The 288,358-nt window shown below is 45.2% G+C and overlaps 5 protein-coding genes and 2 pseudogenes across 6 annotated transcripts; 3 read left to right on the top strand and 4 right to left on the bottom strand.

Moving 5' to 3' along the window:
- Positions 1–23,750: 23,750 nt before the first annotated feature.
- Positions 23,751–29,774, bottom strand: LOC142259256 (uncharacterized). The gene is made up of 4 exons (XM_075331735.1): positions 29,520–29,774; positions 29,315–29,438; positions 29,118–29,231; positions 23,751–24,773 (listed from the first exon to the last, which is right to left on the bottom strand). The coding sequence occupies exons 1-4, from the start codon at positions 29,772–29,774 to the stop codon at positions 23,770–23,772; spliced, it is 1,497 nt and encodes a 498-aa protein (XP_075187850.1). The 3' UTR covers positions 23,751–23,769.
- LOC142259242 (hydroxyacyl-coenzyme A dehydrogenase, mitochondrial pseudogene) lies at positions 27,201–28,120 on the bottom strand (annotated as a pseudogene).
- A 3-nt stretch (positions 29,775–29,777) lies between the features above and the next one.
- Positions 29,778–37,000, bottom strand: LOC142259255 (uncharacterized). The gene is made up of 5 exons (XM_075331734.1): positions 36,865–37,000; positions 36,562–36,735; positions 36,357–36,480; positions 36,176–36,273; positions 29,778–29,978 (listed from the first exon to the last, which is right to left on the bottom strand). The coding sequence occupies exons 1-5, from the start codon at positions 36,940–36,942 to the stop codon at positions 29,778–29,780; spliced, it is 675 nt and encodes a 224-aa protein (XP_075187849.1). The 5' UTR covers positions 36,943–37,000.
- Positions 37,001–135,786: 98,786 nt separating this feature from the next.
- Positions 135,787–249,536, top strand: LOC142259254 (uncharacterized). Its single transcript, XM_075331733.1, is given in 10 exon segments — positions 135,787–135,922; positions 136,052–136,225; positions 136,307–136,430; positions 136,514–136,611; positions 142,815–142,964; positions 143,094–143,273; positions 143,355–143,478; positions 143,562–143,675; positions 148,056–149,281; positions 248,571–249,536. Coding segments are annotated over 10 exon segments (3,234 nt in total). The 5' UTR covers positions 135,787–135,844.
- On the top strand, positions 144,365–145,627 carry LOC142259241 (hydroxyacyl-coenzyme A dehydrogenase, mitochondrial pseudogene; annotated as a pseudogene).
- LOC142259216 (uncharacterized) lies at positions 183,889–209,460 on the bottom strand. 2 transcript variants are annotated; one of them, XM_075331706.1, is made up of 6 exons: positions 209,360–209,460; positions 209,051–209,230; positions 208,846–208,969; positions 208,665–208,762; positions 188,531–188,621; positions 183,889–185,295 (listed from the first exon to the last, which is right to left on the bottom strand). In XM_075331706.1, the coding sequence occupies exons 1-6, from the start codon at positions 209,435–209,437 to the stop codon at positions 184,157–184,159; spliced, it is 1,710 nt and encodes a 569-aa protein (XP_075187821.1). In that variant the 5' UTR covers positions 209,438–209,460; the 3' UTR covers positions 183,889–184,156. The 2 variants fall into 2 exon arrangements, with proteins under 2 accessions (XP_075187821.1, XP_075187822.1); XM_075331707.1 differs by lacking the exons at positions 208,665–208,762; positions 208,846–208,969; positions 209,051–209,230; positions 209,360–209,460 and adding exons at positions 188,819–188,916; positions 189,000–189,123; positions 189,205–189,460.
- LOC142259240 (gastrula zinc finger protein XlCGF66.1-like) lies at positions 231,684–232,292 on the top strand. Its single transcript, XM_075331726.1, has 3 exons — positions 231,684–231,761; positions 231,891–232,070; positions 232,152–232,292. Exons 1-3 carry the CDS (start codon positions 231,684–231,686, stop codon positions 232,290–232,292), a joined length of 399 nt encoding a protein of 132 aa, XP_075187841.1.
- Positions 249,537–288,358: the final 38,822 nt, after the last annotated feature.

Below are 288,358 nucleotides of genomic sequence, written 5' to 3'. Positions count from 1 at the left end.
GGAGCTCCATTGTTTAGGCACCTCAGGGGGTCTTCAAACCCGACATGGCGTCTGCTAACAGGTGCAGCTAATTTTGCACTCAAAAATTCAAATGGTGCTCCTTGCCTTCCGAGCACTGCTGTGTGTCCAAACATTTGATTTCCACCACATATGAGGTATCTGCGTACTCAGGAGAAAATGCACAATACATTTTATGGTGCAGTTTTTCCTGTTACCCTTGTGAAAAAAAAGCTACCTAGTTGAAGCAACCGTTTTGTTGTAAAAAAAATTTTTTTTCTTTTCACGGCTCAACGCTATAAACTTCTGTGAAGCCCCCAGGGGTTCAAAGTGCTCACCAAACATCTAGAAAAATTATTTGAGGGCTCTAGTTTCCAAAATGGGGTCACTTGTGGGGGAGCTCCATTGGTTAGGCACCTCAGGGGGTCTTCAAACCCGACATGGCGTCCGCTAATGAGTGCAGCTAATTTTGCGTTCAAAAATTCAAATGGCGCTCCTTCCATTCCGAGCTCCGCCGTGCGCCCAAACAATTGATTTTTACCACATATGGGGTATCAGCGTACTCAGGAGAACATGCACAATAAATTGTATTGTGTACTTTCTCTTTTCTCCCTTGTAAAAATGAAAATTTTATGGCTAAAGTAACATTTTTGTGTTAAAAAGTAAAATTTTCATTTTTTCCTTCCACATTGCTTTGGTTCCTGTGAAGCACCTAAAGGGTTAATAAACTTTTTAGATGTGGTTTTGAGCAGAGTGAGGGGTGCAGTTTTTAGAATGGGGTCACTTTTGGGTATTTTCTGTCACCTAGGCCTCTCAAAGTCACCTCAAATGTAATGTGGTCCCTAAAAAAAATTATTTTGTAAATTTTGTTGGAAAAATGAGAATTTGCTGATGACCTTTGACCCCTTCTAACTTCCTAACGGAAAAAAAATTTGTTTCGAAAATTGCGCTGATGTAAAGTACACAAGTGGGAAATGTTATTTAGTAACTATTTTGTGTGACATATCTCTCAGATTTATGGGCATAAATTTTCAAAGTTTGAAAATTGCGAAATTTTCAAAATTTTCGCCAAATTTCCTAAATTTTCACAAATAAACGCAAAAAATATCGGCCTAAATTTACAACTGACATGAAGTACAATATGTCACGAAAAAAACAATCTCAGAATCACCAGGATCCGTTGAAGCGTTCCAGAGTTATAACCTGTCAAAGTGACACTGGTCAGAATTGCAAAAAATGGCCCGGTCATTAGGGTGTTTTAGTGGCCGGGGGTGAAGGGGTTAAAGTTTGATTTTTTAACAAAAAGAAGCCATAAATTTTTGATGTTTAGGTTCATAAAATTATTTAAACCTAAAGAAAGCTACACATTGAGTTTTTTTTAACAAGATTAAATGCTCATTGCCAGCTTCTAATACACGAACTCCAGAATCAAGGACTTCTTGATATGATGGTCTTTCTGTAGTAAGGATAAACAGAGATGTTTAAAAATTTGTTTTTGAAAATTTTAAAAAATTTAAAAAAAAACAAACAAAAAACCCCAAACCTCTTGATCTATTATCCTCATCATCATCAGCATTGATCGAAGATCTGGAGCTTAATTCCAAGTTCAAGTCTGATAGAGTGGCATATTCTAAGAATAATGTAGTACAAGTATGCAAAATAATTATTTACAAATTTGTCTAAGTTAATGACCTTTCTGACAAATGGATAAAATAATTGACATTTACCATTGGTCTCACTGCCTGAGATGTTTGGGCTGGGTGTGTTGTGAGGCGTTTCATTTACATTTGAAGCATGATGGGTAGTGGCCTCAGAACAATACTTATCATCCTGCTCTTTATTTTCCCTGGCTAAATAATGAACAATTGAAGAATCAGATGTTATAAATATTATGTTTATACATATTCATTTATGCAAACAACAATGCAAAAACCAATATTAATTAATTACCTGCTAATCTATGTAATCGGGTACGTATATTCACAACTCGACTCCAAGATCTAAACTTTAAATCTGACCATTTCTTCCGGATTTGAACAATGGTGTGCATTACTCCATATTTTTTTTTAAGGCCGCGTTGCACACGGCGTAATACTGCTCTTTTATGCGCCATGGGCCTGTCATATTTTCGAATGCACTCAAAGTCCCATGCATCCAGCAATTCTACAATAAATTCTATTTCGCATTGGCCCGAAATGCTTGCTCTTGAAGAATTCGCCATCTTTAATTTTGCTGAGAGATAGGTAATCGACAAATAGTGTCTGAGATATAGACTCAATTAATATACCTGCCGAAATAACACACAAAGCCAAGAAAAATAGACTGCAGACACATGCCTTTTTGATGAAATTAATTAAAAGTTCCGTTTAGTTTTTTTTTTAACTTAATTTACTTATATTTTTTCTTTTTGTTTATGAATATTTTTTTTTTACAATTTAAGATTTTATTGATTTTTCAAAGGAATACAATATTAGAACACACATCCATGCTGTAACAAATGATGCGAATCAAAAGTCAGTGCGACACCAAGCCTTCGCAGGCTTCGTAATATTCTATGGATGGCAGAAATGGTACATAGATACTCATTTAAAACCTTAGATAATGATAAAACAAGAAGAAGAGGTTAAGGCAAGTGAAAGTCATAGAATCCAGAGAAAGAGGGGTAATTCAGAAGAAGGAGAGGAGAGATAGAGAGCAGAATGAAGCGACCGGGACTGATACATTGTCTATTGAGCTAAGATTTGTCGAAAGGGTGGCGTAAGCTGTCTGTAAGAGAAAGAGCCAGAGTGCCCCCATTCCGGAGATTAAATTAGTTCAAGAAATTTTTTACTAGACAGGAAAGATTCCCACTGGAACCATTTAGTGGCTGTCTCCACCGTCTGCCCTCGTGACTGGGCCATCACCATTTCCATGCGGTGAATCACATTTACCTCTGTTACCCACTCATCCAACGTCGGAGGGTTAGAATCTTTCCAGCGCCGAGGGATCACTGTCTTGGCAGCCTGAAGAAGGTGGCCCAAGATAGATTTCTTAGAAACCCTTTCCGATACGTTAAAGATATACAGTAAAACTGCCTCCGGGCGACTGGGGACTACGATCCCCGTGGTCCCCTGTATGGCTGCCAGTACTTTGTTCCAGAAGACCGACAGGCTCGGGCAGTGCCACCAGATGTGAGACATGGTGCCTCCTTGGGCTCCACATCGCCAGCAAGTGTCAGGTATTTCGGGGCACCATGCATGAAGGGACGCCGGGACCCTGTACCACCTGGAAAGTATTTTATAGCTGGTTTCTTGCATCCTAGTGGCAACCACGGACCTGTGGGTCAGGCGGAAACAATGCTCCCATTGCTTCCCGAGAATCGTTTGATTGAGCTTTGACTCCCATGCTTTACAGAAGCGAGGAAGTGACACCTCTTCTGCACTCGTCATAATCTTGTACACCCTTGATATTGCATGGCGCGTATCAGAGGACCCAGTGCAAAGGTTTTCAAAGGGAGTTTGGGGCGAGGGGTGGGCCATGACAGTGTCTTGGGAGGTAAAGAAGTGTTTGAGTTGGGCATATTCAAAATGGAATCGCAGTTGAAATTATGGCTCTCTACCATCTCCCGAAGTGGGAGGAGGGACCCCCCGGGGCCACCCGATTTAGTCTCAAAGGATTCAATTTCGTGCTTCCTAGAAAATTGTTGGATAACGCTCCCGGTAAAAACTCCGGGTTATCAGTTAGTGGCATAAGGGGCCCTCTAGGCTGGATCATGAGATTGCAGGATGACACAGAGTGAACCGTTTTCAATGTTTGTTTAGTGCTATAGGACATCTCAATCTTATGTTTGGTGAGGAGCGGCCAGGTCCAAGGCAGGGTCGGTAATGATAAGGGGCACACGTCTTGTGCCAGGCAAACCCAAAGCTTAGAACCAGAATTATGCATAAGGTCCAGGACCCTGGCGTGAGCGGCTGCCAGGTAGTACCTTCTACAGTCAGGCAGTCCCGTTCCTCCCGCACCCTTAGTCCTAGTTAAGACGCTACTCCCTATACGGGCACGCCTTCCAGACCAAACAAATCGACAGAATATGCGCTGCATCTTGACCCAATAGGTTGCTGGAACATAGACCGGAACCGTCTGTATTAAATACAGCAATCTCGGCAGCGCCGTCATCCTGAGTGCACTGATCCTGCCAAACCATGAAAGATTGCCCCTATGCCACAGAGCCAAATCCCCCTCGAGCCAAGACAGGAAGCTTTGGTAGTTTAATTGAAAGAGCCTGGACAGGTCAGATGGGATCCTGATGCCCAAATATCCAATACTACCGTGGGGTGGCCACCTGAAGGGGAAGTTTGGTTTTATAACCTTCACAGTTACTTGGGGTAAGGAGATATTTAGGGCCTCTGATTTATCGAAATTAATTTTAAAATTGGACCACCTGCTAAAACGGTTCAGCTCCATCATTAAGGACGGGAGGGATGTGATGGGATTACACAGATACACAAGGAGATCGTCGGCGAAGGCAGCGCATTTATGCTCCCGATTGGCGATCCTGATTCCCTGTATGTCTGGGTTAGCCCGGATGGCCGACAACAAGTGTTCCATAACTAAGACATACAGTAACGGCGACAAGGGGTATCCCTGCCGGGTCCCGTTTCGGATGGAGAAGGGTTTCGACAGAGTGCCATTAATCTTAAGGTGAGCAGTCGGAGAATGATATAAAGCCATAATTTTAGACGAGAAAACCGGTCCCAGGCCTATATGGTCCAGGGTCTGAGAGAGCGACTGCCAGGAGACTCTGTCGAAAGCCTTCTCAGCATCCAAAGACAGCAATATCAAGGGAAGTTTTTTAGTATGTGCGTGTTGGATTAAATCCAGGATCTTTATGGTGTTGTCCCTTGCCTCTCTACCAGGGACAAACCTGACCTGATCGAAGTGGATCAAGTCGGGGAGCAAAGGGCCAAGTCTATTCGCCAAAAGCTTGGCATAAATTTTTAAATCTACATTAAGAAGCGATATCAGTCTAAAACTGCTATACAACGCGGGGTCTTTTCCGGCCTTATGGAGTAATGAGATATGAGCCGTGGTGGAATGGGGCGGAAAGGGGACAGATTCCGAAATAGAATTAAAGGAACGGAGCATTAGAGGCGCTAATTGTTCTGAAAAGGATTTATAAAATTTGGCGGGGAACCCATCGGGGCCAGGACTCTTATTGCCAGGAGTGTCGCGAATCACTGCCAATAAATCCTCCAATAGAAATGGACTCTTCAGGTTATCAATTACAGAGCTGTCGAGACATCTAAAAGGTGAGGGCATTGAAGGACACCCATCACTCGACCTGGGGGGCTCGACAGGTAAATTATACAACTTGGAATAATAGTCGTGAAAGGTATTTGAGATGTCCGGGGTGGCATAAAGTAATTCATCGCGTAAGTTCTTGATGCAGGGAATGAGGGTATGGGCTCTCTCCTCCCTCAGCGCATTTGCCAACAGTCTGCCGGGTTTATCCCCAAACTCATAAAACCTCCCCTTTCCCACCTGTATTAGACGCTGATATGAGGAATCAAGCAGTTTTTTAACCTCGAACCTAGCTCGTAAGAGGGCTTGTAAATTTGTGGGCGATAAGGCTCGCTTGTGGATGAGCTCCAGTTCAGAAACCCTATGGAGAGCTTTTACTGTGTCTTGGGCCTTTTCTTTCTTGATTCGGGACCCGTGCTTAATAAAAATACCTCGTAGGACACATTTCAATGCTTCCCACTTATAAGTGGGGGCTGTGTTGTCTACTGAGTGGTCCTCCATGAACCTTGCAATAGAGGTCTGGATATCAGAAACACAAAGCTCATCCAGTAGCAACGACTCATTCAGCCGCCACGACCCTCTAGGAGCCGAGAGAGAGGGGATCTCAATCGTGCAATAAACTGGCGCATGATCTGACCATAGTATGTTGTCCATTCCCGTGTGTTGGATCCAAGGGAGCGCGCTATGTTGTATTAGTATGTAATCAAGACGACTATATGAATCCTGAGTGTGGGAATAGAAATTATAGTCTCTGTCCGACGGGTGTTGTATTCTCCAGGTGTCGAACAATTGAATGTGCAGTAAAGCTTTTTTAATACGTTTAATGGTAGTGTATGCAATGCTATATTTCCCCTTGGAGTTGTCTAAAGTAGGGTCAAGGGTGACATTAAGGTTACCACATAAAATCACCGTACCCGGTATCAGGGGGATCGCAGAGTCGATCAAACGGGAAACAAAACTGTCTTGTTTTTGATTTGGGGCGTATGCGTTAATTATTCTGAAGATATGGGTCCCCACCCTTAGCGAGAGAATAATATATCTTCCAAGACTATCTGTCGTGCACTTTAGGATTTGATGTGGGAGGGATTTATGGATGGCTATCGCCACCCCTTTAGAGCGGGAGTCAGGGTTATCTGAGGACACCCATGTCTGGTAATATTTATTTTTAAGAATAGGGGCATGTCCTTGTTTGAAGTGTGTCTCCTGGAGACAGGCTATTCTCACCTTCCGTTTATGAAGATGATACAGTATCTGTGACCTTTTCTCCGGAACATTGAGGCCCCTGGCGTTGAAAGAAGCGATGGTTAGGTCCGCCATCTATAAGAGAATAGGACATGAAAGATATATAAAAGAGGGGATCGAACACGATCAGCCCAGGCCGCCGGAGATAGAGAGAAGAGAAGACTTGAGGAAGGTAGAATGTAGCGGGGAGAAAAGAGAACAAGAAGAACGACAGGCAAAAAAAGCCTAGCACAACAGACTAAATCCGAACAAACGTTCCTAGGGAACATATCCGCCTCATCTAGGCAGGACAGGGGATCCCAACCTATTTGGGGAAAAAGTATGTCAGACATAACCGAGCAGAGCTCTGTATATACTAAAAAACATTAAGGATAACCATAGACACTGGTAAAAGTAACAAATGCTTATGTAATACGGGCTATGAATAGACTGAAAGGCAACGTGTGGAAGCCAAGTGACTCAAAATACTGAAAAAGGTATAAGTCATATAGGCGTATTGAGCTATTAATATCCTCTATATCGGTTACCGCGGACGGCCCGCCCTACGGCCCCGTTCTCCTCTTGGAGGCAACCCCCTGCTGGACTCAGAAGGTGGAGTTGGTCTAGAAGAGGTAGGCCATCCCCTGGGTACCCACGGCTGGAGTAGAGTAGTCGGCCAGGGTGCAATAGAGATTGTAGGCAAATTCAGACTCTCAGTAAAAGCCGGGAGGTCCTCTGGGGAACGCAGGACCATCCATCGGGAGTCCTTCTGTACCGATAGGGAAAATGGAAATCCCCACCGGAACAGTAGACCCCTCTCTTTTAGGACATCAAGAAGAGGCTTAAGAGTTGCACGTTGGGCCAGAGTGTGCCGTGAGAGATCTGGCATTATGCGAATGGTAGAGCCATTATATGACAAGTTCTGTTTCCTCCTGGCTGCTTGTAGAATGGCCTCTTTTACAGCGAAAAAATGCACTCTGCACACGATATCTCTCGGGCAGGAGTCATCTGGATCTGGAGGGCGTAGAGCCCTATGGGCTCTATCCAGTTCAAGGGTGGCTCCAGGTGGCCTCTTTAGCAAATTATTAAAAATGGAACGGAGAGCAGCAGGAATATCAGGAGCAACAATAGATTCCGGGAGACCTCTAACACGTAGATTGTTCCGTCTGTTTCTGTTCTCTAAATCATCTACATGTTGTTGAAGGGCAAATAGTTGCTTGGATTGGTTTTCTACAGTCTCTTGGATAGATTGAATAGACACCTGGGAATTTGATTGCTGCTCTGCCAGGGTGTCAACCCTGTGAGTAAGTGAGGAGAGATCTTGCCGCAGTTGGATAAATTCTTGTTTACACTCCGCCACCACTTGATTAGCCAGTGCTGCAATGTCGTTCTTGGTGGGGATCGCTTGTAACAGTGACCACAGGTCTGCCAGGGATGCCGGACGATCCTCGCCCATCGAGGCGGCAGCGTGAGACATAGTGGGGTATGCATAGAAGAGTCCTGTAGGGCTGGACCATATATTAGCGTCTGCGTGCTTTGGGTGCTTTTTATGTCGTCCCATACTTGTGGCACAGACACATGACGAATTAGGGGTGACCCCAAGACCCTGGGTCCCCCATTCATGGGGATCAATGGACCCCTTTCCAGGTCCCCGCCTGCGGCTGTCGGGCTCTCAGCCCAGGAGGATCCAGTGGACCACCAACCTGGGGAGGGAGGGGGCACTTCCCTCTGAGGTATCCCCCCGTACTCATTGGCAGCCACCCAAAATTCAGGAGGCCCTCCTCTATTTCCAGCTCCCCCTGGGGATCGTGTGGCCCCTGATAAATTGCTGATGATGCTTCCCCCCTCTGGCTTGGGCCCCGCTCCCCAGGTCCTCCTGTGGGCCCTGTACCTGGGTCTTGTAGTCCAGCAGACCATCAGGGTTAGCTGCAGCTCCCTCCTCACCTCTGATCACTGTGCTTGTGGATGTAGACGGGGCAGTGGTGCCTGTAGTGCAGCCTCTCCGTGCAGCGCCTGCTTCTTCAGTGCTCGGGCCCGCAGCGGTGAGTCATCTCCTGGGTCCGAGCACATGTGCGCCCCACGCCCGCACGCCGCACTTCCAGCTCCACTGGTGCTGGCTGCAGGTAAGTTGCCAGGGCTCCCCGGCTCCATCAGAGACACAGCAGAGGGCGAGGCGGGCAGAGCTGCAGCCGCGGGTGGCCCGTCCTCCAGCCCTGGTCCGCCTGTCAGCGTCTCTGGATCGCAGCCGCCATCTTGGAATGGCGCCGCTGATGGTACCGCTTCCTCCGTTGCGGGGGATCCGCCAACTCCCGCTGTCACCGTGGGTCCTTTGGAGGGTCTTCCTGGGTCGTGAGGGGTCCCTGCTGCCTCACATCTTCCTTGGGGCTCCAGACTTGTCGCCCCCTCGGGCACTGGGATAGTGCTCCCTTCAGGCCCTGCAGGCCGCAGTTCTCTTCCTGGCTGTGGTAGGGTCCCAGGCTCCCGAGAACGGGTGAGGTAAGCCCCGATTGTACCCTGGGATGCAGGGGGTTGCCCTGAGGTATTGGGTTTATTCTTTTTTGGTGCAGATTTGCCCATTGTAAATAATAAACCGGCTCTATGGAGGATTATTTAGAAGAGCTCCAGCAAGCAGCGTCCTCACTCGGCCATGTCTGGCTCCGCCCCCCATTATGAATATTTTAAAATATTAAAAATATGCTTATTAGTTTCATTTAAAAATTATTATTTAAATTTTTAAATTTTGCATAATTTGCAAATACATGGATTTTTGAAAAAAAAAAAAATGACGGAATTTGAGATTAAAAAAAATAAATATTTAATTAATTTACCAAAAAAAAAAAAATTGGGGTATTTAGATCTAGATTCATTTTTATTATATTTTTTAAACAAACATACAATCATGTTTGGTGCTAAATTATTTAATTTGATATTTTATAAATTTTATATACAAATACAATAAAAAAATTAATCTAAGTCATTCTGCCAATGTACAGATCCAGGTCCAATGAAATAATTCAAATAATTTTCTCTATTCAACTTAATTTCATGACGTGCACGCCCACTTAAGGGTAAATGATGAAGGGATTAAAAATACGTTGATTCCTGACGCCAATCACCTGGCACGATTTCACCAGTTTGATTATTGATTGTGTCATCAAAGCCTGCTGGTGTGTATTGGTGAACGTCCATCTTTCTTAGTAAATTGTGCAACACACAGCAGGCTTGGATTACACGGTCAATTGAATCAAGTTTTAAATTAATCGCAGTGTGGAAAATACGAAAACGGCTAGACAATATCCCAAATGCATTTTCAACAACACGCCTTGCCCTGGAAAGGCGGTAGTTGAAAATTCGACGAAAAACATTTAAACTCACATGTGGATAGGGCCGTAATACATTTTTTTGCAAAGGAAAAGCCTCATCAGCTATAAAAGTAAAGTTCAAATGTCCAATTGTCTGATCATTGGATGGCAAAAATAAAGAATCATTATTTAACCTTCTGCCAAACTCAGTATAATCCAGGGCTCCTCCGTCAGATACACGCCCATTTATGCCTACATCAAGGTAAATAAACTCATAATTTGCATTTACTACATCAAATAAGATAACACTAAAAAAACCCTTATAATTATAAAAAAAAGATCCACTATTGTGTGGCTGCTGGATGCGCACATGCTTGCCGTCTATTGCGCCGCCACAATTTGGGAATTGCCAACGTCTTTCAAAATCAGATGCAATCGCAAGCCAGTCTGCTTGGTTTTTTGGAAATTGCATATAATCACATAGACAGTCAATGATGGCTTGACAGGTTTCAGGAATGAGGCTGCTTAACAGAGACCGTGATATGCTTGATGAATATTGCAAATCTGTTAAACTTCTTCCAGTAGCAAGAAATCGCAATGTTCCACCAAGTCTTTCTTCAACAGGAATTGCTTTTCTCATCACGGTGTCCTCACGTTTGATATATGGTGTTATACTTTGAACCAGGAACTGGAATGTAGCCTCAGACATTCGCAAATAATTACGAAAATCCTGTGGGTTGTTTTCACGCAAACTGTATATTAGGTTGATGTGGCTGTATTGGTCCCTCATTAACAACCACTGACTTGCCCACATGCGACGGCGTTTGTTTTTTTGCCTTAATTGTGCCTCAATTTCTTCAACTGCTATTGCAGCAGTTGTTAGTAATGTTGCACATACTAATTTGTGTTGTTGTGCATTGAGCATTTTTATAATTGTTTTGAAGGGTTGTTAGAATGAAGATCTTAAAATTACGGTTATTTTCTCTTCTGTGCATGCAAACAAATAGAAAAAAAAAAAAAATACTTAAAAAGAAAAATTAAACATTTCTGTGTAACATGAAAATAACGTCCACATGTAAGCAAAAAATTACCTTAATTAATGCAGAGCACAACGTTAACCAACGCAGAATCGAAGAGATGATATAGACACCACTCAAGATGGAAGCATCGGTGTCTATCCCACGTCAATAATCACGCCCTTTATACACAACATACAACCAATTAAAATGACAAGTTAATTTAAGCAAGCACTGCACGTGTGTAGTGGATTAATGTGACGTTTCCTGATCAACCATGTCGTTGATATTGTTGATGTGTCAAATGCTTCACACTAAACAACTTGCGACGATAATAGGACGAGAAGGAACAATTACAAACGGCCTATGACGATTTTTGACTTTTGAACGAGCTCTCCACGGAGACCGATTTTGAACAATTTTGCGCTCGTTCACAATCGCACGGACGTTTCACACACAAAGATATTGATCAAAAGGCCGGATGTGCGTCAGAAACGACATGACCCCGACGACTTTTTAAAGACGATATTGTAGCGTGTAAAGCCCCCTTTAGACTGGTGGATGGGACGAATTAGACGTCAAAGGACTGTACCATATGGCGTTTACTTTGCAAAGGTACGTTGCTGAATAGAGAAGAGAGCAATTGATAAGCACCAATGCTTATCAATTGCTCTCTTCTCTATTCAGCAACGTACCTTTACAAACTAAATGCCATATGGTACAGTCCTTTGATGTCTAATTCGTCCCATCCACCAGTCCAACATACGTACGTGTGTAAATATCTTGTGTATATATATGTAAATTTTGCTTTGTATCTTGTCACTTTGTGGTGTGTAAAATACTCTCTATTATCTTTTATAGGCAAGATCTTGACAAAGGCCTAACACAGGCTTGGCTTGGTTTTGCTCTATTGCGGTAGTGGCGTTTTCTTTTTGCAAATAGTCTAATAAATAACACATTTGCATTTACTCCTTGTGTCCTATTTGAGTGCTTGGGATCTATTATACAATTCAGCAGATGAGGGAGACCTTGGTCAAATTTCGGTTGAACGAAGTTGGGGGGAGATGTCAGAGGAAGAAAGCAGGGTTATAACCTCGCCACCATAAACACAGCGAGGACTTGGTCCGCATGGATGTGTGACGCCCTGGACTAGCCAGGTAGTCATAGGTAGGCCCCTGCACTACACCAACCCCCTAAAAAGGTACCAGCAGCCAACCTAAAAACCCTGAGTAACCCCTCTCAGGTTCTGACGTTCACACCCAGAGCAAGGCGGTTGGCCACGCCCACCGAGAAGTTCGCATGGCCTGAGGCGGGAGAACATACACAGAACGTGGAGACGAGCTTTGGAAGTGAAAGGGAGCGGAAGGAGAGGAGTAGGGAGAGACAGGAGGAGAAAACGTCTGTCAGGGGTCTGGGTCGTAGCCCGGATTTCCTGTGGCCAGGAGGCAGATGGTGGTGGCCGCCTGCAGGAGCTGGGATTACAGCCGGTGGAACAGTAAGGAGCGGGGACGGGCGGTGGCCCACCGGTACCGAACCGGGGAACCGATTGGAAACCGGAGCACCAGGAGGGGTACTCAGACCCAGAACTAGGCCAGAAACCACTGGACCACGTCGAATTAACTGATTTGGGTCTGGACTTTAGGTCCTTTCCCATCCAAGGCCTGACTGAAGACAACAGCCCACCGAGAGGGATAGAAAGCCACCGCCCAGGCATAGAGATCCCACGGGCCAGCATCTGCGGGCAAACGGGCTCTCCCGACATACACAATGTCGGGGAGCAGACTACCATTGCTGAAGCAAAGGAGTCACAGTGCTACTAAAAGTGAGGTGCAGGAAAAAGGCGGAAACCACCAACCTGAGAAAGGGGAAAAGCGCAGCCGGCTGCGGGAACCATCCACCATCTTGTTTGGTTTACCAAGGACTCCAGTATGTCTGTAATAGTGAGTACAACAGTGCCCTCGGGCCGAGCACCGCGCCGCATCAACACTGCCCTGCACCCTAACAACCACTTGGCCCTGAGACCAACACCCCCTGCCCACGGAGGGGTCAACACCAGGTTGCATCGCACCATCCCTGGGAGCCTAGTTAACGGCAGCAGTGGTGTCCACATTCACCACAACCCGTGGGTGGCGTCACAAACTTAACCCCCCAAACAACCGCGGCCCCGGCCGTGAACATCCCAACCGAACACTACCCCTCACGTAGTGGCAGCACCCTTCCAGTGCGACGTGACCCCCGGGTCTGTGAGGAGCTCGAGCCACCCACCGACGAGCACGGATCCAAGCGGCTCGGCAGCCGGCCGAGCCCCGGGGTAGTACCCATCGACCTCTTCTGGCGTCATGAACAGGATTGAACCCATCCACTTACCTGTGGAAGTGCGCCTTGAAGTTATCGTCAGCGGAGTCCCGTTGAAAAATTGCAGAATCCGCCATCTTGTCACTATCTCTTGGCGTGAAGTTTCCCGCCAGACCTGTCTTCCCCACGAAGAGAACGCGAGAGTTGAAGCCCTGCCCCCTGGGAACAGAGTGGTGCAGAAAAAAAGCGGAGTGCCCCGAAAAGACCAAGGGGGAACGGAGGGAAGATGTCGGCACCTAACGTGGATGGTGGTGGAGTGCCGGCCTCGGAAGTGGCAGCGCCTGAAGACAGGAACGTAGCGGCCCTCGCTCCGGTTGCAGGAGCGGGGGAGGCCGTGGGTCCGGCGGTCGCCCAGGTAATGCCAATCTTCTTGCCCTATGTGCCCAGTGCTACCTGGCTACCTCAGTACAATGGGAAGCCTGATGCATTGCAGGTGTTCCAGAAAAAGATAAGCACGATCCTCGACTTGTATGCCATGACCGGCAGACAGCGTGCGACGGTAGTGCTAGGGCAGCTGACCGGCGCGGCTGAGCAGGAGACGGAGAGCTGGGCAGACGCAGACCGGGCCTCAGTGATCACTATCTTTGAGAAACTCCAGACCGCCTTTGAAACCCGCACTGAGGCTGAGTTGCAGATGCAGTTCTACCAATGCCGGCAGCGGCCCGCGGACAGTATCAGAGACTATGCCTCGCGCCTGCAGACAGCCCTCCGAACGCTGAAGCGGGTGGACACCATCAGTGAGGCCGACAGCAACAAGATGCTAGTGGAGCAGTTCCTGCAGGGACTGGGGTCTGCCGAAGATCGCAAACAGCTGCGGTTATGGACTTTGGAGCACGCTTACCTAGACTTTGCAGTACTAAAGGAGCGAGACATCAAGGCCCTGCAAGCACCAAACATCGGCGCTCCTGATGCGACCCCGTGGCCGGTCAAAACCGCTCCCGTCTCGGTAGCGCCCCTACTCTTGGCTCTACTGGCCCCTGCCGCACCTGTCGGGACGATGGAGGAGCTGGCCTCACAGGTCCGACGCATGAATGAAGATCTCACCCCAATCCTCACCGCACTCCAGCTACCGATGAGAGCCAAGCCCCAGGAGAAGATCCAGCTCGCCAACAGCCCGGAGGACGTCCCTTGGATGCAGCGGAGGAAGAACAACGACCCGCGGTATGGGCCACCTGTCTGCTACAGGTGCAACAAGCCTGGCCATTACTCGACCAACCCCTGAGGCCAAGGGCCAATCCTCAGGAGTAGACCCTCACGGCCCGACTGACTGGCGAGATCGGTATGTTGGAGGCCGCCCCATCATCTCCCTGGCAGTGGATGGTGTCCTGACCATGGCCCTGTTGGACACTGGATCGCAGGTAACAACCATGCCCTATACATTGTACCAGCGATATTGGGATGATAGCGAACTTGCCCCTCCCGACGATAGCATGACTATTATTGCGGCCAATGGGCTCCCTATGACTCAGGTGGGATTCAAGGAGGTGACCCTGACTGTGGGACGGACCGAGCTGAAACGCCAAGGGATGATTGTGGGGCTGACTGAATCCAGTGACCGTAACCTGAAAGTGGTCCCAGGGACCAACGTGATTGAGCACTGTATGGGAGAAGTGTTGAGCCTGTTGCAGCAGTTGTCTGCCACTGCAGGAGGGGGTCAACAGAGGGCACTGCAGCGTGAGATCCAGGCCCTCCTGCATCGGCAACAAGTGAACCTGACGGGTGGAGAGATTGGTGGAGTGCGGGTGATGGACGCAGCCCCATTGGTGGTACCACCAAGGAGCGAGATGATGATTTGGTGCAGGGCAGCATTACCTGGCGATGGTGGAGCCCTCGCCTTCAGAGCACTGGCCCACAGTAATGGCAGCCAGAGGGGTGATTGACGTCAAGAAGGGGAGAGTGCCTGTGAGAGTGCTGAATTGCGGAGAGGAAGAGGTTAGGCTCCCCCGCTACGCCACCATAGCTAAGCTGTACACCATAGACACCCATGTCATCCATGAAACCACCCCCACTAGCCCTGCACCCAACATGAGCAGTGACACCCCATCCATGCAGCTAGAGGAATGGTGCCAGGAGTTGCATGTCGGCACTGAGGCTACACCGGTACACCACAAAGAGGGGGTATACAGGGTAGTACAGGAGTACGGGCAGGTTTTCAGCAAGCACCCACTAGACTTCGGGAGGATTAAGGGGGTTCAACACAATATCCCCACAGGCACACATCCGCCCATTAAAGAGGGGTATAGGCCGATCCCACCAGCACACTCTCAGTGCGCCAAAGACATGTTGAGGAAAATGAAGGAGGCAGGGGTCATCCGGGATAGTTGTAGTCCCTGGGCAGCTTCATTGGTGCTGGTGAAGAAGAAAGACGGTACCATGAGGATGTGTGTGGATTATCGGAAGATTAATCAGAAAAGCAGAAAGATGCCTACCCTCTCCCCCACATCGAAGAGTCGCTGGCTGCACTAAAGACTGCTAATTATTTTTCTACCCTTGACCTTACTAGTGGATACTGGCAGGTGGCGGTTGCACAGGAAGATCGTGAGAAGACCGCGTTTGCTACCCCCATGGGACTCTGCGAGTTCAACAGTATGCCGTTCGGGCTGTGCAATGCCCCCGGGACCTTCCAATGGCTCATGGAGTGATGCTTGGGGAATCTCAACTTCGAGACTGTTCTATTGTATTTGGATGACGTGATTGTGTATTCCAAGATGTACGAGGCCCACCTGGAGCACCTGGCAGAAGTGTTCGCAGCCCTCTCCAAGTACGGGATGAAGCTGAAGCCCTCCAAGTACCATCTGCTGAAACCCAAGGTGCAGTACCTTGGACACGTGGTGAGCGCAGAAGGTGTAGCCCCGGATCCTGAGAAAGTTACTGCTATCCAGAGCTGGCCGCGACCGACCATGGTGAAGGAGGTGAGGCAGTTCCTGGGCCTGGTGGGCTATCACCGTTTCATCAAGGGGTACACGAAGATGGCCTTGTGGGACAGACCAAGAATGGGAGAGCCCCTGGGCCCCGTTTGTCTGGGGTGAGAAGCACGAGGAGTCTTTCCACCAGTTGAAGCCAGCCCTGACGGGGGAAGAAATCTTGGCCTACCCCGATTACGGCCTCCCGTTCATCCTCTACACCGACGCCAGCAATGTGGGCCTAGGTGCAGTCCCGTCCCAGGTACAGGACGGGAGAGTGATCGCCTACGCCAGCAGAAAACTCCGGCCAACAGAGAGGAATCCCGAAAATTACAGCTCCTTTAAGCTTGAGTTCTTAGCCCTCGTGTGGGAGATAACCGAAAGGTTTAAGCATTACCTCGCGGCGGCGAAGTTCACTGCCTACAGACAACAATCCGCTGACGCATCTGGATACAGCCAAGCTGGGCGCCCTGGAGCAGCGGTGGATGGCTCGACTGTCCAATTACGATTTCACTATCAAGTTCAGGGCTGGCCGCAAGAACACCAACGCGGATGCGCTGTCCCGAATGCCGCACCTGCCTGACAGAGGGGTGGAGGACGACGACCTTGAGGAAATTGAGCTACCCGCGTTCCATCAGCCACGGGATGAGAAGCCCTGCGTTAACGAACAGCAGGCAAACCTTGATCCGCTGCCCAGCCAGGGGTAGCAAGAAGTTCAAGACCAGGAACCTGCAGTCCAGTTGGTCAAAACCATGATTGCACAGGGCTCCTCCAGGATGGACCCTGCATTCCCCTCTGAAGCTCAGTGGTTGTGGAAGGAGAGAGACCGGCTGTACCTACATCAAGGGAAGCTGTATAGGGAGCTGATCAACCCGAAGACCCATGAGGTTTTTCAGCTGGTGGTCCCCCAGGGAAGCGTGCCCAAAGTCCTGCAGGCCTACCATGACGGCGCAGGACACTTTGGTTGGAAAAAGCTGGAAATGTTGCTGAGGGAGCGGTTCTACTGGAGTGGGATGTGAGTCTGTGGAGGTCTGGTGCCGAGAATGTGGTCCTTGTACACTGAGAAGGCGGGACGAGGCAAGCCAGAAGGCCCCTCTACAACCGATCATCACCCACCAGCCGCTGGAGTTGGTCGCCTTGGACCACGTCAAGCTCACGCCCAGCCGAAGCGGGTAAACCTATGCCCTGACCATTGTGGACCACTACTCAAGGTTCATGGTGGTTGTCCCCGTTAAAGACTTGACGGGCCGTACCGCAGCTAGAGCATTCCAGGCCTACTTTTGCCGACCGCATGGCTACCCGGAAAAGGTGCTCACGGACCAGGGCCCGGCCTTTGAAGCAGAGGTGATTCAGGAGTTTTGCCCCTTGTACGGGTGCAAGAAGATCCGGACCACACCATACCCAAACTAATGGAATGTGTGAGAAGATGAATCACCTGGTCCTGAAACTCCTCAAGACACTACCGTTGGAGGAAAGGAACCTGTGGCCGGAGAAGCTGCCTGATCTGTTGGACATGTACAATAACATCCCCTGAAGTTCCACCAAGTGTACACTCGGGTACCTGATGAGAGCCCGACCGGGGCGACACCGGTGGACCTGGAAATGGACCTAGAAGCGCCCGAAGCTCTTCCCTCCACTGCCAACTAGGATGCCAAGCGACAGACGCAATACCGACAGATCCAGGAGTATGTGGAGAGAAATCTGCGCCAGAGTCGAGAAAAGCAAGAGCAGCACTTCAACAAGCGAGCTCCGGCTGCCCCCTTTGAACCCGGGGATGTGGTGCTGAAACGCAAAAGAAGGACGCACAAGCTCGACAACCAATGGGTGAGGACCCCATATGTCATACAGCCTACTGGATGGGAAAACGAGAAGACCTATCTGATCAGTCGCGACCAGGGGAAGACCACGGCTACCGTTTCCAGGGACCACCTGAAGAGATGCCGGGACCCCTTGAGACTGGTAGATGAGGCTCCGGTTCCCGTGCCGAGTGTGGGAGAGAGGAAAGAGGTGATTCGTACTGTGATGGGTGACTTCCCAGCAGCCTGGCCCATGCAGAATGGCGCGGTGACTGTTCCCGTAATAATGTTCCCACAGCCAGTGGAAGAAGTGGAGACGGAGACGCCCGCCAGCGAGCCACCTGAACAAGCGCTAGGTGTCTACCCGCTATACCTGACATACGGGAAGAGGAACCGGTCATCCCCTTTGTCCCGCTGCCCTCCCCTGACCATATTGGGCCCAGGAGGTCCACACGTCCCAACCTAGGTAGGCCCCCAGTTAGGTACAGGGAGACTGCCATCTAGGGGCGCAACATGATGATTGTGTAAATAGCTGAATGAATGAGCACCAATCATCCGAGACTTTCACCAGATTAAGATCAGGAGTAAAAGGCAGCGGATCCCGGCTGCCAACTTATTGTCCCCGTTGGGACCATACTGCCCGTCCCCGTTGGGACTTTGTTTTGCCCCCCTTTTAAAATAGACAAGGCCGAGAAATCACAGGCCACCCAATAACTGTTGGGCTTGTAAATAATTCCTTGATCGGCCTGTCCCGTCCACAGCCTCCGGAGAGGCAGATTGGAGGGAGGACCCGCAGCAGAGGAGACTGGGGTCCCGTCACCAGCACAACCGGTGACGATCCTCCGGTCCAGGGGTCCCCTGGATGTGGGGCCTCTGAGAGACAAACGGGTGTGGAACTCCGTACCCGTCCCGCAAAGCAAAACTTGGGGCAGTTCCTGGACTTGGGAAGAGGGGTGCTGCCTGTTTCTTAGGGGCAGCATCAAGGTTCAGGTTTACTTGGGTGGGCAAGCGGAAGGACCCGAACCCGTTACCGTTATTATTAAAAATGTTTTTAAGTTGCAACGGTTCAAGAATGTGCCTCCCGTAAGGGAAGATTACATATGCTTAAAATTGTTAGTATACTTGTAAAATTGTTTTATCTTTTTCAGTTGAAGAAACAAAATAAACTGGTGGTGGATGGGCAGCCCGCGGACGGTCTGCATTAAACCAAGGGGGAATGTGACGCCCTGGACTAGCCAGGAAGTCACAGGTAGGCCCCTGCACTACACCAACCTCCTAAAAAGGTACCAGCAGCCAACCTAAAAACCCTGAGTCACCCCTCTCAGGTTCTGACGTTCACACCCGGGGGCAGAGCCAGGCGGTTGGCCAAATAGTCTAATAAATAACACATTTGCATTTACTCGTGTCCTATTTGAGTGCTTGGGATCTATTATACTATTCAGCAGATGAGGGAGACCTTGGTCAAATTTCAGTTGAACGAAGTTGGGGGTAGATGTCAGAGGAAGAAAGCACGGTTATAACCTCGCCACCACAAACACAGCGAGGACTTGGTCCGCATGGATGTGTGCCGCCCTGGACTAGCCAGGTAGTCACAAGTAGGCCCCTGCACTACACCAACCCCCTAAAAAGGTACCAGCAGCCAACCTAAAAACCCTGAGTCACCCCTTTCAGGTTCTGACGTTCACACCCGGGGCAAAGCCAGGCGGTTGGCAACGCCCACCGAGGAGTTCGGATGGCCTGAAGTGGGAGAACACACACAGAACGTGGAGACGAGCTTTGAAAGTGAAAGGGAGAGGAAGGAGAGTAGGGAGAGAGAGACAGGAGGAGAAAACGTCTGTCAGGGGTCTGGGTCGTAGCCCGGATTCCCTGTGGCCAGGAGGCAGACGGTGGTGGCCTCCTTGTAGGAGCTGGGATTACAGCCGGTGGAACCGTAAGGAACGGGGCGGGCGGTGGCCAGATTGGAAACCGGAGCACCAGGAGGGGTACTCAGACCCAGAACTAGGCCAGAAACCACTGGACCGAGTCGAATTAACTGATTTGGGTCTGGACTTTAGGTCCTTTCCCATCCAAGGCCTGACTGAAGACAACAGCCCACCGAGAGGGATAGAAAGCCACCGCCCAGGCATAGAGATCCCACGGGCCAGCGTCTGCGGGCAAACGGGCTCTCCCGGGATTCACAACGTCGGGGAGCGGACTACCGTTGAAGCAAAGGAGTCACAGTGCTATTAAAAGTGAGGTGCAGGAGAAAGGCAGAAACCACCAACCTGAGAAAGGGGAAAAGCGCAGCCGGCTGCGGGCACCGTCCACCATCTTGTTTGGTTTACTAAGGACTCCAGTGTGTCTGTAATAGTGAGTACAACAGTGCCCTCGGGCCGAGCACCGCATCAACACTGCCCTGCACCCTCACAACCACCGGGCCCGGGGACCAACTCCTCCTGCCCACGGAGGGGTCAACACCAGGCTGCATAACACCGTCCCCGGGAGCCTAGTTAACGTCAGCGTTGGTGTCCACATTCACCACAACCCGTGGGTGGCGTCATGAACTTAACCCCCCAAACAACCGTGGCCCCGGCCGTGAACATCCCAACCGAACACTACCCCTCACGTAGCGCTAGCACCCTTCCAGAGCGACGTGACCCCCGGGTCCGTGAGGAGCTCTAGCCACCCACCGAAGAGCACGGATCCGAGCGGTAGTGATGGGAAATCTAGTTCATTTTGGTGATTAGTTCACCATGAACTAGTTCACTGAAAAGATTAGTTCAAAAGATTAGCTCATTTAGTTCAGTATTTCTCTCCACCCTATCCTGTGAGGAGCTGACAGGAAATGCATCATGTGACCTGTGAACTAAATGAACTATATGAGCTGCTGAACTAAATGTTCTACTGAGAATGAATCAGGACAGTCTAGTTCAGTCTGATGCATCTCACTGAGCCCAGCAGCGCCCCCTGTGGTAGTGTAGAGTACTGACCCATAATGAATGTGTATGAGGGAGCTGAGAAGCAGTTCAGCAGCCACCATTTTCAGAACACAACATGAGCCAGTGGTAAAGATTTTAACAAGACTGATCTAGGCTACAGGAGGCTGATCCTATCACACAGACAGGTGAGGGGCATGAACCACACACAGAAACTCTCTCTCATACACACGTATGAGCTGTGTCTGTCTACTGTGCAATTTCAGTTGTTATTATTATTATTATATTTGTATTTGATGTGTGGTCTAGTGTTTACTACCTCCTTTTCCAGCATCAGGAGCTATAAAGAGCCAGTGTGAGAGCAGGAGCCTCCTGGAGCTACAGAGGATCACTCTGTCTCCTCACACTGCTGTTTAGTTCAAAAGATTAGTTCATTTAGTTCAGTATTTCTCTCCACCCTGTCCTATTAGCTGACAGGAAATGCATCATGTGACCTATGAACTAAATGAACTATATGAGCTGCTGAACTAAATGTTCTACTGAGAATGAATCAGAGCAGCCTAGTTCAATCTGATGCATCTCACTGAGCCCAGAAACACACAGAAACACACTCTCTCGCTCTCTCATACACACATATGAGCAGTGTCTTGTCTACTCTGCAATTTCAGTTTTTATTATTACTAGTTGTATTTGATGTGTGGTCTAGTGTTTACTACCTCCTTTTCCAGCATCAGGGGCTATAAAGAGCCAGTGTGAGAGCAGGAGCCTCCTGGAGCTGTAGAGGGATCACTCTCTGTCTCCTCCCACTGCTGTTTAGTTCATAATGAACTAATCTCTGTCAGGATGGTGAACTAGATGAACTAGTTCACTCTGAGGAGTAGTTCATTTTGAACTACTCACTCACGAACTACCCATCACTACCGAGCGGCTCGGCACCTGGGGCGGTACAGATGCGCAAGACACATGAGCGCCTTCTTGCTGCACTACCTACAACATGACCCTCGGATTGTCCGAATTAGAAGTGATGATGACTACTGGGTTGCCACACTATTAGATCCCCGGTACTAGCGATGAGCCACCCTCTAGAGGCTCGAGTTCGGTTCAGTTCGTCGAACGGAGGCGGCGTTCGAGTTCGATTCGGCGAGCCAGTCAACGAACCTCTAGAAACCCCATTGAAAACAATGGGAGGCAATTACAAACACATAAAAACACATTATAAATGTACACATACAGTTAATAAACATTGCCATAACACTTACCGGTCCCCGCGACGTGTCCTGCACTCTGTCTCCTGATGCTTTTCCTTCCGATAATCGCTGCGTCCTCCCGATAACTAGCACTGATGATAGGATCTATTGTGATGTCAAAATAGCATGTGACCAGTCACGTGTTTATTATCTCATTGGCTACAGACTGGTCACATGGCTAGACGTCATTGCTAGGTCCTGTCAGTGCATCTGTCCGGTACGCGGTGCTCGTTTGTGCATCCCCGTGTATCAACGAGATGCTCTGGCACATGGTAGGCTCCCCGTTCTGCTTCCCCATTCCGTTATTCACCGGCTGCCACAGCCGGTCAATAACGGAGATCACCGTTGCTATAGCAATGCGCCTGTCAGCGGTGACATCACCACTTACAGCACGCAGCTGCTGCTCTCTTACTGAGTGATATAGACTGCACGGGAAGCAGCGTCTTCCCCCATGCAGCGCTGCTGATGTAGCAGGGCTGCATGGGTTGAAGGAGAAAAGACAGAAGACCATGGATCGTGGAGGGATGCGAGGGAGTAATAAACATGGAGTCTCTAAGTATGTCTGTGTATTTATTTCTATTAAAGTATTTTTTCTCTGTGTGGTGTGTTTTTTTTTAACCCTTTATTGGAGATTCTTAATGGCCGGGTCAAACTTGCCTGACATTAAGAATCTCTGACTTAATACTAGCTTTTTTTACTAGCTAGTATTAACTCATAATTACCCAGCAAGCCACCCGGCATCAGGGCAGCTGGAAGAGTTGGATACAGCGCCAGATGATGGCGCTTCTATGAAAGCGCCATTTTCTGGGGCGCCTGCGGACTGCAATTCGCAGCAGAGGCGCCCAGAAAGCTCGGGCTAACCTGTGCTGCGGATTCCAATCCCCAGCTGCCTAGTTGCACCCGGCTAGACACAAAAATGGGGCAAAGCCCACGTCGGTTTTTTTTTTTTAATTATTTCATGAAATTCATGAAATAATTAAAAAAAAGGGCTTCCCTATATGCTGCAGAGCTGGGGTCGTAGAGCTCACTCTTTCACTATCAGTGATCGCTGAGGGTTGTGTGATCTCACAACCTGGAAGTTCCTTTCGGGGGACATTAAGGACACTTCCAAACGTTTTGGTACTGGATTATATTTAGAAAATTCACTAATCTGCAGCTCTCCATTGCTTTAGTAAATAAAAAAGGCAGTCACAGATTTGTGATAAGCAATATTTAAAGAGAAAGTCGTCATTGTGCTAGAAATTGGGGGATATTACTCCAGTAACAGTGTCAGCAGCAAATTCACCCCATAACAGTGCGTCATGACCACATTTTTACAATTTATTTTCCCTATTTTCCTCCTTTAAAACCTAGGTGTGTCTTAAGGTCCGAAAAATACGATAAGTTTAAAAAGAAAGAAAATGGTTCTTTCCCTCACCAATTCTTATTAGAGCACTTGTAGCCAATTTTTGGATAAAATCCTTTGAATTCTAGTACATCGTGATGGCTTCTCCCATGTGACTCCTGTGACAACAGGACTTGATTAATGATAAAAAAAAAAAAAACCATTTGCCAAATTCTAAAAGCAAGAATGGCTACTCTACTCTACTGTTGGTTTTCTGATGGTCGGCAAGACTTGATTTACCAGTTAAACATTTCAATTATTCACAACATGAAAAAGGTTCCTTCCCTGTGTGGCTTCTTCACATGTTTAACAAGATCTGAGAATTACATTTTCCACATTCAGAACATAAAACTGGTTTATTTTGTGTGCTTTCTTTGATGGTAAACAAGTCCTGATTTCCATTTAAAACATTTCCCACACTCTGAACATGAAAATGGCTTCTCCTCTTTGTGACATCTTTGATGTGAAATAAGTATAGATTTCTGAATAAAACATTTCCCACACTCTGAACATGAAAATGGCTTCTCCCCTGTGTGAATTTTCTGATGTGTAACAAGGTTTGATTTTCGTGTAAAACATTTCCCGCATTCTGAACATGAAAATGGCTTCTCCCCTGTGTGAGATCTTTGATGCAAAACAAGTTCTAATTTCTTAATAAAACATTTCCCACACTCTGAACATGAAAATGGCTTCTCCCCTGTGTGCATTTTCTGATGGCTAACAAGATCTGATTTCCGAATAAAACATTTCCCACACTCTGAACATGAAAATGGCTTCTCCCCTGTGTGAGATCTTTGATGCAAAACAAGGACAAATTTCTGAATAAAACATTTCCCACACTCTGAACATGAAAATGGCTTCTCCCCTGTGTGCATTTTCTGATGTCTAACAAGATCTGATTTCCGAATAAAACATTTCCCACACTCTGAACATGAAAATGGCTTCTCCCCTGTGTGAATTTTCTGATGTGTAAGAAGGTTTATTTTCTGAATAAAACATTTCCCACACTCTGAACATGAAAATGGCTTCTCTCCTGTGTGAATTTTCTGATGTTTAACAAGGTTTGGTTTTCGTATAAAATATTTCCCACACTCTGAACATGAAAATGATTTCTCCCTTGTAGGAGCCGTTTCATGTTCCACATCCCTTCTGTAACTTTTATTTTGCTTATAATTCTGTGATAAATCGGAATTTTGGACTTGTTTCAAAAGATCAGATGATAAAGCTTTCCAAGGAAGGACTGGAGGTATATCTGGGACAACAGCATGCTCTTCATATGCATCATGTGTGATAGTTTGATCATCTGTTTTAAATTCTGAAGATATTAGAGGTCCATCTGAATTCCTGATACAGTCATCGGCTAAAAATAAACACAATGTTATTATTTTTTAATGATATAATTTGCAAAGTAGATTTATTTTTTTAAACCATAACATAAGAAATTAAATTATGAAACAAATTATTCTGAATCTGTTGTCCAATTACGAGATCGAAAGGTTGCTTTACACGCAGCGACACCTAGGACCCGTCACACGGACTTACCTACCTAGCATCGTCGCTGTGGTCGGCGAACCGCCTCCTTTCTAAGGGGGCGGTTCGTGCGGCTTCACAGCGATGTCACACGGCAGCCGTCCAATAGAAGCGGAGAGGCGGAGAAGCAGCCAAAAGAAGGTGACACCCACCTCGTTGCCGGAGGACGCAGGTAGGGTGTTGTTTCTCGTTCCTGGGGTGTCACACGTAGCGATGTGTGCTGCCTCAGGAACGACGAACAACCTGCGTCCTGCAACAGCAACGATATTTGGGATTAGAACGACGTGTCAACGATCAACGATTAGGTGAGTAATTTTGATAGTTAGCAGTCGTTCGTACGTTTCACATGCAACAACGTCGCTTACGAGGCCGGATGTGCGTCACGAATTCCGTGACCCAAACGACATCTCGTTAGCGATGTTGTTGCGTGTAAAGCCCTCTTAAGAGTTACATCTTCATTAATTCGGATCTCCCATTCCTAGCACCAATTCTCTGGAATGTGCTACAGTAAATAATCTGATTGATTGTCGCAATGTGACTGTAGGATAATGAGGGACAGGGGGCTCCTATACTTTCCCTCATGCTAGGAGACCTTAGGCTATCCCTAACCTCTGGATTACCCCTGAACAAGGAAGGAAGGGGCAGGAGTATGATGGAAATACAGATTAAGACAGACGCGAAAACCAAAATTCAGACACACTGCAAACTCACAGAAATAAAGAGTGAGAGACTAAGGAGAAAAGCAAGAGCAGGAAGGCAGAAACAAAAAGACAACAAGGGTTAACACCACAACTGCTCACAGCAATAATGCACAACAACCACTAGTTTGTATCACAACACCTCACCACATCTGTATAGGTAAACTATTAAACTATAGCTGGCATTAATGGAATAGTCCAGCCAGCATATACAGAAGGGGAGCGAATGATACTGGCTCCTCTACAGTATGTGATCAAAAACATTAACAAGGAGCTCAGCAGAGAATAAAGCCTGCTTTACACGTGTCAATTACACATGCGATCTCGCATGCGTTGTGACATACCCCCATCGTATGTGCGGCACGTTCAATTTGTTGACTGTGTCGCACAAACGATTAATTCCCGTCACACGTACTTACCTTCCATACGACCTCAATGTGGATGGCGAACATCCACTTACTGGAGTGGGAGGGACGTTCAACGTCACACGGCAGCTGGCCAATAAAAGCTGAGGGGCGTAGATGAGCGGGACGTAAACATCCCGCCCACCTCCTTCCTTCCGCATTGCCGGCGGGAGCCGCGGGACGCAGGTAAGCTGTGTTTATCGTTCCCGGGGTGTGACACACAGCGATGTGTGCTGCCTCGGGAAACATTGAACAACCGCATGTTCAATTTTTAGTAATTGAACGACGTGCATGCGATGAACCTTTTGACGTTCAATTGCAATCGCACGGAGGTTTCACACGCCACAATATAACTAACGATGCCGGATGTGCGTCACTTACGACGTGACCCCACCGACACATCGTTAGATTTATTGTAGCGTGTAAAGCCTGCTTTACTCTTGCTAGTCTTACTAAGTATGTGGTTTGATGCCTGCGTCTGCCTGCGCTGCTCACAGACATCAGAAAAGTGAACATGCAGAGTGCCAGAATCTATAATTTCTACAAATCCTGATGCCACCATGACAGTTGGCTATGTCTGCAAGCATCTCGTTGTGACATTGATCCACAACATAGACAATTTAAAAAAAATTTTTTTTCCAAAGACAAAAATCAAATAGAGACACATGCCAAATATTTAATGGGCTTCTCTGGGACTGTAACATTGATGGCCTATCCTTAGGCTTTGTAACCAAAGTAGGTAGCAGAGTCTTGCTGTCTGCACAGATAAACATTAAGGCTCCAAGACCGGCAATGTACAATGAAAATTGATGTCAGGGACTGAAGTGAGATTTCTGGCATAGGGAACGCCGCAGTTTGTTATAAATTAGAGAAATGGTGGCATCACACGTTTCTTCTGGCCAAGCTCTGCCCATTTTGGCAAAGCTGGTTAAAATTGGCGTGAAACCTCCAAAAGTTGCACAATTAATTTTTAGTACATTCATTTATTATTGACTGTAGAATGGCTATGACGTATCAATGTTTGGAATCAGCGGTACAAAAAATGTTGATGAAATAGAGAATCATGACTGTAAGGCACTAGAGTCTTAATAAGTGCTGAGAAAACCGTGCAATGTAAAAACAACAACTGTCATCATAATCAAAGCAAACAAGAGACTATAACAATATAGCTCTGCAGTGCAGCCAGGCCAACCATCTGCCTTTATAAAACCCTTCTCCGGTCTTCTTTCCAAGCTTATTGAGCAATTCACTGGGGGCAAAAAGGGGGTTTTCAGGTTCCATCTGGTACCAACCATCAATGGTGTATTTACTAGTGTCAAGACCAACATAATCCAAAAGCTCAAAAGGACCCATTGGGTAACGGGCTTCCAATTTAATTGCAACATGCATGTCTTCCTTCGATGCATGACCTCTTTCATGAAGATGCACGAATTACATTAGTTATGGTACCAGAAGACGGTTAACAATGAACCCTGGGGTGTCTTTACAGGACACAGGCATTTTTCCTAGTGTTTAACTGAAGTCCATGAGAGAGTCAGAAGTCGTTTGGCTAGTCATTGCTGTCTTAATAACCTCCACCAGCTTCATCATTGGTACTGGATTAAAGAAATGCAGCCCTCCGAACTGATGCTGCCTAGTTGTGGAGTTGGCTATGTCAGTTATTACCAATAAGAATGTGTTGCTGGCAAATATGGTGTGTTCTGGTGCAATCTGTCCAGTGTCTTGATTGGTGCGTTTTTCACTTCCAAGTTTTCTATTTTGGCTTCCACCACCAGATAATTGCTGTGCACCACGGCCGCTGGGTCTGTGCTTGTGCTGAAGTTTGAGAGCGTTTTGTTGATGAACTGTGAAGCAGCCTCAGGCTTGTCCGCAAACATCTTCTTAGTGACCCTTTTCAAGCTGTCTTCAATACTTTTGGCAGACTTTTTCAAGATGTCATCAGTCTGGTCCACTAAAACAACAACAGTGTGTCTGGTTGCTGCAGCTACATGCACTATCCTGGCAACCATCAGGCCTCCTCCGATCACAGTCACGTGCTTTATAGTCAGCTTCTTCGCGGTGGCGCTGGAGGTCATACATTTCGCTATGAGCTACCAGCAAGAGGAGGCCATGTCTGCTTGCACTGTTGGGAGCTGAAGGACATGCGAGTGATGTCAGCACAGCGCGCCATGATGATTTAGTCGCACGATTATTTTTTCACAACTGTGTTGCACAAAAAATTGATTGAAAAGTGATTTCTGACAGAATTCTGGCATAATTGCTTTGAAGAATCAAGGTCTAGGTGTCAAATCTCCTTCTGTAGGTGTCTCCAATCCTTCCAGGGTAGTTTGCCAGTAGTTCACATTCTCTAAAGCAATAATTTTATTAGATATTTTTTGGTAGTTTAAAAATTTGGTATTTCAGTGTGCGGCTGTAACTTTTATTTTTCTATTATCTAGCTATCTACACACACACACACAAACACACACACACACACACACACATACACACACAGAAACCTGTCTCCTCTTCAGCTTCATACTCCTGCAAGTAAGAGACCTTTGGTCACATGACGTGATGTCAAAAAGGTTCTTGAACAGTCCTATAATCGGCATATAAACACTGGGGCCGCTAGGAAAATGGGGGCCCTGTAAAATTGTCCTGTTTGCTCTCCCTTTCCCCTAATGCCGAATCACCATGCCAGCCTGTCTTCTATTCAGTTCTTTTAGACTCATGCAATTAAGAGACCTTTGCTTACATCATGTCACATGACTTCATCAAAGGTCCTTAAACAATCAACTTCCGAATGCAACTGATAAGGTCCTTAAGAAAGTGGGGTTCCTGAGAAATTGCACAGTTTGATTCCTCCTAACACTAGCCCTGACTGTAACCAGGGCTTATTTTTAGGGAAACAGAGTATTCATGAACCCTCTGCAGTTATTTGAGTTGCCTTCATAACAACATAGAGAAGACACTAGAAACAAACAGAAGAAGCAGAAGCAAAGAAAATACAGCTGAAAAAACCCAGAGCAGAAAGTCTAAAAATGTAAACACAAAATTAGTGCAGAAAGTACATGAGTAGATATCTCTTACTGGATAGAGCTGGAGGAAACACATCCTGAGGAACATCGGGATCTTCCTGTTTACAGTCCTGTGGGAGAAGAGGACAGGGACATCTCTCTGGTGTTGTCCTCTTACTGGATAGAACTGGAGGAGACACATACAGGGACTGAATTAATTCCTTACATACAGATAATTATAGGCCTTGTGTATTTAGTCCTGTCTATTACCTGGTGATGTGAGGGGCTGGGGAACCTCCATCATGACGTCCTTGTACAGATCTTTGTGTCCTTCTAAATACTCCCACTCCTCCATGGAGAAATAGACGGTGACGTCCTGACACCTTATAGGAACCTGACACATACAATGAAACCGTCACCCCCGATCCCTTCATAGTGTTACTGTCTAATGTCCCAGCATTCCCAGCAGTGTCACCTCTCCAGTCAGCAGCTCAATCATCTTGTAGGTAGGTTCTAGGATCTTCTGGTCATTGATGTCCTCATGTATCGGGGGGTGAGGTGGAGGCCCCGTGATTGGGCTCAGGGGTCTTCCCCATCCCTCAGACACAGGGGCCTGACAGCGCTCACTAGAGGTCTTCTTCACTACTGTGTAATCCTGGTTATGGAGAGACACAGTAATAAATCTCACTACAGACATTTCCAGAGTCCTCACCTCTCCAGTTCTGTCCATCTGTTATTCCCATAGATAAGAATGATGTAATGTGACGTCATCAGAATCTCTCACCTCTCCAGTAAGCCGGAAGAGGATCTCTAGGGTGAGGTGTAATATCCTCTCCGCCATCTTGTCCCTGTTCATATCCATCCTTGATGGGGCAATCAGGAGAATTCTCTTATATAGAGGATCTCCACTTAGAGGATTTGATATTGTAGGGACCTGAATGGGGAGAAGGTGATGATGTGAAATCATAAAGAATCCTGTACAGTAATATAATTACTGGAGACTTTATATCCGATCACTGGCTGCAGAAATAACGCTAACATGTATGACATGAAGAAGAAGACAATTCATGGCTGCAGTAAACGAAATGAAGAACCTCTATCCAATAATATTACGAAGTGGCTTCTCTTCCACATGTATGGCACGTTACTATTTTATAATATTAATCTGTTGGTTTTTGTTCTCTGTATGTTTGCAGGAGTTTAGATTTCCAGATTTTTTTGGCTGATTTTTAAACGACAATTTTTTTAAATAGTTACTGTAGAACAGTGACACAGAAGAAGATGTGGGTGTGCGGAAGGACGAGAAAACCAACCAGGGCCAGGAAGCTGCTGCCAAGGCAGATAAAATAATAGGATGCAGTGAACGAGGCACAGATGCTCCGGACAAGAACAGTTTTGCCTCTATACAAGTCACTAGTGCGGCCACACTTACAATATTCTGCACAATTTCGGGCTCCAGTGAATGAGGAGGACATAACTGAACTAGAGCGGGTGCAGAGAAGAGCGACCATTACAGGAATGGAAGGTCTGCACTAGGAGGACAGGTTAGCAAGCCTGGGGTTATTCATTTTGGAAACACAAAGGCCAGGAGGTGATTTTATGTAGAAGTATATCAGGGGCATTGCTGAGATATTTCTAATGAGCTTTCAACTGAGGCCTGCAATGATGACAAGGAAGTTCAGTCATAATCACAGATGGGGATTCTCTACTGTAAAAGCAGTGAGAATATGGAACTCTCTGACACATGATGTGATAATTCTTGATAGACTACAAAAATTCAAGGTGGGCTTGGATGCCTTCCGTACAAAGTATATTATGGCAGGTTATCAGTACTAGATATTGTGATGGGACATTGATCCAGGGAACTAGTCTGATATTTTTAGAGTCATGAAGGAATTTTGCCCCTTGAAAACGTATTCACACCCCCGGAACGTTTCCACTTATTTTCACGTTACTCCCACAAACGTAAATTTATTTTATTGTGATTTTATGCGATGTACCAGCATTAAGTAACAAGTATTTGTGAAGTGTAAAGGAAATGATAGATGGTTTTCTAAATATTTAAAAATATAAATCTGAATATTGTGATGTGCATTTGTATTAAGCCCCTTGTAGTATGATGCCCCTGAGTGACCAATTGCTTCCAGAAGTCACATAATTAGTAAATTGAGTCACCTGTATCATTTATTCTCAGTATAACTACAGCTGTTTTGTGAAGATTTCATGAGTTTTGTTTAAGAACATTAGGGATCAAACAGCATTTTGAAAGCCAAGAAACCCACCAGACAGGTCAGGGATAAAGTTGTGGAGAAGAGTAAAGCAGGGTTCAGTTATAAAAAAAAAAATAGCTAAAGCTCTGAACATCCCACTAAGCACTTTTCAATCCATCATCCAAAAATAGCAGGAGTATAAAGTGGAGACATGAGGGTCAATGGGTACGCTCGTCTGCTGGCCTGGCTGTTTTCAGAAAGACTGCTCGGACCAGGGCTCATCCCACCGAATGCCCGCACTCCTTCCTTGTGGGCAGAACATTACTCAGACAAAACAGGGTGAGGTAACCACACCTTGGTGAGACATTATTAGTTCACCAACAGGCAAACACGTATCGTACATTTCCAGCAAGATCACAAGATGGTACAAACGACAGAGTCTCACCCATCAATTGGCTCACAAGGGTTTAGAATATTTGTGGCTTTGGGGCTTCAGGGCCAACTATTCCAATCAGTGGCACTTCGCTTTTGATGAGCACCCACTGAGAGGAGATAGCAGCAAGCTATAAACCTGACTGAGCACAGCAAGAAGTGTATCCAGGCAACTAAATTGTCCTCACCTGGGTTCGCCAAGCAAATATGTGGGCTCAGCATTAAGCAGGGAAGCAAATCTGTGACCCTCCAGGTGAAACCGTGGCTCCTATGCTGAAGTCTTGCAAAATGAATGTGGTAACAGGAGCAAAGCCTTTTTGATATCCCTCAGTTCTCATTTCAGGTTTTTGTGTATTACAGGATTGGTAGGAAATGGCTGTTCTCTCACTGGTTCAGTTCAATCTGACTGCATAATATTCCTCTAGTTGATGTAGTCAAAGAGGCTGAGGCAATCAACATTTAACAGACAATAGGGCTCTGGTCAGTCTGACGTGAAACAATGGCTAACTTCTCTTAATTTGCCAATCGAAGGCACAATACATCTGACCTAATTAAGAACAGTTCTCTCCTCACACAAGAGGCCAGATGCGGAGTTGTCACATATAGCACAACTGAAAAAGTACAAAGCCATGGGCGTCCACCTAAACTGACATCCCAAGCAAGGAGAGCACTAATTATAGAGAAGCAGCCAAGAGGCTTGTGGTCAGTGGAAAAGCAGAAGCGATCCAGAGCTCAGGGGGAAGATCTGGCCACCGGACAACTATAAATCATAAACTCCACAAATTTGGTCTTCATGGAAGAGTGGACATTTTTAAAAGCAAAAGAATAAGAATTGAAAATTGCTTCACCGATGCCTTAATCCAATTTACCTGAGGCCCCCTTCACACACGTGTCTCCGGTACGTGTTAGGTCTGTTCCTGCACGTACCGGAGACACGGGCACACGTAGACCCATTAAAGTCAATGGGTCTGCGCACACGTGCGTGTTTTGCCATGGAACGTGTGGAGCATACGCGTGTCCGTGTGTTCCACACGTAGATATGTCCACGTTTTCTCCGGCATCACGGGTGTCACACGGCCCGCATACGGACCACACAGATGTAGTGTGGATGCGGTCCCGTGTGAAAACGTGCCGGAGAAAACTCACGTGTCAGAGACAAAAATTAACAAATCTTTGCTCACCTTCTCCAGCCCTCCTGTCTCTGCTGTCACTTGCTGCCGACCGCCGCTCATTATGCACATTTAATATTCACTTCACTCTGGCCAGAAGCAGCAGCAGCGGGGAGTTGGCAGGACCGAAGACTGAAGTTCAGCACCACGTACAGCTACGCCAGGGACAGGTGAGTTGAAAGTTCTCGTTCTCCGTGTGTTATCCGTGATAACACACGGAGAACACACGTAGTGCCATAAACACGGCTCATGGAGGGGAAAACGCACCTTTGACACGTCCGTGAAACATGTCCGTGAAACACGTGCGTGATTTTCACGGACGTGTGAAGGGGGCCTGAGACAGAGCTGTTTTATAAAGTAGAAAGGGCAAAAAATGTCACCTCTAGATGTGCAAAGAGATTGGTAGCAGTAATTCTAGAGAAAGGTTTGTTCTGCAAAGTATTCACTCAAGGGGCTGAATACTAATGCACATCACAATTTTTATATTTCTTAAAATGTTTAGAAATTCATGTATAATTTCCTTTATACTCACAAATATTTGCTACTTTGTGTTGTTATCACATAAAACCCCAATAAAATCCACTTGTTTGTGGCTGTAATGTAAACAAACATGGAAAAGTTCACCGGGAGTGAATAGTTTTTCAAGGAAAGGTATGTTTACCTTCAACCTAAAAAATGATGAAATTTTATCAGAAATGTTCTCCAGTCCACACCCGAGATATTTTATGCATAGCAAATATTTTGGTGCAATCTTGCCGCCATTTAGGAACACAAGACATTTTGTACTAAAAAGTTACAAACACAGGTTAAAAGGGAAAAATACAAAGCGTTTCTATTGTGCGCAAAATTCATCATCCACTTGCTCCATTCTGAAGAATCTGGAACAAAAAACATTAATTAATACGAGAAGATAAAAAAAAAGTGACTTAGAAAAAACCCAACAGAATTGATGAGTTGGATGTAAGTTTTGTGGTGCGGAGCCCGTTCTACCGGCAGACGGGATGTGACCGGAGGCAGAAATATTCAGAGAAGGGAAAGATTTTACACTTTGTAGATAAATCCTCTCTTCCCGGGATGTAACGGCCTCTAATGCCGGGATCACACGGCCAGATAAAGAATCATCACCGCTTCATCCAGAAAACTAGGACAAGTCTTTTCTTATTTGTCATCCATATACAATCCGGTATTTACAGCCGCTATTAATAATTTACAAGACCATTTACAGCTTCCTCCATTACAGAACTGCAATGTACCCGTAACACAATGTCTGCTGTATGGTGGAGCTGGTGGGAATCTGATGGATTGTGCAGACACAGACCTGAATGGACGAGTCTCCTCCGATTTACACTAGAGGATGCTGGGATTATTCTCACACGCAGATTCTGTCAGTGAGGAAGAAAATCCCCATCTGCACCGCCACATCCAATAACAATGGTCTGAGGGCGAGACGTTGTGTTATTTTATGGACAGCACTGAAAATACAGTAGTGTGAACGAGAACTAAAAGGAACCAAAGCTCTTATCTCTCCTAATCCTGCCATCTCCACCGCTCTCATTACACAAATATAACACATATACAGTTAGGTCCAGAAATATTTGGACAGTGACACAAGTTTTGTTATTTTAGCTGTTTACAAAAACATGTTCAGAAATACAATTATATATATAATATGGGCTGAAAGTGCACACTCCCAGCTGCAATATGAGAGTTTTCACATCCAAATCGGAGAAAGGGTTTAGGAATCATAGCTCTGTAATGCATAGCCTCCTCTTTTTCAAGGGACCAAAAGTAATTGGACAAGGGACTCTAAGGGCTACAATTAACTCTGAAGGCGTCTCCCTCGTTAACCTGTAATCAATGAAGTAGTTAAAAGGTCTGGGGTTGATTACAGGTGTGTGGTTTTGCATTTAGAAGCTGTTGCTGTGACCAGACAACATGCGGTCTAAGGAACTCTCAATTGAGGTGAAGCAGAACATCCTGAGGCTGAAAAAAAAGAAAAAATCCATCAGAGAGATAGCAGACATGCTTGGAGTAGCAAAATCAACAGTCGGGTACATTCTGAGAAAAAAGGAATTGACTGGTGAGCTTGGGAACTCAAAAAGGCCTGGGCGTCCACGGATGACAACAGTGGTGGATGATCGCCGCATACTTTCTTTGGTGAAGAAGAACCCGTTCACAACATCAACTGAAGTCCAGAACACTCTCAGTGAAGTAGGTGTATCTGTCTCTAAGTCAACAGTAAAGAGAAGACTCCATGAAAGTAAATACAAAGGGTTCACATCTAGATGCAAACCATTCATCAATTCCAAAAATAGACAGGCCAGAGTTAAATTTGCTGAAAAACACCTCATGAAGCCAGCTCAGTTCTGGAAAAGTATTCTATGGACAGATGAGACAAAGATCAACCTGTACCAGAATGATGGGAAGAAAAAAGTTTGGAGAAGAAAGGGAACGGCAAATGATCCAAGGCACACCACATCCTCTGTAAAACATGGTGGAGGCAACGTGATGGCATGGGCATGCATGGCTTTCAATGGCACTGGGTCACTTGTGTTTATTGATGACATAACAGCAGACAAGAGTAGCCGGATGAATTCTGAAGTGTACCGGGATATACTTTCAGCCCAGATTCAGCCAAATGCCGCAAAGTTGATCGGACGGCGCTTCATAGTACAGATGGACAATGACCCCAAGCATACAGCCAAAGCTACCCAGGAGTTCATGAGTGCAAAAAAGTGGAACATTCTGCAATGGCCAAGTCAATCACCAGATCTTAACCCAATTGAGCATGCATTTCACTTGCTCAAATCCAGACTTAAGACGGAAAGACCCACAAACAAGCAAGACCTGAAGGCTGCGGCTGTAAAGGCCTGGCAAAGCATTAAGAAGGAGGAAACCCAGCGTTTGGTGATGTCCATGGGTTCCAGACTTAAGGCAGTGATTGCCTCCAAAGGATTCGCAACAAAATATTGAAAATAAAAATATTTTGTTTGGGTTTGGTTTATTTGTCCAATTACTTTTGACCTCCTAAAATGTGGAGTGTTTGTAAAGAAATGTGTACAATTCCTACAATTTCTATCAGATATTTTTGTTCAAACCTTCAAATTAAACGTTACAATCTGCACTTGAATACTGTTCTAGAGATTTCATTTCAAATCCAATGTGGTGGCATGCAGAGCCCAACTCGCGAAAATTGTGTCACTGTCCAAATATTTCTGGACCTAACTGTAATACTGGAGGATAAAACAAGACTGAGCACAAGACCTTCACAGCCGTCTACACATCATAGGGAGATTTCATGGCACCTTCTCTCCATCTACCTGATGATCCTGAGGAACATCGGGATCTTCTTGTTTACAGTCCTGTGGGAGAAGAGGACGGGGACATCTCTCTGGTGTTGTCCTCTTACTTGATAGAACTGGAGGAGACACATACAGGGACTGAATTCATTCCTTACATACAGATAATTATAGGCCGTGTGTATTTAATCCTGTCTATTACCTGGTGACGTGAGGGGCTGGGGAACCTCCATCATGACGTCCTTGTACAGATCTTTGTGTCCTTCTAAATACTCCCACTCCTCCATGGAGAAATAGACGGTGACGTCCTGACACCTTATAGGAACCTGACACATACAATGATACCGTCACCCCCGATCCCTTCATAGCGTTACTGTATAATGTCCCAGCATTCCCAGCAGTGTCACCTCTCCAGTCAGCAGCTCAATCATCTTGTAGGCGAGTTCTAGGATCTTATTGATGTCCTCATGTATCGGGGGGTGAGGTGGAGGCCCCGTGATTGGGCTCAGGGGTCTTCCCCATCCCTCAGACACAGGGGCCTGACAGCGCTCACTAGAGGTCTTCTTCACTACTGTGTAATCCTGGTTATGGAGAGACACAGTAATTAATCTCACTCCAGACATTTCCAAAGTCCTCACCTCTCCAGTTCTGTCCATCTGTTATTCCCATAGATAAGAATGATGTAATGTGACGTCATCAGAATCTCTCACCTCTCCAGTAAGCCGGAAGAGGATCTCTAGGGTGAGGTGTAATATCCTCTCCACCATCTTGTCCCTGTCCATATCCATCTTGGATAGGAAATTTTCTTAAACAGAATAAAATCACTTAGAGGATCCGATATTATAATGACCTGAATGGGAAGGAGATGAGCCGATATGTAAAATTAATGGACATAAGGGAGGAAGATATCACTTGGGTACTAAAAATTATTCAACATGAAATGTGCTATGTAAATAGTACAACTGTAAAAGTAGCACATTATCGTTATAAAAAAACAATCCTTCATACAACAATGTGAACGGAAAAATGAAAAAGAGTAATTGCTCCCGGAATAAGAGTAGGAAAATACAAAAGTGCAAAAATAAATAATTTCCCAGTTTTTCGGGTAAGAAGAGGGCAATGGAATTAGGATTCGATGTATTCTTGTTTCTAACGGAAGAAGAGGGGCCACACATGGCGTACGGATCTGTGCACTCGCTGACGCGCACAATTTATCACCCATTTCTTGTATGAAGGCAGCAAAAGAGTGAAAATCATCCAAATTACAAAATGTGCCCACATTATATTTCACTCCGAGACTAGAAAAATTATGCAAATACTAAAGTTTAGATATTAACTGGTTTCGGAGCTTGTAGACTTTAACCCCTTAATGACCGCGGGTAGTAAAATTATGTTTTAGTGGTCATAGTGTTAATCCCCTACCGCTGCTGCCGGCAAACAATAAAGAAATAAAGTGTACACCGCCCCCCAGTATCGGAAAATTTCTGTGGTTTCAGCTACCAAGGGTAGCTCAGACCCTGGAGATCATGATTCGGGCCGGAAAAAAATGATTTATCTCCCACCTGGCATGATCAATCATATCAGACGGGAGATAAGTCACCTACCCCGGTCCAAAGGGCCCCCAGTCCCATGCCCCACCTGATCATCTAAAATGGCCGGAGCACAGGCTGCACTCATCCTCATCCTCTGAGTTCTGTCGTATCTGACATGTCAGATGTGACATCAAAGTTCTCCCCAGGTCCAGCCAGGTCACCCGTGAATCCCCGGTCTTGCGTTACCTTCTGCAGAGACGATCCCCCACAATCCCTCCTCTTCCTTCTCAGAAGATCCTGGCCACACGTGCAGAGTGGCTCTCAGATGGCACCCTGCTAGTAGTGACACTGAGCTTACTGCACCTCACACTGCCGTGCTGTGGACCCGGGGAGTGTGAGTGCAGTATCACTACACCCACACTCCTCACATGAAGGGTTTGCACTTCCAGAAAATGGGAGATATGTTCTCTGAGTGTGCCACCCATATTCTAGAAGGTCCAAAGTCGTTGTATGACCTCCAAATTGGATTACGGCAGACCGTTTTTTTTTTCATTTTAATAAATTAGTGAAAGAGGGAAAGTGTTGGGGAGTGTTTTTTTTTAAATAATTTTTTTTGTCTTTTTTTTATTTCCCCATTTGCCATCGCACCAGGGCAATAGAAGAACCGGGGCGAAGTGCCAGGATTTGCGCGTTTAATGGATGCGCCACTTCTGGGTGGCTGCAGCCTGCTATTTTTAGGCCGGGATGGGCCAAATAACCATGGTTCTTTCCACCCTGAGAATACCAGACCACAACTGTCCATTTTACCTTGGCTGGAAATCAAATTTGGGGTGTCTTGGTGTGATATTGTGGGTTATGTACTATTTTGTGTGGGTTCATGTTTTGGGCGTGGTGGTCTGTCTATTCGATATATTGTTTGTCATGTTAAGTCAGGTTATATCCCCTTGAAGTGCTTCTGTGCCTAGGTCTGGGGGAGGGGGCCTGGAATCCACCAAAACTCTCTGTTTACCTGAGAGATTAGTGATTCTGGGTGAGACTTAGGGTACCGTGTCACTAAACGACGCACCAACGATCCCACCAGCGATACGACCTGGCAGGGATCGCTGGTGCGTCGCTACATGGTAACTGGTGCGCTGTCAATCAGGCATATCTCACCAGCGACCAGCCACCAGCGACTCTGCGCTTGGTAACCAGGGTAAATATCGGGTAACTAAGCAAAGTGCATTGCTTGGTTACCCGATATTTACCCTGGTTACCAGCGTACACCGCTTAGTGCTGGCTCCCTGCACACATAGCCAGGGTACACATCGGGTTACTAGGCAAAGCGCTTTGCTTAGTTACCCGAAATTTACCCTGGCTACGTGTGCAGGGAGCCAACGCTAAGTGGTGTACACTGGTAACCAGAGTAACTATCGGGTAACTAAGCGAAGTGCTTAGCTTGGTTACCCGATATTTACCCTGGGTACCAGTGTACACCGCTTAGTGCTGGCTCCCTGTATACGTAGCTAGGGTACACATTGGGTTACTAAGCAAAGCGCTTTGCCTAATTACCCGATATTTACCCTGGCTACATGTACAGGGAGCCAGCGCTAAGTGGTGTACGCTGGTAACCAGGGTAAGTATCGGGTAACCAAGCAAAGCACTTTGCTTAGTTACCCGATATTTACCCTGGTTACCAGCATACGCTGCTTACACAGAGTCGGTGCTCGTTGGTCTCCCGCCGTCAAACACGCCGATGTGTGCTGCACAGTGGGAGACCAACAAGCAAAAAAATGAGTGTGTAACGATCAGCGATTTCACAGCAGGGGACAGGTCGTTGCTTAGTGTCACACACAGCAAGATCGCTGATGAGGTCACTGGTACGTCACAAAACCTGTGACTCAGCAGCGATCTCGCTATGTGAGAAGTACCCCTTACAAGAGAGAAGAAACAAGATTGAACCTCTGAGGGAGACGCTGAGGCTGTGGCCAGCACCCCAAAGACACTGTGAGAAACCTCGATTTCCCAGGAGAAGGACTGCTGGAGGAGTGTGACTGAACTCCGGGACATTTATGCCATTTCTGGACTAGTTTTACGCTCCGTGTGGTGGATTATTTGATGGTCATTCTATATTGCATGGAAAAAAAAAGGTTTGGATTGTTCACTCATCTCCCGCTGTTAATTATGTGATATGGGAAAAGGACCCCTTCACAGGGGGACCCCACTTTTTTTTTAATTATGTATACATTTAAAAAAAACTGCATAGGGAAGCCCTTCATTTTGGAATACCAGCCAAGGTGAAGCTGCCAGCTGTGGTCTGCAGCCGTCTGCTTTACCCTAGCTGATTTTTTTTTTGTTTTTTCTAATTTTTTTTTTTTTTTGTGGGGGGGGGCTAAATACAAGGTTAAACACAATTTAGTGCGCCATGAAAGTTACTAAAGGGTGCCAGCTTAGAATATGCGGGGATATGTGTTTGACATCTATTTATCTAGCCATCTATCCATCCATCCATCCTAGCTTATTAGGTTATGTGCCCACGACAAGGACTTGCAGCGGTTTGGACGCAGAGTGTTTTGACTGCGATGTTGTGCGGTACAAGCTCAGTAGCGGGATGTTTAGAAATCTCTAACCCACTGTGCTGCTTTTTTCTGCAGCATAAACTAATCAGCGGCGCGGCTTCCTGAGACGCAGGATGTCAGTTTATGCTGTGGAGATGACAGTGTTCTTCGCAGGGAGAATAAAGTCCGCAGTGGCCTGAACCTGGATTGTGGGCACGGGCAGCTGCATTCTCATGTGGACAACACTGGCATCTGCGCAGAAGGGCTGACACTGCATCCTAGATACAGTGTTGCCAGATTGTGGGCACACAGCCTAAAAGTGAGAAATTTGTCACTACAGCAACATTTTTGTGAACTACCTGTGGAGTCAAAATGCTCACTGTAACCCTGAATAAAATTTTTGAGTGGTCTAGTGTGCAAAATGGGGTCCCTTGTGGGGGGTTTCTGCTGTATAGGTACCTTAGGAGCCTTGCAAATGCGACATGGTGCCCGCCATTTATTTCAACTTTTCCAAAATTCACATGGTGTTCCTTCCGTTCTGAGCCCTCCCTCAACTATTGTGTGCACTTTTTGGTGTTTCCTCTTGAAAAAGTGAGAAATTTGGTGCTAAAGCAACATTTTTGTTAAAAAAAAATGAACGTTTTCAATATGACGACCTAAGGTAATCAAATTTTGTTAAGTACCCGTGGGTTCAAAATGCTCAATGTATCCCTGGATAAAATTCATGAGGGTCTAGTTTCCAAGATGGGATCACTTGTGGGGGAGCTTCACTGTTTAGGCATCTTAGGGGCTCTCTAAACATGACATGGCATTTGCTAATGATTCCTGCTAATTTTACAGTCAAATGGCGCTCCTTCCCTTCCGCGAGCAGCCATGCGACCAAACAGTTGATTTCCACCACATATAAGGTATCTGTGTACTCAGGAGAATCTGCACAATACATTTTATGGTGTATTTTTTTCTGTTACCCTTGTGAATAAAAGCTATCTGGTTAGAGTAACAATTTTGTGGTAAAATTATATATATATTTTTTTTTATTTTCACGGCTCAATGTTATAAAATTCTGTGAAGCCTCCGGGGGGTCCAGGTGCTCACCAAACATCTAGAGAAATTTCTTAAGGGGTCGAGATTCCAAACTGGGGTCACTTGTGGGGGGTTCTGCTGTTTAGGTACCTTAGGAGCCCTACAAATGCTACATGGTGCCCGCAATATATTTCAGCCAAATTTCCTTAACAAAATTCAAATATTGCTCCTTCTGTTCTGGCTCCTCCCATTTGTCCAAACAGAGGTTTCTGACCACATGTGGGGTATCACCGCGCTCATAAGAAAGTGGGGAACAAACCGTGGGGTCCACTTTTTGGCGTTACCTCTCGAAACTTGTCAAAGTGACACCGGTCAGAATTGTAGAAAATGGCCGAGTCATGAAGTACAAAACTGGCTCCGTCCTTAAGGGGTTAAACTGAATGTAAATTAGCCGGTCAGGAATAGCGGGAAACTGGTCCTGAACTCGTTAAAGTTGAAAATAGCTGAGACATGAAGGGGTTAATGATAATGATGACCCCCAAAAATACAGAGACCCTGCACCTACCTCCTCCTGCAGAGCCGCACACTAGATATATGGCTGCTCTGTGCTTACAGGACCTGTGATGACGTCACATGGAGGGGGAGGAGTCAGGGGTCACATGGTCAGCTCCTCAGTGTATGCAGGACTCTGCTGTGCTGGTTGTCATGGTGCTGGATGAGGGGAAGTTTATGTGTGGGGTCAGGAGGGGTTTACAGTGTGGATGTAGCAGAGCCGTGTGTGTACGAGGTGTACGGAGCGGAGCCGTGTGTGTACGAGGTGTACGGAGCAGAGCAGTGTGTGTACGAGGTGTACGGAGCAGAGCCGTGTGTGTACGAGGTGTACGGAGCAGAGCCGTGTGTGTACGAGGTGTACGGAGCATAGCAGTGTGTGTACGAGGTGTACGGAGCAGAGCCGTGTGTGTACGAGGTGTACGGAGCAGAGCCGTGTGTGTACGAGGTGTACGGAGCAGAGCCGTGTGTGTACGAGGTGTACGGAGCAGAGCCGCGTGTGTACGAGGTGTACGTAGCGGAGCCGCGTGTGTACGAGGTGTACGTAGCGGAGCCGCGTGTGTACGAGGTGTACGGAGCAGAGCCGCGTGTGTACGAGGTGTACGGAGCAGAGCCGCGTGTGTACGAGGTGTACGGAGCAGAGCCCTGTGTGTACGAGGTGTACGGAGCGGAGCCCTGTGTGTACGAGGTGTACGGAGCGGAGCCGTGTGTGTACGAGGTGTACGGAGCGGAGCCGTGTGTGTACGAGGTGTACGGAGCAGAGCCGTGTGTGTACGAGGTGTACGGAGCGGAGCCGTGTGTGTACGAGGTGTACGGAGCGGAGCCGTGTGTGTACGAGGTGTACGGAGCGGAGCCGTGTGTGTACGAGGTGTACGGAGAGGAGCCGTGTGTGTACGAGGTGTACGGAGAGGAGCCGTGTGTGTACGAGGTGTACGGAGCGGAGCCGTGTGTGTACGAGGTGTACGGAGAGGAGCCGTGTGTGTACGAGGTGTACGGAGAGGAGCCGTGTGTGTACGAGGTGTACGGAGAGGAGCCGTGTGTGTACGGGGTGTACGGAGCGGAGCCGTGTGTGTGCTAGGTGTACGGAGCGGAGCCGCGTGTGTGCTAGGTGTACGGAGCGGAGCCGCGTGTGTACGAGGTGTACGGAGCGGAGCCGCGTGTGTACGAGGTGTACGGAGCGGAGCCGCGTGTGTACGAGGTGTACGGAGCGGAGCCGCGTGTGTACGAGGTGTACGGAGCGGAGCCGCGTGTGTACGAGGTGTACGGAGCGGAGCCGCGTGTGTACGAGGTGTACGGAGAGGAGCCGTGTGTGTACGGGGTGTACGGAGCGGAGCCGTGTGTGTGCTAGGTGTACGGAGCGGAGCCGCGTGTGTACGAGGTGTACGGAGCGGAGCCGCGTGTGTACGAGGTGTACGGAGCGGAGCCGCGTGTGTACGAGGTGTACGGAGCGGAGCCGTGTGTGTATGAGGTGTATGGAGCGGAGCCGTGTGTGTACGAGGTGTACGGAGCGGAACCGTGTGTTCGTACGAGGTGTATGGAGCGGAGCCGCCTGTGTACGAGGTGTACGGAGCGGTGCCGCGTGTGTACGAGGTGTACAGAGAGGAGCCGCGTGTGTACGAGGTGTACGGAGCGGAGCCGCGCGTGTACGAGGTGTACGAAGCGGAGCCGCGTGTGTACGAGGTGTACGGAGCAGAGCAGTGTGTGTACGAGGTGTGCGGAGCGGTGTGTGTACAAGGTGTACGGAGCGGAGCCGTGTGTGCACAAGGTGTACGGAGCGGAGCCGCGTGTGTACGGAGCGGAGCCGCGTGTGTACGAGGTGTGCGGAGCGGAGCTGTGTGTGTACGAGGTGTACGGAGCAGAGCAGTGTGTGTGCGAGGTGTACGGAGCGGAGCCATGTGTGCACAAGGTGTACGGTGTGGAACCGTGTGTGTACGGAGCGGAGACGTGTGAGTATGAGGTGTACGGAGCAGAGCCGTGTGTATGCGAGGTGTACGGAGCGGAGCCGTGTGTGTGCGAGGTGTACGGAGCGGAGCCGTGTGTGTACGATGTGTACGGAGCGGAGCCGCGTGTGTACGAGGTGTACGGAGCGAAGCCGCGTGTGTATTCATATGGAAGTGACACGCTCGGGTCAGGAGAGCCACCGGCCGGTCCGGACAGTGCTGTGCGATCCTCGTACGGGTCATCCGCTCCTGTGACTCCAACATATCCTCACACCTAATGGAATATACCGTGATGGAGGAGAACACTGTCATATCCTCACACCTAATGGAATATACCGTGATGGAGGATAACACAGGCATATCCTCACACCTAATGAATATACCGTGATGGAGGATAACACCGGCATATCCTCACACCTAATGGAATATACCGTGATGGAGGATAACACAGGCATATCCTCACACCTAATGGAATATACCATGATGGAGGAGAACACCGGCATATCCTCACACCTAATGTAATATACCGTGATGGAGGATAACACCGGCATATCCTCACACCTAATGTAATATACCGTGATGGAAGATAACACCGACATATCCTCACACCTAATGTAATATACTGTGATGGTGGATAATGTGAAGATGTAATTTACCCTCTCACTGTATATGCTGTGATACTATGTCATGATATGTATATTTCCTTGGTTGTATTAGTTGTAATTCATGTATTTCTTTGGGAGAGCTACTGGTCTCAATGTGTCTCTCTCATACAATTGCAGTCTTGGCATCTAATGTGATTATGTAAATAGCCTGTCATCTTCTATCCAGAGTTGTGTATCTAGTCTGTAATTGCATTGGCCAGTGAAGGAATAGTTATTGTGCTGCACAGCAGGGGATCCCTTCATCTATTGTGGCTGGCAGACATATGGGAGCCCTGTGATGGACCAAACCATTGATGATAGGATGTGTGACCCCTACCCCCTGAACATGGTGGGCTGGTCAAGGAGCACAGACAATGCATTTCCCTTTTTGTAACTTCAGAGTGAGCTGAAACTAAAGAGAAGAAGGAGCTCCCAGCCTGGGTGGCTGTGGACACGGACGGAGCTAGGCCTGTGTGGCGGCCCGTGGAATTGTGTGGAACTCTTTGGACTACTGTAAGGACGATTGCTTTGTTATCCGGTCCGAGGATTGTCGGGAAGGGCCCTCGAATCTGTTTTACGTGGACTTATCGTGTGCTGTTCCAGTGTTCTTGTGAATAAAACCTGTTGGATCGTCCCTCGGCCTCGTCCATCCTTTGCTCTGTTGTACACTCCCGTCACAAACTGGTTGGCAGCGCTGGGATCAGAGCAGAAGGAATGGAGGACAATGGCTCAACATCAGGAACCAGCACTGCAGAGTACAAGACCTGGACTTTGGGGAGCCTGCAATCAAAGGCCCGTGAAGTAGGAGTTCGTTTCAAAGGACTCTCCAAGGAGCAGCTGATTGAGGCGCTAGAAGGAGTCTGCTCGCAAAATGACGTGGAGGAAGGATCCTCACAGCAAACGGAAGAAAGACGGGAGCTGGAGGTAAATACCCAAAAAAGTCAATGGGTTGTGTGGTATGAGGAGGAGATGGCACTGCTTGGAGATGAGGCCACCATAGAAGATAAGAGGGAGGCTATACGCAGAGCTCAAGAGAGGGCAGCATTGCTGGAGAGGAGATTTGCTGTGGAAGCAACTAGAGGCTCCAGACAAACTGTAACCACAGCACCCACTATGAGGGAATTCTCCAGAGTGTCCCGCAAGGACTTTAAGCCATTTAATGAAGCTGCAGGTGACATTGAGGGCTTCTTTCAGGACTTTGAGCATCAGTGCCGATTAATGGAAGTCCCAGAAAGAGAGCGAGTCAGACACCTGGTGGGCCTCTTGGAGGGTGGAGCTGCCGACGCCTATAGAGCTATGGACCCTCAGTGGAATTGTGAGTATGGGGAGATAAAACAGACCATTCTGGAACATTATGCCGTGACCCCAGATACTTATAGGACTAAGTTCCGTACATTAGCCTGTGATGGAGAAGTGTCTTTCAAGATGTTTGCCCACAGACTGAAACAAGTGTGCCATCGCTGGCTGGAGGGAGAGGGAGCCTTAACTTGGGAGACCTTCCTCCAGGTCATCCTAAAAGAACAATTCTTTGCCCAGTGCCCCGCTGAGATCCGGGAATGGGTGCGTGAGAGAAAACCAGCGACAGTGGAGGAAGCTGCTACTCTAGCTGATGAGGTGCTCACTATCAAGCCTCAGTGGAGGGTTCTGTTGGAGGATGGAGAGACGCCTAACAGCTCCACAACACCGGATGCCCCCAGTTATTCTGTCCCCATTGTTCCCCGTTCCTCTAAGCCACCACATGTTGATACCCGTGTTAATGTGCCTCCAGTTGCTTCTACTGCACTTTCTAGAATACGCCGGGGAGAGGAAGTAACAGAGCGCAGGTGTTATGTTTGTAGGCATCCCGGACATTTGCAGACCTCATGCCCAGCCAGGCCATGGAGGAATCATCCTCAAACCCCTACAGCACCTTCAGGTGGGAGCCGGCCTCCAAGTTCCCCTACCCCTTACCCAAGAGGACGCCTTGGATGGAGGGAGACCCAGCTCAGATGCTATCAATGTGGACAGCCAGGGCATCGGCAAGTCTCCTGCCCAGCTGTTCAAATGAGGACTGATCCTGCACCCAATCGGATTGTTAATTATTTACAGCCCAGTGCCATGGAGGAAGATGTGGCACCGCTATGTGAGGACTGGCCTAGTGACTCAGCCACCCATGTTGTACCACCAGGAGTTTACGGGGTGCGACCCGCAGTTATGACGACTGTGACGGGGTGTACATCAGAGCAAAGAGAGACAACAGGCCGAGGATGATCCAACAGGTTTACTAACAGGAATACAGGAACAGCACACGACAAGTCCAAATAAAACAGATTCGGGGGCACCTCCCGATAATCCAAAGTGCCAGATCACAACGTAATAGTCCTTTTCAGAGTCCCAGAAATCCCACACAATCCACTGGACGGCGAGGTCTGTCCGCAGATTCAGATCTCGCTCCCTTCCTCTTCAAAAACTCAACTCCCAACTGCATTTAGAAACAGGAGTGTATTGTCTGAGCTCGTGGGCCCGCCCCTCAAGGGTAGGGGTCTATGCAATGGTTGGGCCCACTAGAAGATTCTAGAAGGTTGGCTCCGAGATGTCTACAGGTTTGTGTAGTTGGCGTTATCCACTGCTTACGAAACAATGAGAAGTTCCCCTGGCTGTGTGGACAAGAGATAATTGCATTATGGGCCCAGAGACACAGGAGATGGGGGGAAGGTATGGTTACTTACATCCCAAGACATTTCAAAGTGTTCAGTAAGTACAACCAAAGGAAAGTGACATCACATCCTGACATAGTATTACAGCAAATACAGTGAGAAGGTAAAATACATCATGACAATTCCTTCCCCTCCCAACTTGTGTACGTACTAGGGACCTCTACAGGTCGCTGGTTAAGTACACGCAGGGATGGCTGACAGGACTCAAGGCTCCTCTTGCCTGGACAGTCCATCTGCATTTTGGTGTTGGCTGCCCCTTCTATATTGTATGGTAAAGTTATAGGGCTGCAGAGCCAGGCTCCATCGCAGTAAGCGTCCATTGTCCCCAGAGACTCTGTTCAGCCAGGTGAGGGGATTGTGATCAGTAACCACAGTGAATTCCCGTCCATACAGATACGGCCGTAGTTTCTTAAGGGCCCACACTACAGCCAGACATTCCTTCTCAACAGTTGCATAGGCCACTTCTCGGTCCAGCAGTTTCCGGCTGAGATAGGCGATGGGGTGCTCGTCCCCAGCTGCATTCACCTGGCTGAGGACAGCTCCCAGTCCATAAGCAGAGGCATCCGTTTGCACAATGAATCTCCTCTTGTAGTCTGGAGCAGCCAGGACAGGATCGCAGATCAAAGCATCCTTCAGCCGGTTAAAAGCCTCATCACAGGCTGGAGTCCAGATCACCAGCCGGGGCATTGTTTTCTTGGTCAGGTCGGTAAGAGGCTTGGCCACAGTACTGAAATGAGAAACAAATTTTCGGTAATAACTGGCAGTGCCCAGAAAAGCCATAACTTGTTTCTTAGTTTGGGGTACAGGCCAGTCTCTAATAGCCTGGATTTTGGCAGGCTCAGGTCGGAGCTTCCCTCCTCCCACTCTATGTCCTAGGAACTGGACTTCCCCCATCCCCAATTGGCATTTATCGGGTCGAATAGTTAGGCCGGCTGCAAGAATCAGGTCCAAAATAATGGCTACTTGATTCAGATGTTCCTCCCATGTGTGGCTGAAGACGGCGATATCATCCAAGTAGGCACAAGCAAAGTCATCACATCCCCGGAGGATCTGATCCACCATGCTCTGGAAGGTGGCCGGGGCATTTTTCATTCCAAAAGGCATGCTTAGAAATTCATACAGACCAAAGGGGGTTATAAAAGCGGACCGTTCTCTCCCTTCATCCGTTAGAGGGATCTGCCAGTATCCCTTACTGAGATCCAAGGTAGTGACATATCGGGACCCAGCCAGTCGGTCTAGAAGTTCGTCAATACGAGGCATTGGGTAAGGATCGCTGACGGTATGGTCGTTTAGTCGCCGATAGTCCACACAAAATCGAGTACTCCCATCCTTCTTGGGTACTAACACCACAGGGGAGGCCCAAGGGCTATGGGAGGCCTGGATTACCCCAAGCTGTAACATCTCCTCCAGTTCGTGCTGCATGGTGTTTCGAACTGATTCAGGTACCCGGTAAGGAGCCAGTTGTATGGGACGGATGCCCTGAGTGTCCACATGATGTTGGGTGACGGTGGTTCGACCTGGTTGGGATGAGAAAGCAGCCCGTCTCTGTTGAAGCACTTCCAGCATCTGGATTTTCTGTAAGGAGTCCAGGTAATCTCCCAGGGGAACCTGTTCCACAGTGGATGGGGCTCTCGCTGCTTCCACGAGATCAGGTAGAGAGTCCTCATCCTCTTGACCATCTTCTGAAGCCAACCGACAGCTTGCTATCATTGGAATGTTCCGGTCATGGTACTCCTTAATCATATTCACATGGACAGTCTTTTGCCTTAGCCCCTGATCATCTAAAGCAAGAAGGTAATTGGTATCATTCAGTTTTCTGAGAACCCGGAAGGGACCCTCCCATGTGGTCTGCAGTTTATTCTGCCGATGGGGAACAATCATTAAGACTTGTTGTCCTTCTACAAACTCCCGATAGCGTGCGTTACGGTCATACCATGTCTTCTGTCTGGTTTGAGCCATACGCAAATGACTCTGTGCAAAACTAGCAAGTTGGGCCAAGGTTTCTCGCAGCTTTAGGACATAAGGGACAACAGGGGTTCCTGTATCTTCAACTTGCCCCTCCCAGTATTCCTTGAGCAGGGTTAAGGGTCCTCGGACCTTTCTTCCATAGAGTAGTTCAAAGGGGGAGAACCCAGTGGACTCCTGGGGAACTTCCCGATAGGCAAACAAGAGATGGGGTAGGTACTTCTCCCAGTCTGAATCTCGGTCCGTGAAGGCCCTCAGCATATTCTTCAGAGTGCCGTTGAATCGTTCACAAAGTCCATTTGTTTGGGGATGATACGGGGTCGTTCGGATCGCTCGTACTCCACAGGTGCGCCACAGACACTGGACCAACTCTGACATAAACTGGGAGCCTTGGTCCGACAAGATCTCACTGGGGAATCCTACTCTGGTAAAAATAATAACCAAGGCCTCGGCCACCTTGGCTGCAGAGATACTTGACAAGGCCACGGCTTCTGGATATCGGGTGGCGTAGTCCACAACAGTGAGAATGTACTGCTTTCCAGATTTACTTGGTTTAGCCAGAGGTCCAATGATATCAACAGCTACTCTTTGAAAGGGTTCTTCTATTATAGGGAGCGGTTGCAGGGGTGCCTTTGGGTGATCTCCGGGTCGCCCTCTACGCTGACATATGTCACAAGTTCGGCAGAAATGCGCCACTGCTTGGGAAATCCCCGGCCAATAAAAAGTTTGAGTCAATCGTCTCTCGGTGCGGGTTTTGCCTTGATGGCCAGCCGTAGGAATGTCATGAGCCAGGTGTAATAGGGGAATTCTGTACTTCTGAGGAACAATCAGCTGTTTGCTATAAGTCCAGGGCTTATCTAGGGAGTCGGCATTGGCAACCCGATACAGAAGTCCATTTTCTCTGATAATTCTTTCTCCGTTTTCCCCTAGCTGCCCTATTTCAGCCCGAGTTCTAAAACTAGCAAGGGTGGGGTCAGTCTCTACTTCTTGTCTAAACTGAACTTTATCCCAAGTAACATTCATATTATCCCCACAAGAAGAATCACTCACCGGCTGTAATGGCAGTTCTGGTGGCCTCAGTTCCATGGATGGGTTGTACACGTCCACATGGGCTGCTCTCTTGGCTTGACTTCTGGTTACCGCACCGACAAAGTGGCAATGAAGATTCCCCACATCATTTCCTAGAAGAACGTCTGCAGGGAGGCCGCTCATCACACCGACCACACATTGTTTTGCCCCAAAGCCATAATCCAGGGTCACACTCGCTCTTGGAATATATCTCTGGGTACCTCCTGCCAGTTCAATGGCAATTCCTGGTCCCTTTTGAATTGCTTGTGGTTGAATTACTCGGGGATCGGCTATGGTGAGGAAAGCCCCAGTGTCACGGAAGCCAACAACTTTTTGGCCATCCAGCACGACCTCCTGTAGATGTTTGTCCTGAAGATCAGAAGAACAGGTGGCTGGAGCTCGCACCCCATAGACTCCGGGTAGGGGAGCCAGGATATCTGAGTCACTTGGCAAGTCATCAGGCACAGAATCCAGCTCTTCTCCTGGTGAAGGTGTCTGTAGGTAATGAACAGGCAAAGGCGGTCTGTAGCTGTTCTGTCTACGAACACCTGGACATTGGAATTGCATGTGCCCAGGCTGCCCACATCCATAACATCTGCGCTCTGGGATTCTTCCTCCGCGTCGTATTCCCAAAGGTGGAGCATGAGTAATGCGAGGCACAGTCACACGAAGGTCCCCATGAGTTGACGGTCTAGGGTGATGGTGAACATTGGGGCCAGAAGGACCAGGGGCCACCAGCGTTGGGGGGTTGGTGTTTTTTTTCTCACTGGGTAGTAGTTTTTTCCACTGAGGCTTGATGGTGAGAGCCTCATCAGCTAGAGCTGCAGCTTCCTCCACAGTGGCTGGTCTCCTTTCACGCACCCATTCCCGGATCTCAGCGGGGCACTTGAAGTAAAACTGCTCTTTTAGGAGGACCTGGAGGACGGTCTCCAAGGTTAAGGCCTCCTCTGCCTCCAACCAACGATGCCACAGATGTTTGAGTTTGTGGGCATACATCTTGAAGGACACTTCCTCATCACATGCTAGAGTACGGAACTGAGTCCTGTAAGTGTCTGGCGTTACAGCATAATGTTCTAGAATAGTCTGTTTAATATCCGCATACTCACAGTTCCACCGAGGGTCCATAGCTCTATAGGCTGCAGCAGCTCCACCCTCTAAGAGCCCAACCAGATGCCGGACGCGCTCCCTTTCTGGGACTTCCATTAATCGACACTGATGCTCAAAGTCCTGGAAGAAGCCCTCAATGTCACCAGCAGCCTCATTAAACTGCTTGAAGTCTTTGCGGGACACTCTGGGAAGTTCCCTCATGATGGGTGCTGGGGTTACAGTCTGTCTGGAATCTCTCGCGGCTTCCACAGCGAGCTGCTTATCCAGCAATGCCATCTCCTCCATCCTGCGCTCCTTCTCTTCAGCTCCACGCATGGCCTCCCTCTTATCTTCTATGGTGGCCTCATCTCCAAGCAGTGCCATCTTTTCCTTGTACCACACAACCCATTGACTTTTTTGGGTATTCACCTCCGGCTCCCGTCTTTGCTCCCCTTGCTGTGGAAATTGTTCCTCGGTGCCATCTTGCAGGCAAGCGTGTTCCAATGCCTCAATTAGTTGCTCCTTAGAGAGTCCTTTGTAGCCGACACCTAATTCACGGGCCTTTGTTTGTAGACTCGCCACAGTCCAGTTCCTGTATCCTGAGGTTCTGGTTTCAGACGTCGATTGGCTGTTGTCCTCCATTTCTTCTGCTCTGATCCCGCCGCTGCCACCAGTTTGTGACGGGGTGTACATCAGAGCAAAGAGAGACAACAGGCCGAGGATGATCCAACAGGTTTACTAACAGGAATAAAGGAACAGCACACGACAAGTCCAAATAAAACAGATTCGGGGGCACCTCCCGATAATCCAAAGTGCCAGATCACAACGTAATAGTCCTTTTCAGAGTCCCAGAAATCCCACACAATCCACTGGACGGCGAGGTCTGTCCGCAGATTCAGATCTCGCTCCCTTCCTCTTCAAAAACTCAACTCCCAACTGCATTTAGAAACAGGAGTGTATTGTCTGAGCTCGTGGGCCCGCCCCTCAAGGGTAGGGGTCTATGCAATGGTTGGGCCCACTAGAAGATTCTAGAAGGTTGGCTCCGAGATGTCTACAGGTTTGTGTAGTTGGCGTTATCCACTGCTTACGAAACAATGAGAAGTTCCCCTGGCTGTGTGGACAAGAGATAATTGCATTATGGGCCCAGAGACACAGGAGATGGGGGGAAGGTATGGTTACTTACATCCCAAGACATTTCAAAGTGTTCAGTAAGTACAACCAAAGGAAAGTGACATCACATCCTGACATAGTATTACAGCAAATACAGTGAGAAGGTAAAATACATCATGACAACGACTTCTGCTCATCGAGGTAAGCACTTGCAGGAGGTTGTGCTGGATGGACAGAGACTTGTTGGATTTTGTGACTCGGGTGCTTTCCTCACACTGGCTGATCCCCGAGTGGTTCGGCCTGAGGCAATCCATAGAGGACCTGGGATTGTCATTGAACTGGCTGGTGGACAATGGAGGACTATTCCCACAGCCACTGTGGATCTGAACTTTGGTTTTGGGGTCAGGCGATGTGTGGTTGGGGTGATGGGTGGTCTGCCTGCAGCTGTTCTCCTGGGCAATGATGTGGGAGAGCTACGATGCCAATTTGTGGCTGCATGAAGCCACATGTAAGTAACGCTCTGCCTGTGTGTACTTAACCAGTGACCTGTAGAGGTCCCTAGTACGTACACAAGTTGGGAGGGGGAGGGATTGTGAAGATGTAATTTACCCTCTCACTGTATATGCTGTGATACTATGTCATGATATGTATATTTCCTTGGTTGTATTAGTTGTAATTCATGTATTTGCTTGGGGGAGCTACTGGTCTCAATGTGTCTCTCTCATACAATTGCAGTCTTGGCATCTAATGTGATTATGTAAATAGCCTGTCATCTTCTATCCAGAGTTGTGTATCTAGTCTGTAATTGCATTGGCCAGTGAAGGAATAGTCATTGTGCTGCACAGCAGGGGATCCTTTCATCTACTGTGGCTGGCAGACATATGGGAGCCCTGTGATGGACCAAACCATTGATGATAGGATGTGTGACCCCTACCCCCTGAACATGGTGGGCTGGTCAAGGAGCACAGACAATGCATTTCCCTTTTTGTAACTTCAGAGTGAGCTGAAACTAAAGAGAAGAAGGAGCTCCCAGCCTGGGTGGCTGTGGACACGGACAGAGCTAGGCCTGTGTGGCGGCCCGTGGGATTGTGTGGAACTCTTTGGACTACTGTAAGGACGATTGCTTTGTTATCCGGTCCGAGGATTGTCGGCAAGGGCCCCCGAATCTGTTTTACGTGGACTTATCGTGTGCTGTTCCAGTGTTCTTGTCAATAAAACCTGTTGGATCGTCCCTCGGCCTCGTCCATCCTTTGCTCTGTTGTACACTCCCGTCACAGATAACACCGGCATATCCTCACACCTAATGGAATATACCGTGATGGAGGATAACACCGGCATATCCTCACACCTAATGAATATACCGTGATGGAGGATAACACAGGCATATCCTCACGCCTAATATATATACCGTGATGGAGGATAACACCGGCATATCCTCACACTAATGGAATATACTGTGATGGAGGATAACACCGGCATATCCTCACACCTAGTGTAATATACCGTGATGGAGGATAACACCGGCATATCCTCACACCTAGTGTAATATACCATGATGGAGGATAACACCGGCATATCCTCACACCTAATGGAATATACCGTGATGGAGGAGAACACCGGCATATCCTCACACCTAATGGAATATACCGTGATGGAAGAGAACACAGACATATCCTCACACCTAATGAATATACCGTGATAGAGGATAACACCGGCATATCCTCACACCTAATGAATATACCGTGATGGAGGATAACACAGGCATATCCTCACACCTAATGTAATATACCATGATGGAGAATAACACAGGCATATCCTCACACCTAATGAATATACCGTGATGGAGGATAACAGCGGCATATCCTCACACCTAATGGAATATACCGTGATGGAGGAGAACACTGTCATATCCTCACACCTAATGGAATATACCGTGATGGAAGATAACACAGGCATATCCTCACACCTAATGAATATACCGTGATGGAGGATAACACCGGCATTTCCTCACACCTAATGGAATATACCGTGATGGAGGAGAATACCGGCATATCCTCACACCTAATGTAATATACCGCGATGGAGGATAACACCGGCATATCCTCACACCTAATGTAATATACCGTGATGGAAGATAACACCGACATATCCTCACACCTAATGTAATATACTGTGATGGTGGATAACAACGGCATATCCTCACACCTAATGGAATATACCGTGATGGAGGATAACACCGGCATATCCTCACACCTAATGAATATACCGTGATGGAGGATAACACAGGCATATCCTCACGCCTAATATATATACCGTGATGGAGGATAACACCGGCATATCCTCACACTAATGGAATATACCGTGATGGAGGATAACACCGGCATATCCTCACACCTAGTGTAATATACCGTGATGGAGGATAACACCGGCATATCCTCACACCTAGTGTAATATACCATGATGGAGGATAACGCCGGCATATCCTCACACCTAATGGAATATATCGTGATGGAGGATAACACCGGCATATCCTCACACCTAATGGAATATACCGTGATGGAGGATAACACCGATCTATCCTCACACCTAATGAGCATATATTTTATCTCTAGGATAAACCACTACTAGGACAACTCCTTCTGATTTCACGTGTTCCAGCCTTTACTCACCTATCGTCTCGGTGCCATTCCAGTGTTCTACAGTTCGTGTTCCCGGGGCTCACCAATCCCCTCGTCCAATCAACGCCGGCTTCTCTCTCCCCGTCTTCGAACTAAAAGATCAATCAAATCCTCTGCAAAGGGATTATCGAAAGAAAAAAATACCCTGTTCCTCTCCCCATCCTACATTTTGAGCGATGGGGAGAAACGTGACCGCACCGGAGCTCCCTCGATCTGCAAAAAGAATTCATAACTGAAACTGAAGAGAATTCTGCTGCAACACAATTGTATGGCAATAATAAAAATTATATTAGATCTCGAGAGTAGGAACTTTAATTATTAAGGTGAGATTTCAATCTCAGCATTGCCTTATCACCAATTATTCATGAACTCCCTAAACGCACAAAAACAAAGTTAAATTATATAACTTATTACTTTTATTGGAGGAGACATAACGGTGCGGAGCCAACTGGTCCTTATCTATCATATTCTGGAACATGTGTAATGATGATACGCGAGATGTTACTGGATAATAACGAGGGTTTGAGGCCTTTGGTTTTACATCATGATCCCCCACCAATTCATCCAAATTACGATCCTCATCCATTTAGTTTAGCATTACAATGGCCTTCTGTTCAGAGAAAGAGAATCCTTCCAATTCGTTAAACATTGTAAATTTATTACTAGAGTATTTCTGACCTGAAACATTTCTATCCTCAGGAAAAAAATGCCAGAGACAAAATTTAAGCTCTTGTCCAGGACTTCAATCTGCTCAACCGATAAGACTGTGGGTGTCAAAACCAAAACATTATGTCACGTCACCGCGTACAGACACTCGGCGTGCAGCGTAATATAAGGACAAAAATGGAAATGATAATAAAGGAAGGCCCTGATGATGGGAAGAGGGGACACCTCCTGCAACTTACCTATGATTCCTAACATGTCTATATGGGTCTTCTTCCTCTCCTTCATCAGTCCTCTTTCGTTCTGAACTCACCCTGGCTAGTGAGAAGGCCGACGAGAGCAGTAATCTCACCACTGCAATAATACAACACAAGGTAAAGGAGACAAAAAGAGGGAAAATAGACACAAAAAGGAAAAACACTTCACGCTCTTCCAATGCACCTAAACACCACAGCTGCAATAGTCACAACTCCTCAGCTTCTTCCAGAGAGAGGCTCCTTTCAAAGAGGTCAGTATAGAAGGAGAATCTATAACCGGCATCAGATGGTAAGATACATGACTTTTTATAACCAAGGAGAGTGGCCACAAAATAGATGCACCTGAGATTGAAGCTACAAAGGATAACCAGGTTAGAAAGAGTCCTTAACTCCTACAATAGAAAGTAGATTCAGTCAAATCAAGTTGTAGACCTGCGAACAATAAGGCGCTGTGACCTTCTGATTCTAGACTCGCCAGAGGTCTCCCCAGAGTGGGACACACTCATGACACATTATCTATAAATTCATTCATATTCAAGTTCATTTTTTCTTGTTCCGTATTGGAGATCTTTTCATAGCCTTCTTATTGGTTCTCCTTCCGCCTCTTCATTTTCTGAATTCCAAAATTCTCTGAATGAACATTTTCCCTTTTATATAATTGTGACGCCCTGGCCGGGCCAGGTTGTCACAAATAGGCCCCTGCACTACACCTGTCCCTCTTAGGCAACAGCAGCCAACCATTTAAACCCTAGTAACCACCCCATAGGACCTGAGGACACACCAGAGGGCGTGACCAGGCGGTAGGTGCACGCCCACCAAGGGGTCTAGACGGCCAAGGGCGGGACAAAACAACAGATTAGTCTGTGACACAGTGAAGTGCAGTCGAGTTCAAGTGCAGAGGAGCAGGCCTGTGTCTGAGGCCTGCACTGACTGACCGGTGCTAAGGTTGGAGCCCTGGTACCGTTGGCTAGGAGGCAGACGGCGGTCTCCGTCTGCAGGAGCCGGGAAGACGGCTCGGTGGAACCGAGGTGGACCGGGACAGGGTAGTGGCCAGCCGGTACCGACCCGGGGAACCGACTCGGAAACCGGAGCACAAGGGGGGGTACTCAGACCTTGAAGCTAGGTCCAGAAGCTACTGGAACTGGTTAATTACCTGATTGCGTCCAGGACTAGAGGTCCTGTCCCACCCAAAGTCCCTAATAGAAGACAGCAGCCCACCGAGGGGAATAAACAAGCCACCGCCAAGGCTCAGAGATCCCACGGGCCAGCGTCTGCGGGCAAGGGCTCCTTAGGCCACATCCAGCTGGGAGCGGACTCCTGGAGTTGCAAGCACAGGTAGTCCACCATTACAAAAAGGTGCAGGAGAAAGACAGAGACCACCAGCCGGGTGGGGGACCAGAAAGCAGCTGGCTGCGGGCATCGACCACCATCATCTTGGTTTACCAGAGACTCATGTGTTTCCTTCTGAGTGAGTACACCTGCACCCTGCGGTCGCCCATCCCCCCTCCACCAACAACCCAATGGGTCCTGGGGCCACCATCCCTGCCCACGGAGGGGTTAACAACTTGCTGCATAACATCTCCCCCGGGTGCCCCGTAGCTGCAGCGGTGGTGTCCAACCTCACCACACCGTGGGTGGCGTCACGAACTTACTACGGCTCAGCCCGTACATATACGTCCTATACCAACCACCATAAACCCCTTTTTGATTGAAGTGACCACGAGACCCCCGGGTCCGGAGACCCTCGAGCCACCCATAGAAGGTCCGGATCCGAGCAGCGCTGACTGCTGGCACGGGGGCGGCACATAATCAATTACATTTATCAGGATTACAGTCTGAAGATTCCAGATCTGTAGATTTTTGCAGCATCCATGCAATAGTTATTGTGAGGGGGTTTTCTCCAAAATTTACTTTTGTGAAATGGTAGAGGATTTTTTCTGTTTCCATTTATATATTTTGTTGTTTTTATAGTCTACAGAATCATGTTCATATATATATCTATACACTGTGAGGAGAATTATTAGGCAAATGAGTATTTTGATCACATGATACTTGTTATACATGTTGTCCTACTCCAAGCTGTATAGGCTTGAGAGCCAACTACAAATTAAGTAAATCAGGTGATGTGCATCTCTGTAATGAGGAGGGGTGCGGTGTAATGACATCAACACTCTATATAAGGGGTGCATAATTATTAGGCAACTTCCTTTTCTTTGGCAAAATGGGTCAGAAGAGAGATTTGACGGGCTCTGAAAAGTCCAAAATTGTGAGATGTCTTGCAGAGAGATGCAGCAGTCTTGAAATTGCCAAACCTTTCAAGCGTGATCACCGAATAATCATGGCAAATAGCCAACAGGGTCGCAAGAAGCATGTTGGGCAAAAAAGGCGCAAAATAACTGCCCATGAATTGAGGAAAATCAAGTGTGAAGCTGCCAAGATGCCATTTGCCACCAGTTTGGCCATATTTCAGAGCTGCAACGTTACTGGTGTATCAAAAAGCACAAAGTGTGCCATACTCAGGCACATGGCCAAGGTAAGGAAGGCTGAAAAATGACCACCTTTGAACAAGAAACATAAGATAAAACATCAAGACTGGGCCAAGAAATATCTTAAGACTGATTTTTCAAAGGTTTTATGGACTGATGAAATGAGAGTGACTCTTGATGGTCAAGATGGATGGGCCAGAGGCTTGATCAGTAAAGGGCAGAGAGCTCCACTCCGACTCAGACGCCAGGAAGGTGGAGGTGAGATACTGGTATGGGCTGGTATCATCAAAGATGAACTTTTCGGGTTGAGGATGGAGTGAAGCTCAACTCCCAGACCTACTGCCAGTTTCTGGAAGACAACTTCTTCAAGCAGTGGTACAGGAAGAAGTCGGTATCGTTCAAGAAAAACATAATTTTCATGCAGGACAATGCTCCATCACATGCATCCAACTACTCCACAGCGTGGCTGGCCAGTAAAGGTCTAAAAGATGAAAAAATAATGACATGGCCCCCTTGTTCCCCTGATCTGAACACCATAGAGAACCTGTGGTCCCTCATAAAATGTGAGATCTACAGGGAGGGAAAACAGTACACCTCTCGGAACAGTGTCTGGTAGTCTGTGGTGGATGCTGCACGCAATGTTGATCATAAACAGATCAAGCAACTGACAGAATCTATGGATGGTCGGCTGTTGAGTGTCATCGGAAAGAAAGGTGGCGATATTGGTCACTAATTTTTTGGGGTTTTGTTTTTGCATGTCATATAAAAATAGCAACAAAAAGAGGAATACATATCCTCCAAAAATTAAATATTACTTACAGCAGCAAAGATGGGCTGCAGTGTGTACATCGCCCAGGCCAAAAACTAATACTCTACCAGGATACAGCTAAACCCCCACTAAAGTGGAAGCATCACAGGTGCAGGAGGAGCAAACCACACACACACCTCCATGGAATGAAGGGGAGTGATTGCTAGATGATAAAACTGCACACTAGTGGCTTGCATAGAGCGCTGTTCACACATGCAGATAACACAGTCACAAACCCGCAGCCTATCAGGTGATGCCCATACTATTAGATCAGGCGGGCTGCCAAGCCGTGCCCCACCTGTGTATCATGCAGGGACAGAAGCTCTAAACTTGCATGTCAGTAATGTTTATTTCTAAATTTTGTGCAGTTATATTGGTTTACCTGGTGAAAATAAACAAGTAAGATGGGAATATATTTGGTTTTTATTAAGTTGCCTAATAACTCTGCACAGTAATAGTTACCTGCACAAACAGATATCCTCCTAAGATAGCCAAATCTAAAAAACCCCACTCCAACTTCCCAAAATATTAAGCTTTGATATTCCCGGGTTGTTGATCAATAATAAAAAAAATCCTCTAAAATACAACTTGCCTAATAATTCTGCACACAATATATATATATATATATATATATATATATATATATATATATATATATATATATATATATATATAAATATACACTTAAGGCCCTGTAACACACACACAGATAGATCTGTGGTAGATCTGTGGTAGGTCTGTGGTAGGTCTGTGGTAGGTCTGTGGTAGGTCTGTGGTAGGTCTGTGGTTGCATTGAAATTGTGGACAATCAGTGCCAGGTTTGTGGCTGTGTACAAATGGAACAATATGTCCATGATTTCACTGCAACCACAGATCTGCTAAAGATTTATCTATGTGTGTGACAGGGCCTTTAGAATAAGGCATCAAACCATGTCTACAAAACATCAGAAGGTGTTTGTCCGACATTGCGCTATGAGCCAAATGGCTATCATGGTGCAGAGAAAGGTGGCAATCTATCTCCCCCCTAGAAGTAAGCCAGGGTAAGGCCGGCTTCTCACTTGCGATTTTCTCGCATGAGTGCAATGCAAGAAATTCTCGCATTGCACTCAGACACATGTTAATCAATGTGGCAGCTCCACATCCAAATCGGACTGAGAAAAAAATCGCAGTATGCTGTGTTTTGGTGAGTTTCTTGCACGAGTCTCTCCAATGCAAGTCTATGGGTGCATACGGACCATCCTAGTGACATGCGATTTTCACAATAGATTTCTAGCAAGTAGCAGAGAATAATGTAAAGGCTCCAGTACATAACATTACATGAGTAGCAGCTGCTGATGGTAAAAACTGATTGCACACTGAAAGTACACTGACAGCAAACTGATGAAAAGTGAACTAAAATCGTCCAACTTTTTATCATGCAACTCGGACCGATTTTACACGCATAAGTGTGTTTCCAGCCTAATAACGAGTTAATGGCAGCGCATCGCTGCCACTATGTCCAGGCTTTAATCATGCAGCGTCTACGAGACAGCTTTCATGATTAACCTGTAAGTAAAGTGAATAAACACAAACACCGAAAAATCCTTTATTTTAAATGAAACACAAAAAAGCCCCTCTTTCACCATTTTATTAAACCCAAACACACAGCTCCGGCGTAATCCACAGCGATGTCCCACATCGCTTGCATCCAGCCGCGACTGACACACACCGCTGAATGCAGCCTCGCAACGAGCCTGCAGAGTGGTAATTACAGGTCATTTCCCACGGCCGGTAATGTGAACTCACTACCGCTCGGGAGAAATGCAGTAAGTCGATTGTTGATTGATCTGTTATCTATCTATCTATCTATCATAGAAAGAAATTACTTTTTTTTTTCAATGTACTTTATTGCATTGAATGCATTAAAACACATGTACCAACCCGCGGCAAAACCGCTGTAAAAATACTGCGGCAATACCGTGGTAAAACCGCATGCGGTTTTCGGGTGCGGTTTGCGGCTTTATTTTACTGCGGTGCGGTAATCTTTCAGACCCTGAGGAATTTTCTTAAAGGGAAGGTATCGTCAAAAAAAAAAATAATAATAACTGAAAAAATGTAAAGTAATAATGTTTAAATATTATTTTTTTTTTTTAATTGTGCAAAATATAAAAAAAAAAATTAAAAAGTTTGATATTTTCCACTGTTAAACACTAGGGGGAGCAGCTTTTGAAATCCTACTGAATTTCCACTGTATAAAAAGCTCAGATTACAGCCTGCCGTAAAGTGGGCGGAGTCTGCTCTCCTGTGTGTGATGACACGCCTCCCCCCTCCCAATCTGAGTGTTTACAACAGATAACAGAGAATGACATGTAAGGACACAATGCACAGCCATTTTCCTGGTGACCAGAAATGTCTAAAGTGTAACCAAGGACAGCAGGAGTATCACACAGGATAGGATTAGATACACGGCTCAGCAGACAGTATCACACAGGATAGGATTAGATATACAGCTCAGAAGACAATATCACACAGGATAGGATTAGATACACAGCTGTGCAGACAGTATCACAGGATAGGATTAGATACACAGCTGTGCAGACAGTATCAAACAGGAGAGGATTAGATACACAGCTGTGTAGACAGTATCACAGGAGAGTATTAGATACACGGCTCAGCAGACAGTATCACACCGGACATGATTAGATACACAGCTCAGCAGACAGTATGACACGATAGGATTGGATACACAGCTCTGCAGACAGTATCACACATGATAGGATTAGATACACAGCTCAGAAGACAGTATCACAGGATAGGATTAGATACACAGCTCAGCAGACAGTATGACACGATAGGATTGGATACACGGCTCTGCAGACAGTATCACACAGGATAGGATTAGATACACAGCCGTGCAGACCATATCACACAGAAGAGAATTAGATACTCAGCTTTGCAGACATCACACAGGATAGGATTAGATACACAGCTGAGCAGACAGTATCACACGATAGGATTAGATACACAGCCCTGCAGACAGTATCACACAGGATAGGATTAGATACACAGCTCAGCAGACAGTATCACACAGGATTAGATACACAGCCCTGCAGACAGTATTACACAATAGGATTAGATACACAGCTCAGCAGACAGTATCACACAGAATAGGATTAGATACACAGCCCTGCAGACAATATCACACAGGAGAGGATTAGATACACAACCCTATAGACAGTATTACACGATAGGATTAGATACACAGCTCAGCAGACAGTATCACACAGAAGAGGATTAGATACACAGCCCTGCAGACAGTATCACACAGGAGAGGATTAGATACACAGCTCAGAAGACAGTATCACAGGATAGGATTAGATACACAGCTCAGCAGACAGTATGACACGATAGGATTGGATTCACGGCTCTGCAGACAGTATCACACAGGATAGGATTAGATACACAGCCGTGCAGACCATATCACACAGCAGAGGATTAGATACACAGCTTCGCAGACATCACACAGGATAGGATTAGATACACAGCTGAGCAGACAGTATCACACAGAATAGGATTAGATACACAGCTCAGCAGACAGTATTACACAATATAGGATTAGATACACAGCCCTGCAGACAGTATTATACGATAGGATTAGATACACAGCTTTGCAGACATCACACAGGATAGGATTAGATACACAGCTGAGCAGACAGTATCACACGATAGGATTAGATGCACAGCCCTGCAGACAGTATCACACAGGATAGGATTAGATACACAGCTCAGCAGACAGTATCACACAATATAGGATTAGATACACAGCCCTGCAGACAGTATTACACGATAGGATTAGATACACAGCTCAGCAGACAGTATCACACAGAAGAGGATTAGATACACAGCCCTGCAGACAGTATCACACAGGAGAGGATTAGATACACAACTATGCAGACAGTATCACCGGTACACACACAGGTACTCACATGCAGTGGCGCGCGCGTGCACACACAGACACACACACACAATCACCCCTGATGGGGACCTTGTGCCACACACACACACACACACACACACACACAATCACCCCTGATGGGGACCTTGTTCCACACACACACACAATCACCCCTGATGGGGACCTTGTGCCACACACAATCACCCCTGATGGGGACCTTGTGCTACACACACACACACACACACAGTCACCCCTGATGGGGACCTTGTGCCACACACACACACAATCACCCCTGATGGGGACCTTGTGCTACACACACACACACACAATCACCCCTGATGGGGACCTTGTGCTACACACACACACACACACACACAATCACCCCTGATGGGGACCTTGTGCTCTACACACACACACACACACACACACACAATCACCCCTGATTTGGACATTGTGCTACACACACACACACACAATCACCCCTGATGGGGACCTTGTGCTACACACACACACACACACACACACACACACACAATCACCCCTGATGGGGACCTTGTGCTACACACACACACACACACACACAATCACCCCTGATGGGGACCTTGTGCCACACACACACACACACACCTTTCACATCATTCCTCCCTGTGACCTCCGGTGGGCGCTCCAGGCAGCTGTGCTGCATGCCATCCTCCCCTGTGTCCGGCCGACATTTCACACATCCGATCGCTTACACTCGCACATCCGATTGCATACACTCACACATCCGATCGCATACACTCACACATCCGATCGCATCCACTCACACACACTCACGATATCGCACATACCTGTACAATCGCGCGCACACACTCACAATATCCGGAGATATCACATGCTTCCCATGTGATCCTCTCGCAGGTCCCGGAAGCTCACTGCACAGCATCGCAAGCGCCGACACACACTCACAATCACCCCTGATGGGGACCTTGTGACACACACACACACACACACAGCAGCGGGCAGAGCTGGGGGAGCTGCGGCAGCGGGCAGAGCGGGGACTTGGGAGAACGGAGGGAGGGGGGTGTCATTGGAGATGGTAACGGCGGGGAGGAGGGGCGGCGTCAGTAGCTTGGGCAGAGCAGGAGCTGGGGAGAACAGAGGGATGGGATGTCATCGGAGACAGTAACGAGTGGAGGGGAGGCGGCCCGTACTCACACATCCCGGCGGGTGACAGGGGTAAAGTGGAGCAAACAGCACACGCTGTGAGCTCCACAATAATGGCGCTGAACTCCTCCCTCTGCTGTGTTCTGGACAGCCCAGGGGGGCGCGTCCAGGTCACAGCAGACGCCCACTGTAACGTACGGCATGGGGTCGGAGCCCGACTATCAGAGTCTATGCACAGGGGCTGCCATAAAGGAAGGAATTACTGTCGTTACACACACGGCAAATCCAGCATGGCAGCCCCCAGTGCCTCCAGTAAAATAAAAATTACATAAAAACTAAATAAGCTGCGATTTTCATTTTGTATTAGAAATACTTGATTTCATAATCACTATTTTTAATACAAAAATAAAAAACCGCGACACCTTCCCTTTAAGAAAATTCCATTTTCCAGTGCGCACAGGGCCTAAGGCTTCCAGTACCTCAGTTACCTGCTCCATACACACATGAAGCTGATCATGTGACCCCTGACTCCTCCCCTCCATGTGACATCATCACAGGTCCTGTAAGCACAGAGCAGCCATATATCTAGGGTTGCGTCTAGTTCAGAGTTGATGTTTTGTGCTTCTCTGATCTAGCTGCTTCAGTAGTGAGCCGGCTATATCGGAGTTGATTTTTTGAGGCCTCATTTTCTCCACTCTGATCTAGCCGGCTCACTGCTGAAGTGTCTAGATCAGAGTGGGGTGTTTTGTGGTCCTCATTTTTTCCACTCTGATCTACCGGTTCAGTGCTGAGGTGACTAGATCAGAGTGGATTTCTTGAGGCCTCGCTGTAGTCACATGTTTTTGGTCACCTCATTTTATCCACTCCGTTCTAGCGGCTTCACCAGTGTTATGGTTAATATTTTATATTAAGTTAGATTATCATTTAAGCAATTTATATATCTATATATCTTTGATAATTTTGTACTTTTATATTAGCTTCATAAGTGTTATTCATAAAAGCAATAACACAGGGTGTACTCTTTGTTATAAAGATGCTTTTGTCTCAAATGTCTTTGTTAATGAAGGTCCAGAAAACTGGACAGAACTAGATTTTTAGGAATGCAGCAGGATCCATGATTTACGATTTTGTTATTTTCAACCTATATACCCATTTAAGGTAATCTATTAAGTCATGCCCCTTTCTTTGTGACAGTAATAAAACTAGTGTCTTGGGCATCTGAGGTCAGACAAGCCTAGCACACTGACACAATTGGCTGTGTGTGTGTCCTTGTTCTCCGATCGATCGACCAACTTGATTTAGTTAACACTGGCAAACGTGTGAGACCATTTGTCTTTCTCCTATAGTTTTTTTTGTATAGCAAGGTTTCCACGACATTACATGGTGCCTGAAACCTGGGAATTGTCAAACTGGACCTTCTTTGGACCCGACTACAAGGATCTCTCTGGGAACCACTGAATAAAACCGCGGTGAGTAACCCATTGTGTTACAAATAATTCAGTGTTACCTAGAGGGCTCTGGGACGGGTAATTGGTGGTCCTAACAAGACAATTTCTGTTGAACCTTTGCCAGTGTTTGAATTATTTTTTTTTCTCTGTTCTATGTATCAATGTGTCTTTAGATGTATAATTGAATTGAATGATGGATGAATGAAAATTGAATGAAGTGACAAGTAACCAACCTTGCCCAACGATTCTGGACAGGAACCTCCGCAGTTCTACCTGTATATTTCAGGAGTCGGAGGATTGTTATATGTTGTCTCCATTGTCTATGTGCTTGTTATGTCTGGACTGATGCGGTTGTAAACTATGAGGATCCTTGAATGTGGGACTGATTGATCTTTGAGTGACTAATAAGGGACTACGGTCTCTGATTGATAAGGGATCCCGTTAGGTGTGTTCCTTTACATGTGGTGAAGAGAAAAATCGGTCCTTATCAGGATCAGGGAAGTATAATTGTCCATAACAGAGGAATCCTTCATGGTAAGGTAGTACTCTGAGGGTATTGAATCTCTCCTGTAAATTGATAAGGGTACTCTCTTGAAAGAGGTGCTGAATGCAGCTTTGACCTGAATACAGCAGGAGTATTAATACCAGCGATTGTGGAAGTGTGGATTGTGTAACGTTGTAAAGTTGTGTTGATGAATCAGAATCGTTGTCCTCAGTGTCAGTGTTCTGTTTTGTGTGAACTCAAGAGAGGAAAAATCATAGTAGTTGAAGTTTTTGCTCAGCCTATTTGCCCAGAGCAGGAAATATACAGTATAAGAAGTAAAACTTACTGTAGATATAATGGTCATGCAGTGCCATTACAGGGAGCTGAAGGAAAGCTTTTGAACTGGGTAGTAAATACACATCACTACGCCCCCACCTGGGTGACATCCTTCTTTTGTCCAGGAATTGATTCAGTTGACTGAGAAGCTGCAGAGGCGGCTATTGAATAATTACAGATTACCTCAGGAAATGTTATATGAACCCATAGAGACTGTTACAATTGTTTTTGGTGTAGTAGGGTTTGTATTACTGTTCATTTGGTTGTGTGTCAGAATCTCTCTAGCTCACAGGGCTGGACAACCGGTGTTAGTGCTTCCTTAGAATCCGTCTTGCGAGTCCTGAAGGAGACTGGGACAGGATTAAATTGAGAGTCTGAGAGACTCAAGCTGTGCTAACAGGAGTTCTACGGTTAACTCAGCACAGGCACAGGTGTTGCAGTCATGGGGACTGGCAACAGTAAGGAATTCACTAACTCAACGGCCATTGTCCCAGTTCCAGCATGTGAGATAGTGGAGAGGCTGAAAGGAAAGGAAGCAGTAGATGGATGTGAAGTTATACTGAAGAAATTTGGTATGGGCAAGTGGGGTAATCTAGAAGAGGGGGAATGGGAGAAGTGTATTTGCAACTGGGAAGGATGGCTGAAAGATAAGAACAAGTTTGAACAGGCTAGGATGTGGTTAGATGTAGCCAAGCGTCTCTCTATGAGTGAGCATAAATCAGAAGAAACCAAGCATGGTACTGTCTATCAAATCTATGATAGTATTAAAAACCCTGAAACTCTTGAAGTCCCTATACTGAATGTAAAACCTACAACCCCTTCGGCACCCCCACCTTATACAGGATCAAAGGGATGGGCATGCAGGTCTTGTGGTCAACAGAACTCCCCTGGGGCTAACTATTGTTTGTCTTGTGGGTCCCCACGCACAGAAATAATGCACAAGGTGCCTCTGTTCCCAATGAGGACCACAAGTCATGTACAGTTTACACCCCCGGGAGTGGATGGGAATAACCAACCAGTACACCATCACCCTCAGGTATGGCCAATAGAAACATATCGGCCCTGGTCCCCCAGTGAGCTTATTGCCCTTGCTACTCAACTCCCCGATCCCCGAAAAACCCCCCTTACATTTAGAACGCGCCTTCAGGGTGTCCAAGAGGCATATCGGGCCACGTGGGATGATCTTGTTTCAGTCATTTTACAGAAAGGGAGCGACCCCTTACTCATGGAAATTACTCAAATGATGCCAGGGCAGGAACCTGCTATTAAGAACACAACAGATTCAGGACGAGAATTTGTACAGAGGTTGCTGCACTGGGCTCGTGCAGAACAGGATAAGAAACAAGATCTGTTGCAGACTGTAGTGCAGTACAAAACGCAGTCAGTCTCAGAATATGCCTCTGTGTTAGAACAAACATGGTTAGATTTTGGGTATGAGCATAATGATGATAAAGATCGCCGATTATTGTTGCAGTGTTTCATGAATGGCCTTAGACCTACAGTACAGACTGCTGTGCGTACTAGTCACCCAGAATGGCGCAATATGCAATGGGTTGATTTGAAAGAAATAGCCAGGGGTGCTGAACTAGAAGCCATGTCAAAAAAAAGGGTTAATTTGGCCCCTATGCAGCCCAGAAGAGGAAGGGGGAGGGGGAGAGGGGGAAACTGTCGACAATCAGGGGATAGAGACTACAGCAATGTAGAATGTTGGTCTTGTGGGCAAAAAGGGCACTTTTCTGCCAAATGTCCCACGAAATCAACAGCTACTACTCTGACCCCTCCATAGGAAACTGGCAATCCAGATGTCTCCCTTTGCCCCGTTGTCACCCCTCAGGGACCTACACTTACTGTTCCTATTTCTCTGGGGGAGGGACAAACTGTTAAATTTATGGTAGACACTGGAGCAGCCCGTACAGTATTAATGCAAGAACATGTTCCTGAGGACATATTGTCGCCTGAATTTGTGACTTGCGAAGGGGTAGAGGGACGACCTACTAAATTACAAATGACTCAGCCTCTCCGACTGAATTTACATGACTCACTTTCAATTGTGACCCAGGTTTTAGTCTCCCCTGATGTACCTTTTAATTTGTTAGGGACAGATGTGTTACAGAAGATTGGAGCCTGCATAGAATTCACTCCAAATGGCCCCAAGATGACCACCCCCTTTGATGAAGGCACTCTATGTAGTCTCCTGTCTCTGACTATTCCCACTACCCTGGACACTGACCACTCTAAACCCCAGTCCCTGCCAACTTGGCTTGAAAATGTACCCAACAAACTGTGGGCAAATAGCAAACTTGATGTGGGAAAACTAACTGTTCTTCCAGTGACTGTAAAACTTAAACCAGGTGCCCAGCCCCCTTGTATAAAGCAGTACCCGTTAAGTGCTGCCCAGGATGCAGCAATACATGAAAATGTCCAAGAGCTCCTGACAAAAGGTCTTATTGTCCCTATAACCTCCCCATTTAACACCCCACTGTACCCAGTCAAAAAGAAAACCCCACCTGGGCAGCCAGTCGCTTATCGTATGGTTCATGATCTCCGAGCGGTCAATGCAGTAACCATAGTGGATACTCCCCTTGTGCCTAACCCACATACTCTCCTGAATCAGGTCCCCAGTACAGCTACTTGTTTTACAGTAATTGATCTGGCCAATGCTTTTTTCTCTGTTTGTCTGTCCACTGAATGTACCTCGTATTTTGCTTTCACACATAGAGGTACCCAGTACGCCTGGGCAGTTCTTCCTCAGGGAGCAGCTAACTCGCCCTCTTTGTTCTCCACATCCTTAAAGACAGTCTTAGATAACTGGTGCCCCCTTGATTCTTCTACTGTTCTGTTACAATACGTGGATGACCTCCTCCTTTGTTGTACCACAGATCAGTTATGTCAAACTGAATCCCAATCTCTGTTGATATTTCTAGCAGAAAATGGGTGCAAAGCTTCAAAAGACAAACTCCAATTGTGTGAGTCTACAGTTATCTTTCTGGGGCATTGCCTGTCTCCAGGAATCAAGCATCTCAGCCCAGGGAGGATTGAGGCAATACTAAAAGAACCTCTCACCAGATCTACTAAGTCCCTACGAGCATTCTTGGGCCTAGTCCAGTATTGTCGGCTTTGGATTCCAAATGCCTCTAGTGTCATGGCCCCATTGTTCCAATGCCTTAAAACTGAACCTTTTACTATTGGCACTGAAGCAGTTGATGCATTCCACACCCTCAGGTCCACCCTCTCTGCCTCACCAGCTCTTGGTATCCCAAACTATGACAAATCTTTTACTCTTTACTGTCACGAACAGGCAGGCCATGCATCTGGCGTCCTCACTCAAGAACATGGTGGGCGACAACGCCCTGTAGGATATTACTCTTTAACTCTAGATTCAGTCATTATGGGTTCCCCTTCATGTGTACGAGCTGTGGCGGCTGCTTCAGAACTCGTTAAAAAGACAGAGGACATAGTGTTAGGCAACACTCTCATAATTCAGGTTCCTCATGCTGTATCTGAAATACTCCAACAGGCTCAGACCCGCCATCTGTCAGCATCCAGACTGACAAAATATGAAGTATCCCTTCTCACACCCCCTCATATTGTTATCAAACGTTGTAATGTTCTAAATCCAGCCACACTATTACCAGTGGATTTAGAAAAGGGAGGAAAAGTTCAGGATGGGGAAGAGGGAGAGACTGTGAGCCAAGACATGCCTCTATTTTGCAAATTAGTAGATGTGGAAGCTAAGGTAGACATGACACATGAACATAACTGTCAGGCATTGATGGAAGCAGAAACAAAGGGCTTGGCAAATATCACTGATGTACCACTCACTAACCCCTCAGCTGAGTATTTTGTAGATGGTTCCAGAGCTTGGGACAATGATCAAGGACGGTTCATCACCGGGTATGCAGTAGTCCACGATGGTAAGGCAGTAATAAAAGAACCACTCCCCTCCAGCAGTTCTGCGAAAGAGGCTGAGCTGAAAGCACTCTCTGCAGCGTGCAATCTGGGAAGAGGTAAGGAGATTAATGTATTTTCTGACTCACAATATGCTTTTGGGGTAGCACACGACTTTGGCGCCATTTGGCGAAGCCGTAATTTCCTGACCTCTGCTGGCAAACCCATAAAGAATGCGCAGGCGGTAGAGCAGCTACTGACAGCACTCACCCTTCCCCGAAGGGCAGCCATAGTCAAAGTATCGGCACACACACGGGAACAAACTCCCCTTGCAGTAGGGAATGCACTGGCCGACAAGGCGGCTAAAGAAGCAGCAAGACTACCTCTGACAGACATACTATGGGGAGATAAGGTATGCACACCAGTGACTATGTAAGGGGAATACATGGAATAGCAGAAACTGCTGTGTGAATACTGACTTGAAAAATCCAATAGCTATATGAAGAGTGAAAATGTGAAAAATGGAATCTGCATTACTGCCATGAACATATGAATCAAGAGAAATTTAGCTACTGAATTGATCAATGCAATAGAGCCCCAACACTACGCCAAAGTATTTCTCTACGTTGGGGTCCCTAGCTTGTGTGTGTCCTCTCATGCAGTTAAAAAACTTACCGTGTATGGGAAGCTGAGACCCAAGCTATTTATGCGTATTATATGGATTGGCAATAGGTGTGGTGGGGAGGGTTCACAAACGAAAAACTACTAACAATAACGAATAACGTTTGGAACACCATTCTAAGTCTGAACTGGGTGCAAAAAACCTAAAAAAACATCACTATGGGGAGATAAGGTATGCACACCAGTGACTATGTAAGGGGAATACATGGAATAGCAGAAACTGCTGTGTGAATACTGACTTGAAAAATCCAATAGCTATATGAAGAGTGAAAATGTGAAAAATGGAATCTGCATTACTGCCATGAACATATGAATCAAGAGAAATTTAGCTACTGAATTGATCAATGCAATAGAGCCCCAACACTACGCCAAAGTATTTCTCTACGTTGGGGTCCCTAGCTTGTGTGTGTCCTCTCATGCAGTTAAAAAACTTACCGTGTATGGGAAGCTGAGACCCAAGCTATATATGCGTATAATGTGGATTGGCAATAGGTGTGTATGGGGAGGGTTCACAAACGAAAAACTACTAACAATAACGAATAACATTTGGAACACCATTCTAAGTCTGAACTGGGTGCAAAAAACCTAAAAAAACATCACTATGGGGAGATAAGGTATGCACACCAGTGACTATGTAAGGGGAATACATGGAATAGCAGAAACTGCTGTGTGAATACTGACTTGAAAAATCCAATAGCTATATGAAGAGTGAAAATGTGAAAAATGGAATCTGCATTACTGTCATGAACATATGAATCAAGAGAAATTTAGCTACTGAATTGATCAATGCAATAGAGCCCCAACACTACGCCAAAGTATTTCTCTACGTTGGGGTCCCTAGCTTGTGTGTGTCCTCTCATGCAGTTAAAAAAGCGTAGTGTTGGGGCTCTATTGCATTGATCAATTCAGTAGCTAAATTTCTCTTGATTCATATGTTCATGGCAGTAATGTAGATTCCATTTTTCAAATTTTCACTCTTCATATAGCTATTGTTAGTAGTTTTTCGTTTGTGAACCCTCCCCACCACACCTATTGCCAATCCATATAATACGCATAAATAGCTTGGGTCTCAGCTTCCCATACACGGTAAGTTTTTTAACTGCATGAGAGGACACACACAAGCTAGGGACCCCCTAGCTGGCTTTTGAGCGCTCCTACGCTTGTTCCTGTCTGCCAACCGGGCCGTTTACATATTGCCATCCAGCACTCACTTCCTGTGATCGCACCGGAAGTGACGTTACGCTGTCAGTACCTACACGCCCCTTACCTTATTAGGCGGCTTATTTAAATCCCAGACGCTGGGCAGAGAGGACACAGGCACCACAGACCCGGACGGGCAGTTTCCTTAAAAACCTAATGATCCTTATTATTTTCATAACATTGGTAAGTGCACTTATTTTTTTCTTTGGTTTGGCTTTGGTTCTATACTATTTATGATGGGAACCTTTGATTAAATCTTAAGGGCATCTTCCTCTCCCCCCTTTTTGCACAGTACTCTGTTTCTATGACAGCAATTTATGTCCCATTTTTCCTTTATTTCATAGGACTTGTATTTGACAAATTGCAAAGCAAGAATCAGTTTTGTCCGTGATGCAGCTTTTTTCTTTCATAATTTTTCTATGTATGCCTATACATTTGTACGTATTTACAGATTTATATATATGGCCCAACACTCTGAGGTATCATCAGAGTCTATTTACTTTGGGATATAACATGTTATGAGCTTTATGCATGTATATTTAGTTACTTATGTTAATCATTACATTGATATATATCTTTTTTATTCTCTCACAGTGTGATCTGATGAAGGTCATTTGACCGAAATATCAAAAAAAGTACGCACACAATTGTTTGTTCCAATAAAGAATTGTTTCAATAAAGGACTACTAATTTTCAAACTATATGAGTGCTGGATCTTTGGATTTTTTGATTGAGGGGTTGGACCCTATCCAGGCACCATTAACTTGGTTGGAGTGCCGCACTGCTATATTATATTGCATTGATCAATTCAGTAGCTAAATTTCTCTTGATTCATATGTTCATGGCAGTAATGCAGATTCCATTTTTCACATTTTCACTCTTCATATAGCTATTGGATTTTTCAAGTCAGTATTTACACAGCAGTTTCTGCTATTCCATGTATTCCCCTTACATAGTCACTGGTGTGCATACCTTATCTCCCCATAGTGATGTTTTTTTAGGTTTTTTGCACCCAGTTCAGACTTAGAATGGTGTTCCAAACGTTATTCGTTATTTTTTCTGACAGACATACTGGCCATAACAGACATAGCCCTCTCGGGGAGCTTAGTGACCGATAGTGCGGGGTGCCCCCTTACAGCAAAGGAGGCTGGCACCGTACCGGCCCCAGTGGTCGTTGATCGTGAACTATTGCAGGTCTTCCAGACCCAGGCCCCCTCAAACGAACAGAATGCGTGGGTCAAAGTGGGCGCTGTACGGTCAGAGTCAGGGGTATGGCAGGTAAACACCCGGATTTGCCTCCCACGCTGCCTGTTCCCCATGATGGCTGCCCTTGCACATTCCCCGGTGCATAATTCAAAGGATGTGATGTGTGCAGTAGTGTTACAAAACTGGTGTGCCCCAGGGTTCCCAAATGCGGCTGCAAAGTATGTTCAAGGATGTCTTGTTTGTGCAAAACATAACCCCGGTAGGCCTATTCGAGTCCCACAGAAATGCACACCAAAACCAGATTACCCGTTTCAGAGACTGCAGGTGGACTACATACAGCTACCTAAGGTGGGTACTTATGAATACGCCCTGGTATGCATTGATCTTTTCTCTGGGTGGCCGGAAGCTTGGGCAGTATCCAAAGCAAATACAAAAACTACTGCCAAGAAGTTGATAAGTGAGGTGGTTTGCAGATATGGGGTTCCCGAAACCATAGAAAGTGACAGGGGTACTCACTTCACTGGGGAATTAATGAAACAGATCATGGCTACTTTGCAGATAGGGAACATGGAAAGCCTGTTCTATCACCCACAAAGTAGTGGGAAGGTGGAACGCCTTAACGGTACCCTTAAATTAAAAATCCAGAAGTGCATGGAGGAAACACACTTGTCCTGGGTAGATTGTTTGCCCATCGCATTGTTTTCAGTACGAACTGCCCCAAGGGGTATAGAGAAGCTGTCCCCATATGAAATACTGTTTGGTGGTGTTCCTAAGACAGGATTGTATTTTCCACAGCAATTGCAGGCTTCATATGGTACTCTCACTGAGTATGTCCTTGAGTTGCATAAACATTTGAATGTCACTCATAAACGTGTTCTCTCCTCCATCCCAGACCCCAACTGCACACACACACTGGCACCAGGAGACTGGGTTGTGGTCAAGAGACACATAAGGAGACCACTGGAACCTAGATACAGTGAGCCATTTCAAGTGATACTGACCACTGCCACTTCTGTCAAGCTCGAAGGCAAAGACACTTGGATCCATGCGAGCCACTGCAAAAAGATCCTGAACCCTGGTAAAAGCAGAAATGATGACCCTGCCCCTCTGGACCATGCTGATGTCAATTGTGTCCCTTGCCTGGTCTCTCAATGAGGAGCTAAAGGAGGACTGGGATAATAAACTGATAAAGCATCACCAAGTCTGGCTCCGAGACATGGACTCTGGAGACCGCCCTAAGAACTGCTGGATATGCACTCATAGCCCAATAGCCTCTAATTCTATGCCATATCTCGCTGTGCCTCTGACTCCATATGAGGTTTTCAACTATAGCTGTTTCCACGAAGAGACTTTTGATTCCGTCCACTATAATGGAGGAAACCTCACCAGCAGCCATGTGGTTCCGATCCAAATTGCGGGATGGGTGGAGAGCCCATGGTTACAGATAAATCTTACAGGAAGTTTAAAATGTTGGTATGAGCTAGACCTTGTGAAAGGTAAATTCGTAACACATAGGACTCTTGGTGGAACAATACTTTTTCATTTCTTAATCCCGCTAATTGGTTTAAGGGTATAGGTGGGTGGCTGATGGGCATTCTGCAAGGCATCCTACAGATGGGAATGTTGATACTACTAGTGTATGTAGCTGCAAGAATTGGTATATTTGTTGTGACAACATTATGTAAAGAGACTCGTAAGATCAAACATCACACGCCGTCAGTTAACACATCTGCAAAACATCAAAGTGCTCCCTTGGTAAACATATATGATGAAGTTTACAAACAAGATATCTATCGGTGAACGGGGTTGGCCCCTTCATGCTGTCACAGCATGGGGATATACAGTTAGGTCCAGAAATATTTGGACAGTGACACAAGTTTTGTTATTTTAGCTGTTTACAAAAACATGTTCAGAAATACAATTCTATATATAATATGGGCTGAAAGTGCACACTCCCAGCTGCAATATGAGAGTTTTCACATCCAAATCGGAGAAAGGGTTTAGGAATCATAGCTCTGTAATGCATAGCCTCCTCTTTTTCAAGGGACCAAAAGTAATTGGACAAGGGACTCTAAGGGCTGCAATTAACTCTGAAGGTGTCTCCCTCGTTAACCTGTAATCAATGAAGTAGTTAAAAGGTCTGGGGTTGATTACAGGTGTGTGGTTTTGCATTTGGAAGCTGTTGCTGTGACCAGACAACATGCGGTCTAAGGAACTCTCAATTGAGATGAAGCAGAACATCCTGAAGCTGAAAAAAAAGAAAAAAATCCATCAGAGAGATAGCAGACATGCTTGGAGTAGCAAAATCAACAGTCGGGTACATTCTGAGAAAAAAGGAATTGACTGGTGAGCTTGGGAACTCAAAAAGGCCTGGGCGTCCACGGATGACAACAGTGGTGGATGATCGCCGCATACTTTCTTTGGTGAATAAGAACCCATTCACAACATCAACTGAAGTCCAGAACACTCTCAGTGAAGTAGGTGTATCTGTCTCTAAGTCAACAGTAAAGAGAAGACTCCATGAAAGTAAATACAAAGGGTTCACATCTAGATGCAAACCATTCATCAATTCCAAAAATAGACAGGCCAGAGTTAAATTTGCTGAAAAACACCTCATGAAGCCAGCTCAGTTCTGGAAAAGTATTCTATGGACAGATGAGACAAAGATCAACCTGTACCAGAATGATGGGAAGAAAAAAGTTTGGAGAAGAAAGGGAACGGCACATGATCCAAGACACACCACATCCTCTGTAAAACATGGTGGAGGCAACGTGATGGCATGGGCATGCATGGCTTTCAATGGCACTGGGTCACTTGTGTTTATTGATGACATAACAGCAGACAAGAGTAGCCGGATGAATTCTGAAGTGTACCGGGATATACTTTCAGCCCAGATTCAGCCAAATGCCGCAAAGTTGATCGGACGGCGCTTCGTAGTACAGATGGACAATGACCTCAAGCATACAGCCAAAGCTACCCAGGAGTTCATGAGTGCAAAAAAGTGGAACATTCTGCAATGGCCAAGTCAATCACCAGATCTTAACCCAATTGAGCATGCATTTCACTTGCTCAAATCCAGACTTAAGACGGAAAGACCCACAAACAAGCAAGACCTGAAGTCTGCGGCTGTAAAGGCCTGGCAAAGCATTAAGAAGGAGGAAACCCAGCGTTTGGTGATGTCCATGGGTTCCAGACTTAAGGCAGTGATTGCCTCCAAAGGATTCACAACAAAATATTGAAAACAAAAATATTTTGTTTGGGTTTGGTTTATTTGTCCAATTACTTTTGACCTCCTAAAATGTGGAGTGTTTGTAAAGAAATGTGTACAATTCCTACAATTTCTATCAGATATTTTTGTTCAAACCTTCAAATTAAACGTTACAATCTGCACTTGAATTCTGTTGTAGAGGTTTCATTTCAAATCCAATGTGGTGGCATGCAGAACCCAACTCGCGAAAATTGTGTCACTGTCCAAATATTTCTGGACCTAACTGTAGCTGGTGGATAAATTGTCTGTAAATAATAAAAAGGGAGAAATTGTTATGGTTAATATTTTATATTAAGTTTGATTATCATTTAAGCAATTTATATATCTATATATCTTTGATAATTTTGTACTTTTATATTAGCTTCATAAGTGTTATTCATAAAAGCAATAACACAGGGTGTACTCTTTGTTATAAAGATGCTTTTGTCTCAAATGTCTTTGTTAATGAAGGTCCAGAAAACTGGACAGAACTAGATTTTTAGGAATGCAGCAGGATCCATGATTTACGATTTTGTTATTTTCAACCTATATACCCATTTAAGGTAATCTATTAAGTCATGCCCCTTTCTTTGTGACAGTAATAAAACTAGTGTCTTGGGCATCTGAGGTCAGACAAGCCTAGCACACTGACACATTTGGCTGTGTGTGTGTCCTTGTTCTCCGATCGATCGACCAACTTGATTTAGTTAACACTGGCAAACGTGTGAGACCATTTGTCTTTCTCCTATAGCTTTTTTTGTATAGCAAGGTTTCCACGACACCAGTGAGGTGGCGAGATCAGAGTGGATTTTTTGATGATCTCTGTGATCTTTTCTCCATACAACACAGTTCAGTTTCTACAGCGGGGTCTCCAGGCCTCAGAGCAGGGGCTGGAATCAGATTTATAATTGGAATGATTTCATGTTTTTATTTATTAGATAAACTGTTATATTTATTATTTTTTTCCAAAGGGCAAATTTTTATTTTCATTATTATTATAACTTACATTTTATTATTGCTTTTTGCAATATAAATAATGACACACAGCGCTGATTGTTCAGTTTTGCTGGAATTTTAATTTTACCGTATTTCCACGAGTCGTGGCCGCAGGACTGACATTGAAAGTGTGGGCGGAGCCTCACAAGGAAAAACGGAACCGCGCAGCTGACAGTCTTCATAACGTACAATATTGGATCAGAGTGGATTTTTTGAGGATCTCTCTGTAGCCTTCATTCTGTACAGTTTGGTACTGAGGTGATTGAAATTCAGTTTTTTGAAGAGTGGGAGGAGCCTCACAGCGAAAAACGTAACAGAGCGCAGCCGATAAAGTGCTTATAATTTCACACATTGTATCGTAGTGGATTTTTTGAGGACCTCATTTTAGCCACTCCGTTCTAGCTGCTTCAGTAGTGAGCCGTCTATATCAGAGTGGATTTTTTGAGGATCTCATTTTAGCCACTACATTATGTATATTTGGTACTGAGGTGACTGGAATGGATTTTTTTCGAATAGTGGGAGGAGCATCAAAGCAAAAACCGTAACAGAGCGCAGCTGAAAGTCCTCATAATATCCACATTGTGTCGTAGTGGATTTTTTGAGGACCTCATTTTAGCCACTCCGTTCTAGCTGCTTCAGTAGTGAGCCGTCTATATCAGAGTGGATTTTTTGAGGACCTCATTTTAGCCATTCCGTTCTAGCTGCTTCAGCAGTGAGCCGTCTATATTAGAGTGGATTTTTTGAGGACTTCATTTTAGCCACTCCGTTCTAGCTGCTTCAGTAGTGAGCCGTCTATATCAGAGTGGATTTTTTGAGGACCTCATTTTAGCCACTCCGTTCTAGCTGCTTCAGTAGTGAGCCGTCTATATCAGAGTGGATTTTTTGAGGACCTCATTTTAGCCACTGCATTATGTACATTTGGTACTGAGGTGACTGGAATGGATTTTTTCGAAGAGTGGGAGGAGCCTCAAAGCAAAAAACTTAACAGAGCGCAGCTGAAAGTCTTCATAATATACACATTGAATCGGAGTGGATTTTTTGAGGACCTCATTTTAGCCACTCTGTTCTAGATGATTCACTAGTGAGCTGTCTAGATTGGGCCCGTGAGTCACTGGGGCCCAGCGGACCCCCTGCCGAGGATCGCACTTTCATTTATATCGGCATCACCATCACAGACGCCAATCCAATTGAAAGGAACAATGCGAGGAGGAGCAGAACACTCTATTTCTAATCATTCTACTACTATGTGTCTGTGAGACACTGATGTGTCAGCATGTAGGAGTGCGGTGACTAGAGATGAGCGAGCCTCTGAAGGCTCCGTTCGACGAACCGTTCGATTAACCTCTCGAACCCCATTGAAAACAATGGGAGGCAAACACAAACACATAAAAACACATAGAAAACACCTTCAAAGGTGTCCATAAGGTGACAAACAACTCACAGCACACCACAAACACATGGGAAAGTGACAAGGACATATACTCATGCGAAAACAAAACAGCTGGACGAGGAAAACGAGGAGGAGACACAGATATAGGCATGGCATGCCCTTCTAAAATCATGTAAAACACAGCAAGGGAACTCCAAGCAGAGTCTCCCTTTTTTCCAAAAATTGGGCCACACACACCACTTCAGTTGGACCACTTGTGCCCCAGTTGTAAACTTCACATGTTGATTTGCATCAAGCACAATCCAATCCAAATCCACAAGCCTTTACTCTCCCCAGGATGACACCGGGGTAGAAAAAATCCTTGCTGATCCATGACTTGTTCATCTTGATGAATGTTAGTCTGTCCACATTGTCACTAGACAGACGCGTGCGCTTATCTGTCAGCACACACCCAGCAGCACTGAAGACACATTCAGAGACAACACTGGCCGCAGGACACGACAAGATCTCCAAGGCGTAAGTGGCAAGCTCAGGCCATTTTTCAAGATTGGAAGCCCAAAATGAGCAAGGCTCCAGTTGCACAGTCATGGCATCGATGTTCATTTGGAGATACTCCTGTATCATCCTCTCCAGCCGTTGACCATGTGTCAGACTTCTTGTCTCTGGTGGCCTTGCAACGGAGGGTCTAAAAAAATTATGAAACGATTCAATAAAACTGCTGTTACCACCAGATACGGTGCTGCTGGTACGGTTTGACTGTTGATGACGAGACAGTCCCATGTTTGTCAAGTTACAACTGGGAGATTCACTCTGTGCACCACTGGTGTTTTGTGGAAAAGCCGAGCTAAGATTGATTAACAGCTTCTGCTGATACTCCTGCATACGTGCGTCCCTTTCTATGGCTGGAATTATTTTGCAAAACTTGGACTTGTACCGGGGATCTAAGAGTGTGGCAACCCAGTAGTCATCATTACTTCTAATTCGGACAATCCGAGGGTCATGTTGTAGGTAGTGCAGCAAGAAGGTGCTCATGTGTCTTGCGCATCCCTGCGGACCAAGTCCTTGCTGTGTTGGTGGCGGCGAGGTGATAACTGTGCTGCCTTCCTCTGACATATCCTCCCAACCTCGAACAACCGAAATTTGACCAAGGTCTCCCTCATCAGCTGAGTCTTCCATGCCCATCGACAGTTCGTCCTCCATTTCTTCATGTTCTCCTGCACCTTCCTAAACAGTTTGGCTGCTACCATGCGCCCTTGTTAATCCCTCTCCCCCCTGTCCCATGCCTGCCGCCTTGGTGATGATGAACGTCTGGTCCTTCTAGATCTTGTTAGCCCTTCCGCATAGGAATCCTCCTGTACTTCCTCCCCTTTCTCTTGTCCCGCCCCCTGACTCCAAATAGTGTTTAGAGTGTGCTCCAGTATGTAAATGACTGGAATTGTCATGCAAATAATGGCATTGTCAGCGCTAAACATGTTCATCGCCATGTCGAAACTGTGCAGAATGGTGCATAAGTCCTTGATCTGAGACCACTCCAGCAGCGTGATCTGCCCCACCTCTGCATCTCGTTGGCCCAGGCTATATGTCATAACGTATTGCACCAGGGCTCGGTGGTGCTGCCACAGTCGCTGTAACATGTGGAGAGTCGAATTCCAGCATATCGTCACATCGCATTTCAGGCGATGAACCGGCAGGCTGAAAGACCTCTGCAGCGATGCAAGTCGGTCAGCTGCGGTGGTTGAACGACGGAAGTGAGCAGAGAGTGACCGTGCCCTGTGCAGAAGCCCATCTAGGTCGGGATAGTGGGTTAAAAATTGCTGGACAACAAGGTTCAACACGTGAGCCATACAAGGCAAGTGTGTCACCTTCCCCCGGCGAGGGGCCGCACCCAGGTTTGCAGCATTGTCCCACACGGCCTTACCTGGCTACAGGTTGAGTGGAGACAACCATTTACGAAACTCGGAGTGCATAGCTGACCACAACTCCTCAGCTGTGTGACTCTTATTTCCCAGACATTTCAATGTAAAGACCACCTGATGCCTTTGAGCTCTGCTGCCAGCATAGTAAGGAGGTGTGTGGGATTCCTTGTGCACAGTTACAACGCGGGTGGCCTGACCACACAGGCTTTGGGCGGAGGTGGAGGACACAGATGAGGTTGAGGAGGCAGAAGCAGTGGAGGAACTTCGACATACAGAGGAATGACGCACAAGTCGTGGGGACGGCAAGACTTGTTCAGCAGACCCCTCACCATCTCTCACCATAGTTACCCAGTGCTCAGTCAGCGACATGTAATGCCCCTGTCCATGCTTACTGGTCCAAGTATCGGTCGTGAAATGCACCCTGTCACACACAGAGTTTCTCAAGGAAGCGGTGATGTTGTGTGCGACATGCTGGTGTAGCGCAGGCATACCTTTCTTGGAGAAGTAGTGGCAACTGGGTATCTGGCACTGGGGCACTGCGACTGACATAAGGTCTCGAAAATCCTCTGTGTGCACCAGGCGGAAAGGCAGCATTTCGGTAGCCAAGAGCTTACAGAGGGTGAAAGTCAACCCCTTAGCTTTGTCATGGCTCGGAGAAAATGGCCTTTTATTTGTCCACATCTGAGGGACCGAGATCTGGCTGCTGTGTGGAGACGGTGGTGTCCCTGGAAAACTGCAGGTCTGTGAGGAAAGGGCAGGCAGAGACATGATGTTACCTTCATCCAAAGTTGGTGCTCTCGATGTCTGAGAGAGCTCTACACCAGCACTTGTTTCCCCTTCCAAACCAACTGACGACCTGCCAAGCAAACTGGCTGTTGCGGTTAAAGAGGTGGAAGGTCTGCATGGAAAAACATGTGTGACAGCTGTCCCCACAGTCATAGAAGATGAAGAGCGCGCGGAGGAACTTGAAGGGACAGACGGTCTTTGGCCCGCTCCGCTAGGCCGCATTGCAGCACGGTGAGCTTCCCACTTGTTGTCAAACTGGTGAGGTTTTGGCCTTTACTTATAGATTGGCAACAAATTTTACAGATCACATGATTTGGGAGATCCTTTGCAAGGTCACAAAAGGACCAGGCTAGGCAAGGCTTAGAGGCCATGCGACCTGCAGAGCCACCCCGACTTGTGCTCAGAGGCAGAGTTGTGGCTGAGAATGCAGTTGTTGACGTGCTTCCAGTTCTCCGACTCTGTCCAGGAAGGCACAAGGTAACTTCGTCGTCAGTTGTACCCTCCTATACGGCTATAGTGTGACTGAACAGCTCTGCAGACTCAGCCATCTCTGTTACACCATACTCTGCAGGGCGGGTGGAGACTTGAGAGCTGGGAGAAAGCAAGTACGATTGGGGTGACAACTCAGAGGACTGTTGTTTTTTGGATGTTGAAGTTGAGGTGGCGGAGAGGCCACTTGTTGGAGCACTTGAGATCCATTCAAGCTTGTTCTTTTTTTGTGCATCATCTACCTTTGTTACAGTTGTTCGGTTCTGTAAAAAAGGGAGCACATCAGATTGTCCACGGAAAGTAGTAGACATCTTACTTTTGCTGGAAGATGGCATTTCTTCAGCAGATGTTAATGTAGCTTTCCCACCTACCCCACGGACACCAACTTTTTTTCCTTTTCCAACACGCCTGTTCCCCTTTCCACCAGCATCTGTCCTTTTGCCACTCATTTTGTTAGCAACAAGATTGGACACTTAAAATGTAGTAGCAAAAATGGAGAGGTGGTGTAGATTGCAGAGGTGGTCTAGCTTTATTGACAGCTGAAGAACCAACACTAACTATCCCAGACAATTTTAGTATGCCCCTAACAGTGGCAGTACAGTTTTCAGTTAGAATTGCGTGGCAAAAATGGGCAGTTGGGTAGAATGCCCGGGTGCTGTGGGTAGCAGGACAGCAAAGGAACACTAACTTAGTATTCCAGACACTTTTAGGATGGTACAAAAAGTGTCAGCTCTTTGGGCAAATAAAATAGCGTGGCAAAAATGGGCATGTGCCCTCGTTCTGCCCTATCCCTTGCCCTTTCCACTCTTCCTCTACATTCCACCCCCCTTCTTTTCTCTCTGTTGGTGTGAACTCTCCCTTGTTGAGAGATGTCTGAATGTTCCTTAGGCGCTCTTGCCTCCTATTGGTACCTCTCTTTCTTGTTTATGATAAAAATTGAAAAAGAACGGACCTGTTCGATAATTTGTGGGGTTGGCTCAGATGCTATTGATTTTGTATTGAGATGTATTCTCCTAAACTCTGTTCAACTGTTTTTGTCTATTTTGCCAACTGACTGCTTTATGGTTTGTAAGGGTCTGTTGTATAAATAAAGAATTTAAAAAAAAAAAAAATGGGCATGTGGGTAGAATGCACGGGTGCTCTGGGGAGCAGGACAGCAAAGGAAGCCTCACTTTCTATCCCTGCTAATGAAAACATGCAGCAAGGAATTGCCTGAGCTGAGGTAGCCAGACGCTGTTATCTAAAGCCCTACACAGCGTTTGCACGGACCTGCCTAGCAGCTATGGCTATGAAAGCCTGTAAATCAGCCCTGAAAAGAGCTGAAATAACCAGCAGTCCCTAATCCCTAAAGCGCTGTGTAGATTGCACTAGCGCACACAGCAGCAGCAGCAGCGTGAGCGGTGACTATCACCCACATGCTGAAGACAGATAATAGCAGCAAAGGGGAAAATGGCCGTATCTTATAAGGCAAGGACATGTGACATGCACAGCCTAAGACACATGCCCTTGCTTGTCTGGCAAAAATCCACGTAGCTGTGTGTATGTCTGTGATTTGCTGACAGGAATTCCAGAGGACTGGGGGGTTGCAAAATAGTATATGGGGCTGCATATAACTATATGTTGGCGCACAATATTTTATTGGGGTACACAATATGGTGGTGCACTATATGGGGGCTGCATACTAGTATATGGCGGAATATAAGGGGTGCATACTACTATATGGAGGAATATAAGGGGTGTATTAAACTATATGAAGGAATATACAGTTAGGTCCAGAAATATTTGGACAGTGACACAAGTTTTGTTATTTTAGCTGTTTACAAAAACATGTTCAGAAATACAATTATATATATAACATGGGCTGAAAGTGCACACTCCCAGCTGCAATATGAGAGTTTTCACATCCAAATCGGAGAAAGGGTTTAGGAATCATAGCTCTGTAATGCATAGCCTCCTCTTTTTCAAGGGACCAAAAGTAATTGGACAAGGGACTCTAAGGGCTGCAATTAACTCTGAAGGCGTCTCCCTCGTTAACCTGTAATCAATGAAGTAGTTAAAAGGTCTGGGGTTGATTACAGGTGTGTGGTTTTGCATTTGGAAGCTGTTGCTGTGACCAGACAACATGCAGTCTAAGGAACTCTCAATTGAGGTGAAGCAGAACATCCTGAGGCTGAAAAAAAAGAAAAAATCCATCAGAGAGATAGCAGACATGCTTGGAGTAGCAAAATCAACAGTCGGGTACATTCTGAGAAAAAAGGAATTGACTGGTGAGCTTGGGAACTCAAAAAGGCCTGGGCGTCCACGGATGACAACAGTGGCGGATGATCGCCGCATACTTTCTTTGGTGAAGAAGAACCCGTTCACAACATCAACTGAAGTCCAGAACACTCTCAGTGAAGTAGGTGTATCTGTCTCTAAGTCAACAGTAAAGAGAAGACTCCATGAAAGTAAATACAAAGGGTTTACATCTAGATGCAAACCATTCATCAATTCCAAAAATAGACAGGCCAGAGTTAAATTTGCTGAAAAACACCTCATGAAGCCAGCTCAGTTCTGGAAAAGTATTCTATGGACAGATGAGACAAAGATCAACCTGTACCAGAATGATGGGAAGAAAAAAGTTTGGAGAAGAAAGGGAATGGCACATGATCCAAGGCACACCACATCCTTTGTAAAACATGGTGGAGGCAACGTGATGGCATGGGCATGCATGGCTTTCAAAGGCACTGGGTCACTTGTGTTTATTGATGACATAACAGCAGACAAGAGTAGCCGGATGAATTCTGAAGTGTACCGGGATATATGTTCAGCTCAGATTCAACCAAATGCCGCAAAGTTGATCGGACAGCGCTTCATAGTACAGATGGACAATGACCCCAAGCATACAGCCAAAGTTACCCAGGAGTTCATGAGTGCAAAAAAGTGGAACATTCTGCAATGGCCAAGTCAATCACCAGATCTTAACCCAATTGAGCATGCATTTCACTTGCTCAAATCCAGACTTAAGACAGAAAGACCCACAAACAAGCAAGACCAGAAGGCTGCGGCTGTAAAGACCTGGCAAAGCATTAAGAAGGAGGAAACCCAGCGTTTGGTGATGTCCATGGGTTCCAGACTTAAAGCAGTGATTGTCTCCAAAGGATTCGCAACAAAATATTGAAAATAAAAATATTTTGTTTGGGTTTGGTTTATTTGTCCACTTACTTTTGACCTCCTAAAATGTGGAGTGTTTGTAAAGAAATGTGTACAATTCCTACAATTTCTATCAGATATTTTTGTTCAAAGCTTCAAATTAAACGTTACAATCTGCACTTGAATTCTGTTGTAGAGGTTTCATTTCAAATCCAATGTGGTGGCATGCAGAGCCCAACTCGCGAAAATTGTGTCACTGGCCAAAGATTTCTGGACCTAACTGTAAGGGGTGCATAATACTATATGGAGGAATATAAGGGGTGCATAATACTATATGCAGGAATATAAGGGGTGCATAATACTATATGAAGGATCCCTTTTACATGGAATATAGCGGTGCATTATACATGGAGGACTATGGAGCTGCATAATCCAATATGAAGGACTATGGGGTGCATTTTAATACATATAGGACTTAGGGGGTTGCATTATATGGAGGACTAATGGGGTTACCTTATACCTGGACTTTAGGGGTGCATTATATATGGAGGATTATAGGGCTGCATAATACAATATGAAGGACACCTTATACATGGAATGTGAGGGTGCATTATACATAGAGAACTATGGGGCTGCATAATACAATATGAAGCACTATGGGGATGCGTTATAATACATATAAGATTATGGGGGCTGCATTATATGAGGAGTAATGGCGTTACCTTATACATGGACAATAGGGCTGCATTAGAATACATTAAGGACTATGGGGTGAATAATACAATACACTGTGTGCAGAATTATTAGGCAAATGAGTATTTTGATCACCTAATACTTTTTCTACATGTGGTCCTACTCCAAGCTGTATAGGCTTGAGAGCCAACTACCAATTAAGTAAACCAGGTGATGTGCATCTCTGTAATGATGAGGAGTGTGGTGTAATGACATCAACACCCTATATAAGATGTGCTTAATTATTAGGCAACTTCCTTTCCTTTGACAAAATGGGTCAGAAGAGAGATTTGACGGGCTCTGAAAAGTCTAAAATTGTGAGATGTCTTACAGAGAGATTCAGCAGTCTTGAAATTGCCAAAGTTTTGAAGTGTGATCACCGAACAATCAAGTGTTTCATGTCAAATAGCCAACAGGGTCGCAAGAAGCGTTTTGGGCAAAAAAGGCGCAAAATAACTGCCCATGAATTGAGGAAAATCAAGCGTGAAGCTGCCAAGATGCCATTTGCCACCAGTTTGGCCATATTTCAGAGATGCAACATTACTGGAGTATCAAAAAGCACAAAGTGTGCCATACTCAGGGACATGGCCAAGGTAAAGAAGGCTGAAAAACCACCACCTCTGAACAAGAAACATAAGATAAAACGCCAAGACTGGGCCAAGAATTATCTTAAGATTGATTTTTCAAAAGGTTTTATGGACTGATGAAATGAGAGTGACTCTTGATGGTCCAGATGGATGGGCCACAGGCTGGATCAGTAAAGGGCAGAGAGCTCCACTCTGACTCAGACGCCAGCAAGGTGGAGGTGGGGTACTGGTATGGGCTGGGATCATCAAAGATCAACTTGTGGGACCTTTTCGGGTTGAGGATGGAGTGAAGCTCAACTCCCAGACCTACTGCCAGTTTCTGGAAGACAACTTCTTCAAGCACTGGTACAGGAAGAAGTCGGTATCGTTCAAGAAAAACATGATTTTCATGCAGGACAATGCTCCATCACATGCATCCAACTACTCCACAGCGTGGCTGGCCAGTAAAGGTCTAAAAGATGAAAAAATAATGACATGGCCCCCTTGTTCACCTGATCTGAACCCCATAGAGAATCTGTGGTCCCTCATAAAATGTGAGATCTACAGGGAGGGAAAACAGTACACCTCTGGGAGCAGTGTCTGGAGGCTGTGGTGTCTGGAGGCTGTGGTGGCTGCTGCACGCAATGTTGAGTGTAAACAGATCAAGCAATGACAGAATCTATGGATGGTAGGCTGTTGAGTGTCATCATAAAGAAAGTGGGCTATATTGGTCACTAATTTTTTGGGGTTTTTTTTTGCATGTCAGAAATGTTTATTTCTAAATTTTGTGCAGTTATATTGGTTTACCTGGTGAAAATAAACAAGTGAGATGGGAATATATTTGTTTTTTATTAAGTTGCCTAATAATTCTGCACAGTAATAGTTACCTGCAAAACAGGTATCCTCCTAAGGCCCCTTTCACACGTCAGTGATTCTGGGACGTTTGTGCTTTTTTTTAAACGTACCAGAATCACTGACATACGCAGACCCATTATAATGAATGGGTCTGCTCACACATCAGTGATTTTTCACTGCACGTGTCTCCGTGTGGCGTACCCGCGTGTGCGTGTTTGCCGCACGGAGACATGTCCATTTTTTTCTGGCATCACTGATGTTCCACGGACCACACAGTGGTGTGGTCCGTGAAACACGTGCCAGAAAAAAACGTGCTTTTAAAATAAAAAAACATTTTAACTCACCCGGCGTCCAGCGATGTCCTCTGCAGCCTGTTCTGCCGGCTGCTTCTGAGCCGGCTCATTACTGTCGCGCATATTCATTATGCGCGACAGAGCCGACCCGGAAGCAGCTGCAGCGGGGGTCACCGCCGTCCGGATGCTGCACCGCGGGAGCGATCAGCACCATGGACAGCGGGAGCGGGCGCAGGTGAGTTGATTTCTAAGTGCAATCACGGGCCACGGAGAACGGAGCCCGGATTGCACTTAGACAACCCACGTGTGCCGTGAATCACGGCACACGCAGGGAAATGTGCGTGTTTTACACGCCAGTGAAAAACGTCTGTGTTTTTCACTGACGTGTGAAACGGGCCTAAGATAGCCAAATCTAAAAAACCCCACTCCAACTTCCAAAAATATTAAGCTTTGATATTTATGAGTGTTTGGGGTTGATTGAGAACATAGTTGTTGATCAATAATAAAAAAAATCTTCTGAAATACAACTTGCCTAATAATTCTGCACACAGTGTATGAAGAATACTGATCAAACACTGCACTCTCACTTTAGTATAGGATAGAAAAAGGAGACTAAACAAGTTTGTTTTTCTTTTGCAAAAATATTTGTATATTTTTATTTATTCATGCAAGTGGAGAGGACTAGGGACGTTTCGGCCCAAATGTAGGCCTTCTTCACGCCAAGTCTCACTAAAAGAGCGTGAGAAAACAGTATTCACTATTTACAGTATTATACAGAATTCATATATTTACAAGTAATGTACAAAATAAAAAAACAAAGTAAAAAAGTCCCATGTTGAGATTGGTATGGGCACCTTTAGATACAATAGTAAAAGCATTGACGGTTACAATAAGGTTATTTCTCAGAGGAAAATATAAGAAAAGGACATAAAAGCAGCAGTATCGGAATGGGATATACAGGTAAAAGACATACCTTCACAATAGAAAAGCCTATTTTCAACAGGACTTTTTGAGATCTGCAAGTGTAAAGAGAGAGATAGCGAGGAATTCCACCCGGGAGTTACAGAGAGCAAGCCCTGTGGGTAAAGGGTATGATTATAAATAAGTGGTATCAGTATATAAGGTTATATGTGGATTGTATGAGAGTAGAAACAGTTACCTTGTTAGTGTTTTTATTATGGGATTGTTCAATTTGATCACTTTTGGGATATGCCATATAGAATGGGGAAAGTTTTGTGACTTGTAGTCCCTTAATAAATAAAAGATATGTGATCAAGAAACAGGATAATGTGTGTATGAGTTTCCACAGTATTACATTATATGGTGTTAATACCTTAGGTGTGCAATGAGCAGTTATAATCACATGACGTATAGGTTTGCTTAAGGTAACAGGGAGCTCGCTTCCATCTAGAGTAATGATAATGACATGTATGATGAAGGACGTTCAACAATACTAATCTCAGGTATTAGTGCTGGTAATGGGAGAAAGTGACAGGTATAAGTTGCTCTTTGTTGAAACATATCCAAAAAACAGAGTTATCTGGAGAAACACTTATTACCTGTGTGTCGTTTATTCAGGGTATACAGTGCCTACAAGTAGTATTCAACCCCCTGCAGATTTAGCAGGTTTACACATTCAGAATTAACTTGGCATTGTGACATTTGGACTGTAGATCAGCCTGGAAGTGTGAAATGCAGCAAAAAAGATTGTTATTTCTTTTTTTTTTTAAATTGTGAAAAGTTCATTCAGAGGGTCATTTATTATTCAACCCCTCAATCCACCAGAATTCTGTTTGGTTCCCCTAAAGTATTAAGAAGTATTTCAGGCGCAAAGAACAATGAGCTTCACATGTTTGGATTAATTATCTATTTTTCCAGCCTTTTCTGACTAATTAAGACCCTCCCCAAACTTGTGAACAGCACTCAAACTTGGTCAACATGGGAAAGACAAAGTAGCATTCCAAGGCCATCAGAGACAAGATCGTGGGGGGTCACAAGGCTGGCAAGGGGTACAAAACCCTTTCCAAGGAGTTGGGCCTACCTGTCTCCACTGTTGCGAGCATCATCCGGAAGTGGAAGGCTTATGGAACTACTGTTAGCCTTCCACAGCCTGGACAGCCTTTGAAAGTTTCCACCCGTGCCGAGGCCAGACTTGTCCGAAGAGTCAAGGCTAACCCAAGGACAACAAGGAAGGAGCTCCGGGAAGATCTCATGGCAGTGGGGACATTGGTTTCAGTCAATACCATAAGTAACGTACTCCCCTACAATGGTCTCCGTTCCAGACGAGCACGTAAGGTACCTTTACTTTCAAAGCGTCATGTCAAGGCTTGTCTACAGTTTGCTCATGATCACTTGGAGGACTCTCAGACAGACTGGTTCAAGGTTCTCTGGTCTGATAAGACCAAGATCGAGATCATTGATGCCAACCACACACGTGACGTTTGGAGACTGGATGGCACTGCATACGACCCCAAGAATACCAATACCAATACAGTCAAGCATTGTGGTGGCAGCATCATGCTGTGAAGCTGTTTCTCAGCCAAGGGGCCTGGCCATCTGGTCCGCATCCATGGGAAGATGGATAGCACGGCCTACCTGGAGATTTTGGCCAAGAACCTCCACTCCTCCATCAAGGATCTTAAGATGGGTCGTCATTTCATCTTCCAACAAGACAACGACCCAAAGCACACAGCCAAGATAACCAAGGCCTGGTTCAAGAGGGAAAAAATCAAGGTGTTGCAGTGTCCTAGTCAGTCTCCTGAACTTAACCCAATTGAAAACTTGTGGAAGGAGCTCAAGATTAAAGTCCACATGAGACACCCAAAGAACCTAGATAACTTGGAGAAGATCTGCATGGAGGAGTGGGCCAAGATAACTCCAGAGACCTGTGCCAGCCTGATCAGGTCTTATAAAAGACGAATATTAGCTGTAATTGCAAACAAGGGTTATTCCACAAAATATTAAACCTAGGGGTTGAATAATAATTGACCCACACTTTTATGTTGAAAATTTATTAAAATTTAACTGAGCAACATAACTTGTTGGTTTGTAAGATTTATGCATCTGTTAATAAATCCTGCTCTTGTTTGAAGTTTGCAGGCTCTAACTTATTTGCATCTTATCAAACCTGCTAAATCTGCACGGGGTTGAATACTATTTGTAGGCACTGTATATGTAAGGGTGGATAGATACTTCCTCTATAATGCAAGAATAGGAATGAGGGGTTATTCAAGTTGAGGTAGGTAAATAGTGTAATAGAGGGGTTATTTTGTTACATACCTGCGTGCCGTCTTCCCAGACTGTGGCTTAATGCAGTATACTATCAGGTTTGCAGGCTATTTAACGCTGGGAGACTGGTGGATGACGCTGAGGTCCAAGGTAAGGGTCCCAATCTAGTTGTGAATATTTCTGACTATACCCTGGCACCCAATGAACTGTCTGTACTCAATAAAGGATTAACCTTTTGCCCCACACCCAAATGGGATGCTTTCTCCCTTGAAAATGACCTGCAGAAGTTCTATAGGTCAATCAGATTAAAGACTCATTTTGGCCTAAGTCCTAACCACAACACAGACCTACAACCACCTCCAAAAGAAATCAGCATTAAAACATTAGGTTTACGCAACCCTAGCCAATATATGCCACCCAAGACTTACCATGCGGCCGAAACATTCATAGCCTTAGTTGACCGAGATATCAAGGATAATATTCATGAGCATTCACTGGGGTTTTACCCAACACATTATAATACAAACGCTTCTGAAAAACTGGCAATTACCTCCCTCAAAAACAATAAGACAATAATATTAAAACCCGCTGATAAAGGAGGAGCTATTGTAGTCCAAAATACACATGACTATATCCAAGAAATTAGGCGCCAACTTAATGATACTACCACATATGAAAAAATACCATTTGACCCAGTATTTAAAATCCAACAGAGAATTAAAAATTTACTATATATCTACCTAGATAAAGGCACCATTGACCAAACTACCAGTACCTTCCTAACAAAAATACATCCAGTAACACCTGTATTTTATACATTACCCAAAATCCATAAATCACTTATCAATCCCCCAGGCCGGCCCATTGTAGCATCTACAGAATCTGTTCTTTCACCTTTATCCATCTATCTGGAAAAAATACTCACCCCCCTGACCAAAAATACCAGATCCTACATATTGGATAGAAATAATTTCTTACAAAAAATCAGAAACCTTAACAGGGTTCCCCCTAACACCCTCCTCTGCACGTGGGACGTGAGTAGCCTATATACCTCAATCTCACACGATAAAGGCACCAAGGCTACCAAACTAGCACTTGACAGCACCAATTTGAGTCAAGATTCTTTTGACTTCACCATAGGCCTCCTCGAAATAGTCCTAAATGAGAACTACTTCCTTTTTAAGGATGATTATTATATTCAGAAACACGGGACCGCAATGGGGTCAAATATGGCCCCCGCGTATGCAAATCTATTTATGGACTATTTCGAGGTACGCTATATATATTCCTATCCATCTTTTGACGAATTATCCCATCTATGGGTCCGGTACATAGATGACGGGTTCTGTATCTGGCAGGGAGACCTGGAAAGCTTGTTAGCCTTTGACAACTACATCAACACGGTATGGCCAGAATTGAATTTTACACTAAACCACCATTCAGATCAAATAAACTTTCTTGACACATGCATTAGAAAGGACACATCAGGCAATCTATCCTCTGACCTTTTTCGGAAACTAACTGACCGCAATTGTATGCTATTATACAACAGCTGTCATCCAAAATCAACAAAAAACAGCTTACCCAGATCTCAGTTTAAAAGAATTACAAAAATAGTATCAGACGAAACTGTCAGAGAAAAAAGGCTAGAGGAGATGTCAAACAGGTTCCTGGAACGCAACTATCCAGAAACGTTGTTGAAAGCAGAAAGAGAGAAGGCATTAACAACCACTCCCCTTGAGAAACATCAAACAACATTGGACAGGGTACCTTTCATACACACTTATCATCCCTCCATGCCTAAGATTTATAATATAATCACTCGCCACTGGCCATTACTTAAGAAAGCATATCCGGAAATAGGATCATTCATACTCCCTCCTCCTATGTGTAAAAAGAGGCCTAAGAACATCAGAGACTCTTTGGTCAGGGCAGATATCGGCAGCGAGAAGAAATCTGACACACAAACCTTTTTAGCATCAAGGCGTACTGGGACCTTCCCTTGTTTAAACTGCGCATCATATTCAAATGTGATAAAAGGAGATCACTTTACGCACCCAAGATCTGGAAAAAGCTTTCAAATTAAGGAATATTTCACCTGTGAAAGTAATTTTGTTATATACATAATCAAATGCCCTTGTGGCCTGCTCTATGTCGGTGAGACAATCCAACACGTTGGTGATCGCATAGCTAGTCACAAATCCACGATCAGGTGTGGCAAATTATGGCTACCTATTCCCTACCACTTTCATGAGGCAAAGCATACTATAGCACAATTGCGGTACCAGGTTATTGACAAAGTATATAGACCTAGACGTGGTGGTAACCACATTGAGCTCCTCAAAAAAAGAGAGAGCTTTTGGATACATAAATTACAAACTCTAACACCAAAAGGTCTTAACAGAGAGATGGATTGGCCATTATAACCAATGCTTATAACGTCATTACATTATTCGTACAGAGTCATATTAATTATATTGTGATATTCTTTACAGAAGTCTTGAGAGTCGTCATCCTCACCTTTTCCTCTTCTTCCATTGTATACTCACTGATAGATGGTAACGTATAAATTATCACTTTCTATATAGTCTAATCTACCCTATATAGCAATCATGTTATAGCCTGATAGTATATTGGGACCTTTTCTCTCTAACCGAACCTTCATTTTAGGTCATGTTCTCCTCCTGGACCTCAAAGTAGATAAAAAATGTCAAAGTATATGTTAAATGTCATCTATGATTGAAAGGTGTTTAGTATAATGAAATGTTCATGAACTGTAATGATAATATGTTCTACATGACCATGTACCTTTATTCCCTTTGACTATGTCCCTATATACTTTTACATACTTGTTATTACTATGTGCTTATCATGTTACCATACATACCATCTGTCCTTCCCCTCAGGCATATATACTGTCATGTCCTCTAATTATCCTATTTATCATACCAGACTCCTAATAGCTTCCCTCCCTCTCCATAATCATGTACTTCACAGCAGCAACACACACAAATCACCTATACCAACATTTCACATCCTCTCATGACAACCTCACATCCAAGTGTGGAATTTCACATACTGCGCATGCGCGGGCGCCTCTATTCTACACTGAACAGTACCATTACACTATTTACCTACCTCCACTTGAATAACCCCTCATTCCTATTCTTGCATTATAGAGGAAGTATCTATCCACCCTTACATATATACCCTGAATAAACGACACACAGGTAATAAGTGTTTCTCCAGATAACTCTGTTTTTTGGATATGTTTCAACAAAGAGCAACTTATACCTGTCACTTTCTCCCATTACCAGCACTAATACCTGAGATTAGTATTGTTGAACGTCCTTCATCATACATGTCATTATTAGTGATGAGCGAGTATGCTTGTTACTACTCGGTACTCGCACGAGTATCGCTGTACTCGGGCTACTCGGCGGGTACCGAGTAATTTTGCAATACTCGTGCTTTACTCGTGGTCTTCATTTCTGCATGTTGGCGCTCTTTTGAGAGCCAGCCCTCATGCAGGGATTGGCTGGCAGACCACTGCAATGCCACAGCCCTGTTAGTTGTGGAATTGCAGTGATTGGCCGGCCTGCACAGCGTGACCGAGCCTTTATACCGGCCGGCGCGCTGTGCTCTGTACACAGCCATCTCATATTCCCTGCTTTCCACGCCCACAGGCGCCTATGATTGGTTGCAGTGAGACACGCCCCCACGCTGAGTGACAGGTGTCACACTGCACCCAATCACAGCAGCCGGTGGGCGGGTCTATACTGTGCAGTAAAATAAATAAATAAATAATTAAAAAAAACGGCGTGCGGTCCCCCCCAATTTTAATACCAGCCAGATAAAGCCATACAGCTGAAGGCTGGTATTCTCAGGATGGGGAGCTCCACGTTATGGGGAGCCCCCCACCCTAACAATATCAGTCAGCAGCTGCCCAGAATTGCCGCATACATTATATGCGACAGTTCTGGGGCTGTACCCAGCTCTTCCCGATTTACCCTAGTGCGTTGGCAAATCGGGGTAATAAGGAGTTAATGGCAGCCCATAGCTGCCACTAAATCCTAGATTAATCATGTCAGGCGTCTCCCCGAGATTCCTTCCATGATTAATCTGTAAACTACAGTTAAAAAACACACACACCCGAAAAATCCTTTATTAGAAATAAAAAACACTAACAAAGTCCCTCATTACCAATTTATTAACCCCGACAAACCCTCCATGTCCGGCGTACTCCACGGACTCCAGCGTCGCGTCCAGCTCTGCTGCATGGAAGTGACAGGAGCTGCAGAAGACACCGCCGCTCCGGTCACCTCCACGCAGCTAATGAAGGGAATAGCGCGATCAGCTGCTGTCAGTCAGGTAACTCCCGGCCACCGCTGGATCCAGCGGTGGCCGCGATTAACCTCAGTGACAGCAGCTGATCGCTATACTCACCTCAGTTGGTGCATGGAGCTGACTGGAGCGGCGGTGAGTAGCGCGATCAGCTGAGCTGTCACTGAGGTTACCCGTGGCCACCGCTGCATCCACCGCTGGATCCAGGTAACCTCAGTGACAGCTCAGCTGATCGCTATACTCATCTCATTAGCTGCGTGGAGGTGACCGGAGCGGCGGTGTATTCTGCAGCTCCTGTCACTTCCATGCAGCAGAGCTGGACGCGACGCTGGAGGACTGTGGAGTACGCCGGACATGGAGGGTTTGTCGGGGTTAATAAATTGGTAATGAGGGACTTTGTTAGTGTTTTTTATTTCTAATAAAGGATTTTTCGGGTGTGTGTGTTTTTTAACTGTAATTTACAGATTAATCATGGAAGGTGTCTCATAGACGCCTGACATGATTAATCTAGGATTTAGTGGCAGCTACGGGCTGCCATTAACTCCTTATTACCCCGATTTGCCAAAGCACCAGGGTAAATCGGGAAGAGCCGGGTACAGCCCCAGAACTGTCGCATCTAATGTATGCGGCAATTCTGGGTGGCTGCTGACTGATATTGTTAGGGTGGGGGGCTCCCCATAACGTGGAGCTCCCCATCCTGAGAATACCAGCCTTCAGCCGTATGGCTTTATCTGGCTGGTATTAAAATTGGGGGGACCGCACGCCGTTTTTTTTAATTATTTAATTATTTATTTCACTGCACAGTATACACACACCGGCTGCTGTGATTGGGTGCAGTGAGACAGCTGTCACTCAGTGTGGGAGCGTGTCTCACTGCAACCAATCATAGGCGCCGAAAAGCAGGACAGCAGGGAATAGGAGATTGATTAATGAGCGGCCGGCTTTTTCAAAAGAGGAAAAGCCACCGGAGTTTGAACAGCTGTGCAGCGCCGCGGCAGTGATCGGGGAACGGTAAGTAAGAGAGAGGGGGGGGAACTGACCGACAGACTGTGAGAGGGGGACAGACAAGACAGAGAGAGACAGACCGACGGACTGAGGGAGATAGAATAAAAAAAAAAAATGACCGACATCGCTAGTAAAAAGCACAAAACGTGCGTTTTGGACATCGGAGTGCCACACAAGGTTTTCATGTAAAATCTTTCATGTAATAATCTCAAAAAGTAACATACACCAGCTCTATCTCACTATTGGGTATGTGCCCTTAACATTTCCGCCATGAAAATTCATTTTGGTGTCATTTTGGAAGGTTTTCTGGTGAGTCCGTAAAAATGGCGTAAAACTTGGACAAAATTGTTCACAGCTGTGACTTTTGAGTGATAAATGCTTCAAGGGGTCTTCCCCATGCTGATGCCATGTCATTTGAGCACTCTTCTGAGACTTTTGTGACATTTTTAGGGTTTCTACATGCTGCCGGGGGGTCATTTCACAAAAATACTCGGGTCTCCCATAGGATAACATTGGGCTCGGTGCTCGGGCCGAGTACACGAGTATCTTGGGAGGCTCGGCCCGAGCTTCGAGCACCCGAGCTTTTAGTACTCGCTCATCACTAGTCATTATCATTACTCTAGATGGAAGCGAGCTCCCTGTTACCTTAAGCAAACCTATACGTCATGTGATTATAACTACTCATTGCACACCTAAGGTATTAGCACCATATAATGTAATACTGTGGAAACTCATACACACATTATCCTGTTTCTTGATCACATATCTTTTTATTTATTAAGGAACTACAAGTCACAAAACTTTCCCCATTCTATATGGCATATCCCAAAAGTGATCAAATTGAACAATCCCATAATAAAAACACTAACAAGGTAACTGTTTCTACTCTCATACAATCCACATATAACCTTATATACTGATACCACTTATTTATAATCATACCCTTTACCCACAGGGCTTGCTCTCTGTAACTCCCGGGTGGAATTCCTCGCTATCTCTCTCTTTACACTTGCAGATCTCAAAAAGTCCTGTTGAAAATAGGCTTTTCTATTGTGAAGGTATGTCTTTTACCTGTATATCCCATTCCGATACTGCTGCTTTTATGTCCTTTTCTTATATTTTCCTCTGAGAAATAACCTTATTGTAACCGTCAATGCTTTTACTATTGTATCTAAAGGTGCCCATACCAATCTCAACATGGGACTTTTTTACTTTGTTTTTTTATTTTGTACATTACTTGTAAATATATGAATTCTGTATAATACTGTAAATAGTGAATACTGTTTTCTCACCCTCTTTTAGTGACACTTGGCGTGAAGAAGGCCTACATTTGGGCCGAAACGTCCCTAGTCCTCTCCACTTGCATGAATAAATAAAAATATACAAATATTTTTGCAAAAGAAAAACAAACTTGTTTAGTCTCCTTTTTCTATCCTATACTAAAGTGAGAGTGCAGTGTTTGATCAGTATTCTTCATACACTGTGTGCAGAATTATTAGGCAAGTTGTATTTCAGAAGATTTTTTTTATTATTGAACAACTATGTTCTCAATCAACCCCAAACACTCATAAATATCAAAGCTTAATATTTTTGGAAGTTGGAGTGGGGTTTTTTAGATTTGGCTATCTTAGGCCCGTTTCACACGTCAGTGAAAAACACAGACGTTTTTCACTGGCGTGTAAAACACGCACATGTCCCTGCGTGTGCCGTGAATCTCGGCACACGTGGGTTGTCTAAGTGCAATCCGGGCTCCGTTCTCCGTGGCCCGTGATTGCACTTAGAAATCAACTCACCTGCGCCCGCTCCCGCTGTCAATGGTGCTGATCGCTCCCGCGGTGCAGCATCCGGCCGGCGGTGACCCCCGCAGCAGTTGCTTCCGGGTCGGCTCTGTCGCGCATAATGAATATGCGCGACAGTAATGAGCCGGCTCAGAAGCAGCCGGCAGAACAGGCTGCAGAGGACATCGCTGGACGCTGGGTGAGTTAAAATAATTTTTATTTTAAAAGCACGTTTTTTTCTGGCACGTGTTTCACGGACCACACCACTGTGTGGTCCGTGGAACATCAGTGATGCCAGAAAAAAATGGACATGTCTCCGTGCGGCAAACACGCACACGCGGGTACGCTGCACGGAGACACGTGCAGTGAAAAATCACTGATGTGTGAGCAGACACATTCATTATAATGGGTCTGCGTATGTCAGTGATTCTGGTACGTTTTAAAAAAAGCACAAACGTACCAGAATCACTGACGTGTGAAAGGGGCCTTAGGAGGATATCTGTCTGTGCAGGTAACTATTACTGTGCAGAATTATTAGGCAACTTAATAAAAAACAAATCTATTCCCATCTCACTTGTTTATTTTCACCAGGTAAACCAATATAACTGCACAAAATTTAGAAATAATCATTTCTGACATGCAAAAAAAACCCCAAAAAAATTAGTGACCAATATAGCCCACTTTCTTTATGATGACACTCAACAGCTGACCATCCATAGATTCTGTCATTGCTTGATCTGTTTACACTCAACATTGCGTGCAGCAGCCACCACAGCCTCCAGACACCACAGCCTCCAGACACTGCTCCCAGAGGTGTACTGTTTTCCCTCCCTGTAGATCTCACATTTTATGAGGGACCACAGATTCTCTATGGGGTTCAGATCAGGTGAACAAGGGGGCCATGTCATTATTTTTTCATCTTTTAGACCTTTACTGGCCAGCCACGCTGTGGAGTAGTTGGATGCATGTGATGGAGCATTGTTCTGCATGAAAATCATGTTTTTCTTGAACGATACCGACTTCTTCCTGTACCAGTGCTTGAAGAAGTTGTCTTCCAGAAACTGGCAGTAGGTCTGGGAGTTGAGCTTCACTCCATCCTCAACCCGAAAAGGTCCCACAAGTTGATCTTTGATGATCCCAGCCCATACCTGTCCCCACCTCCACCTTGCTGGTGTCTGAGTCGGAGTGGAGCTCTCTGCCCTTTACTAATCCAGCCTGTGGCCCATCCATCTGGCCCATCAAGAGTCACTCTGATTTCATCAGCCCATAAAACCTTTTGAAAAATCAGTCTTAAGATAATTCTTGGCCCAGTCTTGGCGTTTTATCTTATGTTTCTTGTTCAGAGGTGGTGGTTTTTCAGCCTTCCTTACCTTGGCCATGTCCCTGAGTATGGCACACCTTGTGCTTTTTGATACTCCAGTAATGTTGCATCTCTGAAATAGGCCAAACTGGTGGCAAATGGCATCTTGGCAGCTTCACGCTTGATTTTCCTCAATTCATGGGCAGTTATTTTGCGCCTTTTTTGCCAAAAACGCTTCTTGCGACCCTGTTGGCTATTTGACATGAAACACTTGATTGTTCGGTGATCACACTTCAAAACTTTGGCAATTTCAAGACTGCTGCATCCCTCTGTAAGACATCTCACAATTTTAGACTTTTCAGAGCCCGTCAAATCTCTCTTCTGACCCATTTTGTCAAAGGAAAGGAAGTTGCCTAATAATTAAGCACACCTTATATAGGGTGTTGATGTCATTACACCACACCCCTCATCATTACAGAGATGCACATCACCTGGTTTACTTAATTGGTAGTTGGCTCTCAAGCCTATACAGCTTGGAGTAGGACAACATGTATAAAAAGTATCATGTGATCAAAATACTCATTTGCCTAATAATTCTGCACACAATGTATTGTATTATTCACCCCATAGTCCTTAATGTATTCTAATGCAGCCCTATTGTCCATGTATAAGGTAACGCCATTACTCCTCATATAATGTGTCACGCTCCCCGTGTCCCAGCACCACTCCTTACCCACTGATCCACTCCACGTGTCCACCGGTCATGGCTGCCGCTCCCGCTCGTGCTCTCCTGTGTCCTGCTCCTGGTCTTATGAGTCTGACTCTGAGTCCTAGCCACATGGTTCTGTATAGGACCAGGCCGCGCCCACTCTCCTAGTCTTATAGGCCCAGCACACCTGCAGCAGGAAATGACATGAGGCTGTGCTGGGTATATAAGACTGGCCTTTCCATGTGGGCGGGGCCTGATCAACGTGTCCTTAAGCTTGTCTTTAGAGCTAGGTGCTCAGGTCCCCTTGTGCTGTGTCCTGTTACTGTTTGTCTTTTGCTACCGGGTACCTGTGCCTGTTTCCTGTATTGTCCTAAAGAACTCCGTGACCCCCGTGACCCGGTTATAACCGTCCCGGCCACGCCAGTGCTCCGGCTGCCGTGTACCCTGCCCCCCGGTGGGGTACTCTGTCCAGTGGATCCACCTCCTGGGCCCACCAGTCCTCCCGGCTCTGACAGATTGATCAGGCCATGGATCCCGCTGGAGCACAAACATCTGAGCTGGCCGAACTACGCCAGGAACTGGTGCAACAGCGTGACACCTTACACCGCATTCTGAAGTTCCTGACGTCTGTGGACCACCGGTTGTACACGTTACAGACTGCCGCCTCGTCTCAGTCCACGCAGCAATCTGTGTCTGGATCTGAACCTGTTGTCTCCGCAGCCTCGCAACTTCGCCTCGCTGCTCCGCCTCGGTATGCCGGGGACCCCAAGAACTGCCGGGGGTTTTTGAACCAGTGCTCGCTGCACTTCAAATTACTCCCGCACCTCTTCGCTTCCGACCAAGCCAAGATAGCCTTTGTGATGTCCCACCTGGAAGGCGAGGCATTGGCCTGGATAAATCCGTTGTGGGAGAACGAGGATCCGGTGACGACCAACATCCGGGAATTCCTCCAGGCTTTTCGAAGTACCTTTGATGAACCGGGACGCACTACTGCGGTTACCTCCTCGCTCCTCCGGCTATGCCAAGGAACCCTGACGGTGGGCCAGTATGCCATCCAGTTTCGCACGCTTGCCTCCGAGCTAGGCTGGAACAACGAGGCATTGACGGCAGCCTTTTGGGAGGGCCTGTCAGGCCGCATTAAGGACGAGTTAGCCGGTCGTGATGTTCCCCGTACCTTGGATGCTTTGGTATCACTAGCCACCCGGATTGATCTCCGTTTTCAGGAACGGTCCAAGGAGGTATCCCGGGAAAAGCAACCAGTCCGTCACGCCTTTGTCCCGCAGAGGTCTACCGTTCCCCCGCCACTGCCGTTCTGCGATTCCACTCCTGAACCAATGCAAATCGACCGACTGAGTCAAGCTGAACAACGCAGAGCAGAGCGACTTGCCCGGGGCCTGTGTTTCTATTGTGGAAGCGGTACACATCTGCTTCGTTCTTGCCCGGAGAGACCAGGTAGACCCCAAGTCCAAGGGATGGTGGGAACCGCCACCCTTGGTACCGGAATCCCTTCAGTCCCGGTTACACAGACTGTCCAGGTCACGACCGAGAAGACCCAGTTCACGGCAGAGGCTCACATTGATTCGGGAGCAGCGGGTAATTTCATCCTACAAGCTACCGTGGACCGTTATCGGATACCGGTCATCCCGCTTGCAAAACCCCTCTGGTTCGCCTCCGTGGACGGAAAACCACTATACGAACCTGTCCGGTACACCACCGAACCCGTGAGACTCTGTATTGGTGCCCTGCACACTGAGACTATTGCGTTATACGTCATCCCGAGAATGACTCCTGTGCTCCTGCTGGGTCTGCCCTGGTTACAACTCCATGACCCTGACATCAGTTGGCGCTCTGGCGCAATCTCTCGCTGGAGTCCCTCGTGCCATGATAACTGTCTACAGCCCGTTCCTCAGCCCCTGGCACCTGACCCTATCATGTCACAAGAAGAGGAGAATATGACGCAGTCCAGCGTTGTACCACAGCTCCTGGCACTTGTGCCTGTGGTGCCACCAGAACCAGAAGTGACGACGCACTCCAGCGTCGTTCCACCGTCCCTGACGATTGAGACTCTAATGCCACCGGCTACCGGGGATGAGTCACTGTCCTGTGCCCGGTCCGAGACGCCCAGGCCGGTCGTCCACGATGCCAGTCCTGTTTCTGACGGTCCTCCTCTTCCCGTTGCCCCCGTTGCCACTGCTGGGAGATCGGCTAAGCGCCGTGCGGCTAAGAAGGCGGTACGGGGTCAGCGGTCCTTCCCCGCCTTTGCGTTGGGTCCCGGTCCGGTGTCTCGATCCGGGGTGCCCCTGGGGTTCTGTGCTCGGAGGGGGGGGCTTAGAGGGGGGGGTACTGTCACGCTCCCCGTGTCCCAGCACCACTCCTTACCCACTGATCCACTCCACGTGTCCACCGGTCATGGCTGCCGCTCCCGCTCGTGCTCTCCTGTGTCCTGCTCCTGGTCTTATGAGTCTGACTCTGAGTCCTAGCCACATGGTTCTGTATAGGACCAGGCCGCGCCCACTCTCCTAGTCTTATAGGCCCAGCACACCTGCAGCAGGAAATGACATGAGGCTGTGCTGGGTATATAAGACTGGCCTTTCCATGTGGGCGGGGCCTGATCAACGTGTCCTTAAGCTTGTCTTTAGAGCTAGGTGCTCAGGTCCCCTTGTGCTGTGTCCTGTTACTGTTTGTCTTTTGCTACCGGGTACCTGTGCCTGTTTCCTGTATTGTCCTAAAGAACTCAGTGACCCCCGTGACCCGGTTATAACCGTCCCGGCCACGCCAGTGCTCCGGCTGCCGTGTACCCTGCCCCCCGGTGGGGTACTCTGTCCAGTGGATCCACCTCCTGGGCCCACCAGTCCTCCCGGCTCTGACATAATGCAGCCCCCATAATCCTATATCTATTATAACGCATCCCCATAGTGCTTCATATTGTATTATGCAGCCCCATAGTTCTCTATGTATAATGCACCCTCACATTCCATGTATAAGGTGTCCTTCATATTGTATTATGCAGCCCTATAATCCTCCATATATAATGCACCCCTAAAGTCCAGGTATAAGGTAACCCCATTAGTCCTCCATATAATGCAACCCCCTAAGTCCTATATGTATTAAAATGCACCCCATAGTCCTTCATATTGGATTATGCAGCTCCATAGTCCTCCATGTATAATGCACCGCTATATTCCATGTAAAAGGGATCCTTCATATAGTATTATGCACCCCTTATATTCCTGCATATAGTATTATGCACCCCTTATATTCCTCCATATAGTATTATGCACCCCTTACAGTTAGGTCCAGAAATATTTGGACAGTGACACAATTTTCGCGAGTTGGGCTCTGCATGCCACCACATTGGATTTGAAATGAAACCTCTACAACAGAATTCAAGTGCAGATTGTAACGTTTAATTTGAAGGTTTGAACAAAAATATCTGATAGAAATTGTAGGAATTGTACACATTTCTTTACAAACACTCCACATTTTAGGAGGTCAAAAGTAAGTGGACAAATAAACCAAACCCAAACAAAATATTTTTATTTTCAATATTTTGTTGCGAATCCTTTGGAGGCAATCACTGCCTTAAGTCTGGAACCCATGGACATCACCAAACGCTGGGTTTCCTCCTTCTTAATGCTTTGCCAGGCCTTTACAGCCGCAGCCTTCAGGTCTTGCTTGTTTGTGGGTCTTTCCGTCTTAAGTCTGGATTTGAGCAAGTGAAATGCATGCTCAATTGGGTTAAGATCTGGTGATTGACTTGGCCATTGCAGAATGTTCCACTTTTTTGCACTCATGAACTCCTGGGTAACTTTGGCTGTATGCTTGGGGTCATTGTCCATCTGTACTATGAAGCGCTGTCCGATCAACTTTGCGGCATTTGGCTGAATCTGAGCTGAAAGTATATCCCGGTACACTTCAGAATTCATCCGGCTACTCTTGTCTGCTGTTATGTCATCAATAAACACAAGTGACAAAGTGCCTTTGAAAGCCATGCATGCCCATGCCATCACGTTGCCTCCACCATGTTTTACAGAGGATGTGGTGTGCCTTGGATCATGTGCCGTTCCCTTTCTTCTCCAAACTTTTTTCTTCCCATCATTCTGGTACAGGTTGATCTTTGTCTCATCTGTCCATAGAATACTTTTCCAGAACTGAGCTGGCTTCATGAGGTGTTTTTCAGCAAATTTAACTCTGGCCTGTCTATTTTTGGAATTGATGAATGGTTTGCATCTAGATGTGAACCCTTTGTATTTACTTTCATGGAGTCTTCTCTTTACTGTTGACTTAGAGACAGATACACCTACTTCACTGAGAGTGTTCTGGACTTCAGTTGATGTTGTGAACGGGTTCTTCTTCACCAAAGAAAGTATGCGGCGATCATCCACCACTGTTGTCATCCGTGGACGCCCAGGCCTTTTTGAGTTCCCAAGCTCACCAGTCAATTCCTTTTTTCTCAGAATGTACCCGACTGTTGATTTTGCTACTCCAAGCATGTCTGCTATCTCTCTGATGGATTTTTTCTTTTTTTTCAGCCTCAGGATGTTCTGCTTCACCTCAATTGAGAGTTCCTTAGACCGCATGTTGTCTGGTCACAGCAACAGCTTCCAAATGCAAAACCACACACCTGTAATCAACCCCAGACCTTTTAACTACTTCATTGATTACAGGTTAACGAGGGAGACGCCTTCAGAGTTAATTGCAGCCCTTAGAGTCCCTTGTCCAATTACTTTTGGTCCCTTGAAAAAGAGGAGGCTATGCATTACAGAGCTATGATTCCTAAACCCTTTCTCCGATTTGGATGTGAAAACTCTCATATTGCAGCTGGGAGTGTGCACTTTCAGCCCATATTATATATATAATTGTATTTCTGAACATGTTTTTGTAAACAGCTAAAATAACAAAACTTGTGTCACTGTCCAAATATTTCTGGACCTAACTGTATATTCCTTCATATAGTTTAATACACCCCTTATATTCCTCCATATAGTAGTATGCACCCCTTATATTCCGCCATATACTAGTATGCAGCCCACATATAGTGCACCACCATATTGTGTACCCCAATAAAATATTGTGCGCCAACATATAGTTATATGCAGCCCCATATACTATTTTGCAACCCCCCAGTCCTCTGGAATTCCTGATTAAATACACAAATATACTCACTTCTCCTCATTCAGCCACTGCCCCAGTCTCCTCAGTGTGTGTCCACTGTTCTGCCACTCTGACATTTTAGCACATCAGCGCGCAGCAGTGACATCAACGCTAGAGATGAGCGATGTTCGAGGTTCGCCAATTTCATGTTCCAGTGATTTTTGCTAAAAGCTCGACAGTTCGAGTTACGTTCGATAACGGTTCAATCACCAAAAAGCCTAGCTAGTTACTAGCTGGCTTTTCACTGTAATAGTGTGAGTCACTGTGAATCACGCCATTATCAAATTTCAGCGTATAGTGTGCGGGGGGGACGGGGTTTAGATCTGTGCTGCTGCAGAGTGCTGAGAGAATGCCGATCGCCATTTTTTTATTTTTTTTTTCCCCTAACCGTGCGTGCAGTGGGGCGGGCCAGGCTGTCAGCAAATCACAGACATACACACAGCTACGTGGATTTTTGCCAGACAAGCAAGGGCATGTGTCTTAGGCTGTGCATGTCACATGTCCTTGCCTTATAAGATACGGCCATTTTCCCCTTCGCTGCTATTATCTGTCTTCAGCGTGTGGGTGATAGTCACCGCTCACGCTGCTGCTGCTGAGTGCGCTAGTGCAATCTACACAGCGCTTTAGGGATTAGGGACTGCTGGTTATTTCAGCTCTTTTCAGGGCTGATTTACAGGCTTTCATAGCCTAGCTGCTAGGCAGGTCCGTGCAAACGCTGTGTAGGGCTTTAGATAACAGCGTCTGGCTATCTCAGCTCAGGCAATTCCTTGCTGCATGTTTTCATTAGCAGGGATAGAAAGTGAGGCTTCCTTTGCTGTCCTGCTCCCCAGAGCACCCATGCATTCTACCCACATGCCCATTTTTGCCACGCTATTTTATTTGCCCAAAGAGCTGACACTTTTTGTACCATCCTAAAAGTGTCTGGAATACTAAGTTAGTGTTCCTTTGCTGTCCTGCTACCCACAGCACCCGGGCATTCTACCCAACTGCCCATTTTTGCCACGCAATTCTAACTGAAAACTGTACTGCCACTGTTAGGGGCATACTAAAATTGTCTGGGATAGTTAGTGTTGGTTCTTCAGCTGTCAATAAAGCTAGACCACCTCTGCAATCTACACCACCTCTCCATTTTTGCTACTACATTTTAAGTGTCCAATCTTGTTGCTAACAAAATGAGTGGCAAAAGGACAGATGCTGGTGGAAAGGGGAACAGGCGTGTTGGAAAAGGAAAAAAAGTTGGTGTTCGTGGGGTAGGTGGGAAAGCTACATTAACATCTGCTGAAGAAATGCCATCTTCCAGCAAAAGTAAGATGTCCACTACTTTCCGTGGACAATCTGATGTGCTCCCTTTTTTACAGAACCGAACAACTGTAACAAAGGTAGATGATGCACAAAAAAAGAACAAGCTTGAATGGATCTCAAGTGCTCCAACAAGTGGCCTCTCCGCCACCTCAACTTCAACATCCAAAAAACAACAGTCCTCTGAGTTGTCACCCCAATCGTACTTGCTTTCTTCCAGCTCTCAAGTCTCCACCCGCCCTGCAGAGTATGGTGTAACAGAGATGGCTGAGTCTGCAGAGCTGTTCAGTCACACTATAGCCTGGGAAACAGAGGTCTGCTCCCAAGCTACAATGAGTACAGACCAGGAAATGGTCTGCGGTGATGCCCAGGAGCTTTGTGACTCAGATTCATGCCGTGATGACCAAGTTTCTGAGCATAATGTAGACCCTCATTCCCAAACTGTAACACCTGTTGGTAGAGACAATGAGGAACATACTGATGACGATGAGACGCAGATACCAGATTGGGATGACAACTTAACTATTCAGTCAGGGCAGGAAGAGGTTAGGTCTGAGGGCGAGGGGAGTGCAAACACAACGCTTGATGATGAAGTTCTAGATCCCACTTACTGTCAACCCACAGTCAGGCACTCGAGGAGGACACCAGAGGCGGTGGAGGAGGATGCAACTGACGACGAAGTTACCTTACGCCTTCCTGGACAGAGTTGGAGAACTGGAAGCACGTCAACAACTGCATTCTCAGCCACAACTCTGCCTCTGAGCACAAGTCGGGGTGGCTCTGCAGGTCGCATGGCCTCTAAGCCTTGCCTAGCCTGGTCCTTTTTTGACCTTGCAAAGGATCTCCCAAATCATGTGATCTGTAAAATTTGTTGCCAATCTATAAGTAAAGGCCAAAACCTCACCAGTTTGACAACAAGTGGGAAGCTCACCGTGCTGCAATGTGGCCTAGCGGAGCGGGCCAAAGACCGTCTGTCCCTTCAAGTTCCTCCGCGCGCTCTTCATCTTCTATGACTGTGGGGACAGCTGTCACACATGTTTTTCCATGCAGACCTTCCACCTCTTTAACCGCAACAGCCAGTTTGCTTGGCAAGGTCGTCAGTTGGTTTGGAAGGGGAAACAAGTGCTGGTGTAGAGCTCTCTCAGACATTGAGAGCACCAACTTTGGATGAAGGTAACATCATGTGTCTGCCTGCCCTTTCCTCACAGACCTGCAGTTTTCCAGGGACACCCTACTCACCACCGTCTCCACACAGCAGCCAGATCTCGGTCCCTCAGATGTGGACAAATAAAAGGCCATTTTCTCCGAGCCATGACAAAGCTAAGAGGTTGACTTTCACCCTCTGTAAGCTCTTGGCTACCGAAATGCTGCCTTTCCGCCTGGTGGACACAGAGGATTTTCGAGACCTTATGTCAGTCGCAGTGCCCCAGTGCCAGATACCCAGTTGCCACTACTTCTCCAAGAAAGGTATGCCTGCGCTACACCAGCATGTCGCACACAACATCACCGCTTCCTTGAGAAACTCTGTGTGTGACAGGGTGCATTTCACGACCGATACTTGGACCAGTAAGCATGGACAGGGGCATTACATGTCGCTGACTGGGCACTGGGTAACTATGGTGAGAGATGGTGAGGGGTCTGCTGAACAAGTCTTGCCGTCCCCACGACTTGTGCGTCATTCCTCCGTATGTCAAAGTTCCTCCACTGCTTCTGCCTCCTCAACCTCATCTGTGTCCTCCACCTCCGCCCAAAGCCTGTGTGGTCAGGCCACCCACGTTGTAACTGTGCACAAGGAATCCCACACACCTCCTTACTATGCTGGCAGCAGAGCTCAAAGGCATCAGGTGGTCTTTACGTTGAAATGTCTGGGAAATAAGAGTCACACAGCTGAGGAGTTGTGGTCAGCTATGCACTCCTAATTTCGTAAATGGTTGTCTCCACTCAACCTGTAGCCAGGTAAGGCCGTGTGTGACAATGCTGCAAACCTGGGTGCGGCCCCTCGCCGGGGCAAGGTGACACACTTGCCTTGTATGGCTCACGTGTTGAACCTTGTTGTCCAGCAATTTTTAACCCACTATCCTGACCTAGATGGGCTTCTGCACAGGGCACGGTCACTCTCTGCTCACTTCCGTCGTTCAACCACCGCAGCTGACCGACTTGCATCGCTGCAGAGGTCTTTCGGCCTGCCGGTTCATCGCCTGAAATGCGATGTGACGACATGCTGGAATTCGACTCTCCACATGTTACAGCGACTGTGGCAGCACCACCGAGCCCTGGTGCGATACGTTATCACGTATAGCCTGGGCCAACGAGATGCAGAGGTGGGGCAGATCACGCTGCTGAAGTGGTCTCAGATCAATGTGAAGTTTACAACTGGGGCACAAGTGATCCAACTGAAGTGGTGTGTGTGGCCCAATTTTTGGAAAAAAGGGAGACTCTGCTTGGAGTTCCCTTGCTGTGTTTTACATGATTTTAGAAGGGCGTGCCATGCCTATATCTGTGTGTCCTCCACTTTTTCCTTGTCCTGCTCTTTTGTTTTCGCATGAGTATATGTCCTTGTCACTTTCCTATGTGTTTGTGGTGTGTTGTGAGTTGTTTGTCACCTTATGGACACCTTTGAAGGTGTTTTCTATGTGTTTTTATGTGTTTGTGTTTGCCTCCCATTGTTTTCAATGGGGTTCGAGAGGTTAATCGAATGGTTCGTCGAACGGAGCCTTCAGAGGCTCGCTCATCTCTAGTCACCGCACTCCTACAATGCTGACACATCAGTGTCTCACAGACACATAGTAGTAGAATGATTAGAAATAGAGTGTTCTGCTCCTCCTCTCATTGTTCCTTTCAATTGGATTGGCGTCTGTGATGGTGATGCCGATATAAATGAAAGTGTGATCCTCGGCAGGGGGTCCGCGGGGCCCCAGTGACTCACGGGCCCAATCTAGACAGTTCACTAGTGAATCATCTAGAACAGAGTGGCTAAAATGAGGTCCTCAAAAAATCCACTCCGATTCAATGTGTATATTATGAAGACTTTCAGCTGCGCTCTGTTACGGTTTTTGCTTTAATGCTCCTCCCACTCTTCGAAAAAATCCATTGCAGTCACCTCAGTACCAAATGTACATAATGTAGTGGCTAAAATGAGGTCCTCAAAAAATCCACTACGATACAATGTGTGAAATTATAAGCACTTTCTCGGCTGCGCTCTGTTACGTTTTTCGCCGTGAGGCTCCTCCCACTCTTCAAAAAACTGAATTTCAATCACCTCCGTACCAAACTGTACAGAATGAAGGCTACAGAGAGATCCTCAAAAAATCCACTCTGATCCAATATTGTAAGTTATGAAGACTGTCAGCTGCGCGGTTCCGTTTTTCCTTGTGAGGCTCCGCCCACTCTTTCAATGTCAGTCCTGCGGCCACGACTCGTGGAAATACGGTAAAATTAAAATTCCAGCAAAACTGAACAATCAGCGCTGTGTGTCATTATTTATATTGCAAAAAGCAATAATAAAATGTAAGTTATAATAATAATGAAAATAAAAATTTGCCCTTTGGAAAAAAATAATAAATATAACAGTTTATCTAATAAATAAAAACATGAAATCATTCCAATTATAAATCTGATTCCAGCCCCTGCTCTGAAGCCTGGAGACCCCGCTGTAGAAACTGAACTGTGCTGTATGGAGAAAAGATCACAGAGATCATCAAAAAATCAACTCTGATCTCGCCACCTCACTGGTGAAGCAGCTAGAACGGAGTGGATAAAATGAGGTGACCAAAAACATGTGACTGCAGCGAGGCCTCAAGAAATCAACTCTGATTTAGTCACCTCAGCACTGAACCGGCTAGATCAGAGTGGAGAAAATGAGGACCACAAAACACCCACTCTGATCTAGACACTTCAGTAGTGAGCCGGCTAGATCAGAGTGGAGAAAATGAGGCCTCCAAAAATCCACTCCGATATAGCCGCCTCACTACTGAAGCAGCTAGATCAGAGGAGCACAAAACATCAACTCTGAACTAGACGCTACCCTAGATATATGGCTGCTCTGTGCTTACAGGACCTGTGATGATGTCACATGATCAGCTTCATGTGTGTATGGAGCAGGTAACTGAGGTACTGGAAGCCTAAAGGCTGCTTTACACCAGACAATCTATCGTGCGATAGATCGTCGGGGGCACGGTTTTTGTGACGCACATCCGGCATCGCTGGCGATGTCGGCCTGTGTGACACCTCCTAGCGACGCAGTATCGCTCACAAATCGTGAGTCATGTACTGCTCGCTAGGTTCCATAATATCGTTTCATTTAGTTGCTCATCGTTTCCGGGGTAGCACACGCCGCTCCGTGTGACACCCCGGGAACGATGAACAGCTCACCTGCCTCCCGCGGCCGCCGCCGGCTCTATGTGGAAGGAAGGAGGTGGGCGGGATGTTTACATCCTGCTCATCTCCGCCCCTCCGCTTCTATTGGCCGGCGGCCGTGTGACGTCGCTGTGACGCCGAACGTCCCTCCCACTTCAGGAAGTGGACGTTCGCCGCCCACAGCGAGGTCGCACGAGAGGTATGTGTGACGGGGGTTACTGACTTTGTGCGACACGGGCAGCGATTTGCCCGTGACGCAGAAAGGACGGGGCGGGTACGATCGATTGTGAAATCGCACAATCGATCGTACCATGTAAAGCAGGCTTTAGGCCCTGTGCGCACTGGAAAATTGAATTTTCTTAAAGGGAAGGTGTCGCGGTTTTTTATTTTTGTATTAAAAATAGTGATTATGAAATCAAGTATTTCTAATACAAAATGAAAATCGCAGCTTATTTAGTTTTTATGTAATTCTTATTTTACTGGAGGCACTGGGGGCTGCCATGCTGGATTTGCCGTGTGTGTAACGACAGTAATTCCTTCCTTTATGGCAGCCCCTGTGCATAGACTCTGATAGTCGGGCTCCGACCCCATGCCGTACGTTACAGTGGGCGTCTGCTGTGACCTGGACGCGCTCCCCTGGGCTGTCCAGAACACAGCAGAGGGAGGAGTTCAGCGCCATTATTGTGGAGCTCACAGCGTGTGCTGTTTGCTCCACTTTACCCCTGTCACCCGCCGGGATGTGTGAGTACGGGCCGCCTCCCCTCCCCTCGTTACTGTCTCCGATGACATCCCATCCCTCTGTTCTCCCCAGCTCCTGCTCTGCCCCAGCTACTGACGCCGCCCCTCCCCCCGCCGTTACCGTCTCCAATGACACCCCCCTCCCTCCGTTCTCCCAAGTCCCCGCTCTGCCCGCTGCCGCAGCTCCCCCAGCTCTGCCCGCTGCTGTGTGTGTGTGTGTGTGTGTGTGTGTGTGTGTGTGTGTGTGTCACAAGGTCCCCATCAGGGGTGATTGTGAGTGTGTGTCGGCGCTTGCGATGCTGTGCAGTGAGCTTCCAGGACCTGCGAGAGGATCACATGGGAAGCATGTGATATCTCCGGATATTGTGAGTGTGTGCGCGCGATTGTACAGGTATGTGCGATATCGTGAGTGTGTGTGAGTGTATGCGATCGGATGTGTGAGTGTATGCGATCGGATGTGTGAGTGTATGCGATCGGATGTGCGAGTGTAAGCGATCGGATGTGTGAAATGTCGGCCGGACGCAGGGGAGGATGGCATGCAGCACAGCTGCCTGGAGCGCCCACCGGAGGTCACAGGGAGGAATGATGTGAAATATGTGTGTGTGTGTGTGTGGCACAAGGTCCCCATCAGGGGTGATTGTGTGTGTGTGTGTAGCACAAGGTCCCCATCAGGGGTGATTGTGTGTGTGTGTGTGTGTAGCACAAGGTCCCCATCAGGGGTGATTGTGTGTGTGTGTGTGTGTGTGTGTGTGTAGCACAAGGTCCCCATCAGGGGTGATTCTGTGTGTGTGTGTGTGTGTGTGTGTGTGTGTGTAGCACAAGGTCCCCATCAGGGGTGATTGTGTGTGTGTGTAGCACAAGGTCCCCATCAGGGGTGATTGTGTGTGTGTGTGTGTGTAGCACAAGGTCCCCATCAGGGGTGATTGTGTGTGTGTGTGGCACAAGGTCCCCATCAGGGGTGATTGTGTGTGTGTGTGTGTGTGTGTGTGTGTAGCACAAGGTCCCCATCAGGGGTGATTGTGTGTGTGTGTGTGTGTGTGTGTGGCACAAGGTCCCCATCAGGGGTGACTGTGTGTGTGTGTGTGTGTGTGTGTGTGTGTGTAGCACAAGGTCCCCATCAGGGGTGATTGTGTGTGGCACAAGGTCCCCATCAGGGGTGATTGTGTGTGTGTGTGTGTGTGTTTGTGTGTGTGTGTGTGTGTGTGTGTGGAACAAGGTCCCCATCAGGGGTGATTGTGTGTGTGTGGCACAAGGTCCCCATCAGGGGTGATTGTGTGTGTGTGTGTGTGTGTGGCACAAGGTCCCCATCAGGGGTGATTGTGTGTGTGTGTGTGTGTGTGTGTGTGGCACAAGGTACCCATCAGGAGTGATTGTGTGTGTGTGTCTGTGTGTGCACGCGCGCGCCACTGCATGTGAGTACCTGTGTGTGTACCGGTGATACTGTCTGCATAGTTGTGTATCTAATCCTCTCCTGTGTGATACTGTCTGCAGGGCTGTGTATCTAATCCTCTTCTGTGTGATACTGTCTGCTGAGCTGTGTATCTAATCCTATCGTGTAATACTGTCTGCAGGGCTGTGTATCTAATCCTATATTGTGTGATACTCTCTGCTGAGCTGTGTATCTAATCCTATCCTGTGTGATACTGTCTGCAGGGCTGTGCATCTAATCCTATCGTGTAATACTGTCTGCTCAGCTGTGTATCTAATCCTATCCTGTGTGATGTCTGCAAAGCTGTGTATCTAATCCTATCGTGTAATACTGTCTGCAGGGCTGTGTATCTAATCCTATATTGTGTGATACTGTCTGCTGAGCTGTGTATCTAATCCTATTCTGTGTGATACTGTCTGCTCAGCTGTGTATCTAATCCTATCCTGTGTGATGTCTGCGAAGCTGTGTATCTAATCTTCTGCTGTGTGATATGGTCTGCACGGCTGTGTATCTAATCCTATCCTGTGTGATACTGTCTGCAGAGCCGTGTATCCAATCCTATCGTGTCATACTGTCTGCTGAGCTGTGTATCTAATCCTATCCTGTGATACTGTCTTCTGAGCTGTGTATCTAATCCTCTCCTGTGTGATACTGTCTGCAGGGCTGTGTATCTAATCCTCTTCTGTGTGATACTGTCTGCTGAGCTGTGTATCTAATCCTATCGTGTAATACTGTCTACAGGGTTGTGTATCTAATCCTCTCCTGTGTGATATTGTCTGCAGGGCTGTGTATCTAATCCTCTTCTGTGTGATACTGTCTGCTGAGCTGTGTATCTAATCCTATTGTGTAATATTGTCTGCAGGGCTGTGTATCTAATCCTATCGTGTAATACTGTCTGCAGGGCTGTGTATCTAATCCTGTGTGATACTGTCTGCTGAGCTGTGTATCTAATCCTATCCTGTGTGATACTGTCTGCAGGGCTGTGTATCTAATCCTATCCTGTGTGATGTCTGCAAAGCTGAGTATCTAATCCTCTTCTGTGTGATATGGTCTGCACGGCTGTGTATCTAATCCTATCCTGTGTGATACTGTCTGCAGAGCCGTGTATCCAATCCTATCGTGTCATACTGTCTGCTGAGCTGTGTATCTAATCCTATCCTGTGATACTGTCTTCTGAGCTGTGTATCTAATCCTATCATGTGTGATACTGTCTGCAGAGCCGTGTATCCAATCCTATCGTGTCATACTGTCTGCTGAGCTGTGTATCTAATCATGTCCGGTGTGATACTGTCTGCTGAGCCGTGTATCTAATCCTATCCTGTGATACTGTCTGCACAGCTGTGTAGCTAATCCTATCCTGTGTGATATTGTCTGCTGAGCTGTGTATCTAATCCTATCCTGTGTGATACTGTCTGCTGAGCCGTGTATCTAATCCTATCCTGTGTGATACTCCTGCTGTCCTTGGTGACACTTTAGACATTTCTGGTCACCAGGAAAATGGCTGTGCATTGTGTCCTTACATGTCATTCTCTGTTATCTGTTGTAAACACTCAGATTGGGAGGGGGGAGGCGACATCACACACAGGAGAGCAGACTCCGCCCACTTTACGGCAGGCTGTAATCTGAGCTTTTTATACAGTGGAAATTCAGTAGGATTTCAGAAGCTGCTCCCCCTAGTGTTTAACAGTGGAAAATATCAAACTTTTTAATTTTTTTTTTATATTTTGCACAATTAAAAAAAAAATAATATTTAAACATTATTACTTTACATTTTTTCAGTTATTATTTTTTTTTTTGGACGATACCTTCCCTTTAAGAAAATTCCTCAGGGTCTGAAAGATTACCGCACCGCGGTAAAATAACGCCGCAAACCGCACCCGAAAACCGCATGCGGTTTTACCACGGTATTGCCGCAGTATTTTTACAGCGGTTTTGCCGCGGGTTGGTACATGTGTTTTAATGCATTCAATGCAATAAAGTACATTGAAAAAAAAAAGTAATTTCTTTCTATGATAGATAGATAGATAGATAGATAGATAACAGATCAATCAACAATCGACTTACTGCATTTCTCCCGAGCGGTAGTGAGTTCACATTACCGGCCGTGGGAAATGACCTGTAATTACCACTCTACAGGCTCGTTGCGAAGCTGCATTCAGCGGTGTGTGTCAGTCGCGGCTGGATGCAAGTGATGTGGGACATCGTTGTGGATTACGCCGGAGCTGTGTGTTTGGGTTTAATAAAATGGTGAAAGAGGGGCTTTTTTGTGTTTCATTTAAAATAAAGGATTTTTCGGTGTTTGTGTTTATTCACTTTACTTACAGGTTAATCATGAAAGCTGTCTCGTAGACGCTGCATGATTAAAGCCTGGACATAGTGGCAGCGATGCGCTGCCATTAACTCGTTATTAGGCTGGAAACACACTTATGCGTGTAAAATCGGTCCGAGTTGCATGATAAAAAGTTGGACGATTTTAGTTCACTTTTCATCAGTTTGCTGTCAGTGTACTTTCAGTGTGCAATCAGTTTTTACCATCAGCAGCTGCTACTCATGTAATGTTATGTACTGGAGCCTTTACATTATTCTCTGCTACTTGCTAGAAATCTATTGTGAAAATCGCATGTCACTAGGATGGTCCGTATGCACCCATAGACTTGCATTGGAGAGACTCGTGCGAGAAACTCACCAAAACACAGCATGCTGCGATTTTTTTCTCAGTCCGATTTGGATGTGGAGCTGCCACATTGATTAACATGTGTCTGAGTGCAGCGAGAATTTCTTGCATTGCACTCGTGCGAGAAAATCGCAAGTGAGAAGCCGGCCTTACCCTGGCTTACTTCTAGGGGGGAGATGATTGCCGCCTTTCTCTACACCATGATAGCCATTTGGCTCATAGCGCAATGTCGGACAAACACCTTCTGATGTTTTGTAGACATGGTTTGATGCCTTATTCTAAAGGCCCTGTCACACACATAGATAAATCTTTAGCAGATCTGTGGTTGCAGTGAAATCATGGACATATTGTTCCATTTGTACACAGCCACAAACCTGGCACTGATTGTCCACAATTTCAATGCAACCACAGACCTACCACAGACCTACCACAGACCTACCACAGATCTACCACAGACCTACCACAGACCTACCACAGATCTACCACAGACCTACCACAGACCTACCACAGACCTACCACAGATCTACCACAGACCTACCACAGACCTACCACAGACCTACCACAGATCTACCACAGACCTACCACAGACCTACCACAGACCTACCACAGACCTACCACAGATCTACCACAGATCTACCACAGATCTACCACAGACCTACCACATACCTACCACAGATCTACCACAGACCTACCACAGATCTACCACAGATCTACCACAGACCTACCACAGATCTACCACAGACCTACCACAGATCTACCACAGATCTACCACAGATTTACCACAGACCTACCACAGACCTACCACAGATCTACCACAGATCTACCACAGATCTACCACAGATCTACCACAGACCTACCACAGACATACCACAGATCTACCACAGACCTACCACAGACCTACCACAGACCTACCACAGATCTACCACAGACCTACCACAGATCTACCACAGATCTACCACAGATCTACCACAGATCTACCACAGACCTACCACAGACCTACCACAGACCTACCACAGACCTACCACAGACCTACCACAGATCTATCTGTGTGTGTGTTACAGGGCCTTAAGTGTATATTTTTATATATATATATATATATATATATATATATATATATATATATATTATATTGTGTGCAGAATTATTAGGCAAGTTGTATTTTAGAGGATTTTTTTTATTATTGATCAACAACTCAGGAATATCAAAGCTTAATATTTTGGGAAGTTGGAGTGGGGTTTTTTAGATTTGGCTATCTTAGGAGGATATCTGTTTGTGCAGGTAACTATTACTGTGCAGAGTTATTAGGCAACTTAATAAAAACCAAATATATTCCCATCTTACTTGTTTATTTTCACCAGGTAAACCAATATTACTGCACAAAATTTAGAAATAAACATTACTGACATGCAAGTTTAGAGCTTCTGTCCCTGCATGATACACAGGTGGGGCACGGCTTGGCAGCCCGCCTGATCTAATAGTATGGGCGTCACCTGATAGGCTGCGGGTTTGTGACTGTGTTATCTGCATGTGTGAACAGCGCTCTATGCAAGCCACTAGTGTGCAGTTTTATCATCTAGCAATCACTCCCCTTCATTCCATGGAGGTGTGTGTGTGGTTTGCTCCTCCTGCACCTGTGATGCTTCCACTTTAGTGGGGGTTTAGCTGTATCCTGGTAGAGTATTAGTTTTTGGCCTGGGCGATGTACACACTGCAGCCCATCTTTGCTGCTGTAAGTAATATTTAATTTTTGGAGGATATGTATTCCTCTTTTTGTTGCTATTTTTATATGACATGCAAAAACAAAACCCCAAAAAATTAGTGACCAATATAGCCACCTTTCTTTCTGATGACACTCAACAGCCGACCATCCATAGATTCTGTCAGTTGCTTGATCTGTTTATGATCAACATTGCGTGCAGCATCCACCACAGACTACCAGACACTGTTCCGAGAGGTGTACTGTTTTCCCTCCCTGTAGATCTCACATTTTATGAGGGACCACAGGTTCTCTATGGTGTTCAGATCAGGGGAACAAGGGGGCCATGTCATTATTTTTTCATCTTTTAGACCTTTACTGGCCAGCCACGCTGTGGAGTAGTTGGATGCATGTGATGGAGCATTGTCCTGCATGAAAATTATGTTTTTCTTGAACGATACCGACTTCTTCCTGTACCACTGCTTGAAGAAGTTGTCTTCCAGAAACTGGCAGTAGGTCTGGGAGTTGAGCTTCACTCCATCCTCAACCCGAAAAGGTCCCACAAGTTCATCTTTGATGATACCAGCCCATACCAGTACCTCACCTCCACCTTCCTGGCGTCTGAGTCGGAGTGGAGCTCTCTGCCCTTTACTGATCAAGCCTCTGGCCCATCCATCTTGACCATCAAGAGTCACTCTCATTTCATCAGTCCATAAAACCTTTGAAAAATCAGTCTTAAGATATTTCTTGGCCCAGTCTTGATGTTTTATCTTATGTTTCTTGTTCAAAGGTGGTCATTTTTCAGCCTTCCTTACCTTGGCCATGTGCCTGAGTATGGCACACTTTGTGCTTTTTGATACACCAGTAACGTTGCAGCTCTGAAATATGGCCAAACTGGTGGCAAATGGCATCTTGGCAGCTTCACACTTGATTTTCCTCAATTCATGGGCAGTTATTTTGCGCCTTTTTTGCCCAACATGCTTCTTGCGACCCTGTTGGCTATTTGCCATGATTATTCGGTGATCACGCTTGAAAGGTTTGGCAATTTCAAGACTGCTGCATCTCTCTGCAAGACATCTCACAATTTTGGACTTTTCAGAGCCCGTCAAATCTCTCTTCTGACCCATTTTGCCAAAGAAAAGGAAGTTGCCTAATAATTATGCACCCCTTATATAGAGTGTTGATGTCATTACACCGCACCCCTCCTCATTACAGAGATGCACATCACCTGATTTACTTAATTTGTAGTTGGCTCTCAAGCCTATACAGCTTGGAGTAGGACAACATGTATAACAAGTATCATGTGATCAAAATACTCATTTGCCTAATAATTCTCCTCACAGTGTATAGATATATATATGAACATGATTCTTTAGACTATAAAAACAACAAAATATATAAATGGAAACAGAAAAAATCCTCTACCATTTCACAAAAGTAAATTTTGGAGAAAACCCCCTCACAATAACTATTGCATGGATGCTGCAAAAATCTACAGATCTGGAATCTTCAGACTGTAATCCTGATAAATGTAATTGATTATGTGCCGCCCCCGTGCCAGCAGTCAGCGCTGCTCGGATCCGGACCTTCTATGGGTGGCTCGAGGGTCTCCGGACCCGGGGGTCTCGTGGTCACTTCAATCAAAAAGGGGTTTATGGTGGTTGGTATAGGACGTATATGTACGGGCTGAGCCGTAGTAAGATCGTGACGCCACCCACGGTGTGGTGAGGTTGGACACCACCGCTGCAGCTACGGGGCACCCGGGGGAGATGTTATGCAGCAAGTTGTTAACCCCTCCGTGGGCAGGGATGGTGGCCCCAGGACCCATTGGGTTGTTGGTGGAGGGGGGATGGGCGACCGCAGGGTGCAGGTGTACTCACTCAGAAGGAAACACATGAGTCTCTGGTAAACCAAGATGATGGTGGTCGATGCCCGCAGCCAGCTGCTTTCTGGTCCCCCACCTGGCTGGTGGTCTCTGTCTTTCTCCTGCACCTTTTTGTAATGGTGGACTACCTGTGCTTGCAACTCCAGGAGTCCGCTCCCAGCTGGATGTGGCCTAAGGAGCCCTTGCCCGCAGACGCTGGCCCGTGGGATCTCTGAGCCTTGGCGGTGGCTTGTTTATTCCCCTCGGTGGGCTGCTGTCTTCTATTAGGGACTTTGGGTGGGACAGGACCTCTAGTCCTGGACGCAATCAGGTAATTAACCAGTTCCAGTAGCTTCTGGACCTAGCTTCAAGGTCTGAGTACCCCCCCTTGTGCTCCGGTTTCCGAGTCGGTTCCCCGGGTCGGTACCGGCTGGCCACTACCCTGTCCCGGTCCACCTCGGTTCCACCGAGCCGTCTTCCCGGCTCCTGCAGACGGAGACCGCCGTCTGCCTCCTAGCCAACGGTACCAGGGCTCCAACCTTAGCACCGGTCAGTCAGTGCAGGCCTCAGACACAGGCCTGCTCCTCTGCACTTGAACTCGACTGCACTTCACTGTGTCACAGACTAATCTGTTGTTTTGTCCCGCCCTTGGCCGTCTAGACCCCTTGGTGGGCGTGCACCTACCGCCTGGTCACGCCCTCTGGTGTGTCCTCAGGTCCTATGGGGTGGTTACTAGGGTTTAAATGGTTGGCTGCTGTTGCCTAAGAGGGACAGGTGTAGTGCAGGGGCCTATTTGTGACTACCTGGCCCGGCCAGGGCGTCACAATTATATAAAAGGGAAAATGTTCATTCAGAGAATTTTGGAATTCAGAAAATGAAGAGGCGGAAGGAGAACCAATAAGAAGGCTATGAAAAGATCTCCAATACGGAACAAGAAAAAATGAACTTGAATATGAATGAATTTATAGATAATGTGTCATGAGTGTGTCCCACTCTGGGGAGACCTCTGGCGAGTCTAGAATCAGAAGGTCACAGCGCCTTATTGTTCGCAGGTCTACAACTTGATTTGACTGAATCTACTTTCTATTGTAGGAGTTAAGGACTCTTTCTAACCTGGTTATCCTTTGTAGCTTTAATCTCAGGTGCATCTATTTTGTGGCCACTCTCCTTGGTTATAAAAAGTCATGTATCTTACCATCTGATGCCGGTTATAGATTCTCCTTCTATACTGACCTCTTTGAAAGGAGCCTCTCTCTGGAAGAAGCTGAGGAGTTGTGACTATTGCAGCTGTGGTGTTTAGGTGCATTGGAAGAGCGTGAAGTGTTTTTCCTTTTTGTGTCTATTTTCCCTCTTTTTGTCTCCTTTACCTTGTGTTGTATTATTGCAGTGGTGAGATTACTGCTCTCGTCGGCCTTCTCACTAGCCAGGGTGAGTTCAGAACGAAAGAGGACTGATGAAGGAGAGGAAGAAGACCCATATAGACATGTTAGGAATCATAGGTAAGTTGCAGGAGGTGTCCCCTCTTCCCATCATCAGGGCCTTCCTTTATTATCATTTCCATTTTTGTCCTTATATTACGCTGCACGCCGAGTGTCTGTACGCGGTGACGTGACATAATGTTTTGGTTTTGACACCCACAGTCTTATCGGTTGAGCAGATTGAAGTCCTGGACAAGAGCTTAAATTTTGTCTCTGGCATTTTTTTCCTGAGGATAGAAATGTTTCAGGTCAGAAATACTCTAGTAATAAATTTACAATGTTTAACGAATTGGAAGGATTCTCTTTCTCTGAACAGAAGGCCATTGTAATGCTAAACTAAATGGATGAGGATCGTAATTTGGATGAATTGGTGGGGGATCATGATGTAAAACCAAAGGCCTCAAACCCTCGTTATTATCCAGTAACATCTCGCGTATCATCATTACACATGTTCCAGAATATGATAGATAAGGACCAGTTGGCTCCGCACCGTTATGTCTCCTCCAATAAAAATAATAAGTTATATAATTTAACTTTGTTTTTGTGCGTTTAGGGAGTTCATGAATAATTGGTGATAAGGCAATGCTGAGATTGAAATCTCACCTTAATAATTAAAGTTCCTACTCTCGAGATCTAATATAATTTTTATTATTGCCATACAATTGTGTTGCAGCAGAATTCTCTTCAGTTTCAGTTATGAATTCTTTTTGCAGATCGAGGGAGCTCCGGTGCGGTCACGTTTCTCCCCATCGCTCAAAATGTAGGATGGGGAGAGGAACAGGGTATTTTTTTCTTTCGATAATCCCTTTGCAGAGGATTTGATTGATCTTTTAGTTCGAAGACGGGGAGAGAGAAGCCGGCGTTGATTGGACGAGGGGATTGGTGAGCCCCGGGAACACGAACTGTAGAACACTGGAATGGCACCGAGACGATAGGTGAGTAAAGGCTGGAACACGTGAAATCAGAAGGAGTTGTCCTAGTAGTGGTTTATCCTAGAGATAAAATATATGCTCATTAGGTGTGAGGATAGATCGGTGTTATCCTCCATCACGGTATATTCCATTAGGTGTGAGGATATGCCGGTGTTATCCTCCATCACGGTATATTCCATTAGGTGTGAGGATATGCCGGTGTTATCCTCCATCATGGTATATTACACTAGGTGTGAGGATATGCCGGTGTTATCCTCCATCACGGTATATTACACTAGGTGTGAGGATATGCCGGTGTTATCCTCCATCACGGTATATTCCATTAGTGTGAGGATATGCCGGTGTTATCCTCCATCACGGTATATATATTAGGCGTGAGGATATGCCTGTGTTATCCTCCATCACGGTATATTCATTAGGTGTGAGGATATGCCGGTGTTATCCTCCATCACGGTATATTCCATTAGGTGTGAGGATATGCCGTTGTTATCCACCATCACAGTATATTACATTAGGTGTGAGGATATGTCGGTGTTATCTTCCATCACGGTATATTACATTAGGTGTGAGGATATGCCGGTGTTATCCTCCATCGCGGTATATTACATTAGGTGTGAGGATATGCCGGTATTCTCCTCCATCACGGTATATTCCATTAGGTGTGAGGAAATGCCGGTGTTATCCTCCATCACGGTATATTCATTAGGTGTGAGGATATGCCTGTGTTATCCTCCATCACGGTATATTCCATTAGGTGTGAGGATATGACAGTGTTCTCCTCCATCACGGTATATTCCATTAGGTGTGAGGATATGCCGCTGTTATCCTCCATCATGGTATATTACATTAGGTGTGAGGATATGCCTGTGTTATCCTCCATCACGGTATATTCATTAGGTGTGAGGATATGCCGGTGTTATCCTCTATCACGGTATATTCATTAGGTGTGAGGATATGTCTGTGTTCTCCTCCATCACGGTATATTCCATTAGGTGTGAGGATATGCCGGTGTTCTCCTCCATCACGGTATATTCCATTAGGTGTGAGGATATGCCGGTGTTATCCTCCATCATGGTATATTACACTAGGTGTGAGGATATGCCGGTGTTATCCTCCATCACGGTATATTACACTAGGTGTGAGGATATGCCGGTGTTATCCTCCATCACGGTATATTCCATTAGTGTGAGGATATGCCGGTGTTATCCTCCATCACGGTATATATATTAGGCGTGAGGATATGCCTGTGTTATCCTCCATCACGGTATATTCATTAGGTGTGAGGATATGCCGGTGTTATCCTCCATCACGGTATATTCCATTAGGTGTGAGGATATGCCGGTGTTATCTGTGACGGGAGTGTACAACAGAGCAAAGGATGGACGAGGCCGAGGGACGATCCAACAGGTTTTATTGACAAGAACACTGGAACAGCACACGATAAGTCCACGTAAAACAGATTCGGGGGCCCTTGCCGACAATCCTCGGACCGGATAACAAAGCAATCGTCCTTACAGTAGTCCAAAGAGTTCCACACAATCCCACGGGCCGCCACACAGGCCTAGCTCTGTCCGTGTCCACAGCCACCCAGGCTGGGAGCTCCTTCTTCTCTTTAGTTTCAGCTCACTCTGAAGTTACAAAAAGGGAAATGCATTGTCTGTGCTCCTTGACCAGCCCACCATGTTCAGGGGGTAGGGGTCACACATCCTATCATCAATGGTTTGGTCCATCACAGGGCTCCCATATGTCTGCCAGCCACAGTAGATGAAGGGATCCCCTGCTGTGCAGCACAATGACTATTCCTTCACTGGCCAATGCAATTACAGACTAGATACACAACTCTGGATAGAAGATGACAGGCTATTTACATAATCACATTAGATGCCAAGACTGCAATTGTATGAGAGAGACACATTGAGACCAGTAGCTCCCCCAAGCAAATACATGAATTACAACTAATACAACCAAGGAAATATACATATCATGACATAGTATCACAGCATATACAGTGAGAGGGTAAATTACATCTTCACAATCCCTCCCCCTCCCAACTTGTGTACGTACTAGGGACCTCTACAGGTCACTGGTTAAGTACACACAGGCAGAGCGTTACTTACATGTGGCTTCATGCAGCCACAAATTGGCATCGTAGCTCTCCCACATCATTGCCCAGGAGAACAGCTGCAGGCAGACCACCCATCACCCCAACCACACATCGCCTGACCCCAAAACCAAAGTTCAGATCCACAGTGGCTGTGGGAATAGTCCTCCATTGTCCACCAGCCAGTTCAATGACAATCCCAGGTCCTCTATGGATTGCCTCAGGCCGAACCACTCGGGGATCAGCCAGTGTGAGGAAAGCACCCGAGTCACAAAATCCAACAAGTCTCTGTCCATCCAGCACAACCTCCTGCAAGTGCTTACCTCGATGAGCAGAAGTCGTCATAACTGCGGGTCGCACCCCGTAAACTCCTGGTGGTACAACATGGGTGGCTGAGTCACTAGGCCAGTCCTCACATAGCGGTGCCACATCTTCCTCCATGGCACTGGGCTGTAAATAATTAACAATCCGATTGGGTGCAGGATCAGTCCTCATTTGAACAGCTGGGCAGGAGACTTGCCGATGCCCTGGCTGTCCACATTGATAGCATCTGAGCTGGGTCTCCCTCCATCCAAGGCGTCCTCTTGGGTAAGGGGTAGGGGAACTTGGAGGCCGGCTCCCACCTGAAGGTGCTGTAGGGGTTTGAGGATGATTCCTCCATGGCCTTGCTGGGCATGAGGTCTGCAAATGTCCGGGATGCCTACAAACATAACACCTGCGCTCTGTTACTTCCTCTCCCCGGCGTATTCTAGAAAGTGCAGTAGAAGCAACTGGAGGCACATTAACACGGGTATCAACATGTGGTGGCTTAGAGGAACGGGGAACAATGGGGACAGAATAACTGGGGGCATCCGGTGTTGTGGAGCTGTTAGGCGTCTCTCCATCCTCCAACAGAACCCTCCACTGAGGCTTGATAGTGAGCACCTCATCAGCTAGAGTAGCAGCTTCCTCCACTGTCGCTGGTTTTCTCTCACGCACCCATTCCCGGATCTCAGCGGGGCACTGGGCAAAGAATTGTTCTTTTAGGATGACCTGGAGGAAGGTCTCCCAAGTTAAGGCTCCCTCTCCCTCCAGCCAGCGATGGCACACTTGTTTCAGTCTGTGGGCAAACATCTTGAAAGACACTTCTCCATCACAGGCTAATGTACGGAACTTAGTCCTATAAGTATCTGGGGTCACGGCATAATGTTCCAGAATGGTCTGTTTTATCTCCCCATACTCACAATTCCACTGAGGGTCCATAGCTCTATAGGCGTCGGCAGCTCCACCCTCCAAGAGGCCCACCAGGTGTCTGACTCGCTCTCTTTCTGGGACTTCCATTAATCGGCACTGATGCTCAAAGTCCTGAAAGAAGCCCTCAATGTCACCTGCAGCTTCATTAAATGGCTTAAAGTCCTTGCGGGACACTCTGGAGAATTCCCTCATAGTGGGTGCTGTGGTTACAGTTTGTCTGGAGCCTCTAGTTGCTTCCACAGCAAATCTCCTCTCCAGCAATGCTGCCCTCTCTTGAGCTCTGCGTATAGCCTCCCTCTTATCTTCTATGGTGGCCTCATCTCCAAGCAGTGCCATCTCCTCCTCATACCACACAACCCATTGACTTTTTTGGGTATTTACCTCCAGCTCCCGTCTTTCTTCCGTTTGCTGTGAGGATCCTTCCTCCACGTCATTTTGCGAGCAGACTCCTTCTAGCGCCTCAATCAGCTGCTCCTTGGAGAGTCCTTTGAAACGAACTCCTACTTCACGGGCCTTTGATTGCAGGCTCCCCAAAGTCCAGGTCTTGTACTCTGCAGTGCTGGTTCCTGATGTTGAGCCATTGTCCTCCATTCCTTCTGCTCTGATCCCAGCGCTGCCAACCAGTTTGTGACGGGAGTGTACAACAGAGCAAAGGATAGACGAGGCCGAGGGACGATCCAACAGGTTTTATTCACAAGAACACTGGAACAGCACACGATAAGTCCACGTAAAACAGATTCGGGGGCCCTTCCCGACAATCCTCGGACCGGATAACAAAGCAATCGTCCTTACAGTAGTCCAAAGAGTTCCACACAATTCCACGGGCCGCCACACAGGCCTAGCTCCGTCCGTGTCCACAGCCACCCAGGCTGGGAGCTCCTTCTTCTCTTTAGTTTCAGCTCACTCTGAAGTTACAAAAAGGGAAATGCATTGTCTGTACTCCTTGACCAGCCCACCATGTTCAGGGGGTAGGGGTCACACATCCTATCATCAATGGTTTGGTCCATCACAGGGCTCCCATATGTCTGCCAGCCACAATAGATGAAGGGATCCCCTGCTGTGCAGCACAATGACTATTCCTTCACTGGCCAATGCAATTACAGACTAGATACACAACTCTGGATAGAAGATGACAGGCTATTTACATAATCACATTAGATGCCAAGACTGCAATTGTATGAGAGAGACACATTGAGACCAGTAGCTCCCCCAAAGAAATACATGAATTACAACTAATACAACCAAGGAAATATACATATCATGACATAGTATCACAGCATATACAGTGAGAGGGTAAATTACATCTTCACATTATCCACCATCACAGTATATTACATTAGGTGTGAGGATATGTCGGTGTTATCTTCCATCACGGTATATTACATTAGGTGTGAGGATATGCCGGTGTTATCCTCCATCACGGTATATTACATTAGGTGTGAGGATATGCCGGTGTTCTCCTCCATCATGGTATATTCCATTAGGTGTGAGGATATGCCTGTGTTATCCTCCATCACGGTATATTCCATTAGGTGTGAGGATATGCCGGTGTTATCCTCCATCACGGTATATTCATTAGGTGTGAGGATATGCCTGTGTTATCCTCCATCACGGTATATTCCATTAGGTGTGAGGATATGACAGTGTTCTCCTCCATCACGGTATATTCCATTAGGTGTGAGGATATGCCGCTGTTATCCTCCATCATGGTATATTCATTAGGTGTGAGGATATGCCTGTGTTATCCTCCATCACGGTATATTCATTAGGTGTGAGGATATGCCGGTGTTATCCTCCATCACGGTATATTCATTAGGTGTGAGGATATGCTGGTGTTCTCCTCCATCACGGTATATTCCATTAGGTGTGAGGATATGCCGGTGTTCTCCTCCATCACGGTATATTCCATTAGGTGTGAGGATATGTTGGAGTCACAGGAGCGGATGACCCGTACGAGGATCGCACAGCACTGTCCGGACCGGCCGGTGGCTCTCCTGACCCGAGCGTGTCACTTGCATATGAATACACACGCGGCTTCGCTCCGTACACCTCGTACACACGCGGCTCCGCTCCGTACACATCGTACACACACGGCTCCGCTCCGTACACCTCGCACACACACGGCTCCGCTCCGTACACCTCGCACACACACGGCTCTGCTCCGTACACCTCATACTCACACGTCTCCGCTCCGTACACACACAGTTCCACACCGTACACCTTGTGCACACATGGCTCCGCTCCGTACACCTCGCACACACACTGCTCTGCTCCGTACACCTCGTACACACACAGCTCCGCTCCGCACACCTCGTACACACGCGGCTCCGCTCCGTACACACGCGGCTCCGCTCCGTACACCTTGTGCACACACGGCTCCGCTCCGTACACCTTGTACACACACCGCTCCGCACACCTCGTACACACACGGCTCTGCTCCGTACACCTCGTACACACGTGGCTCCGCTTCGTACACCTCGTACACACGCGGCTCCGCTCCGTACACCTCGTACACACGCGGCTCCTCTCCGTACACCTCGTACACACGCGGCTCCGCTCCGTACACCTCGTACACAGGCGGCTCCGCTCCATACACCTCGTACACACACACGGTTCCGCTCCGTACACCTCGTACACACACGGCTCCGCTCCGTACACCTCATACACACACGGCTCCGCTCCGTACACCTCGTACACACGCGGCTCCGCTCCGTACACCTCGTACACACGCGGCTCCGCTCCGTACACCTAGCACACACGCGGCTCCGCTCCGTACACCCCGTACACACACGGCTCCTCTCCGTACACCTCGTACACACGCGGCTCCGCTCCGTACACCTCGTACACACGCGGCTCCGCTCCGTACACCTCGTACACACGCGGCTCCGCTCCGTACACCTCGTACACACGCGGCTCCGCTCCGTACACCTAGCACACACGCGGCTCCGCTCCGTACACCTAGCACACACGCGGCTCCGCTCCGTACACCCCGTACACACGCGGCTCCTCTCCGTACACCTCGTACACACACGGCTCCTCTCCGTACACCTCGTACACACACGGCTCCTCTCCGTACACCTCGTACACACACGGCTCCGCTCCGTACACCTCGTACACACACGGCTCCGCTCCGTACACCTCATACACACAGGGCTCCGCTCCGTACACCTCGTACACACAGGGCTCTGCTCCGTACACCTCGTACACACACTGCTATGCTCCGTACACCTCGTACACACACTGCTCTGCTCCGTACACCTCGTACACACACGGCTCTGCTCCGTACACCTCGTACACACGCGGCTCTGCTCCGTACACCTCGTACACACACGGCTCCGCTCCGTACACCTCGTACACACACGGCTCCGCTCCGTACACCTCGTACACACACGGCTCCGCTCCGTACACCTCGTACACACACGGCTCTGCTACATCCCCACTGTAAACCCCTCCTGACCCCACACATAAACTTCCCCTCATCCAGCACCATGACAACCAGCACAGCAGAGTCCTGCATACACTGAGGAGCTGATCATGTGACCCTGACTCCTCCCCTCCATGTGACATCATCACAGGTCCTGTAAGCACAGAGCAGCCATATATCTAGTGCGCGGCTCTGCAGGTGGAGGTAGGTGCAGGGTATTATATATCTAGTGTGCGGCTCTGCAGGTGGAGGTAGGTGCAGGGTATTATATATCTGGTGTGCGGCTCTGCAGGTGGAGGTAGGTGCAGGGTATTATATATCTAGTGTGCGGCTCTGCAGGTGGAGGTAGGTGCAGGGTATTATATATCTAGTGTGCGGCTCTGCAGGTGGAGGTAGGTGCAGGGTATTATATATCTAGTGTGCGGCTCTGCAGGTGGAGGTAGGTGCAGGGTATTATATATCTAGTGCGCGGCTCTGCAGGAGGAGGTAGGTGCAGGGTATTATATATCTAGTGCGCGGCTCTGCAGGTGGAGGTAGGTGCAGGGTATTATATATCTAGTGTGCGGCTCTGCAGGAGGAGGTAGGTGCAGGGTATTATATATCTAGTGTGCGGCTCTGCAGGTGGAGGTAGGTGCAGGGTATTATATATCTAGTGTGCGGCTCTGCAGGTGGAGGTAGGTGCAGGTTATTATATATCTAGTGTGCGGCTCTGCAGGTGGAGGTAGGTGCAGGGTATTATATATCTAGTGTGCGGCTCTGCAGGTGGAGGTAGGTGCAGGGTATTATATATCTAGTGTGCGGCTCTGCAGGAGGAGGTAGGTGCAGGGTATTATATATCTAGTGTGCGGCTCTGCAGGTGGAGGTAGGTGCAGGGTATTATATATCTAGTGTGCGGCTCTGCAGGTGGAGGTAGGTGCAGGGTATTATATATCTAGTGTGCGGCTCTGCAGGTGGAGGTAGGTGCAGGGTATTATATATCTAGTGTGCGGCTCTGCAGGTGGAGGTAGGTGCAGGGTATTATATATCTAGTGTGCGGCTCTGCAGGTGGAGGTAGGTGCAGGGTATTATATATCTAGTGTGCGGCTCTGCAGGTGGAGGTAGGTGCAGGGTATTATATATCTAGTGTGCGGCTCTGCAGGTGGAGGTAGGTGCAGGGTATTATATATCTAGTGTGCGGCTCTGCAGGTGGAGGTAGGTGCAGGGTATTATATATCTAGTGTGCGGCTCTGCAGGTGGAGGTAGGTGCAGGGTATTATATATCTAGTGTGCGGCTCTGCAGGTGGAGGTAGGTGCAGGGTATTATATATCTAGTGTGCGGCTCTGCAGGTGGAGGTAGGTGCAGGGTATTATATATCTAGTGTGCGGCTCTGCAGGTGGAGGTGTGTGCAGGGTATTATATATCTAGTGTGCGGCTCTGCAGGTGGAGGTGTGTGCAGGGTATTATATATCTAGTGTGCGGCTCTGCAGGTGGAGGTAGGTGCAGGGTATTATATATCTAGTGTGCGGCTCTGCAGGTGGAGGTAGGTGCAGGGTATTATATATCTAGTGTGCGGCTCTGCAGGTGGAGGTAGGTGCAGGGTATTATATATCTGTGTGCGGCTCTGCAGGTGGAGGTAGGTGCAGGGTATTATATATCTAGTGTGCGGCTCTGCAGGTGGAGGTAGGTGCAGGGTATTATATATCTAGTGTGCGGCTCTGCAGGTGGAGGTAGGTGCAGGGTATTATATATCTAGTGTGCGGCTCTGCAGGTGGAGGTAGGTGCAGGGTATTATATATCTAGTGTGCGGCTCTGCAGGTGGAGGTAGGTGCAGGGTATTATATATCTAGTGTGCGGCTCTGCAGGTGGAGGTAGGTGCAGGGTATTATATATCTAGTGTGCGGCTCTGCAGGTGGAGGTAGGTGCAGGGTATTATATATCTAGTGTGCGGCTCTGCAGGTGGAGGTAGGTGCAGGGTATTATATATCTAGTGTGCGGCTCTGCAGGTGGAGGTGTGTGCAGGGTATTATATATCTAGTGTGCGGCTCTGCAGGTGGAGGTAGGTGCAGGGTATTATATATCTAGTGTGCGGCTCTGCAGGTGGAGGTAGGTGCAGGGTATTATATATCTAGTGTGCGGCTCTGCAGGAGGAGGTAGGTGCAGGGTATTATATATCTAGTGTGCGGCTCTGCAGGAGGAGGTAGGTGCAGGGTATTATATATCTAGTGTGCGGCTCTGCAGGTGGAGGTAGGTGCAGGGTATTATATATCTAGTGTGCGGCTCTGCAGGTGGAGGTAGGTGCAGGGTATTATATATCTAGTGTGCGGCTCTGCAGGAGGAGGTAGGTGCAGGGTCTCTGTATTTTTGGGGGTCATCATTATCATTAACCCCTTCATGTCTCAGCTATTTTCAACTTTAACGAGTTCAGGACCAGTTTCCCGCTATTCCTGACCGGCTCATTTACATTCAGTTTAACCCCTTAAGGACGGAGCCAGTTTTGTACTTCATGACTCGGCCATTTTCTACAATTCTGACCGGTGTCACTTTGACAAGTTTCGAGAGGTAACGCCAAAAAGTGGACCCCACGGTTTGTTCCCCACTTTCTTATGAGCGCGGTGATACCCCACATGTGGTCAGAAACCTCTGTGTGGACAAATGGGAGGAGCCAGAACAGAAGGAGCAATATTTGAATTTTGTTAAGGAAATTTGGCTGAAATATATTGCGGGCACCATGTAGCATTTGTAGGGCTCCTAAGGTACCTAAACAGCAGAATCCCCCACAAGTGACCCCAGTTTGGAATCTCGACCCCTTAAGAAATTTCTCTAGATGTTTAGTGAGCACCTGGACCCCCCGGAGGCTTCACAGAATTTTATAACATTGAGCCGTGAAAATAAAAAAGAAAAATATATAATTTTACCACAAAATTGTTACTCTAACCAGATAGCTTTTATTCACAAGGGTAACAGAAAAAAATACACCATAAAATGTATTGTGCAGATTCTCCTGAGTACACAGATACCTCATATGTGGTGGAAATCAACTGTTTGGTCGCATGGCTGCTCGCGGAAGGGAAGGAGCGCCATTTGACTGTAAAATTAGCAGGAATCATTAGCAAATGCCATGTCATGTTTAGAGAGCCCCTAAGATGCCTAAACAGTGAAGCTCCCCCACAAGTGATCCCATCTTGGAAACTAGACCCTCATGAATTTTATCCAGGGATACATTGAGCATTTTGAACCCACGGGTACTTAACAAAATTTGATTACCTTAGGTCGTCATATTGAAAACGTTCATTTTTTTTTAACAAAAATGTTGCTTTAGCACCAAATTTCTCACTTTTTCAAGAGGAAACACCAAAAAGTGCACACAATAGTTGAGGGAGGGCTCAGAACGGGAGGAACACCATGTGAATTTTGGAAAAGTTGAAATAAATGGCGGGCACCATGTCGCATTTGCAAGGCTCCTAAGGTACCTATACAGCAGAAACCCCCTACAAGGGACCCCATTTTGCACACTAGACCACTAAAAAATTTTATTCAGGGTTACAGTGAGCATTTTGACTCCACAGGTAGTTCACAAAAATGTTGCTGTAGTGACAAATTTCTCACTTTTAGGCTGTGTGCCCACAATCTGGCAACACTGTATCTAGGATGCAGTGTCAGCCCTTCTGCGCAGATGCCAGTGTTGTCCACATGAGAATGCAGCTGCCCGTGCCCACAATCCAGGTTCAGGCCACTGCGGACTTTATTCTCCCTGCGAAGAACACTGTCATCTCCACAGCATAAACTGACATCCTGCGTCTCAGGAAGCCGCGCCGCTGATTAGTTTATGCTGCAGAAAAAAGCAGCACAGTGGGCAGGAGATTTCTAAACATCCCGCTACTGAGCTTGTACCGCACAACATCGCAGTCAAAACACTCTGTGTCCAAACCGCTGCAAATCCTTGTCGTGGGCACATAACCTAATAAGCTAGGATGGATGGATGGATAGATGGCTAGATAAATAGATGTCAAACACATATCCCCGCATATTCTAAGCTGGCACCCTTTAGTAACTTTCATGGCGCACTAAATTGTGTTTAACCTTGTATTTAGCCCCCCCCCCACAAAAAAAAAAAAAAATTAGAAAAAACAAAAAAAAATCAGCTAGGGTAAAGCAGACGGCTGCAGACCACAGCTGGCAGCTTCACCTTGGCTGGTATTCCAAAATGAAGGTCTCCCCATGCAGTTTTTTTTAAATGTATACATAATTAAAAAAAGTGGGGTCCCCCTGTGAAGGGGTCCTTTTCCCATATCACATAATTAACAGCGGGAGATGAGTGAACAATCCAAAGCATATTTATTCCATGCAATATAGAATGACCATCAAATAATCCACCACACGGAGCGTAAAACTAGTCCAGAAATGGCATAAATGTCCCGGAGTTCAGTCACACTCCTCCAGCAGTCCTTCTCCTGGGAAATCGAGGTTTCTCACAGTGTCTTTGGGGTGCTGGCCACAGCCTCAGCGTCTCCCTCAGAGGTTCAATCTTGTTTCTTCTCTCTTGTAAGGGGTACTTCTCACATAGCGAGATCGCTGCTGAGTCACAGGTTTTGTAACGTACCAGTGACCTCATCAGCGATCTTGCTGTGTGTGACACTAAGCAACGACCTGTCCCCTGCTGTGAAATCGCTGATCATTACACACTCATTTTTTTGCTTGTTGGTCTCCCACTGTGCAGCACACATCGGCGTGTTTGACGGCGGGAGACCAACGAGCACCGACTCTGTGTAAGCAGCGTATGCTGGTAACCAGGGTAAATATCGGGTAACTAAGCAAAGTGCTTTGCTTGGTTACCCGATACTTACCCTGGTTACCAGCGTACACCACTTAGCGCTGGCTCCCTGTACATGTAGCCAGGGTAAATATCGGGTAATTAGGCAAAGCGCTTTGCTTAGTAACCCAATGTGTACCCTAGCTACGTATACAGGGAGCCAGCACTAAGCGGTGTACACTGGTACCCAGGGTAAATATCGGGTAACCAAGCTAAGCACTTCGCTTAGTTACCCGATAGTTACTTTGGTTACCAGTGTACACCACTTAGCGCTGGCTCCCTGCACACGTAGCCAGGGTAAATTTCGGGTAACTAAGCAAAGCGCTTTGCCTAGTAACCCGATGTGTACCCTGGCTATGTGTGCAGGGAGCCAGCACTAAGCGGTGTACGCTGGTAACCAGGGTAAATATCGGGTAACCAAGCAATGCACTTTGCTTAGTTACCCGATATTTACCCTGGTTACCAAGTGCAGAGTCGCTGGTGGCTGGTCGCTGGTGAGATATGCCTGATTGACAGCGCACCAGTTACCATGTAGCGACGCACCAGCGATCCCTGCCAGGTCGTATCGCTGGTGGGATCGTTGGTGCGTCGTTTAGTGACACGGTACCCTAAGTCTCACCCAGAATCACTAATCTCTCAGGTAAACAGAGAGTTTTGGTGGATTCCAGGCCCCCTCCCCCAGACCTAGGCACAGAAGCACTTCAAGGGGATATAACCTGACTTAACATGACAAACAATATATCGAATAGACAGACCACCACGCCCAAAACATGAACCCACACAAAATAGTACATAACCCACAATATCACACCAAGACACCCCAAATTTGATTTCCAGCCAAGGTAAAATGGACAGTTGTGGTCTGGTATTCTCAGGGTGGAAAGAACCATGGTTATTTGGCCCATCCCGGCCTAAAAATAGCAGGCTGCAGCCACCCAGAAGTGGCGCATCCATTAAACGCGCAAATCCTGGCACTTCGCCCCGGTTCTTCTATTGCCCTGGTGCGATGGCAAATGGGGAAATAAAAAAAAGACAAAAAAAATTATTTAAAAAAAACACTCCCCAACACTTTCCCTCTTTCACTAATTTATTAAAATGAAAAATAAACGGTCTGCCGTAATCCAATTTGGAGGTCATACAACGACTTTGGACCTTCTAGAATATGGGTGGCACACTCAGAGAACATATCTCCCATTTTCTGGAAGTGCAAACCCTTCATGTGAGGAGTGTGGGTGCAGTGATACTGCACTCACACTCCCCGGGTCCACAGCACGGCAGTGTGAGGTGCAGTAAGCTCAGTGTCACTACTAGCAGGGTGCCATCTGAGAGCCACTCTGCACGTGTGGCCAGGATCTTCTGAGAAGGCAGAGGAGGGATTGTGGGGGATCGTCTCTGCAGAAGGTAACGCAAGACCGGGGATTCACGGGTGACCTGGCTGGACCTGGGGAGAACTTTGATGTCACATCTGACATGTCAGATACGACAGAACTCAGAGGATGAGGATGAGTGCAGCCTGTGCTCCGGCCATTTTAGATGATCAGGTGGGGCATGGGACTGGGGGCCCTTTGGACCGGGGTAGGTGACTTATCTCCCGTCTGATATGATTGATCATGCCAGGTGGGAGATAAATCATTTTTTTCCGGCCCGAATCATGATCTCCAGGGTCTGAGCTACCCTTGGTAGCTGAAACCACAGAAATTTTCCGATACTGGGGGGCGGTGTACACTTTATTTCTTTATTGTTTGCCGGCAGCAGCGGTAGGGGATTAACACTATGACCACTAAAACATAATTTTACTACCCGCGGTCATTAAGGGGTTAAAGTCTACAAGCTCCGAAACCAGTTAATATCTAAACTTTAGTATTTGCATAATTTTTCTAGTCTCGGAGTGAAATATAATGTGGGCACATTTTGTAATTTGGATGATTTTCACTCTTTTGCTGCCTTCATACAAGAAATGGGTGATAAATTGTGCGCGTCAGCGAGGGCACAGATCCGTACACCATGTGTGGCCCCTCTTCTTCCGTTAGAAACAAGAATACATCGAATCCTAATTCCATTGCCCTGTTCTTACCCGAAAAACTGGGAAATTATTTATTTTTGCACTTTTGTATTTTCCTACTCTTATTCCGGGAGCAATTACTCTTTTTCATTTTTCCGTTCACATTGTTGTATGAAGGATTGTTTTTTTATAATGATAATGTGCTACTTTTACAGTTGTACTATTTACATAGCACATTTCATGTTGAATATTATTTAGTACCCAAGTGATATCTTCCTCCCTTATCTCCATTAATTTTACATATCGGCTCATCTCCTTCCCATTCAGGTCATTATAATATCGGATCCTCTAAGTGATTTTATTCTGTTTAAGAAAATTTCCTATCCAAGATGGATATGGACAGGGACAAGATGGTGGAGAGGATATTACACCTCACCCTAGAGATCCTCTTCCGGCTTACTGGAGAGGTGAGAGATTCTGATGACGTCACATTACATCATTCTTATCTATGGGAATAACAGATGGACAGAACTGGAGAGGTGAGGACTTTGGAAATGTCTGGAGTGAGATTTATTACTGTGTCTCTCCATAACCAGGATTACACAGTAGTGAAGAAGACCTCTAGTGAGCGCTGTCAGGCCCCTGTGTCTGAGGGATGGGGAAGACCCCTGAGCCCAATCACGGGGCCTCCACCTCACCCCCCGATACATGAGGACATCAATAAGATCCTAGAACTCGCCTACAAGATGATTGAGCTGCTGACTGGAGAGGTGACACTGCTGGGAATGCTGGGACATTATACAGTAACGCTATGAAGGGATCGGGGGTGACGGTATCATTGTATGTGTCAGGTTCCTATAAGGTGTCAGGACGTCACCGTCTATTTCTCCATGGAGGAGTGGGAGTATTTAGAAGGACACAAAGATCTGTACAAGGACGTCATGATGGAGGTTCCCCAGCCCCTCACGTCACCAGGTAATAGACAGGATTAAATACACACGGCCTATAATTATCTGTATGTAAGGAATGAATTCAGTCCCTGTATGTGTCTCCTCCAGTTCTATCAAGTAAGAGGACAACACCAGAGAGATGTCCCCGTCCTCTTCTCCCACAGGACTGTAAACAAGAAGATCCCGATGCTCCTCAGGATCATCAGGTAGATGGAGAGAAGGTGCCATGAAATCTCCCTATGATGTGTAGACGGCTGTGAAGGTCTTGTGCTCAGTCTTGTTTTATCCTCCAGTATTACAGTTAGGTCCAGAAATATTTGGACAGTGACACAATTTTCGCGAGTTGGGCTCTGCATGCCACCACATTGGATTTGAAATGAAATCTCTAGAACAGAATTCAAGTGCAGATTGTAACGTTTAATTTGAAGGTTTGAACAAAAATATCTGATAGAAATTGTAGGAATTGTACACATTTCTTTACAAACACTCCACATTTTAGGAGGTCAAAAGTAATTGGAGAAATAAACCAAACCCAAACAAAATATTTTTATTTTCAATATTTTGTTGCGAATCCTTTGGAGGCAATCACTGCCTTAAGTCTGGAACCCATGGACATCACCAAACGCTGGGTTTCCTCCTTCTTAATGCTTTGCCAGGCCTTTACAGCCGCAGCCTTCAGGTCTTGCTTGTTTGTGGGTCTTTCCGTCTTAAGTCTGGATTTGAGCAAGTGAAATGCATGCTCAATTGGGTTAAGATCTGGTGATTGACTTGGCCATTGCAGAATGTTCCACTTTTTTGCACTCATGAACTCCTGGGTAGCTTTGGCTGTATGCTTGGGGTCATTGTCCATCTGTACTATGAAGCGCCGTCCGATCAACTTTGCGGCATTTGGCTGAATCTGGGCTGAAAGTATATCCCGGTACACTTCAGAATTCATCCGGCTACTCTTGTCTGCTGTTATGTCATCAATAAACACAAGTGACCCAGTGCCATTGAAAGCCATGCATGCCCATGCCATCACGTTGCCTCCACCATGTTTTACAGAGGATGTGGTGTGCCTTGGATCATTTGCCGTTCCCTTTCTTCTCCAAACTTTTTTCTTCCCATCATTCTGGTACAGGTTGATCTTTGTCTCATCTGTCCATAGAATACTTTTCCAGAACTGAGCTGGCTTCATGAGGTGTTTTTCAGCAAATTTAACTCTGGCCTGTCTATTTTTGGAATTGATGAATGGTTTGCATCTAGATGTGAACCCTTTGTATTTACTTTCATGGAGTCTTCTCTTTACTGTTGACTTAGAGACAGATACACCTACTTCACTGAGAGTGTTCTGGACTTCAGTTGATGTTGTGAACGGGTTCTTCTTCACCAAAGAAAGTATGCGGCGATCATCCACCACTGTTGTCATCCGTGGACGCCCAGGCCTTTTTGAGTTCCCAAGCTCACCAGTCAATTCCTTTTTTCTCAGAATGTACCCGACTGTTGATTTTGCTACTCCAAGCATGTCTGCTATCTCTCTGATGGATTTTTTCTTTTTTTTCAGCCTCAGGATGTTCTGCTTCACCTCAATTGAGAGTTCCTTAGACCGCATGTTGTCTGGTCACAGCAACAGCTTCTAAATGCAAAACCACACACCTGTAATCAACCCCAGACCTTTTAACTACTTCATTGATTACAGGTTAACGAGGGAGACGCCTTCAGAGTTAATTGTAGCCCTTAGAGTCCCTTGTCCAATTACTTTTGGTCCCTTGAAAAAGAGGAGGCTATGCATTACAGAGCTATGATTCCTAAACCCTTTCTCCGATTTGGATGTGAAAACTCTCATATTGCAGCTGGGAGTGTGCACTTTCAGCCCATATTATATATATAATTGTATTTCTGAACATGTTTTTGTAAACAGCTAAAATAACAAAACTTGTGTCACTGTCCAAATATTTCTGGACCTAACTGTATATGTGTTATATTTGTGTAATGAGAGCGGTGGAGATGGCAGGATTAGGAGAGATAAGAGCTTTGGTTCCTTTTAGTTCTCGTTCACACTACTGTATTTTCAGTGCTGTCCATAAAATAACACAACGTCTCGCCCTCAGACCATTGTTATTGGATGTGGCAGTGCAGATGGGGATTTTCTTCCTCACTGACAGAATCTGCGTGCGAGAATAATCCCAGCATCCTCTAGTGTAAATCGGAGGAGACTCGTCCATTCAGGTCTGTGTCTGCACAAACCATCAGATTCCCACCAGCTCCACCATACAGCAGACATTGTGTTACGGGTACATTGCAGTTCTGTAATGGAGGAAGCTGTAAATGGTCTTGTAAATTATTAATAGCGGCTGTAAATACCGGATTGTATATGGATGACAAATAAGAAAAGACTCGTCCTAGTTTTCTGGATGAAGCGGTGATGATTCTTTATCCGGCCGTGTGATCCCGGCATTAGAGGCCGTTACATCCCGGGAAGAGAGGATTTATCTACAAAGTGTAAAATCTTTCCCTTCCCTGAATATTTCTGCCTCCGGTCACATCCCGTCTGCCGGTATAACGGGCTCCGCACCACAAAACTTACATCCAACTCATCAATTCTGATGGGTTTTTTCTAAGTCACTTTTTTTTTATCTTCTCGTATTAATTAATGTTTTTTGTTCCAGATTCTTCAGACTGGAGCAAGTGGATGATGAATTTTGCGCACAATAGAAACGCTTTGTATTTTTCCCTTTTAACCTGTGTTTGTAACTTTTTAGTACAAAATGTCTCGTGTTCCTAAATGGCGGCAAGATTGCACCAAAATATTTGCTATGCATAAAATATCTCGGGTGTGGACTGGAGAACATTTCTGATAAAATTTCATCATTTTTTAGGTTGAAGGTAAACATACCTTTCCTTGAAAAACTATTCACTCCCGGTGAACTTTTCCATGTTTGTTTACATTACAGCCACAAACAAGTGGATTTTATTGGGGTTTTATGTGATAACAACACAAAGTAGCAAATATTTGTGAGTATAAAGGAAATTATACATGAATTTCTAAACATTTTAAGAAATATAAAAATTGTGATGTGCATTAGTATTCAGCCCCTTGAGTGAATACTTTGCAGAACAAACCTTTCTCTAGAATTACTGCTACCAATCTCTTTGCACATCTAGAGGTGACATTTTTTGCCCTTTCTACTTTCTAAAACAGCTCTGTCTCAGGCCCCCTTCACACGTCCGTGAAAATCACGCACGTGTTTCACGGACATATTTCACGGACGTGTCAAAGGTGCGTTTTCCCCTCCATGAGCCGTGTTTATGGCACTACGTGTGTTCTCCGTGTGTTATCACGGATAACACACGGAGAACGAGAACTTTCAACTCACCTGTCCCTGGCGTAGCTGTACGTGGTGCTGAGCTTCAGTCTCCGGTCCTGCCGACTCCCCGCTGCTGCTGCTTCTGGCCAGAGTGAAGTGAATATTAAATGTGCATAATGAGCGGCGGTCGGCAGCAAGTGACAGCAGAGACAGGAGGGCTGGAGAAGGTGAGTAAAGATTTCTAAAATTTTTGTCTCTGACACGTGAGTTTTCTCCGGCACGTTTTCACACGGGACCGCATCCACACTACATCCGTGTGGTCCGTATGCGGGCCCTGTGACACCCGTGATGCCGGAGAAAACGTGGACATATCTACGTGTGGAACACACGGACACGCGTATGCTCCACACGTTCCACGGCAAAACACGCACGTGTGCGCAGACCCATTGACTTTAATGGGTCTACGTGTGCCCGTGTCTCCGGTACGTGCAGGAACAGACCTAACACGTACCGGAGACACGTGTGTGAAGGGGGCCTCAGGTAAATTGGATTAAGGCATCGGTGAAGCAATTTTCAATTCTTATTCTTTTGCTTTTAAAAATGTCCACTCTTCCATGAAGACCAAATTTGTGGAGTTTATGATTTATAGTTGTCCGGTGGCCAGATCTTCCCCCTGAGCTCTGGATCGCTTCTGCTTTTCCACTGACCACAAGCCTCTTGGCTGCTTCTCTATAATTAGTGCTCTCCTTGCTTGGGATGTCAGTTTAGGTGGACGGCCATGGCTTTGTACTTTTTCAGTTGTGCTATATGTGACAACTCTGCATCTGGCCTCTTGTGTGAGGAGAGAACTGTTCTTAATTAGGCCAGATGTATTGTGCCTTCGATTGGCAAATTAAGAGAAGTTAGCCATTGTTTCACGTCAGACTGACCAGAGCCCTATTGTCTGTTAAATGTTGATTGCCTCAGCCTCTTTGACTACATCAAATAGAGGAATATTATGCAGTCAGATTGAACTGAACCAGTGAGAGAACAGCCATTTCCTACCAATCCTGTAATACACAAAAACCTGAAATGAGAACTGAGGGATATCAAAAAGGCTTTGCTCCTGTTACCACATTCATTTTGCAAGACTTCAGCATAGGAGCCACGGTTTCACCTGGAGGGTCACAGATTTGCTTCCCTGCCTAATGCTGAGCCCACATATTTGCTTGGAGAACCCAGGTGAGGACAATTTAGTTGCCTGGATACACTTCTTGCTGTGCTCAGTCAGGTTTATAGCTTGCTGCTATCTCCTCTCAGTGGGTGCTCATCAAAAGCAAAGTGCCGCTGATTGGAATAGTTGGCCCTGAAGCCCCAAAACCACAAATATTCTAAACCCTTGTGAGCCAATTGATGAGTGAGACTCTGTCGTTTGTACCATCTTGTGATCTTGCTGGAAATGTACGATACGTGTTTGCCTGTTGGTGAACTAATAATGTCTCACCAAGGTGTGGTTCCCTCACCCTGTTTTGTCTGAGTAATGTTCTGCCCACAAGGAAGGAGTGCGGGCATTCAGTGGGATGAGCCCTGGTCCGAGCAGTCTTTCTGAAAACAGCCAGGCCAGCAGACGACCGTACCCATTGACCCTCATGTCTCCACTTTATACTCCTGCTATTTTTGGATGATGGATTGAAAAGTGCTTAGTGGGATGTTCAGAGCTTTGGCTATTTTTTTTATAACTGAACCCTGCTTTACTCTTCTCCACAACTTTATCCCTGACCTGTCTGGTGGGTTTCTTGGCTTTCAAGATGCTGTTTGATCCCTAATGTTCTTAAACAAAACTCATGAAATCTTCACAAAACAGCTGTAGTTATACTGAGAATAAATTATACAGGTGACTCAATTTACTAATTATGTGACTTCTGGAAGCAATTGGTCACTCAGGGGCATCATACTACAAGGGGCTTAATACAAATGCACATCACAATATTCAGATTTATATTTTTAAATATTTAGAAAACCATCTATCATTTCCTTTACACTTCACAAATACTTGTTACTTAATGCTGGTACATCGCATAAAATCCTAATAAAATAAATTTACGTTTGTGGAAGTAACGTGAAAATAAGTGGAAACGTTCCGGGGGTGTGAATACGTTTTCAAGGGGCAAAATTCCTTCATGACTCTAAAAATATCAGACTAGTTCCCTGGATCAATGTCCCATCACAATATCTAGTACTGATAACCTGCCATAATATACTTTGTACGGAAGGCATCCAAGCCCACCTTGAATTTTTGTAGTCTATCAAGAATTATCACATCATGTGTCAGAGAGTTCCATATTCTCACTGCTCTTACAGTAGAGAATCCCCATCTGTGATTATGACTGAACTTCCTTGTCATCATTGCAGGCCTCAGTTGAAAGCTCATTAGAAATTTCTCAGCAATGCCCCTGATATACTTGTACATAAAATCACCTCCTGGCCTTTGTGTTTCCAAAATGAATAACCCCAGGCTTGCTAACCTGTCCTCCTAGTGCAGACCTTCCATTCCTGTAATGGTCGCTCTTCTCTGCACCCTCTCTAGTTCAGTTATGTCCTCCTCATTCACTGGAGCCCGAAATTGTGCAGAATATTGTAAGTGTGGCCGCACTAGTGACTTGTATAGAGGCAAAACTGTTCTTGTCCAGAGCATCTGTGCCTCGTTCACTGCATCCTATTATTTTATCTGCCTTGGCAGCAGCTTCCTGGCACTGGTCGGTTTTCTCGTCCTCCCGCACACCCACATCTTCTTCTGTGTCACTGTTCTACAGTAACTATTTAAAAAAATTGTCGTTTAAAAATCAGCCAAAAAAATCTGGAAATCTAAACTCCTGCAAACATACAGAGAACAAAAACCAACAGATTAATATTATAAAATAGTAACGTGCCATACATGTGGAAGAAAAGCTGCTTCGTAATATTATTGGATCGAGGTTCTTCATTTCGGTTACTGCAGCCCCAAAACCATGAATTGTCTTCTTCTTCATGTCATACATGTTAGCGTTATTTCTGCAGCCAGTGATCGGATATAAAGTCTCCAGTAATTATATTACTGTACAGGATTCTTTATGATTTCACATCATCACCTTCTCCCCATTCAGGTCCCTACAATATCAAATCCTCTCAGTGGAGATCCTCTATATAAGAGAATTCTCCTGATTGCCCCATCAAGGATGGATATGGACAGGGACAAGATGGCGGAGAGGATATTACACCTCACCCTAGAGATCCTCTTCCAGCTTACTGGAGAGGTGAGAGATTCTGATGACGTCACATTACATCATTCTTATCTATGGGAATAACAGATGGACAGAACTGGAGAGGTGAGGACTCTGGAAATGTCTGTAGTGAGATTTATTACTGTGTCTCTCCATAACCAGGATTACACAGTAGTGAAGAAGACCTCTAGTGAGCGCTGTCAGGCCCCTGTGTCTGAGGGATGGGGAAGATCCCTGAGCCCAATCACGGGGCCTCCACCTCACCCCCCGATACATGAGGACATCAATGACCAGAAGATCCTAGAACCTACCTACAAGATGATTGAGCTGCTGACTGGAGAGGTGACACTGGTGGGAATGCTGGGACATTAGACAGTAACACTATGAAGGGATCGGGGGTGACGGTATCATTGTATGTGTCAGGTTCCTATAAGGTGTCAGGACGTCACCGTCTATTTCTCCATGGAGGAGTGGGAGTATTTAGAAGGACACAAAGATCTGTGCAAGGACATCATGATGGAGGTTCCCCAGTCCCTCACATCACCAGGTAATAGACAGGACTAAATACACAAGGCCTATAATTATCTGTATGTAAGGAATGAATTCAGTCCCTATATGTGTCTCCTCCAGTTCTATCCAGTAAGAGGACAACACCAGAGAGATGTCCCCGTCCTCTTCTCCCACAGGACTGTAAACAGGAAGATCCCGATGTTCCTCAGGATGTGTTTCCTCCAGCTCTATCCAGTAAGAGATATCTACTCATGTACTTTCTGCACTTATTTTGTGTTTACATTTTTAGACTTTCTGCTGTGGGTTTTTTCAGCTGTATTTTCTTTGCTTCTGTTTCTTCTGTTTGTTTCTAGTGCCTTCTCTATGTTGTTATGAAGGCAACTCAAAGACCTGCAGAGGGTTCATGAATACTCTGTTTCCCTAAAAATAAGCCCTGGTTACATTCAGGGCTAGTGTTAGGAGGAATCAAACTGTGCAATTTCTCAGGAACCCCACTTTCTTAAGGACCTTATCAGTTGCATTCGGAAGTTGATTGTTTAAGGACCTTTGATGAAGTCATGTGACATGATGTAAGCAAAGGTCTCTTAATTGCATGAGTCTAAAAGAACTGAATAGAAGGCAGGCTGGCATGGTGATTCGGCATTAGGGGAAAGGGAGAGCAAACAGGACAATTTTACAGGGCCCCCATTTTCCTAGCGGCCCCAGTGTTTGTATGCCGATTATAGGACTGTTCTTGAACCTTTTTGACATCACGTCATGTGACCAAAGGTCTCTTGCTTGCAGGAGTATGAAGCTGAAGAGGAGACAGGTTGCTGTGTGTGTGTGTGTGTGTGTGTGTGTGTGTGTGTGTGTGTGTGTGTGTGTGTGTGTGTGTGTGTGTGTGTGTGTGTGTGTGTGTAGATAGCTAGATAATAGAAAAATAAAAGTTACAGCCGCACACTGAAGTACCACATTTTTAAACTACCAAAAAATATCTAATAAAATTATTGCTTTAGAGAATGTGAACTACTGGCAAACTACCCTGGAAGGATTGGAGACACCTACAGAAGGAGATTTGACACCTAGACCTTGATTCTTCAAAGCAATTATGCCAGAATTCTGTCAGAAATCACTTTTCAATCAATTTTTTGTGCAACTCAGAGTTGTGAAAAAAAAATCGTGCGACTAAATCATCACGGCGCACTGCGCTGACATCACTCGCATGTCCTTCAGCTCCCAACAGTACAAGCAGACATGGCCTCCTCTTGCTGGTAGCTCATAGCGAAATGTATGACCTCCAGCGCCACCGCGAAGAAGCTGACTATAAAGCACGTGACTGTGATCGGAGGAGGCCTGATGGTTGCCAGGATAGTGCATGTAGCTGCAGCAACCAGACACACTGTTGTTTTAGTGGACCAGACTGATGACATCTTGAAAAAGTCTGCCAAAAGTATTGACGACAGCTTGAAAAGGGTCACTAAGAAGATGTTTGCGGACAAGCCTGAGGCTGCTTCACAGTTCATCAGCAAAACCCTCTCAAACTACAGCACAAGCACAGACCCAGCGGCCGTGGTGCACAGCAATGATCTGGTGGTGGAAGCCAAAATAGAAAACTTGGAAGTGAAAAACGCACCAATCAAGACACTGGACAGATTGCACCAGAACACACCATATTTGCCAGCAACACATTCTTATTGGTAATAACTGACATAGCCAACTCCACAACTAGGCAGGATCAGTTTGGAGGGCTGCATTTCTTTAATCCAGTACCAATGATGAAGCTGGTGGAGGTTATTAAGACAGCAATGACTAGCCAAACGACTTCTGACTCTCTCATGGACTTCAGTTAAACACTAGGAAAAATGCCTGTGTCCTGTAAAGACACCCCAGGGTTCATTGTTAACCGTCTTCTGGTACCATACCTAATGTAATTCGTGCATCTTCATGAAAGAGGTCATGCATCGAAGGAAGACATGCATGTTGCAATTAAATTGGAAGCCCATTACCCAATGGGTCCTTTTGAGCTTTTGGATTATGTTGGTCTTGACACTAGTAAATACACCATTGATGGTTGGTACCAGATGGAACCTGAAAACCCCCTTTTTGCCCCCAGTGAATTGCTCAATAAGCTTGGAAAGAAGACCGGGGAAGGATTTTATAAAGACAGATGGTTGGCCTGGCTGCACTGCAGAGCTATATTGTTATAGTCTCTTGTTTGCTTTGATTATGATGACAGTTGTTGTTTTGTACATTGCACGGTTTTCTCAGCACTTATTAAGACTCTAGTGCCTTACAGTCATGATTCTCTATTTCATCAACATCCTTTTGTACCGCTGATTCCAAACATTGATACGTCATAGCCATTCTACAGTCAATAATAAATGAATGTACTAAAAATTAATTGTGCAACTTTTGGAGGTTTCACGCCAATTTTAACCAGCTTTGCCAAAATGGGCAGAGCTTGGCCAGAAGAAATGTGTGATGCCACCATTTCTCTAATTTATAACAAACTGCGGCGTTCCCTATGCCAGAAATCTCACTTCAGTCCCTGACATCAATTTTCATTGTACATTGCCGGTCTTGGAGCCTTAATGTTTATCTGTGCAGACAACAAGACCCTGCTACCTACTTTGGTTACAAAGCCTAAGGATAGGCCATCAATGTTACAGTCCCAGACAAGCCCATTAAATATTTGGCATGTGTCTCTATTTGATTTTTGTCTTTGGAAAATTTTTTTTTTTTAAATTGTCTATGTTGTGGATCAATGTCACAACGAGATGCTTGCAGACATAGCCAACTGTCATGGTGGCATCAGGATTTGTAGAAATGATAGATTCTGGCACTCTGCATGTTCACTTTTCTGATGTCTGTGAGCAGCGCAGGGAGACGCAGGCATCAAACCACATACTTAGTAAGACTAGCAAGAGTAAAGCGGGCTTTACACGCTACAATAAATCTAACGATGTGTCGGTGGGGTCACGTCGTAAGTGACGCACATCCGGCATCGTTAGTTATATTGTGGCGTGTGAAACCTCCGTGCGATTGCAATTGAACGTCAAAAGGTTCATCGCATGCACGTCGTTCAATTACTAAAAATTGAACATGCGGTTGTTCAATGTTCCCGAGGCAGCACACATCGCTGTGTGTCACACCCCGGGAATGGTAAACACAGCTTACCTGCGTCCCGCGGCTCCCGCCGGCAATGCGGAAGGAAGGAGGTGGGCGGGATGTTTACGTCCCGCTCATCTACGCCCCTCCGCTTTTATTGGCCAGCTGCCGTGTGACGTTGAACGTCCCTCCCACTCCAGGAAGTGGATGTTCGCCATCCACATCGAGGTCGTATGGAAGGTAAGTACGTGTGACGGGAATTAATCGTTTGTGCGACACGGTCAACAAATTGAACGTGCCGCACATACGATGGGGGTATGTCACAACGCATGCGAGATCGCAAGTGTAATTGACACGAGTAAAGCAGGCTTTATTCTCTGCTGAGCTCCTTGTTAATGTTTTTGATCACATACTGTAGAGGAGCCAGTATCATTCGCTCCCCTTCTGTATATGCTGGCTGGACTATTCCATTAATGCCAGCTATAGTTTAATAGTTTACCTATACAGATGTGGTGAGGTGTTGTGATACAAACTAGTGGTTGTTGTGCATTATTGCTGTGAGCAGTTGTGGTGTTGACCCTTGTTGTCTTTTTGTTTCTGCCTTCCTGCTCTTGCTTTTCTCCTTAGTCTCTCAATGTTTATTTCTGTGAGTTTGCAGTGTGTCTGAATTTTGGTTTTTGCGTCTGTCTTAATCTGTATTTCCATCATACTCCTGCCCCTTCCTTCCTTGTTCAGGGGTAATCCAGAGGTTAGGGATAGCCTAAGGTCTCCTAGCATGAGGGAAAGTATAGGAGCCCCCTGTCGCTCATTATCCTACAGTCACATTGCGACAATCAATCAGATTATTTACTGTAGCACATTCCAGAGAATTGGTGCTAGGAATGGGAGATCCGAATTAATGAAGATGTAACTCTTAAGAGGGCTTTACACGCAACAACATCGCTAACGAGATGTCGTTTGGGTCACGGAATTCGTGACGCACATCCGGCCTCGTTAGCGACGTTGTTGCATGTGAAACGTACGAACGACTGCTAACTATCAAAATTACTCACCTAATCGTTGATCGTTGACACGTCGTTCTAATCCCAAATATCGTTGCTGTTGCAGGACGCAGGTTGTTCGTCGTTCCTGAGGCAGCACACATCGCTACGTGTGACACCCCGGGAACGAGAAACAACACCCTACCTGCGTCTTCCGGCAACGAGGTGGGCGTCACCTTCTTTTGGCTGCTTCTCCGCCTCTCCGCTTCTATTGGACGGCTGCCATGTGACATCGCTGTGAAACCGCACGAACCGCCCCCTTAGAAAGGAGGCGGTTCGCCGACCACAGCGACGATGCTAGGTAGGTAAGTCCGTGTGACGGGTCCTAGGTGTCGCTGCGTGTAAAGCAACCTTTCGATCTCGTAATTGGACAACAGATTCAGAATAATTTGTTTCATAATTTAATTTCTTATGTTATGGTTTAAAAAAATAAATCTACTTTGCAAATTATATCATTAAAAAATAATAACATTGTGTTTATTTTTAGCCGATGACTGTATCAGGAATTCAGATGGACCTCTAATATCTTCAGAATTTAAAACAGATGATCAAACTATCACACATGATACATATGAAGAGCATGCTGTTGTCCCAGATATACCTCCAGTCCTTCCTTGGAAAGCTTTATCATCTGATCTTTTGAAACAAGTCCAAAATTCCGATTTATCACAGAATTATAAGCAAAATAAAAGTTACAGAAGGGATGTGGAACATGAAACGGCTCCTACAAGGGAGAAACCATTTTCATGTTCAGAGTGTGGGAAATGTTTTATTCGGAAATCGGTTCTTGTTAGACATCAGAAAATGCACACAGGGGAGAAGCCATTTTCATGTTCAGAATGCGGGAAATGTTTTATCCAAAAATCACACCTTGTTACACATCAGAAAAATCACACAGGGGAGAAGCCATTTTCATGTTCAGAGTGTGGGAAATGTTTTATTCAGAAATCAGAACTTGTTAGACATCAGAAAATGCACACAGGGGAGAAGCCATTTTCATGTTCAGAGTGTGGGAAATGTTTTATTCAGAAAATAAACCTTGTTACACATCAGAAAATTCACACAGGGGAGAAGCCATTTTCATGTTCAGAGTGTGGGAAATGTTTTATTCAGAAATCAGAACTTGTTAGACATCAGAAAATGCACACAGGGGAGAAGCCATTTTCATGTTCAGAGTGTGGGAAATATTTTATTCAGAAATCAGAACTTGTTAGACATCAGAAAATGCACACAGGGGAGAAGCCATTTTCATGTTCAGAGTGTGGGAAATGTTTTATTCGGAAATCGGATCTTGTTAGACATCAGAAAATGCACACAGGGGAGAATCCATTTTCATGTTCAGAGTGTGGGAAATGTTTTATTCAGAAATTAGCACTTGTTTTTCATCAAAGATCTCACACAGGGGAGAAGCCATTTTCATGTTCAGAATGCGGGAAATGTTTTATCCAAAAATCACACCTTGTTACACATCAGAAAAATCACACAGGGGAGAAGCCATTTTCATGTTCAGAGTGTGGGAAATGTTTTATTCAGAAATCTATACTTATTTCACATCAAAGATGTCACAAAGAGGAGAAGCCATTTTCATGTTCAGAGTGTGGGAAATGTTTTAAATGGAAATCAGCACTTGTTGTGCATCAAAAATCTCACACAAGGGAGAAGCCATATTCATGCTCAGAATGTGGGAAATGTTTTAGTTGGAAATCAGGACTTGTTTACCATCAAAAAAAGCACACAAAATAAACCAGTTTTATGTTCTGAATGTGGAAAATGTAATTCTCAGATCTTGTTAAACATGTGAAGAAGCCACACAGGGAAGGAACCTTTTTCATGTTGTGAATAATTGAAATGTTTAACTGGTAAATCAAGTCTTGCCGACCATCACAAAACCAACAGTAGAGTAGAGTAGCCATTCTTGCTTTTAGAATTTGGCAAATGGTTTGTTTTTTTTTATCATTAATCAAGTCCTGTTGTCACAGGAGTCACATCGGAGAAGCCATCACGATGTACTAGAATTCAAAGGATTTTATCCAAAAATTGGCTACAAGTGCTCTAGTAAGAATTGGTGAGGGAAAGAACCATTTTCTTTCTTTTTAAACTTATCGTATTTTTCGGACCTTAAGACACACCTAGGTTTTAAAGGAGGAAAATAGGGAAAATAAATTGTAAAAATGTGGTCATGACGCACTGTTATGGGGTGAATTTGCTGCTGACACTGTTACTGGAGTAATATCCCCCAATTTCTAGCACAATGACGACTTTCTCTTTAAATATTGCTTATCACAAATCTGTGACTGCCTTTTTTATTTACTAAAGCAATGGAGAGCTGCAGATTAGTGAATTTTCTAAATATAATCCAGTACCAAAACGTTTGGAAGTGTCCTTAATGTCCCCCGAAAGGAACTTCCAGGTTGTGAGATCACACAACCCTCAGCGATCACTGATATTGAAAGAGTGAGCTCTACGACCCCAGCTCTGCAGCATATAGGGAAGCCCTTTTTTTTATTATTTCATGAATTTCATGAAATAATAAAAAAAACAAAAAAACCGACGTGGGCTTTGCCCCATTTTTGTGTCTAGCCGGGTGCAACTAGGCAGCTGGGGATTGGAATCCGCAGCACAGGTTAGCCCGAGCTTTCTGTCCGCCTCTGCTGCGAATTGCAGTCCGCAGGCGCCCCAGAAAATGGCGCTTTCATAGAAGCGCCATCATCTGGCGCTGTATCCAACTCTTCCAGCTGCCCTGATGCCGGGTGGCTTGCTGGGTAATTATGAGTTAATACTAGCTAGTAAAAAAAGCTAGTATTAAGTCAGAGATTCTTAATGTCAGGCAAGTTTGACCCGGCCATTAAGAATAAAAAGAAGGAATTAAGAAGGAAAAGCATCGGGAGACAGAGTGCAGGACGCGTCGCGGGGACCGGTAAGTGTTATGTCAATGTTTATTAACTGTATGTGTACATTTATAATGTGTTTTTATGTGTTTGTGATTGCCTCCCATTGTTTTCAGTGGGGTTTCTAGAGGTTTGTTGACTGGCTCGCCGAACCGAACTCGAACGCCGCCTCCGTTCGACGAACTGAACCGAATTCGAGCCTCTAGAGGGTGGCTCATCGCTAGTACCGGGGATCTAATAGTGTGGCAACCCAGTAGTCATCATCACTTGTAATTCGGACAATCCGAGGGTCATGTTGTGGGTAGTGCAGCAAGAAGGCGCTCATGTGTCTTGCGCATCTGTACCGCCCCGGGTGCCGAGCCGCTCGGATCCGTGCTCTTCGGTGGGTGGCTAGAGCTCCTCACGGACCCGGGGGTCACGTCGCTCTGGAAGGGTGCTGGCGCTACGTGAGGGGTAGTGTTCGGTTGGGATGTTCACGGCCGGGGCCACGGTTGTTTGGGGGGTTAAGTTCGTGACGCCACCCACGGGTTGTGGTGAATGTGGACACCAACGCTGACGTTAACTAGGCTCCCGGGGACGGTGTTATGCAGCCTGGTGTTGACCCCTCCGTGGGCAGGAGGAGTTGGTCCCCGGGCCCGGTGGTTGTGAGGGTGCAGGGCAGTGTTGATGCGGTGCGGTGCTCGGCCCGAGGGCACTGTTGTACTCACTATTACAGACACACTGGAGTCCTTAGTAAACCAAACAAGATGGTGGACGGTGCCCGCAGCCGGCTGCGCTTTTCCCCTTGCTCAGGTTGGTGGTTTCTGCCTTTCTCCTGCACCTCACTTTTAATAGCACTGTGACTCCTTTGCTTCAACGGTAGTCCGCTCCCCGACGTTGTGTATCCCGGGAGAGCCCGTTTGCCCGCAGACGCTGGCCCGTGGGATCTCTATGCCTGGGCGGTGGCTTTCTATCCCTCTCGGTGGGCTGTTGTCTTCAGTCAGGCCTTGGATGGGAAAGGACCTAAAGTCCAGACCCAAATCAGTTAATTCGACTCGGTCCAGTGGTTTCTGGCCTAGTTCTGGGTCTGAGTACCCCTCCTGGTGCTCCAGTTTCCAATCTGGCCACCGCCCGCCCCGTTCCTTACGGTTCCACCGGCTGTAATCCCAGCTCCTACAAGGAGGCCACCACCGTCTGCCTCCTGGCCACAGGGAATCCGGGCTACGACCCAGACCCCTGACAGACGTTTTCTCCTCCTGTCTCTCTCTCCCTACTCTCCTTCCTCTCCCTTTCACTTCCAAAGCTCGTCTCCACGTTCTGTGTGTGTTCTCCCACTTCAGGCCATCCGAACTCCTCGGTGGGCGTTGCCAACCGCCTGGCTCTGCCCCGGGTGTGAACGTCAGAACCTGAAAGGGGTGACTCAGGGTTTTTAGGTTGGCTGCTGGTACCTTTTTAGGAGGTTGGTGTAGTGCAGGGGCCTACCTGTGACTACCTGGCTAGTCCAGGGCGTCACATTCCCCCTTGGTTTAATGCAGACCGTCCGCGGGCTGCACATCCACCACCGGTTTATTTTGTTGCTTCAACTGAAAAAGATAAAACAATTTTACAAGTATACTAAACTTTTTACAATTTTAAGCATATGTAATCTTCCCTTACGGGAGGCACATTCTTGAACCGTTGCAACTTAAAAACATTTTTAATAATAACGGTAACGGGTTCGGGTCCTTCCGCTTGCCCACCCAAGTAAACCTGAACCTTGATGCTGCCCCTAAGAAACAGGCAGCACCCCTCTTCCCAAGTCCAGGAACTGCCCCAAGTTTTGCTTTGCGGGACGGGTACGGAGTTCCACACCCGTTTGTCTCTCAGAGGCCCCACATCCAGGGGACCCCTGGACCGGAGGATCGTCACCGGTTGTGCTGGTGACGGGACCCCAGTCTCCTCTGCTGCGGGTCCTCCCTCCAATCTGCCTCTCCGGAGGCTGTGGACGGGACAGGCCGGTCAAGGAATTATTTACAAACCCAACAGTTATTGGGTGGCCTGTGATTTCTCGGCCTTGTCTATTTTAAAAGGGGGGCAAAACAAAGTCCCAACGGGGACGGGCAGTATGGTCCCAACGGGGACAATAAGTTGGCAGCCGGGATCCGCTGCCTTTTACTCCTGATCTTAATCTGGTGAAAGTCTCGGATGATTGGTGCTCATTCATTCAGCTATTTACACAATCATCATGTTGCGCCCCTAGATGGCAGTCTCCCTGTACCTAACTGGGGGCCTACCTAGGTTGGGACGTGTGGACCTCCTGGGCCCAATATGGTCAGGGGAGGGCAGCGGGACAAAGGGGACGACCGGTTCCTCTTCCCGTATGTCAGGTATAGCGGGTAGAGACTTAGCGCTTGTTCAGGTGGCTCGCTGGCGGGCGTCTCCGTCTCCACTTCTTCCACTGGCTGTGGGAACATTATTACGGGAACAATCACCGCGCCATTCTGCATGGGCCAGTCTGCTGGGAAGTCACCCATCACAGTATGAATCACCTCTTTCCTCTCTCCCCCACTCAGCACGGGAACCGGAGCCTCATCTACCAGTCTCAAGGGGTCCGGGCATCTCGTCAGGTGGTCCCTGGAAACGGTAGCCGTGGTCTTCCCCTGGTCGCGACTGATCAGATAGGTCTTCTCGTTTTCCCATCCAGTAGGCTGTATGACATATGGGGTCCTCACCCATTGGTTGTCGAGCTTGTGCGTCCTTCTTTTGCGTTTCAGCACCACATCCCCGGGTTCAAAGGGGGCAGCCGGAGCCCGCTTGTTGAAGTGCTGCTCTTGCTTTTCTCGACTCTGGCGCAGATTTCTCTCCACATACTCCTGGATCTGTCGGTATTGCGTCTGTCGCTTGGCATCCCAGGTGGCAGTGGAGGGAAGAGCTTCGGGCGCTTCTAGGTCCATTTCCAGGTCCACCGGTGTCGCCCCGGTCGGGCTCTCATCAGGTACTCGGGTGTACACTTGGTGGAACTTCAGGGGATGTTATTGTACATGTCCAACACATCAGGCAGCTTCTCCGGCCACAGGTTCCTTTCCTCCAACGGTAGTGTCTTGAGGAGGTTCAGGACCAGGTGATTTATCTTCTCACACATTCCATTAGTTTGGGTATGGTGTGGTCCGGATCTTCTTGCACCCGTACAAGGGGCAAAACTCCTGAATCACCTCTGCTTCAAAGGCCGGGCCCTGGTCCGTGAGCACCTTTTCCGGGTAGCCATGCGGTCAGCTAAAGTAGGCCTGGAATGCTCTAGCTGCGGTACGGCCCGTCAAGTCTTTAACGGGGACAACCACCATGAACCTTGAGTAGTGGTCCACAATGGTCAGGGCATAGGTTTACCCGCTTCGGCTGGGCGTGAGCTTGACGTGGTCCAAGGCGACCAACTCCAGCGGCTGGTGGGTGATGATCGGTTGTAGAGGGGCCTTCTGGCTTGCCTCGTCCTGCCTTCTCAGTGTACAAGGACCACATTCTCGGCACCAGACCTCCACAGACTCACATCCCACTCCAGTAGAACCGCTCCCTCAGCAACATTTCCAGCTTTTTCCAACCGAAGTGTCCTGCGCCGTCATGGTAGGCCTGCAGGACTTTGGGCACGCTTGCCTGGGGGACCACCAGCTGAAAAACCTCATGGGTCTTCGGGTTGATCAGCTCCCTATACAGCTTCCCTTGATGTAGGTACAGCCGGTCTCTCTCCTTCCACAACCACTGAGCTTCAGAGGGGAATGCAGGGTCCATCCTGGAGGAGCCCTGTGCAATCATGGTTTTGACCAACTGGACTGCAGGTTCCTGGTCTTGAACTTCTTGCTACCCCTGGCTGGGCAGCGGATCAAGGTTTGCCTGCTGTTCGTTAACGCAGGGCTTCTCATCCCGTGGCCGATGGAACGCGGGTAGCTCAATTTCCTCAAGGTCGTCGTCCTCCACCCCTCTGTCAGGCAGGTGCGGCATTCGGGACAGCGCATCCGCGTTGGTGTTCTTGCGGCCAGCCCTGAACTTGATAGTGAAATCGTAATTGGACAGTCGAGCCATCCACCGCTGCTCCAGGGCGCCCAGCTTGGCTGTATCCAGATGCGTCAGCGGATTGTTGTCTGTAGGCAGTGAACTTCGCCACCGCGAGGTAATGCTTAAACCTTTCGGTTATCTCCCACACGAGGGCTAAGAACTCAAGCTTAAAGGCGCTGTAATTTTCGGGATTCCTCTCTGTTGGCCGGAGTTTTCTGCTGGCGTATGCGATCACTCTCCCGTCCTGTACCTGGGACGGGACTGCACCTAGGCCCACATTGCTGGCGTCGGTGTAGAGGATGAACGGGAGGCAGTAATCGGGGTAGGCCAAGATTTCTTCCCCCGTCAGGGCTGGCTTCAACTGGTGGAAAGACTCCTCGTGCTTCTCACCCCAGACAAACGGGGCCCAGGGGCTCTCCCATTCTTGGTCTGTCCCACGAGGCCATCTTCGTGTACCCCTTGATGAAACGGCGATAGCCCACCGGCCAGCTCTGGATAGCAGTAACTTTCTCAGGATCCGGGGCTACACCTTCTGCGCTCACCACGTGTCCAAGGTACTGCACCTTGGGTTTCAGCAGATGGCACTTGGAGGGCTTCAGCTTCATCCCGTACTTGGAGAGAGCTACGAACACTTCTGACAGGTGCTCCAGGTGGGCCTCGTACGTCTTGGAATACACAATCACGTCATCCAAATACAATAGAACAGTCTCAAAGTTGAGATGCCCCAAGCAGCACTCCATGAGCCATTGGAAGGTCCCGGGGGCATTGCACAGCCCGAACGGCATACTGTTGAACTCGCAGAGTCCCATGGGGGTAGCAAACGCGGTCTTTTCACGATCTTCCTGTGCAACCGCCACCTGCCAGTATCCACTAGTAAGGTCAAGGGTAGAAAAATAATTAGCAGTCTTTAGTGCAGCCAGTGACTCTTCGATGTGGGGGAGAGGGTAGGCATCTTTCTGCTTTTCTGATTAATCTTCCGAAAATCCACACACATCCTCATGGTACCGTCTTTCTTCTTCACCAGCACCAATGAAGCTGCCTAGGGACTACAACTATCCCGGATGACCCCTGCCTCCTTCATGTTCCTCAACATGTCTTTGGCGCACTGAGAGTGTGCTGGTGGGATCGGCCTATACCCCTCTTTATGGCATGGGTGTCTATGGTGTACAGCTTAGCTATGGTGGCGTAGCGGGGGAGCCTAACCTCTTCCTCTCCGCAATTCAGCACTCTCACAGGCACTCTCCCCTTCTTGACGTCAATCACCCCTCTGGCTGCCATTACTGTGGGCCAGTGTTCTGAAGGCGAGGGCTCCACCATCGCCAGGTAATGCCGTCCCTGGGGACCTACTGCTGCCCTGCACCAAATCATCATCTCGCTCCTTGGTGGTACCACCAATGGGGCTGCGTCCATCACCCGCACTCCACCAATCTCTCCACCCGTCAGGTTCACTTGTTGCCGATGCAGGAGGGCCTGGATCTCACGCTGCAGTGCCCTCTGTTGACCCCTCCTGCAGTGGCAGACAACTGCTGCAACAGGCTCAACACTTCTCCCATACAGTGCTCAATCACGTTGGTCCCTGGGACCACTTTCAGGTTACGGTCACTGGATTCATTCAGCCCCACAATCATCCCTTGGCGTTTCAGCTCGGTCCGTCCCACAGTCAGGGTCACCTCCTTGAATCCCACCTGAGTCATAGGGAGCCCATTGGCCGCAATAATAGTCATGCTATCGTCGGGAGGGGCAAGTTCGCTATCATCCCAATATCGCTGGTACAATGTATAGGGCATGGTTGTTACCTGCGATCCAGTGTCCAACAGGGCCATGGTCAGGACACCATCCACTGCCAGGGAGATGATGGGGCGGCCTCCAACATACCGATCTGGCCAGTCAGTCGGGCCGTGAGGGTCTACTCCTGAGGATTGGCCCTTGGCCTCAGGGGTTGGTCGAGTAATGGCCAGGCTTGTTGCACCTGTAGCAGACAGGTGGCCCATACCGCGGGTCGTTGTTCTTCCTCCGCTGCATCCAAGGGACGTCCTCTGGGCTGTTGGCGAGCTGGATCTTCTCCTGGGGCTTGGCTCTCATCGGTAGCTGGAGTGCGGTGAGGATTGGGGTGAGATCTTCATTCATGCGTCGGACCTGTGAGGCCAGCTCCTCCATCGTCCCGACAGGTGCGGCAGGGGCCAGTAGAGCCAAGAGTGGGGGCGCTACCGAGACGGGAGCGGTTTCGACTGGCCACGGGGTCGCATCAGGAGCGCCGATGTTTGGTGCTTGCAGGGCCTTGATGGCTCGCTCCTTTAGTACTGCAAAGTCTAGGTAAGCGTGCTCCAAAGTCCATAACCGCAGCTGTTTGCGATATTCGGCAGACCCCAGTCCCTGCAGGAACTGCTCCACTAGCATCTTGTTGCTGTCGGCCTCACTGATGGTGTCCACCCGCTTCAGCGTTCGGAGGGCTGTCTGCAGGCGCGAGGCATAGTCTCTGATACTGTCCGCGGGCCGCTGCCGGCATTGGTAGAACTGCATCTGCAACTCAGCCTCAGTGCGGGTTTCAAAGGCGGTCTGGAGTTTCTCAAAGATAGTGATCACCGAGGCCCGGTCTGCGTCTGCCCAGCTCTCCGTCACCTGCTCAGCCGCGCCGGACAGCTTCCCTAGCACTACCGTCGCACGCTGTCTGCCGGTCATGGCATACAAGTCGAGGATCGTGCTTATCTTTTTCTGGAACACCTGCAATGCATCAGGCTTCCCATTGTACTGAGGTAGCCAGGTAGCACTGGGCACATAGGGCAAGAAGATTGGCATTACCTGGGCGACCGCCGGACCCACGGCCTCCCCCGCTCCTGCAACCGGAGCGAGGGCCGCTACGTTCCTGTCTTCAGGCGCTGCCACTTCCGAGGCCGGCACTCCACCACCATCCACGTTAGGTGCCGACATCTTCCCTCCGTTCCCCCTTGGTCTTTTCGGGGCACTCCGCTTTCTTTCTGCACCACTCTGTTCCCAGGGGGCAGGGCTTCAACTCTCGCGTTCTCTTCGTGGGGAAGACAGGTCTGGCGGGAAACTTCACGCCAAGAGATGGTGACAAGATGGCGGATTCTGCAATTTTTCAACGGGACTCCGCTGACGATAACTTCAAGGCGCACTTCCACAGGTAAGTGGATGGGTTCAATCCTGTTCGTGACGCCAGAAGAGGTCGATGGGTACTACCCCGGGGCTCGGCCGGCTGCCGAGCCGCTTGGATCCGTGCTCGTCGGTGGGTGGCTCGAGCTCCTCACAGACCCGGGGGTCACGTCGCACTGGAAGGGTGCTGGCACTACGTGAGGGGTAGTGTTCGGTTGGGATGTTCACGGCCGGGGCCGCGGTTGTTTAGGGGGTTAAGTTTGCGACGCCACCCACGGGTTGTGGTGAATGTGGACACCACTGCTGCCGTTAACTAGGCTCCCAGGGATGGTGCGATGCAACCTGGTGTTGACCCCTCCGTGGGCAGGGGGTGTTGGTCCCAGGGCCAAGTGGTTGTGAGGGTGCAGGGCAGTGTTGATGCGGTGCGGTGCTCGGCCCGAGGGCACTGTTGTACTCACTATTACAGACATACTGAAGTCCTTGGTAAACCAAACAAGATGGTGGACGGTTCCCGCAGCCAGATGCGCTTTTCCCCTTTCTCAGGTTGGTGGTTTCCGCCTTTCTCCTGCACCTCACTTTTAGTAGCACTGTGACTCCTTTGCTTCAGCAATGGTAGTCTGCTCCCCGACATTGTGTATGCCGGGAGTGCCCGTTTGCCCGCAGACTCTGGCCCGTGGGATCTCTATGCCTGGGCGGTGGCTTTCTATCCCTCTCGGTGGGCTGTTGTCTTCAGTCAGGCCTTGGATGGGAAAGGACCTAAAGTCCAGACCCAAATCATTTAATTCGATGTGGTCCAGTGGTTTCTGGCCTAGTTCTGGGTCTGAGTACCCCTCCTGGTGCTCCAGTTTCCAATCGGTTCCCCGGTTCGGTACCAGCGGGCCACCGCCCGTCCCCGCTCCTTACTGTTCCACCGGCTGTAATCCCAGCTCCTGCAGGTGGCCACCACCGTCTGCCTCCTGGCCACAGGAAATCCGGGCTACGACCCAGACCCCTGACAGACGTTTTCTCCTCCTGTCTCTCCCTACTCCTCTCCTTCCGCTCCCTTTCACTTCCAAAGCTCGTCTCCACGTTCTGTGTACGTTCTCCCGCCTCAGGCCATCCGAACTTCTCGGTGGGCGTGGCCAACCGCCTGGCTCTGGGTGGGAACGTCAGAACCTGAGAGGGGTGACTCAGGGTTTTTAGGTTGGCTGCTGGTACCTTTTTAGGGGGTTGGTGTAGTGCAGGGGCCTAGCTATGACTACCTGGCTAGTCCAGGGCGTCACACATCCATGCGGACCAAGTCCTCGCTGTGTTTATGGTGGCGAGGTTATAACCGTGCTTTCTTCCTCTGACATCTCCCCCCAACTTCGTTCAACCGAAATTTGACCAAGGTCTCCCTCATCTGCTGAATAGTATAATAGATCCCAAGCACTCAAATAGGACACAAGGAGTAAATGCAAATGTGTTATTTATTAGACTATTTGCAAAAAGAAAACGCCACTACCGCAATAGAGCAAAACCAAGCCAAGCCTGTGTTAGGCCTTTGTCAAGATCTTGCCTATAAAAGATAATAGAGAGTATTTTACACACCACAAAGGGACAAGATACAAAGCAAAATTTACATATATATACACAAGATATTTACACACGTACGTATGTTAGACTGGTGGATGGGACGAATTAGACATCAAAGGACTGTACCATATGGCGTTTACTTTGTAAAGGTACGTTGCTGAATAGAGAAGAGAGCAATTGATAAGCATTGGTGCTTATCAATTGCTCTCTTCTCTATTGAGCAACGTACCTTTGCAAAGTAAACGCCATATGGTACAGTCCTTTGACGTCTAATTCGTCCCATCCACCAGTCTAAAGGGGGCTTTACACGCTACGATATCGTCTTTAAAAAGTCGTCGGGGTCATGTCGTTTCTGACGCACATCCGGCCTTTTGATCAATATCTTTGTGTGTGAAACGTCCGTGCGATTGTGAACGAACGCAAAATTGTTCAAAATCGGTCTCCGTGGAGAGCTCGTTCAAAAGTCAAAAATCGTCATAGGCCGTTTGTAATTGTTCCTTCTCGTCCTATTATCGTCGCAAGTTGTTTAGTGTGAAGCATTTGACACATCAACAATATCAACGACATGGTTGATCAGGAAACGTCACATTAATCCACTACACACGTGCAGTGCTTGCTTAAATTAACTTGTTATTTTAATTGGTTGTATGTTGTGTATAAAGGGCGTGATTACACAGCACAACAAATAAACACTTTTTGTCTGCTACTTGGCAAAAACCATGTGCGCTATACTAAATCGAATGCGCTGAATCCAAATCTGAAGTTAGTTTTTTTGTAGCACGTCAGGATATTAAGTTATTCCAAGTTTTGTGAAAATTAAAATAAGCAATTAATAAAGATACAGAATCGTTATGTCCCACAGTTTCACAACATGTATTATCATTTTTATTGAAAAAGAAGTATAGGTAAATAAACCAAAAAACTTAAAAATCACTTATAGTAGCTTAAGAAATCGCCGTGAACTCAGCAGAGTACTTTTAAAAGTGCTTCAGGCACTTGCTTTTGCGCTTGTGAGTGGTCCTAGTGGCCCGTTGCAAAAACCAGCAGTAATCGCCCATCATGTTGGGGTTAAAGCGACCTGGGTATCTTTTTTCCATAGTAGAAATGTCCTGGTGGAATCTCTCACCATATTCGTCACTGACATTACCCATATTTGGAGGAAAGAAGTCAAGATGTGAATGTAGGAAATGCATTTTCAATGACATTCGGGCACCATGCATTTCGTATGCTTGAAGCATATTGTCTATTAGTTCAGCATAGTTTTCTGCTCTTTCGTTTCCAAGGAAGTTTTGAACTACTAATATAAATGCATCCCATGCAGTTAGTTCAAGTGGGGTGAGTTCTTTCTTGAAGATTTCATCATGGATTAATTGGTGGATTTCAGGACCAATAAAGATTCCTGCTTTGAGTTTGGCCTCAGTTTTCAATGCACTAAACTTTTCCTTCAGATACTTAAATCCATTCCCTTGACGATCCATTGCTACTACAACATTTTTCATTAGTCCTAGTTTAATGTGAAGAGGTGGAAGATAAACTTTAAGTGGATCGACAAGTGATTCGTGTTGAACATTGTGCTTACCAATCTTATGTTCATCTCTATTGGGCCACCGTTTAATTTTATAATGGTTGTTGTCATCTCGACTGTTCCATAGGCACAGAAAGCACATATGCTTAGTGTAACCTAACTGCAAACCAAGGACTAGTGCAACAACTTTGAGGTCAGCACAAATGTTCCATTGATGTTCTGAATATTTAATCAATTTCAGAATGATCTGCATAGAAGCATAGGTCTCTTTCATTCCAACCGCATGTGCAATGGGGACAGATGGCTTTTCATTGCCATTGTGCAACAGAACAGCTTTCAAGCTTGCTTTACTAGAGTCTATGAACAGTCTGCATTGATCTGGAAAATGTCTACAACCCAACTCTAGCATAAGCCCATTCACATCAGTACAGAAGCAGACACCATTTTCCATGACATAGTATGAAGCTAACTTTTTGTGTCGATAACGAAAGTGTGATATTGATGTGCCTTCTTGTAACAAATTCCATTCCTGAAGTCTAGAGGCTAACAGTTCTGATTTCTCTTTAGACAACGACAGATCTCGTATCAGATCATCTAAATCAGATTGGTTTAGTAGGTGTGGCTTACTCTTCTGATATTCCTGATCTTCTTGGGCATGAAATTCATCATCGCTGCCATCATCTTTTTTATTAGGATCTGAGCTATCACTGTCTGTCTCAGTAGCAGCGGCTGGTGAAGGAGGAACAGGCACTGGATTCTCCGCATCGTGTGGTAATGGCTTACGAGCAGACTCACAGTCAGGGTACACAATTTGTGATTTATTCCTCTTTGAATATCCGGCAATTTTAGTCATACAGAAATAACAGTCCGAACTATGATCTTTCTGTTCACGCCAAACCATGCGCACTGCAAATGTCAATCCTTTTCTTTTCCCATTCAACCATTGCGTTAGCCCAGAGTAGCACACAGTGCAACACACATGAGGTGCCCAGTTTTTATCCTGATCTCCTACTTGACAATCAAAATAATACTTGTAAGCAACTCTTACTCTTCTCGTCAAATTCTTGCGTTGATCAAACGTAATAAATTTCCCGCAAACATAACAAAAATTGTCCGGGTCGTTAAGACATTTACGTCTATTCATTGTAATCCAGATAAATCGCACTACTAGCTTTAAAAGAAAACTTTATTGAACACTGTCCAACAGTTGTCTGTAAATCTGGTGTCAGCACTCCCTATATATAGCCATAACTGGTTAATGCTGACATCAGCTCCCAGACATGTCTGGATAGGTCCTACATATAGCCATAACTGGTTAGTGCTGATATCAGCTCCCAGACATGTCTGGACATGTCTGGATATGTCCTACATATAGCCATAACTGGTTAGTGCTGATATCAGCTCCCAGACATGTCTGGACATGTCTGGATAGGTCCTACATATAGCCATAACTGGTTAGTGCTGATATCAGCTCCCATACCTGTCTGGACATGCCCGGATAGGTCCGGGGAGGTCAACGAATGTGTGTAAGAATATCTTCAACAATGCCTGAATAGGCGTATGGCCTTTTCTAAGTATAACTCAAAATCTGGACGTGCTGTGCAAATTCTGAGTTCATATTTGGAATCAGCATGTTCAAATTAGTAAAGAACACATGTTTTACCCTCAGTAGCAAAAACATTGTTGTGCTGTGACAGATGTATAAAAAATGCGGCCTTTATCTCCTCAGGGTTTTATTTTAGATCACATTTAACCTTTTCACGACATATGATGTACTGGGTAGAGATAGATGAAGTCAGGTTCATCTCTGCATTCTGCCACTGGCAGCGATCGCTGCACATGTCAGCTGATTTGAACAGCTGACATGTGCGGGTATGAGGCACGAGTGGATTCGCTACCCTGTTATGCCTGTTAACCCCTTACAGCGCGCTGTATATGCTTGCCATGGTAAACATTCACATACACGGCGCCATTAGAAGTCACGTAATGTGATCACGTGGATCCGATGGTTGCCATGGTAGCACAGGGTCATGTGATGACTCCTGTAGCTATCATGGATCAGTTCCTCTTACAGCCGGCAGAGGGGAGAGCAGCTTTTGTGCAGATCAGAGCAATGCTGCTCTGATCTACAAGAAACAATCAGCGATCAGACAGCTGATCTTTACAGTCTTCTAGGGGGACTAGTAAATAAAAAAAAGTTTAAAAAAATTAAAAATAAATAAAAAAAACCTAAAAATTCTAATCACCCCCATTCGCCCCATTGAAAATTAAAGGGTTAAAAAAATAAAAACATACACATATTTGGTTTATGTTCAGAAATACCCGATCTATCAAAATATAAAATCAATTAATCTGATCGGTAAACGGTGTAGCGGCAAAATAATTCTAAACGACAAAATTACATTTGCGCAAATTTTGCACAAAATGTGATCAAAACTGCGCTTCGGCGCAAAAATGGTACCGTTAAAAACATAAGCTCAAGATGCAAAAAATAAGCCGTCACTGAGCCATAGATCCCGAAAAATGAAAACGCTATGGATCATGGAAAATGGCGCAAGAAGTGCGCCTTTTTTGTGACAAATGTCTGAAGTTTTTTTAACACATCAGATAAAAATAAACCTATACATGTTTGGTGTCTACAAACTCGTACTGACCTGAGGCATCACACCGACACATCAGTTTTACCATATAGTGAACACTGCATGATGGTTTTTGGGATAGTTTATTCGCAATCTCAAGTTTTTTGCACTTGGAGATTTTTGCTGCTTTCCAGTACATTATATGGTAAAACTTACAGTTTCATTTAAAAATAGAACTTGTCCCGCAAAAAATAACCCCTTATATGGCAAGATTGACAGAAAAAATGAAAAAATTCCGGCTCTCGGAAGAAGGGGAGCAAAAAAAAAAAATAGCGGTGAAGGGGTTAAACACAATTTCTTTCACACAATGATTTTCTCTTTACACTTTTGTAACAACCGTTGCAGGTTCAAGTCTCCAAAGGAAAAGGAGGCAGAAGAAATATCTCAGGAGGTATAAATATATGGAACACAAATATAACATACAAAGGTTAGCGTGTAAGACAAGGTCTGTATGAAGAAGAGACGGGGACAGGCAAACATCAGGTAATAAATGTCTACCATGGGACAAAGCTATATAGACCCATCATAATATGCACATATATACACCCACAATAAATGAAGGAAAGGTAGAAGCAGAGTGTATATATACAGCAGTAATAGGATGTAAGTTATGGAGACATATATGTGTATAATTATCCACTAAGTATTAGAGTATGTATAGAGTAACCAGGAGGAATAGAGAGGAGCGTGCAATAAACTAATGTATAGAGTCCATAGAAGAAGATATAACCATACATTGCACCAAAGAACATGTAAAGATCACTGCACTATATGGGGTCATAGTAATAATCCCTTTAGTAACACTTACATGTAAGGCAGAGTGATAGTTGTGCATCACCACACCCTAACGAGCGTTTCACCCTTTCTTTGTTAAAGGGTTGTGTCAAAAAAGGGAATTGGTTTGGTATAGGTAGACCTGCTAGTGGCCGGCAACCGATTATCAGTGGAAGCGTCATAAGGGTAAGTCACATGGCCGGCAGCCAAATAGTGTCATGAGGGTACATTTTTGAAAACTGGGAAAAGGAAATAAGTTCCATAAAAACAAAAAAACATTTCAAAGAGATCTCAATAACTATGAAACTCATAAGGTCTTCTGATGCCAACACCCCCCCATCTAGAAGTTCATCCATAGCGTCACTTTTTCTCTTGAAAGTGGATCATCTAAAATTGACATCAGAATAAGGAAAGGCGAACTGATGTGATTACAACAAGATCAGTTGGGAAACATAAACACCATGTTGGAGCGACCTGTCTTCAGAACATTAGACTGGAAGCCCATCTCCAGGTAGTAAACCTTTCCATGCATATATTACCTGCACCTCACATCAGCTTTTTCTCTAAAGGTCGGACATTCTCTCCTTCCAAAACCTTAGACACGTTCACAGCCATAACAGATGTCCATCCTTTCCGCAGAAAATTGCTTTTAAACAGGAGCCACTAGAAGTCTGAGAGTAATGAAATCGTCAATACAACTCAAGAAAAAGAACCAGTAACCATTTTGGAGTCTCTCCTGTTAGAACAATCAGACTCCTAGCGGGTAAATATTTTGCTAATCACCTATATAAAAAAAGAAAAAGCTCCTATCTCTATCTATACATTAATTAGACAGGAGGTGCACAAAACGTAATTTCAGAGTAACACATTTCAATTTAACCTTTTAATTTCCAGAACGTGTTTATGGATAGCAATAGTACAATGAAAAAATACTTTCTCTAATGCCTATACATACACCACCTGAGTAAATACATATGGAGAAATAACCATGTCAAAACTGTTCTCACCCACAAAGCTCTCCACAGTGCGGCACCTCCCTACATCTCCACCCTCCTCTCTGTCTATCACCACAAAGCTCTCCACAGTGCGGCACCCCCCTACATCACCATTCTCCTCTCTGTCTATCACCACAAAGCTCTACACAGTGCGGCACCCCCCTATATCTCCACCCTCCTCTCTGTCTATCACCACAAAGCTCTCCACAGTGCGGCACCCCCCTACATCACCACCCTCCTCTCTGTCTATCACCACAAAGCTCTCCACAGTGAGGCACCCCCCTACATCACCCCCCTCCTCTCTGTCTATCACCACAAAGCTCTCCACAGTGCGGCTCCCCCCTACATCACCCCCCTCCTCTCTGTCTATCACCACAAAGCTCTCCACAGTGCGGCACCCCCTACATCACCACCCTCCTCTCTGTCTATCACCACAAAGCTCTCCACAGTGCGGCACCCCCCTACATCACCCCCCTCCTCTCTGTCTATCACCACAAAGCTCTCCACAGTGAGGCACCCCCCTACATCGCCACCCTCCTCTCTGTCTATCACCACAAAGCTCTCCACAGTGCGGCACCCCCCTACATCGCCACCCTCCTCTCTGTCTATCACCACAAAGCTCTCCACAGTGCGTCACCCCCCTACATCTCCACCCTCCTCTCTGTCTATCACCACAAAGCTCTCCACAGTGCGGCTCCCCCCTACATCACCACCCTCCTCTCTGTCTATCACCACAAAGCTCTCCACAGTGCGGCTCCCCCCTACATCACCACCCTCCTCTCTGTCTATCACCACAAAGCTCTCCACAGTGCGGCTCCCCCCTACATCACCACCCTCCTCTCTGTCTATCACCACAAAGCTCTCCACAGTGCGGCACCCCCCTACATCGCCACCCTCCTCTCTGTCTATCACCACAAAGCTCTCCACAGTGCGGCTCCCCCCTACATCACCACCCTCCTCTCTGTCTATCACCACAAAGCTCTCCACAGTGCGGCACCCCCCTACATCGCCACCCTCCTCTCTGTCTATCACCACAAAGCTCTCCACAGTGCGGCACCCCCCTACATCACCACCCTCCTCTCTGTCTATCACCACAAAGCTCTCCACAGTGCGTCACCCCCCTACATCTCCACCGTCCTCTCTGTCTATCACCCCACCAGTTCCCTACGCTCTGCAAAAGACTTTCGACTAACATCCACACTAATTCGAACCTCCCACTCCCAAATCCAAGACTTCTTCAGAGCTGCACCAAACCTCTGGAACGCACTACCCCAAGAAGTTAGGACGAATCACAACTTACTCAGCTTCAGACGCACCCTAAAAACACATCTTTTTAGGGCGGCCTATCAAACTCCCTAGCCAAACTAATTTCACCTAATCCCTCCACAACGTCTCAGAAAATAACCCCACGTCAAACTCCATGGCACCCAAATGCATCTCAAGGCCCTGGCCAACTGGTCCAGGAACCCATTATCTAGCCCCCATTTCCGTGAGATGGCTGGATTGTCATTGTAAATAAGCACTTGTACCTTGCCCCCCCCCATCTCATTGTAGATTGTAAGCTCTCACGAGCAGGGTTGTCTTTTTTCCATTTAAATATTGTATTTTCTATAACTCTTACTTGTTTGTATATGATCCTCCAGAATTGTAAAGCGCTGCGGAATATGTTGGCGCTATAGAAATAAAGATTATTATTATTCTTATCATATTATTATTAAAACTGATATAAAAACAATGATGATAATTCCACTAGTTCATTACTTTTATCTGTAATTGACATTAAATAATAAAACATGAATAAATCTGTGTCCACCATTAATAATCCGCATTAATGTGATATGTTACACTGAAATTATATTTTGTGCACCTCCTGTCTAATTAATGTATTTAGTGCACCTGTTATGTTAACATATACAGCACATGGCAAAAGTATTCAGCCCCTTTGAATTTTTCAACCTTTTCCCACATTTAAGGCTTCAAACATAAAGAGAAAAATGTTAATGTTCTGGGGTGAAGAATCAACAACAAGTGGGACACAATTGTGAAGGTGACCGATATTAATTGCATATTTTAAACTTTTATAATAAATAAATAACTGAAAATTGGGGCGTGCAATATTATTCATCCCCTTTAAGTTAATACTTTGTAGTGCCACCTTTTGCTGCGATTACAGCTGCAGTCGCTTGGGGTATGTCTCTATCAGTTTTGCACATGGAGAGGCTGAAATTCTCGCCCATTCTTTGTAAACAGCTGGAGCTGAGTGAGGTTGGATGGAGAGCGTTTGTCAACAGCAGTTTTCAGCTCTTTCCACAGATTCTCGATTGGGTTCAGGTCTGGGCTGTGACTTGGCCATTTTAACACCTGGATATGTTTATTTGTGAACCATTCCATTGTATATTTTGCTTTATGTTTAGGATCATTGTCTTCTTGAAAGACAAATCTCCGTCCCAGTCTCAGGTCTTTTGCAGACTCCAACAGATTTTCTTCAAGAATGGTCCTGTATTTGGCTCCATCCATCTTCCCATCAATTTTAACCATCTTCCCTGTCCCTGCTGAAGAAAAGCAGGCCAAGACCATGATGTTGCAACCTTCATGTTTGACAGTGGGGATGGTGTGTTCAGGGTGATTAGCTGTGTTGCTTTTATGCCAAACATATCGTTTGGCATTGCGCCTGTTACGGGGGCTGTCTGATTATAAAAACCAAAGGGATATCAGACAGTCAGGGTCCACTGTGCAAAGTCTCTGCTGCAGACTATGGCAGAGGATAAGGGGTATCTTGTACTACGGAAGCAGTACTGACACTGATACGTCTCAGTGACACTAGAGCCAATCACGGCGTGTACTGTTAAAGTCACAGCGACTACCGTATTTAGCATTAACGTAAAAGGGATAGGTTAATGAGTGAGGAAGAGTATATAAGTGTGCCGCTGTAAATAGTAGTAGCACAAGTGCAGAGTGCAATACCTCTGTTAAACTCACAGAGGCATATAGTTAGGAAATAAAGCAATTCCTCCCTTACTTGGAGGGTGTGTGGTATGGTCTCTGTTAATGATCACAGAGACAAAAGCAGTGAGTGTGAAATGGCACCTACCTAGGTCCGTTCCTCTAGTGGTGCCAGGAGACGGACAGCATCATAAGCCGCACAAAGCTCCTACCTGTGTTCGCTCCACTAGTGTGCGAGGACACGAACCACTAGATATGGCACCTGCCTAGGTCCGCTCCACTAGTGGTGCAAAAGAGACGGACAGCAGCACAAGCCGCACAAAGCTCCTACCTATGTTCGATCCCCTAGTGTGCGAGGATACGAACAACTGCCAGATGCAGTATAAGGAACGTTACCCTAGTGGTAACGTCCACCTACGAGTAGAATCACAAGGCCCAGCCCGACCATGTGCCTCAGGCACCTGCCTATGTCCTCTCCACTAAGATGTAAGGATACGGACTGCAGCCGAAGCTGTAAGGTACAAGAACGCTACCCTGCCGGTAGCGCTCACCTAGCATAGACAGAGAGATGCCTAGAGGGACGTTCACAGAGCGTCTACTCTCATGCATGAACCAAGTGGACTGAGCGCCGGGCGGCGTGCGTCAGAGTCTTATATAGACTCTGTGCCTCATCCAAGATGGAGGACACCAGAGCCAATCCGCTGCCAGAACGACAGCAATGACGTCACGCTGGCCTATCACCGAGCAAAGCGTCACAAACACATGACCAGCGACCAATCGGCATAGAAGGTGTCAGAGACATGTGACCACGTGTCACAAGCACATGACCAGCGGCCAATCAGCTTAGATGGTGTCAGAGACATGTGACCTCGTGTTAGCGATGATGTCACCCGCACATGTGCAATGGCTCCAAGATAGGACTTAGTCTCCAGCGCTTGCACATGTGCAGTAGCAAGAAATCCGAACATAGTCTCCAGTGCTCGCACATGTGCAGTAGCAAGAAATCCGAACACAGTCTCCAATGCCACAGCAACCGTAACAGCGCCCAAATAGTTCGATTTTGGTTTCATCTGACCAGAGCACCTTCTTCCACATGTTTGGAGCGTCTCCCAGGTGGCTTGTGGCAATCTTTAAACAACACTTTGTATGGATATCTTTGAGAAATGGCTTTCTTCTTGCCACTCTTTCATAAAGGCCAGATTTGTGCAGTGTACGACTGATTGTTGTCCTATGGACAGACTCTCCCACCTCAGCTGTAGATCTCTGCAGTTCATCCAGAATAATCATGGGCCTCTTGGCTGCATCTCTGATCAGTCTTCTCCTTGTTTGAGATGAAAGTTTGGATCAACGGCCGGGTCTTGGTAGATTTGCAGTGGTATGATATTAATTCCATTTCAATATGATCGCTTGCACAGTGCTTCTTGGGATGTTTAAAGTTGTGGAAATCTTTTTGTAACCAAATCCGTCTTTAAATTTCTCCACAACAGTATCATGGACCTGCCTGTTGTGTTCCTTGGTCTTCATGAGGCTATCTGTGTATTAAACAGAACACTGAGACTATATCACACAGCAGGTGCATTTATACGGAGACTTGATTACACACAGGAGGCTTATATTTATCATCAGTCATTTAGGACAACATTGGATCATTCAGAGATCCTCAATGAACTTCTGGAGTGAGTTTGCTGCACTGAAAGTAAAGGGGCAAAATAATATTGCACGCCCCAATTTTCAGTTTATTCTTTTTTACAAAAGTTTAAAATAAGCAATACATTTTGTTCACCTTTCACAATTGTGTCCCACTTCTTGTTGATTCTTCACCAGAACATTAATATTTTTATTTTTATGTTTGAAGCCTGAAATGTGGGAAAAGGTTGAAAAATTCAAGGGAGCCGAATTCTTTCGCAAGGCACTGTAGATTCTAGATGTCCGGGGGTTGATTCTGTTATTCAGCATCTGGGGAAGTTTGGAGGGAGGTCCAGCGGAAAATTGGGCTCAGGGTTGCCAGAAGGGATATGTGGATAGGAGACGTTCCGTGGGGCCAGTCTTTCAGGTAGGGGATAAGGTGTGGTTTTCCACCAGGAACATCGAGCTTAGGACCCAGTTTGGCAGATGGGACTTTAAGTTTATTGATCCTTATGAGATTATTGAGGTGGTTAACCCAGTTGCTTTTCGGTTGCATCTTCCTCAGTCTCTACGTATTCCCAATGTTTTTCACAAGTCGTTGCTCAAACCTTTTGTACGTTCCGTTTTGGACTTACCGTCTCCACCTCCTCCTGTTTTGGTGAATCGTGAGACGGAGTATGAAGTTCAATGCATTGTCGACTCCCAGAGGGTTCGTACTTCCCTTCAGTATTTGATTCATTGGAGGGGTTACGTGCCCGAAGATAGGTCTTTGGTGTCGGTGCGCTCTGTGCGAGCCGACCGACTGATCAGGGCTTTTCATCGGGGGTTTCCTGGGAAACCTGGGAGTCCGGTGGCCCCCCTTGAGAAGGGTGTACTGTCATGACCCCGGCTGTCAGTGTTTCCGGAAGTGTGGCCAGGGGGAGGAGCCTCTCCTCCATTCCTTGTTCCTGGAATCACGGTGCCTTTATCTTCAGGGCACTTCCTTTTATGCGGTGCCAGTTATAATTCTGCTCCACATTGTACCGCTTGTCCCTGTAAGTTCTGATTTTGCATCCCGTCCTTACTACAATCCTTCTCCCTGCCTCACGTACACTGTGTCTGCTCCCCACGCCTCTTGTTCTGACTGTGTACGTACTCCCTGCCTCCCGTCCAGACTTTCCGTCCCCTAAGCTTTCCATCCTGACCGCCTCCGTTCCTTTCGGACTCCTTCCTCCCTCCCCTGTTGTTCCGCCCTCCTTGCTACTACCTGCTCTCCTGGCTCCCAACTTCGGCTTGTCTATTAACTCTGTTTCCGCGCTTCCCCGGTCTTTGACATTTTCTCTTAGCTTCCTGACTCAGCTCTCCTTAGACTGTCTCCGTTTGACCCCTGGTACCTCATTGACCTCCTGGTTCTGATTTGGACCCGTCCGACCTTCCACTTCTTCCACTGGGGAGACTTGTGCCCTCCAGTGGAGGATTGCTGTCAGCACTCTCCTGGTGCTTTGGCTCCCCTTGCTGGTTTGTTAAGTCTAGTACCATCTAGTGGGGAATCCCTACCTTGCATTCTCCTGACGTTCCAGCTCCCCCTGCTGGTTCATTACAATACTATATCATAAAACTAATAATTTTATTCAAACGTACAACTCGTCCCGCAAAAAATAAGCCCTTATATGGCAAGATTAACAGAAAAATAAAAAAAGTTACGGCTCTCAGAAGAAGGGGAGGCAAAAAATCATCAAAACGGAAAATGGCCCTGGGGGAAGGGGTTAAGCCAGGTGTTGGTACTTTTGGCAGTGTGGACAGGTGCTAAGTCTTGCTAGAAAATGAGATTTCCATCTCCAAAAAGTTTGTCGGCAGAGGAAACCATGAACTGCTCTAAAATTTCCTGGTAGACGGCTGCGCTGACTTTGGTCTTGATAAAACACAGTGGACCTACATCAGCAGATGATATGGCTCCCCAAACCATCACTGATTGTGGAAACTTCACACTAGACCTCAAGCAGCTTGGATTGTGGCCTCTCCACTCTTCCTCCAGACTCTGGGACCTTGATTGCCCAATGAAATTCAAAATGCACTTTAATCTGAAAACAACAACTTGGACCACTGAGAACAGTCCAGTTCTTTTTCTCCTTGGCCCAGGTAAGACACTTCTTGCCTTGTCTATTGGTCATGAGGGGCTTGACACAAGGAATGCGACAGTAGAAGCCCATGTCCTGGATACATCTGTGTGTGGAAACATTTGACTGTATTTTGTGGCAATTATTATAATTTTCTGAGATGATTGTTGGGTTTTCATTGGCTGTAACATCAACATTAACAGAAATAAACACTTGAAATAGATCCCTCTGTGTGTAATGACTATATAATATATGCATTTACCTTTTTGTATAGAATTACTGAAATAAATTAACTTTTTCATGATATTCTAATTTATTGAGATGCACATGCATCATGAAAGAAAAGATAATTCCAAGAACCATCAGGGGAAGCCCTATCCAATAACAAACACCCCCGTTGACAGAGACAAGGTGACGTCATAGAATTGAAGCAGGAGTGCGGCACCCGACTCACAAAGATGCCTCTTGTGCTTGCCTTAAAAGATGAAAGAAGAAAAATCCAGAAGGTTTTTAAGGACTAAGCAACATTTTATGGAATTTTATTTTCATTTAGGAAAATACAGATTAAAAACAACATTAACCTTGGACTAAGCATTGGGTTTATCGTGGACTAAAAAGTAAATAATAAGCGACATTGCAAGTCTATATAGCGCTTGTCATATCCTCCCTTTTTCCTTAACCCCTTTACGACCAAGAACGTACTGGTACGCCCTTGGTCGCCTCCCCCTGGTTACCGCAGGCTCCGGCGGCAAGCCCGTGGTAATCCTCACACATCTCTACTGATCTGATCCACCTGCACCTGTTAACCCTTTAGATTGCGCTGACAGAACAATTTAAATGGCCACGATGGGGATCGTGCTGTTCCCCGCTGCCATCGGCGCCTTGTGACGTGATCACAAGGCGCCTTGGTATTGACATGGTAGTGCATGGTCAGCTGATAACCCCTGACGCTACCATAACTCCTATCCTGTGAGAGCCCAGAGAGCAGCGGCACTCACAGGAACGCTGCATTTCTGCCGATCACAGCGATGTTGCTCTGATCAGCAGAAATGAAGAAGTGCTCGCAGTGTGCAGATAAGTCCCTTAGGGAAACTATTAAAAGGAAAAAAAAAGTTTTGAAAAATATGAAACAAAAAATAAAAAAAAAATCTAAAAAGATCAAATCATCTCCCATTAGCCACATTGAAAATAAAACTGTTAAAAACAATAAAAAAATACACATTTGGTATTGCCGCCTTCAGAAATGCCCTATCAAAATATAAAATCAATTAATCTGATCGGTACACGGCGTGGCAAGAAAACAATTCCAAACGCCAAAATTAAGTTTTCTGGTCACTGCAATATTGTTTAAAAATGTAATAACAGGCGATCATAACTTAGCAACTGCAGAAAAATAGTAAAATTAAAAACGTCAGCTCAAGATGCAAAAAATAACCCATCACTGAGCCCCAGATCCCGAGAAATGAGAACGCTATGGGCCTCAGAAAATGTCGCCAAAAGCGAATTTTTTTTATTAGGACAAACATCAGAATTTTTGTTAACTCCTTAGACAAAGATAAAACATATACGTGTTTAGTATCCACGAACTCGTAACGACATGAGGTATCAGATTTACCATAAAATGAACACTGAATAAAATTTCCCAAAACATTGTGCAATTGCACTGTTTTTGCAATTTCAACTCACTTGGAATTTTTTTCCTGTTTTCCAGTACACTATATGGTAAAACTAATGACTTCATTCAAATACACAACTCGTCCCACAAAAAAATAAGCCCTCAAATGGCAAAATTGCTGGAAAAATAAAGTTAAGGCTCTCGGAAGAAGGGGAGGAAAAAACAAAAATGAAAAACGGAAAATCGCCTGGGGTGAAGGGTTTGAAGGGTTAATTTTTCCTGTACCTTCCCTTCCCTCCCTCTTTTCTATTTCTATTAAAACTTGCTATTACTTTTTAGAATCCCTCTTTCACTCCCTACTAGAGTTGAGCGATGTTCGAGGTTCGCCAATTTCATGTTCGAGTGATTTTGGGGTGCTCGAGATCGAACTCGAACGTGAGCTTTATGCTAAAAGCTCGATAGCTCGAGTTACGTTCGAGAACGGTTCGATCAGCAAAAAGAGTAGCTAGTTACTAGCTGGCTTTTCACTGTAATAGTGTGAGTCACTCTGCGATTCACACTATTATCTAATTTCAGCATATAGTGTGTGGGGGCGGCGCGTTTAGATCAGTGCTGCTGGGATAATGGCGATCGCTATTTTCTTTTTTTTTTCCCTAAGCGCGCGTGCAGTGGGGTGGGCCAGCATGTCAGCCAATCCCAGACACACACACAGCTAAGTGGTCTTTTGTGCCAGACAAGCAAGGGCATGTGTCATAGGCTGTCCATGTCACATGTCCTTGCATTATAAATACGGCCATTTTCCCACACGACGCCATTATCTGCTTTCTGTGTGTAGGTGACAGTCACCGCTCACGCAGCTCCTGCCGCCGATCCTGCTGTGTACGCTATACACACAGCGCTCTACAGATTAGGGACAGAAGTTTATTTCAACCCTTTTCAGGGCTCATTTCCTCGGGCTCAGGGCCATAGGTGACAGTCAGGTCCGTGGAAACACTGTATACAGCTTCAGATAACAGCGTCTGTGTACCTAAGCTCAGGGAATTCCTTGCTGCATTTCACCATTAAGAGGGATAGAAAGTGAGGCTTCCTTTCCTGTCCACTGACCCAGAGAACCCCGCCACTGTACTCACCTGCCCACTTTTGCTACGCTATATTTATAGCAAACAGTGCTGAACATAAGTGGCATCCAAAAAGTGGCTGCTATACTCCATTGCTGTCCCACTGGTGCCAAGCATTTTCCAGCACCTCTGCATTCAACCCTCATTCACATTTTGCTACGCTATTTTTATAGCAAACTCTGGGAATTCCTTGCTGCATTTCATTATTAGGAGGGATAGAAAGTGAGGCTTCCTTTACTGTCCTGGTACCCACAGAACACGGCCACTGTACCCACCTGTCCACTTTTGCCACGCTATTTTATTTGCCAAAAGAGCTGACTCTTTTTCTGCCATCATAAAATTGTCTGGAATACTAAGTTAGTGTTCCTTTGCTGCCAAGCAAGGTACAACACATGTGCATTCTACACTCCTTTCCGTTTCTGGAACGCAATTATTAACTGCAGGTAGTCCAGCCAATCTGTGACGAAGGTGCAGGCGTGGATATAATGTTGCCTTCATCCAATGGTGGTTCTCTCGATGTCTGACAGCTCAACAATACCATCTGTTTCCACTTCCAAAACAAGTGACGACCTGACAATCACACTCCCGCTTACGGGTAAAGGGGTGGAAGTTCATCGTGAAAAAGCATGTGTGACTGCTGTCCCCACAGTCACAGAGGATAAAGAGCACGCAGATGCACTTGATGGGGAAGAGGGTGGTTGCACAGCCCCGCTAGAGCGCATTGTAGCACAGTGAAATTCCCATTGCGACTTGTGCTTCATTTTAAGTCTTGTACTTGGTGGGCTCCCCAGTATGCAGCAAAACCACGCAAAAGGAAAAGGACTCTAGGCAGTTAGTTTGATAAATGATTGTTTAACTTTCCCAAAACAAACAATAAGAACCATGCATAAAATTGAAATAATAGAACAACCTATTCAGCTGCCTACTACCTGCTAATCCCTCTGCGTAGCAGCAGTAATTGTGTGTTTGTGCGTGTGTGTGTGTGCGAACACGACTTACCAGTGGCGCATCACAAAAGCTTCAAAGTTATCTACCTAAACACAGACAAAACACATTACCCCCCCCCACCTTGTTAGCTGAAACCTCACAGATAAGGCAGATGATAACAGTGTGAATGCAAACCACACAGCTCTGCAACACAGTCATGGAAATCTTGAAAAGCAACAGTCAATGCAAATATGTATCGCTGTCCCTCTATGATTTAAACTGTAAGTGACAATTTGACAGTGCAGAGGCAGCAAATCTTATTGTCTATATAGTCGGCCTACCCAGAACAGATATGTGTTTTGCTAATAAAACAAAGTGTTGCGTGCACACATTACTGTCTGGGCACAGCCTACCGTACCCGGGTACTGTGATGTCCAGTTGCCAGAAATGCAGACTTTACGCTCCTCTCACGGTAAACAGTATAGACAGCATCGGAAGAATGTTGGTCTGTGGGACAGGATGCTGCTCACTGGCGTTACGGTGCTCCTCACCAAACTCAACATGACTCCCCTCACAATTGAACGAAATGTTTCCGCGGTGGCTCCTTGCTGTAACACACACCTTTAGCTTTTCCTTCTGTTCATAGACATCATCTCCAAGTCCACACCTGAAGACCAATTTGCTATTGCTATAGTAACCAAACAGACAAAGGCAGATCCAAAAAACAGCAGCCCCTTGTGTGTAGTCTGCAACAATGCATGCAATGAACGGCAAATAAGCATGTTGCATTGACAGTGGCTAAAGCTGAGCAATACACCCTCATGCTATCAATTCATATCCATGTGACACTTCATGGAGGAAGTACTCAAAATTGTGAGTTTTTGCCTTCTACTTAGAGATTGTTGACAAATCTTACAGATTACATGACTTGGGTGATCCTTTGCGATGTCCAAAAAGTCCCAGGCTAGGCAAGGCTTACAGCCCATGCGACCTGCATAGCCAACATGACTTATGCTCAGAGGCAGAGTTGTGGCCGAGGATTCTGTTGACGTGTTCCAGTACTTTGTCTCTGCCCAGGAAGACACAACGTAAACTCGTCATCAGTAGCATCCTCCTCCACCTCCTTTGCTGACGTCATCGACTGGCTGACTTTGGTTTGACAGTAAGTGGGGTCTCCAACCTCATCATCACCCTGAGTTTTTCATTCCCCTCGTCCTGAGTCCTCCGTGACAACCTCTTCCTGCCCTGACCGAATAGCAAAGTTGTAGTTACAATCAGGTATCTGAGTCTCCTCATCATGTTCCCCATTATCTCCACCAGGATGATGTACGTTTTGGAAGTGAGGGTGTACATTATGCTCAGCACCTTCTTCATCGGGGCCTGGATCCGACTCACAAAGCTTCTGGCCATCTGTGCAGATCATTTCCCCTGTCTCCTGGAACTCGCTGCCTCAACACGTCCGATTATCTTATACACCCGCAAGCTTCAAACGGAACCGGAAAAATCATCTGTTCAGAAATGACTATAACCTTCAATGATACCACCACCGTGCGTAGCTTCCGTCAAACCTACACCACACCTACTGTCTCCTCCCCAAAATACTTTATAATGTAATCCCGCAAGGGCTGGGCTGTTGTGAATGTTAGTTATGTTGTGGCTGCTGGGAGGCTCCCTCTGGTGGCCAGGAATGGTTTGGACTTGGACCAGGTGTGTTGTGCAATGGGTGTTTCCTTTGCTAACTCTCTGCTTATTTAAATCCTGGTCTGATTGCAGGCTGTTGCCGGATGTCAGTTGTTCTTTGTATCTCCAGCCTGCTTCATCCTGCTCTACACCACATCTATCCCAGATAAGTGCTTGCTCTTTATTTATTGTCTGGTTCTTTCGCTTATCTGGGTTTGTCATTTGCTGTGGTTGTTTTCAGTTTATTTGCATGCAGGGATTTTCCCCCTCAGTGGTTTGTTGGGGAACTCCCTGCAGTTCTGTGTGGAGTATAGCTCCTTTGAGTCCATGTGTTTGTGGCTTGTTGAATTTGTTATGATGCTTGTTTTCTGTTCATTGGTATGACAAGGGCACCTGGTATAAGACGGAGTTCAGATTGTGCGATCTGAGGGCCTTTTTCTACTATCAGGAAGTTGGTATTTTGCAGGGTTTTTCTCTGGCCACCATCAGTCCCTTTCCTGTCCTTTCCTATTTTAGTCAGCGGGGGCCTCACCTTTTGCTAATCCTGTCATCTATCTGTGTATTGTGTTTTTCCTATATCACCGCAGTCTTTTAATGTGGGGGGCTTGCTATTCTTGTCTATTTTCTGAGGCAGAGAGTTATTCATCTTTCCTACCTTTAGGATAGTTAGTTCTCCGGCTGGGTTCGCGGTGCACAGGATGTTAGTTCACCCCTCGGCTACTTCTAGTTGTGATGGTTAGTAAGGGGATGGCGGCCAGATTAGTTGCCAATGCTCTTGTCACCTTTTGCCAATGATTTGTGGTGGTCTTCCATGGTTCCGGATCATAACACTGGGCCCTCTTCCCTCTGTACCAGTCTGTCTATTGTTACTTGTATATCTATTGTGTATGTAACCCCCTTCTCATGTACAGCACCATGGAATCAATGGTGCTCTATAAATAAATAATAATAATAATAATTTCTTTGTCTGTACTCACTGCAGCTTTGGAGCAGACCTCTGATTCCCAGGCTATAGTGTGACTGAACAGCTCTGCAGACTCAACCATCTCTGTTACCCCATACTCAGCAGGGCTGGTGGAAACCTGAGGGCTGTTATGAAGCAAGTGCGATTGGGTTGACACCACAGTTAAATGGAGTATTTGTGCTATTGAACTTGAGGTGGAGGAGAGGCCACTTTATGGCGCACTTGAGATCCATTGAAGCAGCTGCTGTTTTGGTGCCTCATCTACATTTGTTAGTGATGTCGTGTTCCTGAAAAAAGGATCATATCAGATTATCCACGGGAAGAAGTACACCTGTTATTTTGGCTGTTATTTGTTGTTATGAATTGGTGCCGCCGTAAATGCAAGCAACCTGCTGCGGTTCCAGTTGCGCCCAGGCGTCAGCTGCCATTTAGGGCTGTGCCTCGGGTTGTCCAGCTGGCTGCTTTCTCCTCCACGTCTAAGTGGGGAGAGGCGGCTAGTGTGCATGCGTGTGCCGATTTACCCCAGTCGCAGCCTAACTCCAGTGTTTCACCTAGTGCGTATGCTCAGCCTGACTGTGCCATTCCTGAGGCTTAGTCTTCATTTCGGGCTACAGCGCATGCTCCCACACTTAGTGCGAAAAGCCTCTTTGCACAGGTACTTGGACTTCTGGCCGGGTCTAAGTCCTGTGTTGTGCCTAGACAGCATGCTGAAGCTGATAGTCTTTTTTCGGAGACTGTATTTCATGCTACTGAGCATGCTCAGGCACTTACTGCATCATAGGCTAGGTCCGGTAATGAACTCTTTGGCTCTGCCCCTGATGTGGGGGGCCCATATAGATCACAGGGCATCAGGTGTCCTGACGATGTGGCCAGGCAACTCCCAACTGGCTTGCAGAGGCCCGCCCCTATGACTTGTCACCTCATTATTGTTGGTCAGACGATGACTGGAGAGGTGTTTGGGTCATGGCTGCCATGAAGTCATCATTGAAGTGGTGGTTCCGAATAGGACGCTAGTTATGCCACTTATGACGTGTCACTCTGCTTTTGTCTCCAGGAGGTGCATTGTGGTCCACCCTGGTTTGGGGGGGACCCAGGTTATAAAAGGGGCTGGAGCCAACAAGGAGGTGCGCAGTCTTCTATTATGCTCCGAAAGAGCACACCTCCATGTGTTGAACCCATTGCGGCTTTAGGCCAGAGGTAGTCATGGATAGGGCGTCGATGCAGGCCGCCACCACAGTTGGTAACACAGAACGGTTAAGACCAGCTCCTGTCCTACCAGTCCTGCTAGTGCAGCCCAGTGGCATTAACAGGCCTGCTGCTGCTGATGCGCCTGCTGTCCACAGGTGTGGCCCCTACGCACATGGACAGCGCACCCAATGGCCCCTGTGTTGTTAACAGGGAGTTCCTGGGCTGGGTGGGCGTGTGGACCCTGTGACGCTAACAGGGCTCCCAGTCTCCAGATCCGAGTGTCGTGTAACTCGGTTCAGGCTGCTATGAGTTTCAGAGTCACCCAGTATCTGTATCCTCCACCTAACCTTCCAGTTGCAGACCTCTCCTTTTCCATTTGGGAGCACGGTGGACACCGACTGGCGATGGGGATATATACCTTTCTCTTTCTTTTCTTCTTAATTTTTTTATATAGTGGTAACATAGTATATACCACCTTACCCATATCTGCCAGTCCCACCATAACAGATGTTGTTTCTTCAGCAAATGTTACTGTTGCTTAATCACCAAACCCACGGACACAAACTTTTTCCCCTTTCCAACACACCTGTTCCCCTTTCCACCAGCATCTGTCCTTTTTCAACTCATTTTGTATATGACCAAAAGTGCAACTCTGCAGGGACACCGTTCTCAACGCCATCTCAGCACAGCAGCCAGCCCTCGGTCCCTCACATGTGGACAAGTAAAAGACCATTTCCTCCTATCCATGACAAAGCGTTGAGATTCACTCTGTGCAGCACTGTTGTTTAGTGGAAAAGCAGATCTAAGATTGCATACCACCTTCTGCTGATACTCCTGCATACGTGCGTCCCTTTCTATGGCAGGAATTATTTCGCCAAATTTTGTCTTGTACCAGGGATCTAACAGTGTGGCAACCCAGTAGTCAGCATTACTTAGAATTCGTACAATACGAGGGTCATGTTGTAGGTAGTGGAGCAAGAAGGCACTCATGTGTCTTGTGCATCCAGGAGGACCAAGTCCTTGGTGTGTTGGTGGCGGAGAGGTGAGAATCGTGCCTCCTTCCTCTGCCCTCTCCCCCCAACCTCGCACAACCGAAATGTGAGCTAGCTCTCCCTCATCTGCTGAGTCTTCCATGCCCATCGCCAGTTCGTCCTCCATTTCTTCCTGGGCTCCTGCACCTTCCTCAACAGTTTTGCTGATACTATGCGCCCTCGATAATCCCTCATCCCCACTGTCCCATGACTGCCGTCTAGGTGCCGCTGACCGTCTGGACCTTGGAGATCTTGTTATCCCTTCCGCATATGACTCCTCCTGTACTTCCTCCTCTTCCTCTTGTCCCAACACCTGACTCCGAATAATGCTTACAGTGTGCTCCATCATGTAGATGACCAGAATTGTCACGCTGAGAATGGCATCGCCAGTGCTAAACATCTTTGTCGACATTTGTAAACTGTGTAGAAGGGTGTATAGGTCCTTGATCTGACACCACTCCAGCAGCGTGATCTGCACCACCTCTGGATCAAGTTAGCCCAGGGTATACGTCATAACGTATTTCAGCAGGGTTCGGCGGTGCTGCCACAGACGCTGCAACATGTGCAGATTAAAATTCCTGTGTGTCGGCACATCACATTTCAGGCGTTTAACCACCAGACCCTAAGACTTCTGGAACGATGAAAGTTGTTGAGCTGCTGGGTGCGAACGATGGAAGTGAGCACATAGCGATCATGCCCGCTGCACAAGGCCATGTAGGCTGGGATGATGTTTTAAAAATTGCTGTAGAATCAGATTCAACACGTGAGCCATACAAGGCACGTGTGTCACATTGCCCTGACGAAGGCCCGCAGCCAGGTTTGCATCATTGCCGCACACGGCTGTGAAGTCACCACCAGAGTCCGCTACATCAATTTGTACTCCGGTCGCCAGGTGACGTGTTCCTTTGGGGCATAGTGCTGATGATGGGAGAGGAGTCAATGCCAGCAGCGCAGGTGGATGCAGGTTATGCTCACCCACTGGGCTGCATTACCTTGACAGATGCAGAACCACTGGCTGAATGTAGGTGGTGGGTGTCTCACAGATGAAGTACCATTATTCAGCTACAACCAATGGGAAGACACCACACCCTTTTTTAGGCCCAGCCTGTCTGCTGACCACTGCCAGACATAGCTCTGAACCTCTGGTTACTGTTACCCCCAGTTCTGTTTTATGATTTTGTGTGCTTGTTTCCTGACTTTTCCTGCCTGCTTGCTGTTTTTGTACCTCGCTGGCCAATCCGCATTTCACCTCTGCTTGTTTTCTGATTAAGTCCTGGCCATCCCATTCTGTTCCTCTTCCTCAATTAATGTTTTGACCCTGCCTGACTATTATTCTCTGGAACTGCAGCCTTCCACAGGTATTGATCACCTTAGGCCCTGTGTAATTCCAAATCCCTGTATAGGGGTTAAAGGGTTTCAGGGTCTGGGTGTCCTCCTTGGTGAGTGGCTTCCCTCTAGTCTATCCTTTACAGGCCGTCTGAGTGTGTGGATCAAGGAAGGCATTACACCGTGCTCTCTGCAGAAGGCCATGTAGGCCAGGATAATGCTTTAAAAATTGCTGGACAACCAGGTTCAATTGTCGCACCCGGCCTTCCCTGGCTGCTGGTTGAGTGGAGACAACCATTGATGAAACTCGGTCTCACTCTCCAGGGCTTACCGTCCACAACTCTTTAGCGGTGTGACAATTCACAGACATTTCAAAGAAAAGAGTCGACCGCCTCATGATGTTGAGCTCTGCTGCCAGCATAGTAAGGAGGTGTGTGGGATTCCTTGTGCGCAGTTACAATGCGGGTGGCCTGACCACACAGGGTTTGGGCCGAGGTGGAGGATCCAGACGAGGTTGAGGAGGCAGAAGCAGTGTATTAACTTCTACATACAGAGGAATGATTGACACACAACTCGTGGGGACGGCAAGACTTGTACAGCAGACCCTTCTCCATCTCTCCCCATAGTAACCCATTGCCCAGTCAGCGACATGTAACGCCCCTGTCCATGCTTACTGGGCCAAGTATCTGTGGTGAAATGCACCCTGTCACACACAGTTTCTCATGAAGCGGTGATGTTTTGTGCGACATGCTGGTGTAGCGCGGGCACGCCTTTGTTGGAGAAGGAGTGGCGCCTGGGCATCGGCTCTTGGGGCACTGCGATGGGCATAAGGTCTCAAAAATCCTCAGTTAAAAAGGTTGGAAAGACAGCATTTCGGTAGCCAACAGTTTGCAGATGCTGAAAGTCAACCTCTAAGCCATTTCATGCCCTTCTAAAAGCATGTAAAACACAGCAAGGGGACTCCACAGTCTCCCTTGTTTCCAAAAATTGGTCCACACTCACCCCCCTTGACTGGCATCAGTTGCCCCCCATTTTCAAGATGAAAAAGATGCTTTGCATGAAGCACTCTCAAAAATACACGTGCCTTTCGCCTCCCCTGGATGACCCAGGGGAAGAAAAGTCCTCTGTGAGCCATGACTTGTTCATCTTGGGTTTTTTTTCAAAAGCGAGGGGACTCCAACCACAGTCTCCCTCGTTTCCACAAATTGGGCCACACACACCCCACTTGACTGGCATCAGTTGCCCCCCATTTTCAAGATGAAAAAGATGCTTTGCATGAAGCACTCTCAAAAATACACGTGCCTTTCGCCTCCCCTGGATGACCCAGGTGAAGAAAAGTCCTCTGTGAGCCATGACTTGTTCATCTTGGTTCTTTTTTCAAAAGCGAGGGGACTCCAACCACAGTCTCCCTCGTTTCCACACATAGGGCCACACACACCCCACTTGACTGGCATCAGTTGACCCCCATTTTCAAGATGAAAAAGATGCTTTGCATGAAGCACTCTCAAAAATACACGTGCTTTTCGCCTCCCCTGGATGACCCAGGGGAAGAAAAGTCCTCTGTGAGCCATGACTTGTTTATCTTGGTGAATAATAGTATGTCCACATTGTCAGTGGACAGACGCATGTGCTTATCTGTCAGCACACCCCCAGCAGCACTGAAGACACGTTGTGAGAGAACGCTGGCTGCGGGACACGACAAGATCCCCAAGGCGTACTTGGCGAGGTCAGGCAATTTATCCAGATTGGAAGCCTAAAATGAGCAAGGCTCAAGTTGCACAGTAATGGGATCGATGTTCCCTTTCATATACTCATATATTTGTGTCTCCTCCTCTTTTTCTTCATCCAGCTGTTTAGTTTTCGCATGGGTATTTGTCCTTGTCACTTTCCCATGTGTTTGTGTTGTCTTGGGAGTGGTTTGTCACCTTTTGGCCAACTTTGAGGGTGTTTTCAAGGTGTTTTTAGGTGTTTGTGATTGCCTCCCATTGTTTTCAATGGGGTTCGAGAGGTTCGTCGAACGGCTCGTCGAACGGGGCACCGTTCGACGAACCGAACTCGAACTCTAGGGGGGTGGCTCATCTCTACTCCCTACCTCCCCCAAGCTATGTAATCTATTGTTTTGATTTTTACTGTATTCTTCCCTGTTAAACTTTTGAAAATCGTAATAAAAATTACTGTACAATACAAAAAATTGCTATTTTGTAAGTTTTTTGGTTCTTACATTTTTTTGTGGGGGAAACAAAAAAGTTACTTAAATTCTTAATTTTTGATAAAAAGAATAAACATTTAATAAATAAAACATTTCACACTTTCTGGGTATGAAAATGACTTCTCACCTATGTGAGCGCTTTAATATTTAACATGAGATGTTTTGAAAGAAAATAATTTCTCACATTCTCCACAAAGATATGGCTTTTTCCCTGTGTGATTTTTTTGATGTTTAATCAAATGTGATTTACACACAAAACTTTTACCGTATTTTGAACATGAACATGGCTTCTCCTTTGTGTGAATTCTCTGATGTTCAACCAAATTTGATATTACATTAAAATCTTTCTCACACTCTGAACATGAAATTGGCTTATCTCATGTGTGAGTTCTCTGATGTGTAATAAGATGTGATTTAGTTGTAAAACATTTCCCACATTCTGGACATGAAAATGGCTTATCTCCTGTGTGAGTTCTCTGATGTGTAACAAGAGTTGATTTATTTCCAAAACATTTCCCACATTCTAAACATGAAAATGGCTTTTCCCCTGTGTGAATTCTCTGATGTGTATCAAGATTTGATTTAATTCTAAAACATTTCCCACATTCTGGACATGAAAAAGGCTTCTCCCCTGTGTGAATTCTCTGATGTGTAATAAGATTTGATCTATCTGTAAAACATTTCCCACATTGTGAACATGAATATGGCTTCACATCTGTGTGAATTCTCTGGTGGAAACGAAGACCTGATTTCCGAGTAAAATCTTTCCCACATTCTGAACATGAATATGGCTTTTCCCCTGTGTGATTTCTCTGATGTGTAACAAGAGTTACTTTACGTGTAAAACATTTCCCACATTTTAAACATAAAAATGGCTTCTCCCCTGTGTGAGTTCTCTGATGTCTTACAAGATGTGATTTAGTTGTAAAACATTTCCCACATTCTGGACATGAAAATGGCTTATCTCCTGTGTGAGTTCTCTGATGTGTAATAAGATATGTTTTTTCTCCAAAACATTTCCCACATTCTGAACATGGATATGGCTTTTCCCCTGTGTGAGTTCTCTGATGTGTAACAAGATTTGATTTAGTTGTAAAACATTTCCCACATTCTGGACATGAAAATTGCTTATGTCCTATGTGAGTTAACTGATGTGTAACAAGATTTGATTTTTTTCCAAAACATTTCCCACATTCTGGACATGGATATGGCTTCTCCCCTGTGTGAGTTCTCTTCTGTACAACAAGGTTTGATTGACAATTAAAACACTTCCCACACTCTGAACATGAAAATGTCTTCGTTCCTCTTCTGTGACTTTTATTTTCCTTAATAGCCTGTGATGAATCAGAAGATAGGACCTGTTTAATAGGATCAGATGGTAGATCTTTGCTCTGAAGCGTTGAGGATACAGCTGGAATAACGCAATGTTCTTCATATGTGTCTTGTGGCACACCAAGATGATATGATAGAATGTCTGAAGAAGTCAGAAGCCCCTCTGATCTCCTAATACAGTCACCTGTCAAGAATAACACTGTTAATACCGCTTCAATAATGTATAGTTTATTTTTTAACTATATCCAAAGTCCATTAAAATTGCAAGTCATGCTGCAAAATTTCATTATTCACTAAGGTAATGGTGACAAAACAGTTCACATTCTAACTGAAGACTACGGAGCAAGGACCACTAGAGAATGATATCAGGCCACCAGGATCGGCTCTAGCAGTTTCCCAATTCAGTGTTGAATTCAGCATCTCCCTAGGTTCATGTCTCAGAGCGTCGGTCACAACTATTTTGTAGTAAGATTCTTAGTGGAGAATCGTAAATGAGCCTGTCAGTCAGTCCTATTAGAGGGGTCTGTCCGACACAATCCCTGACAGCCACATGCATTTTACTGAAGAATGGAGGAGCACTGCAATTATGTACGAAGAAGCTCTGACTTTGAAGAAAGTGTAAAACTGGAAAGTAAATTTGTAAAGTGGTTTTATCATGTGGTTAAAAATGTGGAAGAATGTGATAAATGAATATACACAGCTATACAACTCATTCCCTTATCTCACCCCTGCTGTACTACAGAACACCAGTTACTGTCTTTCTCTAGTCTCCAACATCATATCTGCTCTCTTTCTGAAACTTAACCTCTCCAAAACTGAACTTCTTCTACTCCCTTTGTCTACTAACCTCCCTAACCCTGACATCTCCCTCTCTGTGTGCAGCACCATGATAACGCCTAGGCAGCAGGTTCGCTATCTGTGTGTTATGTTTGACACCGATGTTCCCTTCACCTCCTATACACAATCTCTCGGTCAGTCTTGTCGCTTGTGTCATGAACTTTCCACTGTTGCAGATTTTGGTGACAAGTTCTGAGTCCGAGTCTCACTTTTTCTTGTGGGACTCAGTTTATTAAATGGACTCCCTTTCCTTTGGGGAGGAAAGGGTTAATGTCAGCTCCTGACCAGGTGTTTCCAGTTGGGACCAAGCCCAGGCCCTATAAATACCCTCAACTTCCACCAGAGGGTGCAGGTTATTTTCATCATTTGGAAGCTTGGCCAGGAGGTGGAAGGAGCTGTTATTTTCCTCTCTCTGAGACTTGTGTTGTGGGCTGCAGCATTGGTGCTTGCTGCAGCAGTTCTAGGTGTGCTGGTTAAATGCTATGGATGTTCCCCAGTAGTGTGTTTCCTTCCCCCCCTTTTCTGTTTATTTCCCCTCATGCACTGTTAGTGGCTCCTTTGTGTGTGGTTCCCATGTGAACGAGTAGTTGTTACCCCTGTTTATCATATTTGTTAGTAGGGTGTTTATTTTGGTTCTTGTCCCTTCCCCCGGGTAATGGATTGTGGAGGGGGTCTTAACATCAGGGACAAGGACAGGAGATATGACCTAGGTTAGAGGCCTGGACCTCCCTACCAACAAGGGTACATCCAGATGTTAAGGCTGAGCCCCTACGCTCACCCTAGGGCCAGTATAGGCTTACCTGTGTTCCCCTATCAACCCGTGACAACTTGCATCTGAAAAACATCTCTAGGATCCCCGCTTTCTCACTATAGAAACAACTAAAAAACCCTCACTGTGGCCCTGACCCACTCCCGCCTTGATTACTGTAATTCTCTATTAATTGGCCTCCCCCCTCACTAGACTTTCCCTTCTCCAATGAATCCTTAATGCTGCAGCCAGAGTAATCGTTACTACTAGCTAATCACTGCTCAGACTCTTTTGCTCTGTGCCAGTCATTGCTGTAACGCTTGTGGCCAATATAGAGGCAGCAAATGGGAGTAGTGAACACACTGGATCACAGGGGGACCTGGGCTTAGCCTTTAGAGGGAGGGGCTTAACTACTTATGATTGTTTGTACATGAACCTTTGAATTGTAAATATGAATATGTTAGCGTTATAGAAATAAAGATTATTATTATTATAATATAAGCATTACTCTCCTGTTAAATCCATTGCCATTTCAGGGCAACTACTCTAGTGCTCTTCTTCGATCTTGGCCTGACAATCAGGTGCAGAAAAATGTTGTTATACTCCGTACAAGAGTTCTAGGCAACCATTTTAATTAACCAAATAGTAAAACACGTGCAGGAAAACTATCGCGGGGGGGGGGGGGGGGGGGTGTGGATAGCCACCTCTGTATCTGGCCTGTATACAGCAACATTTTTCCACACCGATTCTAATAAACCCTTATCATTTATAGGGGGTGTCCGGCACCACTCTGCTTCTAGAGGTTTTGTACATGTGTCTTATTTTAGAATATATTAAATATAGGGACCCCCATACAGCAGTATGAAAAATCATACTGGGCAAAATCTAGCCCAGGTTGGTCAATAAGACCATTGCACAGACTCAAACTGACATATATATAAGCAGGAGAACGAGAGTCAGAAGGTGCCAAAAAGTGAATATAATTTTATTGTTACAATCATAAATGTGCAACCAGCAAAAAAGGAGATAAAAGCATAGAGGGGTGTGAAAAAACATAAGCAGGACCGCCAAAATGAATGGTATTAAGGGATGACCAGTTACATGAATAGAACATACAGGGGAAATATCAGAGCGAATAATGAAGGGACAATACATATAAAGTGCATGTGCATAAATACATATGAATAGCCCGCTCAGACACCCCCAATGCATAAATAGAGTCTGTTCCAATCATTTAAATGAGGCAGCATATACAAAGTAAAGTGGCCAGTACATGATCCTGGATATGCAAGAAAGAGGGTCCCCCATACCCCACCAACGTACGTTTCGCCTATTTGAGCCCTGTGCTCAAGTTCGGCTTCCTCAGGGAGGGAGAAGGCAGCGCCGCCTATTTATGTAACTGGTCTATTCATGTAACTGGTCATCCCTTAATACCATTCATTTTGGCGGTCCTGCTTATGTTTTTTCACACCCCTCTGTGCTTTTATCTCCTTTTTTGCTGGTTGCACATTTATGATTGTAACAATAAAATTATATTTACTTTTTGGCACCTTCTGACTCTCGTTCTCCTGCTTATATATTATTTTAGAATATACCTGCACATAAGTGCTGTAATCCACTAATATACAAGAAATCAACGATTTCACCAGTATAAATATGGAACATGTGAACATTCCACTATAAACTGCACATTCCCCATGTCTAGGATGTACGGGAAACCTCTTACGCCTTATTTTTAGGATTAGTTATTTTCAATTCTTTTGAGTTCCACATCGTAGCAGCCGATGACTGAGAAGAATCTGTGACTTCTCTGCATTTAGTGGTCACTACTCACCTGGGCGGTTATCTGTAGGAATCTCCTCTTTACTCCGCTCATCACCCCTCACATATGTCTCTGTAGTATTAATATGGGGCAGATCTTCCCCCTGAAACAAATATTGTAAAAGTCACAGACAGATGGAGAAGTCCCATCTATGATCAGCTCTAATCTTGCCATCTCCACCGCTCTCATTACACAAGTATAACACATATAATACTGGAGGATAAAACAAGACTGAGCACAAGACCTTCACAGCCGTCTACACATCATAGGGAGATTTCATGGCACCTTCTCTCCATCTACCTGATGATCCTGAGGAACATCGGGGTCTTCTTGTTTACAGTCCTGTGGGAGAAGAGGACGGGGACATCTCTCTGGTGTTGTCCTCTTACTGGAGAGAACTGGAGGAGACACATACAGGGGCTGAATTCATTCCTTACATACAGATAATTATAGGCCGTGTGTATTTAGTCCTGTCTATTACCTGGTGATGTGAGGGGCTGGGGAACCTCCATCATGACGTCCTTGTACAGATCTTTGTGTCCTTCTAAAAACTCCCACTCCTCCATGGAGAAATAGACGGTGACGTCCTGACACCTTATAGGAACCTGACACATACAATGATACCGTCACCCCCGATCCCTTCATAGCGTTACTGTATAATGTCCCAGCATTCCCAGCAGTGTCACCTCTCCAGTCAGCAGCTCAATCATCTTGTAGGTGAGTTCTAGGATCTTCTGGTCATTGATGTCCTCATGTATCGGGGGGTGAGGTGGAGGCCCAGTGATTGGGCTCAGGGGTCTTCCCCATCCCTCAGACACAGGGGCCTGACAGCGCTCACTAGAGGTCTTCTTCACTACTGTGTAATCCTGGTTATGGAGAGACACAGTAATAAATCTCACTCCAGACATTTCCAGAGTCCTCACCTCTCCAGTTCTGTCCATCTGTTATTCCCATAGATAAGAATGATGTAATGTGACGTCATCAGAATCTCTCACCTCTCCAGTAAGCCGGAAGAGGATCTCTAGGGTGAGGTGTAATATCCTCTCCGTTATCTTATCCCTCTCCTTTTCCATCCTTGATGGGTCAATCAGGAGAATTCTCTTCTATAGAAGATCTCCACTGAGAGGATCTGATATGGTAGGGACCTGAATGGGGAGAAGATGACGATGTAATATAATAAAGAATCCGCTGTAATAATACAATTACTGGAGAGAATAAGGGGAAAAATATAATGAGAACATTCTGGGGGAACATTATACTGTGTGGGGCGCAGAAAGGGGCCGAGGACCTAGAGTAGAAAGGGGCCGAGAACCGAGGGCAGAAAGGGGCCGAGGACCGATGGCAGAAAGGGGCCAAGGACTGATGGCAGAAAGGGGCCAAGGACTGATGGCAGAAAGGGGCCGAGGACCGATGGCAGAAAGGGGCCGAGGACCGATGGCAGAAAGGGGCCGAGGACCGATGGCAGAAAGGGGCCAAGGACCGATGGCAGAAAGGGACCGAGGGCAGAAAGGGGCCGAGGACCGAGAGCAGAAAGGGCCCGAGGACCGAGAGCAGAAAGGGGCCGAGGACCTAGGGCAGAAAGGGGCCGAGGACCTAGGGCAGAAAGGGGCCGAGGACCTAGGGCAGAAAGGGACCGAGGACCTAGGGCAGAAAGGGGCCGAGGACCGAGGGCAGAAAGGGGCCGAGGACCTAGGGCAGATGGATTTCCTCACTTCCTGCCTCTCATAGATGGGTCATCTGTATCTATCAGAGAAGATGACAATGTAACATCATAAAGAATCCGCTGTAATAATACAATTACTGGAGAGAATAAGGGGAAACATATGAGGAGACAGAACGTGTAGATTGTGTGTGGAGTGAAATATAAGGTTAATATCCAGTGAGGATGGATCCTCGGTGATTGAGGTCACAGTGATGTCACAGTCACATGAGTTACAGCAAATTGAGGGCCACGGTGATGTCACGTGTCATACATAGTGGCATCACCGCTGTGACCAGTAACGTAGCTGCAGTGATGTCATCAGAGACTAAAGGAAACACAGGAGTATCATCCCGAAAACAACAGAATCGCACTTATATAATCTGCCTGCTGCGCCCCCTGAGTACTCTCCATAACAAGTTTTTCAAAGAAATATTCATAAAGCAGTGGTGGAGGAATAAGTCTGTATCTTTCAAGAAAACTGATATTTACTGACTCGGCTCCTTCCTCACCTGACCTAAATCCTACAGAGAACTTGTGGGCTCCTTTTCTAAGGAAGATTTCTGCTGAAGGAAAATAGTCCCATCTCTGAACAGTTTATGGGAAGTTATGGTTGGTGCGGCCCAACAGATTAAGAAACTGAAAAGGGTACTTTACATGCTGCGACATCGCTAGCGATTGCTAGCGATGTCGTGCGCGATAGCACCCACACCCGTCGTTGGTGCGACATTTGGTGCTCGCTGCTGTAGAGAACATTATCGCTACGGCAGCGTCACACGCACATACCTTGTCAGCGACGTTGCTGTGACTGCCGAACAATCCCTCTCTCAAGGGGGAGGTGCGTTCGGCGTCATAGCGACGTCACTGCGGTGTCACTAAGCGGCCGGCCAATAGAAGCGGAGGGGCGGAGATGAGCGGGACGTAACATCCCGCCACCATCTTCCTTCCGCATTGCCAGTGGACGCAGGTAAGATGTTCCTTGTTCCTGCGGTGTCACACATAGCGTTGTGTGAAGCCGCAGGAACAACGAACAACATCGTACCTGTGGCAGCAGCGATAATAAGGAAAGGAGCAACGATCACAAGTTTTTGAACGATTTTGAGATCGTTGATCGACGCTCCTTGGTGTCACACGCTGCAATGTCGCTACCAGAGCTGGATGTGTGTCACTAACATCATGACCCCGACGATATATCGGTAGCGATGTCGCAGCGTGTAAAGCACCCTAAAGACCCGATGGATTGACGGTTTATAACTGAAGAGCGGTTATATTACTATACAATTTTTGCACATTTTGTTAGTTGTCACTGTGCTGCTCAGTGGTCTCTACAGAGATTTCAGCGGAGCAGTCATATCAATGTGGCTGCAGCGCTTAAGTCGCAGTAAATAGACAGTTCAGGAGTCAGCTTCATACATAATAGGATATACAGATCAGCACATTTTATCTCATATGATAGGATAAGATTTATGGACAGTATCTTACATAACAGTAAATACACAGCACAGCAATCACACATGATAGGATTAGATACATGGCTCTGGCAACTGTATCTCACAATATAGGATTAGATAGATGTCTCAGCGGAATGTATAACATGTGATTCGATACACGGACTGTAAGTAGATGCTGACTTTCCTGTTACTTTCTTTTTACTGCACTCTGCAAACTGAGCTCTTCTATGTCAGTGTAAAGCCTCATTCAGATGTCTGTGCTGCATGGGTTTCTGAATGAGGCTTTAGACTAACAGAGCAAAACTGAGTTTTCAGAGCATTGAAAAGACAGCCATATTTACCAACAAAGGTCACAATATTACCATTCATGGTGGGAATTGTTGCCAGTATTATAAATGTACACAGATAAGGCCTGTATAGGGTGTTATTCACTCAAATAAGTGTGGTGCACAGTGACTGGTCACCAGCCTTTTAGTGATGCTCATACTATTAGATCAGGCGGGCTGACCAGCACTGTATAAGTACATCCTAAAAGGACACCCAATATATGGTAATATTCATCCACAGATTACAAGTTGGACAGGCAATGAGTAGTTCTTATCTGAAAGGTGTGAGTCATCTGTGGTTTATACCCAGCATTGTCTAATGCAGGAGGTCAGACCAGGAGATCAGAGTTGTATCCTTACATATCACACACTGAAAAACCTAAGCTATGGTGGGAGGTGTTCGCACTCTAGGTTTTGGCTGCCTGCTTATGATTGGGTAACTCATACAGGCAGAAGACGCACAAGCCCCCACCGGAGAGTAACTAATACCCAGTTGGACATAATAAAAAAAAAATGAACTCATTATGTGCCAATACTTAGATTGCTAATATTTCCACAACAGAGAGGTGAAATAAAAAAAAAACAAAAACATTTTATTGCTTTTGTAATTCTATACGGTTTAACCCCTTTCTGACATTGGATGTACTGGTACGACTTATTTAGCAGTGCATTCACGCAAATGGATGTACTGATATGTCCTGGCTATGGTGCCTGTACTGTCCTTGGCTGTGTAACTGCCTAAATGCTACAATTAATTGCGATTGCAGCATTCAGGAGGCTGAGAGAGGGAATGCACTCTCTCCCACTTGATCGGGGCTCCCGCAACGTGATCACGTGGGTCCAATTATTGCCATGGCAACCCCAGGTGAAATGATGACCTTCAGATCTACCAGCTATGGTGTTGTGTTAGATCATGCCTGGAACATGTCTAAAGGCTACTTTACACACTGCGATATCGGTCCCGATATCGCTAGTGTGGGTAGCCGCCCCCATCTGTTGCGCGACACGGGCAAATCGCTGTCCGTGCCGCACAACATCGCCCAGACCGGTCACACATACATACCTGTCCGGCGACGTCGCTGTGACGGGAGAACCGCCTCCTTTCTAAGGGGGCGGTCCGTGCGGCGTCACAGCGACGTCACTGAACGCCGCCCAATAGCAGCGGAGGGACGGAGCTGAGCGGGACGTAACATCCCGCCCACCTCGTTCCTTCTGCATAGCGGCCGGGAGGCAGGTAAGGAGAGCTTCCTCGTTCCTGCGGCGTCACACGCAGCGATGTGTGCTGCCGCAGGAGCGACGAACTACATCGTTACTGCTGCAGTAACGAGATTTGAGAATGGACCCCCGTGTCGCCGATAAGCGATTTTGCATCGTTGCAAAAACGTGCAAAATCGCTAATCGGTGTTACACGCAACGGCATCGCTAATGCGGCCGGATGTGCGTCACAAATTCCGTGACCCCAACGAGTTCGCATTAGCGATGTCGCAGCGTGTAAAGCCCGCTTAACAGGCATTCTGTCAGCATCACACTGACAGGTGTAGTGTATTGCAATATGGGTAGATTGTAAAACATTATACCAATGGTCAGAGTAATAAAAGTTGATGCCCCATATAGGTACTAAGTAAAAAAAAAAAGTGGGGAAAAAGAGGATTTTTTTTAAAAAAATATAAAAAAAAATAAAACAAAAGAAAGACATATTCTACCAATAATTACGTATATTTATGTAAAAACAAAAATAAAGAAAAAAACACACATATTTGGTATTGCTGCATCCAGAACACTCTAATCTACAGTATAAATCTGTCACATTAGTTATCCTTCAGTAAACACCATAAAACAAAATTAAATGAATAAAAATGGAAAAAAGTATGTTTTCTCATCAAACTGTCAGTGAAAAAGAGGAATAAACCACAATAAAATCCCATGCAACTGAAGGGTGATGAAACTCCAAATGAGATTAGGGAGCTTCCAACAATATGGCAGACGATTTTAACATGGAGAAGGATACGGAAATTGTGTGGGGCAAGCGCCTGGGACTCGCCATTCCAGCCTTTTATGGGGAACCCGAGCTTCCTTAAGGGCAGGACTCCATCACAATATGATACATTGGCGAGGCAGGGGTGTGTCTATGTGGCAGACCTACTGGACCCTGGATATTTAATACTCCCATATGAGACACTGGCACAACGCTTCCAAGTTTTTGCTGGAAACCCTTTTTTGTTCCTCCAAGCTCGCAGTTTTGTACAGAAATGTATCGCTAATAAACCACTACGTGAGCGAGGGACAGACCTAGATACATTTCTGAGACAAGCTAGGACGCAGATTTTCTCAACTAGTCATATATACGCAAGATTAAGATCATATTGGTGGTGGGAGACAGGAGTCGGAGGCCTTTTAAGTGGGGGGAGGTCATACCGGAATATAAAAGTGAGGATTTCTTGAAAGCAACATTGATTCAAAGGAAATTGATATCAGCTAGCAGTTACACAGACATGGCACTGGTGATTTTTCATTGAGCCTTCGTCATCCCCTATATTCAATCAAAAATAAACCCAGCAACAAACTATGTATGCTCTAAATGTGGCATGGAGAAGACAGAGTTATTTCATCACCTTTTGGAGTGTGCGAGGATTCGGGGGGTTTGGAGGAGCGTCCATTCAGTCTTACAAACCACATATGACATTAAATTCCCATTGACGCCACAATGGGCTATCTTCAACATTCCTGAGGAAGACCAGCTAAAAATAACAAAACTTACTAAAGCAGCTCTTATTATATGGGTCTCGTATATTACATAAGTGGCTTAGTCCGGAACCCCCATCATTATCACTCATTCAAACAAAGGTCACGTTCATATGTAAAATGGACTGGCTTGGCGCTCTTTCAGACAAAGAAAAGTTGACAAGGAATTTTTTTGAAATATGGTCCCCGTTCATACCCACGTTACCAGATGTCACTAGAGCCAGGCTTAGATCTCAATATGAGTGCACATCGTGGTACCTGTTAGGACTTATAAGTGCCCAATTCCATAATAATACACGGTAAAAGTTAGAGGGCGCACGCACAGAGGGGAAGGGGGGGGGTGTTAGGGACTGTTTGGGCTTATTTTGATATATTAATGTCTCAACTTTTGTTATTATTATCTTTGACATATATATTGTATTTTGAAACTTAATAAAAAGAAGTTTAAAAAAAATAAAAATCATATGTAATTAAATATGGTATCCCTGAAAAGTCGTCTCACCCGGCAATAAACAAAGCACCATACAGCTCCGTCAGTGGAGAAATCAAAAAGTTAGAGCTCTCAGAATAGCGATGCAAAATCATTTTTTTTTCCTATAAAATAGTTTTAATTGTGTGAAGGAAACAAAACATGAAATAAATATAAATGTGGTATTGCTGTAATCGTCCTGACCGAGGAATAAAGCCGTCTCATCACTTTTACCACACAGTGAAAGACATGAAAAATAAATACATTTCTGAATTGTTGGTTTTTGTTCATTCTGTCTCTCAAGAATCACAATAAAGAGTGATCAAAAAATGTGTCTGAAAATGATACAAATAAAAACGCCAACACATCCCGTAAAAAGAAAAGCCCTCACATGACTCGTAGAAGAATTAAACAATTGTAGCTCTCAAAATATGAAAAAAACACCTTTTTTTTAATGGTTGTTTTAGTGTGTGATAGTAGCCAAACGTAAAAAACCCAATATAAACCCTAATCACTTATACCTCACCATATAAAATAAATTCTTGACCTGCTGTTGATTTGTTTGTTCTGCCTCCCAAAGATCGCAGCAAGGTGTGACTCACAGTTATCCTGCTCTCTACACTGAGCACTTACACGGGGGTTAAATCTCTGAAATACGAGATTCAGATGAAACCCTGAATGGAACATTCCCTATAAGGAGGCAGATGGACACACTATGTACTGTCTCTGGCCTATCATCCGGTGGTGTTCATTTTTTTTAAGTGTGCAGAAAAAGAATGGTTGGCCACAGTTTTGTGCATTTCTGAAAAGACAGACACCGCTGAACAGAGGCCAGACGGAGACCAGACTAACACTGCTGCTTCATTACAGTGAATGGATCCCTTGGGGGTTTCACCTGAATCTTGCCATTTGGAGATTTACATGTAAACCTATAACGCTAATAGGTCGCGGAGAAGGGGCGTAGCCTCACTGCAGAAAAGTGAAGAGTGGACCCAGCACCGAAGATTCAGTAATATTAAAATTTCAAAGTTTATTGGATATTAAAAATTATAAAAAAGGATCCAAAAAGAGAGACCACGCATAAGGGCACCTTACGCGTTTCGGACAATAAATAAAAACAAGTCCTTAATCATAGGTGAATATGCATAGGTAAGACACGTTTTAAATACCCAAAGACAAAATCTCAAATGAAGCACAGACGAACAGGAAAACGCCCATATCCTGCAATGGGGGGAGGGTGAAACAAATTAGCTAAGAAAGCCGGGAGACGGTTGTAATAGCTAGATAAAGACTTGCATTTCTTTTCGCTGCACAAAACAGATTATACAAAGTGGATGAAAAAATATATATCTACAGTACATCCCTCTATCTTTCCTGTTCTTCTCTAGAGGCAGTAGTTCCCACCCCATCTTTCTCGTTGGGCACCTCTCAGCCTCTTGGTGGAATGCGACAACTAGGGACTGCCTTAAATTGGTACTTGGTGCCTACTATCTGCATAGTCAAACCTTATGGCTCTGGTGATGACTAGGTACTCACTTAATCATATCCCTTTGAGTAAGCCTGGTTAAGGTGCAGTGAGGCTACGTAAGAAAAACAAGAAAAAGATTTCAGCTTACCATAGGTCACTGTGCTCCAGGACTTGAGGGTGCTCGTGTTCCTCCAGATCGGCCAGGCTGGTGAATGACTGGAGAAAAGTGAAGAGTGGACCCAGCACCAAAGATTCAGTAATATTAAAATGTCAAAGTTTATTGCATGTTAAAAATTACAAAAAGGATCCAAAAAGAGAGACCACGCATAAGGGCACCTTACGCATTTCGGACAATAAAAAAAAACAAAGTCCTTAATCATAGGTGAATATGCATAGATAAGACACGTTTTAAATACCCAAAGACAAAATCTCAAATGAAGCACAGACGAACAGGAAAACGCCCATATCCTGCAATGAGGGGAGGGTGAAACAAATTAGCTAAGAAAGCCGGGAGACGGTTGTAATAGCTAGATAAAGACTTGCATTTCTTTTCGCTGCAGAAAACAGATTATAGAAAGTGGATGAAAAAATATATATCTACAGTACATCCCTCCTGAGAGAAATAAATAAATAATGAATAGATATATGTATAAATGAAAAAATAATAATAATAGAACACCAAAAACATAAACAAGGAAAAACATATAAAGGTATATGTATAGGGAAAATACATATACATTATATATAGATTATATATATATATAGATTATATATATATATATATATATATATATATATATATATATATATATATATATATATATATACACACATACACACACTAGCTGTACTACCCGGCTTCGCCCGGGTTAATAACTGTTGTTAGCAAAATAGAATGTACTGAATACAGCAATAATACCTAAAAAATAACTTTTATTAGTTCCTCTAAAAATAGGGAAGGATCACCTTGCCTATGCATAAAAATTCAGCTTAAGGGTTAAATGAATTGCAAAATCCTCCATAGCAATAGGGGGACTAGCATACCCTGTAAACATGCAATAACACCTAAATATCAATTGGTGCTGGCAGAAATAAATATTTAACCGAGATGGCCAAGATTTTTCACACAACTGCTCACTCAGACCCTGTTCACAAATTGGCAGTAGTGTTAATCACATCCAATAATATCCTCCAGTTGCTGATAGGAGGTTTTTATTAGTGACCATAATACCCACAGGTGTTTGGTCAGAAGGAACAATATTCCTCACATCCGGTTAAAAAATTAGCAATATCCAGGAAATGAGATAGTCAAGTTGTTAACCTGGTATTGTCTGAAAGGGAACAATCTCACCCAATTGCTGGTGTCTTGTCTCCCAAGTGGTCAGTTCGTCCTCATATTCGGCGTTTTCAAAAAGACCCTCACCAAACAGGTCTAGGAGCCCTTATGAATGGACTCACTGTCCTCTCCCAGAGTCTCCTTCTCCCTTCTCCCGACGCGTTTCTTATACACCATTCATCAGGGGAGCATTAAGGAGATAACCTATACTGGGTTATTCTAGAAAAAATGAGAACATGGGAAGAGTAAGAGGGGTTCTCAATAGCAGCCTCCAAAGTACCTCACCCTACATAGAAGAAACATGGAGGAATAAGCGACTTACCAGACGGTGACAGCGCAAGTCCTATTAGCTGTACACCGCTGACCAGCAAAATCACTTTTAAATAGTCGCCGCTCTCCTGCCGGCGTCCGACGTCACATCCGCGATTGTGCTCACCGCTTCCGCATTACGCGGTGAAGCGCATCAGTGGAACGCACGTCCCACAGGAAGTGACGTCGGCCACATCCGGCGCGCTCAATATACTACAACAGTAATACAAGAGTGGGACGCAACAGCGCCCAACGGCCCGCCCCCTCACCTAATAATTGTCTCATGTGATATGGCAGGTTTCTTGGCAGCGGGCATCGATACGAATAACTGGATTTCAGAGGCGAAAGAGGTGTTCTCAGAAAGGAACTTTGTCCAAAAAAAATATACCCCCACTCTTAATGGGGCCTTTAATGATTTAACCAGAATTTATAAAGAACGCACCACCTCTTGGTGGGAGGTGCAATCGCTGGAAAATTATTTGAAGGCTAAAATTGTCCCCAGATATCTCAGGATCTCCCTCACACCTGGCTTCAGGTACAAAAGTCCTGAATTAGCCTTAAAGTGGGAAAAAGAGGTAACTGACTGCTCGCTGAGGCTGACGTGTCTACTGGAGGAAGAACATAAAAACCTAGCAACCCTAGAACTAGCTCTGAAGGAACAAATAGATATAACAAAGAAGTTTTCAGGTGATGGTGATTTTGCAACTAAGGAGGTAACACTCCAGAACACCATCGAAAAATTTCAATATCATCTTAAGGAAAAGAAACATAGGTTCTATGTTAGGGATTTGCAGGAATTTAGAGATAATAAAGCGTATAATTTTTTCTCCAGTAGACCCGTTAGGCAGAGTGAGCCAGAAAGTACCTCCACAGACACAGAGGCATCAGACCTAGAGGGTAGGAATATAGCTTCCCGTGGGAGGGGTAAGAACGAAGGGAAGGGACGGGGTGGTTATCGTTTTTTAGAGCAAACACACTACCCACTCAGGAACAAACAGCGACAAAACAACCCCCCCCACCACCGGGACAGCCCAGATAATTAATTTATCAGGACATTTGTTGACAGATGCGGAGAGAGCAGTCCTGAGTAAAGGTCTGGGGTTCGTTCCTACATCTGATTTTGACAAGTTCGAGGGGGTAAAGGACTTGAATTTGTTTATCCGCAAACTGAAGTGGAAAAAGCATTAGATAAGAGAGAATAAAAAGCAGAGTGCTGAATTAGGTATTTCAGAGGACATTTTGGAGGACGTCAGACTGCTTTACAGTATTGGTGAAATAGACCCTAATATGAGTGGTCTGGGTCCTTTCACAGGCCTTAAACAGAAGAGTGACAAAATGCCACCACCAATGAGTGATGTGGGGTCTATTGATATCTTTTGTAATCTTGTCACCCGTGACATTGAAGATCTGCGGTTGGGCCGGTCCCGGGACTTCAATCTCTCCAAGGCCGAAATGGGGGGTCTGTTGTCCCTGGAGCGTTCCCCCGAGCTGATCATAAAAAAATCAGATAAGGGTGGTAATGTTGTTCTGATGGACGTTGACAAATATAGGGACATGTGCTTGAGTATTCTGAATGACGTCAAGGGGTGTGGCAAACTTGCCACTAACCCCATGAAAATCTTTATGGGCGAGTTGAGAGAGATCCTTTTGAAAGCAAGGGATAAGGGTTTGATAGATAAAAGTGAGTTTGACTTCCTACTTCCTAAGTTCCCAGTGATTCCAACATTTTATTGTCTCCCAAAGATACATAAAGGGATGAACCCACTAAAGGGGAGGCCGATAGTCTCGGGGGTGGGCAGCCTTAGCCAAAATTTGGGAATCTATTTGGATGAACTCCTCAAACCTTTTGTCACCTCTCTCAACTCATACCTGAGAGATACGACTGACCTCTTGAAAAAACTTGAGGGTATCGTACTCGATGAAGATGTTATTCTAGCCAGTATTGACGTAGAATTGTTATATTCCTCGATAAGACACGATGTGGGTCTGAAAGCTGTAGCACACTTCTTGAACGGCCGAGGTAGACAGTTTAATGAGCACAATGCCTTCCTGATGGAGGTTCTGGAGTTTTGCCTGACACGTAATATTTTTACATTTGGAAATCAGCTCTACCACCAGCTCAGGGGCACTGCGATGGGCAGCCCTTGTGCGCCATCGTATGCAAATTTGCTCCTGGGCTGGTGGGAGGAGACTGTGGTCTTTGGGGGTGATTCCAGTTTACCCACGGATAAAATCCTGCTTTGGTGCAGGTTTATCGATGACATCTTTATCCTGTGGAAGGGCTCAGAAATTGAACTATCTCGACTTGTGGAAGAACTGAATAGTAATAATCTTGGACTGTTCTTTACATCTGAAGTGAGTAGATCTAGACTGCCAGTTTTGGATGTCCTCATTGAGAAAACTAATGAAGGATGTATTGCCACCAGTACCCACCGTAAGGAGACAGCAACAAACTCGCTACTAAGGTGGGAGAGTAGTCATCCTATGTCTCAGAAGAGGGGCATCCCAAAGGGGCAATTCTCCAGAATAAAGAGAAATTGCTCCAATAAAGACAGGTGTGTGCTACAGTTCGATGACCTAGAGAAAAGATTTCGTGATAGAGGTTATCCGAATACGGTTATTAAAAAGGCACGTGAAGAAGTCAATGAGATCAGCAGGCCGACTCTGTTGTATCCGCCACCAAAACAGGATGATGCAGCTGGGCTAGTCCACTTCATCACAACATTTAATAATGGCTCGAAGGCCATGAGAGAGGTGCTGGAGAGACATTGGTCCATTTTAAGAATGGACCTTGATATTGGCAAATTTGTTTCAGAAAAACCCCAGATCACCTTTAGACGAGCTAGGTCACTACAAGACAGGTTGACCCACAGTCACTTTGTTGACAATAGGGGCACGGGCTGTGACTGGCTCAGAAGCAGTCCTAAGGGATGCTTTCGTTGCAGTGGGTGTGTGGCATGTAGTACGGTGAAGGTAGGAAAGAAATTTTGGAGTACTAACACAGGGAAGGAATATGACATTCGCTGCTTTGTCAACTGTCGCACGAAGGGTGTTATATATAAGGTCACATGTTCTTATGGACTAGAATACATAGGTAAGACCAGGAGAGAATTCAGAAGAAGGGTGGGAGAGCACCTGAGAGATATTAGAGTTGGGAATGACACCCCACTGGCAAAACATCTGAACACGTTTCATGGGGGTGATATAAATCAAATCACCTTCCAAGGTATTGATGTGGTTCCACCGCTTAGGCGGGGAGGTGATTGGGATAAGAAAATCCTCCAGAAAGAGTGCAGATAGATCTTCCGACTAAAAACAGTCCATCCTCTTGGTCTCAACGAATGTATTTCCTATGCACCCTTTTTGTAAGTGGAGGTGGTAGTGATAGCTAGGAGGGAAAGCCACCGGACGAGTGGGGGCGCCAACCACCGACTTATAGGGTGCCAACCCCCGCAACTAGGCAGGGTCAGAGTCATCAGTTTAGCCTAGTTTGTGATGGAGTTGGCTAGTTGTTTTTCCACTATCCTGTTTCTGTTTATTATTTTTGTAGTTCCATCTGCATACATTTTTCTTTATCCCCTCATCCCTTTTTCAGTGTTTTTACAGCCATTTATTAATGATAATTCCCTCCAGCACTTCTCTCAGAGCCTATATGTCCTCTGTAATTTGTCAGTAACCTATTTGTGATTTAATGATCTTTTGTTTTGCATGTTCGTTCTATGTCTGAGACTCTACTTCTGATCTGCTATTCAGTATCTGTTTTTTGTTTAACTGCACTCTTGAAACCTACTCATATTATCTGGTATTAGCGGTCATCGCCCGATCTTAGTAGTGTATGTTATGAGAAAACATTTGGCCTTTCACTGTTTGGATAGTCCGCGTCGCGGACTAAGCGCATGCGCGGTGAGGCATCATGCGATGCGCTGTCCTGATTAGGTGAGGGGGCGGGCCGTTGGGCGCTGTTGCGTCCCACTCTTGTATTACTGTTGTAGTATATTGAGCGCGCCGGATGTGGCCGACGTCACTTCCTGTGGGACGTGCGTTCCACTGATGCGCTTCACCGCGTAATGCGGAAGCGGTGAGCACAATCGCGGATGTGACGTCGGACGCCGGCAGGAGAGCGGCGACTATTTAAAAGTGATTTTGCTGGTCAGCGGTGTACAGCTAATAGGACTTGCGCTGTCACCGTCTGGTAAGTCGCTTATTCCTCCATGTTTCTTCTATGTAGGGTGAGGTACTTTGGGGGCTGCTATTGAGAACCCCTCTTACTCTTCCTATGTTCTCATTTTTTCTAGAATAACTCAGTATAGGTTATCTCCTTAATGCTCCCCTGATGAATGGTGTATAAGAAACGCGTCGGGAGAAGGGAGAAGGAGACTCTGGGAGAGGACAGTGAGTCCATTCATAAGGGGTCCTAGACCTGTTTGGTGAGGGTCTTTTTGAAAACGCCGAATATGAGGACGAACTGACCACTTGGGAGACAAGACACCAGCAATTGGGTGAGATTGTTCCCTTTCAGACAATACCAGGTTAACAACTTGACTATCTGATTTCCTGGATATTGCTAATTTTTTAACCGGATGTGAGGAATATTGTTCCTTCGGACCAAACACCTGTGGGTATTATGGTCACTAATAAAAACCTCCTATCAGCAACTGGAGGATATTATTGGATGTGATTAACACTACTGCCAATTTGTGAACAGGGTCTGAGTGAGCAGTTGTGTGAAAAATCTTGGCCATCTCGGTTAAATATTTATTTCTGCCAGCACCAATTGATATTTAGGAGTTATTGCATGTTTACAGAGTATGCTAGTCCCCCTATTGCTATGGAGGATTTTGCAATTCATTTAACCCTTAAGCTGAATTTTTATGCATAGGCAAGGTGATCCTTCCCTATTTTTAGAGGAACTAATAAAAGTTATTTTTTAGGTATTATTGCTGTATTCAGGTCCTTCTAATTTATATACCACACCAGTGGCTGCATCAAAATAGAATGTATTAACATTCCCGTGATAGAATGTATAAATAGAATGTATGAACGCCCGGGATAGTAACTGTCTCTCTGTTTCTCTCCCATTCTCGGTCTGTCTCCCCCTCTGTATATATCTCTCTGTCTCTCTCTCTCTTTGTCTGTCTCTGTCTCTTTCTCCGTATGTCTCAATCTCTTTCCCTGTCTATCTATCTTTTTCCCTGTCTATCTCTGTCACTTTCCCTGTCTGTCTCTTTCCGTCTCTTTCCCTGTCTGTCTCTTTCCCTGTCTGTCTCTTTCCCTGTCTGTCTCTTTCCCTCTTTCTCTTTCCCTGTGTCTGTCTCTTTGTCTGTCTCTTTACCTGTCTTTGTCCGTCTCTTACCCTGTCTCTGTCTTTTTGTCTGTGTCTGTCTCTTTACCTGTCTGTGTCTGTCTCTTAACCTGTCTCTTTCCCTCTCTGTCTCTTTCCCTGTCAGTCTGTCTCTTTGTCTGTGTCTGTCTCTTTGTGTCTGTCTCTTACCCTGTCTGTGTCTGCCTCTTTCCCTGGCTGCATTGTGACACGCCAACATTCCATATAAGGGTGTGGCTGCGCATTCTTCTGAAGTTCTGGCTGCACTGTGGCTCCCACCTCCATTCGCTTTAATGGAGGCAGGTTTTTTGGCGAATAACTGTAAAGAGCAGGGTTAAAATTTCCCCTCAAAACATAGCCTATGACGCTCTCGGGGTCCAGAAGTGTGAGTGTAGCTGCGACGGTGCAGATGCCAATCCCGGACATACACACACACACATACATACATACATACACACACACATACACACATTCAGCTTATATATGTATATATATATATATATATATATATATATATATATATATATATATATATATATACACATACATACATACACACACATGCGTATACATAGAATACATACGTATGTCCATAGACGATCATAATATTTATCGTAAATCAGAGCGGTAATTCAGGTCATTTGGATGTCAGCCATCTAGTTTCATGATCCACTTCGCCTCTGCATAGAGGAGTAATTGAAACCAGTTTCCCCCACGGTGTGGACGATTTATCCTTTCAATGCCAGTAATCTTAATGTGAGTAAAATCTCCATCATGATGTTCTTTAAAATGTCTTGTTAGTCCTGACATGCATCTATTTTTTTTATTCTGATCTGAAACCGCATGATGTGCATATGCCGGAATGTTTTTATTTTCTGATATGCGTTTTCGGAAAGTTCTGGAAGTGCAACCTATATAATATTTGTTACACAGGGAAGAAGTTGCTTTATATACGACATGCGTCGTGGTATAGTTAATGAAGGAGGTAATCGTATGTATGGTATCCTGATTATCCTTAAAGAAAGTAGTTTTATCCATATGGCAACATAGGTGACAATGGCTAGTACCGCATTTACAGTGCCTACAAGTAGTATTCAACCCCCCTGCAGATTTAGCAGGTTTGATAAGATGCAAATAAGTTAGAGCCTGCAAACTTCAAACAAGAGCAGGATTTATTAACAGATGCATAAATCTTAGAAACCAACAAGTTATGTTGCTCAGTTAAATTTGAATAAATTTTGAACATAAAAGTGTGGGTCAATTATTATTCAACCCCTAGGTTTAATATTTTGTGGAATAACCCTTGTTTGCAATTAAAGCTAATAATCGTCTTTTATAAGACCTGATCAGGCCGGCACAGGTCTCTGGAGTTATCTTGGCCCACTCCTCCATGCAGATCTTCTCCAAGTTATCTAGGTTCTTTGGGTGTCTCATGTGGACTTTAATCTTGAGCTCCTTCCACAAGTTTTCAATTGGGTTAAGGTCAGGAGACTAACTAGGCCACTGCAACACCTTGATTTTTTCCCTCTTGAACCAGGCCTTGGTTCTCTTGGTTGTGTGCTTTGGGTCGTTGTCTTGTTGGAAGATGAAATGACGACCCATCTTAAGATCCTTGATGGAGGAGCGGAGGTTCTTGGCCAAAATCTCCAGGTAGGCCGTGCTATCCATCTTCCCATGGATGCGGACCAGATGGCCAGGCCCCTTGGCTGAGAAACAGCCCCACAGCAGGATGCTGCCACCACCATGCTTGACTGTAGGGATGGTATTCTTGGGGTCGTATGCAGTGCCATCCAGTCTACAAACGTCACGTGTGTGGTTGGCACCAAAGATCTCGATCTTGGTCTCATCAGACCAGAGAACCTTGAACCAGTCTCTCTCAGACTCCTCCAAGTGATCATGAGCAAACTGTAGACGAGCCTTGACATGACGCTTTGAAAGTAAAAGGTACCTTATGGGCTCGTCTGGAACGGAGACCATTGCGGTGGAGTACGTTACTTATGGTATTGAGTGAAACCAATGTGCCCACTGCCATGAGATCTTCCCGGAGCTCCTTCCTTGTTGTCCTTGGGTTGGCCTTGACTCTTCGGACAACCTGGCCTCGGCACGGGAGGAAACTTTCAAAGGCTGTCCAGGCCGTGGAAGGCTAACAGTAGTTCCATAAGCCTTCCACTTCCGGATGATGCTCCCAACAGTGGAGACAGGTAGGCCCAACTCCTTGGAAAGGGTTTGGTACCCCTTGCCAGCCTTGTGACCCTCCACGATCTTGTCTCTGATGGCCTTGGAATGCTCCTTTGTCTTAACCATGTTGACTATGTATGAGTGCTGTTCACAAGTTTGGGGAGGGTCTTAATTAGTCAGAAAAGGCTGGAAAAAGAGATAATTAATCCAAACATGTGAAGCTCATTGTTCTTTGTGCCTGAAATACTTCTTAATACTTTAGGGGAACCAAACAGAATTCTGGTGGTTTGAGGGGTTGAATAATAAATGACCCTCTGAATAAACTTATCACAATTTAAAAAACAAAATAAAAAAGAAATAACATTCTTTTTTGCTGCAGTGCATTCACACTTCCAGGCTGATCTACAGTCCAAATGTCACAATGCCAAGTTAATTCCGAATGTGTAAACCTGCTAAATCTGCAGGGGGTTGAATACTACTTGTAGGCACTGTATATGATCCCAGTGTTGTAAGCCATGTGTCCTTAGGTTTTTCCGATAGGTATAGGTTAGGAGATATAATATTGCCAATGATTTTGGATCTTCTTGCCACTACATTAACTCCTCGAGACATGATTGTAGCCAACACGGGATCTTGATATAGCAAGGTAGTAAATTTGTAAAAGATTTTTTTAATATTCTCAAAGTTCTTGCTCTATGGGGTAGAAAAAGTAATTTCATTTTTCCAGTCTCTGGAATCGATTTTATCCTCCAATGATGTTGCTCTAGATCTGGTATTCACAATACTAATAGCTCTATTTAATGATTTATTGGAATATCCTCTTTGTTGAAAGCGTGTTCGAATACGATTCTTCTTCTGTTCATAAGTGTTATTGTCAGAACAGAGGCGGCGGGCCCTCAAGAATTCCCCGATAGGTAGACTGTGTTTAGTATGAATTACATGGCTACTATGGGCGTGTAGGATACTGTTCCCACTAATAGGTTTTCTGTATAACGAGGTGTGTATTTAAAATAATAATAATTTTATTCATTTATATAACGCTATTAATAGCGCTTTACATACATTGGCAACACTGTCCCCATTGGGGCTCACAATCTAGAGTCCCTATATGTATGTCTTTGGAGTGTGGGAGGAAACACACGCAAACACAGAGGGAACATGCAAACTCCTTGCAGATAGTGTCCTTGGTGGGATTTGAACCCAGGACCCCAGAGCTGCAAAACTGCAGTGCTAACCACTGAGCCACCGTGCCGCCCATTAGATCTGTTTCTGTTCCCATTTATTATTTATTTCTCAGGAGCGATGTACTGTAGATATATATTTTTTCATCCACTTTCTATAATCTGTTTTCTGCAGCGAAAAGAAATGCAAGTCTTTATCTAGCTATTACAACCGTCTCCCGGCTTTCTTAGCTAATTTGTTTCACCCTCCCCTCATTGCAGGATATGGGCGTTTTCCTGTTTGTCTGTGCTTCATTTGAGATTTTGTCTTTGGGTATTTAAAACGTGTCTTACCTATGCATATTCACCTATGATTAAGGACTTGTTTTTATTTATTGACCGAAATGCGTAAGGTGCCCTTATGCGTGGTCTCTCTTTTTGGATCCTTTTTGTAATTTTTAATATCCAATAAACTTTGACATTTTAATATTTCTGAATCTTTGGTGCTGGGTCCACTCTTCACTTTTCTCCAGTCATTCACCAGCCTGGCCGATCTGGAGGAACACGAGCACTCTCAAGTCCTGGAGCACAGTGACCTATGGTAAGCTGAAATCTTTTTCTTACGTAGCCTCACTGCACCTTAACCAGGCTTACTCGAAGGGATATGATTAAGTGAGTACCTAGTCATCACCAGAGCCATAAGGTTTGACTATGCTGTAGGCACCAAGTACCAATTTAAGGCAGTCCCTAGTTGTCGCATTCCACCAAGAGGCTGAGCGGTGCCCAGCGAGAAAGATGGGGTGGGAACTACTGCCTCTAGGGAAGAACAGGAAAGATAACCTCTGTCACTTACTCTGACCAACCCTGAGCTCCTCGATGTTCCAAGACAGGTTCTCTCACCTTGTGTGTCGATTCCGTGTCTATCTCTGTCTTACCCTAATTACAACCGTGTCTAGTGAGCAGGGCAGGCGGAACACTAGTCCTGCTTTATGATAATGACACAAAGGGAAAATCACAGACAAGTGAAAAAGAAACTGCATTCCAAAAGAACCGGTGGGTAAAAGGAGAAGGGAAGCAAAATAAATCAAAAGGGAGATACTGAATACCACTACACCAAACAAACGTCCAAGCAACAATCTCTAGGATCAAGTCCAAAATGATTTCTCTTTCCATGACTCACACCCCCATGCCTGGAACATGGAATGGCAATCTAACACTGGCGAATACTAAGGCAAAGAGGTGAGTTCTTAAACCAGATGGAAGTGGAGAAAATCAGAACAGCTAAGAAAACTTAGGACGGTAAGCAGAGAAAAACACAAGAGTCTGCTAACCATAGCAGGGTGAGCACAAGGATAGTCTGCACAGATAACTGGAAGGCAAAGCATATCCAACCAGTGCTTGTGTTTTCGGCGACCTTTGGAATAGGGGCGACCTCTTTCTGTCATAATACCCCCGTAACAGAACCCTGATGTAAGATCTCAGCATAGAGCATGGGATAAATGTGTCCCAAAAGTCACAGACAGATGGAGAAGTCCCATCTATGATCAGCTCTAATCCTGCCATCTCCACCGCTCTCATTACACAAGTATAACACATATAATACTGGAGGATAAAACAAGACTGAGCACAAGACCTTCACAACGTCTACACATCATAGGGAGATTTCATGGCACCTTCTCTCCATCTACCTGATGATCCTGAGGAACATCGGGATCTTCTTGTTTACAGTCCAGTGGGAGAAGAGGACGGGGACATCTCTCTGGTGTTGTCCTCTTACTGGATAGACCTGGAGGAGACACATACAGGGACTGAATTCATTCCTTACATACAGATAATTATAGGCCGTGTGTATTTAGTCCTGTCTATTACCTGGTGATGTGAGGGGCTGGGGAACCTCCATCATGACGTCCTTGTACAGATCTTTGTGTTCTTCTAAATACTCCCACTCCTCCATGGAGAAATAGACGGTGACGTCCTGACACCTTATAGGAACCTGACACATACAATGACACCGTCACCCCCGATCCCTTCATAGCGTTACTGTATAATGTCCCAGCATTCCCAGCAGTGTCACCTCTCCAGTCAGCAGCTCAATCATCTTGTAGGTGAGTTCTAGGATCTTCTGGTCATTGATGTCCTCATGTATCGGGGGGTGAGGTGGAGGCCCCCTGATTGGGCTCAGGGGTCTTCCCCATCTCTCAGACACAGGGGCCTGACAGCGCTCACTAGAGGTCTTCTTCACTACTGTGTAATCCTGGTTATGGAGAGACACAGTAATAAATCTCACTCCAGACATTTCCAGAGTCCTCACCTCTCCAGTTCTGTCCATCTGTTATTCCCATAGATAAGAATGATGTAATGTGACGTCATCAGAATCTCTCACCTCTCCAGTAAGCCGGAAGAGGATCTCTAGGGTGAGGTGTAATATCCTCTCCGCCATCTTGTCCCTGTCCATATCCATCCTTCACGGGGCAATCAGGAGAATTCTCTTCTATAGAAGATCTCCACTGACAGGATCCGATATTGTAGGGACCTGAATGGGGAGAAGATGGCGATGTAACATCATAAAGAATCCGCTGTAATAATACAATTACTGGAGAGAATAAGGGGAAACATATAATGAGAACATTCTGGGGGAACATTATACTGTGTGGGGGCAGAAAGGGTCCGAGGACCAAGGGCAGAAAGGGTCCGAGCACTGAGGGCAGAAAGGGTCCGAGGACCAAGGGCAGAAAGGGTCCGAGCACTGAGGGCAGAAAGGGGCTGAGGACCGAGGGCAGAAAGGGGCTGAGGACCGAGGGCAGAAAGGGGCTGAGGACCGAGGGCAGAAAGGGGCTGAGGACCGAGGGCAGAAAGGGGCTGAGGACTGAGGGCAGAAAGGGGCCAAGGACTGAGGGCAGAAAGGGGCCGAGGACTGAGGGCAGAAAGGGGCCGAGGACTGAAGGCAAAAAGGGGCCGAGGACCGAGGGCAGAAAGGGGCTGGGGACTGAGGGCAGAAAGGGGCCGGGGACTGAGGGCAGAAAGGAGCTGAGGACTGAGGGCAGAAAGGGGCCGAGGACTGAGGGCAGAAAGGAGCTGAGGACTGAGGGCAGAAAGGGGCCGAGGACTGAGGGCAGAAAGGGGCCGGGGACTGAGGGCAGAAAGGGGCGAGGACTGAGGGCAGACGGGTTTCCTCACTTCCGGCCTCTCATAGTTGGGGCGTTTGTATCTATCAGGGGAAAAGGAACAAAAAACCTCACGATTCATAGAAATCAGAGAGAGAAAAACACCAAGAAAGTCTCAGAGCTGAAGGGGTTAATGCCGCCTGCTCCAGTAATGGGGAATCTCGGGACATACTAAAAAGAATGATGAAAAGGAATAAATAAAAAGAATGAAGATAATAACTTATTAGGTGTATATTATGTAGATGTATAAAAGGTTTCTTGGGCAAGTTAGACATGGAATGAGCATTATATATGTAGATAATAGGAGAATGAACGCATATGCCATATAACCAGGTGTATATTATGTTACCTGAGCATTATAGGTGTGGAATGATTATGAAATATCTGTAGATAATAGGAGAATGAACACATATGCCATATAACCAGGTGTATATTATGTTACCTGAGTATTATAGGTGTGGAATGATCATGAAATATCTGTAGATAATAGGAGAATGAACACATATGGCATATAACCAGGTATATATTATGTTACCTGAGCATTATAGGTGTGGAATGATCATGAAATATATGTAGATAATAGGAGAATGAATGCATATGGCATATAACCAGGTGTATATTATGTTACCTGAGCATTATAGGTGTGGAATGATCATGAAATATATGTAGATAATAGGAGAATGAATGCATATGGCATATAACCAGGTGTATATTATGTTACCTGAGCATTATAGGTGTGGAATGATCATGAAATATCTGTAGATAATAGGAGAATGAACGCATATGGCATATAACCAGGTGTATATTATGTTACCTGAGCATTATAGGTGTGGAATGATCATGAAATATCTGTAGATAATAGGAGAATGAATGCATATGGCATATAACCAGGTGTATATTATGTTACCTGAGCATTATAGGTGTGGAATGATTATGAAATATCTGTAGATAATAGGAGAATGAGCGCATATGGCATATAACCAGGTGTATATTATGTTACCTGAGCATTATAGGTGTGGAATGATCATGAAATATCTGTAGATAATAGGAGAATGAGCGCATATGGCATATAACCAGGTGTATATTATGTTACCTGAGCATTATAGGTGTGGAATGATCATGAAATATATGTAGTTAATAGGAGAATGAATGCATATGGCATATAACCAGGTGTATATTATGTTACCTGAGCATTATAGGTGTGGAATGATCATGAAATATCTGTAGATAATAGGAGAATGAATGCATATGGCATATAACCAGGTGTATATTATGTTACCTGAGCATTATAGGTGTGGAATGATTATGAAATATCTGTAGATAATAGGAGAATGAATGCATATGGCATATAACCAGGTGTATATTATGTTACCTGAGCATTATAGGTGTGGAATGATTATGAAATATCTGTAGATAATAGGAGAATGAGCGCATATGCAATATAACCAGGTGTATATTATGTTACCTGAGCATTATAGGTGTGGAATGATCATGAAATATCTGTAGATAATAGGAGAATGAGCGCATATGGCATATAACCAGGTGTATATTATGTTACCTGAGCATTATAGGTGTGGAATGATCATGAAATATATGTAGTTAATAGGAGAATGAATGCATATGGCATATAACCAGGTGTATATTATGTTACCTGAGCATTATAGGTGTGGAATGATCATGAAATATCTGTAGATAATAGGAGAATGAATGCATATGGCATATAACCAGGTGTATATTATGTTACCTGAGCATTATAGGTGTGGAATGATCATGAAATATCTGTAGATAATAGGAGAATGAATGTATATGGCATATAACCAGGTGTATATTCTGTTACCTGAGCATTATAGGTGTGGAATGATCATGAAATATCTGTAGATAATACGAAAATGAATGCATATGGCATATAACCAGGTGTATATTATGATACCTGAGCATTATAGGTGTGGAATGATCATGAAATATATGTAGATAATAGGAGAATGAATGCATATAGCATATAACCAGGTGTATATTACGTTACCTGAGCATTATAGGTGTGGAAGGATCATGAAATATCTGTAGATAATAGGAGAATGAATGCATATGGCATATAACCAGGTGTATATTACGTTACCTGAGCATTATAGGTGTGGAATGATTATGAAATATATGTAGATAATAGGAGAATGAATGCATATGGCATATAACCAGGTGTATATTATGTTACCTGAGCATTATAGGTGTGGAATGATCATGAAATATCTGTAGATAATAGGAGAATGAACACATATGGCATATAACCAGGTGTATATTATGTTACCTGAGCATTATAGGTGTGGAATGATCATGAAATATCTGTAGATAATAGGAGAATGAATGCATATAGCATATAACCAGGTGTATATTACGTTACCTGAGCATTATAGGTGTGGAATGATTATGAAATATATGTAGATAATAGGAGAATGAATGCATATGGCATATAACCAGGTGTATATTATGTTACCTGAGCATTATAGGTGTGGAATGATCATGAAATATCTGTAGATAATAGGAGAATGAACACATATGTCATATAACCAGGTGTATATTATGTTACCTGAGCATTATAGGTGTGGAATGAACATGAAATATCTGTAGATAATAGGAGAATGAATGCATATGGCATATAACCAGGTGTATATTATGTTACCTGAGTATTATAGGTGTGGAATAATTATGAAATATCTGTAGATAATAGGAGAATGAATGCATATGGCATATAACAAGGTGTATATTATGTTACCTGAGCATTATAGCTGTGGAATGAACATGAAATATATGTAGATAATAGGAGAATGAACGCATATGGCATATAACCAGGTGTATATTATGTTACCTGAGCATTATAGGTGTGGAATAATTATGAAATATCTGTAGATAATAGGAGAATGAACGCATATGGCATATAACCAGGTGTATATTATGTTACCTGAGTATTATAGGTGTGGAATGATCATGAAATATCTGTAGATAATAGGAGAATGAATGCATATGGCATATAACCAGGTGTATATTATGTTACCTGAGCATTATAGGTGTGGAATAATTATGAAATATCTGTAGATAATAGGAGAATGAATGCATATGGCATATAACCAGGTGTATATTATGTTACCTGAGTATTATAGGTGTGGAATGAACATGAAATATATGTAGATAATAGGAGAATGAACGCATATGGCATATAACCAGGTGTATATTATGTTACCTGAGCATTATAGGTGTGGAATGATTATGAAATATCTGTAGATAATAGGAGAATGAACGCATATGGCATATAACAAGGTGTATATTATGTTACCTGAGCATTATAGGTGTGGAATGATTATGAAATATCTGTAGATAATAGCAGAATGAGCGCATATGGCATATAACCAGGTGTATATTATGTTACCTGAGCATTATAGGTGTGGAATGATTATGAAATATCTGTAGATAATAGGAGAATGAACGCATATCCCATATAACTAGGTGTATATTACGTTACCTGAGCATTATAGGTGTGGAATGATCATAAAATATCTGTAGATAATAGGAGAATGAACACATATGGCATATAACCAGGTGTATATTATGTTACCTGAGCATTATAGGTGTGGAATGATCATGAAATATATGTAGATAATAGGATAATGAAGGCATATGGCATATAACCAGCTGTATATTATGTTACCTGAGCATTATAGGTGTGGAATGATCATGAAATATCTGTAGATAATAGGAGAATGAATGCATATGGCATATAACCAGGTGTATATTATGTTACCTGAGCATTATAGGTGTGGAATGATCATGAAATATCTGTAGATAATAGGAGAATGAATGCATATGGCATAGAACCAGGTGTATATTATGTTACCTGAGCATTATAGGTGTGGAATGATTATGAAATATCTGTAGATAATAGGAGAATGAATGCATATGGCATATAACCAGGTGTATATTATGTTACCTGAGCATTATAGGTGTGGAATGATCATGAAATATCTGTAGATAATAGGAGAATGAATGCATATGGCATATAACCAGGTGTATATTATGTTACCTGAGCATTATAGGTGTGGAATGAACATGAAATATCTGTAGATAATTGGAGAATGAATGCATATGGCATATAACCAGGTGTATATTATGTTACCTGAGCATTATAGGTGTGGAATGATCATGAAATATCTGTAGATAATAGGAGAATGAATGCATATGGCATAGAACCAGGTGTATATTATGTTACCTGAGCATTATAGGTGTGGAATGATTATGAAATATCTGTAGATAATAGGAGAATGAATGCATATGGCATATAACCAGGTGTATATTATGTTACCTGAGCATTATAGGTGTGGAATAATTATGAAATATCTGTAGATAATAGGAGAATGAATGCATATGGCATATAACAAGGTGTATATTATGTTACCTGAGCATTATAGCTGTGGAATGAACATGAAATATATGTAGATAATAGGAGAATGAACGCATATGGCATATAACCAGGTGTATATTATGTTACCTGAGCATTATAGGTGTGGAATAATTATGAAATATCTGTAGATAATAGGAGAATGAACGCATATGCCATATAACCAGGTGTATATTATGTTACCTGAGTATTATAGGTGTGGAATGATCATGAAATATCTGTAGATAATAGGAGAATGAACGCATATGCCATATAACCAGGTGTATATTATGTTACCTGAGCATTATAGGTGTGGAATAATTATGAAATATCTGTAGATAATAGGAGAATGAATGCATATGGCATATAACCAGGTGTATATTATGTTACCTGAGTATTATAGGTGTGGAATGAACATGAAATATATGTAGATAATAGGAGAATGAACGCATATGGCATATAACCAGGTGTATATTATGTTACCTGAGCATTATAGGTGTGGAATGATTATGAAATATCTGTAGATAATAGCAGAATGAGCGCATATGGCATATAACCAGGTGTATATTATGTTACCTGAGCATTATAGGTGTGGAATGATCATGAAATATCTGTAGATAATAGGAGAATGAACGCATATGGCATATAACCAGGTGTATATTATGTTACCTGAGCATTATAGGTGTGGAATGATCATGAAATATCTGTAGATAATAGGAGAATGAATGCATATGGCATATAACCAGGTGTATATTATGTTACCTGAGTATTATAGGTGTGGAATGATTATGAAATATCTGTAGATAATAGGAGAATGAACGCATATCCCATATAACCAGGTGTATATTACGTTACCTGAGCATTATAGGTGTGGAATGATCATGAAATATCTGTAGATAATAGGAGAATGAACGCATATGCCATATAACCAGGTGTATATTATGTTACCTGAGCATTATAGGTGTGGAATGATCATGAAAAATATGTAGATAATAGGAGAATGAATGCATATAGCATATAACCAGGTGTATATTACGTTACCTGAGCATTATAGGTGTGGAATGATCAGGAAATATCTGTAGATAATAGGAGAATTAATGCATATGGCATATAACCAGGTGTATATTATGTTACCTGAGCATTATAGGTGTGGAATGATCATGAAATATCTGTAGATAATAGGAGAATGAATGCATATAGCATATAACCAGGTGTATATTACGTTACCTGAGCATTATAGGTGTGGAATGAACATGAAATATCTGTAGATAATAGGAGAATGAATGCATATGGCATATAACCAGGTGTATATTATGTTACCTGAGCATTATAGGTGTGGAATAATTATGAAATATCTGTAGATAATAGGAGAATGAATGCATATGGCATATAACCAGGTGTATATTATGTTACCTGAGCATTATAGGTGTGGAATGATCATGAAATATCTGTAGATAATAGGAGAATGAATGCATATGGCATATAACCAGGTGTATATTATGTTACCTGAGCATTATAGGTGTGGAATGATCATGAAATATCTGTAGATAATAGGAGAATGAATGCATATGGCATATAACCAGGTGTATATTATGTTACCTGAGCATTATAGGTGTGGAATGAACATGAAATATCTGTAGATAATTGGAGAATGAAGGCATATGGCATATAACCAGGTGTATATTATGTTACCTGAGCATTATAGGTGTGGAATGATCATGAAATATCTGTAGATAATAGGAGAATGAGCGCATATGGCATATAACCAGGTGTATATTATGTTACCTGAGCATTATAGGTGTGGAATGATTATGAAATATCTGTAGATAATAGGAGAATGAATGCATATGGCATATAACCAGGTGTATGTTATGTTACCTGAGCATTATAGGTGTGGAATGAACATGAAATATCTGTAGATAATTGGAGAATGAAGGCATATGGCATATAACCAGGTGTATATTATGTTACCTGAGCATTATAGGTGTGGAATGATCATGAAATATCTGTAGATAATAGGAGAATGAATGCATATGGCATATAACCAGGTGTATATTATGTTACCTGAGCAATATAGGTGTGGAATGACTATGAAATATCTGTAGATAATACGAAAATGAATGCATATGGCATATAACCAGGTGTATATTATGATACCTGAGCATTATAGGTGTGGAATGACTATGAAATATCTGTAGATAATACGAAAAAGAATGCATATGGCATATAACCAGGTGTATATTATGTTACCTGAGCATTATAGGTGTGGAATGATCATGAAATATCTGTAGATAATAGGAGAATGAATGCATATGGCATATAACCAGGTGTATATTATGTTACCTGAGCAATATAGGTGTGGAATGATCATGAAATATCTGTAGATAATAGGAGAATGAATGCATATGGCATATAACCAGGTGTATATTATGTTACCTGAGCAATATAGGTGTGGAATGACTATTAAATATCTGTAGATAATACGAAAATGAATGCATATGGCATATAACCAGGTGTATATTATGTTACCTGAGCAAAATAGGTGTGGAATGATCATGAAATATCTGTAGATAATAGGAGAATGATCGGCTGCAGGGAGTGAGGAAAAGGTGAGTATAAACGTTTGGTTTTTTTTCTCTATGCTATAGGATACAGGCCATATACCAGGATGGTATATGAGCACGATGGGGGCATATAGCAGGATGGGAGTATATGAGCAGGAGGGATGGGGGGTATATGAACAGGATGGGGGTATATGAACAGGATGGGGGTATATGAACAGGATGGGGGTATATGAACAGGATGGGAGTATATGAGCAGGACGGATGGGGGGTATATGAGCAGGATGGGGGGTATATGAGCAGGATGGGGGGTATATGAACAGGATGGGAGTATATGAGCAGGATGGATGGGGGGTATATGAACAGGATGGGGGTATATGAACAGGATGGGAGTATATGAGCAGGATGGATGGGGGGTATATGAACAGGATGGGGGTATATAAAAAGGATGGGAGTATATGAGCAGGATGGGGGAATATGAACAGGATGGGGTATATGAATAGGATGGGGGAATATGAGCATGATGCTGGTATATAAGCAGGATGGGGGTATATGAGCAAAATGGGGGTTTATAGCAGGATCATATACAAGGCAGGAGGATCATTACCAGGATGGGGTACCTTAGTAGAGAATTTGGGAACATTACCCCCATAACAGTGTCAGCAGCAAATCCTCGTCCCATAACAGTGTGTCATGACCACATTTTTTTCCTTAAAGTTTTATTTTCCTATTTTCCTCCTCTAAAACCAGGGTGCGTCTTATAGACCGGTGCGTCTTATAGTCCAAAAATACGGTATATGCCATATGAGTTCATTTTCCTAATATCTACAGATATTTCATGATCATTCTACACCTATAATGCTCAGGTAACATAATATACACCTGGTTATATGCCATATGCATTCATTCTCCTATTATCTACAGATATTTTATGATCATTCCACACCTATAATGCTCAGGTAACATAATATACACCTGGTTATATGCCATATGCGTTCATTTTCGTATTATCTACAGATATTTCATAATCATTCCACACCTACAATGCTCAGGTAACATAATATACACCTGGTTATATACCATATGCATTCATTCTCCTATTATCTACAGATATTTCATGATCATTCCACACCTATAATGCTCAGGTAACATAATATACACCTGGTTATATGCCATATGCGCTCATTCTCCTATTATCTACAGATATTTCATAATCATTCCACACCTATAATGCTCAGGTAACATAATATACACCTGGTTATATGCCATATGCGCTCATTCTCCTATTATCTACAGATATTTCATGATCATTCCACACCTATAATGCTCAGGTAACGTAATATACACCTGGTTATATGCCATATGCGTTCATTCTCCTATTATCTACAGATATTTCATGATCATTCCACACCTATAATGCTCAGGTAACATAATATACACCTGGTTATATGCCATATGCATTCATTCTCCTATTATCTACAGATATTTCATAATCATTCCACACCTATAATGCTCAGGTAACATAATATACACCTGGTTATATGCCATATGCATTCATTCTCCTATTATCTACAGATATTTCATAATCGTTCCTTACCTATAATGCTCAGGTAACATAATATACACCTGGTTATATGCCATATGCGTTCATTTTCGTATTATCTACAGATATTTCATACTCATTCCACACCTATAATGCTCAGGTAACATAATATACACCTGGTTATATGCCATATGCATTCATTCTCCTATTATCTACAGATATTTCATAATCATTCCACACCTATAATGCTCAGGTAACATAATATACACTTGGTTATATGCCATATGCATTCATTCTCCTATTATCTACAGATATTTCATGATCATTCCACACCTATAATGCTCAGGTAACATAATATACACCTGGTTATATGCCATATGTGTTCATTTTCGTATTATCTACAGATATTTCATAATCATTCCACACCTATAATGCTCAGGTAACATAATATACACCTGGTTATATGCCATATGCGTTCATTCTCCTATTATCTACAGATATTTCATGATCATTCCACACCTATAATGCTCAGGTAACATAATATACACCTGGTTATATGCCATATGCATTCATTTTCCTATTATCTACAGATATTTCATGATCATTCCACACCTATAATGCTCAGGTAACATAATATACACCTGGTTATATGCCATATGCATTCATTCTCCTATTATCTACAGATATTTCATGATCATTCCACACCTATAATGCTCAGGTAACAAAATATACACCTGGTTATATGCCATATGCATTCATTTTCCTATTATCTACATATATTTTATGATCATTCCACACCTATAATGCTCAGGTAACATAATATACACCTGGTTATATGGCATATGCGTTCATTCTCCTATTATCTACAGATATTTCATGATCATTCCACACCTATAATGCTCAGGTAACATAATATACACCTGTTTATATGCCATATGCATTCATTCTCCTATTATCTACAGATATTTCATGATTATTCCACACCTATAATGCTCAGGTAACATAATATACACCTGGTTATATGGCATATGCGTTCATTCTCCTATTATCTACAGATATTTCATGTTCATTCCACACCTATAATGCTCAGGTAACATAATATACACCTGGTATATGCCATATGCATTCATTCTCCTATTATCTACAGATATTTCATGTTCATTCCACACCTATAATGCTCAAGTAACATAATATACACCTGGTTATATGCCATATGCATTCATTCTCCTATTATCTACAGATATTTCACAATCATTCCACACCTATAATGCTCAGGTAACATAATATACACCTGGTTATATGCTATATGCATTCATTTTCCTATTATCTACATATATTTTATGATCATTCCACACCTATAATGCTCAGGTAACATAATATACACCTGGTTATATGGCATATGCGTTCATTCTCCTATTATCTACAGATATTTCATGTTCATTCCACACCTATAATGCTCAAGTAACATAATATACACCTGGTTATATGCCATATGCATTCATTCTCCTATTATCTACAGATATTTCACAATCATTCCACACCTATAATGCTCAGGTAACATAATATACACCTGGTTATATGCTATATGCATTCATTCTCCTATTATCTACAGATATTTCATGATCATTCCACACCTATAATGCTCAGGTAACATAATATACACCTGGTTATATGCCATATGCATTCATTCTCCTATTATCTACAGATATTTCACAATCATTCCACACCTATAATGCTCAGGTAACATAATATACACCTGGTTATATGCTATATGCATTCATTCTCCTATTATCTACAGATATTTCATGATCATTCCACACCTATAATGCTCAGGTAACATAATATACACCTGGTTATATGCCATATGCATTCATTTTCCTATTATCTACATATATTTTATGATCATTCCACACCTATAATGCTCAGGTAACATAATATACACCTGGTTATATGCCATATGCATTCATTCTCCTATTATCTACAGATATTTCATGATCATTCCACACCTATAATGCTCAGGTAACATAATATACACCTGGTTATATGCCATATGCATTCATTTTCCTATTATCTACATATATTTTATGATCATTCCACACCTATAATGCTCAGGTAACATAATATACACCTGGTTATATGCCATATGCATTCATTCTCCTATTATCTACAGATATTTCATGATCATTCCACACCTATAATGCTCAGGTAACATAATATACACCTGGTTATATGCCATATGCATTCATTCTCCTATTATCTACAGATATTTCATGATCATTCCACACCTATAATGCTCAGGTAACATAATATACACCTGGTTATATGCCATATGCATTCATTCTCCTATTATCTACAGATATTTCATGTTCATTCCACACCTATAATGCTCAGGTAACATAATATACACCTGGTATATGCCATATGCATTCATTCTCCTATTATCTACAGATATTTCATGTTCATTCCACACCTATAATGCTCAGGTAACATAATATACACCTGGTTATATGCCATATGCATTCATTCTCCTATTATCTACAGATATTTCATGATCATTCCACACCTATAATGCTCAGGTAACATAATATACACCTGGTTATATGCCATATGCGTTCATTCTCCTATTATCTACAGATATTTCATGATCATTCCACACCTATAATGCTCAGGTAACATAATATACACCTGGTTATATGCCATATGCATTCATTCTCCTATTATCTACAGATATTTCATGATCATTCCACACCTATAATGCTCAGGTAACATAATATACACCTGGTTATATGGGATATGCGTTCATTCTCCTATTATCTACAGATATTTCATAATCATTCCACACCTATAATGCTCAGTTAACATAATATACACCTGGTTATATGCCATATGCGTTCATTTTCGTATTATCTACAGATATTTCATACTCATTCCACACCTATAATGCTCAGTTAACATAATATACACCTGGTTATATGCCATATGCATTCATTCTCCTATTATCTACAGATATTTCATAATCATTCCACACCTATAATGCTCAGGTAACATAATATACACCTGGTTATATGCCATATGCATTCATTCTCCTATTATCTACAGATATTTCATGATTATTCCACACCTATAATGCTCAGGTAACATAATATACACCTGGTTATATGCCATATGCATTCATTCTCCTATTATCTACAGATATTTCATGATCATTCCACACCTATAATGCTCAGGTAATGTAATATACACCTGGTTATATGCCATATGTGTTCATTTTCGTATTATCTACAGATATTTCATAATCATTCCACACCTATAATGCTCAGGTAACATAATATACACCTGGTTATATGCCATATGCGTTCATTCTCCTATTATCTACAGATATTTCATGATCATTCCACACCTATAATGCTCAGGTAACATAATATACACCTGGTTATATGCCATATGCATTCATTTTCGTATTATCTACAGATATTTCATAATCATTCCACACCTATAATGCTCAGGTAATGTAATATACACCTGGTTATATGCCATATGCGTTCATTTTCGTATTATCTACAGATATTTCATAATCATTCCACACCTATAATGCTCAGGTAACATAATATACACCTGGTTATATGCCATATGTGTTCATTTTCGTATTATCTACAGATATTTCACAATCATTCCACACCTATAATGCTCAGGTAACATAATATACACCTGGTTACATGCCATATGCATTCATTTTCCTATTATCTACAGATATTTCATGATCATTCCACACCTATAATGCTCAGGTAACATAATATACACCTGGTTATATGCCATATGCATTCATTTTCCTATTATCTACATATATTTTATGATCATTCCACACCTATAATGCTCAGGTAACATAATATACACCTGGTTATATGGCATATGCGTTCATTCTCCTATTATCTACAGATATTTCATGATCATTCCACACCTATAATGCTCAGGTAACATAATATGCACCTGGTTATATGCCATATGCGTTCATTCTCCTATTATCTACAGATTTTTCATGTTCATTCCACACCTATAATGCTCAGGTAACATAATATACACCTGGTATATGTCATATGCATTCATTCTCCTATTATCTACAGATATTTCATGTTCATTCCACACCTATAATGCTCAGGTAACATAATATACACCTGGTTATATGCCATATGCATTCATTCTCCTATTATCTACAGATATTTCATGATTATTCCACACCTATAATGGTCAGGTAACATAATATACACCTTGTTATATGCCATATGCATTCATTCTCCTATTATCTACAGATATTTCATGATCATTCCACACCTATAATGCTCAGGTAACATAATATACACCTGGTTATATGCCATATGCATTCATTCTCCTATTATCTACATATATTTCATGATCATTCCACACCTATAATGCTCAGGTAACATAATATACACCTGGTTATATGCCATATGTGTTCATTCTCCTATTATCTACAGATATTTCATGATCATTCCACACCTATAATGCTCAGGTAACATAATATACACCTGGTTATATGCCATATGCATTCATTCTCCTATTATCTACATATATTTCATGATCATTCCACACCTATAATGCTCAGGTAACATAATATACACCTGGTTATATGCCATATGTGTTCATTCTCCTATTATCTACAGATATTTCATGATCATTCCACACCTATAATGCTCAGGTAACATAATATACACCTGGTTATAAGCCATATGTGTTCATTCTCCTATTATCTACAGATATTTCATGATCATTCCACACCTATAATGCTCAGGTAACATAATATACACCTGGTTATATGCCATATGCATTCATTCTCCTATTATCTACAGATATTTCATGATCATTCCACACCTATAATGCTCAGATAACATAATATACATCTGGTTATATGCCATATGTGTTCATTCTCCTATTATCTACAGATATTTCATGATCATTCCACACCTATAATGCTCAGGTAATATAATATACACCTGGTTATATGCCATATACATTCATTCTCCTATTATCTACAGATATTTCATGATCATTCCACACCTATAATGCTCAGGTAACATAATATACACCTGGTTATATGCCATATGCATTCATTCTCCTATTATCTACATATATTTCATGATCATTCCACACCTATAATGCTCAGGTAACATAATATACACCTGGTTATATGCCATATGCATTCATTTTCCTATTTTCTACATATATTTTATGATCATTCCACACCTATAATGCGCAGGTAACATAATATACACCTAGTTATATGCCATATGCATTCATTTTCCTATTTTCTACATATATTTTATGATCATTCCACACCTATAATGCTCAGGTAACATAATATACACCTAGTTATATGCCATATGCATTCATTTTCCTATTATCTACAGATATTTCATAATCATTCCACACCTATAGTGCTCAGGTAACATAATATACACCTGGTTATATGCCATATGCGTTCATTTTCCTATTATCTACAGATATTTCATGATCATTCCACACCTATAATGCTCAGGTAACATAATATACACCTGGTTATATGACATATGCGTTCATTTTCCTATTATCTACAGATATTTCATAATCATTCCACACCTATAGTGCTCAGGTAACATAATATACACCTGGTTATATGCCATATGCGTTCATTTTCCTATTATCTACAGATATTTCATGATCATTCCACACCTATAATGCTCAGGTAACGTAATATACACCTGGTTATATGCCATATGCATTCATTCTCCTATTATCTACAGATATTTCATGATCATTCCACACCTATAATGCTCAGGTAACATAATATACACCTGGTTATATGACATATGCGTTCATTCTCCTATTATCTATAGATATTTCATAATCATTCCACACCTATAATGCTCAGGTAACATAATATACACCTGGTTATATGACATATGCATTCATTCTCCTATTATCTATAGATATTTCATAATCATTCCACACCTATAATGCTCAGGTAACATAATATACACCTGGTTATATGACATATGCATTCATTCTCCTATTATCTACAGATATTTCATGATCATTCCACACCTATAATGCTCAGGTAACATAATATACACCTGGTTATAAGCCATATGTGTTCATTCTCCTATTATCTACAGATATTTCATGATCATTCCACACCTATAATGCTCAGGTAACATAATATACACCTGGTTATATGCCATATGCATTCATTCTCCTATTATCTACAGATATTTCATGATCATTCCACACCTATAATGCTCAGGTAACGTAATATACACCTGGTTATATGGCATATGTGTTCATTCTCCTATTATCTACAGATATTTCATGATCATTCCACACCTATAATGCTCAGGTAACATAATATACACCTGGTTATATGCCATATGTGTTCATTCTCCTATTATCTACAGATATTTCATGATCATTCCACACCTATAATGCTCAGGTAACATAATATACACCTGGTTATAAGCCATATGTGTTCATTCTCCTATTATCTACAGATATTTCATGATCATTCCACACCTATAATGCTCAGGTAACATAATATACACCTGGTTATAAGCCATATGCATTCACTCTCCTATTATCTACAGATATTTCATGATCATTCCACACCTATAATGCTCAGATAACATAATATACATCTGGTTATATGCCATATGTGTTCATTCTCCTATTATCTACAGATATTTCATGATCATTCCACACCTATAATGCTCAGGTAACATAATATACACCTGGTTATATGCCATATGCATTCATTCTCCTATTATCTACATATATTTCATGATCATTCCACACCTATAATGCTCAGGTAACATAATATACACCTGGTTATATGCCATATGCATTCATTTTCCTATTTTCTACATATATTTCATGATCATTCCACACCTATAATGCTCAGGTAACATAATATACACCTGGTTATATGCCATATGCATTCATTCTCCTATTATCTACATATATTTCATGATCATTCCACACCTATAATGCGCAGGTAACATAATATACACCTAGTTATATGCCATATGCATTCATTTTCCTATTTTCTACATATATTTTATGATCATTCCACACCTATAATGCTCAGGTAACATAATATACACCTAGTTATATGCCATATGCATTCATTCTCCTATTATCTACAGATATTTCATGATCATTCCACACCTATAGTGCTCAGGTAACATAATATACACCTGGTTATATGCCATATGCGTTCATTTTCCTATTATCTACAGATATTTCATGATCATTCCACACCTATAGTGCTCAGGTAACATAATATACACCTGGTTATATGCCATATGCGTTCATTTTCCTATTATCTACAGATATTTCATGATCATTCCACACCTATAATGCTCAGGTAACATAATATACACCTGGTTATATGACATATGCGTTCATTCTCCTATTATCTATAGATATTTCATAATCATTCCACACCTATAATGCTCAGGTAACATAATATACACCTGGTTATATGACATATGCGTTCATTCTCCTATTATCTATAGATATTTCATAATCATTCCACACCTATAATGCTCAGGTAACGTAATATACACCTGGTTATATGCCATATGTGTTCATTCTCCTATTATCTACAGATATTTCATAATCATTCCACACCTATAATGCTCAGGTAACGTAATATACACCTGGTTATATGCCATATGCATTCATTCTCCTATTATCTACAGATATTTCATAATCATTCCACACCTATAATGCTCAGGTAACATAATATACACCTGGTTATATGCCATATGAATTCATTTTCCTATTATCTACAGATATTTCATGATCATTCCACACCTATAATGCTCAGGTAACATAATATACACCTGGTTATATGCCATATGCGTTCATTCTCCTATTATCTACAGATATTTCATAATCATTCCACACCTATAATGCTCAGGTAACATAATATACACCTGGTTATATGCCATATGAATTCATTTTCCTATTATCTACAGATATTTCATGATCATTCCACACCTATAATGCTCAGGTAACATAATATACACCTGGTTATATGCCATATGCATTCATTCTCCTATTATCTATAGATATTTCATAATCATTCCACACCTATAATGCTCAGGTAACATAATATACACCTGGTTATATGACATATGCATTCATTTTCCTATTATCTACAGATATTTCATGATCATTCCACACCTATAATGCTCAGGTAACATAATATATACCTGGTTATATGCCATATGCGTTCATTCTCCTATTATCTACAGATATTTCATGATCATTCCACACCTATAATGCTCAGGTAACATAATATACACCTGGTTATATGCCATATGCGTTCATTCTCCTATTATCTACAGATATTTCATGATCATTCCACTCCTATAATGCTCAGGTAACAGAATATACACCTGGTTATATGACATATGTGTTCATTCTCCTATTATCTACAGATATTTCATGATCATTCCACACCTATAATGCTCAGGTAACATAATATACACCTGGTTATATGACATATGTGTTCATTCTCCTATTATCTACATATATTTCATGATCATTCCACACCTATAATGCTCAGGTAACATAATATACACCTGGTTATATGCCATATGCGCTCATTCTCCTATTATCTACATATATTTCATCATCATTCCACACCTATAATGCTCAGGTAACATAATATACATCTGGTTATATGCCATATGCATTCATTCTCCTATTATCTACAGATATTTCATGATCATTCCACACCTATAATGCTCAGGTAACATAATATACACCTGGTTATAAGCCATATGTGTTCATTCTCCTATTATCTACAGATATTTCATGATCATTCCACACCTATAATGCTCAGGTAACATAATATACACCTGGTTATATGCCATATGCATTCATTCTCCTATTATCTACAGATATTTCATGATCATTCCACACCTATAATGCTCAGATAACATAATATACATCTGGTTATATGCCATATGCGTTCATTCTCCTATTATCTACATATATTTCATGATCATTCCACATCTATAATGCTCAGGTAACATAATATACACCTGGTTATATGCCATATGCGTTCATTCTCCTATTATCTACATATATTTCATGATCATTCCACATCTATAATGCTCAGGTAACATAATATACACCTGGTTATATGCCATATGCATTCATTCTCCTATTATCTACATATATTTCATGATCATTCCACACCTATAATGCTCAGGTAACATAATATACACCTGGTTATATGGCATATGTGTTCATTCTCCTATTATCTACAGATATTTCATGATCATTCCACACCTATAATGCTCAGGTAACATAATATACACCTGGTTATAAGCCATATGTGTTCATTCTCCTATTATCTACAGATATTTCATGATCATTCCACACCTATAATGCTCAGGTAACATAATATACACCTGGTTATATGCCATATGCATTCATTCTCCTATTATCTACAGATATTTCATAATCATTCCACACCTATAATGCTCAGGTAACATAATATACACCTGGTTATATGCCATATGCATTCATTCTCCTATTATCTACAGATATTTCATAATCATTCCACACCTATAATGCTCAGGTAACATAATATACACCTGGTTATATGCCACATGCATTCATTCTCCTATTATCTACATATATTTCATGATCATTCCACACCTATAATGCTCAGGTAACATAATATACACCTGGTTATATGCCATATGTGTTCATTCTCCTATTATCTACAGATATTTCATGATCATTCCACACCTATAATGCTCAGGTAACATAATATACACCTGGTTATATGCCATATGCATTCATTCTCCTATTATCTACATATATTTCATGATCATTCCACACCTATAATGCTCAGGTAACATAATATACACCTGGTTATATGCCATATGTGTTCATTCTCCTATTATCTACAGATATTTCATGATCATTCCACACCTATAATGCTCAGGTAACATAATATACACCTGGTTATATGCCATATGCGTTCATTCTCCTATTATCTACAGATATTTCATGATCATTCCACACCTATAATGCTCAGGTAACATAATATACACCTGGTTATATGCCATATGTGTTCATTCTCCTATTATCTACAGATATTTCATGATCATTCCACACCTATAATGCTCAGGTAACATAATATACACCTGGTTATATGCCATATGCATTCATTCTCCTATTATCTACATATATTTCATGATCATTCCACACCTATAATGCTCAGGTAACATAATATACACCTGGTTATATGCCATATGCATTCATTCTCCTATTATCTACATATATTTCATGATCATTCCACACCTATAATGCTCAGGTAACATAATATACACCTGGTTATATGCCATATGTGTTCATTCTCCTATTATCTACAGATATTTCATGATCATTCCACACCTATAATGCTCAGGTAACATAATATACACCTGGTTATATGACATATGTGTTCATTCTCCTATTATCTACAGATATTTCATGTTCATTCCACACCTATAATGCTCAGGTAACATAATATACACCTGGTTATATGCCATATGCGTTCATTCTCCTATTATCTACAGATATTTCATGATCATTCCACACCTATAATGCTCAGGTAACATAATATACACCTGGTTATATGGCATATGCGTTCATTCTCCTATTATCTATAGATATTTCATAATCATTCCACACCTATAATGCTCAGGTAACATAATATACACCTGGTTATAAGCCATATGTGTTCATTCTCCTATTATCTACAGATATTTCATGATCATTCCACACCTATAATGCTCAGGTAACATAATATACACCTGGTTATATGCCATATGCATTCATTCTCCTATTATCTACATATATTTCATGATCATTCCACACCTATAATGCTCAGGTAACATAATATACACCTGGTTATATGCCATATGCATTCATTCTCCTATTATCTACAGATATTTCATAATCATTCCACACCTATAATGCTCAGGTAACATAATATACACCTGGTTATATGACATATGTGTTCATTCTCCTATTATCTACAGATATTTCATGTTCATTCCACACCTATAATGCTCAGGTAACATAATATACACCTGGTTATATGGCATATGCGTTCATTCTCCTATTATCTATAGATATTTCATAATCATTCCACACCTATAATGCTCAGGTAACATAATATACACCTGGTTATATGCCATATGCGTTCATTCTCCTATTATCTACAGATATTTCATGTTCATTCCATGTCTAATTTGCCCAATAAACCTTTAATACATCTACATAATATACACCTAATATGTTATTATCTTCATTCTTTTTATTTATTCCTTTTCATCATTCTTTTTAGTATGTCCCGTGTATGGTGATTGTGCTGATGTGCACTGTGCGTCGTTGGGCCAGTAGTAAGATTACAGATGGTGAGGCGGGAACGTCTGACTTGTGTGACAAAGAAAGAGTTGGACGTTCTGTGACAGCAACCACGGAGTTACACATGGAAAACGTAGACAGATTCAGGATGATGGTCGTATCAGAGAGAAGTTGTAAGCACAATCGGCATTTCACAGGAACGTGTAGTCACATTATTGCTCTGCTTGGTTATGGGAAGATCTGTGCACGATGGCTGCCCCGGATCCTGACGTCTGACATGAAAGCCACAGAATGGACATTTACCAGGAAATCCTCTCATGTTACGAGAATGAAGGTGACGCCTTTCTGCATTCAGTTGTGACAGGAGATGAAGCTTGTGTACACCACTACGGACCGGAGCCGAAACGTCAGTCCATGGAATATCAGCACAAAGGCTCGGGCCAGAAAAAGACATTCAAGACTCTGTCCTCAGCCGGGAAATCCTGGCCTCAGTGTTTGGGGAGATGGCGTTATCCATGGGGATTTCCTACAACGTGGAGCAACAATCAATTCAGAGCGTTACATCACAACGCCGCCAACTGTGAAACCACGACTAACATACACTGAGGAGCTGATGAATGTGACCCCTGACTCCTCCCCTCCATGTGACATCATCACAGGTCCTGTAAGCACAGAGCAGCCATATATCTAGTGTGCGGCTCTGCAGGTGGAGGTAGGTGCAGGGTATTATATATCTAGTGTGCGGCTCTGCAGGAGGAGGTAGGTGCAGGGTATTATATATCTAGTGTGCGGCTCTGCAGGTGGAGGTAGGTGCAGGGTATTATATATCTAGTGTGCGGCTCTGCAGGTGGAGGTAGGTGCAGGTTATTATATATCTAGTGTGCGGCGCTGCAGGTGGAGGTAGGTGCAGGGTATTATATATCTAGTGTGCGGCTCTGCAGGTGGAGGTAGGTGCAGGGTATTATATATCTAGTGTGCGGCTCTGCAGGTGGAGGTAGGTGCAGGGTATTATATATCTAGTGTGCGGCTCTGCAGGTGGAGGTAGGTGCAGGGTATTATATATCTAGTGTGCGGCTCTGCAGGTGGAGGTAGGTGCAGGGTATTATATATCTAGTGTGCGGCTCTGCAGGTGGAGGTAGGTGCAGGGTATTATATATCTAGTGTGCGGCTCTGCAGGTGGAGGTAGGTGCAGGGTATTATTTATCTAGTGTGCGGCTCTGCAGGTGGAGGTGTGTGGAGATTCCCCATTACTGGGGCAGGGGGCATTAACCCCTTCAGCTCTGAGACTATTTGGGGCGGGGGAGGTTCCTCTCTCTGTTCCTCGGATATAATGGCAGCGGCTCTATCTGTCTCGGTCACATACGTTCTGCTGATATTCTGGCTTCTGTACTGGGAAATGTCGTCTCCATCTTATTATATTCTCACTGTTTTCCCTATAGAGAGATTTCTTGTATCTCCAGTAATTGTATTATTACAGCGGATTCTCTATGATGTTACATCGTCATCTTCTCCCCATTCAGGTCCCTACAATATTGGATCCTCTCAGTGGAGATCTTCTATAGAAGAGAATTCTCCTGATTGCCCCATGAAGGATGGATATGGACAGGGACAAGATGGCGGAGAGGATATTACACCTCACCCTAGAGATCCTCTTCCGGCTTACTGGAGAGGTGAGAGATTCTGATGACGTCACATTACATCATTCTTATCTATGGGAATAACAGATGGACAGAACTGGAGAGGTGAGGACTCTGGAAATGTCTGGAGTGAGATTTATTACTGTGTCTCCCCATAACCAGGATTACACAGTAGTGAAGAAGACCTCTAGTGAGCGCTGTCAGGCCCCTGTGTCTGAGGGATGGGGAAGACCCCTGAGACCAATCACGGGGCCTCCACCTCACCCCCCGATACATGAGGACATCAATGACCAGAAGATCCTAGAACTCACCTACAAGATGATTGAGCTGCTGACTGGAGAGGTGACACTGCTGGGAATGCTGGGACATTATACAGTAACGCTATGAAGGGATCGAGGGTGACGGTATCATTGTATGTGTCAGGTTCCTATAAGGTGTCAGGACGTCACCGTCTATTTCTCCATGGAGGAGTGGGAGTATTTAGAAGGACACAAAGATCTGTACAAGGACGTTATGATAGAGGCTCCCCAGCCCTTCACATCACCAGGTAATAGACAGGACTAAATACACACGGCCTATAATTATCTGTATGTAAGGAATGAATTCAGTCCCTGTATGTGTCTCCTCCAGGTCTATCCAGTAAGAGGACAACACCAGAGAGATGTCCCCGTCCTCTTCTCCCACAGGACTGTAAACAAGAAGATCCTGATGTTCCTCAGGATGTGTTTCCTCCAGCTTTATCCAGTAAGAGATATCTACTCATGTACTTTCTGCACTAATTTTCTGTTTACATTTTTAGGCTTTCTGCTGTGGGTTTTTTTCAGCTGTATTTTCTTTGCTTCTGCTTCTTCTGCTGTTTGTTTCTAGTGTCTTCTCTATGTCGCTATGAAGGCAACTCAAAGACCTGCAGAGGGTTCATGAATACCCTGTTTCCTCAAAAAGAAGACCTACATTAAAAATAAGATCTAGCATGATTTTATGGGATTTTTGGAGAATACTTGAAATATAAGCCCTACTCCAAAAATAAGCCCTAGTTACTGTCAGGGCCAACGTTGGGAAGAGTCAAACTGCGCAATTTCTCAGGAACCCCACTCTCTTAGGGTCCCCATCAGTTGTATTCTGAAGTTGATTGTTTAAGAACCTTTGATGACTTCAGAGTCATGTGACATGATGTAACCAAAGGTCTCTTAACTGCAGGAGTCTAAATGAATTGAACAGAAGACAGGCTGGCATGCAGGACTGGCATTAGGGGAAATGGAGAGCAAACTGGGCAATTTCACGGGGCCCCCATTCTCTTTGCAGCCCCAGTGTTTATACAGTTAGGTCCAGAAATATTTGGACAGTGACACAAGTTTTGTTATTTTAGCTGTTTACAAAAACATGTTCAGAAATACAATTATATATATAATATGGGCTGAAAGTGCACACTCCCAGCTGCAATATGAGAGTTTTCACATCCAAATCGGAGAAAGGGTTTAGGAATCATAGCTCTGTAATGCATAGCCTCCTCTTTTTCAAGGGACCAAAAGTAATTGGACAAGGGACTCTAAGGGCTACAATTAACTCTGAAGGCGTCTACCTCGTTAACCTGTAATCAATGAAGTAGTTAAAAGGTCTGGGGTTGATTACAGATGTGTGGTTTTGCATTTGGAAGCTGTTGCTGTGACCAGACAACATGCGGTCTAAGGAACTCTCAATTGAGGTGAAGCAGAACATCCTGAGGCTGAAAAAAAAGAAAAAATCCATCAGAGAGATAGCAGACATGCTTGGAGTAGCAAAATCAGCAGTCGGGTACATTCTGAGAAAAAAGGAATTGACTGGTGAGCTTGGGAACTCAAAAAGGCCTGGGCATCCACGGATGACAACAGTGGTGGATGATCGCCGCATACTTTCTTTGGTGAAGAAGAACCCGTTCACAACATCAACTGAAGTCCAGAACACTCTCAGTGAAGTAGGTGTATCTGTCTCTAAGTCAACAGTAAAGAGAAGACTCCATGAAAGTAAATACAAAGGGTTCACATCTAAATGCAAACCATTCATCAATTCCAAAAATAGACAGGCCAGAGTTAAATTTGCTGAAAAACACCTCATGAAGCCAGCTCAGTTCTGGAAAAGTATTCTATGGACAGATGAGACAAAGATCAACCTGTACCAGAATGATGGGAAGAAAAAAGTTTGGAGAAGAAAGGGAACGGCACATGATCCAAGGCACACCACATCCTCTGTAAAACATGGTGGAGGCAACGTGATGGCATGGGCATGCATGGCTTTCAATGTCACTGGGTCACTTGTGTTTATTGATGACATAATAGCAGACAAGAGTAGCCGGATGAATTCTGAAGTGTACCGGGATATACTTTCAGCCCAGATTCAGCCAAATGTCGCAAAGTTGATCAGACGGCGCTTCATAGTACAGATGGACAATGACCCCAAGCATACAGCCAAAGCTACCCAGGAGTTCATGAGTGCAAAAAAGTGGAACATTCTGCAATGGCCAAGTCAATCACCAGATCTTAACCCAATTGAGCATGCATTTCACTTGCTCAAATCCAGACTTAAGACGGAAAGACCCACAAACAAGCAAGACCTGAAGGCTGCGGCTGTAAAGGCCTGGCAAAGCATTAAGAAGGAGGAAACCCAGCCATGGGGATGTCCATGGGTTCCAGACTTAAGGCAGTGATTGCCTCCAAAGGATTCGCAACAAAATATTGAAAATAAAAATATTTTGTTTGGGTTTGGTTTATTTGTCCAATTACTTTTGACCTCCTAAAATGTGGAGTGTTTGTAAAGAAATGTGTACAATTCCTACAATTTCTATCAGATATTTTTGTTCAAACCTTCAAATTAAACGTTACAATCTGCACTTGAATTCTGTTGTAGAGGTTTCATTTCTAATCCAATGTGGTGGCATGCAGAGCCCAACTCGCGAAAATTGTGTCACTGTCCAAATATTTCTGGACCTAACTGTATATATCGATTATAGGACTGCTTAAGGACCTTTTTGACATCACGTCATGTAAGCAAAGGTCTCTTAATTACAGAAGTCTAAAGCTGAAGAGGAGACACGCTGGTGCGTGTGTGTGTGTGTGTTGACGCCAATTTTAACCAGCTTTGCCAAAATGGGCAGAGTTACAGCCGCACACTGAAATGCAAAGGTTTTGAACTATCATAGTATCATAGTATCATAGTATCATAGTTTTTAAGGTTGAAGGGAGACTCTAAGTCCATCTAGTTCAACCCGTAGCCTAACATGTTGATCCAGAGGAAGGCAAAAAAAGCCCAATGTGGCAAACAAGTTCCAATGGGGAAAAAATTTCCTTCCTGACTTCACATCCGGCAATCAGAGTAGTTCCCTGGATCAATACCCTGTCATAAAATCTAATATACATAACTGGTAATATTAAATTTTTCAAGAAAGGCGTCCAGGCTCTGCTTAAATGTTAGTAGTGAATCACTCATTACAACATCATGCGGCAGAGAGTTCCATAGTCTCACTGCTCGTACAGTAAAGAATCCTCGTCTCTGATTATGATTAAACCTTCTTTCCTCAAGACGTAGCGGATGCCCCCGTGTTCCAGTCGCAGGCCTAGGTGTAAAAAGATCTTTGGAAAGGTCTCTGTACTGTCCCCTCATATATTTATACATTGTGATTAGATCCCCCCTAAGCCTTCGTTTTTCCAGACTAAATAACCCCAAGTTTAATAACCTGTCTTGGTGTTGCAGCCCACCCATTCCTCTAATAATCTTGGTCGCTCTTCTCTGCACCCTCTCCAGTTCAGCTATGTCCTTCTTATATATCGGTGACCAGAATTGTACACAGTATTCTAAGTGCGGTCGCACTAGTGACTTGTACAGAGGTAGAACTATATTTTTTTCATGAACACTTATACCTCTTTTAATACATCCCATTATTTTATTAGCCCTGGCAGCAGTTGTCTGACACTGTCCACTATCAATGAAGATGTAATAAAATTATTGCTGTAGAGAATATGAACTACTGGCAAACTACCCTGGAAAGAATGGAGACCCCTACAGAAGGAGATTTGACATCCAGACCCTGATTCATTAAAGCAATTATGGCAGAATTCTGGCATAAATCACTTCAAAAGTTCTCAAAAAATGTTGTGCAACACAGAGTTGTGAAAAAAATTGTTTCACGCCAATTTTAACCAGATTTGCCATAATGGGCAGAGCTTGGCCAGAAGAAGGGTGTGATGCCACCGCCTCTCTAATTCATAACAAAATGCAGTATTCCCTATGCCATAAATCTCACTCCAGTCCCTGACGTCATTTTTCAGTGTCCATCGCCGGTTTTGATGAATTGGAACCCTACTGTTTTTCTGCACAGACTGCAAGACCCTGCTACCTGCTTTGGTTACAAAGCCTAAGGGTTACTTTGCACGCTGCGACATCACTAGCATCGGCTAGCAATGCCGAGCGCGATAGTACCCGCCCCCGTCGCACATGCGATATCTTTTGATAGCTGCCGTAGCGAACATTATCGCTACGGCAGCTTCACACGCACTTTCCTGTCCTGCGACGTCGCTCTGGCCAGCGACCTGCCTCCTTCCTAAGGGTGCGGGTCGTGCGGCGTCACAGCGACGTCACACGGCAGGCAGCCAATAGAAGCGGAGGGGCGGAGATGAGCGGGACGTAAACATCCCACCTCCTTCCTTCCGCATAGCCGGTGGAGGCAGGTAAGGAGATGTTCCTCGCTCCTGCGGCTCCATACACAGTGATGTGTGGTGCCGCAGGAACGAGGAACAACATCGTATCTCCTATTTATACGACATTATGAAAATGACCAACGCTACACAGATCACCGATTTTCGACGCTTTTGCGATCGTTTATCGGCGCATCTAGGCTTTACACGTTGCGACGTTGTTACCGGCGCCGGATGTGCGTCACTTTCGATTTAACCCTGATGATATTGCAGTAGCGATGTCGCAGCGTGCAAAGCACCCCTAACGGTGGGCCATCAATGTTACAGCCCCATTAAATATCCGGCATCTGTCTGTAACTATTTTATGTTCGCCTTCGAACGAAAATCTCTTTGAAAAGGTCTATGTTGTGGATCAATGTTACAAGGAGATTTTTGCAGGTTTTGCCAACTGTCATGGCGGCGTCAGGATCTGTGGAAATTATAGATTATGGCACTCTGCATATTCACTTCTCTGATGTCTGTGAGCAGTAGAGTTGAGCGCGGTTCGAGGTTTGAGGTTCTCCAGTTCTAGGCTCGAGTGATTTTGGGGCCTGTTCTAGATCGAACTAGAACTCGAGCTTTTTGCAAAAGCTCGATAGTTCTAAAAACGTTCGAGAACGGTTCTAGCAGCAAAAAAACAGCTAATTCCTAGCTGGCTTTCCGCTGTAATAGTGTAAGTCACTCTGTGACTCACACTATTATGACATTTCAGTGTATAGTGTGCGTGAACAGCGCCTTCAGATCACTCCTGTTTGTATAATGGCAAAATCGCCTTTTTTTTTTTTTTTCCTTGTCTTCCTTCCCTAAGCGCGCGCGTCTTGTGGGGCGGGCCAGCATGTCAGCCAATCCCAGACACACACACAGCTAAGTGGACTTTTAGCCAGAGAAGCAACGGCATGTGTGATAGGATGTCCATGTCACATGTCCCTGCATTATAAAACCGGACATTTTCCTCCAGGACGCCATTATCTCTTCTGCGTCCTTGGTGTCAGACATCACTGGCGCAGCTCCGTCCTTTGTCCTATCGCTGATACAGCTGTATGCGCTCCATACACAGCGCTAGACAGCTTAGGGAGAGCACTTTCTATCAGTCCTTTTAAGGGCTCAAACCGGCAGGGTCAGAGCCATAGGTGACAGGTCCTGAAAACAGCGACAGCGTCTGTGTAGCCAAGGTCAGGGATTTCGTCGCTGCATTTCACCATTAGGAGGGAATAGAAAGGCAGGCTTCCTTTCCTCTACCCAGAGCCCCACAATCCTGGCACTGTACCCTCCTGTCCTCTGCACACTCCAACTCTTTTTAACTAAGCCATTATGCTAGCAAACACTCAGTGTACCTAGTGGCATCCTAAACGTGGCTATTGTACTTTTGTCTAGTCCCACTATTGCAAAGATATTTGCAGCACGTCTGCCTGCATTGCACACTCAAACTCTTTTTAACTAAGCCATTATACTAGCAAACAGTCAGTGTACCTAGTGGCATCCTAAACGTGGCTATTGGACTTTTGTGTAGTCAAACTAGTGGAAAGATATTTGCAGCATGTCTGCCTGCATTGCACACTCAAACTCTTTTTAACTAAGCCATTATACTAGCAAACAGTCAGTGTACCTAGTGGCATCCTAAACGTGGCTATTGTACTTTTGTCTAGTCACACTATTGCAAAGATATTTGCAGCACGTCTGCCTGCATTGCACACTCCAACTCTTTTTAACTAAGCCATTATACTAGCAAACAGTCATTGTACCTAGTGTGGCATCCTAAACGTGGCTATTGTACTTTTGTGTAGTCAAACTAGTGGAAAGATATTTGCAGCATGTCTGCCTGCATTGCACACTCAAACTCTTTTTAACTAAGCCATTATACTAGCAAACAGTCAGTGTACCTAGTGGCATCCTAAACGTGGCTATTGTACTTTTGTCTAGTCACACTATTGCAAAGATATTTGCAGCACGTCTGCCTGCGTTGCACACTCAAACTCTTTTTAACTAAGCCATTATACTAGCAAACAGTCAGTGTACCTAGTGGCATCCTAAACGTGGCTATTGTACTTTTGTGTAGTCAAACTAGTGGAAAGATATTTGCAGCACGTCTGCCTGCATTGCACACTCAAACTCTTTTTAACTAAGCCATTATACTAGCAAACAGTCATTGTACCTAGTGTGGCATCCTAAACGTGGCTATTGGACTTCTGTATAGTCCCACTAGTGCACAGATATTTGCAGCACCTCTGCCTGCATTGCACACTCAAACTCATTGTTACTAAGCCATTATACTAGCAAACACTCAGTGTACCTAGTGGCATACAAGAAGTGGCTGTTGTACTCCATTAGTGCCCCACTGGTGCAAATCTATGTGCAGCACCTCTGCAGGACACCCTCCTGCTCTGTTTTTAATGAGCTATAATGATAGCAAAAAATACTGCCATTTAGTGGCATCATAGAACTGGCTGTTGTATTCCATTAGTGCCCCACTGGTGCCAAGCTATTTATAGCACCTCTACATGACACCGTCATGCACATTTTGCTACGCTAATGTTATAGCAAACTCAGGGAATTCATTGCTGCATTTGATAATTCGGAGGGATATAAAGTGAGGCTTTCTTTAGCTTTTCCTTCTGTTCATAGACAGCATCTCCAAGTTCACACCCGAAGAGCAATTTCTCCTCCACGTCTAAGTGTGGAGAGGCAGCTAGTGCGCATGCGTGTGCCAATTTACCCCAGCTGCAGCATAACTACAGTGTTTCGCCTAGTGAGTATGCTCAGCCTGACTGTGCCATTCCTGACGCTAAGTCTTCATTTCGGGATACAGCGCATGCTCCCACACTAAGTGTGAAAAGCCTCTTTGCACAGGTACTTGCATTCCGTGCCGGGTCTAAGTCCTGTTTTGTGCCTAGACACCATGCTAAAGCTGATAGTCTTTTTTCAGAGACTGTATTTCATGCTACTGAGCATGCTCAGGCACTTACTGCATCAGAGACTAGGTCCGGTAATGAACTCTTTGGCCCTGCCCCTGATGTGGGGGTCCCATATAGACCACAGGGCATCAGGTGTCCTCCCAAATGGCTTGCAGAGGCCCACCCCTATGACTTGTCACCGCATTATTGATGGTCAGACGATGACTGTTGAGGTGTTTGGGTCATGGCAGCCATGAGGTCATCATTGAAGTTGCGGTTCCAAATAGGACGCTAGTTATGCCACTCATGACGTGTCACTCTACTTTTGTCTCCAGGAGGTGCATTGTGGTTCACCCTGGTTTGGGGCGGACCCAGGTTATAAAAGGGGCTGGAGTTTACTCAAGAAGTAGGAGGGCACCAAATCCTGGGATCACCCCTGGCACTGAAAGCTAATAATTAATAGAGAGAAAAGAAGTGCCAAAAAACTGAGGGATCACCATATACATAATTAATCAAAAATATTTTATTGTATATCAAGGAACATAAAAAGCACATTTGTGTCACACAACACCAAATGGTATCACAACAACCATAGACAAGCTTTAAAAACATTTAAAAACATACAAAAAGGAAACCATGTGATTCCCTATATAAAGTGGACCAAGATTCTAACCAAGCTAGCTGGTATAATGAACAGATCAGACGTTAGTTAAATTTTCAAAGCACATGGTGTTGCAGCATAGCAAAAAATGTGCTGTAGCGCTTCACAAATAATTATACATATTGAACCCAGCAACAGCTTGTAATGCAGTCATAATATACCTTGATACTTAGACAAAGCAGCCTTGTGCAGAAAAATTATAGAAACCCCAATATCTCAACTGGCATAACCCCAGGTTAAACCTGAGCACCACAATTCCCAGAGCTGCAGCCTGATAAACCCTAGCCCTGGGCTGAGAAAATGAGTGCAAAGAAAAAAAAAAATACCTCCTCAAGGAGACAGATTTTGACTTGACTCGTGTGTCTATGCACCAAAGTTCAAAGGGTTAAAGCAGGATAATGTAAAGCACAAAGCTGTTTAGCAAAAAATGCTAAAACTTTTTTGCCCTTGAGAAAGTCACCAAGTGTGACGACACGCGTCGGGTGGGTAAGGTGATTCCCTGGACCTTCAAACAGCTTTGTGCTTTACATTATCCTGCTTTAACCCTTTGAACTTTGGTGCATAGACACACGAGTCAAGTCAAAATCTGACTCCTTGAGGAGGGATTTTTTTTTTTTTTTTTTTTGCACTCATTTTCTCAGCCCAGGGCTGGGGTTTATCAGGCTGCAGCTCTGGGAATTGTGGTGCTCAGGTTTTACCTGGGGTTATGCCAGTTGAGATATTGGGGTTTCTATAATTTTTCTGCACAAGGCTGCTTTGTCTAAGTATCAAGGTATATTATGACTGCATTACAAGCTGTTGCTGGGTTCAATATGTATAATTATTTGTGAAGTGCTACAGCACATTTTTTGCTATGCTGCAACACCATGTGCTTTGAAAATTTAACTAACTTCTGAACTGTTCATTATACCAGCTAGCTTGGTTAGAATCTTGGTCCACTTTATATAGGGAATCACATGGTTTCCTTTTTGTATGTTTTTAAATGTTTTTAAAGCTTGTCTATGGTTGTTGTGATACCATTTGGTGTTGTGTGACACAAATGTGCTTTTTATGTTCCTTGATATACAATAAAATATTTTTGATTAATTATGTATATGGTGATCCCTCAGTTTTTTGGCACTTCTTTTCTCTCCATTAATTAAAAGGGGCTGGAGCCAACAAGGAGGTGCGCAGTCTTCTATTATGCTCCGAAAGAGCACACCTCCATGTGTTGAACCCATTGCGGCTTTAGGCCAGAGGTAGGCAGGGATAGGGTGTCGATGCAGGCCACCACCACAGTTGGTAACGCAGAACGGTTAAGACCAGCTCCTTTCCTACCAGTCCTGCTTGTGCAGCCCAGTGGCATTAACAGGCCTGCTGCTGCTGATGCGCCTGCTGTTCACAGGTGTGCCCCTACGCACACGGTCAGCGTACTCAATGGCCCCTGTGTTGTTAACAGGGAGTTCCTGGGTTGGGTGGGCATGTGGACCCTGTGACGCTAACAGGGCTCCCAGTCTCCAGATCCGAATGGCGTCTAACTCGGTTCAGGCTACTATTAGTTTCATAGCCACACAGCTCTGTATCCTCCACCAAACCTTCCAGTTGCCAACCTCTCCTTTTCCAACTGGGAGCACGGTGGACACTGACTGCTGATGGGGATATATACCTTTCTCTTTCTTTTCTTATTAATTTTCGTTATATAGCGGTAACATAGTATATACCACTTTATCCAAATCTGCCAGTCCCACTGTAACAGATGTTGTTTCTTCAGCAAATGTTACAGTTGCTTAACCACCAAATCCACGGACCAAAACTTTTTTCCCCTTTCCAACACACCTGTTCCCCTTTCCACCAGCATTTGTCCTTTTTCAACTCATTTTGGTATATGACCAAAAGTGCAACTCTGCAGGGACACCGTACTCAACGCCATCTCAGCACAGCAGCCAGCCCTCGGTCCCTCAGATGTGGACAAGTAAAAGACCATTTCCTCCTATCCATGACAAAGCGTTGAGATTCACTCTGTGCAGCACTGGTGTTTAGTGGAAAAGCAGATCTAAGATTGCGTACCACATTCTGCAGATACTCCTGTATACGTGCGTCCATTTCTATGGCAGGAATTATTTCGCCAAATTTTGTCTTGTACCGGGGATCTAACAGTGTGGCAACCCAGTAGTCAGGATTACTTCGAATTCGTACAATCCGAGGGTCATGTTGTAGGTAGTGCAGCAAGAAGGCGCTCATGTGTCTTGTGCATCCAGGAGGACCAAGTCCTTGGTGTGTTGGTGGCAGAGAGGTGAGAATCGTGCCTCCTTCCTCTGCCCTCTCCCCACAACCTCGCACAACCGAAATGTGAGCAAGCTCTCACTCATCTGCTGAGTCTTCCATGCCCATCGCCAGTTCGTCCTCCATTTCTTCATGGGCTCCTGCACCTTCCTCAACACTTTTTGCTGATACTATGCGCCCTTGTTAATCCCTCTCCCTCACCATGACTGCCGCATAGATGCCGCTGACCATCGGGACCTCGTAGATCTTGTTATCCCTTCCGCATATGACTCCTCCTGTACTTCCTCCCCTTCCTCTTGTCCCAACACCTGACTCCGAATAATAATTACAGTGTGCTCCATCATGTAGATGAACAGAATTGTCACGCTGAGAATGACATTGCCAGTGCTAAACATCTTCGTCGACATTTGTAAACTGTGTAGCAGGGTGCATAGGTCCTTGATCTGACACCACTCCAGCAGCGTGATCTGCACCACCTCTGGATCAAGTTATCCCAGGCTATATGTCATAACGTATTGCAGCAGGGTTCGGCGGTGGTGCCACAAACGCTGCAACATGTGCAGATTCAAATTCCTGCGTGTGGGCACATCGCATTTCAGGCGTTTAACCACCAGACCTAAAGACTTCTGTAGCGACGAAAGTTGTTGAGCTGCTGTGTGCGCACGATGGAAGTGAGCACATAGCGAGCGTGCCCGCTGCACAAGGCCATGTAGGCCGTGATGGTGTTTTAAAAATTGCTGGAGAATTAGGTTCAACACGTGAGCCATACAAGGCACGTGTGTCACATTGCCCTGACGATGGCCCGCAGCCAGGTTTGCATCATTGCCGCACACGGCTGTTAAGTCACCAACAGAGTACGCTCCGTCAATTTGTACTCCGGTCGCCAGGTGACAACGTGTTCCTTTCATGCATAGTGCTGATGATGGGAGAGGAGTCGATGCCAGCGGCGCAGGTGGACGCAGGTTATGCTCACCCACTGGGCTGCATTACCTTGACAGATGCAGAATCTCTGGCTGAATGTAGCTGGTGGGTATCTCACAGATGAAATACCATCATTCAGCTACAACCAATGGGAAGACACCACACCCTTTTTTATGCCCATCCTGTCTGCAGACCACTGCCAGACATAGCTCTGCTTTTACCCCCAGTTCAGTTTTATGATTTTGTGTGCTTGTTACCTGACTACTTTTCCTGCTTGCTGTTTATGTACCTTGTTGGCCGATCCGCATTTCACCTCTGCTTGTTTTCTGATTAAGTCCTGGCCGTCCCATTCTGTTCCTGTTTTTCAATTAATGTTTTGACCCTGCCTGACTACTATTTTCTGGAACTGCAGCCTTCCACAGGTATTAATCACCTTGGGCCCTGTGTAATTCCTAATCCCTGTATAGGGGTTAAAGGGTTTCAGGGTTCTAGGGGTCCTGCTTGGTGAGTGGCTTCCCTCTAGCCTATCATTTACAGCCCATCTGAGTGTGTGGATCAAGGAAGGCGTTACACCGTGCTCTCTGCAGAAGGCCATGTGGGCCAGGATAGTGCTTTAAAAATTGCTGGACAACCAGGTTCAACACGTGAACCACACAAGGCACGTGTGTCACATTGTCACAGCGAAGGGCCGCACCCATGTTTGCATCATTGTCGCACCCGGCCTTCCCTGGCTGCTGGTTGAGTGGAGACAACCATTGATGAAACTCGGTCTCCAGAGCTAACCGTCCACAACTTCTCAGCGATGTGACTCACATTTCCCATACATTTCAAAGTAAACCTTTGACCGCCTGATGGCATTGAGCTCTGCTGCCAGCATAGTAAGGAGGTGTGTGGTAGTCCTTGTGCGCAGTTACAAGGAAGGGTGGCCTGACCACACAGGGTTTGCGCCAAGGTGGAGGACCCACACGAGGTTGAAGAGGCAGAAGCAGTGTATTAACTTCTACATACAGAAGAAGGATTGAAACAACTCGTGGGGACGGCAAGACTTGTACAGCAGACCCTTCTCCATCTCTCCCCACAGTAACCCATTGCCCAGTCAGCGACATGTAACGCCCCTGTCCATGCTTACTGGGCCAATTATCTGTGGTGAAATGCACCCTGTCACACAGAGTTTCTCAAGGAATCAGTGATGTTTAGTGCGACATGCTGGTGTAGCGCGTGCACGCCTTTGTTGGAGAAGGAGTGGCGCCTGGGCATCGGCTCTTGGGGCACTGCGATGGGCATAAGGTCTCAAAAATCCTCGGTTAAAAAGGTTGGAAAGGCAGCATTTTGGTAGCCAACAGTTTCCAGATGCTGAAAGTCAACCTCTAAGCCATGTCATGCCCTTCTAAAAGCATGTAAAACACAGTAAGGGGACTCCAACCACAGTCTCCCTCGTTGCCACTAACTGGGCCACACACACCCCACTTGACTGGCATCGGTTGACCCCCCCTTTTGAAAAAGAAAAAGATGCTTTGTATGAAGCACTCTCAAAAATACGCGTGCCTTTCCCGTCCCCTGGCTGACCCAGGGGAAGAAAAGTCCTCCGAGAGCCATGACTTGTTCATCTTGGTTCTTTTAGAAACACAGCGAGGGGACTCCAACCACAGTCTCCCTCGTTGCCACTAACTGGGCCACACACACCCCACTTGACTGGCATCGGTTGACCCCCCCTTTTGAAAAAGAAAAAGATGCTTTGTATGAAGCACTCTCAAAAATACGCGTGCCTTTCCCGTCCCCTGGCTGACCGAGGGGAAGAAAAGTCCTCTGAGAGCCATGACTTGTTCATCTTGGTTCTTTTAGAAACACAGCGAGGGGACTCCAACCACAGTCTCCCTCGTTGCCACTAACTGGGCCACACACACCCCACTTGACTGGCATCGGTTGAGCCCCCTTTTGAAAAAGAAAAAGATGCTTTGCATGAAGCACTCTCAAAAATACGCGTGCCTTTCCCGTCCCCTGGATGACCCAGGGGAAGAAAAGTCCTCTGAGAGACATGACTTGTTCATCTTGGTTCTTTTAGAAACACAGCGAGGGGACTCCAACCACAGTCTCCCTCGTTAACACTAACTGGGCCACACACACCCCACTTGACTGGCATCGGTTGACCCCCCCTTTTGAAAAAGAAAAAGATGCTTTACATGAAGCACTCTCAAAAATACGCGTGCCTTTCCCGTCCCCTGGATGACCCAGGGGAAGAAAAGTCCTCTGAGAGCCATGACTTGTTCATCTTGGTTCTTTTAGAAACACAGCGAGGGGACTCCAACCACAGTCTCCCTCGTTTCCACTAACTGGGCCACGCACACCCCACTTGACTGGCACCAGTTGACCCAATTTTCAAGATGAAAAAGATGCTTTGCATGAAGCACTCTCAAAAAGACGCGTGCATTTCCCGTCCCCTGGCTGACCCAGGGGAAGAAAAGTCCTCTGAGAGCCATGACTTGTTCATCTTGGTTCTTTTAGAAACACAGCGAGGGGACTCCAACCACAGTCTCCCTCGTTTCCACTAACTGGGCCACGCACACCCCACTTGACTGGCACCAGTTGACCCAATTTTCAAGATGAAAAAGATGTTTTGCATGAAGCACTCTCAAAAATACGCGTGCCTTTCCCGTCCCCTGGCTGACCCAGGGGAAGAAAAGTCCTCTGAGAGCCATGACTTGTTCATCTTGGTTCTTTTAGAAACACAGCGAGGGGACTCCAACCACAGTCTCCCTCGTTTCCACTAACTGGGCCACGCACACCCCACTTGACTGGCACCAGTTGACCCAATTTTCAAGATGAAAAAGATGCTTTGCATGAAGCACTCTCAAAAATACTCGTGCCTTTCCCGTCCCCTGGCTGACCCAGGGGAAGAAAAGTCCTCTGAGAGCCATGACTTGTTCATCTTGGTTCTTTTAGAAACACAGCGAGGGGACTCCAACCACAGTCTCCCTCGTTGCCACTAACTGGGCCACACACACCCCACTTGACTGGCATCGGTTGACCCCCCCCCTTTTGAAAAAGAAAAAGATGCTTTGCATGCAGCACTCTCAAAAATACGCGTGCCTTTCCCGTCCCCTGGCTGACCCAGGGGAAGAAAAGTCCTCTGAGAGCCATGGCTTGTTCATCTTGGTTCTTTTAGAAACACAGCGAGGGGACTCCAACCACAGTCTCCCTCGTTTCCACTAACTGGGCCACGCACACCCCACTTGACTGGCACCAGTTGACCCAATTTTCAAGATGAAAAAGATGCTTTGCATGAAGCACTCTCAAAAATACGCGTGCCTTTCCCGTCCCCTGGCTGACCCAGGGGAAGAAAAGTCCTCTGAGAGCCATGTCCACATTGTCAGTGGACAGACACGTGTGCTTATCTGCCAGCAGACCCCCAGCAGCACTGAAGACAGGTTCCGAGAGAACGCTGGCTGCAGGACACGACAAGATCCCCAAGGCGTACGTGTCGAGCTCAGGTAATTTATCCAGATTGGAAGCCTAAAATGAGCAGGGCTCAAGTTGCACAGTAATGGCATCGATGTTTCCTTGCATATACTCATATATGTGTCTCCTCCTCTTTTTCCTTGTCCAGCTCTTTTGTTTTCGCATGCGTATATGTCCTTGTCACTTTCCCATGTGTTTTTTGTTGTGTTGTGAGTTGTTTATCACCTTTTGGACACCTTTGAGGGTGTTTTCTAGGTGTTTTTATGTGTTTGTGATTGCCTGCCATTGTTTCCTATGCAGTTCGAGTTCGGTTCGTCGAACGTTCGACGAGCCGAACTCGAACGGGACCTCCATTCGGCGAACCGACCTCAAGCCGAACCGGGACCGGTTCGCTCATCTCTAGTGAGCAGTGCAGGAAGATGCAGGCATCGAACCACAGGCTTGGGCAAGCTAGCAAGAGTTATACTCTGCTGGGCTGCTTGTTAATGTCTTTGATCACATGCTGTAGAGGAGAAAGTATCGTTCGCTCCCCTTCTGTATATGCTGGCTGGATTATTCCATTAATGCCAGCTATAGTTTACCTATACAGGTCTGGTGAGGTGTTGTGATCCAGACTTAAGCGTGGTTGTTGTGCATTATTACTGTGAGCTGTTGTGGTGCTAACCCTTGTTGTCTTTTTGTTGCTGCATTTCTGCTCTTGCTTTTCTCCTTAGTCTCTCACTGTTTATTTCTGTGAGTTTGCAATGTGTCCCATTTGTCTTAATCTGTGTTTCCCATCTGTCTTAATCTGTGTTTCCATCATACTCCTGCTCCTTCCTTTCCCGGGGAAGGCGGGGGGGACAGATTAAATCTGGTCAGGAGAATAGTAAGGTACAGGACTTTGGCATCTCCACCTTCAGGGGCAATCCAGAGGTTAGGAATAACTTAGGGTCCCCTAGCGTGAGGGACAGTATAGGAGCCCCCTGTCCCTCATTATCCTGCAGTCACATTGTGAAAATCAATCAGATTACTTACTGTAGCACATTCCAGAGAACTGTTGCTAGTAATGGGAGATCCGAATTAACGAAGATGTCACTCTAAAGGGGGCTTTAAATGCAGCGACATCGCTAGCGATGTCGCTCGTGAAAGCACCGGCCCCCGTCGTTTGTGCGTCACGGGCAAATCGCTGCTCGTGGTGCACAATATCGCTAGGCCCCGTCACACGACTTACCTGCCTAACGATGTCGCTGTGGCCGGCGAACTGCCTCTTTTCTAAGGGGGCGGTTCGTGCGGCGTCACAGCAACGTCACACGCCAGCCGTCCAATTGAAGTGGAGGGGCGGAGAGCAGCCGCAGGAATGTGACGCCCACCTCGTTGCCGGAGGACGCAGGTAAGCTGTTGTTCCTCGTTCCGTGACCCCGACGACATATCGTTAGATATGTCGTTGCGTGTAACGGGACCTTTAGATGTCGAAATTGGAAAACAGATTCAGAATACATTTTTTCCTAATTTAATTTCTGATGTTATGGTTTAAAAAATAAATGTACTTTCATGATAATATCATTAAAAAATAATAACATTCTGTTTATTTTTAGCAGATGACTGTATCGGGAGTTCAGATGGAAATAAAATATCTTCAGAATTTATAACAGATGATGAAAGTATCACACATGATACATATGAAGAGCATGCTGCTGTCCCAGATATACCTCCAGTCCTTCCTCGGAAAGATCTATCATCTGATCTTTTCAAACAAGTCCAAAATTCTGATTTATCACAGAATTGTAAGCAAAATAAAAGTTGCAGAAGGGATGTGGAACATGAAACGGCTCCTACAAGGGGGAAACCATTTTCGTGTTCAAAATGTGGGAAATGTTTTACCAGGAAATCACATCTTAAGATCCATCAAAAAACTCACACAGGGAAGAAGCCATTCTCATGCCCAGAATGTGGAAAATATTTTACTCAGAAAATAACCCTTGCTAACCATCAAAAATATCACACAGGGGAGAAGCCATTTTCATGTTCAGAGTGTGGGAAATGTTTTATTTGGAAATCAGACCTTGTTAGACATCAGAAAGGTCACACAGGGGAGAAGTCATTTTCATGTTCAGAATGTGGGAAATGTTTTATTCAGAAATCACATCTTGGTGTGCATAAGAAAAGTCACACAGGGGAGAAGCCATTTTCATGTTCAGAATGTGGGAAATGTTTTATTCGGAAATCACATCTTGGTGTGCATAAGAAAATTCACACTGGGGTGAAGCCATTTTCATGCTTGGAATGTGGTAAATGTTTTACTAGGAAATCAAGTCTTGTTGACCATGGAAAACTTCACACAGGGGAGAAGCCATTTTCATGTTCAGAGTGTGGGAAACGTTTTAATTGGAAATCAGAACTTGTTATGCATCAAAGAAGTCACACAGGGGAGAAGCCATTTTCATGTTCAGAATGTGGAAAATGTTTTATTCAGAAATCAGATCTTGTTGTGCATCAAAGATATCACACAGGGGAAAAGCCATTTTCATGTTCAGAATGTGGGAAATGTTTTATTCAGAAATCAGCTTTTGTTAGGCATCAAAGATCTCATACAGGGGAAATGCCATTTTCATGTTCAGAGTGTGGGAAATGTTTTAATTGGAAATCAGAACTTGTTGTGCATCAAAGATCTCATACAGGGGAAAAGCCATTTTCATGTTCAGAGTGTGGGAAATGTTTTATTCGGAAGTCAAAACTTGTTCAGCATCAAAGATCTCACACTAGGGAGAAGTAATTTTCATGTTCAGAGTGTGGGAAATGTTTTATTTCAAAATCAGAACTAGTTATGCATCAAAGATGTCACACAAGGGAGAAGCCATTTTCATGTTCAGAATGTGCTAAATGTTTTACTATGAAATTAAGTCTTGTTGACCATCAAAAAAATCACACAAAATAAACCATTTTTATGTCCTGAATGTGGAAAATGTAATTCTCAGAAATCAGATCTTGTTAAACATGTGAAGAAGCCGCACAGGGAAGGAACCTTTTTCATGTTGTGAATAATTGAAATGTTTAACTGGTAAATTAAGTCTTGCTGACATCGGAAAACCAGCAGAGCAGAGGAGCCATTTTTGCTTTCAGAATTTGCCAAATGTTTTTATCATTAATCAGGTCCTGTTGTCAGATAAGTCACACGGGAGAAGCCATCACAATGTACCATAATTCAAAGGGTTTTATCCAAAAATCAGCTACAATTCCTTAAGTGAGAATTTGTGAGGTAAATTTCTTTTATTTCTTTTTAGTCTTATCGTATTCTTTTGCACCATAAGACGCACCTAGGTTTTGAAGAAGGAAAATAGGGAAAAAGATTGAAGCAAAAAATGTGTTCATGAAGCACTGTTATGAGGGGGATCTGCTGCTGACACTGTTACAGGGGTAATGTCCCCCAATTCTGTACTAATATCCTGGGCTCCTTCTAGGTATATGTGTCTCCCATACTCGTATATATATCTTTCATCCTGGTATACATGTTGACCATGCTTATCCCATCCTGGTATATATGATCCCCATCCTGGTATATATGGATCTTGCCTTAGTATACAGTATATGTCCCATCCTTGTATATATGGCCCTCATCTTGTGCCCATTCTGGTATATATTTCCCCATCACGCTGCACACATAAGACAATAAATGATTATACTCACCATCCCTCTGCTCTTCCGGTGCACGGTGTTCTCTTCTGATACTGGCAAGTGACTTCAGCATGTAAGCGGCACAGTGCATGACATTACTGCCATGTGCCCTCAGTTACACGCGGACGTCAGCTGCCGGAATATTCACTGCTCCCCACAGCCGGGATTATGTGCTTGGGGGAGCAGTGAATATTCATTATCTAATAGACACACATGATCGCACAGCCACAGCAGTAAGCCGGCGGCTGAGTGATCATGTGTACCCGATATTAAAGAATGAATATTCACTGCTCCCCACGCTAATAATACCGCCCACATCTTGGTTGGCGCTAGCTTCATTGCCTAGAGGTGGGCGAGATTATGGTGTGGGGAGCAGGGAATATTCAATTTCTTTTTTAGCTGGCACACTGTTAACCCTTTTGAGAGCCTTTATGAATATTTTTGAATAGTTTTGATACTCGATTATGTTTAGATAATTCACTAATCTCAGGTTTCCCACTGATTTATTTACTATAAAGCGCAGCCTCAGATTGGAGATAGGAACTTAAGTATATCACATTGTATATAATTGAATTTAAAAACTTGTTGTTTTGTTAATAAATGCTTGTAAAATATATATTCTTCATGCCTGTCTTTGTCTATTGTCTAGATGCAATGATTTTGCCTCAGAACCTCTGGAGTTAACGCAGAGCTGTAGGCATTTCACACCAAAATAGTGAGGGGAGAATTGAATCACACTGCATCCTAGATATGTGGAAGTTGTAAAGACGCTCTGGTCCCAAGTCATCAAAGCTTTTATGCCAAAAAAAGTCACAAAAGCTCTGAAAAGTCTAAAAAATTCGGAACGTTGTTTCAACATTTGGTGGCTTTTGGCATTTTCACTCTAAAATTGGCACAGTTTGGGTGGGACGGGGGCGTGATATGACAACGTCTTTAATTCATGATGAGCTGTGGCGTTTTCCTATGCCAGAAATCTCACTCCAGTCCCTGAAGGAAGTAATATTTCTAGCATGGCACAAGGAAGCACATGCCACTCGTCAAACGCTCCAGATTCTTGACGAGGCATGTACCCCTTAATGAATCAGGAGTGGCCCCCGCATAAATTGGTCCCTTTATGTTATAAAAATGTTTTTTTTTTACAAAGGATAATTGTAATAAAAAAAAATAAAAGATTTTATGTCTGATATCCAAGGGATTATATTTTTTGTGGGGCTACCCACAAATAGAGATTTGAAGTTGAAGTTCGGGTTCGGCTTTTTTAGTTGGACTTTAGATAAAGTTCAGTTCAGGAACCGAACTTGTCCTGAACCCCATTGGAAGTCACTGATTGGGCAGTTCGGGTCTCTGTCCACATGCAACCGGCCATAAAGAAAGCATTTCCATTTTTTTTCCTTGTACATAATACATCCTATAACAATGTTTTTATCCCCCATGAAATCCATTCAAACACTGCAAGCAGCTCGCACTGGGCCGAGCACCGAGTGTACCCGAGCACACCGATGCTAGATCAAGCGGCTAGTGTTACGAGGGGGACCCGGGGAAGCGTGCCAAGATGGTAAATGGACAGCCTCCGCCGGTCAAGGTCCACTGTGCGGTGTAGGGAACCGCTGCTATGGTGGGTGAAGAGTGAGCGGGTCGCTGCTAGCGGTCGTCCGGAATGTCACAGACGACCTGCGTACACCTGTTCGCCCTAACCCGTGAAGGTTGTATGACACGGGGCTCACAACACGATGTACCTGTTGCACGGGGACGCACAGAGGTGCCTACGCACGTGTGTTCAGCGGGAGTCACCGGAGTATGGCACGAGGGTAGCACAGAGGTGCCCGCGCACGTGTGCTTCAGAGATCAGGTGAGTCCAACAGAGATTCAAGGAGCTCACCTGGGACAGGAACACAGCCTGTTAAACGTAGTACTGCCGGAGCAGCAAGGCAGGGGCGAGACCTGCACAAAACAATGATGTCTGTACAGTGGCGTGGCAGCACGCTGCCAGACATCCAAACATAGAAGGACGGTCGCGCGCCGCCATGATGGCAGGAGGGGTTTTTAAGGAGGTATAGCTCCAGCCAAGGGCGGGCGCGAGACGGGTGTGACCCAATCACGATATGTGACGTCCTGGCCCGGCCAGTCAGGATTCAGCACATCACCAGCCTCGTTATCGGGCCGTGTGATACCAGTGAGCGAATCAGAAGACGTCACGTGGAGCACATGCTCAACTTCCTGCCTCTGAGTCATAAAGGCGGGATCTTCGGTTTCACAATGTGCAGAGATAAAGGAAGTCTTGCTGCTTCCCTGAGTATCTATTCTCTGCACACTGTGCAACCACTCCGACCCTCTACGATGCTGAGCAGCAGGGTACGTGGCAGGGAAGGGATGGGAGACCACTCCATTCCCTACAAGGAGTAAACCACTAGGTGTCACCCTTCTGCTGCATCTATGAGGAGGAAACTCCTGCTGTCTCCCAGACCTTTGGCATTGCTGAGCAGGAGGGCTCGCGGCAGGCAAGGAATGGGGGACCACCTCATTCCTTGCAAGAGGAGAGCCACGAGATGTAACATTACCCCCCCGTCTAGGGCCCCCCCGCCGCCTGCGCTCAAAGGCTGCTACCAAAGCCGGGGCGTGGACATGATCCTCCAATTCCCAGGTCCTATGCTTCGCTCCACGACCGACCCACTCCACGAGAAAGTACCTCCTGCCCTGAACGTATTTTGTTTTCACCGGCCTCGCTACTTCAGGGTTGTCGGACGAGGAGTCGGCCGTCGGCCGCCAAACATGCCTGGCCTCTAGAACTCTGGTCCTTTTGGCCCTAAAGAGGCCCACGACCTTGGAGGTATGGTCCCAGGAATGTACATCGTTCCGTAACCTAGGGGGAACGAGGGTCTGGCCAGGTGGCACCTGGTCTAGGGGAGTGGGTGGCCCGGTGGTCCCGAGGTGTTCCTTACATGACCCTGCCCAGGACGAGATCTCCCCTGTTGTCCAGTCGAGTATCGGAGCATGCCGTTTCAACCAGGGGAGTCCTAGTAGAATCTCATCCGTCCCCTCAGGAAGCACCAGAAAGGACAGCTGCTCATGGTGGCCTGGTGATACATCCATCCTGAGAGGGACGGTGACCTGGGTAATGGGTTTGACAAGTAGGGACCCGTTGATTACCTGGATACTGATTGGTTTAGGCAACAGGACTAGGGGGACAGAGTACCTAGTTGCCAGGGAGGCTGAAATGAAATTGCCGTCAGCGCCAGTGTCTAAGCAAGCCAGGGCAGAGAAGACAGTGGTGCCGAACTGCAACTGGGCGCTGAGGGTTAATTTAGAAGGAGAGGCAGAGTCTAGGGTTTCCCCTCTGATGGAAACCATACGCTGCCTCTTTTCCGATGGTTTTGAACATCGGGTAGCTACATGTCCCCTCTGCCCACAGGCAGAGCAAACGACCGGTGGCCGAGAGCCTGTGGTAGAGGAGACCACTTTGGAGACTTCCATGGGCTCCACAGAGTCATCAACAGAACTGGCTGGGAGACTGATCTGGTGGGGAAGGAGAGTCAGAGGCTCAGTAGGCCAGGTAGACGTGGGTGCCGAAGAGACCTCGAGCCTCCGCTCCGTGTGGCGGATGTCTATGCGGGAGGCAAGCCGGATCAAGGCCTCTAAGGTGGTCGGCACATCACGCGTAGCCAGTTCGTCTTTGACGAACCCTGCCAGACCCTCCCAGAACACAGGGACAAGGACTTTATCTGGCCAGTCCAGCTCTGCGGCGAGTGTCCTGAAGTGCACCGCAAAGTCCCCGACTGAAGTGGACCTTTGCCGAAGGCGTAGGAGTCGCAGCGCGGAGTCATGGGTGACTTGAGGCCCGAGGAACACCTTTCTCATGGCCTCAAGATAGACTGGAAGGTGATTCACCACCCGATCTCCGCGCTCCCACAACGGCGTGGACCATTTTAGCGCTTTCCCTGTGAGCAGGGACTGGACGAATGCTACTTTCGCCTTCTCAGTAGCATAAAGAGAGGCGGACATCTCCAAGTAAGTGGTAACCTGGTTTATGAAACCACGGCATTCGGAGCTGTCCCCGTTGAAGCGCTCTGGGAGCGCAAGGCAAGGCGCCTTTCCGGTCAATTCGGGGGAAGACTGCTCCAGAGCTGCCAATCGTGACTCCAACTGCTGCACATAGCGCAGCAACTGCTGCTGCTCTTCTGCCATAGCCAGACCTTTGGCGCGACCGTAATGTTACGAGGGGGACCCGGGGAAGCGTGCCAAGATGGTAAATGGACAGCCTCCGCCGGTCAAGGTCCACTGTGCTGTGTAGGGAACCGCTGCTATGGTGGGTGAAGAGTGAGCGGGTCGCTGCTAGCGGTCGTCCGGAATGTCACAGACGACCTGCGTACACCTGTTCGCCCTAACCCGTGAAGGTTGTATGACACGGGGCTCACAACACGATGTACCTGTTGCACGGGGATGCACAGAGGTGCCTACGCACGTGTGTTCAGCGGGAGTCACCGGAGTATGGCACGAGGGTAGCACAGAGGTGCCCGCGCACGTGTGCTTCAGAGATCAGGTGAGTCCAACAGAGATTCAAGGAGCTCACCTGGGACAGGAACACAGCCTGTTAAACGTAGTCCTGCCGGAGCAGCAAGGCAGGGGCGAGACCTGCACAAAACAATGACGTCTGTACAGTGGCGTGGCAGCACGCTGCCAGACATCCAAACATAGAAGGACGGTCGCGCGCCGCCATGATGGCAGGAGGGGTTTTTAAGGAGGTATAGCTCCAGCCAAGGGCGGGCGCGAGACGGGTGTGACCCAATCACGATATGTGACGTCCTGGCCCGGCCAGTCAGGATTCAGCACATCACCAGCCTCGTTATCGGGCCGTGTGATACCAGTGAGCGAATCAGAAGACGTCACGTGGAGCACATGCTCAACTTCCTGCCTCTGAGTCATAAAGGCGGGATCTTCGGTTTCACAATGTGCAGAGATAAAGGAAGTCTTGCTGCTTCCCTGAGTATCTATTCTCTGCACACTGTGCAACCACTCCGACCCTCTACGATGCTGAGCAGCAGGGTACGTGGCAGGGAAGGGATGGGAGACCACTCCATTCCCTACAAGGAGTAAACCACTAGGTGTCACCCTTCTGCTGCATCTATGAGGAGGAAACTCCTGCTGTCTCCCAGACCTTTGGCGTTGCTGAGCAGGAGGGCTCGCGGCAGGCAAGGAATGGGGGACCACCTCATTCCTTGCAAGAGGAGAGCCACGAGATGTAACAGGCTAGAATACGTAACGACCCCAATCTCCGAACTCGAACGCCGACTTTTTGTATAAAGTCTGTATTTGGTACAAACACCGAACTTTATTATTTAGGTTCGCTCGTCTCTGCCCACAAACCTTTATTACAGTTTAGATTATGGGTGTAGAAGAGACCAGAACTAAAAGGGGTCTATCTCTTGATGCAGAGCAAGTAACATATATGATACCTATGCTGGGGTTTTGTGAATTTATGTTTAATCTTTCTTTATTAAAGTAAACAAGAGAATTTACAGGAAGAAAAAAAAAGGAAGATTCAAATACGTGATTACTTCATGTCAACTTACAGAGAAGAGTATAAGCCACGTCCTAACTAACACCTCTTCTCTTACTATCATAAGGCACGCATACGACATGTAACCACCTTTTATAATACAGACAATCTCCTTCCAATTGAGAACTACACCTCAAACAAAGTGAGGCTACTGCCGAAATCAAAAAAGAAAAGGAAAAAATTTGAAGATTTAATGAGAACTAGAGAGAAAGGAAAGTAGCAAGGGGGAAAGATAAGGAAAAGAAGAGAAGGAAAAGGGGAAGAGAAGAGCAACAGAAAGAGAGGGAGGGAAGGCATGGTAGGGATTACCTCCCCAGTACTCGGGCCGCTACATTGGACTGACGTAACACGCGTCATGCGTTACCAATAAGGTTCTGAAATGGTAGAGAATCAAGAGCCAGGGTCCAGGGGGTCCAGATCCTAATAAATTTATCCACTGAGTCATTGGTTTCTGCTGTTAGGGACTCCATCCTGTGGATGATGGCCATCTCCGCAAACCACTTCCTCACAGATGGCACCCCAGTCGATTTCCAGTATCTCGGGATCACCATGCGTGCCGCCGTAAGACAGTATCTCAGAAGGCCCGCTTTCTGTGATTTAAGCGATCCCGGGAGAATTGAAAGCAGCGCCATCTGAGGGGAACTCACCAACTGCTCTCCGCAAATCACAGCGTATGCTTTGAACACGGACCTCCAAAAAGGTTGTATCAATGGGCAGTCCCACCAGATGTGCAGCATTGTCCCCCTTCCCCTTCCGCACCTCCAGCAGCTATCTGAGACCCCGGGAAATATTGCGTGTAGAGTATCCGGGCACCTGTACCAACGGGTCAGAATCTTATAATTTTTTTCCTGTGCTGCACAGGCGATGGAAAATTTATGAGTGAGGATAAAGGACTTTTTCCAGTCCTCCTCAGGAATGAAAGTCCCCAAATCTCTATTCCACTTCTCGATATATTTAAGGTCTCCCATGTCCGCCTCTGTAATCAGGAAGGAGTAAACCAGAGACAAGAGATGCCCGGGAGAATCCTCCCGCAAAAACAATTGTTCAAATTTTGTGGGCTGAGCCGCAAAAAGCCCAAGTCTGTTGTCAACCATCAAGAAGGACCTAAGTTGAAGGTATTCCAGCCAAGCCCTTGGATGCCGGCCCTCTGGGAGCAAAAGGGCCGAAAAGGGGGGTACTTCCAAACCGTGCAAAGTCTGGGCTATCCGTGTGTCCTCACCCCTCCTCCAACCTAAGAAACGCTCGACTCCCATCCCTGGGGGGAACTCCGGGTTAGAGAAAAGCGGTGAGAGTGGACCAGGACCCCTAGAGAGAGATCCCCGCCTGCACTCAACGTCCCAGACCCTCAGGGATGCCCTGAGAAACTCCGCCTCTCCATCTATCCGTCCCCTCCACAGCGGTGTGATCCACGGGAGGAACCGCAGGGGCGTTTCGGACCAAACCTGCTCCAGACTCACCCATTATTTAGTGCTCCTATTAAATTGCCAATCTATTAGTCTCAGCAGAAGAGACGCCTTGTGGTACTTTTTAAAGTCTGGCAACCCTGCCCCCCCTCTCCCTTACCTCTACTCAACACTCTCCTCCCCACCCGAGAGCTCCTCCCTCCCCACACAAATTTGTTAATAATTGACTGTATTCTGGTGAAGAAAAACGATGGTAGTGCTATAGGGGCCGTTTGAAAGATATATAGAAAACGAGGGAGAACATCCATCTTGATGACATTAATACGTCCAAACCAGGACAGTTTCTGTCTATCGATTTGTTTAAGATTAGAGTTGAGCGCGGTTCGCGGTTCGAGGTTCTCCAGTTCTAGGCTCGAGTGATTTTGGGGGCTGTTCGAGATCGAACTAGAACTCGAGCTTTTTGCAAAAGCTCGATAGTTCTAGATACGTTCAAGAACGGTTCTAGCAGCAAAAAGCAGGGCTTTATACAGCTACAGTGTGCAGGAGCCATCGCTGGCAGCCTGCCAGAAGCTGGTAACCAAGATAAACATCGGGTATCCGACCAAAGCGCTTTGGTTAGTAACCCGATGTTTATCCTAGTTACGTGCAGGAAGCCCACACTTCCCCGCTCAGCTCGCTCCGCCCCCTTCTGCCCGCGGCATGTACACATACACACACACACACACACATATACACACACACACACATGGTCCCGCTCGGCTTACGTGCGGTGATGAAGTCCCGCCATCCCGACCTCAGCGCTGTCACTGTCCTCCATGGCCGCCGCTTGTCACATCACCTTCTCTCGCTTCCGACCCGAGACTGACTAGCGGTGACGTCACGGGCCTCTCGCGATACTTGGTGTGAAGGCGCCGGTCATTGAACTCAGTGACAGGGGCTATCAGTGTGCTGGAGATCAGCGCAGGTAATGTACCTCGCTGACAGCAGCACTTGTCACCCCCCTGCAGTGACCTGGGCTGACCCATTGATGTTAGCTCAGGTCACTGCACTGCTCTCCCAGCCAATGGGGAACATCCTGCTCTTCATTGACTGGGACAGTGTGTATCGTCATGGCAACCCCTTGGATTACACCAGACCTGGATTTGTTTTTCTTTCTAATAAATTGGTTAAAGAGGGAATGTTTTGGGGAGTGTTTTTTCAAATAAAAATGTGTTTGTCGTCTATTTTTTTTTATTACTCACTGGGTTGGTGATGTCGGGTATCTGATAGATGCCTGACCTCACCAACCCCAGGGCTTGATGCCAGGTGACATTACACATCTGGTATTAACCCCATATATTACCCCGTTTGCCACTGCACCAGGGCGCGGGATGAGCTGGGGCGAAGCACCAGGATTGGCTCATCTAATGGATGTGCCACTTCTGGGGTGGCTGCGGCCTGCTATTTTTAGGCTGGGGAGAGTCCAATAACCATGGACCTCCTTAGTCTGAGAATATCAGACCCCAGCTGTCTGCTTTACCTTGGCTGGTGATCCAATTTTGGGGGGACCCCTACGTGTTTTTTTTTTTAATTATTTATTTAATTTAGTGTGGGGTGCCCTCAGTTTTGGATTACCAGCCAAGGTGAGGTTGCCAGCTGTGGTCTGCAGGCTGCAGCCGTCTGCTTTACCCTAGCTGGCTACAAAAATAGGGGGAACCCTACGTCATTTTTTTTTCTTCATTTTTTTGGCTAAATACAAAGCTAAGCACCCCTTAGTGCCACATGAAAGGCACCAAAGGGTGTAAAATTACAAAATGCAGGAGAGTGGGACATTATGTGTCTTTCTGCCATTATAATGACAGAAAAGACTGATATGAAGTGCACAAGCACAAGAAAGTCACCAGAGCACTCTACGCTGTGAAAAGCAGTAGAAAATGGCACTGGAGTGAACATGTGACCGCCTCATGTAGGATGAAGCTATGGATCCTGGGTAAATTTATGCATTTACCCTCATTCAGTTTTTTTGCAGTACACAAAAAAAACGGAAGGCACACGGATGACAAACAGATGACATACGGACCGTCTACGGAACGGAAACGGATGCCACACGGATGCACCCGTGAAAAAAAACGGACTGTTTTTTGCAGACCACAAAAATGGATCGGTCGTGTTAATGTAGCCTTATTCTGATCTGCCGTTTATAAACAGCAGGCAGAAATAAGTGAATAACGCCCCCCGGCGTCAGAAAATCTCCGGGGTTTCAGGGCTAGCTGAGACCCTGGAGATCATGATTCAGGACGGTTTTTCCGGTCCCCGCTCACGTGATCACAGGTATACACCGTACACCGATGATCACGTTACAGTAAATGACAGCGCCGGTAAAAAATTATTTATCTCCCATCTGGCATGAACAAACACTTCTCCACTTCTTCTCCACTTCTTCTCCACTTCTTCTCCACTTCTTCTCCACTTTTTCTCCACTTTTTCTCCACTTTTTCTACATTTTTTCTCCACTTTTTCTCCACTTTTTCTCCATTTTTTCTCCACTTTTTCTCCACTTTTTCTCCATTTTTTCTCCACTTTTTCTCCACTTTTTCTCCACTTTTTCTCCACTTTTTCTCCATTTTTTCTCCACTTTTTCTACATTTTTTCTCCACTTTTTCTCCATTTTTTCTCCACTTTTTCTCCATTTTTTCTCCACTTTTTCTCCACTTTTTCTCCACTTTTTCTCCACTTTTTCTCCATTTTTTCTCCACTTTTTCTCCACTTTTTCTCCACTTTTTCTCCACTTTTTCTACATTTTTTCTCCACTTTTTCTCCACTTTTTCTCCATTTTTTCTCCACTTTTTCTCCACTTTTTCTCAATTTTTTCTCCACTTTTTCTCCACTTTTTCTCCACTTTTTCTCCATTTTTTCTCCACTTTTTCTCCACTTTTTCTCCACTTTTTCTCCACTTTTTCTACATTTTTTCTCCACTTTTTCTCCACTTTTTCTCCACTTTTTCTCTACTTTTTCTCTATTTTTTCTCCACTTTTTCTCCACTTTTTCTCCACTTTTTTTCCACTTTTTCTCCACTTTTTCTCCACTTTTTCTCCACTTTTTCTCCATTTTTTCTCCACTTTTTCTCCATTTTTTTCTCCATTTTTTCTCCACTTTTTCTCCACTTTTTCTCCACTTTTTCTCCATTTTTTCTCCACTTTTTCTCCACTTTTTCTCCACTTTTTCTCCACTTTTCCTCCACTTTTTCTTCACTTTTTCTCCATTTTTTTCTCCATTTTTTCTCCACTTTTTCTCCATTTTTTCACCACTTTTTCTACATTGGGGTAGAAAATATGGGGATATGGGGGTGGCAACCCATAGCTGTCTGCTTTATCTGCACTGAGAATCAAAAATACCGCGGAGCGCTATGTCATTTTTTTTAAAGATTTATTTTTACAGCACTGTGATGTCCAGCAATCAAAATACAGGGAAGCCCATTTTGTTTTTAGTTATTTAAATAAATAATTAAAAAAAATATATATGGGCTCCCGCTGCATTTTTTGTATTGCTAGCTAAGGGTAATCCAAGCAGCTACTGGCTGCTAACCCCCACTGCTTGGTGTTACCTTCACTGGCAATGGAAAATCCAGGGAAGCATTTTTTAATTTTTTGGCCAAAAAACTACAAAAAAGGACGTGAGCTTCGCCATATTTTTGTATGCTAGCCAGGTATAGCAGGCAGGTGCTGGAAGAGTTGGATACAGCGCCAGAAGATGGCGCTTCTATGAAAGTGCCATTTTCTGAGGAGGCTGCAGACTGCAATTCGCAGCAGTGGGGCCCAGAAAGCTCAGGCCAACCTGTGCTGCATATTCCAATCCCCAGCTGCCTAGATGTACCTGGCTGGACACAAAAATGGAGCGAAGCCTACGTCATTTGTTTTCTAATTATTTCATGAAATTCATGAAATAATAAAAAAAGGGCTTCCCTTTATTTTTGGTTCCCAGCAGGGTACAAATAGGCAACTGGGGGTTGGGGGCAGCCGTACCTGCCTGCTGTACCTGGCTAGCATACAAAAATATGGCGAAGCCCACATAATTTTTTCAGCAAAAAACTTCTGCATACAGTCCTGGATGGAGTATGCTGAGTATGCTGAGCCTTGTAGTTCTGCAGCTGCTGTGTGTCTGTATGGAGAAGAGCAGACAGCAGCTGCAAAACTACAAGGCTCAGCATACTCCATCCAGGACTGTATGCAGAAGTTTTTTGCCCACCAAAAAAATGACGTGGGCTTCGCCATATTTTTGTATGCTAGCCAGGTACAGCAGGCAGCCACGGGCTGCCTCCAACCCCCAGTTGCCTATTTGTACCCGGCTGGGAACCAAAAATATAGGGAAGCCCTTATTTTTTTAATTATTTCACTTATTTCATGAAATAATTAAAAAACAAATGACGTGGGCTTCGCCCCATTTTTGTGTCCAGCCGGGTACAACTAGGCAGCTGGGGATTGGAATCCTCAGCACAGGTTAGCTCGAGGTTTCTGGGCGCCTGTGCTGCGAATTTCAGTCCGCAGCCGTCCCAGAAAATGGCGCTCTCATAGAAGCGCCATCATCTGGCGCTGTATCCAACTCTTCCAACAGCCCTGGAGCCGGGTGGCTTGTTGGGTAATCATGAGTTAATACTGGCTTTGTTTTACTAGCCAGTATTAAGCCAGAGATTCTTAATGTCAGGCACGTTTGACCCGGCCATTAAGAATCTCCAATAAAGGGTTAAAAAAAAGACACCACACAGAGAAAAAATACTTTAATAGAAATAAATACACAGACACATTAGAGACTCCATCTTTATTACCCCCTGTCAGCCCAATAAATCCCCAATAAACCAGCGCTGATAAGAGGTTTTTAATAGAGGCTTAAATTATAAGCAGCAATTTCAGCGTTCCAAGTGCCTTTAAATGAATTTGAAGAAACTGCACTTCAGGATTGTAGTGAGGATTGTAGTGAGGATGAGGTGCCCCAGCCCATTACTTGATGGGCTGGGGCACCTCATCCTCACTACAATCCTCACTAGTGTAGTAGTAGTGACGATTGTAGTGAGGATGAGGTGCACCAGCCCATCACTTGATGGGCTGGGGCACCTCATCCTCACTACAATCCTCACTACAATCGGGAAGCAGCGTGCAGCCTTCACTCCGTGAGAGATCAGTGCTGCTAGCGGTAACAGCGGTAACGCTGACAGACGCGTTACCATAGCAACGGTGCTCCCGGAGCCGCGGTTAGCAGTGACGTCACCGCTAACTGCGTTGCTATGGCAACGGTGATCTCCGTTAATGACCGGCTGTGTCAGCCGGTCCCTAACGGAACGGGGAGTCGACCGTGTGCTAGAGCATATCGCCGGTACACGGCGATACACAAATGTGCACCGTGTACCGGAGAGATGCACTCGCAGGTCCTACATGACGTGTCATAGTCATGTGACCAGTCTGTAGCCAATGAGATAATAGCCACGTGACTGGTCACATGGCTATTTTGACGTCACGATAGGTCCTGCTTCTCTGCTGGCAGTGCCGGTCACCGGGAGGATTCAGCGATCATCGGATGGAATAGCGGCAGGAGACAGAGTGCAGGAGGGATCGCGAGGACCGGTAAGTGTTATGGCAATGTTTATTAACTGTTTGTGTACATTTATCATTCATTTTTATGTGTTTGTGATTGCCTCCCATTATAGCCTATTGGTTCAAGTTCGGTTCGTCGAACGTTCGACGAACCGAACTCGAACGGGACCCCCGTTCGGCGAACCGACCTCGAGCCGAACCGCGACCGGTTCGCTCATCTCTATTTAAGATCTCTCATAGTGCGTTCCAACAAAGGGAGGTAATTGAGGTGAAAAATCTTGGTACTGTCCCGTGGTACCGCCACCCCCAGATAAGTCAGGGCCGATGTCTGCCATCTAAAAGGAAAGTTGGATGCAATATGATCTACTTCCCTCCCCGGCAGAGTGAAATTCAAGGCTTCTGATTTATTATAGTTAACTTTAAAGTTGCTTATATGTCCGAAGTTCTCAATTTCCTTAACCAAGGAGGGAAAGGATATGTGGGGCTGTGTAATGTATAGGAGGAGGTCATCTGCATATAATGCTGCTTTACAATGATGCTCTCCCACCTCTATCCCTTTTATATCTGGGTTCTGTCTAATGGCCAAAGCCAAATTCTCCATTACGAGAACAAATAGGAGGGGGGATAAGGGACAACCCTGTCTGGTACCATTTTTTATGCTAATTGGCGCGGACAAGGACCCATTTACCTTTATTCTGGCAGTCGGTGTACTATAAAGGGAGGCCACTCCTCTAAGGAACCTGTCACCTATCCCCACCTGTCTCAACGCTGCCAACATGAAACTCCAGCTGACCCGGTCGAAGGCTTTCTCCGCATCTATGGAAAGTAAACACATAGGTAGTGCCTTTGCCTTCGCCCGAGCCAGCAGAAGAAACGTCTTATTCGTGTTGTCTCTTGCCTCTCGGCCCCCCACAAAACCCACCTGGTCCGTGTGTATCACTTTTGGAAGCAAAGGTGCCAGTCTATTGGCGAGAGCTTTTGAAAAGAATTTGACATCTATATTAATCAATGATATGGGACGGTAATTGGAGACATTAACCAGGTCCTTCCCTGGCTTCGGAATTACACATATATGCGCCTCTAGAGACTGAGGAACAAAAGATGCTCCAGCAGGCACCGAGTTAAAGACCCGTGTCAAAAAGGGGACAATTTGTTCCCTAAAAATTCTAAAAAATTTAGTTGTAAAACCATCCGGTCCCGGGCTCTTACCTACTGGGGTGTCTCTGATAACCGGCGGCACGGTGGCTCAGTGGTTAGCACTGCAGTCTTGCAGCGCTGGGGTCCTGGGTTCAAATCCCACCAAGGACACCATCTGCAAGGAGTTTGTATGTTCTCCCCGTGTTTGCGTGGGTTTCCTCCGGGTACTCCGGTTTCCTCCCACATTCCAAAGACATACAGATAGGGACTCTAGATTGTGAGCCCCAATGGGGACAGTATTACCAATGTATGTAAAGTGCTATGGAATTAATAGCGCTATATAAAAATGAATAAAATTATAAATTATAATTATAACCGAAGATATCTCCTCTTCCGTAAAATCTGACTCCAGCGTCTCAATTTCTGATTGCGCTAGCCTAGGCAAGGCAGTCCGCTGGACATAGTCCTCAATCTTATTATTGAGTGCCGTCGGAGACATATCAGTAAACTGACCCTTTATGTTGTACAGGTCCCCATAAAAGGCACGGATAGCTATTTTAACCGGGTCCTGAATCATATGTCCTCCTCTGTCCTTAATTTTCGGGATATGATTTGTGAGTTTCCTCGGGTGAATAAACCTGGCTAATGCCCTTCCACACTTGTCTGCATGTTCATATAGGTATCTCTGTAAACGTACCCTCTGTGCATAGTATTTTTGATCTAAGAGCCCCCTAAGTTCCTCCCGGGATCCCACCAATTCAGCGTACACCGAGGCCGATAAGGATTTTTTGTGGGATGCCTCCAAGGTCTGTATTCGCTGAACCAAAGAGGTAATCAGAGAGGCCCTCTCCCGTTTAAGTCTTGATCCATGCTTTATTAATATACCCCGCACCACACATTTAAGGGCCTCCCACTGTGTCAGCAAGGCCATCTGGTCCTGAGCGTGAATTTCCAAGAAATCACTCATCACCTGTCGTATTTCTGCTACACATAAGTCGTCTTTAAGTAGATGTTCATTAAGATGCCACGTCCATGGTCGCCGCAAACCGTCTGGGGGAGTGAGTTGGACGAACACCGGTGCATGGTCCGATAGACATATAGACCCTATGGAGGCCTGGGCTCGCCATGGCATGGCGTGTTGGCTAATCCACAACATATCTATACGGCTGTAAGTTGAATGAATTGGGGAGAAATAAGAGTAATCCCTCTCCGTGGGATGCAGTGCCCTCCAAATATCAACCAATTGTAATGCTTGCAACTTTTTCCCTAGTGCCAACATCCTTTTTTGTGAAATAAAACGCCGCCCCGAGGAGGTATCAATTGCCGGTTCAAAGGTGAAATTAAAGTCCCCCCCAGCTATTAAAGTCCCTTCTGCAAATTCCGCCAGCCGAGACAGGAGGGAAGAGCATGCCACAGTGGGTCTGGAGTTGGGTAAATACTAGTGATGAGCGAGTATGCTTGTTACTACTCGGTACTCGCACGAGTATCAATGTACTCGGGCTACTCGGCGGGGACCGAGTAATCTAGCCATACTCGTGCTGTACTCGTGGTCTTCATGTTGGCGCTCTTTTTACAGCCATCCCTTATGCAGGGATTGGCTGGCAGACCACTGCAATGCCACAGCCCTGTTACTTGTGGAATTGCAGTGATTGGCCGGCCCGCACAGCGTGACCGTGCCTTTAGCCCGACACTTCCCCGCTCGGCTACGGCCCCTCCCGCACTCCACTCCGCGTGTATATATATATGCACGCTTACACACACACACGCACGTTTTTTTTTTTAATTTACAGTTTTATGGTTTCTACATGCTGCCGGGGGTCATTTCAGAATAATACTCGGGTCTCCCATAGGATAACATTGGGCTCGGTGCTCGGGCCGAGTACACGAGTATTTTGAGATGCTCGGCCCGAGCCTCGAGCTCCCGAGCATTTTAGTACTCGCTCATCACTAGTAAATACCAGTTAGCTACGGTATATACACCTACACCAACCTGGAGCTTCAGAAATATAAATCTACCCTCAGGATCCACCAAAGAGTCGATCACGGAGAACACCAATGACTTATGGAGAGCAATGGAGACCCCCCCGGATTTAGCAGTCGGGTTAGGGCTGTGAAACCATGTTGTGTAAAATCTATCCCTAAGAACTGGGACCTGGCCTGCTTTAAAATGGGTCTCTTGTAATAATAACACCTGAGTCCTCTGTTTATGCATAGCATAAAATATTTGCGATCTCTTTTGCGGCACATTCAACCCTTTACAATTAAGGGAGCCAAAATTAAGTTGCGTCATGCCGAGCACTGGGGTCCCACACCTAAGGATAGGGGTGAAGAAGGGGAAAGAGAGATGACCAGAGTAAGGAGCAAGAAATGCAGCAAGAATCAAGAAAAGATTAGGCTGTGAAATAGAGAAAAAGAAAAGGGAAAACAAAGATTACAAACTGTAAGCTCAACAAATGCTGTAATTCCTGGGTATTGCTTTCAAGCGTCACTCAATCCGCGAAAACCCAAACCAGGCGTGTACTTTCCAGGACGGAAGCCCTTCCTCCCAGGCCTCATTATAAAACCCAAACCACAGTCAAACCCCAGCTCAGATGCGCACCTTGCAATCCCCCCCCACGACCCATTCCCCTCAGGGGAAGGAAGGGAGGGAGAAGAGAGAGGTAGAAAGAAAAGAGAAAAGAAAAAAAAAAAAAAACAGGGGGAAAGGAAAAAAGGGGGGGAGGAGGGAAAAGAAAAAATAAAGGGGGAGGGAAGGAAAAAAGGGAGGGAGGAAGGGGGGGAAGGAGAGAAAAAAAAAAGGGGGGGGACGGGGACAGGGGGGGACAGAGGGCCACAGGGGGCAAGAAGAAAGGGGGAAGAGAGAGGTCGTGGAGCACGGGCCCGAAAAGAGGCGATAAAAGGCCAAAGGGGACACAGAAGGAGGAAGCGGAAGGAAACATGAAAAACGGGGGGGTGTTAATCATAACCATACATGTCCTATATGAAACTGCTAGGAATTCTGTAAAAGCATGAAACTACAAGAATTGGGGGCAGGAGGGCAAAATTGTAGCGGCAGAGAGAGGGAACCGTTTCGACTCACGTCAGTTATTATATCTAGCGTTAAACCTCTCCCATGACTTCATTAACTTAAACTTAGCCCCTCAATCAGCCCTCCGCATCCAACCCCCAAATAACAATACTACTCAAGTACAGTATAAAGTGTGAGAAGCATACAAGCCCCGTCTTGACGAACATCAGTCCTTGGTAGATAGACGACCTCCTCCTCCCGTCTTCCTCTCCCCGCGATTACTTCTTGGAGGACGCTGAGGAAGCCCCCGCGAGAATTCTCTTGGAATAGAAGGCCAGTCCTCGATTTCAACTCTGGGGAGATTCAAGGCCTCCGAAAAGGGTGTCATATCCTCTGGTGAATGAAGAACGTGCATTCGGCCGCCACTGCGGACTTGAAGGCGAATAGGGAAGCCCCAGCTGTACACCAAGTCCCGTGACCGAAGGAGCTCCAACAGAGGCCGTAGTGCTCTCCTCCTCTGGAGAGTAAGACGAGAGAGGTCGGGTAGGATCTGCAACTTAATCTTTTGGAAAAGGATCGGTACCCCTTCCCGGAGCTTCAGCAGGATAGACTCCTTTTGTAAATAATGGTGGACCCGACAGATCACGTCCCGCGGGAACTCCGAGTCCGCTGGTTTGGGTCCCAAGGATCTGTGTGCTCTATCAAGTTTGATCTCTGTGGCTGGAGGGAGCCCCAATATCTTGTTGAAGATTCTTTGGAGGACACGTGGGAGTTCCCTGGAATCAACGGACTCTGGCAGACCCCGTACTCTTAAGTTGTTGCGTCGTCCTCTGTTCTCTGCATCGTCCAGTGCTTCAGTCAGGTAGTGGAGTTGGCGAGATTGGGTCTCTAGCAACTCTTTATGAGAGGATAAGTCCTTCTGCATTTCTTGTAATTGGGTCTCCTGAGACAGGACCCTTGCATCTATATTCTGCACACTGGAACGCACTTCTGTCAGCTCTGACCTGCACGCCTTCTCCAATCTGGAGATATAGCCTTCCATGTCCTCTCTGGATGGGATGCTGATGATTCTTGCTCTGAGCTCCCTTAGCTCCCTCAGGACACCGGAACCTTCCTGTCCCAGCCCCAGAGTGCTGACATGCTGAGAAATCTGGCTGGTGGAGTGCTCCATACTCTCCATATCTTCTATATTAGCTCTGACCTCTGTGCCTGTCACAGCAGCTGCAGAGCCACTGAGTAGCAATGGGCTGGAGGTCCAGGGAGCCCCATCCTCCTGTCCCTCCTGGAGCTCCATTGACAGTGAAGGGCTCAGGGGCAAAGTCAGATCCCTCTCCCCTCCTCCAGGAGAAGCTGCAGAGTCTGCAAGGCCCAGGCCTCTCACCTGCCGCCCGTCCACCTCCTCTCCCTCTGCCAGGACCTGCTCCCCATGCTGTGAAGACACCAGAGCCTGCTCCCTCCGAGTACCTGGCTCCTCAAACCCCACTTCTCCAGCTGCACAGGATCTGTCACCATCTGGATTCCTGCCTCCACCACCTGCTCCTCGGGCTGTTCTCTGCTGTGGGCCTCTGACAGGTACTCTGTGCACCCCCTCCCCCGCTGCCACTGCTGCATAGCTGACAAGGCCAGCGGCCATCTTACTTCCCTCCTGCTCCATCTGTGCCACTCCTGTTTTAGCCAGAAATCACTGGATGCTGCCTCGATTCTGCCTGGAAAGGTGTCCCTGAGCTCCCCTCCGCCTCCTTGTGCTCATAGTCCGGGATAGAGGGCCGAAAAAATTAATGTAGTAGCTGATTTCCTGGGAGATAAGGGGGAGCTGAGGCAAAAGCACAACTTCACTCCCTCATGGCCAGGACACGCCCCCGGGTTTTGTGAATTTAATGGGATTTTGTCACTAAGGCCTAAGCCACAGGGTGAGAAAATCGGTGCGAGTGGAGTGCGATAAAACATCGCATTCCAATCGGACCAATATTAGCTTGTGTGTCAGCGCACATGAGCGATTATTTTCTCAGCCCTAATCGAACCGAGAAAACAATCGCAACATGCTGCGATTGTAATGCGAGACTATTTTCTCTCGCACCCATTCAAGTCTACAGGGCGAGAGAAAAAACGCACTGCACTCGCGGTACATCGGTGTACCGCACATGCAGAGCGAGAATCGCAATAGCCGACAACGGAGGAGGGAGATAAATCCCTCCCTCCCCTCCTCCATGCTGGCCCTCCCCTCCTCAGCACTGGCACGCCCCTCCTCAGTGCCGGCCCGCCCCTCGCAGCTGAGATCTGCTCGCACAGTCAGACCTCAGTCGCAGGGATACTAGCATGACACTTGGCTCTGCTGTGCTGCCAGCGTGAGCCGAGTGTCATGCGAGCATCGCACTAGTGCCCCGTGTGGCCCCGGCCTAAGTGTTTACTACTTCATTAAAAATTAGAATAATCTAAAGACAGTGTCACACTAGGTACGGTGAAGTTCCAAGCGAAAGGAAAAGAAAATTCTGTGCTTAGGGAAGGGAAAGCTGGTGACCCCTGACGAAGCCTACTGCTGGGCCCCGGGCTCCCTCACTGCTTTAGATAGATTGATTGCACACCTATGTGCAGAGCCGGATACCTGACTCTAGGCAGACCCTGATCTGGGCCCTAAATAGGAAACTGATGGGATGAGCTCTTCATCAACGTCACAGTGCACTAAACACACAGGGATAACAAACAAGGGAAAATAACAAACAACTTAAGTCTAGACAACTCATTAAGAACTTCACTAAAGAGCAACAACAATCCTACTGGTGTGTACTAGCCGCCTGCTTGCGTCCAGCGCTTGTGAAGGAACTGAATATCACCAGCACAAGTCCAGGGAAAATGAGAGTATTTAAACCCAAGGGAAAGTACAGATTAATTGCAACTGAAGGGAAGAGGAGCTCCCCTGGGTCCTAAAGAAAAAAGGATAAAAACCCAACAGAGGAGGTACCAGTACACTGAATACTGATACCAGGAATAAAAGAAAGTCAGGGAGAATTTTGCGCAGCCAAATGCTGTGACCTTCTATTGCCGAACACCACAGGACTGTCTGTTACCTGTGACAGACAGGGACTCTTATTCCAATGATGTGTCATTTACTGGACTGCTTGCTGTAGTTTTGATAAAATCACAGTATTATCGCTAGGGGATTATCACTAGAGAACTAGTAAACCTGCTGTCATGTATCCTCCATCTCCATTAGCTCTATTTAACCCCGCCCCCACTTGATTGTCCGTTGTTACAGGGGCTGTCGGATAATAAGGGAATGGAAGGCTATCCGACAGTCAGGGTCCACCGTGCAGAGCTCTGCTGCAGAGTATGGCAGGTGATAGGGAAAACCTGTACCACCAAAGCGGTACTGACACTGTTGCGTCACCAAGGCCAATAGCGGCGTATACTGTTTAAGTCACAGCGACTATCTTATTAGAATAACATAGGAGTAGAAATGCAAAAGAGTGAGGAATACAACATAAAAGTGCAAAGAAGTCTCACACTCTGTGAACGTGAAAGCACCTGTCTCAGTTAACAGTCACAGAGACTAGGTATAGTGTGTGCAATATGGCACCTACCTATGTCCGCTCCACTTGTGGTGCAAGGATACGGACAACAGCAATGCTGCTAGCTTGAAACTCCTGCCTATGACCGCTCCCCTAGTGTGCGAGGATACGGACTGCTGCAGGAAGCAGCATAGTGGAGCGTTACCCTAGGAGGCAACGACCACCTAACCTACCTATGTCCGCTCCACTAAGGTGCGAGGACACGGACAACAGTATGGCTGAAAGGTAGAGGAGCGCTACCCTACCGATAGCGCTCACCTCAGAGTAGGACCACAAGGCCCAGTAAGACCATGTGCAGCAAGCACCTGCCTATGTCCGCTCCACTAAGGTGCGAGGATACGGACCACAGCATAAGCTGCAAGGTACAAGAGCGCTACTCTACCGATAACGCTCACCTAGATAGACAATAGGTGCTCCAAGGGACATGCACAGAGCGTCTACTCCTATGCAGGAACCAAGAGGACTGAGCGCCGAGCAGCGTGCGTCAGGGTCTTATATAGACTCTGTGCCTCATCCAAGATGGAGAACACCAGCCAATCCACTGCGAGAACGTCAGCAATGACGTCACGCTGACCTATCACAGAGCAAAGCGTCATAAGCACATGACCAGCGGCCAATCGGCTTAGAATGTGTCAGCGATGATGTCACCCGCACATGTGCAGTGGCTCCAAGATAGGACTTAGTCTCCAGCGCTCGCACATGCTCAGTAGCATGGAATCAGAACATAGTCTCCAGCGCCACACAGACCTGGGATCAAGAGAAAAACATAGCCAGACCACAGCAAAGGATAAGGAGACACGCAGATCCCCAGAAACGGGAACCGTAACAGTACCTCCCCCTCAAGGGCCCCCCCTCCGGCGGCGCAGGTGTATTGCAAATAAGAAAATGGCTATTTTTGAGCACATACATTATGTTATACTATAACATATTGTTTAATCGGACGGACAACGTGTACATGGTTACAAAATCTTGTGTATCCTTAAGGGTTTCTGTGTGTTTGTCTTGAATATACAGGCAGACAATATACCATTGTAGGAGAATCCTTATGATTTATTTTAGTTCAACAATCTGATGTTTTATGGGTTTGCTATATACACAAACAGACAATATATCCATTTACCTAGCTCAAATACCTGATGTGTATTCTTGGGAGATTTGAATGCTGTGGGTTTATTACCCCATTGTCTGATGTGTGGCGTATCTCTGATTCATCTATGCCCAATGGCTGTCCATCAAAGGGCATGGATCAATAAGACTACAACACATTAACTCTAAAGCTGGTGTCACACAGCGACAGCGACAACGACATCACTGTTACGTCACCATTTTCTGTGACGTAGCAGCGACCTTGTAAGTCGCTACATGTGCAGAGAGCAGGGAGCCGCGCACACTGCTTAGCGCTGGCTCCTTGCTCTCCTAGCTACAGTACACATCGGGTTAATTAACCCGATGTGTACTGCAGCTACATGTCACAGTGCAGAGAGCAGGGAGCCGCGCACACTGTTTAGCCCTGGCTCCCTACTCTCCTAGCTACAGTACACATAGGGTTAATTACCCGATGCGTACTGCAGCTACATGTGCACAGAGCAGGAGCCGGCACTAGCAGCAAGAGCGGCGGAGGCTGGTAACGAAGGTAAATATCGCGTAACCAGGGAAAGGTCTTCCCTTGGTTACCTGATGTTTACCTTGGTTACAGCTTTCCGCAGCTGCCAGATGCCGGCTCCTGCTCTCTGCTCGCTTCATTTCGTCGCTCTCTCGCTGTCACACACAGCGATGTGTGCTTCACAATGGGAGAGCGACGACGAAAAAATGAAGCAGGACATTCAGCAACGAGCAACGACCTCACAGTAGGGGCCAGCTGGTTGCTGGATGTCACACACAGCGACAGCGACGGGACGTCGCTGCAACGTCACAGAAAATGGTGACGTAGCAGCGACGTCGTTGTCGTCGTCGCTGTGTGTGACACCACCTTTAGGCTTGTAATATTGTTCAAGCCTCTATAAGATCAGATGAAATATAGCACAGACAGAAGCTCGTGTTTCCTGCACCGTGAGACGTCCGGGCAGTGATGTCCAGGAGTTCTCTGTCTATGTCATGCTTCTCTGACTGTAGTTCCAGACAGGTGATGTTCCAAAACTCCTTGGTGATGTAAGTATTTAATTGTACTTAACCTTTGTATGTTCAATATACAAAAGTGTACGCGATATCATACTTTTCCTTTAAGTTTGTATTTCATATTAACCTTTATAATAAAATTACATAATTGCCTTCTTTAAAGCCATATCTGAACCTTAGTGCTAAAATATAGCAAAACATTTGGCGTAGTCGGCAGGATACGAGAAGGCTCTGATGTTATTTTTGTTAGTGTGATATTGCGTAAAATATGCCTCTTTTTAAGAAAAAAGTGGTTGTGAGTGAATCCATTGAGATTCCAGGTTGGGAACAGAGGCCCTATGATATTTTAGCAACCAAGTGGTCGCATAGTGTTGGTTTGAGTGAACCATGGGACAAATGTTTGAAAATTGCTGAACCTGTTGATGTGGTTGAATGCTTGCAGAAAGTGAAAGTGGAAAAAGGTAAATAATTGGGTGCTGTTGGTAGGCGTGGATGGATCCTGTTGTCTGCATATAGAAAACAGCATGAGGAAAAGATACATATGGTAACAAAAGTTCAGGAATTAGAGAGACAGTTGTGTGAGGCCCAGAATGCATTGGTCACAGCACAGTGTCAGAATAAGTTGTCAGTGGACAAATGTGATGGATATCAGCATGATGCAGACAAGTCTGCTGTATGTATAGAGCAGTATAAATACAGAAAGAAGAGAGGGAAGGAGAATAGAAAGGAAGTAGCTTTGGCCATAGCCAAAGCAGGGACAGAGGGGAACTCAGATGAGTGGAGTGGTGATGTACAGAACTCAACTGATTCTGAAAATGTCACCGACCCAGAACAGGAGGATGAACATTTCAGTGGGGAGAAGGAAATTGATCCTCCTCTTAATCCAATAAGAGTTCGTCCTATATACCATAGACAAGTCTTAGAAACAGCTACAGGTAAACAGAAGGATTGCAGTCAGCTTCTTGATCGTTTTTCACAAAGGTCAAATGAACCTTTGATAGCTTGGGCAGTCAGATTGTGGGAGATGGGGGCTCATGGAGTACAGCTGGATGCTGTGGATGGCCCAAAGTTTGTTCAACTCAGCCATGAACCTGTAGTGAAGGAAGCATTTTGTTCCTTGATAGTTCAGCGACCACATGTGTAGTATGTTGGATGTTGTGGCTATGACATTGAAGCATAAATACCCATCTGAGGCGGACTGGCCGCCCAATGAAAAACCATGGTTTACATTGAAAGATTATGCTCGGAGATTGAAGGAGGAGGCTATGAAAAATGCTATTTCAGCAAGTACATATGACGATTACATGCAAGTTGTTGTAAGTGTTTCTATTAGAAATTGTATCATTAGAAATGCCCCTCCAGCTTATAAACATGTAATGATGGCATTAATGGTAAATCAGACTGGGAAACCCATCTCCAATACATTGGAGGCGATCCAACAGTTAGGGGGTCTGGGAGAATGGGGTCCCAAACAGAGAGGTCAGCTTAATTTCGAAGAACAGTGTAACAACGTCAAAAGTAGTAAAAATCGTAGATCCCGTGTTACCAGGAGAGATATGTTTATGGCCCTGATAAAGGATGGTGTTCCCTGGGATAAAATAGACGGGATTGGTACTGACGAGATGTGGAAATTGTATCAAAAGAGAAAATTGTATCAAAGGAGAGGACTCAATAAAAAGTCAGGGGTTTCACATAATAAAAAGGTTGCAGCAAAAGATTATGAATCTCCACAGCAGGGGCACAGCAGGACACGGGGAGAAAGAGGGCCCACTTTCTCATTGTCACCAGCAAAGCCCACAGCACCGGGGTTTGAGGATTTTTATGCTGAAGTCAAATGTTTGGTGCAGGAAATCAAAGCCCAGCAGAAGAGGCTGTCATCATCTTCCACCAAGATATCTTCATCTGAAATGGAAGATAGATCCATTGGGGGGAAATTGATAAGGGTAATATTGAGACCACAGAGGAGATTGCCACCAATACAGAATGTACAGAGATATGTAAAGAGATAAGTATTACAAAAGCCATTCCTGCTCATAAACAATACAGAGCCATCCAAATGTTCACAAAAGAGAGACTGGAAACCAGCAGGATCCCTGTGTTCAGTCTATTGGAAGGGCAATTATTTTTGCTATTGTTTGGTTGGTCATATATTTACATACCCATGCTGTTAATTAATACAGCACAATATACCAATATGGTTGGGTAAATAGTGAGCTTTTTTGGCTGCCAAGTTAGATGTGAATCTTTTTGCATATGGATAATGGACTGGATAAAATTGTGTTTTGTGTATTATTTGAGCTTATATGCTAATCATGTTTGTGCTTTCTTTTTAGACTGGAGACCAGAGTTTTACATGTTATTAGAGCAATCAGGCTAAAACAATGAAACAAGTAATCATCCCATTGTGATGAATGGGTATTGTATTTACCTAATGGTTGTTGTTTATTTTATGTGTATGTTCAATCAGGACCACAATAGGCTTGTAAATGCCATCTCAGTATGATGGTCTCATAGTCCAAAGGTCAGATTTGGCCTTCAACTGATTTCAGTTAATAAGGCTATGTGTCCACGAGAGAATGTTGCTGCGGATTTTTGTGCCTCAAAATCCGCAGCTTTCCCCCAAAATCCGCACCTTAGCATAGCTGCGGATTTGACGCGGATTTGACGCGGATTTGACGCGGATTTGACGCGGATTTTGATGCGGATTTTGATGCGGATTTTGATGCGGATTTTGTCCATTGTACTCTACTGTGTTTCTGAATAAAGCTTAGTCTGTTTTGAAGGAAAAAAAAGGCTCTTTATGTCATTTCCTGTCCCAACCCTCCTTTCTTCTCCATTATCCATTTTGTTAGCAGTCTCACAAAGTGTGCTTATTTCAAAATGTCCAGTGAAAGACAACAACCCCGGCTGAACAATGTAAACAGGAATCTGCTGATATTGACAGCACTACGTATCCTACGTCGACGAAGAAGGGTATGTACCATGTATACTACTTTTTTTATGTAACCTACATTTTAACATATGTAATGTGCTTGTTATAAGAGTTAAAAGAGTTTTTATTTCATGCTAGGCACAAATTCGTACTAAGAAGATGTGGGTGCACCCCCTTATCCTTGAAAGGACTTCTAAAGGGCATTTTGCTGTATTATATCAAGACTTGCGAAGGTTTGTATTTTTTAAACTTTATATCTGTTTTTTTCATCCCAAAAATAAAATTTTATTTATTTTTTTTAATTTTTTATTAGATATGAAGACAAATTCAAACAATTTTGCCGGCTTTCAATACAAAGTTTTGATAACCTCCTTGCCATTGTGGGCGACGATTTGAGGAAGCAGGATACCATCATGCGTAAATCGATTGCTGCTGAACAACGGCTGCTCATCACCTTGCGGTACGTAGAGTCAAATAAAAATAGACAGTGTGGCACGACACCAACTCACTGTATGCATTCCCGTACATATTTTAAAATGTGATATATACAAAGATATATACTGAAATACATGATTTTAAACACACTCAATGTGTACTTTCAAATTGATGTGTTTAAATCTATTGTCTATACATTTAAAAAAAAACAAATACACATATATATACATATTTATATATATATATATATATATATATATATATATATGTTAAGATTTGTATATAAAATGGATGTTACATGATGTTTGTAAATATATATATATATATAAATATATTGTAATATATATATATATATATATATATATATGTGTAGATATTAAAACATACATATTTTCCCATTCTTCTTGGTGATACTGTGGTTATTACATGTAACGCAGGGCACCAACTCCTGTGGAATTGAAAGGCTTGAAGGACTATTTATTCAGGTTCTTAAAATGTACCTGTTTAACTTTTATTTGTACTACAAACAAACCTCTGCTCGACATTCTATGAAACAGCCACATCCTCATGATCTTAAAAAAATTGGTGTTTACTAACGGCCATAACTGCTGGCCATTTTAATTTGACGTTGAATGTCCTGTCAGGGCCCCTTTTTCCTTGCCTTTGAAGCCATGATATGGCCTCCTTTGAATGTCAGCTGTTCAACAAGCCTTTGTATGTCTAAAAAAAAAGTAGCCCATATACACATTTCGTTTGTCTGTTCTTCAGTTTGATCACTTTCAAAAGGTACATGTTTAGAAACATAAAGTTTGTGGGCTATAAAAGCTAAAAGTGAATTCATGATGTTAAATCAACTTGAACAGTTTGGTTCTGTTCTGATTTTAATTTTCCCTTTTTTTTTTTTCCCTCCCTCTTTTGTTTTGCAGATTTTTGGCCACAGGAGAGAGCTACACATCACTGCACCTCCAATTCAGGGTTGGTAAAACAACCATTTCCAGAATTGTGAGGTGCACATGTGGCGTTATCTGGCAGAAATTGCAGCCCATCGTGATGCCTTCGCCTACCGAGGAGACTTGGCTGCAGGTCGCAGCAGGCTTTCACGATGTAGCCAATTTCCCAAACTGTATAGGTGCCGTTGATGGCAAACATGTTAGGGTTCAACAGCCACCGCGATCAGGATCTGTTTTCTTTAATTATAAGAAATATTTTTCCGTGATCCTCATGGCGGTGGCTGATGCCCATTACCAATTTGTTGCCATTGATGTAGGTGCTTATGGCAGTACTGGGGATTCTCGGGTGTTGCGATCTTCTCAGATTGGGCTGCAAATTCTTCAAGAAGGCGCTACGCTCCCAGCCCCACGACCTTTGCCGGGCTCCACAGATCCAGTTCCCTTTGTGATGGTATCGGATGAGGCATTTCCTTTGCTACCCAACCTGCTGCGCCCATACCCACGAAGAGGACTGAATACCCGGCGGAGGATTTTTAATTATAGGCTGAGCCGTGCACGAAGATATGTGGAGTGCACCTTTGGGATAATGACAAGTCAGTGGAGGATCTTTCACACAGCCATCCAGTTGGATGTCCGAACAGTGGACACGGTGATTAGGGCCTGCTGTGTACTCCACAATTACGTGCGTAAGTACAGCAATGAATTAGTGGAGGATACACAGCAGGCCTTACTCAATCCAGTGGTGAATGTGTCTTCTGGTCGGCCAAACAGCTTGGGTGTCTGGGTGAGAGAGACCTTCACTGATTATTTCATGAGTCCTGAAGGTGCCGTGCACTGGCAATACTCCTGTGTTGGTGATGTGCAGCCGGACCAGCAGAACTTGGCGTGATACAATAACCATGTTGATTAAGATGGAAGTTGACAAAGAAATTATTGTTTGCTATTTTTTGTCCATCATTTCTTGAAGTTTGTCTACAATGTGAAAATAAAATTATCTGTTATGGCATGCTGTTGTCTGTGTTAATATTTGTCCGAAATGTATTGATAATGCTGTAAAACTTGGTGTAAACTGCTGCCTCAGTACATTTTTTTGTGTTACATTTTCATAGACAATTTGAAATATATTACAAGAGTTATTTGCAAACACTATCCATGATCAATTTTCGATGTTTGCAGCTATATCCTAAATTTAGATAACAATAGAGGTGATTTTGGGTTTCTTTGACTGTGGACCATGTAATGTTAAAGCACCAATACAACCAAATGTTAACAATTTTTTATTTTAGAACTGTGCAAACAAAATAATAAAGTGCAAACGTAGCAATGGAAACATTGACATTTTATATAAATAATTACACAAAATAATACTTTTTCCGTACAGTGTCGGAAAAGATAGTGAAATATCCTTTATTTTTTAATGTTGTATTTGAAAAAAACAGACACCGAAATACATAACAGTAGGATAAGTTGAGCCCTCAGTAGAGGTATAGTGTAAGGGCAACGTATTACAGATGAAATAATACGTTGCCCTTACCCTATACATCTGTATCGGGGGCCAACTGATCCTAGTGTTATGGGTTTGTGGTTTTTTTTGGCTATTTTAATTAGAGTTTGGCTAATTTGAGCACCGGCTATTTTTTTGGAAAGAAAATGATCAAAGGTGGAATAAATCTTGGCTATAACTATAGCCACACATTGGCTCAGAACCCCTAGCCATGCTTTGACCCGATCGATCAGGGATCTGGGTTTGAGTACCAGAACCCCCCTCAACCACAGATGAATGATATACCATTCTCTGTTGAGAGTAGGCTGTTGGGGGTGTTTGGTAATAATTTGGCATAGGTTCAGGCCGGGACGGTGCATGTTGCACTAGGGTTGCAGGGGCAGCCTCTGCATCCCAAATTGTTGTAAGGCCATTATCTATCCTTGCCAAGGATGGATGTGGGGAGTCACGTTCAAAATGCTCAAACAGTGAGCACATTGCTCCCATCAATGTGTTTTTCTTTTTGGGATTCATTGCCTCCATCCTTCCTGCAAAACTAGACAAAAATTTAACTGTGTCACTTTCATAGGCACTTTTTTTAATGAGGTTGACTGTTTCAAGAGCCAGCTCATCCGAAACATCATCTTCACCAGATTTTGCTAGCGGTCTTCTCTTATTTTTCTTTTTACGACCAAGTGCCAAGCGAGTCGATGGCCCCGGTTCATCAGACCTGGTTGACAATTGCCCCTCCTCCATGGCAGAGTGCGCAGAAGTTGTTGGCATGTTTTCTGCTGACTCTGAGGCCCTGGAACAACTGTTTGCGGCACTGGCAGCTGCTTCAGGGTCCCTGTGTGCCACTGGCTCTGTGTCACTGCCTGGCCCCTCTAGATCTTCATCCATGCAGTCAGCTTGGGGAAGTGGGATAACATTTCCCTCGGTGCTGTAAGTGAATAAAATATTTTTAATAAATAGAATAAAAAACAAATTTAAAAACATATATAAACTTTTTAAAAAACAGATTACCTCCTTAATCTGCGACTGGTGGACAGGAATTGTAATTCATAGTAATATGGACACTTTTTTGCTGGTGACATACCACTCTTGGAACTGTTCTGTAGGAATTTGTGGAAACGGTCTCTGACTGTTCGCCATCGTTTGCGAACATCTTCTTCTAAAAATTAAACCAATAAAAAAGATGAGCCAATGACTCCATAGGCCATGTCAACCAATTTTTGTCTAAAAAGTATTCCACATCAGTGTTTGTAATAATCAACTACTTTTTTTTTTTTTTTTAAGATTGTAACAAAATTTACGTTTTGTCTGCCTTCTCTCCTACTTTTCTAACCCACAAGATCCTTTATTAACAATGTTTTAGTGGGTGAACATGCACGGATTTACAACAATCATGTTTTAATTTCACTAAAATTGCTTCTGGTTTGGAACATGTTCGGAGTATACAAACTTACCAATTTTCCGCTGGAGGGAGGCCGGGGCACTGTCAAAAAGTGGATAAAGCACATTCACTATTCTCTGCCAGCACCTATGCCGATATTGCCGATCACTATATGCGGGGTCCATCGGGTCCCATATAGCGGGCATACCCTCAACCTGTAATGTGAAACATATGTTTATAGTTCATGATTTTGCAAAGTAGATAAATTCCAATAATGCCCACAATAGGAACAGACATCATCCAAAATATACAGTGTACACTGGCTAAGGTACTATATTATCCACTGCATCCCCACGATCAATAACTTTTTTGGCAGACCAGTGTATATTGGCACGTTTTGCACATTTCTTTAGATGGAAACTGATTTCCCCACACAGATTAATATTTATTTAGTATTATCGATTTTTTTGTTTGTTAAAATGTTTTAAACAAGGGTGGCACGTTATGTGCCCTATGATTCTGGGCTAATAAAGGGGCAGAAATGTTTAAAGGGAACCTGTCGCCACTTTTTTTGGAAAAAGCTGCGGCCAACACCACTGTGCTCTTATATACAGCATTTTAACTGACTGTAGATAATAACCCAGTGGTGGTGGCCGCATCTTACAGCCAATAAATGTGTTTCCATGTTCCCTTTCAATGGTATTTTTACCAAAAAAAAAAAAAAAAATGTGCTCCGCTGTATTTTCACTGTCCAGCCCGATGCAAGCAAGCAACTGAGGGCTGTGCTTCTCAGCGGGATAAGGCTGAAGCATTCTCTGCCCCTCCCGCTGAGAAAAACAGTCCTCAGCTGCCCCTGAAAATGGCGGCTCCGTTGTGGAGCGCCATTCACAGGTGCTGTACCGAGGCTCATCCAGCCGCCCTGATGCATTTGGCTGGCTGGGTAATCTGAAGGGGTTAATGCCAGTTTTGTGCAAACTGGCACTAAGCCCGAGGTTCATAATGTCATGCCTGTGTAGACACGGCCATTATGAACCTCCGTTTGGTAATAAAGAAAAGAAAAAACACTTTTTAAAAATTTTTATTTGAAAGCAAAACACACACACATCCCTGATTGCCATCTTTATTACTCCCTGAATCCCCCGACGATAATCCATGACGGCTTCGATGTGCACCCGGCTGACCCGGGCTCTGACGTCAGAGCCCGGGTCAGCTGACTTAATTCGCGAGCGCGGGCGGGTCAGCTGACTGCACACCGACCGGCTGATGTGCCGGGCTCCGATGTGAACTCATGTGACCCGGGCACGGACGTCAGCCGGTACCAGCAGCCGGATGAGAGCTTTGCAGCATCTCAAACACTGATGGCTGCTGGGACCGGCTGACGTCCGTGCCCGGGTCACATGACTGCACATCGTCAGCTGAACCCGCCCGCGCTCGCGAATTAAGTCAGCTGACCCGGGCTCTGACGTCAGTGCCCGGGTCAGCCGGGTGCACATCGGAGCCCGGCTCGGAGCCGTCATGGATTATCGTCGGGGGATTCAGGGAGTAATAAAGATGGCAATCAGGGATGTTTGTGTGTTTTGCTTTCAAATAAAAAATTTTAAAAAGTGTTTTTTCTTTTCTTTATTACCAAACGGAGGTTCATAATGGCCGTGTCTACACAGGCATGACATTATGAACCTCGGGCTTAGTGCCAGTTTGCACAAAACTGGCATTAACCCCTTCAGATTACCCAGCCAGCCAAATGCATCAGGGCGGCTGGATGAGCCTCGGTACAGCACCTGTGAATGGCGCTCCACAACGGAGCCGCCATTTTCAGGGGCAGCTGAGGACTGTTTTTCTCAGCGGGAGGGGCAGAGAATGCTTCAGCCTTATCCCGCTGAGAAGCACAGCCCTCAGTTGCTTGCTTGCATCGGGCTGGACAGTGAAAATACAGCGGAGCACATTTTTTTTTTTTTTTTAAATGAATTGTGAAAAAAGACCTGGGATCCTGTTTTGCCAGCTAAAAGCAAGCAGCCTGTAACTAGCTGCTTTTAGCTGGCAATCCAGAGTCCGGACAACACATGAAATAAAACACACAAACACACAAGTAGGGAAATAAAAACAAGTTTTATTTAACCCTATACAGACATACTTACCAACTGGATGAGCTTCTCAACATCTAGCCGCATACGCTCGTACCAGGACATTCTAAGCACAGCCAGGAATACACTGCCACTACACTACACTACAAAATGGTGAAACTTCCTCTTCCTGAAATATCCTACATCACTTCCTGCGGATTTGTTTGCGAAATCCGCACCAAATCCGCAGGAAAAAGAGCCTGTGGGAACAGACTTGCGGATTTCTTGCGGATTTTACAGCTTGCATTGACTTGCATGGGAAAAATCCGCAACAAAATCCGCAACAATAATTGACATGCTGCAGATTTTTCCGGATCAAAATCCGCGGCAAATCCGCCGCGGAAAAATCCGCAGCATGGGCACAGCATTTCCAAAATGCCATTGAAATGGCTTGGAAGTGCTGCTGCTGCAGATTTTCGGCAAATCCGCGGTAAATCCGCGGCAAAATCCGCGGCAAATCCGCGGCAAATCCTGTAGCGTGGGCACATAGCCTAAGAGAAGGGATAGATCAGAATTATTAATTAAGGTAATTCTAATTCTAATGAATAGTGGAGACAGTGACATGTTAATACAGAAGTGAGATAGAATAGCACAGTTGCTAGTACTGTCTATTTCTAAAATGTAGATAGTCAGAGGGAGGCCTCCTGGAGTTCTGCAGAGAAGATAAATGATTTGGATCTTCACATCCTGTCAATGATTGTGCAAAAATTTGGGTGAAACAATTGCGTGACAAAAGGTATTCCAGAACCTGCTGAAGTCATTGCTCAAGGAGCAGACAATGTGCTGACAGTTATGAAACAAGACAAGTGGGAATACATCCCAACTGACAGATGAGTAATATGTGTATTTTTGTCCCTTTAGATCAAAATCTGGAAATATTGCATCATTGGCATGGATCTACTTCCGTCAGAAGCCAAGCAAACAGAGAGACCAACCATGGAAAATGTGGCCTTATTGAAAACCAAACAGAATAAGACCTAGAAGAAGAAGATGTGACCCAAAACTTCACCTCCAATCTGTATTGTGCCTATATGAACTGCACTGGGGAATATTCTCTAACAGAAGAGATGATTGCCCTAAGGACTCAAAGTGTTACACCAGCTGATCTATCAGAGGACTTGTCAAAGCAAAATAGGCAGATGTCAACAATTAAAAATGCGGAATCAGACAGGCCATAAAGAGATTGCTATTATTTGTGGCTCTCATACAAATAAAAAAAATGCAAACGTATGAGGGCAGGAAATAATATGAGATTAACAATATAATGACCGTTTCATCATATACATAAAATGTAAAATTGTTAACGAAATCATAGATACAAGGATTATCTATAATAATTGTAGGAACACTCACTGTAGCGGCATATGCTGCTAAAGCAAAAGGCCAATTCTGTTTTTGGTGGTTACATTTATAAATACCACAAGTAGAGATACATATATACTAGATTAATTACATTACACAAGATGATGGTAGATGGTGGGAATGGATATTTTCTTAGTTACCTGATTTTTGGATATATGCATTATATATTAGGAGTAATTTTTGCTATTGTGCATGCATTGCTTTGTGTTGTTGGATCATCCGCTAAACCTATGCCATTAGGGTATGGTACCTGGTATAAATAATGTTTGGCTCAAAATAGCCAAGGGTGGAATGTATTGCATATATAAAAATGGCTATTTTTGAGTTTATACATTATGTTAAACTATAACATATTGTTTAATCAGACAAAGTGTACATGGTTACAAAATCTTGTGTATGCTTAAGGGTTTCTGTGTGTTTGTCTTGAACATACGGACAGACAATATACCATTGTAACAGAAACCTTATGATTTACCTAGCTCAACTACCTGATGTGTATTCTTGGGAGATTTGAAGTCTATGGGTTAATTACCCCATTGTCTGATGTGTGTTCTATCTCTACTTGATCTATGTTCAAAGATTGGCAATCAAAGGGCATGGGTCAGTGAAAAATACAACACATTGACGTTAAGGCTTGTAATATTGTTCAAGCCTCTATAAGATCAGATGAAATATAGCAGAGACAGATGCTCGTCTTTGCTGCTACATGAGACGTCCGGGCAGTGATGTCCAGGAGTTCTCTGTCTATGTCATGCTTTTCTGACTGTAGTTCCAGACAGATGATGTTCCAAAACTCCTTGGTGATGTAAGTATTTAACTCTACTTAACCTTTGAATATTGATTATACAAAAGTGTACGCAATATCATACTTTTCCTTTAAGTTTGTATTTCATATTAACCTTTATAATAAAATTACTTAATTGCCTTCTTTAAAGCCGTATCTGAACCTTAGTGCTAAAAATATAGCAAAACACCTGCACAGGCTCCATCAGGGAGCGCCCCCTCCGCTCCGCTCTGCTCTGCGTACTGTCTGCTCCCTGCACAGGCTCCAGCAGGGAGCGCCTTCCCTCCGCTCCGCTCTGCGCACTGTCAGCTCCCTGCACAGGCACCAGCAGGGGGTGCCCTCATCTGACCTCGGCTCTGCACTGTCGGCTCCCTGCACAGCCGCCCCCCCCACCTCCCCTCCACTCTGCGCACTGTCGGCTCCCTGCACAGGCTCCGGCAGGGGGTGCCCTCACCTGACCTCGGCTCTGCACTGTCGGCTCCCTGCACAGCCGCCCCCCCACCTCCCCTCCACTCTGCGCATGGTCGGTTCCCTGCACAGGCTCCAGCAGGGGGCGCCCTCACCTGACCTCGGCTGTGTCCTCTCTCCTGTCTTTACCAGAGAGAGGGCGGGGGAAGGGGAAGCATTGCCGGAGATGCTGCAGCAACAGCCACACTGAACTCCTGCAGCCCAGGAAGTGACTGTATGTGAGTATAACATGCTGTGCGTCATCTGTAATGTATTATGTGCTGTGTGTGTTATGTATAACATGTGTGTGTCCTGTATACTGTGCAATGTCTGCCTATCTATTATATATCTGTCTATATCTATGTATCTCTATCCCTCTATCTATCTATCCCTCTATCTATCTATCTATCATATATCTATCTCTCTATCTATCTATGTATTCCTCTATCTATCTATCTATCTATCTATCTATCTATGTATCCTTCTATCTATCCCTCTATCTATCTATCTATCCCTCTATCTATCTATCTATCTATCTATCTATCATATATCTATCTATCATATACAGTTAGGTCCAGAAATATTTGGACAGTGACACAAGTTTTGTTATTTTAGCTGTTTACAAAAACATGTTCAGAAATACAATTATATATATATAATATGGGCTGAAAGTGCACACTCCCAGCTGCAATATGAGAGTTTTCACATCCAAATCGGAGAAAGGGTTTAGGAATCATAGCTCTGTAATGCATAGCCTCCTCTTTTTCAAGGGACCAAAAGTAATTGGACAAGGGACTCTAAGGGCTGCAATTAACTCTGAAGGCGTCTCCCTCGTTAACCTGTAATCAATGAAGTAGTTAAAAGGTCTGGGGTTGATTACAGGTGTGTGGTTTTGCATTTGGAAGCTGTTGCTGTGACCAGACAACATGCGGTTTAAGGAACTCTCAATTGAGGTGAAGCAGAACATCCTGAGGCTGAAAAAAAAGAAAAAATCCATCAGAGAGATAGCAGACATGCTTGGAGTAGCAAAATCAACAGTCGGGTACATTCTGAGAAAAGAGGAATTGACTGGTGAGCTTGGGAACTCAAAAAGGCTTGGGCGTCCACGGATGACAACAGTGGTGGATGATCGCCGCATACTTTCTTTGGTGAAGAAGAACCCGTTCACAACATCAACTGAAGTCCAGAACACTCTCAGTGAAGTAGGTGTATCTGTCTCTAAGTCAACAGTAAAGAGAAGACTCCATGAAAGTAAATACAAAGGCTTCACATCTAGATGCAAACCATTCATCAATTCCAAAAATAGACAGGACAGAGTTAAATTTACTGAAAAACACCTCATGAAGCCAGCTTAGTTCTGGAAAAGTATTCTATGGACAGATGAGACCAAGATCAACCTGTACCAAAATGATGGGAAGAAAAAAGTTTGGAGAAAAAAGGGAACGGCACATGATCCAAGGCACACCACATCCTCTGTAAGACATGGTGGAGGTAACGTGATGGCATGGGCATGCATGGCTTTCAATGGCACTGGGTCACTTGTGTTAATTGATGACATAACAGCAGACAAGAGTAGCCGGATGAATTCTGAAGTGTACCGGGATATACTTTCAGCCCAGATTCAGCCAAATGCCGCAAAGTTGATCGGACGGCGCTTCATAGTACAGATGGACAATGACCCCAAGCATACAGCCAAAGCTACCCAGGAGTTCATGAGTGCAAAAAAGTGGAACATTCTGCAATGGCCAAGTCAATCACCAGATCTTAACCCAATTGAGCATGCATTTCACTTGCTCAAATCCAGACTTAAGACGGAAAGTGCCACAAACAAGCAAGACCTGAAGGCTGCGGCTGTAAAGGCCTGGCAAAGCATTAAGAAGGAGGAAACCCAGCGTTTGGTGATGTCCATGGGTTCCAGACTTAAGGCAGTGATTGCTTCCAAAGGATTCGCAACAAAATATTGAAAATAAAAAATTTTTTTTTGGGTTTGGTTTATTTGTCCAATTACTTTTGACCTCCTAAAATGGGGAGTGTTTGTAAAGAAATGTGTACAATTCCTACAATTTCTATCAGATATTTTTGTTCAAACCTTCAAATTAAACGTTACAATCTGCACTTGAATTCTGTTGTAGAGGTTTCATTTCAAATCCAATGTGGTGGCATGCAGAGCCCAACTCGCCAAAATTGTGTTACTGTCCAAATATTTCTGGACCTAACTGTATCTATCTATCATATATCTATCTATCTAACTATCTCTCTATCTATGTATCCCTCTATCTATCTATGTATCCCTCTATCTATCCCTCTATCTATCCCTCTATCTATCTATCTATCTATCCCTCTATCTATCCCTCTATCTATCATATATCTATCTATCTAACTATCTCTATCTATGTATCCCTCTATCTATGTATCCCTCTATCTATCCCTCTATCTATCTATGTATCCCTCTATCTATCTATCTATCTATCTATCCCTCTATCTATCTATCTATCTATCCCTCTATCTATCTATCATATATCTATCTATCTAACTATCTCTCTATCTATGTATCTCTCTATCTATCTATATATCTATCCCTCTATCTGTGTATCTATCTATCTAATTATTCATCCATCCATCCATCCATCCATCTCTCTATCAAACATATATCTATCTATCTATCTATCTATCCCTCTATCTATCATATATTTATCTATCATATATCTATCTATCTATCTATCTATCTATCCCTCTATCTATCTAGCTATCTATCTGTCTATCTATCATATATCTATCTATCATATATCTATCTGTCTGATATTTATTTGTCTATCATCTATCCAGCGTCGGTCTGGCACACAGACACCAGTCAATGCCCCAGAGGGCTCTCCAACTGGACATAGAGGGGAGTCGCCGGCAGGGGCACCACTGGCATCAAAGATCCGGAGCTCTGGCCCAGAACTTCTTGGCCTGAGCCCCGAATCTTCTGCAACCACCGCACTGAACTATGTCGGCGTCACCGTAATGCAGTTCAATCCTGTGACAGAGCACAGAGCTCCATGCTCTATAGCTGCCCGTCTCCTAAGCCACAGACCGCTGAAGACCTGTGTCTTAGGAGAAGAGAAAACGGAGGCTGCGGTGCTGGGAATCCGGATTAGGTGAGTATAATTTTTTTTTATGTCTATATGGGATCTGTGGGGGCTCCTGTTGTATATAAGAAGCTATGTGGAGGTCACTGCTGTGCATAGGAGGCTGTGTGAGGGCTCCTGTTGTGCATAGGAGGCTGTGTGGGGGCTCCTGCTGTGTATAGGAGGCTGTGTGGGGGCTCCTGTTGTGCATAGGAGGCTGTGTGGGGGCTCCTGCTGTGCATAGGAGGCTGTGTGGGGGCTCCTGCTGTGCATAGGAGGCTGTGTGGGGGCTCCTGCTGTGCATAGGAGGCTGTGTGGGGGCTCCTGTTGTGTATAGCAGGCTGTGTGAGGGCTCCTGCTGTGTATAGGAGGCTGTGTGAGGGCTCCTGTTGTGTATAGGAGGCTGTGTGGGGGCTCCTGCTGTGCGCAGGAGGCTGTGTGGGGGCTCCTGTTGTGCATAGGAGGCTGTGTGAGGGCTCCTTCTCTGTGCAATAGGATGTGTGGGGGCACCTGCTGTGTGATTGTAAATGCGACGGTGCGGATTTTTTTAACGGACATACACACACACATACATACATACATACATACATACATACATACACACACATATATACACTCCGCTTTATATGTTAGATTATACACCCTACATATGCCCTGTACCTGTCACGTAGTGTGTAATGTAATGTAATTCTGAATATTGACCTGCCATATCCTATAGGTGTG

The sequence above is a fragment of the Anomaloglossus baeobatrachus genome, assembly GCF_048569485.1.
Source record: "Anomaloglossus baeobatrachus isolate aAnoBae1 chromosome 5 unlocalized genomic scaffold, aAnoBae1.hap1 SUPER_5_unloc_4, whole genome shotgun sequence".
In the NCBI taxonomy this organism is placed as follows: domain Eukaryota; kingdom Metazoa; phylum Chordata; class Amphibia; order Anura; family Aromobatidae; genus Anomaloglossus; species Anomaloglossus baeobatrachus.
The sequence above is the reverse complement of the archived record's forward strand: the minus strand, read 5'-3'. Positions and strand labels throughout refer to the sequence as shown.

Bases quoted from the DNA above. Each gene is read 5' to 3' on its own strand.
- LOC142259255 (XM_075331734.1), bottom strand. From the start codon at position 36,942: ATGGATATGGACAGGGACAAGATGGTGGAGAGGATATTACACCTCACC. The intron at 36,481-36,561 runs GTGACACTGCTG...TGTATGTGTCAG, and splicing joins TTGAGCTGCTGACTGGAGAG to GTTCCTATAAGGTGTCAGGA. The intron at 29,979-36,175 runs GTAGATGGAGAG...CTCCCCATTCAG, and splicing joins ATGTTCCTCAGGATCATCAG to GTCCCTACAATATCAAATCC.
- LOC142259240 (XM_075331726.1), top strand. From the start codon at position 231,684: ATGGATATGGACAGGGACAAGATGGCGGAGAGGATATTACACCTCACC. The intron at 231,762-231,890 runs GTGAGAGATTCT...CCCCATAACCAG, and splicing joins TCTTCCGGCTTACTGGAGAG to GATTACACAGTAGTGAAGAA. The intron at 232,071-232,151 runs GTGACACTGCTG...TGTATGTGTCAG, and splicing joins TTGAGCTGCTGACTGGAGAG to GTTCCTATAAGGTGTCAGGA.
- LOC142259256 (XM_075331735.1), bottom strand. From the start codon at position 29,774: ATGGACAGAACTGGAGAGGTGAGGACTCTGGAAATGTCTGTAGTGAGA. The intron at 29,439-29,519 runs GTGACACTGCTG...TGTATGTGTCAG, and splicing joins TTGAGCTGCTGACTGGAGAG to GTTCCTATAAGGTGTCAGGA. The intron at 24,774-29,117 runs GTAAGAGATATC...GTTTATTTTTAG, and splicing joins GTTTCCTCCAGCTCTATCCA to CCGATGACTGTATCAGGAAT.
- LOC142259216 (XM_075331706.1), bottom strand. From the start codon at position 209,437: ATGGATATGGACAGGGACAAGATGGCGGAGAGGATATTACACCTCACC. The intron at 188,622-208,664 runs GTAGATGGAGAG...TATTTGTTTCAG, and splicing joins ATGTTCCTCAGGATCATCAG to GGGGAAGATCTGCCCCATAT. The intron at 185,296-188,530 runs GTGAGTAGTGAC...TATTCTTGACAG, and splicing joins TCCTACAGATAACCGCCCAG to GTGACTGTATTAGGAGATCA.